Genomic DNA, 253,798 nt, shown 5'->3' with positions numbered 1-253,798 from the left:
TAAGGCTCAACCTCAGGTGGTCTGAAAAGAACCCCTATTGATCATGGGGCAGTGTCCTACAAAAGGGGGAAATGGGTCAGCAGATATGTTAATCCCAGCTTGATCCAAAGTCTTGGGGACAGGTGGCAACCTTCATTTAATGAAACAATGAGATCATTAGGAATTTGTAATGAACTGCACCGCAGCCATGTAAGTAGGTCACCCTTAGCCCAGGAACACTTCAGAATGAGTCCCTCCCCATTCGTGTGCAGCAGCAGAGATGCCCAGGGGCAGACTGACAGCTCCAGCTTGGGATTTGCTAGCCAGGCCATTTAAGGAACAAAGAAGGGCAGACGTAAAATGAGTTGCATTATCCCAAGTCATAAAATGGGCTGGTTCAGTTTTAGGTGTTGGGTCTGACTGGCCACAGGATGTAGCCCTGCTGCCCATGGATGAACTAGAGTCCAGCCCAGGAACGGGTAAACACCCAGAAGGAAAAGGGAAGAGATCCTTCCGCAGTCCCAAAGGGAAGCTTTGTCCACCCCTGGGCATCACACAGGTAACACTATTTCCGGATCCTGAAAGCCTCCCAAAAGGTCTCTCCTCCCTGCACCACTCTCTAGCTGGACATGGTACCTTCATCATTGACCTTGAGTCTTTAGGGTGCTGCTTTGCTGCCTTCAGAGCTGGCTGGTAACAGACAGTGACAGAAACTGGAGGTCTCCCATGCCCAGGACACCCAGAGCTGTCCTTGAGTCCTGCCCAAGGTCCTAAGCCTTGCAAATCAAATATGCTGCATGTCATAAATCATCTATGAGCCTCTCCCGTCTCCCACTGACCCCTGTGGGTGAAAGCCAGATGCTCATGGTAGGACTGCAAAGTGGAAAAGCTTCTTTTCTCACCTCCACCTTTTGCCCCCAAATCTTGACATTCCTACAGTCCTGTGTAACTTCAGTAACCACCAAGCAAGCAGGAGGAGAACAGGCAGGGTACAGGGAGGGGAGAGGTTTGCTCTGCTAGTGAAAGCTCCAGGGCTGAAGATAGGCAAGATTAAGATAATATTTTGCTGGAGATGCAATGAGTGGTTCTGGGCTTTGGGGTTGTTTCATTTTATTTTTTCTATGTTTATTAAAGGGGTATTTGAAGCATTTTATAATTATTTATACAGCAGAGACTGTGTTAACAGCTTAGGGCTGGCTTAAACTCCCCTGGGAAATGCAGGTGGTGCACGGTCACCATGTGGACCTCATGTGTTGCTACTGAGGATGCTGACATCGCAGTGTGTTTCCAGGTACTGGTTCAGCCATTGTCCATATTAACCACAGCGTTTGCCACTGCACCCTCATGGCTGTGTGATGCTGGGTGACAGTGGGTGCTTCAGTGGCCAGCCTCTCCTAGCCCTGCCCTGCTGGGCACTCAGGCACACAGTGCGCTGCTCACCCCAACCCAGCAGTGCTCCCGCATGGATCTTTAGGCAGGGCCCTGTACAATACGGGACGCCCATATGGGAGACTCAGCAGAACTCCCTCTTCCTGTGCACAGCAACAGCAGGCCCAAAGCAGGACAGGGAGAGGAGCTGGCAAGCACCAGCTGTTGGTAATGGAGCAGCAGCTCCCATTTCTTTCAGGGGAGTTAATGATCCTCACCCTCCCTCTCATTGCCCCTCCTAATTTTCAGATTCACCATTTCCACCCCAGCTTGTCTGCACCCAAGGTGTTAGTCCCATATATTTAGTAGAAGGCCCCATAGTCCCACAATAGTTTGTTTAAAGCCCAACCCATCCTACTGAAGACTGTCATCACTCTCCATGAACACGTAAGGGAAGCAGGGATGCCATGCCTGGCCAGCAGACTGAAAGAGTAGGTCTCCTTTTGTCCCTCTTTACTGGGAAATGCTCCCTTCCCTTCTGAAGGTGGCTGTCCATATCCTCTGTTCTGGGCACAGACATTTATAGTCTGCCAATGTGTGGAGCTTCAGCAGTCAGGAGTGGAGGGCTCCTCCCTCTCCCCTCCCATTTTTGCTGTTTTCACTTACGTTTTCTATGTCCTTTTCTGCTCACAGCTCCAGGCTTTCTCCTCCCACATGCTCCAGAGTTGTCCGAGTTGCTTCATGAGGACTTTCTGCTCTGCCTGGTGGTATCTGGAGGTAATTTGCTGGAGGAATAGGAGAGAAACCAGGAAGTGCTTCAGGTTACATCCTCCATCACCACCTCCCTGCAGAAACATGCCTCTAGAGGATGGAGCTTGGTGACAAGCAGAGAGGTTGCACCAGTCCAAAGTGGCACCCTCAGTGCAGCCAACCAGGTTCTCCCATCTCAAGCAAGCTGGCTTTGGGGGAAAAAGGGCACTGGTTGGGGAAGTGTTTTGGGAAGACATATGGGGATGAAAAGCAAAATAAGGAGGAAAATAAGAGAGAGGGATGCAGTTCTCCTCTTTAGAACAGCTGGTTTCTTTGTGTTACTCAGGAAAGGGCAGCTTGAATGGGTGCCCAGTGCAGCCTAAATGGGTACCCAGTGTAGCCATGGGTCCTGCGTGGCTGAGTTACTGAAGAAAAGCCTCTCTTTTAGGGAAGAATAGGGAAGGTCTGTGTGTGTGTAAGTCCTTGGCTGTGACCAAGGCAAGCCTGTGATAATTCCAGCCCCTTGGCCCCAGTCTTTCCTCTCCACTCTGACAGTTCTGAGGACTCCAATAACATGTAACATCCATCTTGTCGTGTAATGCAAACATTGCGCCACGCCAGGCAACTGATGAGAAATCACCTCTTACTTGTAACGAGGAGACTTGACGTGCCCTTAAAGAACATGTAGGGAAAAGGCAAACATTTCGGAGGGTGCCTGCAAGGGGATATTTCTGGTGCTTGAGAAGGCACAAAGCGAGTGTGGTTCGTGTCAGGAATCATTTCCAGCTTCCTTTTAACAAAAATGTAATAACTGTAAAATTTAAACCAAATGATTACAAAAATTGCTGTAAATGTACAATACCTCGAAGAGCAGCTTGGTCTTGAGGAAGGCTTTTACCTGCTCCACCAGCAAAGCAGCCCCACATGGGCTGCGAGAGCATGGTTTTTGGTGGGGTTATTTTTCCCCTTGTGATTTAGCTTTGAATTTCTTGATCAGAATCGGCTCTTGGATCAGAAGCAGCAAGTCCCAAGGACTGTTTCACCTGGCTCAAGGAGAGCCAGTGACATTGCAGTGGTTCTTCGAGCTCCAGCCAGAAATGCGGGTCCTGATGTTTGATGTATACTGGACACCAGCCATGCTTCAAGGCAGCCATTGTGGTGTTGGGTTCTTTTCTGCTGTTCTCAACAACCTGCGCACTCCACTGGGATGATGGCATTGATGGAGTATTTAGAGATCCTCTGTTTGAGGTTCTGATGTCTAAATGGAGATTTTTACTGAAAGGAGAGAATGAAAATGTCAGCTCGAGCACTGCAGTGCCATGGTTTCAAGCCTCTCCAAGATTTGCCTAGAGAAACAGGGTCCAGCCTTTGACTAGCTTTTGACCATGGGTCCTAACTTTTGACCATGAGGCCTGAAACCCTTGCTGGTGCCTCTTGTGCACATGAAGAGCTCATAGCTAAAGGCAGTGGGATGATGGCAGTGTGCTATCGTTAGCTTTAGAATTGTTTGTTTAAAAAGGAAAGCACACTGGATGATATTTTAACAAGGATGACAAATGCAGCATTGGCTGCTTGTGCCTTTCTGCTGGAGTCTTTGGTAGCATCTGATTTTTGTCCTGCCCTGGTAACGCAGTCTCACAGCGGTAAAGCTTACACCTTCAAGGAAACAAACAGATTACAGTGGCCTTGTGGAATGTCTGGGTTCAAATCACACCCTGCTAGAAACCTCCTATGTCAGGAGGAATCTCTTGCCTTCCTCTTGCTTTCTCCACCGGGACAGCCAAATTATTGTTGCTTTATTTTCAGTGAGGGTCCCCAAGGCACACAGAGAAGAGAAGCTGTTGCGCTGTGCGCTGTAGCTTTGCCAGTCATGGTGGTTGGGAAGATGAAGCCCCAGTTATCCAAAGCTTGAGTAGGATGGGAAGAGTTTCATAACAGGCCGTGCTGATGTATGTAGTGCTATTTCCAGAACACACATAGAGCAGGGTAACTCCAGTTATTTATCTCATGTGAAATTGGCAGGTTCTTAATATTGTAGCTGAAGCGTGTTTCCTCTTTGCCTGCACGCAGAGACTTTGAGCGATGCTATCTCACCTTCTTCTGAGTCCTGGCAGTCCTGCTGCTAACTCAGCCCCTTTATAAAGATAAAAACTGGCAGCAGGCTCCAAGAGCAAGTGTGCTGGTGTGGTAAGGATGGGGGTTCGGGGCTGTGTTTTCTCATTCCTATTTGGCTGCCCAAAACTTCCTCTAACCCCTGCAATCACTTAGACTCTCCTCTGATTGGAGAGGGTGTTGGGTTATGCCCATGCTCATTGATCTAATTGGTTTCCTATCATTCATCTTGTTAATTTATTCTAATCTTAATCATGAGTAAAACCCCCTCTTGATGGGAAAGCTGTAGGAGGTTTTGGCAGAGCTGGAGTTACCATTCACTGGGGGGATGGATGGATGCAGTGGGCTACCTGAGTTGGTGTCCAAGCCAAACTGGAAATTCCTTGGTTTCTTTGCAAGCAAAGGAGAAAGAAAAAACCCTTTTCTTTAAGCAATTCAAAACTTTATGTGCAACCTGGAATAAAGATTTTCTTTTGATGTCAGGGTCAGTCCTTGTGAAGGAGGGATCATTATTTTAATAGCACGTCAGTTGAGGAAGAAAAGGGCCTTTTGAAGAACAAACCAAACCAGAAAGCATTTCCAATTCCTCAGGAATTTCTTTCCCTCTGTAACAAACAACTGATTGACAGTTTCAGCTGAAATGCATGAATAGATTCCATGTCCAAAGCAGACTTTTCCAGCAGAGTTACCATTTTCTGAAAATAGCTTGCTTTAAGCCTTATTTTTTACATCTGCTGTACATTGCAGAGGCCAGCTTCTCCAATAGCCTCTACATCTCATCAGCTATTGATCAGTGCGCTATACATTCTGGTAGTAGAGCCTGGTTGTATTTCTGCACAGATAGCAATGAGATTTAATGTATAGGTTTGTAGTCTTTAGGACTGTCAGGACATTTTGTGGTTGTGTTCAACACTTTGGGTGTCAATGGGAATTCCTTCTCCATGGACATTCTGGCTGAACACCTTAAATGCTCACATCTGAGGATGTGTAGTCAAATCTAGCTTCGATGCAACTTTTATTAACCAGATGGTAACATCTTATTTACACTTCCCATATAAAACCATCTGTGCTTTAGCTGGAGTGATGCTGTCTCTCGCTACACTTGGGAGTTTGGCTGCAGGGGGTGTAGCGTTGCTTTTGTTAGCATCCAGTCTCCCTCTCTCATCAGAGCTGAATATGTAACACTGGTTTTATTTAACCTTGTTTTAATTAGAGGGTTACAAAGCTGCAGCTGGCTCTTTCTGCACCAGTCAGTTGGCACTCTGGATCTTGCTGCCTTTAAACAAAACTGGAATGTCTTGCCTTGTTTTCCCTTGGTATTGAAACTGCAGTTGGCCTCCTCTGTTTTCATGCGATGGCTCCTTCATCTTGCCTTCTCCACCACTAAATCCTCAACCTCCTCATCCTCCTCCTCCTCCTCGGTGTGAAATTCTAGCTCCTCTTGACATCAGCCTCAGTAAGGTCAGGCCTTGTGCCTGCGTGTTTGTTTTCTTTAAGCACTCATAGCTTGTTACTGTGCCCAACCTTTCCTTGAGCCAAGTTCAACACCTCCATCTCCACCGTCTCTGTTGCTTTTCTATGAACTCCCTTGAAATCATAGCGTTGGGTGCCCAGAAAGGGCTGTGCTATTTCAGGTGTTGTCTAACCAGTAACCTCATGGAGAAACTATTTTGCTCTCAGCTTCGCCAGTTGGTTGTGTTGTTTATTTTTCTTGTTTCACTGACAGATCGAGTTGCATTTCATGTCACTAATAAAGATGTAAAAGAATATCAAACCTAACAGTGACCTCCGAATGGAATCCACCAGCTCTGCCAGCAGTGCACTCTCTTGGTTGCCTTCTTGCTTTTCTTCCATCTAGCTCTTTGCCTTCACAGACTATTCCCATCCAAGCCAATTTGAATTAATCTTGTGTGATGGGAAGAAACACCATGCTAAAGGCTTCATCACAGTAACAATCAGATACATGTGGAAACCAGATGTTGTCTTCTATGAACATTTGCATAATTTGGAAAGGAACTGGAAAGGAAATTTTTTCTCTTCCGTGTCAAACCAGACTGAAATTTGCCACAAAGTGAGATTTTTTCAATGACAAAACCCACTCAGTAATAAAAATTGGCTGAATGATGTTTTTATGTTAATTTAAATTATTTAAGCTTATGCAAAACTGAAATGGAAAAGACAAAATACTCCAATAAAATCACAATACTCCAAAAATGCTGATAAAATCCAGCTGTGCTGACACAGTGCAAGGTACCTCCACAGAACAGCATTTCCCAGCATAAAACTTTCTGATGAGAGCAGTATTGACTTGTACCAATAGCCTCTGATATGTAACCCCCAACTCAAGGAGAACTCTCATTTCCTGGAATAGATGTCTTTGCAGAGGTGCGTGTCTTTTCTCATCTCAAGGATTTAGTTCTTTTCAAATCTGCTACAGACAATGAGATTATCTTCAGGAAGGAGGGGGTACAAACCAGCCTACAGCTGCCCTGGGCTCAGCACGAGCATCCTTGCTCGGGGCTTTCCCATCTAACAGATCTTATTTGTATTTCAGGCTAACTCAGGGTTCTCTGTGGCTTGCCTGAAGAGGGCTGTGTTGGGAGTATCAGTCAGGGTCAAAGCAGCCCATTTGCTTTGGCAAGCGTGGTGTGAGTGTAGTTAGCTGAGTGGCTGACCACTGCCTTCGCTCTGTGTATGGACAGTCCTGGCCATTTATCTTGGGTGATAGCCAGCTGTTCCTGGTAGCCTCATGTTACAGGGCTGTGTTTGAACTCATCTCCATCGTCCCAGGCATCCACATGTGTGACACACACACATGCACCGTGCCACAGATGCTGTAGATTGGCTGCAGCTGAGATAAATATTATTCCTATATCATGATGAGGATGAAAATGTCCTTTTGGAGGGTTTGGAAGAGGAGGCTCGGTTTGTTGTGGTCTGCCCTTGGGCTTCTTTTGACTTTTTCTTTCCTGAAAACAGGAGGAGAAAACGCAGCCTGCGAACGAAGGGGATTTCAGTTCTCACTCAGACCCTGGTCAGGAAAACAGAGCACATTGTTTGTGATGGCAGCCTCCACCAAAACAGCTCAGGGGCCAAGTTAAGGCTAAGGAAGAAATTCAGCCCTCCCAGCGATGAGAGATCTGCATGCTTTCTTCCTTTGCTTCCACTGGTTTCTGTGCATGCAGTGCTCTGCTTGCTGCGGCCACATCATCTGCAAGGTAAGGAGAAGCTGGTCACCATCAGTGATTCCTTTAGTGATTGTCCTTTAGTGAACATTGTACGCTACATTAAAGGACATTGTTCTCTAGTGGGCATGCAGGCTTGGGTGCGTTTTGGGTGCGGGCTCCAGAGGAGAGCACCCAGTGTAGGACATGACAAGGCTGAGCATGATGTGAGCCTGGAGAGGTGTGAGGAAGCTGGTTGGTTGTGCTGCTGAGCACAGGGCTGGTCCACAGAGGGGCTTCCTAGGGTGGAAGGCATGAAGCAAACAAATGAGGAATTAAGAGATAAATTGGAGCTACCACAGTGGACCTTGGCAGAGCTGGGCTCAGGGCTGGCATTGCAGCCCAGGCATCATGGCAGGCTTTGAGCCTTGTTTAATGCAGCAAAATGATGGCAGCACAGCCATGATGCTGAAATTCAGCCAATGTGGGGAACCCCTACTTTCACAATCAAAAAGCCGGTGATGTACATGGTGCAAACTCTTGTTCCTTCTCCTAGGAAGTGTGAGCCAGGGTGAGTGCATGACCACGTTATAGTTGCTTTTATTGGCTAAGTGGGTAGATGCACCCCTGCCTCTCTGTCTATCTCTGCTGCAGTGGTCCCTGCAGAACAGTGTGATCCCCAGACAGAGAGGGGAGAACCATCTCTCCCCATTTACTTGCCTTTGCTAACAGGACAGCTGCCTGCCCCACTCTGAAGAGGTTACAGTCATGGTTTACACAGAGCCTGACACTGGGGGTCCTCAGCCTGGAGGGGAGAGCAGGGAAGTGCAGACTAATTTAATTGATAGAAACCCTTCCATGGATTAAAAGTTCAAGCTCTCAGCTCATGTGTTTAACTCCAGGCACATCTGGTTTCTCTGCTAAAGACTCTTGCCCTTGAAGGAGATCTAAAATCATGTCAAGATCCTACTTAATAAGGGGGAAAAAAGAGAACATGTTGAACCACACCATAGGAAAGGAATGCTGCCAGGCTCCCCATCACTGCTGCGGCATTGCCCTCCACCACCCAGGCTCTGTGTGCCCCCAGCTTTTACAGGATGTGCCCATCTTGCGTCGCCTGGGGTATCCCGGCCCCATAGTGGTGGACAATGTATCATGGAACAGACAGTGAGGGATGGATCGCCACTGCAATGACAATGTGCTGGCAGGTCCCTTTCCACTCCCTTGGCGTGAACATAATGAATTGTGTGTGACATCCCACATGAGGCTTGTGAATAGGGTTTCTAGCCAGGGTGGGTGGAGGGGTGGGTGTTTTGTGGTTCCCCCAGCCAGATGCGCTCTTCTCCTCTTCCCATCGAGTCCCTGCCTGTGTTAAGTTACTTGTGGTGAGTAACACTACTCCTCAGACACATCATTCAGGAAAAAGAAAAAGACCCTTCCTAGGCTGCTCCAGACATGCCTGCCCTTGGAATAAAGCAGGAGCAAGTCAAATTACTGTGCTTTGACTCCTTGCTCCTGACATCCATACTACTAGCGTTGGGACTTCTAGTGCAAAAAGTCTTGCCCCAGTGCAGGTGGTAGCATCCTTGTTTGCGCCTTCTGCTTCCTGAACCTCGAATGTACAGGGAAGGCTTTTCAATGCCATTTCCCAGGAGTGACAGCTCTCTGCTATGGGGAGGAAGCATTTCTTTGGCGACTTTCACTCCCAGCAAGATAATGTTTTAGTGATGATCTGGCAGAGCTCATCACACTGTGTGTGCATCCCGGTGTTTGATGGCTTAAAGTGTGTTTTTAAATTAGAAAATATATTTAATAATTTATATTTTAGTATTTTTCTTCATTTTGAAAGCTTTGCACAAGCTCAAAACCAGTTCCAGAACTGAGCTGGAAGCCCCCCTTTTGGATGGGTCTGATTCCCAGCTCCGTTACTGGAGTTAATTACCTGTGCTTTGCTAGCCCTAATCTTGAAATCTCAGGCAATTTGGGATACCACATTCCAGCATGAACCTGCACTGGAAATGGAAGTAGCCAGGCACTTCCTATCAAAATGCTTCCTGCTGGGAAAAAGTCACTGTCATAATTTTCTGCCTATAAATGTGTTGTCTTGGTTTTGTCTTTTTTAGGTCCCATTCACCTTTCTATCCCAAAGGGGTTGGTGGCACAGCCTCTAATCTTCAAAGTGAACACCTTTAGGGCTGGAAGACTGAAAATCCCTTCCCTGAACTGTGAGGGAATCCTGCCTTGCTGGGGAGTTGTTCACAGGCAAAGCGGTTTTTACTGTGTCCATCAGATGACTTTGGAAATCAGATGCAGGAAACAGGTAAGAACAACAGCAGAAATCAGGGTCCCAGGATCCAGCACCCTCCAGTCTGTGTTCTGATTCTGTTACTGTGGGGCTCGTGTCCCTGGAGGTTGTGGCTTGGAGGGGCAGGGTTTTGGAGGCTGCCGTGACGTCCTGCCTGGGGGAAACCAGCAGAGCCACCCCATGAGGTCCCCTCCAGCTCTGAGATCATCTGTTTTCCTGGCGTCCAAAGCTGGCTCAGTGCTAACACGTGCTGCTGCTTGGCCTTCTTTATTACCATTACATGACATCCAAAATAAACAACGCCTGAGGTCCTTCTACCCCTTACCCTGCACGGGGCTCCAAATAGGAGCCGTGCTTGTGCTGGGGGACCTGTATTCCCTGGGCTCCACAGGCGATGATAAATCACCTGGCATGGCAGTGTCTTTCAGCCAAGCCCTAACCTGTTTAGTCTAATGGGCAAAGCGAGCTGAAACGAAAGGCTGGTTGGCAGCTCTGCTTTAAACACTGTGACCGAGGCATCCCCCATCCTCCTCCACAAATAAATCACAGTTCAAAGGAGCTGGTGTGGCAGCAGCTGGGATATTCAACTAGAGCTCAGTGTGTGCTTCCAACCTATCCCTCACCCTTTGTTAAGCACAGAAGAGGAGTAAGAACCCATCAAAAGTGGGTCTCAGCCTAGGGTGAGTGTAGGGCAGGGCTTGCTTGGCAGCTGTGTGTGCAAGGGGATGGAAGGGGTGCAGCAATAGCAAAAGGAATGGGACCATGACTCCAGTTTGCTGCTCTTTAAGTTGCAAATCTGTCCCAAAGGGCAGCTTGATAGATTGCATGTACGGCTGTTCCTGCCCTGAGAAGTCTCCTAGAAGTGCCACTTCAGTTTGTATATTTTTCACTGACATGTGTATTTAGCACTCATTAACCACTTACCTTGAGCTAATAATTCAACTTTAGTTCCGAACTCCAAATTTCCTCATTTCCATGAGTTCTTGGAGCCAAAGAGCCCATTTCTGACAGATTCATTTCTGAAGGTTCGCTGTAGCCTTTTGGTTTATTTGAACAGTATTTTCCGTGGGGTTTTTTAAAGGTTAGTCATAGTGAAACCATCTCATGGTTTTAAACCCAGTTCCTACCCATTTCATGTAAAACCAAATTCAGAACATGGGTTGCTTTTTACAAGGGAAAAACTAATTCATTATATCTAGGTGCTTTAGCCAAGCTGACCACAGTTAACGTTGCTGTTCCTGTCCATGTTCTTTCCTGCTCTAACTTCTGGGTGCTTTCATTGTTTTGTTCTAGATTCAATGGCTGATGATTTGTTTTCCATCTATTTAAGCTTTGTCAGCAGATAAGCTACCAGGAGTGACAGGACCTGGATGCAGAGTCCTTGCACACTTAAGCACATGTATAAACCTGACTTCTGTTCGATCTAAGCCTCTGTCTCACATAAATGCAGGTAGGATTAGGGGTGTTCACTGTCAAAGCACCTCAGGCAGGAGGGGTTATGAGTGCGATGCAGTCGTGGTGGGGAATACCCAGATGGCTGTGTTCAGCTCTTCTTCACTGTGGTTTCCTGCCTATGCAGAAACTGGAATCGATGCAGCGAGTCAAAGCAAACACAGACTGAACCATGGGGTTTCTTGCTGTAAATGGAAACTGACCTCAAAGAGGACTGCAACGAAACCATCCGTTTGCAGGTGAACTCAAACCAGAACAAAGCTCTGAAGCACGGTAAGTAAATAAGAGTTTAAGCTGCTTCACAGTGCCCAGATCCCCTCAGATGGGGAGCCACAGGGCTCCTGACATGCGGGGTCCCCAAGAGGGGACGTGGCACCTCCCCTTTTTGGCTGCTGGGCAGTGCTGCACTGTTGGGGTTAGTGGTTGGGAGCTTTCATTGCTGTTGTTCCCACTGCTCAGCTGTGGAACGAGGGATGTTGCCCATGCACAAGAGATCCCCACGGGCTGCAGGAAAACAATAAGCAGCCCAGGCTGAGTAGGAAGTGGATGGAAACCCAGCCCAGCAAAATGAGAAGTGAGGCATTCAGCCTTGGCTTGACCCTGCACCAGTGATGCTGATAGCTGGGCTATCGCCCGTTGCAGCAGGCTTAGGCCAGTCCTGGGAGAAACCCAGTCCTAGAGCAACGCAGGGCTTGTTCAAGCCCTTTGTCTTCACACAGCCCCTGCTGTCCCTGTAGCCTCAGTTTTTTTCCAGGCGAATTCCACCCATATGTCACATAACTCCCATTTTGAATAGCTGTGTCAGTGCCTCCAAACAGTGACTTCCTGTTCAGTCCAAGGGTTTTTTTCTCCTTTCCCTGGAGCTCAATAGCAGACAAGAACATCCCAAAGGCACCTGATGAAGATCATTTCCAAGTCCTCAGATGCAATAAAAACAAAACCAAACACAGTGCTGGAACAAATGGAGGAGGAGGGAAGGAGGGATGATTTCTCCCTCTGTTCAGATCATTGCTTTGGGCAGAACCGGCTCAGGAATAAGAAAGAACTGAATTGGATTATGAAGATTTCCATTCACTGCTATGACTGGATATCACTCAGTTTCGTGTAGCTCTGCAGGGACAGGATAGCTCCCTCCTCCTGGCTTTTTCTTCTGATCCTCAGTTATGTTTCACAGCAGTACTGGATTGTAGGATCAAAATCTGCATTGCGTTGGATACCTAAAAGCCTGAGTTTAATCAAATGAAGCCTAAAACTTAGTTCCGTATTTTGCATGTTCAGAACTAACCTCTACCTGAGGTCAGCTGCCTCCTCATAGGAGAAACCTCAGCATCTTTAAACTCACTTTACATTGACATGGGGCAGGAAAATATTATTTGGTAGTTTTGGCCCTGAGACAGATCCTATGAGGTACAACAATGTCCCTTGTAAGTTTGTCCTTGTAATTGTCCTTGTAAGTCTGGAGGTGTTTCTGAGAGCTGGGAACTTGTGCTCAACCCACCTTTTTGGGGGGCAGGGATAAAAGTTACTGGTTTTGGTTCAGAATCAGGTGCAAGGCATCCCTTGCCTGGAGTGTGGACTGCTGGATGGGTGCATCTTGGCTGCGCCATGGTGAGCAGAGGTCCATGGAGTGGTGCCCAGGAGTGCAGTGCAGGCAGCAAGGCACAAGCTCTGCATAACCACAGCAGGTGAGTGTGACGTCTTTTGGACTCGAGGTTAAGGCTGCATCTGCTCATTGGAAACAGATTTAAGGAGCAGATGAAGGATGCAGAGGGATGGCAGGAATATCAGATCCGTTTGCTCAGGGAAGGGTCATTTTCCATAACACCTCCTTCTTATTGTCCTCCCCTCAGCATGGAGTCCTTCTACAACCTTATGTTTTTGGGTTGCCAAAAAACCCCAGAGGGAATAACTTTTTTATGAGCCATCCCTTCCTCCCTTTTATGCTGTTAGGAATTTCCCTGTGTATGATTGTCTCACAAATTCCTTTTAATTATGCTGCATCCAAGCGAAAGTAATTCACCCCAGTAAGTGAAAGTAATGCATCCCAGTTAAGTGAAAGTAATCCATTCCAGTAAGTAAAAGTAATCCATCCCAGTAAGTGAAAGTAATGCATCCCAGTAAGTGAAAGTAATCCATTCCAGTAAGTGAAAGTAATCCATTCCAGTAAATGAAAGTAATCCATTCCAGTAAGTGAAAGTAATCCATCCCAGTAAGTGAAAGTAATCCATCCCAGTAAGTGAAAGTAATGCATCCCAGTAAGTGAAAGTAATCCATCCCAGTTTGGTTTCTCTAACACTAGCAGATGGAGCTCATGGTCTCCTCTTTTTTAGGGTCTCCAATATGTCAGGCCCATCACCTGCAGAAAAAGAATGATCTCTGGGGAGAACCAGTTATCACCGCAGCCCATTCTAGCTGGAAGGAAATCTTTACCTTGAATCCCACTTAGGCATGGGGTTTCAGTTAGGAAACAGCAGTTACATCTGCTGAGCACACACATGACAATGTGGGTGATGTGTTACTGCACTGTCCTCATGGCTGGAGCAGCAGAGATGCGGGACTATGGGTGAGATAAGGGGTCAGCACAGCAATGACTTGGAACTATAATCCTGGCATCTCAGCCCTGTGTTGCTGCTGCATCTGCAGTTGCAGTAAACACAGAGCTGAGGCAAACACGAAGTGGTTGAATGCTTTCCAAGGGAGTGATTTTCTTTTCTCGTGTGGTAAATTCCCCTCATTCAAAATGAAGACTTTCCAGGAGACAAAAATCAGCTGACAAAGATTTTAGTTGAGTTTTTCGTTTGTTTGTTTCCAAATGTCTTTTTAATGAAGTCAAGAGCCATGTCAGGTTGTGTAAAATTCAGAATGAAAGCAAGATGTGTCCACGTTGCCATTCGAACAGAGCTGGAAAGGAAGATTATGCAGCCTGTTCCCCTGCTCCTGCATGGGACTGAATATTCTCAGGGTGCAGATAAAATGCCAAGGAATTTGGCATTTTAAAATTTAAAAGGATGTTCCTTTTGCTTTGCTTTCATTCCTTTCCCCAGGCTGCACTCTCCCTTTCCACATCACTTAAATGCACGTTAAATGCCCTCTGCTCCCTCTGGGTTGTAGCTGGCCTGAATGAGAAGTGCTCAATTACAAACCTGGGTTAGAGTATCCCATCCCAGAGCACAGCCCCTGCATGTGATGCTGCTCGGTGGTGTCCCCCCCCAGGCCCTGTCCCAGGCTTCTGCCCTGCCCCAGACATGATCCCACACAAGATCTGCCACCTTTCACAGCCCTTTGTCACCAGGGTTTTGCCAGTCAACCTAGGAAGTCGTTTATAGCAGTCCTACAGAAACTCCTTTATATCTATTAGACATTTAAACCAAACCACACTGCTGCTACTATTGGATCTAGCCATTGAACGAAATCCAAACATTTGGGGAGAATGTATCAACTTCACCTATGGCTTCATTGTGGAATTGTGGAAACAGTCCCATCCCGAGTAGTCAAAATGTTTCCTTTTGACCACTGCGTCAGCCATTTTTCTACCACAACTCTGACATTCAGAGTAGCTGATGTTCAGATTTCTATCTGGTGGGCTTTAGTGTAAAAGTCAAACCAAACCAAACGTTTCAGCTTCATTGGTGATTTGCTTTATTTGCATTAGGAAAAAGGAAAGTCACATACTCAGATACTTGCTTCCCTCAAGACAAATGCTTTTGAGAGTTCTTTTTCCTGACTTTAACGCTCAGAAGTGTCAAGGAAATCTGAGTCTCTTGCCTGCTTTGAACTGTTAGGAACAAATGGGCTTCTCAGCCCCTTGGGCTGTTTCGAAATCTGAGCCAGAGGCTGCTATTAATAACCCGTCGAGTTTGTGTGTGACACTTTCTTATCCCCATCTTACAGATGGGAGCACAGCGTGGCAGTAGTTCTCCAAGGTCACCCAGCAGCAGAGCAGCAGCCAGAGCCCAGGCCTTCTCCTGCTGCCCATTGACCTACTTGAACCACATAAAATGCGTCATCCTCTTCCACAGCAGCTTTTCCCTTCATACACACCATCAAGCTGGGTATTTTTGCATGGAAATTTCCATGGGGAACCCTCACTTTCCTGGTCAGAAATGTTTGTCTGTGGAAATTCTGCTGCTTCTGTAGGGAAGTCTGAAAAGGCAGGGAAGTGGGAGTTACATCCCAGCTGCCCTCCCATGTTTCCCAGTTTGAGAGGAAGGCTGCACAACCATGCAGCTGCAGTGATTAGGTAATAGATGGTTTCTGCAAATACACGAGCCCAAGCTACAAGATGCATTTGCACACTGGCAGTATGGGTAATGCTAACTGTGCTAGTGACATTGTCAGTTATCATGTGCTGTTGCAAATGCCATGGCATGTTCTGCAGAGATTCATGGTTTGAGAGTTACAAAAAGCCCGAGGAAGTAATCCCTTCAAACAGCCTTGCCTGAGCGTAGCCTTCACAGACCTAGTCCCCAGAGCCTGAGGGGGATGCAGAACACAGCATCAGCATCGTGCTATTCGGGTCTATCACGAGCAGGAGATTCAGGTCTGATTTCTCTCGCTGGAAGATGCAGGTTTGCAACGTGTTGGTGATCACCCCTGAACCTTGGGAAGATGGGAGGGGACAACTCTGGAGGGTTTCTGTTGTTGCTTTGGGTGTGTGGCATTGGAACAGCAGCTGGGTGGCAAACAGGACCAGCCTGTAACTGATCCATGCCTGTTGTGCCTGTGTGTTTGAGCGCATTGTAGCTGGTTGCACCAGCTCACAGCCTTTCTGCAGAACTAAGTGTGGCCAGTGCCATAAGAGAGCTATATGGAGGGAAATGATGGAAGCTGGATAGAGAACTGTCCTGGGTTGAGCAGCAGCAGTCATTTTTCTCCTTCTTAGGAGCTAGTACAGTGCTGTGTTTTGATCTTTTGGCCTGGGAACAGTGCTGATAACGCCAATGTTTTCAGTTGCTGCTCGAATGTTTGGTCTGGCCAAGGACTTTGTGAGCCTCATGCTCTGCCAGGGAGGAGGGGAGGCCGGGAGGAAGCAGAGACAGGACACCTGACCCAAACTGACCAAAGAGGTATTCCATACCACAGCACGTCATGCCCAGGATGTAACGGGGAGTTACCCGGAAGGGCTGGGACTGCAGGGTTTGGAGGAGGTATCAGTCGGTGCTCGGCTGGGGGGAGTGGGGCAAGTTATTGGTCAACTGGTGTTGAGGTGTTGTATTCGTTCCTCTTGTTATTTCCTTTATCATTATTATCATTGGTGGTAGCAGCAGTGATTTGTGTTATATCTTAGTTACTAAACTGTTCTTATCTCAGCCCGTGGGATTTGCATTCTTTTTGATTCTCCTCTCCGTCCCTCCAGGAGCAGAGGGAGGGCAAGAAGGGGGGGAGTGAGTGGACGAGGTTTGTGGTTGGGTTTAAACCACGACAAGAGCCAAAGGGGAATTCTGTTTTTTCAGAGCACCAGGACAGCCTCATGGCTCTTGGATTGCTATTTATTAAAGGAAGAAATACTGTCCTTCCTCTGTGTGCACTTTGCAGTGACAATGGATGCAACCAGTCCAGTGGGTCAGTGACACTGGTGTGACTGTGGCCCCTGAGCTCTCTGACCCCAACCAGGGACATCATTGCTTCATCTCTCCAGCTGACCAGCGTCTTGGTGACCATGAAAGGACCTTATTTCGTGGAGCAGACACAGTGTCCGAAGCACTAAGAAGACAGTTGTGAGTGTGCTTGAGCATAAGACTGCCAACACAAACCCCTGGAGACCAGCGATACCTGCCCTGTAGAACCCTTGGCATGAGCAGGGCCCTTAGGTCTGGCTCAGCAAACCCTGTCACAGCAGCAAGAGGTGGATGAGCCTCATTCATGTGCTATGAATGAAGGCAGGGACTGGATTTTCTCCCATTTGCTTTACCAAGGTGATGCTGGGCAGGCCGCTACCCTGGGATGGTGCTGGATCAGATGAGGATGCGTGTCCACTGGCAGAGGTATTTATGGACCTTACAACATATGCTTAGGGTGGTGGGACTCCTGGGTGTGCTTTGTGGCTGTTTGGTGTATAGACTGCTTACTGCTAGTTAGTACTGCGCAGGTAACCTGTGCTGTGGGTGGTTGTTAATGAGGTTTCTTTTGACATGGGTGGAAAAAGCTGTTGTGGTCTCTGATCGCTTCTTCAGCAAACGCTGTTAATGGAGCAGCGCAGAGAGCATACAGGACTTCTGTCTCTTGGATTAGGGATGTAGAGGGATATTAGGGATATATTAGGGATATAGAATAGAAGGGAGAGCACATTTGGTGTGGTTTAGAGAATTAAACCTGATAGGTCAGGAGCTGACCTGAGCTTGGTTTCACAGACCAAGATAGGGAAATAAGCAGCAATTAGAGTAGGCATGTTGCTTTATATTAGTGCTGGGCACCCAGGGGTGCTCCCTGGGCTGTACCTCAGTGTAACATACTTTCCTCACCAAAAGCAGACCTCTCTGTTGTGCTGATAGCTAAACCAGACCAGTCACATGAGTGAAGTCCCAGAGAGCGCAATGCTCATTCCAGGACAGGAATAGAGTTTTATTTTAAACTCCTTCAAACTGAGATTATCTGTATGAAAATAGGTATTTGTATACCAGGATTAAAGTGTCCATGTGGGAAGTTACACCAGTACATCCAGATGACCTGGAGCTTCCATCCCAAGGAAACTGAGCTGAGATTCAGTATTACTTGGTTTGGGATGGGAGTGGGGGTGAGCTGGGAAGTGGATGTTGTTTGTTCCCAAGGGAGGATGGATTCTCCAATATGGTTTCCTGCAGAAAATTCCAAGTTTGCAGAAGTTGCATTTGCATTGGCCTGCCTGAAAGATCCATTGCAGTGGAGAACTCCTGGCAAACTCTGAAGCTCAGTTATTTCGGGGTGAGCCTGTGTAGAGATGTTAGCAATGCAGCCAACTATTAGCTAAGTTACTGCAGAATTTGATCTCTTACATATTTCTCTTTAATAGAAACAGAGGCATCGACAGACTCAGTGGTTATTTATGTTCCAGATAACTCCCTGCCCTTGGTTTGGAGAAACCTTCATTGTTCCCTTCTGCTCAGGGAATGATTTCCTTAATGCAACAGTCTCTCCTGGTAAGTACCATAAAATAGCATGTTGGGATGACGGAGGCCATATACATGTCTTACAAGCCCAGTGCTTGCTGTGCTGTGGGACAGAGCCCTCGGTCCTGGCTGTGTGAGCACAGTGCAGGGCAGCACACGGGAAGCATCCAAACCAACCGTGTGGTGCAGGCTGTGCTCCTGCCCCTGCACTGCCTCTCCCCCAATTCCCCAGCCATGACCTTACTGCAGCTATTTCCATGCCTGTAAATCACGCTGCCTGCGGGAGACGATGCTGTTCATTATGTCACACACAGACAGATTTACAGCGTGCAGCAACAGTCACAGCTATTCCTACTTGAAATGACGTGAGATCTGCACTCAGCGGGCTCCCTGTAAATCACAGCCAGGTCCGTGCATGGGCTGATGGGCTCTTCCCACCCACTGGCAAAGGTTGTGGTTGTTGGTGCTGACAGGCCAAAAGAAGTTTGTTTTCAAGCAAAGTTAGTTTTCAGGCTCAGCCCCCCAAAACCAGCCTACCATCACTCCAAATGGGCAAAGTGGGAACCTGTCTGTAGATGCCCATCTCCTAGGGCATCACCAGAGCTGGACTGGATTATCCCTGTGCCCAGTTGATGTCTTTTCCCTCCCTTTCCTCCCTGTTGACCTTTGCAGTTCAGCTAGAAAAAGAAGCCAGAACCAAGTTTCCAGCTGAGGGGATATCAGCTGAATGGCAGGGCATCCTGGTGGAGCATGCCCGATACCTGGGCCTAACCTTGCCCCAAGAAAGCAGTCCAGGTTCAGCTTCTTATGTCTCAGAGCGGACACTCAGAGCTAAAGGCCCTTCCTATAAGCCTCTCCTGCAATCAGTGCTCTCTGTAGGCAGGAAGTCTGGGTTGGGTGCCAGGGCAGAGCTGCAAGAGGAAAACCAACAGTTCCTGAATTATTTCAACAACAAATGAGTGAAATGCCCGCTTGGCATGCAGTCATTTTCCATTTCCCGGCTCCCCAGTGATTTCCAGTGCTGTTGCTGTGTAAACCCACAGAGCAAACATCTCATGTTACCACCCACTTGCTCACTGAGTGGCTTCCCAGAGTCTGGGCATCCATGAGACGCCTCTGTCTCGCTTTTAGGTCCAGCTCTGCTGGCTCAGCCACCTCCATGTGTTTTAGTGCAGAGTGAGCATTCCCCACAGGAATTCACCGCAGTTCATCTCTTGGCTGTGTTTAGGGTAATCCTATGTTTTTCCCATAACAGGAAGGAGCATCTGTGACACCTGTAGGCAGCACACCAGCAGGTAAAGGGTATGCGAGAAAGGGCCTCTCCTTTGTCTCTTCTCCTTTGTCTCCCTGTGCAGTGGTGGCAGTGATTCATTATATGGACATCCTTCCATCACTGTCTTGCTAAAGCTAGGATTCTAATTGACTTGATTGACTTTCAGCACAAGAATTGCCCTGATTTTCCCAGGTGACCAAGAAAAGCTGGGTCTGCCTCAGAGGGCTCTCTGCCTTACTGCTGGGTGGGCTCTTTTTGGCAAATGCTGTGGTGTTTTGGGCATGAGGCAGTGGGGACGGGTGAAGCATCATTGCTTCCAGGTTAGAGGAACCCAAAGGACTGGAACCCAAACTCCTGGGACTGCTTTGTAGGTGGAATCCTTTGGCTTTGGAGGGCTCTTGTGGTTTCCCCGAGGCAGGGCAAGTCCCGAGAGTGGTCACAGCCCTTGTCAGCACTGTAAGACTTGCCCTGACAGCCCCAGGCAGGCAGCAAATGCCTGGAGCTGTGCTTGGTGCTGCTGCTGCTCCAAACCCCTCTGAGTGCTGAGGGCATCCCTTCTTCTCTGTGGATGCAAATGATACTCCAAGTGCAGGTGGCAGGAAGACCTGGCATGTCCCAATTCCTCGTGCACATCCCATCTTAACTGCTTTGCCATCCCCAGCGTGGGAGCTGCTTGACATCAGCTCGGCCATGGTGGGCTCCTGTGACGGTCTCCCTTGTGCTCCTTCACATGCCCAATGAGACAGCCCCAGTTCATGTTACCTGGGTATAATGCCTCGGGGCTTTTCTGTTTGGACACTGCATGTGGAAGGCAGCTGACAATGAGGAGCTGGAAAACCAGCCTGGAGTGCTAATGAGAGCAAACCTAATAGAGACCTTCCCAAATTGTTTCCATCCAGTTCTCAGGGCCTTTAATTGCTGTCATATTAGCAGGATGCCAGAAGGAAAACACAGGGTAAAAAGCCCCTTTCGGAGGTGGACTGGTCTCTGCCAGGACTGACTCAGAGGCAGCTCCTTCCCTAAATTTCATTTACAGGAGTCTCTTCAGTTGGTTCCAAAGTTACATTTGGGGCTGGGCCAGCTCCTGCAATGCCTTTTTCCCCACAGTGAGGATGGGAGCAGGATGTTCTAACAGCCACCATGGCCGGATGGAAGGCTGGGAACAGATGCTGTCTCCTACACACCCCCAGTGCTTGATGTTGGCTTTTTCTTAAGGAATGTAGTGAAAAAGGGAATATGATGTACTGAAACAGCAATGGTAAAATGCTTAATATTCATGTATTCTTACCAAAGAAAAGGCCTCCTGATTGCTGTGTTGGTAAGGGCAGTGATGGAGCCCCATTGCATTAGGCACTGAAAAGAAAGTGAGAGGAAAAGGCAATGAATGAAGCATGGAGAGGACAAGAACAAGAAAACAAAGTGATTTCTGAAACTATTATATAGAGACAGAAAGACTTACCTTTAATCCCTGCATGTATTTACACGTACCCATTGTTGGCAGTGGATATATTTACCTGAGGGGCTTTTCTCAGGCTCACTCTTTGAAATGAGGGGTGAATGGCTGCTCTCTTGTGGTTATAGTGCTGTTTTCTGCAGTGGGATTGGTGTTCCTTGCATGACACAGGCCCCTAAAATACATTATGTTGCCCAGCACTCAGTTTCTTGCTCTCAAAAGCTTGTGGCTCTGTCTATATTATGTGCCTTCTTGTCTGCCTGCATCACCATCCTGGTCCAAAGGTATCCATCATCTGAGGATTTGCTCTTGCAGTGTCTGGCCTCATCCAGTTGTTTGTTTCTGGATCTGAGCTGTGGTGGATGTGCTTTGTCCAGCCCTCAGCTAGTACAAAAGCTGCAAGAGAGCACATGTACTTGAAGATACTTGAGAAATAAGGATTAAAAACATGTGCCCTATGGAGATAAAGGGTTGTACTTACTCCTGTTGTTACGCTGGGTTAGGCTGTAGGAGGTGCTTGAGCTGGGAAACAGGCTGATTAGAACATAAATAATACAGGGGTTATCAGAGGAAGCTTCCTGCTGAACTCAGGGGCTGATACCTGCTCTGTGGTTTTAATCTCTCACAGTTAATAAGGTACCCAAGTGTTTGTACAAGCATAGCTGAGAGGAGAGCCAAGAGTTGCTCTGGGTGAAGGCAGCAGCCGCCCCGTGCACAGGGTTTATGAATACATTGCACTGATAAGCTTTTGAATCAAAGCTGTAGATGTGCAATAGCTTGGGCCAGCGTGTCCCAACCCAGCACATCAAAAATGACCCAGGAGGCTTGTGACGGCAGCCGCAGGACCGTGGGTTGCGGTGGCCTCAGCGTCGGGTGCTTCCTGCTGCCTGCAGCAGATAAGGCTGAACACATGGTTCCTCTCCTTGAACCATGAACACAGGTTCCTCTCCTTGGCCGGTCCATCAGTGCAGGCAATGCCTCTGCGGGGTCCCAGCCGAGAGCCAGGGGATGCTGCAGCTGGTGAAGGGGTTTCCCAGGGTGGATCATGCTCTGCTCAGCACCGCTGTGAGTCACGCAGCGGGAGGGGATGGGAAGGGAGGGGATGCTGTTTCCCGATGGACAAATCCTGGCCGGGATTGAGTGACATCGATTAAAGCCTGATGCATGATTTGAATCCATGGACAGTGCAGGCTGGTGCCAGGCACTGAAATCCCCAGCACGGCGCTTGTGGGGCTGCCCCTTGCTGGGAACATGGGGTCAAGCCATCCCGGCAGCAGGGCATGGCCTCTGCAGTGGGCTGCTGGGGGTGCTGGGATCAATGGTGAGTCTGAGATGAAGCAGCTCTTGGGGCAATGGGGTGTCTTTTTGAGACTCACTAAGCAAAAAAGAGCATTTCTTTCTGGCTTTGCTGTGATTCTTGGCCTATCGCGTGTTTTACCAGCATGGCTTAATAGGGGCTAATGCTCCAAGTGTGTCTTTAATAACCCTGGGACAGTAGCAGCTTAGCAAAATAAACCTTTCCCAGCTGCACTGCTCTGGAAACACGCCTGCTCAGCTGCTTCCCATGCTGGCCCCTTTCTGGACCCACCTCATGAATCTGGGCCAGAGCAGGACAGACCAGGGATGACCAGGATCCAAGGAACATGCTGTTCAGGGAACACCAGGTCCTGCCTTCCGTGGCCTGGGGTACCACAGGGAATGTGAAGGGTCAGTGGGTTTGTCCCAGCACGCCTGTCAGGGAGCGCAGAGGAGAGGCAGGATGGGGAGCCTTGGGCACCTGGCCTGAGGATGGGGCTTTGCCTGGCTGCAGTCAGAGATGCTCGTGATGGGAGATGGAGCTCAACAGCAAAGGAAGAACAGGGGAGATAACCAGAGGAGGGCCTCATCCATGAGCCTGATGCTCCCCAGCACCTCTATGAGCACCTTAATTTCTGCCCTTTCTGGAGGCTCTCCCAGTGTTTGAACAATGATGTCTCTCAGTGCAGGTATGAAACATCCTGACTGCAACTCATGCCTTCACGTACAGATGCAGTGTGGTACCTGGTTGCGTCACCTCTAAGTCCTCGTGAGATTGAGCCCCTTTCACCCCTGGGGCCTATAGGGTCATGAATGCTTAGCCACCACATGTGAGGCAGGGAGGACCTGGAGTGTTGACCCCTTTCCTGGATCCATCCCTCTCTCCCTCCTTCCCTCCTGCTTCCCTGGACCATGTTTACCCAGAGCATCTGCGAGGTCGTGAACCCCCAACACTACCCCAAGGCCACGTGTGATGGGGAGGGCAGGGACGGAATGGCCCGAGCACAGAGCCAGACATCTGGTTCGTTGAATGCTACATGTGCTCCCTGGTTTGAAAAGGGAGCAAGGCAAAACAGCCACTTGTGAGATAACAGCTTGCAGAGTCCTACAGAGTCAGCTCCTTCACTGCAGCCTGTCCCATGGCTGGGGCTCTGCACAGCCAGGGAGAACCAGATAGACAATAAGGGGTTCCATTTGCCTTTCCAAGGCAGGCATAGCCCTGGGTAAGAGGGGAAACAGCAGGAGGGGGCTCCAGGCTTTCTCTATGTTCAACAAGTGCCAAGGAGAAGCAGGGAACAGAAACCCAGGGATGGGGTTGGTTCAGGTAGGCCAGTGCTTGGGGACAGACTCGGAAACTACAGGAGAATGCTGGGAGTGAAGGAAGGTTTCAGGTTTACTGATGTTTTGGGGTATTTTTGCATGTTGTTTTGCAGCTGTATTTCCAGTTTTGTGCTGTGCTCTGTAAGGCTTCACATCTACGTGTGTCAGTGTTTGTGGAGGACTCAGGTGGTACCTGGAGACAGAGGTGAAAATGTTGTCCCTTGGTGCCGGTAAGGAGCAGGACGGGTCTTGGGGGAGCGGTACTAGGGGATGCCCAGGACACCGCATCCCTAAGGGCATTCCTCACCAGCCCCTGAGCACTACACAGAGGTGCCCACATTTGCACTGAGAGCTAAGACCAGTGGAGGATGCACAGCAAATGGTTATGATCCATCCATCCGTCCATCAGCAGAAGGACCTGGTGTGTCAGCCCTGGTAAGGACTCATCATGGGACTCATTTTCTCCCTGTTCCCTACTAAAGAAGATGCTGGATTCAGGTGTGAGGTGCTGGACACAGGGACTAAATCCGTTGTGTTCTCACACTGAGATGAACAAACATTTTCCTCAGTCGAGCTCTTGGCAGCAGGTCAGGGGCATTGGCTGGTGTCAGCCCTCACTGTGCTCCTTCGCACGCAGCCCCCCCCCCCTCCGCCTGCAGAGCTGGAGGCACTGATTTCCTTCACTTGGCCACCTTGCCTTTGGTTGATGCAAGCGAGCTCAGCCCCTGCCTTCACAGCAGGGACTGGCATCAGGGGTGAAGCATCCTGTGGTCGGTGCAAGCCGAGGCATTCCTGCCACGCTTGGGGCCTGATGCAGGCTGGACGTGACTGGGGCACACAGCAAAAGGGAGAAGCAGCATCAACAACTGTTGATACCTAAACACGTACCCGTCTTCTTGCCTTCCTTTGGGGGGGTTTCTGACTCATGTCTGAATTAGCCTCAGGATTGGACTGAACCTCATCCAGTGCTCACCAGCATGCTGAGCTCCCAAGGGCTTAACAAACCCTCAATCTTGCTGGCAAACGTGAAGGAAGGGGCAACTGTGCCATCCCTATGGAGGAGTCAACTGAGGCGCTGCAGGTGCCCTGTGAAAACAAGCGCATGTGTGGGCTTGTTTGAGGCAAAAGAGGGTTTGGTGCATGGGGAGCCTGGGCTGGGTGAGCTGGCCCTCAGGTCTCTATCAGTGCTGTCCCTGGTCCCATTGGAGCAGCCCTGGGCTCCCATGAGAGCCATCTCCTGCACAACTGCAGAAGGAGGCATTTGTCCAGCCTTCATTCTTCCCTTTGGGACACGCGGGGGATGATGGTCTCTGATCTCCCATCACCTGAGGGGCCTCCCTCTGCTTTTTGAGATCAGTCCCCAAGAGGACTGCTCAGTGTCAGCCTTAGGTGGTTTCAGAGGTGATGGCGAAGATGGCAAAAAGACCTTAAACCCACCCCAAAATTATGATGTGCTGGAGATGGAGGTGCCGTGATCCCAGGCATGCTCCATCCGCCCGGGAATGGCACAAGGAGTTCTTCCCTCCAGGCTGGGGCCTCTGCAGGTGTTAAAGACATCAAGTGACCACCCTCCTGCGGGTGTTTTTCCATCTGCCCCTGCTCAGCAGCTCGTATTTTCCGAGCTGCAGGACAGGCGTGAAGTGTAATGGGGCAGTGCTGGGGTGCCTGGAGATCCCAGTGACCCGGGACTGCACAGCACTGGGATATTCCAAGGCACAGACTTGGAAGTGACAGTTCCAATGACGTTAAATGGGAAGAAGAAATGCAGTGAGCACTCCATGCTTATGTCAGTGGGGGCAGGAGAAAAAGTGATTTCTTCCAAGAAACCCCCCCTTAAACCTTCAGTCCAAACCACTTTATGTGTCTTTTTGCTCAACACAGACCAGCATTCTCCAGGGAAAATGGCTTTCTTCCCAAGAAACACAGCAATTTCACAGCCTCCTGGGCACCCTCCCCTCAATCTTACCCATGCAGCAAGTGCCTTTACATCACCTCTGAGCCCAGACCCAGGCTTGCATGAGCACACCTCTGTTCAGAAAGCACACGGGCATGCGTGTAAATCCCTGCGCTTCATTAAGGGTCAGGCATGTGCTTACAACCAGGTGATGCCGGATGCTGCCCGCCTCCTGCCGTGCCTTTTCCCTGCAGGAGAAGGCTCCTTGCATCAACGGGTCCTTGTGGAGATGTGCTGGGGTTATGTCACCTCCCTCACCCCCTCTGTGGGGGGAAACTGGCACAGCCTCATGGACTTGGAGGGAGCCCTTGGCGCTGGATGCACTTCTGTAATCAGCTCTATAAGAGAGGGGAAAATGATAAATGACACCAGCATTCCCAGCCAGCCGGGGTAGGATTACTCACAGGCACTGCGCGCAAGTGACCTTGGAAGTAAATTCCAGCTAAATTCCTTAAAAAATACTTGAAGGAGGGGCGGGAGCTGGAATGAACTGAGCTCAAGAGCCACACTTCCAGGCTTTTCACTCCTATCCAACAGAGAAAGGAGAGATTGGTCCCACCTGTCCCCTGGGACAGAGCAGGGCACATTGTCAGGAATCAGGGTCTATCACCTATGAGGGCTTCCAAAAGCAATCAGTGCTCACCAGCCCTCCAAGGGCGTTTTCCAGCCACTTGGAGAGAAGCTGGAGCCAGCGCACAGGGTTTGGAAACCCAGCTCTAGCAATGTGCCTCATCAGGACAAAGCAGAACTTAATTAGGGCCGGCTGGAAGGGTTGTTCTCTGCAAAGTTCCTCTTCTGCAAAGCAGCACTTTCATCGAACAGGCAGATTATTGGGGATGTTGGGAACAAGGTGGATGCTGCCATCTGAAATGTGCTCTTAAAGAAAGCAAGTTCCTTTGGGGGCTTTGTAAAGATTCAGTTATTTCTGCATTCGACTGTCAACGGAACATGTTTTTACAGCAAATGGAGCTTTTCCAGGAGTGGGGGGTGATGGATGGGTATCTTACATGGAAATCAGTTAACAGCCGTCAGACTCCCATTCAAACAGGAGACTTCAATTGCTGGCACAGCAGTTGATCAGTTCACCCTCACGCTTTAAACTCAACAACCTCCGGTAACCTAATATAGACATATATTAAATATATAGCACTGCTTATCTGTCATTTAAGAAATCTATTCCTCCTGCTCCTTTGCCTCCGTTTCCACAGAAGGCATTTTAACAGCTTGAGTGATGGTGCTTTTTGATGCACAAGTTGTTTTACTGAACAGCATGATAAAAGTTTGTCCAGGCAGGAATTTCATTAACTTCGGGGTCTTTGTCGCACTAAGCGGCATCAGATTTGGCATGCGGGAATAATGGGTTCCAGGGCCTGAAATTCCCATTATTTTCCATCAGTTTATTTAAAAACCATTGGCTGGATTATAAAGGGCTGCTAAACAATGAATGTACTGTTGTTTCGTATTGTTTGTTGCTGTGCCCAGATGTTTGGTGTCTCAGGGTTCCCTGAGAGCACTTCAGGGTGCCACAGAGAGAAATGCATCCTGTAAAACAACTCCTAAATCTCAAGTTTTCTCCTCATAAAGTGGAATGAAGCAGTCGCAAGTTTCTGATGGTGCTGGCGAGCATTTGCATTGCGTCTTTTTGTCTACTGGGCTCTGTGCAAAGCAGGCAGAGGGGTGAACTGAGGCACAGTGAGGAAACCTGACGTGCCAAACAAACCAACATGGGATTGACCCTTCTTTTTCATCCCCAAGCCAGTGTTTTCCATGTGCTGCATCCCTCCCGAGGGATGTGCATCCCTGAGATGTGCATGCGTCTCCTCTCCCCAGCTTTGCGCACCATGTGGGGTTAAGGTGATGGGGATGGGTGCTGTGGGGCCGATGGCTCTGTGCCCCTCACATAGCTCCCATGTGGGATGTGCATTACAAAAAGACCCACCTACATCGGATTTGCTCCCAGGGCCACTCATAGCACATGTTTACGGGGGAGGGACGTGCAGGCCCTTATAATGGCTCTGTTGTCAGAGCCCATGGACTGGCTCTGCTCCCCTCACCAGTGATTTTATGGGTCCCTGCTCTATGGTTAGTGTAAGTAAGACAAGGCTCCAAAATCAATAGCCTCCTCCTCTGCTCGCCAGCAGGTCATGCACTTGAGGAATGCTGTGTGCTGTAAATAAATGGCTGATGAAAGTGCAGTGTTCTTAAGGAATAAATGGCCCTGTGGCTTACATTAAATAGTTCAGTGGAATACGGAGGTGCTGGGTGCGTCCCAAAATGTTCCACCCTGAGAAGAACTTCCAGAGCGTCTTATCCTGAGCAGAGGTGAGGCTGGCCCATCCTGCCATGTCCAGCCCCCTGGACACGATTCAAGGCAGCTTCAGCTCACATTTAAACACCTTTTTGATGAAGAAATTGCCTGTGCAGGGCATTTAGGTGTCAATAACTGTGAAGTGAAGTGTGTGAAGAGGGAGGAGAACAGGATGGGAGGCACAGAAAGCAATCCCCGTCAGGGGAGCGTGTACATCTGTAATGGTGCCAGCTTCATTGCCATCTCCAAACAGGCTTTGTCAGAACTAAGATATGATGGGTATGACATTGCTGGGCTAAACCACATACATCAGAGTGACAAAGCGCAGACTGGCGCAAGGGGAGCCTTTCCCAGCAATGGTGGCATTCAGAGAAGCCGGGATGTGTGTGTTTAGCTGTAATTTGCTAAGCTTATACAAAGGAGGGAAACAACAACTTTCTGTTTCGTTTTAAGTGGCTGTTTTCCATTGGTGGTGCTCTCAGGAAGCCCTTTAAGCCAAAAGAGAAACCCCAAGCCCTCAGCAGAAATGCTTGCATTGAAGGTAGCTCTGCTTGCAGTGTTTGGCAGGTGAAGAAAGGATTTCAGTTCTCAGCTGTCCCTGTTCTCTGCCTGTCTTGAAAAAGAAGGGAATCTCTCTTGGATTCCCTTTCTTTTCCATGAAAACAAAAGAAAGACAATGGGTTGGGAGTTTTACTTAGGAAATGCTGGATGGAGCACACTTCAGGAGTAATGCAATTCCTAGCGCTCCACTTATTCCAGGTCTAACAGACCTGGGTGTATTGCTGGTACAGAGCAGTACTGAGGCTTTCCAGTGCATAGGGAGCGACAAGCATGCCTTCTTGGACCACCAGTGCCCCACCTCTGCTGCTAAAGACATTGAATACGACTTCCATTTCCTCTCCGCTGTCTCGCCACAGGTTTGAAAAGAGCATCTGCTTGCAGTCCTGGACAGTGAATGTGGAGATAGTATAGTTCATAGGGGAATAAGGAGTCTTTGGTGGGAATCACGGTAGTTGAGCTGCAAAGCAGGGTTTGCCTCAAGGACCCGGTGATGACAGCCTGGGATGCTGGGGGCTCTAAGAGCCCAGGGGCTGCAATATAACTATAGAACCTTGGAAAGGCTCAGAGGGAAAAGTTAGCATTGAAACTGGACAGCAAACTGCTGCGTGTGGCAAGGCATCAGCATCTCACTCTCGTTCCTTCCATATACAGAGATACCCAGGGGCTGATCTAATGATTTCTACAGCCCCTGGAAGTTATGGTACCATGCTATGGCTTTTTGAGCCTGCTCATAGGATGCAGGTTTGAGCTGATGCATAGAAATCAAAAAGCAAACAAGTGACTTATTTCCTCTTCCAGTCTCACAAAAGCATCTCCTCAGAAGGAGCCTTAATCCTCAATCTCTGGGCCAGCTCCTAAACTGACAGCATCCTTGTACGGCATGCAGATCGGATGAAGCGGGGGCTTCTCTCCCACACAGAATGGGAAGCATCCCTCCCTGTGTCCCCAGGGATGCGCACCCGATGTCCCACGTGGAGACCCCCATCCTGGCTGCCTCCGCTCTCCCTTGCCTGCATCCTGGCACAGCTGGATGGGGAATCCATCCTCCACAGCTGGATGGGGAATCCAGCTGTTGCAGCAGGGCTGGGGGAACAAAGAGCCCATTGCAGCGCGGGTTCTGGGTGATGGAGAGCAAAGCCCGGCAGCACTCAGCAAGCGTCGCGGCCATGAAATCGGATTTGCACCCCTGCACTGGGGCAGGGAGCCTGGGGGCAGCGCTCAGTGGTGGAGGGCAGGACAGGTGGCCACAGGCTGGGAGAACTGTAACAGGGCATCATGGACACAAGATCCTCTTTGTTAAGATGATACCGAAGCAGGAGGGCGGCTGCGGGAGAGGCTTCGGCACAGCTGCCTGAGCTCCTTTACCTCCCGACATCAAAGCCCGCCTCTAATTGTGTCTTTATTACTCTCACCCAAGCCCTGGCCCAGTGTCCCTGTGGCTTTGCAGTCAAACAGGTGCCTTTCTAACATGTGTGAGATTAAGGGACATTAGTGGATTTCAAAGCGTGCCTCAAGGGACATGGCAATGCGTCTGATCCTGCTAGGATGGGGGTGCAGGAGCATCTCCCTGCCTGGCATGGGAGGCACATCCCACCTCGCAGGCAGAGCTGTGCCCCCAGCCAGCCCCAGCACAAGGTGGAAGGCCAAAGGAGGCCATGGGGCCCTGAGGAAGCCCCCAGGCTCACAGCATGAGCAGCACCCCGAGGATGCCCTGTGCATTCCATCCTGCTGAGAAGGGCATCAGTTGGAGAGGGGCTGCAGCCTGCAGGGATGCTCCATCCCTCAAGTGCGCCAGCTAGAACAGGGACTCCCCACTTCATCCCCTAAATGCTCCCTACTGCATCAGGGACATCCTCCCCCCACCAACTCATAGTTCACACCAAGGACCCCCCTGATCCATCTTCCAACCCCCCTTTATTAGACCAAGGTCCCTCCACTCCATCCCCCAAACACCCTGTGTTTGACCTGGGATCATCCCACTTGATCCCCCCCAAATGTCCCATGCTGAATGCTTGATACTCGAAAACACCCCACACTGGACTGGGACCCTCTCTCATTACGCCCCTCCAGATCTGGACCATTTCAGGGATTTCCATGAGGGAGCAGCTTGGTGGGAGAACAGCAAGGGGAAGCAGCGTTGCGTTGCTCAAAGGTACCCAAGGTCTCCACCGTAGAGGATTAAACTATGCAGAGACCAAGAACTGCTGGCCCAGGAGCCAGGGAGGGGACCGAAACTTGGCTGAGGATCCTGTAGAACAAAGCGAAAACAGGAAAATGCAGAGACATGCCTCAAAAGTCATAAAAACAATGTGGTTAAACACACAGAGTCTCTTTCCCCCTTGGCAGGTTACAGGAGGGCAATCTTTGCCTCCAGACCTGTGGGCAGAAGCTATTGCTCAGGTTAACTCCTAGGGAAAGCAAGAAGAGGTGGATGGAGGTGTTCAGGGTGCAGGGAAAGGGGTTCAGCCGATCCCAAATCCAGCTCAGGGATGGATTTGATCCAGAGCAGCAGCAGAAGGACATAGAGCCCATAGGCAAGGACCGGCGGGTGAATACCTCTCAGCACCTCACACCACGGCAGTCACTTTGCCACGGCTTCTGTGGTCTCCTGCACACCCCACAAGCTCCCCAGGCTCCTTGTTTAAGGGTTTTCCCTTCAATTATAGCACCATGCTGCAGTAAAAGCCTGTATAACCGAGGCCTTGGGTTTGAGCGATGAAATAAGGATGAGGAAGGCAAAAAAAAAAAGGAGTTCCATCCCAGTGATCTCATTTATGGGAGTTGAAACCAATGCCCCTGTCAAACTGGAACAATAAAAGCTAATTGTTTGGGGGAAAGAAATGTTAATTTCCCATCAGCCGTTCCCCATTTCCTTTCTGCTGAGCGCAGCTCCCATAATCGAGGCATTCGTCCCCTTTGATGGCTGGTGTCAAATGAGCTTTGATGTCATGGAAGGAAATCATGTATTTAGATACAGCCTTTGCTCAGGTCAGGCACAGCCACTATAAATCAGGGGGCTGAGGGGATGGGGAAGGGTGTGGAGAGTTTCAACTTGACCCTTTAGCACCGTTTTCTCTACCTTTCACATTAAATTAACTCTCCTATTGTTCCATATCACCACATTACATCTTATTTTCCCCATCATGATTCTTTTGTTCCCCTGCAAAGCTTTTGAAGCAGATGAGAAAGGGAAACCTTCTTGCAATCGTCTTTCCAGACGGTACCTCCACATCAGAGCAGCACATGGAAACAAATGGGGAAATAAAGCCCTGCCACAACATCTCTGCTAATCTTTCTTGGAAATGCCTCTGGAAACAACCGAAGCTCGTCGGGACTGGCGAGGAGAGCAGAACTGGAATCCATTTCATCGCTCTATTAAAGCCTATGCAAGGAACAAATGAGTTCCTCAGATTTTCATGCCATCGTCACCAGGAGCTGAATAAAGATCACATTAAGTTTACTTTACACATCTGCAACCGCTGGCAGCCATGCCCTAAAGTGCCTTTCAAGCCTGTGAGCCGAAGGGAAATCAGGATCCTTTCAAGTCAAGGAGCTTTCCCATTAATTTAATGTGGTTGGCTTTGCCAGGGGGACAGATTTCCCAACATGCTCAGCTGTTTTCCAAGTCTGGCCTCTTCTTTTGGTGCCTGAATGGAAGAGAAGCTCCCAACTAACATAAACGGTCCCATGATTTCCCAGGGTGATAGCTCAGTGGTCTCAGTCACTGTAAAAGGCAGGTTTGGGCTGAATCCATCACTGCTTTAAAGGAACTTTTCACTTCATCAGAAGCTGTTCTCCATGGGATAAAGATGGTGCTGACAGGGCAATGGGACATCAGCCTCAGCCACGTGGCTTGATGGCTTCTGCTTGTGAAGGGCTGTACTCTTATCTGCAGATAGTGGGGGGTGTGATGGTGTTGGGGGGCAGGCACTCCTGAAGCAAGTACTTGGGCTCTTTGGGCATCCCTGGCAGACGGCATCTCCTGGCTCACTGCAGAGGCACTGGTTAAAGCCCTCTGCAACCACCCTCTGCCCCAGGGCCGAGCAAAACCATGTGGTGATGGTGTGGAAATCATTCTTGTTCAAGCCAGGAAAGCAGGAGAGGCCGAAGGGTTGAACTCCCAGCCGTGATGCTTGGTTTCCTCTGTGCTTATGGGGCAAGGAAGGGGTCTGAAGACCCTGCTGAGCCACTCTGGCAGCATCCCCAGCTCCTGCAATCACGGGGTCCGCAGCTCATGCGTAGGGAGGAGACAAAGTTGGAGAGGGACTTTACAAGGGACTGTAGGGACAGGACAAAGGGGAATGGCTTTAAAGTGAAAGAGGGGAGATTTGGATTCGATTGTTGTCCCAACAGCTTAATGAAATCCTGCAAAAGAAATATAATTATATATATATGTTATATAAAATTATGTATAACATATATTATTATAATATATATAAAATATATATCTATATAAAAACCCCACTGGCCCCAAATGGAGTTTCTCGCCTGGAAGGGACAGTGGGATGTTTGGCGGTGGCCGCGGCCCCGCTCCCGTTTGTTTCTCTTGCAGACAGTGCCCTCTTGTGGAACCCTCTCGTCTGCTCCATTTTCACTGCTCCCCAACAGAAACGGTTGCTCGCACAGAGCAAGAGCATTCAGAGGCCCAGCACAGCCCGCGGTGGCAGGGACTGGCTCGTACCTTCCCTCCTGGCACCAGGGAGAGGGATAGCAGCGGGAGAGAGGAGTGCAGCCCCATGACATCCCACCATAATATGAAGCGTTCCCAAATCAATGCACTCCGTGATGGGCATCAGGATGCTCTGACCCCAACCCCACAGTGCTAAGGAAAGGTCTCCCACTGGCACCATCACAAGCTGCCACCCACTTTGTTCTCCCTATTGCCTTCCAAAAAAGCATGAGATAATTGGAAATCAGAGCAAAAGGTGAGGACAATGCTCTCCTCTGGGAAAATCCCAAAGAGAACACAGGTCATTTTATTTTTCCATAGCCATGACCTCTCCTGGAGCACGGAGACTCCCTGGCAACAGGGTCAGGTTTTATGCCAACCTTTCTTTATGCAGCATCATTGAGAGGCTGAGCATCCCTGTGCTTTCCTGTTTCCAGCCCAAAATCATGGGCAACACCTCCAGAGCACCTTGGTGGAGCCAGGTCAGGCTAATGCAGGGCAACCCTAATTTAGCATCAAGGTCATGCAGCTGGATAGGCTGGAGAGTATGGAACTCTGTCTGGGGACAGGTGAGCAGTTTACAGAGAGTTTGTGGGTCAGGGTTAAAGGGAAAACAGCCATGGGAGACATTACTGTGGGGATCTGCTACAGGCGGCCTGATCAAGGAGAACCTGTGGATGAAGCACTCTACAGACAGATAGGAAAAGCCTCACGCTCGCAGGCCCTTGTTCTCATGGGGGATTTCAACCACCCTGACATCTGTTGGAACGATGGCACTGCACGGCACAAGCAATCCAGGAGGTTCCTCGATTGTGTGGAAGACAACTTCCTTCTGCAAGTAATAGAGGAGCCGACAAGGAGAGGTGCCATGCTTGACCTTGTGCTCACCAACAGGGAAGGGCTTGTTGAGAATGTGATGCTCCAGGGCAGCCTTGGATGCAGCGATCACGAGATGGTCAAATTTGAGATCCCCAGGACAGTGAGAAGAGCGTGCAGCAAGCTCACTGCCCTGGACTTCAAAAGAGCAGACTTTGGCCTCTTCAGGAGCCTGCTTAGTAAGGTTCCATGGGATATAGCCCTGGAGGGCAGGGGAGCCCAAGACGGTTGGTTGATATTCAAGGATCACCTGCTACAAGCTCAGGAGTGCTGCATCCCAACTAGAAGGAAGTGCGGCAGGAGGGCCAGGAGACCTCCATGGATCGATAAGGAGCTGCTGAGGAAAATTCAAAGGAAAAAAGAGGCTTATAAAAAATGGAAGCAAGGACAGGCAGCCTGGGTAGAGTACAGGGATGTTGTCCGGGAAGCTGGGGACCAGGTTAGGAAGGCTAAGGCCCAGTTAGGATTAAACTTGGCTAGGGATGTTAAAGATAACAGGAAGGGATTCTACAGGTACGTAGCAAACAAAAAACAGACTAGGGACAACATAGGCCCCCTGAGGAAGCTCTCGGGAGAACTGGCTACACAGGATTTGGAGAAGGCTGAGGTTCTGAATGACTTCTTCACCTTGGTCTTCACTGGCAAAGGCTCTGACTGCACCACTCAGGTCTTAGAAGGTAGATGCAGGGACTGTGAGAATGAAGACCTTGGGCCCACTGTAGGAGAGGATCTGGTTCGAGACCATCTTCAAAATCTGAACGCGCACAAGTCCGTGGGACCTGATGGAATCCATCCGCGGGTCCTGAAGGAGCTGGCGAGTGAAGTTGCTAAGCCACTGGCCATCATATTTGAAAAATCATGGCAGTCAGGTGAAGTTCCCGACAACTGGAAAAAGGGAAATATAACCCCCATTTTCAAGAAGGGGAAAATGGAAGACCCTGGGAATTACAGACCAGTCAGTCTCACCTCTGTGCCTGGTAAAACCTCGGAGCACATTCTCCTGGAAGGCATGCTAAGGCACATGAAAAACAACAAGGTGCTTGGTGACAGCCAGCATGGCTTCACTAAGGGGAAATCCTGCCTGACCAATTTGGTGGCCTTCTATGATGGGGCTACAGAATTGATGGATAAGGGTAAAGCAGTTCATGTCATCTACCTGGACTTGTGCAAAGCATTTGACACTGTCCCACACGACATCCTTCTCTCTAAATTGGAGGGATATCAATTTGATGGATGGACCACTCGGTGGATAAAGAACTGGCTGGACGGCCGCACACAAAGAGTTGTGGTCAATGGCTCGATGTCCGGCTGGAGACCGGTAACGAGTGGTGTCCCTCAGGGATCGGTGTTGGGACCGGTCTCATTCAACATCCTCATCAGTGACATGGACGCTGGGATTGAGTGCGCCCTCAGCAAGTTTGCCGATGACACCAAGCTGTGTGGTCCGGTTGATACACTGGAGGGAAGGGATGCCATCCAGAGGGACCTTGACACGCTTGTGAGGTGGGCTGATGCCAACCTTATGAAGTTCAACCACGACAAGTGCAAGGTCCTACACCTGGGTCGGAGCAATCCCAGGCACAGCTACAGACTGGGCAAAGAAGAGATTCAGAGCGGCCCTGCAGAGAAGGACTTGGGGGTGCTGGTCGATGAGAAAATGAACATGGGCCGGCTTCAGTGTGCGCTCGCAGCCCAGAAAGCCAACCGTATCCTGGGCTGCATCAAAAGGAGTGTGACCAGCAGGTCGAAGGAGGTGATCCTGCCCCTCTGCTCTGCTCTCATGAGACCTCACTTGGAGTATTGTGTGCAGTTCTGGTGTCCTCAACATAAAAAGGACATGGAACTGCTGGAACAAGTCCAGAGGAGGGCCACGAGGATGATCAGGGGGCTGGAGCACCTCCCGTACAAAGACAGGCTGAGGAAGTTCGGGCTGTTCAGCCTGGAGAAGAGAAGGCTGCGTGGAGACCTCATAGCAGCCTTCCAGTATCTGAAGGGGGCCTATAGGGATGCTGGGGAGGGACTCTTTGTCAGGGACTGTAGTTTCAGGACAAGGGGTAACGGGTTAAAACTTAAACAGGGGAAGTTTAGATTGGATATAAGGAGGAAATTCTTTCCTGTTAGGGTGGTGAGACACTGGAATGGGTTGCCCAGGGGGGTTGTGAGTGCTCCATCCCTGGCAGTGTTCAAGGTCAGGCTGGATGAAGCCTTTGGTGACATGGTTTAGTGTGAGGTGTCCCTGTCCATGGCAGGGGGGTTGGAACTAGATGATCTTGAGGTCCTTTCCAACCCTAACTATTCTATGATTCTATGATTCTATACCCGATGTTGGCATACTATGTACTGTTTTGGGGGGTGCATGTACTCATAGAGATGCTATGTTATATTGCACATGTAATGTGCAATAAAAGGTGCATGTCATACATCATATGTGATACATATGTATGTCATACATCACGTGATATGCGATATATACCTACAGACACCTTAACGTGATGTGTTTATCGCACACAAACATACAGGGGGGTGAACATAACGGGGGGTGAACACGGTACAACCGACCCGCTCCTTATCACACGCGTGCTGCCCACAGCGCACCCCTCCCGCCGTGCCAAAATAGTGACCACGCCCCCGACGTAAGCCACGCCCCCCCCGGCAGTCCTCCAGGGTCACGGAAGCGGGCCTAGAGTGGCTGGGGCTCGGAAGTGCGTGTTTGGTCGCGCCGGTAGTGACGGTGACGCGTGGGCTCTTGCTGAGGTGCGGAGGTGCTGGCGGGCTGGAAGATGCCGGTGGCGGTGATGGCGGAGAGCGCCGGGGGCTTCCGGCGGCTGCTGGAGCAGTGCGAGACGCAGGAGCTCGAGGTGTGAGGGGTTGCTGAGGCTATGGGAAGGCCTTGGGGCTCGGTGCCGCTCCAGAGCTGTGACGGTGGGGTCAGGGGCGGCCGTAACGGCGGCCCCCGTGAATGGGGAGTTCTGACTGGAAAACCCTATCTGTGAGAGACATTGAGGTGCTGGAGCTGGGCCAGAGAAGGGCAGCGGAGCTGGTGCAGGGCCTGGAGCACAAGTGTGATGGGGAACGGCTGAGGGACCCGGGGGTTCAGTCTGGAGAAGAGAAGGCTCAGGGGGGACCTTATCGCTCCCTACAACTGCCTGACAGGAGGATGGAGCCAGGAGGGGCTGGGCTCTGCTCCCAAGGAACAAGGGATGGGACAAGAGGAAACGGCCTCAAGCTGCACCAGGGCAGGTTTAGATGGAGCGGAAGAACAATTCCTTCCCCAGAGGGTGCTCAGGCATTGGAACAGGCTGCCCAGGGTAGGGCTGGAGTCACCGTCCCTGCAAGTGTGCACACACCGTGGAGACAAGGCCTCAGTGCCATGGGTCAGTGGTGGCCTTGGCAGGGCTGGGGAACGGTTGGACTTGGTGATCTTAAAGGGCTTTTCCAGCCTGGGTGGTTCTGTGAAAGTGCTGGTTTGGGAGCATGCCCTGGTGCAGCAAGGAGAGATCTGTGTGGTGCTGTGCCTGTGCGTGTGTTTGAGGTTGGTGTGGGTTTGGTGCAGAAGCCTGCCAAAAAGTAGTCGGGAAAATCACAAACTGTAGATAAATTAGAACATTTTTAGTATAATTACTGGGGTCTTTTTGGAGGCTTTTGTGCAAGAGAGTTCAGCTTGAGGCCGTTTCCTCTTGTCCCATCCCTTGTTCCTTGGGAGCAGAGCCCAGCCCCTCCTGGCTCCATCCTCCTGTCAGGCAGTTGTAGGGAGCGATAAGGTCCCCCCTGAGCCTTCTCCAGACTAAACCCCCCAGGTCCCTCAACCGTTCCAAGCAGCACCATGTTAATGCTGATAGTGCTTCCTGGGTGATATCCACAGACCCTTTCTTGGCCTTCAGAGCTCCCAGTGCTTTTTGAAATGTGAAAATCGCACATCCTAATGGGGAGGATTAAAATAAGGGAAAATTTGGATTCTTCCTCTTTTGTGCACTTTTTAGTGATTCTGATTTCCAGGTGTTGGTGCCCTAGCAACTGAAGGGAGACAGGGGTTCAAGTATGTGATCATTTGCAACAGCAGAACTTTGGTGCTGACAAATCAGAGCTTTGCAGTGGAAAAGGTAATCCTTAGATGGGAGGGGTCCTTACTTACCATGTGTGTGTCATCAAGCTTCAGTTGGAGTTTCAGCGCAGAGCCCAGGTGCCTCTCATGTTCTCAGCATGGTGCTGTAGCTTCTTGGTATGGTATGAGCTTTGCAGAAGAGTGCTGTGGAGCTGGAGGGAGATTGTTGTGCTGAAAATATGAGCTACCTGCTGCCTCAAGTGATGGGCACTTGGGCATAGAGAAGCAGAATAGTGCCCTTGTACCACTGGGGAGAGCTGAAAGTGGCTCCCCCTTCCTGCTGGGAGCTGTTCAGTGCTTGTTTTGAAGGTGTGTGTGTTTCCATCCTTTAGAGGAGCACACCAGTACAGCACTTGTTGCTAAGGTGTTTGTTAAGGTAGTGTGGGTAGAGGGGTACTTAGATGAGATGGTGCTACTCCTATGATCACAGCATGTGTTAACAGTTACTGAATAGCTTCTCACGAGGGAATGCTGGTTCTTATACACCGCATTTCTATAAATGGAGTTACTTTTGGAGTTACTTTTGTAATCCATTCAGATTAACAAGCTTCAAACAGTGTCTGATACTTGGGTTTGGGCAAGCTGTTTGAACCTGACTTTTAATAGCTTTGGCTGCCTTTTGGCTCTTATGAGGGGGTTGCAGGGTTCTGTCAAGCTCACTTCTGAGTGTCAGGGGTGGCTCCCAGTTGGCTTTGGGCTTTGCTTCTGCAGCCATGTTCCACGACACAGCTAATCACCCCCTTTTGGCTCAGAAGAGCCTATCTATCACACATGTAATTAAATAGCTGCATAATTGGCTTCCTATGAGTCCTTGCTGCCCTGTATTTTGATAAATTGCTAAAAAACTAGTGGAAATCTTTTCAGCTTTAAATTATTATAGACTTTCAAAATTTTGTAACTTTATTATAATTCATTTTTCTCTACTTGCTTGGTTTATGAAGTCTGGCTGGAGTGTGGCAAGTGTCAAAGCTTAGTTTAGGTTCTAAAGAAGGGCAGTTCAGGTGGGCAAAGAAGCTTTACTCTGGTGGAATGCCCTGAATTGAGCTGAAGTTCAGCTCAAGATAATGGTGAGTGCCTAAAACCGGCTGTTTGTAAGGAACTGTAAAGTGAGGTGGTTACCACTTCTGTGGTTGTAAGCTAGAACATTGGAGTAATGAAAGATATAACTTTGTTTTCATGCAGCAAACCAAAGTTTACTAAGTAAAACTTCTGGCATGTGCAAGTTATCTCTTCATTGTAAGATACAGCTGCACTGATACAACACAAAAACTCTTGACAGTTTGTCCAGACCTATTATGTGATGTGGGGAAAAGAAGATTGTCTTGGAGTATTCAGTTTCCATTAAACTTGGCTTCCTGCTGTATTTTGTAAGATACCACTCTTAAAATATATAACCAGCTTCTTTGTATGTGTTTTTTAGGCCCCAGGAGGAATTGCAACCCCCCTTGTTTATGGCCAACTGCTAGCTTTGTACCTGTTGCATAATGACATGTAAGTGTTTCATTTGATGTTTCACTTCAGATACTGAACTTGTTGCTATTAGCTTGAGCTGCAGTTGCCAGGATATTAGGAATTGGTTGTGTGACTAGCAAAATCCATGTAGGCAGATCTGTGAGGTTTTTGGTTTGTTCTTTACATTGTTCACAGAGTTAAGTCTAATTTACCATTTGTTATGTCAGGAAAATTACTCTCCTTTGCTTTTGACGACCTTTTGAGCTATAGGGAAGGAGGCTGACTTTAGGATAAAAGATCCTTAAATAGTGAAATTGGCTCCTTTGAAAAGTATTGAGCACTTCAGCATGTTGATTTGTAGCTTTCAAGGCTGCATTTGTTTGAGTAGCATTGCATGCTGCTGCTTGAGTTTAAATTACAGCAGGATAACTCTAAACTGTCCATGGTAAAAATGAGGGATACTGTTGGTGTGAATGAGCTGAATCTGCATGAAGCTGTAATCCTTTGAATTCCGTCTGGTGGTATATTACATGGCTCTGTATGAACCTGATTTACTGTGTTTAGGATTTTACAGAGAAATTGCTGAGAATTTATTCAGGCAGAATAAATGATATTACCATGTTTGGTTATCAAGCCCAAGTAAGGATTGGTCTGGGGATTTGAAGATTGGAGTGGTTTGTTTGGTTTTTTTCTGCATTATATATATATATTCTTTCAGGACAAAATCCATGAGAATGCTGAAACTGATGTAGGTAACCTTGATTCACATGGATTTGAAGTTTTAGATCTGTGTTTTTCTCTGTTTTGCATTTTGAATCTTTGTGAGCAGTTTTATTGTGCATAATTGTTGGGTTTTTTTCCTTTTCCATTTTAGTTTTATATTCTCTCCTCTTGTAACTTACTTAATCATTATTATCAGTAGTAGTAATATCGTTGCACTGTACTTTAAATTGTTCTTATCGCAACTGGTGGGCTTTACATTCTTTTGATTCTGTTCCCAGTCCTGCCTGAGGAGGGGAAGAAGGGGCTCATTTACCAGCTGGGTCTAAACCACAACACACTATGATAAGTCACTGTTTGTACGTGTCTTCATCAAAAATGCAGCTATTCTAAAAATACAACTGCAAAAGTAACCTCTGTGAAATGCTGCCCAGGGCAGGTGAATGATGAACCTTTTCTGAACTGTGCTGAATGAGGCAGTTAATGAACTACTGGTTTTATTATGGTAGTCATATCATTTGCTTGAGAGTAACGTTGTTTTACTTCACTAGATGTAGAAGAAATATTTTAAAGCACTGAGACTCTTAGTAACAGTGTCTGAACAAACCTTTTGGTGTCTCTTTGTAGCAAACATTTGCTTACTGAGAAGTATTTTTAACTTTGTTTTAGGAATAATGCACGCTATCTTTGGAAAAGAATCCCTCCTGCTATCAAATCTGTAAGTAGTTCATAAAATGCCATTTGATACTAAACCAGTTTCATATAAGTTTGCTAATAGTGACACTTTTACCTCAGTGACTGTGTTTGGGAAGTAGCCTTGGGCTTAGTTCTGTGCTATAAACTGCTTGCCCAGCAGGTGGCATATTAAGATTTCCTTGTTGCTCATCTGTTGCCTCTTTTATTTCACAAACAATCTGGTGCGATAGAATTAAGTCTGTAGAGTTTTTAGTAGAAAGCTTCATGCTGAAGTGTAGTCAGCTGGAGGAAAGCAATTGATCTGACTCTGGGAGGGGGCCATGTTCCACATCAGGGTGCAGGATACCTTGTGCTGCAAAAAGTGACCTGAGCTAAGATACATCTTCAAATGGATTAACTCCCTGAAGGCACTTGTTTTGCACTGCGTTTGGATCAAAGATGCATTTTTAGATTTAGCTAAATATAATAAAACTTAAAGCCAGTAGTGGGAGAGCAGTTGTAGTGACTGTAGTGTCACTGTGTTAAGCATGACCTGTTGTCAAGATTGCAAGACTTTGCAAGCTGAAAATTGCCTGCGCTGTGCAAACAGCCTCTGCAGCTTAGAAAGCCTCTACTGAAGAGGCAGTCATCTCTCTAAGCAGAAAATAAGCTGTGCCTATCTTTTATGCAATTCCAGTCAGGGAATCCTGAGGGCAGATTTCTCTCCATAATTGTTTTAGCTGGTCACGTTAGCCTGGATTGGTATAACTGATGTGAGCAGACTTTGCTTATGTGGGTGATAAAGTTAGAGCAGATGATGGATCAGGGAGCTTGCAGCAATGATATATGCTAGAACAAGATTTCCTTATGCTTTTCTGTTTGTCTTTGAGTTGTGATATTCTCTTGCAGTGGGGAAAGGAAGTGGAAATCTGCTTATACAGTATGGTCACTGTAGCGAATGTACTGGTCTGGGTTAACTTTTTGTTGGGTTTGGTTGTTTTTGTCACAACAGGCAAATGCTGAGCTTGGTGCAGTTTGGTCAGTGGGACAAAGAATCTGGCAGAGAGACTTCCCGGGAATCTATACAACAATCAGTGCACATCAGTGGTCTGAGACTATTCAACCAATCATGGAAGCACTTAGAGGTACAAATTGAGCTTCTGAAGGTAGCATGGAACTAATATGTTGCCTTAAATTATTTCTGTGTGCTCAAACACAGACAAGTAGATAAATGACTACTTGTTATGAAAAATAACAAAGTGGTGAGGAAGGTTGTTGCCAGGTTGTTGTAGGTTTTACTTACTAGGACTTTAGGTACCAGGTGTGAGTAAAAATTTCATTGCAATAACTTGTTTGTGCAAGTTGAATTGTTTTCATTAGGGCTGTGTATGTGATTGTTGTATTGGAATTTCATATATTATGTTCTGTAATAGCAAAACAGACCACCAGTTACCCAGTTTGATCAGACTTCTACCTAGTTATCTAGGGAACTTGGTTTGGTATCTGAGAACCTTGTGACACTTACATAAAGATTTTTCTTTTAAATGTCTGTTTAGACAAATGTTTTATGAACTGTGTAAGATGCAAAGTCCTGCTTCTAGAGGGCAGGACAGATTTCTAAGTCCTTCTAAGGTATTTTGCTGTAACATTCTCTGTAGCTTCAGAAACTGGGATTTTCTTAGACGCCTTGGTGTCAAAGCAGATGTGGCCAAAAAGGCATCCTTGTTGGCTGGGGTTTTTCTTCTTTCTCCTCTTTTTTCCTGTTTCTAACTATTTGACACACAAGCTTATTGCAAATGGAGACTGCCGTGAGAAGCAGAGTTTCCTAAATGGGTTTACATACTGGTGGTAGTACCCAAGATGCTGCAAACTGCATTTGGAAGTTGAATGGGGTCACTGAGGGCTTTTTTTCCTGGCATAGAGCAAGCTGTTATCTCTGGCTGTGGTACTTCACTGAATAGTGGGAAGGGAGGGGGGAGCTCCTCAAGTGCTGGCTTTAAGGGTGGTAGTGTTAGAAATGGAACAAAAAGTGTTACGTTTTTCTAGCTATGGAAGTCAGTCTGTCTTACAGTGTTTCTCTCTCCTTAGATGCAACTAGGAAACGAGCCTTTGGACTGGTTTCTCAGGCATATACCTCAATAGTTGCAGATGATTTTGCAGCTTTTGTCGGGCTTCCTGTAGAAGAAGCTGTGAAAGGTACTTTGCATTTGTTCACTGAATAGTTTTTCTACAGATTATTGAGATCAGAGGGCTGCAAGTGATGGGAAATAAACATTTGTACAAGTCCAGAGACTTGTGAAAAGAAGTGATGGGATGGGGCAGTGAATAGAGAAAAATGTCTTGGGTTTGGGTGTTTTGTCTGGGGGAGGGGTTTGCTACTAGTTACCACTGGTTATCTTCCGTTCTGTATATGGAAGTGTTAAAGCAATTCTTGGTGAGAGAAGAGTGAAGGTAGTGGATTAAGCTAGTTCCATGTGTTATTACTTTCCTGATGTTACTTGTTGAACTACATGTCTAAATATAAGCATTTTCATAAGTAGTATGCCTTGGAGTTACAGCATGTAGGCAGCGAACTGAGATACTTTTCTGCCAGTCTTAATGTGCATCGTTGTCTTACATTTGTAGCAATTTTACAGGACATTTGTTGTTACTAATGTAAAAATGCCTTTTCAGGTGTATTAGAACAGGGCTGGCAAGCAGACTTTTCAACTCGTATGGTAATGCCCAAAAAGCCAGGTAGGTGGAGCTCTTACTTGATTAGATATTGAGTTTAGTGTTTTCTAGTAATTAGATGTCTTTAATTAAAAATGTGCATAATATTTTCTTAGATTCTTTTATGGGGGCTTATGCTGCTTACATGGAATGCTTATAGATGTAGAAGTACAAAGTAGTGGATTTGGTTTGGGGTTATAAGTAGTTTGGATTAAACTACATCCTCAAATTAACTGTTTTAAACAAAAGCAGACAGGATAGGCTATGATTTCTCCTGCTCCTCCTCTGCTGCAGTGGAATGTAAGTTGGATGACCTCAAGGGACATGGCTTAATCTAATAAAGATGAGTAAAACATATACCAGTTTGAACCTAGAAGTTTTTCATGAGAAGCAGAACTTCTTTGGGCAGGGATCTTGTGGATCTTTGTGCTCTGAGGAGCTCCACTCCTTGGTGTAATTTGCTTTTTAAACTTTATTCTACTGGATCTTTTCCCCACTGACATTGTGGTATTGATAACAGTGTCTGTTACTGCAAAGCTCAGCCTGCAGAAATGCTTCTTTTGGTTTGGGTTGTTTTTGGTTTTTTTAATGCTAAAGCTGTCTCTATGGCTGGCTATGGCAAAAATAAAATTAAGCTATGAAAGCAGAATAAATGACTGCTCTTAAACTGCACAGCACAGCTCTGGAATAAGAAACTACATACAGCATATCCAAAAGGGCAACACCTATTAGGCTAAGAATATATATTGTTTGTATGGGCAGAGTTTTTAGGAGTTTAGAGCCCAGAAGATCACAATAAACATGTACCAGGGAAGGTGTTGAAATTTACCTTAGGGGCACATACCAACCAGAGCCCTGAGCTTTTGTATGTGATCAGGTTTTGTATGAACTGGTTGCAGCATATGTAGTGTTGGCAAGTACTGGGAACTAGTTACATGTGGTTCTTTCCCAAAAGTGAGTGCAAGAACTACTGTTGAGGCAAAAGAAAGAGGCAGGAGATTGTAATCTATTTTGAAGCTGCATGTTTAACTAGCCAAGCCTTAACTATTCTGCTTTTTAGTTGTGAAGTAAAATAGGATAAATGAATGGGCTTCATTTTAATTACCTTTTCATCCAGTTTTGGCTTGCTCTATTAGAACTGTTCAAAGTTGGTCCACTGAGCTCACTTCTGTGTGTTTTTCTTTAGGTGTGCTAGAAGCTTCCTTTAACAGATTTATTCCTTCATCGGGTATGTTCTGTTTAATAATCTATGTGCATAATATCTGAACTTGCATGATGAATATAAATATCATTTTACCAGCACCACAAAATGGGAATTGGGTCCTGGAGAAGTGAATGTTTTTATTTTTCCCTCATAAAAGCTCCACCTCAGTCAGGTGCTGCATGAACATGTTTCTCCCTCTCCTCTTTCCCTCACACCTTGAGGAGTACCTGAGATTCTCACTTCCAGTTGAAGTGAGAGCAGATTCCAAAGCAGGGGCAGACAGCCCCTATAAGACAAAACCTTTGACATAAAGGCAAATGCTTCATGAAGCTCATTGCTCTTGCATACCTCTTCTGCAGAAGGTATCTTGTGATTTTTCTTGACTGCTCAACAGTGGATTGAGGTGTGTAGTATGTTACATCATGCTGATTCTTAACACTGGTCTCTGTTGTTCACAGAGTAGTGACAGCAGATCTAAATTGATGGCTTGCTGTGTCTAATGGTGGCCAAAAGTGTTGTTAAATATATAGGCTTAATTCCAAGGCAATTTCAAGAGCTGGGTTCTTGCTTTTTAAAAGCATTCTGATTGTCGGCCTTCTCTGTCACATCCTGGCAGCCCTAGGCAATATGTCCACTTATTTACATCCTGAATCCTGGTCTGTTAGCTCTTCAGGAAGAGTAAATACAACTTCTCCTGCTGTTTTTTAGTTTCTCATTTTTAATCAACTCCCTGGATTTAGTCACTTGTCTTCCAACCTCTTGTTAAACTGTAATCTCAGGTGTGCTAGCATCTGTATGATGATCTGCATCATGTGCACTCTTTTCTCTTTCATCCCATTCAGTACTTCGCTGTGTTTTGTTAGTAAGGTACCCCAATAGATTTATTTGGTATCTTCAGTATGGCAACTTCTAAGGAAAGGAGCAACTGAAGACCTTCAGGAGCTGTTGTTGTCAAGTGGAAGGGCTGTCAGTCTTCATTATTCAGACTCCAGTATATGGAACAAACTGCTGATAGGTGGAACTTGTATTTTAGCTTCTTTGCTGTTAGTAACTCTTGCATTACTTAAGGTTGCAGATAACAGAAAAGTTACGTCAGCTAAAGCTGCATGGGCAGGAAATGCAGTTAAGCTATGTCCCCATAAGACTGTTTAACAGTCTGATGCATTTAATGTCTTCCTTGCTGTTGTAATAGCTGGTATTGCAGATGGATTTGTTTTCTTAATTTTATTAATGATGCCTTTGTTTTATCTTTGTAGAATCTGCTCCAGTTCCACCAATTCCGAACGAACAGCAGTTGGCCAGATTGACTGACTATGTGGCTTTCCTTGAAAACTGATTATCCTGCTCCTATATCCAGACCAACTTGGGAATCCTGTGTACTGACAGTTCTAGGAATCTAAGATTTATTTTGTATCTGTTAAATGTTGCAGCAGCCCCTACTCAAATGTGTGAAGTATACAGTGAGTGTTAGTACAATTAGTGTGTTGCCAAAGTCAAGCTAGCAACTGAAACAATCCTTTAACTCCTGTCATATTTATTCAGTAGGTACACAGCAGTATTACATAGGGTTTTTTGTTGACTCATAGCAGAGAGAGGCATAACTCTTTTTCAGGTATACTGGAAATGGAGAAGAGCAAGTTAGTGGTGTTGAGGAATTTATGCTAGTAGGTTATGTGCTTCTATGGTGAGGACTGCAGTGCATACACAGATCAACTGCATGTTGAACCAAACTGATGGATTGCCCTACCCCTGTCTGCAGAGAGAAAATATGCTGGTGAAACAGGAACTTGAAGAAAACAATTTATAGAAATTTCTTTGCATGTGAATTTGTGGCATCTTTCTAATTGTTCTTCTGTTGGTCTTCCTGGATTGTTAAATCTTCTTGTTTTGAGGTGTGGAATTTCACGCCGGGCATATTTTTACAGCAGAATAATTGGAGTCATTTAAGAAAGGCAAATTTTTACTTGGAGGAAGAATTTTTACTTTTGGAAGGTGTTATTAGTGATGTAAGACACCAGATAATCTGTTGAGTGATCATACACCTGCTTGAAGCCTGTCATGTCTTGGTCTGGGCCGGGATCTACAAAACCCAACAACTCTTACCCATCTTTAAGCTTTCTGGATTACCTCTGCAGTTACTGGAGAGGAATTCAAACATTAGAGTATAGGTATCCCTGAGTAGAGACCAATTGGGATGGGGGTGACATGTTATGCTGCAATGTCAGTTTGAGGAATACAGTTTCTGTATCGGAGCACTGCTGTGTTAAACTCTTGAGTTGAGAGTGAGTTTTGGAAGCAGAAAGCTGACTTGTATTCCCAGGCTTCATATTTGTATTATGCTGGTAAATAGGCTATGGGGAAAATAGTGGTGCTTTAAAGGGCAGTGCATGCCCCCCTTTGCTTCTTCCCCCTCTCCAACATCATACTCAATGGTTTTGTTGAAGATGGCAAGTGTGCTGTGCGTTGTGATTGTTCTTTCCAGTGTGCACTACCTACTGTACATTCTCTTGTCTGGGGATGTGTTAGCAGGGAGGAATTGTAACCTGTGCACTGCTGCTTTGAGAGCTCCCTTTATATGTAAACACTCAAATTGATTATTTATTTGAAACCCACCTCAGACCTGGATTTCTAAATTCAGTGATATTAAAGAAAATGGTTACAATGACCTTGTGTACTTCATTGTTCAGTTTTTCCTTAGAGAGCACTTGGTCTGGTTTGGCTCTTTTTTAAATGAACTGGTTTGGGTCTAGTCTGAATTGGGTTAGTTGAAGATTGGTGCAATACACTATGCCTTGTCATGGTTTAAGCCAAGCTGGTAATGCAGAACCACACAGCCACTCACTCACTCCCCCCCATCATTGCCCCCCTCTCCTGGAGGGATGGGGAGGAGAATGGAAAGAATGTAACTCCCCCAGGTCGAGGTAAGAACTGTCCAGTAACTAAGGCATAATGCAAAACTACTACTGCTACCACCAATAATAATGATAAGGGAAATAACAAGGGAAGAGAATACAAATGCTCATCACCTGCTGAATGATACCCAGCCTGATGCGAGCAGCAATCTGGGCCTCCTGGGTGACTCCCCCTAGTTTCTGTCCTGGGCACGATGTGCTGTGGTATGGAATACTTCTTTGGCTGGTTTGGGTCAGGTGTCCTGGCTCTGCTTCCTCCTGGCTTCCTGGTCCCCTCCTCACTGCAGAGCATGAGACTGAAAAGTCCTTGATTGTAGTAAACATTACTTAGCAACAGCTAAAACATCAGTGTTATCAGCATTATTCTCAGGCTAAGGCTGAAAGCATAGCACTGCACCAGCTACTAAGAAGGAGGGAAAATAACTGCTACAGCTGAATGCAGGACAGGTAGCCTCCTCCAGCTTGAAAACTGACTACCTGCTGCTTATTCTTAGGAAGTCCTTTCCCCTTTAGTCTACTAGTTTGTGCTGTTTTGGACAATCCTGTTGTATATGAAGTAGAACACTTAATCCACATGCTGGTTCTTTGTAGAAAAAATGAATAGATTTGAAGCTGCCTCCAAAACCAAATCATACTTCCTCAAATGATCTGTAATTCTGGTATTTCTTTTATTAACCAAAATACTGCCCAGTTCCCCTGTGTAGACACTCACCTTGGGGTTTTTAGCTTTTAAATGGGCAGGTGAGGAGTGAGCTGAGTTTAAGGTTTGGTAAAGGAGCTAGAGCTATTAAATGTTGGAGAAGTAGGGGTGTTACAGCCAAATGGAATGCTGTGCTTCGTACCAGGGAAAGGTCAATGATACAGCTAGTGCAAATGGCTTTGAGGGATGTTTTTGATAGCAGTCATGAGACATTTAATGGACTTGTTTGGCATGTATTGAGTTAATAAAGTAAAATATTTAATTTCCCAGCTTGTTCTTAGAAGTAGTGAATGATTTTATCCTGCAGCAGGCTATGAGCTGGGTCACAGTACCTGGAAACAGGAAATTTCCACCTAGTGGGAAGTTTGTTGTAGTTCTTTGTGGAGCTTGTGTGATACATTGGCATGATTGATTTGGTTCCTGAACTGCACTGTGCCATGGATTCTAAAAATGGGAATGAGGGCATCTCAAAATACCATGAAAGGATATTTAAAATACATACATATTTAGAATGCTAGTTTACTAACAGTTACAGTAGGTTGCTAACAAAATCCATGATTGGATTTAATGTCTGAAGACAAATTCAGCTTTTCCGTATCAGTAGGAGGTCACTAGTTGGAAAGATGTTATTGTATAGCAGTTTGTTTCATTAGATGAAGACTTATCAGTCTCTGAAAGGTAGAGAGAAACCTGTCCGTGGAACTGTGGTTAACCTCTCAAGCAGAGATACAAGTGTGTTAGCAAAGGTAAGAGAGTTCAGTTCCCTTGCAGGCAGTGAGCAGTCACAGCATGGTAGCTGTTTTCAGGCTGACTCTAACTCATATTATGGTCTTCAGTTGAGCATAGTTTGATACTATGGATAAGTGTAAAGGAATTTTGTGGCAGATGGATTACAAAAGTGAAGATCAGACATAGTTGTAGAGAAGTTTTTCTCTTGGCTTAGGCCTACCTTGTGCTAAAACACAGCATTCTCACAGGTCAGGAATAAATTCTGCTGGCAGGAAATACCAGTCCATTTGTTAGACATGGTCTGTGTTAAAGGATTTCAGGTTGCATTGTCCCTGCTCAGGCAAGCCCAGTATAGCTTAGTGCTTGTCCAGAATCCTATCCTGGTAAACAGGGTGTGTAAATTATTTCTTCAAGTGAGATTTTCCAACACTTGAACACATCCCTGGGCTCCTTTAACACTGTGCTTTCAACTCAATAAAGAGGAAGTATTTTTGTGTTCATATTTGCTGTCTTAATTGAAGCAACTGCTGTGGGGTTTGGAATTCTTCCAAACGCTTTTCTATCCTTGACGCTGGAGCAGGAGGATGCCTGGGTTAAGAAACCATTATGAATTCAGCTAGGAGCAGAGATTCATGAAGGATTTGGAAAAAGAACTTTCATTTCAGTGTTTTCCATTTTTGTCTGCATCCCACATGTAATTGAACGTCACTCATTGCTGCTTCGTATTTTACTAGCCTCTCCTGTATTGGTCAGCAACGCTTATTTGAAACTTCAGTTACAGTCTCTGTAGAGAAAGATGCTTCAGCTCAAAGGTGGATAGAAAGAGAGAAACTGGGTATGGAGGCAGAACAGTAGAATATGCTTCCCTGCTGAAGATCCTGATGGAAATCATCCATAGGCTTTGATAGCGTCTAGGAGATTTTCCAGGGTGTGATTAGGGCTGTCAGGAACACAGTTAAGAAAAATGAAAGCAGAACGCCCATGTAGAAAAACAAGGGGCACTGCAAGGGGAACATTACTTGTGTTGCTGTAATGCATTTTAGTAGGTCTTGCTGCAGATACCACTCTTGGATAATATTCTTCCTTGTTCTAGTCATCTGGATTCATTCTGAAAGCAGACTGAGGTTTTTCTGCATTGGTGATCTATAAAGTATGTGCAGAAAGTGGCCAGTCCAATTTGTGAGCATTTGAGAAACTTCTTTTAAGGGTGAAAAGAGCATCAGCTCAGTCTGATTCCTCTGGTGGCCTGAGTTGGTTCACCTGACTGGCACAGTGGTAGCAGGCACAACATGCAAACCACTGTGAACCTATTCAGCTTCTTTCCTCTGACCATCAGTGTCTTGCAGGGCTTCCAAAATGAATAACACAGATTGATGATTCAACTTAGACATAAGAGAGCTGATATTGCTGACATTAAGTCTGTGTTCCATCAACCTGGGATGTGTGCGATACAACCTTGTGTGAGACAGGAGAGGGGAAAGCTGTAAAGAAGATCTTGGGTGGGTGGTTTGTTCTGCCTTGTTTCCTGCCCTGCTGGAGCTGGCTGGGCCGTTGTCCAGACAGCATGTCAGTGTTTTCTTACTTCTAGGAAGAACTCTGGGTTGGCTGGCTTGGCCCTTCCACTTTCAGAGCCACAGGCAGTTCAGAGCATCTGCTGCCCAGAGCCTGGCTTTCTGCACTGAGAGAAGTAGTCTTTAAAGCATTTGTGAGGTATCAGAAAGTATTTATTAATGTGTTGGATAAAATCCAAGAGTGACTGTAAGAGTAAGAAGAAAGGGCTCACAAGATTATATAGCCTTAGCCTTGTGAATACCAGGCCATGTAAGTCACTGTGGAAGTCCCTGTGAAGCTTTCCTCTTCAGGTCATAGTTGACATAACAAGTTTGTCCCAATGCACTTAAATGTTCGCCTTCTAATAAGGAAACTGTTGGAACTTTGTAGTAATGTGGTAAATGATTGGCAAGCTTCCTGCAGTGCACTTAAGAAAACTAAAATCAAAGCCCAGGTTTATTCATTAGAATTCAGAATATTTGTCTGTCAGAAGCAATGGGAACAAAGTAAGTGGCTATTCTACCAAGATGCTTCAAAGTACCTAAGTATTGAAGTAATAGTGTACTGTACTTTGGCTGTAGCTGTCTTAAATCTGAGAAATCCTACTGAATGCCTATGACGGACCTTGTGGTTTTGTACTTTGGAGCTGGTGCACTGGGAGATGATGTGAGTTACTGCACTTTGGTTCAGTGCACTGAGGTTTTGTAGTTCCACCTGGCTGGCTGTGGACATTCAAACAGCAAAAGCCCTAAACCAACAAATCTTTGCCTCTGTCTGGTGTCAAGCACAATACAGTTTTGCAGTTGACTCTCAATGGGCTGTTACAAGTGAAAGGCAAATGAGTTGCTGGTTTGCGATGGGAAGCAAACTTACAATATTTTCCATTCTCAGATTGTACAAATTAACTTGGGAAGTTTGCAACTTCTTTAAACTGTGTTGTGTGAAATAATGTGCATTCTTGGTTTCCTGAATTCAGGATTGATTATTAAATGCTAGACTCTCGTGTGCTTTCACAGCAAAGAACTTCATATGAGATGCTAGGGCTCTGCAGCACAACTTGGTATAAATAGGTGGAGAACATGTTAAGCATTAGTAATCAGGATGCTTACAGTCAGCTCCAAAGCACTGCAGTGAATATGAGTATGTCTCTTGAATGTTCTTATGCAATAAAAGTATGGGACTGGGAAGGAATTAAGGTTTTTGGAAGTAGGAACAGTTTTTCTTCCATGTGAGCCTTCTGTTGCTCTAGGATAAGTGATAGAACAAACAGTGCTGAATCATGACTAGCATCTTACTTTGTATTGTAACAGCCCATCAAAGCTGAAATTGGTGTAAAAGCTTGTGATGAGAATCCACCTGAGGTGACATGTAAATCACTGACTGCACTGTGAGCCTGTGATTCACAAGGTACATCACACCCTGGTAGGTGCTTAAATCTGATATGTTTGAGGTATCAAATGTGTTTTATTGCTTTGTGTCTTTATGTGGACCAGAGCCTGTCTGAGGTAGAGCACACCAGCTCTGACAGCAGGCCTGAGCTTTTCAAATGCAGGATGGGAAGAGGATGCCTTGTGCTTTCCTATGCCGATTGCAACCTGCTTTTAGGCTGAGGTTAGGAATAAAAAAGTGGGACTTAATGCCATCCTCAGTGAAAGTCTCACTGCATAACTGAATCCTACAGCAAAGGGAAAGGTGTTTAGTTCAGACATTTTACTGTAGTTCCAACTCACGCATGTTGTGTTTTTAGCCTGTCAGTACAGTGCAGCTGGTGCAAGGTAAATGGTGTATTCAGCCTACTCTGCCCTGAAAAGAGCTGATATTTGGAAATAACTCATCCCTTTGGTATGTGCTTTTACAAATAGGTTACCTTCATAGATACCACCTGCTCCCAGGTATTTAATGTTTAATGCTGTTTCTCTGCTCAGTCACAATGGCAAATGGGTTCAGCCTTGATCTGATGCCTCAGAAGTGCTTGATCTTTTGGAGTTGGGCTCTTGGGACTTACCGGACTTAAATCTTTCGGAGCTGCTTATGTATTTGCTCTTCTGGGCTGGCATGTGCTAAACGTAGAGGGTGTGGCAACCACTGGAGATGAGTGTTCTCCTGTTGTGTGGAAGAGCACCTGCTTGTGACTAACAGCCCACACCAAGTAGGATGGGCAGATGGGATCAAGTATAACAGTGTAAAAATACTGAGTGTGTATTGGAGTGGAACTTGCTGTGAAATCTTTGGGTTTGGAAATCCTGTACTGCATTTTTATTACTATGACATTATAGCTGTATCCTTCTCAAGATCAGAAGGGCAAATGATTGGAACAGGCAGTAATAGTAGGAGATTTTAGGTACCTCATGTAGGTAGACCCCAAAGCTTTACTGGGGTGAGATACAGAGAGAATTTGAATGTAGTGGTAGTCATTGCCTAGAACCAGGTAGTGGGAGACAAGAGAAAACTTGATCTATTTTTCTGTGCTGCTTGGGACAATGTTAGCTGAAGCACTACGCTGGCTGTCACAGTATGATTGGGTTTCACATGTGGTTGGAGAGAAAAGGCCAAATACGTTCTCTATTTTAGGGAAGGGATCCATTAAAAACGATCAAGTAGTTAGTTTAAAAACCCCCAGAAACTGTGAAGGAACCAAAGCAATATGCTACAATGCCTCAATACAACCTGGAGGCTTTGCAGCCTGGGTGAAGCATGCCGCACTGGAAGTACAAGCGTAACACCCTGTAGTGGCTCCATGCAAGAGCTGAGAAGGTATTTTGGCATGGTTTCTTGGCACTTCAAGTAGAAAGCTTGTGCAAACAAGGAGACTGGAAAAGCCTGTAAAATATTGGAGACCCAGGTATTAAGAAGGGCAAAACTAGAATCAAGCAATACTTTCAAAGGGTGCTCAAACTGATGGGTCATAGTTACTTAAATGTATTGCAGGTGGGATGTCAGGAAGAGAATTGGGAGGAATTGTCCTTGACAATAAGGAAAATGGCAGACACACAATGATCTTTGCATCAGGCTTTGCCGCTGCAAACACTGGGCAGATTCCCACCCCAACACGTTCTTTGCAACGAGCAAACATGTCATGCTCAGTATAGAAACTGGGGGGAGTTACCTGGAGGGTCCTTCATTCACGCTGCATCTTCATTGATAGGGAAAGGCACAAAGATGGGAATAGCCATTTAGAAACTAGCCAAGGAATTCCCTGTTTATTTCCTTTGTTTTAAACTTGCAGTTAGTTTGGAAATTAGACTGTTCACTGTAGCTTTGAGATGCTAAAAGATCCGGAGACTGAAATTCTCTCTCCATGAAATGAGTGAGGTCTGCAGCAGCAGCAGGGTACCTAGGATCAATTTACAGTAAAAACATTAGACTGTTTTATGCAAGTAAGATAGCAGGAAAATGCCAAGACAACAATATACATCAGAGTCCTGAAAGAACTCTGAGATTAAACTAGAAAGCTGCAGGCAAATGGTGTTCAGCTTTCCACTGCTGATGGGGGTGCAGGAGGCCTGTGCAGTTGGCACTGTAACTCATAGAGGTCTCTAAGGAGAGCCTGGGAACAAGAAGCTGTTGGACATCTTGCTAAGATAAAACATTAGTGGTAAAGATGATGGACCCCTGCACATGGAGATACAACAGTTTGGCTGGCAAGAGCCACAGTGGCTTCTGGAAAAAGAAGAAATAATCTTGCCTTGGCTGCAACTCTACCATGTCTCTGCATGCATGTGGATAAAGGGGATGTAGTGAATATAACAGATGTTGTGGTGCCCCATACTAAACAGTGAGGAAAGAGTATTACTGCAGGAAGAGGAAAGCTGCTTTAAAGCTTGGAAGCTGGTTAATGGGCAGAAAGCAAAGGGTAGGGCTTACTGGCTACTACTGCAGTAAAGATGAACCAGCTTTGGGGGCCCCAGGAGTAAATGCATTCACTGTTCTAACTCACCAGTGCACTCAGTATTTGTATTGGTATCCTGGTGGAGGGAATGCGCAACAATCTTCCAGTGCGGTGTTGTAAGAAGCTCTTTCAGGTACTCACTGCAGAACTGATGGCAAAGCAAACTGGGCAGAATCTCCCAAAACTGACTGAGTGGACAAGGTATTAGCAGGTGAGTTTTGGGTAAAGATAGGTCAGTGCATCTGGGGGAGAAATAACCTACAGGTGTGTTTGTGATGCTGAACTTAAAATTGGCATTTACAGCTTGAAGGAGATTGGGCAGTCTTTATCAATAGCTGTCCAAAACCATTATCAATGTGTGAGTGGAAAAAGCCAACAGTGCTGTGCGTCATGGAGGAGGGTGCTGAGGCAGAGTTGTTTTCTTGTTATAGAAAACTTTGGTGCACTTACATGACAATTTGCTTGAGTATTACAGTTCTGCCTTCCATCCGTCATGAGTGAGAGTGGACTTAAAGAAGATGCAGACAAGGACCTGTAAAATGATGAAAGGGACAGAGCAGCTGCCTTTTAGGTAGAGAATGAAAATGCTGTGACTGGGACCCTGCAGTTCAGAGAAAAGGTACAGGGGCGGTATGTCTGAGGCTTATGGAACTATGAAGGCAGTGGATAGGAGAATGCAAAGCTTATGTGGTAAGTCCCAAAATTCTAGAGGCAGCTGATACATGGACGTTGGTTTGAAGCAGATCAAGGAACACACTTCTGTGTGGCTTCTGAACTTGTTACTGCAGGGGGAGGCAGTACACTTTCTGTTAGATCTGAGAATGTCTGTTGCTTTCTAATGATAGAATCATAGAATGATTCAGGTTGGAAGGGACCTTAAAAGATCATCCAGTTCCAACTAACCCTAGCTGACCTTAAAGGCCATCTGGTTCCTAAGCAGAATGCGGATGATGGTATAATTTTTAGGGAAAAAGCATCATCTTTGCTATATGTCTAACAGGGGATGAAAAGCTTAGTTTAGAATCTTGATCTGTGTTACAAGGTGCTTGTAGCAGGAGATGCATCGAGTTACCAGACTGGGGGGCTTTAGGGCTTCTCTATTTATGCTAAATGATTTCAAGTCTCAGACTGTTAAGTCACATCCTGCACTGAGGTGACTCCTAGTTACTGCTGTAGCTGAAGCACAGGCCCTCGCTGATGGCTGCAGTCGCTGTGAGTGCTGGTTTTCGTAAATACGTTTTTTTGCAGGGGATTATCTCTGCTGTGAAACGCTTGCCTGGGATTTCTATAGTTAAAAAAATACACAACTGTTCTGTTTTTTCCTTTGCTTGCCTGTGATGACCAGGAAGAAGAACGCCTGGCAGAGATGGGTAAAGAAGAGAAAGGGGAAGAAGCAAGCCCAGATGGCAGTGTGGAAGATGTCAGTGAAGAGCAGGGAGAAGAGAAGCAGCAGCCTCCAGGTCAGGCAGAAACTACCTCTCCCAGAGCAGAGTCCCAGAAGGTGAGAAGCTGGAGCCTCGGGTGAGCATCACGCTGAGGGAATGGGTCTTGGATGTAGGTGTATGTTTCTCACTGAATGGTGAGAAACAGTTGCTAGGTTCAGGCAGGCCTTGGTCAGACACAGCAGTGAAGCAGCTGTTTATTGAATGTTTGTGCAAAAACAGGCGTCCTGGCAAGTAGGCACACACAGCAAAGGCAGAACTTGGATTTATATTTCCTATCCCATCCATAAGTTCCCTCCCTTGTTTTCCTACTGGTTGGGGACTCCAAGGTTTACAGCCTATCCAGTGCTTATAATCCACATGCTAACTGTCCTGCCTCTGTTTATCCCTCCCTTTACTTGATTCCATACACCCCTTCCTCTTCTTTCTTTATTTATGTCCTCTAGGGTTTGATTTCAGAACTCTCTGGCAGACATGTGGTACCTCAACTTACTGTTTAACTACAGCAGCAGTTTGCACTGGCTTAGTTTCATAGGTTATACAAAGATAGCATTCTTTTTAACCACAGAGCGTGTCTATTGCCAGAAGATGACACTGTCTTTAACCAGCGCGTGTCTCTTTAAGTCCATGGTATTTCAAACCCTTTGTTTCTTTCCTTCAGTAATTTAGCCAGAGCCCTAATATTGCAAAGACTTAATGTTGCAGAGCCTTAACATTATAAAGCCTCTTACCAAATATGCAAAACCAAAAGTGTTTCTCTCACAGGCATCACCTACACACATAGAGCTCCTGCCCTCGCTTTGCCACCTAAATCTGTCTGCATACTACCCACCCTAACACCAATGGCTCTCAAAGTGCCACCAACAGTATCCAACCTGACCCCTATAATACCTAGTGACACTGACACTACCCCGCCTAACACCTTTGTTATACAAGCTAACACCTACACTAGCCAAATTAAAACCTATGCTACCTCAAGTGCCTCATACATGACCCAGCCTGACACCTGAGATACCTAACTCGACACCTATGCCACTTGACACCTACACTTCCCAACCTGCCACTGCCTGTGCCCCTTAACTACTGCCTGTATCCCTCCCAGTAGCACAACCTGCAAATACCCTACACTGTGTCCTCAGAGTGTGTCCTTACCTGCATGGGGCCTCTCCTTGGGCCTGCGTACCAACGATGTCCTGTCTGTCTCTTCACCATCCGCTGCTCATCCCTAAACACCCAAGGTGACTGCCACAAACCAGTGCCAAGCAGTGCCCTCCTGCATGGGCCAGTGCAGGTCTCCTCCTCATCCTCTGATGTATCCTCACCGCTCAGAGCTCGTGCCATTTGGCACCTTGCTGGGTTGGCATTGCTAACTAAAACCCACACCCTTCCATCGCTGGCCACTCATCCTCTTCCTCTTCTCCTTCTTCCTCCTCCTCACTACACCTTGCTGCAGAAAGAAACCAGGGCACCTACTGTACAGGATGATGCTGGCATTGGTGTTGCCCAGCTTGTTCATGGCCACACACAGGTGCAGCTGCCATAGTCCTTCTCTGAGACAGGCAGCCCTTGCTCTCCATCTGTGCCCCTTTCAGCCCATGGGTAATCTGCAGGGTTCAAAGACACATGATGGTGCTTAGAGTGCAACATGCTGTGCTCCCTGCCCTTCCCACCAGCCAAGTCCTACGCATTCCCACTCCCGTCTCCCCACATCCCTCCAAGACAAGCCCTGACACACTCGCCATTCCCTAACCCATCTCCCCACATGACCTACGTGGCTCACATCAACCCTGCCAGCCATCGCCATCAACTCTGAGAGAAACAAAACAGACCCAGCACAATGAGTTAGCCAACTCTTCCTCCACACAAGGCTCTCGACCACCTTGGCTCTCAGTTCGCATTCTCACTGAACCACTGAAACTCCACCACGCGAATGGGGAGGAGAATTATAGAAGTGCAGCACCCACAGGTTGAGATAAGAGCATTGTAATAACTACTGCATTATCACAGAACCATAGCACCAACCAGGTTGGAAAAGACCTTTAACACCAGCAAGTCCAACCACTCCCCAGCACTCTCTGCTGACCCGCAAAGCAGCCCCCTAAATGCAAACATCCAGACCTTGCTCCTAAGCCTAAAGTGTTAGGACAGAAACCAGGAGCTGAGCATTTCCTACACAGGGTGCCATCTAGAACAGCGCCACCAATATGGATATCCTCACTTACTTACACACCTAAAGCTCCATCTCTGTAAAGGCGCACTGGACAGCCCTCTCTGCTGACCCACAAACCAGCTCCCTAAACGTGAACATCCAAATCCTGCTCCTAAGCCTAATGTGTTAGGACATAAAGCTGGTGCTGGGCATCAGCTACACATGGTGCTCTCCGCAACAGTGCCACCAACACGGCAATCCACCCTTGCTTAGCCACCTAAAACTCCATCTGTGTGTGACCTTGCAAGCTAACACTCTCAGATGCTCCATAAACCAGAACTGTAAGTGAGAAGCTCCAGACTCTGTACTGAAGCATAATGTGTACGGACAAACACATGTAGCTGGTCAGGTTCTACACAGGGCACCCTTCAGTATGGTGCCACCGATATGGATATCATCACTTACTTAGCCACCTACAACTCCATCTGTGTAAAGCCTCACTGGATAGCAGTCTCTGGTGAAACACAAGCCAGCTCCCTAAGTGCGTATGTCCAGAAACTACTCCTAAGCCTAACGTGTTAGGCCAAAACCAAACAGCTGAGCATTTTGTACACATGGTGCCCTCCAGAACAGTGCCACCAATATGGATATCCTCACTTACTTACATACCCAAAGCTCCATCTCTGTAAAGCCTCACTGAAAAGCACACTCCAGTGAATCATAACCCAGCTCCCTACACGCAAACATCCTGAATCTCCTCTAAGAACAGAAAAAGGAGCTGTGCATTTCCTCCAAATGGTAGCCTCTGGAATACTCCCAACAATATGGATATCCTCACTTACACACCTAAAAGTCCATCTCTGTAAAGCCTCACTGGACAGCACTCTCTGCTGACCCACAAACCCGCTCCCTAAATGCAAACATCCAAACCCGAATGCTAAGCCTATGGTGTTAGGACTGGTGCTGGCCATCAGCTACACATGGTGCTCCATAACAGTCCCACCAATATGGATATCCTCAATTACTTACACACCTAAAGCTCCATCTGTGTAACGCCTCACTGGACAGCCCTCTCTGCTGACCCACAAACCAGCTCCTTAAGTGCCACTCTCCACACCCTGCTCCTAAGCCTAATATGTTAGGACAGAAAGCTGGTGCTGAGCATCAGCTACACGTGGTGCTCTCCACAACAGTGCCACCGACACGGCAATCCACCCTTGCTTAGCCACCTAAAACTCCATCTGTATATGACCTTGCAGAGCAGTGCTCTCAGACAGACACCCCACGAACCAGCTCTGTAAGCGTGAATGTCCAGACACTGTGCCTAAACCTAACCGCTGAATCACAGTCCAACTCCCTAAACTCAAATTTGGAACAAGTCCAGAGGAGGGCCACGAGAATTATCAGGGACTGGAGCACCTCCTGTATGAAGACAGGCTGAGAAACCCTCACAGCTAAGGCTAAGGAGCCAGGAGAGACAGCTGGGTCTGCCCGTCAGCTACACATGGTGTCCTCCGCAACAATGCCACCAACACTGCAATCCACCCTTGTTTACCCACCTAAAACTCCATCTCTGTATGACTTTGCAAGGTAGAGCTCTCAGACACCCCATAAACCAGCTCCCTAAGTGTGAATGTCCAAACCCTGTACCTAAACCTAATGTGTTAGGACAAAAACAAGTAACTGGGCACATTCTACACAGGGTGCCCTCTGGAACAGTGCCATTAACATGGCAATCCACCCTTGTTTGTCCACCTAAAACTCCATCTGTGTCAAGCCTCACTGGACACCACTTTACGGTAACAGAGACACCAGCTCTCCAAGTGCAAATTTCCAGACCCTCCTCCCACAACCAATGTGTTAGGTCAGAGACAACAATTTGGGGATGTCCTACATATAGTACCCTACAGAACAGTCCCACCCACATGGATGTGCTCACTTGCACACCTAAAACTCCACCTGTGTAAAGCCTCACTGGACAGCACTCTGCGGTGACCAACAAACCAGCTCCTCAAGTGCTAACTTCAAGGGAAGCACAAAGTTCAGCCATGGCATCCGCTAACAGTACTCCATGCCTAGGGCTCACTGCCGTACTAGGAGATTGCTCTAACTGGGGGTTGCTCTGTGCCCTGCCACCACCCCAACCAGAGCTGCTCCAGTTCAAGGGGACTGTGATGGGTTTGCACACGGGGTATGGCAAATGAGGAGCAATTTGGGGCTCGCTTAACGCAAAGGGGTTGATTTGGGGTTGCATAGACCTGGCACATCAGGCAGTCCCACCACTCTCTCAGGCACGCTTTTGATCACGGCGTTACTTCCACATCCAGCCTATGGTGCTGCAATTAATTCCATCTAACTGGTCCATCTTTGCCTGTCTTACTGCCATACCAGTCCAGATGCTACATTATTCCCACCCATCCCAGCTCTGACACCCACAAATGAAACCAATGCCAAGAAACCAGCTGCCAGCCAGAAAACCATTTCACTTTATTCACCTTTCTATTATTTGTCACCCCATATGCTCATATTCCATAGGTTTCCATGTTGCTGGTTAATAGTCAGAGGGAAAGGGAAGGGGGGATTCTTCTGAAGCGTTTGTTTCCATACACTTTTCCCCCTTTTCCTTAGCACTGCACAGACGGGTCACGCCTCAGGGTCTCATGACAAAAGCAGCCTTTTCCTGCTGGGGAAAGATGCTGAGAAAGAAACTTTCCTCCGAGCTCTAATCCCAGATTTCTTCAGGCTTCCCATGGCTCTTCCTATGCTAGAGCACAAAAGAGAGCGTGTCCTCCAGGCTATCCCAGCACACCAGTCTGGCTCCAGCGGTCACCCAGCCTTGCACATCTACAAAAATGGCACAGTAACGGAAATTGCCTCTAACAGGAGGAAATAACTTGCAGTGACTGCAAAAGCAAATGTCCCATGAGGTGGAAGGAGCCCACAATTAAAGCCAAAATGCGGTGTTAAAACCAGAGGAGGATGTAACCCTCCCAAAACACTATGGGGAAACCACACGTAGACTCCACTGAAGGCACAAAACCTGAACTGCCAGGGATTGCAGGCCATTAGCTCCTGGACACAGGGCAAGGAGAAGGGAGCTACCTTCAGCCATCACCTCCAAGAGGCATTCCAGTCAAAACAGCAAAAGCCCAGGACTCAGCACTGGGATATGTGGCTATTTCTTGGCTCCCTGTGCTCCTTTTCTCCCTGGGCCTCAATTGATACATGTGAGAAATGGGGATGATAATAGCCACCTAACAGCAGCAGTCTCAGAAATATTAGTTCTGCTCAAGCAGGTGAGTGTCTGGGCTTACAGAAGCGACCCTGCTGCCATTTCCTGAGCCTGAGGTCTGTTTGTCTGCCCTTAACACTGAATCACCAGCTTGTTTCTGCTCTCTAACAGGGAGTCAGGGTAGTGGTCAGCTAGCAAATGCCCCCTCGAGCATCAACTGCAGCACTGTGAGAGGAGAGGAGGTCTGGGGCTGGCTTTGCCTCAGGACAGGAAGCTGGTGCTTGGAATCACCTCCACACAGTGAGCTCCTCTACAGTGCCACCACCATCGTGGCAATCCGCCCTTGCTCTGCCACCTAAAACCCCACCTGCGTACTTCCCCTCTGCCCAGGGCACTTGGGTGTCCTGGAGCACGGCTCCAGAGTGCAAACATCAAGAACCTGCTCCCAGACCCGACATGCCAGGATAGAAAATTGGTGCTGGGCAACACCTACACATGGAGGCCTTCAGAATGGTGCCACCAACATGGCAATCCACCTTTCCTTTGCCACCTTAAACACCATCTGCCTACTTCCCCTCTGCTCAGTGTGCTCCAGTGTCCTAGAGCATGGCTACAGGATGCAAACATCCAGCCACTGTTTCCCATGCCCATAGTGCCAGGACAGAAAGCTATCACTGACCTGCCTGGACTGGTGCCACCAATGTGGCGATGCACCCTTGTTTGCCACTTAAAACACCATCTGTGAACTGCCCCTGCATTCAGCAGAGCACAAGACAAGACTGAATTTGGGGGTCCAGAGCTCCCTAAATGGTCAGTCAGTGGGAGCCTTTTAGTGCTCTTCCACACTTCCCACACTGAGAGACTATGGAGAGGAAATCAAGTGCTGTGATTTTAAACACCCCTAATAAGAGACTCTTGCCAAAACAAGGAGAATCCATATGCAAAACACCACTGTGCTGCAAATGCAAAGCCCCAGAGCAAACTGAATGAGTAAAGAACAGCTCAGATTAAAGTTAGGCAGCATCCTGGGTGCTACCTAGTGAGATGACACTTGATCATCTTTCATACCCTTCTAAACCATGCCCAGCTGAAGTCTCTGCTAACCTAAAGGGGATCATTGCCTTGCCACAAAGCAGACAGCTGGAACAGCTGCAGAATGACCCTGCTTCTCTGCTCCAGACCAGCTCCTCACCAGCCAGTCCTTCCACCCCTTTTTTTCCTTCCCATGTTAACACTTTCCACCACAAGAAGGGCTCCCACCCACTGCAAAAACTCAGCTTACACCCTTTGCTTCAATGACCTCAGTTGCCATGCGAGCACATGTATCTCCCCCCAGGACTGCAGCCCTATAGCTCTGCCAGAAAGGCTCGTTTACAGTTTGCTCCTTCATTATTACTTTTAAAGATTAAATTGCTTCCGTTTCAAGGGAAACACTCTGGGAACTCCCACAGGATACAGTCATGCATTCGACCGATGTATTTCAGGGTTACAGACACCTCAACCCCAGCTGATTCTCCCCCTCCACATCACAGCATCTACCCATTTCCATCACCCGCCACTTGGTTATTCCTTTCCATCTCTGCAAAACTGACTATGGCATTTGGATATTGCTGTAAAATTTCAAGTTCGGGGAGGAATTTTAAGGGTTTTTAAGTTCTTTTCTCTTTTCAAGGGTGGGGGAAGAACATGAAAGTGCTAATTTCCTTCCCCAGTGCATCCATTCATCTCTCTAAGCCATGCCGGTTTTCATCTCACAGCTTGACTACTGCAGAGAGGTATATTCCTCCCTATTACATTCCATTCCTCCCTCATGATGCACCTCCAATCCTGACATGCTCAGTGAAATCCAATGCTAAGTCAGTCATTTAAACGGTTTAGGAAAGAGCATAATCCTTCATGTTTTATTACACTGCGTGTTCTGTGGAAACAGCATTACACAAACTGCTAGAACTACAGCAGAGGAAGCCTCAAAAAAGTACAGCATCAAACCCAAAGCAACACAACAGTCTGCCATCAAAACCACCCCAACATTCCTCAGCTTGTTTGCAACATCTTTAACAGGAGATATTATCAGCCCTTTCCTTGCTCACAAGTAATCATCCACTTGCCTCCTCCCAACTCAACCTCCAACTGACCAGGACAAAATGCGTCTTTCCAAGGCATCCCTTAGAACCTGCAGCGGCCTCTCCTCTGCATGTCCAGTTTACAGAGAAACCATTGCAAGGCGGATCGGGCATTTCTGGACATCACTCGCAAACCCCAGTGCAAAGCTTGTCAGCAACAAACAGATTAACTGCTAGGGAGGTGAAGGTAGATATGGGCCAAGCTTCCAATCACCGTCTTGCCAGCTAATATTTAGAAATGCTTTTCCCAGGCCAGCAGAAACCTGTCTTTTAACCTAAGGGTGCAATGCCGCTTCCTTCATAACAGACTTTAAGAATTCAAAGTTACTAAGCACCTATCTCTCTTGCTTCAGCTCACACAACTACTTCTTTCTCGTTTTCCTTCCATCACAAGCATTCAAGTCCCAGTAAACATTAGCAAAGCCCTTTACACCTCCCATCAGATTTCCAACACCCTGGTGTGTTTCTTCAGAAGCCTTCCCAGCCAGTAAAAGTGGCCCAAGCTAATCATACTTGTTACTTAGAGCCATCCTTGCTTGCCATCTCTTTCAAACAGACTTCAGCAGGAGCATAAGGAACAACATCTTTCCAGATAGAGTTGAGTCTGATCTAAGCATAGGTATTTTCTACAGAAAGACAGGCTTCAGATTCCTCATCTGTATCTATATACAAAGCTAGCCCCAAATTTCTCAGTTGCTTCTGGGTAACACATAACTTGAAATAAAGCAATTTTACAGGTTGTGTATGATGTACAAAAGCATATAGATATTACTTGCCATCAGACGATGGAGTTCCTGGTATGCAGGGAGAAGATAGAAGGCCTCCCAGCAGTCTTCCCTGGATTTCCCGTACTCTTGCTCTGGATGATCACATACAGACAAGAGCAGCAACAAGGCTGAAGAAAAACAGACAGGAATTAACAACATTAGCCCAGCAAAAGCATTACTAGAGTGCTCCAAGCCTATTTGCTAGTGCAATCCAGCAGCATCACAGCTCCTTGAAACGTCAGGGAGTGCCAAAAAGATGCAACCACTTCAGAGAATGTGCTAGAACCCTGAAAAATGGCTTTAGACTTTTCTGTTTCCCCCCATTTTCCTTTGAACCCTTTGCTTACTGTCCGTGCAGGACTACTGTTGCCAGCACACTCTTTCTGCTGCAGCACAGAATGGCCGATGCCTGTGTAGCTCACTCAGACCTGAGGCTGAGAAGGACTATTTGGTGCTTACTGGTGGCAGCTGCCTTCCAGAGAAACATGGAGGGGGGCAAAATAAAAACAGCAAACTGGAAAACGCAGAGAAACAGTGGAAAATTGCTGTTCTTCCTGGTTTACAGGTAGGGAAACTGAGGCACAGACTGCTGAAATCTGTCCAGAGAAGCTCTAAGGGGAAAGGTGGAGAACTTGTAGGCTTTACAAGGACACAACCTGAATCTTCCTTCGATCTAAAGGCCTCACTTTGCCACCTAAAAGTCCATCTGTGCACTGCCTCTCTAGCACCCACTCCTGGGCTTCCCGGAACACAGCACACAGGGCGCAAGCATCCAGCCCCTGCTCCCACAGCCGAGGAGCCAGGACAGAAAGCTGCCACTGGCCATCCCCTACACGGGGTTGCTCGTCATATTGGTGACACTGTTCCAGATGCCTCCATATGTAGGTGATGCCCAACACCAGCTTTCTGTAGCGGCTCCTCAGCTGTAGGAGCAGGAGATGGATTCTTGCGCTCTATGTGCTGTGATTGAGGATACTCAAGAAAGCTCAACACAAGGGCAGTGAAAAAAACTGAGGATAAAGCATGGCTGGACTGCTAGGTTGGTGGAACTGCTCATGAGATCACCAGCTGGAGATGATGGGCAACAACCACCAGGCAACGCTGCCACCTTCACCAAGCTACTGACATTTCAAACATGACTCCTGCTTCCACCTCCTTGTCACTGCTCTACTTTGGGTCTCCTAGCAGTAAAGATTTCAGCTAATAAAACAATACAGAACAGAAGTGGCAAAAAGCAACCTCAGAACTCTGCTTCCAGTAAAAAACATTCAGAGCCCAATAACAAAAAATGAAAGATGGTCCAATAAGCAACCTTAGAAAACCTAAACCCCTCCTATAACACCTCCAAAAAGAAAACCTTACAGAGATGCTAGTTAAAACACACACTGGGAAACCTTGACACATCCTAAAGCTCTTCACTCAGCTGATCCAGTGCAGCAAACATCAAAACACAACAGCACAAAATACCACAGGACTCCAAAGCTACAAAAGACAAAATAACCCCCAGAGAACTCACCCTGCTGAGGCCCAAGAGCTGAATGAGCTCCTCTCTCCAACACTGTGCCTTTATACCCCAGGCAACACCCACAAGCCCTCCCTCAATGCCCTGGGGCAAACCACCACCTGGGATAAAAGAGGTAGGATGAGCAGTGCTTTGTTTTTGGGCTGATGTCTGTAGCCCAGAAGGGGTCCCAGAGAGAAAAGGGTTCTTCAATAGGGCAAATCCCAATGTGCTTTCTCCAGGAGTACATCCCCACTCCAGGATGCTGGAGAGCTGGCACCAGAGAGGTAGTGTGCAGATGGAGTTTTTTGTGACTAAGCAAGGGTAATTTCCCTTGTTGGTAGTTCTGTTGTAGAGGACACTGTGTAGCTGATTCTCAGCACTAGCTTTTTGTCTTAACATGTACATTTGGCTTAGGAGCTGGGTGTGGATGTTGGCTCTTGAGGAGCCGGTTTGTGGGTCAGCGCAGATTGCTGTCCAGTGAGGCTTTACATAGATAAAGCTTTAGGTGTGTAAGTAAGTAGTTGAGATTATCCATATTGGTGAGACTTTTCTCTCCTCGAAGCAAAAAGAAACAAAGAAACCCTAAAAAAACCCTCAGCAAAAACTGAGAAAAACGCCTCCAAGGAGCAGCTCGTTACTTCAGTACTGTAATAACTGCCACTTACACAGGTACACTCACCCCGAAGAAAAGAGGGGGGGCTCTGCCAGGAAGAGACGAAGGGGATAGCAACCCTAAGACTTCATCCACTGAGCATCTTGTACATGAACACACCTCTCAGCTTTTCATGCTTGGGGAGTGTGGGCCAAACAGCCCCAGCCTTGCCCCGTCGTCAGCGCAAAGGTCTGGAATGGTTTTTGGTACAGATGCGCCGGGAACAGAAAAGGGTCAGCCCTGTCCGCAGTCAGCAGCTGGTGTCCCTGGAGGACGGGGGAGGGGCCGTTTCGCAGCCCGTTGCGTCTACGGTACCAAAAAAGTGGGCGTGTGCTGCCATCATGTGTCCAAACATCGGTACTGCAGGTGGCAGTGTCCAAATCTCGATCCTGATGGGAGGGGGAGCCGTGCTGTGGCGCCGGGCACCGCTCGCTGCTCCCAGTCCCTGTCCAAAATCCGGCATTGAAGCGGGCGGTGATGGGGGTTTGGGCTGTGTGCCTCCGGGCGCCGCTCTCCGTAGGCCAGGAGACTATCGGTGCTGCCCTCCTGTGGCCGAAATTCGGTACTGCACGGGGTGTAGAGGAAGGGGGGCACGTGTGGCGCTGTACCAACCAGATTTAGGATTTACGATTACTGTTTCTGGAGAGGCATCCATGGACACTCGGAGCGCGACTGGGTCACTGAGCTCGTTCTGGCTCTCGAGCGGCGGGAAACCGTCGCGGGGGGCAGGAATCCATGGATGGTCTAGAACCCATGGGGGGGAGGTACCCATCAGTGGTCTAGAACTCGTCAGGGTGGGGGGGGGTGTCTGACTGACCTTTTGCCCTTTGACCTGTGCCCCTGATCTATGACATTGCCTTATGATCTTTGAGTTCTGACCCTTGAGCTTTAAGCCCCCAGCTCTTGTCCTTGACATTTTTCCATCAAATTCTGACCGTTACCCTTTCGCCCCTTTACCTCTGACCCCTGATTCTTCACCTTCAACCTTTCACCCGTGGCTTTCTTTTGCCTTGCACACTTTACCTCCGACCTCTGCTCCATGGACCCTGATGGTCGACCTTTGACCTCTGACTCATGGCCTTTTACCATGACCTCTGTCCTTTTTGCCTATGCCATTTGACCTGCGACCCTGTATCATTTGTCCTCTGCTCCTTTGACCACAGCCCCATTGCCTCTCTTTGTGACCTTTGACCCCTGACCCTTAACCTATGATGCTCCCTGTGGAGCCACTGCATCCACTTTAATCCACTCCAAGCCCTATGGAGCACTGCATCTTTGATGATGCTAATGATGTCATCGTGGTCCTGGTGACATCATGACACCTGGAGTCAATAAAAGCCATGGGACACGTGTTTTGGGCCTACAGGGCTGGGGGGTGGGGATGCTTATGGGTCACTGTAGGGTATCTATGGGGTGTCACTGGGTTGCCATGAGGCAGTATGGGGGCTGCTGTGGGTCTCACCTTCGCGAGGGCTCAGGTCAATCCTAGTGCGTGGGCCGTGCCTGGTGCAGTCCCTCCAGCTCGATTAAACTGGACTGCACTTAGCTAAAACAGGAATAAAGCTGAAAAGTGAATAAAGACCAATGAAAGTCAATAAACCTGAATAAAACAGAGTACAAGTGAATTAAACAAGAATGAAAAAGCATAAAAGGGAATAAATCTGAGTACATTTCCAAGAAAAGTAAATAAAAGTGAACCAAAGATCACTCAAAGTAACTAAAAAGCAAATAAATCTGAATAAAACAGCATAAAAGTGAATTAAAAGCAACCCAAAAGCAAGTACATGTGAGGTCAAAAGTGACTAAATGTGAATAAAGGTGACTAAAAAGCCAGAATAAACCTGCATGAAGCTTGTGGAGAAAAGCTGTGGCCTTGCCAAAATTACACAACCTGCTGAGAACAGTGAAAAAGCGCAGAATATACAAAAGACCTATGGTTCTATGAAAAAGAGAGCGTGTAAATAATGTGGTAACTTGTTAAACCTTCCAGAACTTACTTACCCTCGTGAAACTCTATTGCATACCCCATTATTCCCCCCTTTCTCATCATCTATCCCATTAAACCCCCATTATCGCCCCTTCCTCATCATCTCTCCCTTCTAAGGCTATTATTCCCCCCTTCCCCATCAGCCATCCCCTTTAAACCGCTTTCCTCACTTCACAGCCGCCTTCCCGCCCACCAAAGCCGGAACAAACCTTCGCCCAGCAGCTCCTGGACGTTCCTGCGCCGAGCTGAGCCCCGCGAAGCTTCATAGCCGTTCATATGTTGAAGATATAGCCGCATTTCAGCCGCCGCCGCCGCCAGCCCCTTCTTCTTCGCCGTCCGCTGCCATCGCTCCCTCACACCGAGGCGCACGCTGATTGGCCGCCGGTCGCTAGGCAGGAAGGCGTCCCCTCCACCGTGCGCTGCAGCTAAGGGAGTGGCGGCCAGGGATTGGACGACGCTGTCCCACCGCCTCCATATCCCGCCCTCGCTGTGAGGCGAGCGGCGCAGTGATTGGCTGGGAAGCGGGAGCGGTTTAGGTAGTAGAAGTGGCTATGGCGGCCGTCTGGCTCTTTCCGGCAGCCTCTAAAGGGGCGGAAGGGGCAGCGGCGAAAGGCAGGAGGCAGGGACTGTGGGGCTCACGACTCATCAGCACTAATTAGCGGTAGCATTCGCAGGGGTCGGTTTATCGATCCGGTTTGTCTAACTTATTTGAGTTTATTTAAAGTTAGGTGAGTTCATTTACATTCATTTGCGTCTATTGAAATCCATTTCAGTTTATTTAAACCCATTCCAGTCTACTAAAGTCTGTTGAAGTTGTCCATTCGGGGACACTCGGGGTGGGCTTGGAACATTCTAGCTGCTTTTAAGGCCGTTTGGGACACTTTGGGGGCAGTTTGCTTTGGTTTTTAATACTCTTGGGGTAATTCAAGCTGGTTTTGGCTGAGTTTTGTGTAATTTAGGTTGGTTTGGGGGCACTTCGGCTTTTAAGTAGCTAAGCAAGGGTGGATTGCCATGGTGGTGGCACTGTTCTGGAGGACGTGTGTAGAGCCTGGATGTTTGCACTTGGGGATCTGGTGGTTTGACTGTAATTTGGGGCATTTGAAGGTGGTTTGGGGGAACTTCTAAAGGTTTTGAGCTGATTGGGGGGCAATTTGGGCTGTTCATGCATAATATGGGGTAATTCCAGCCATTTGGGGGCATTTGGGATGAATTTTGAGCTGCTTTGGGGACTTGTGGGGCATTTGGGGGAGTTTTGGCCTATTTGGGGGCAATTAAAGCCGCTTTGGGGGGGTCATTTGAGCTGGTTTGGGACAATTTGGGTGGTTGTTTTGACAGTTCCATAGGATAGGGTTGGAAAGGACCTTAAGATCATCTAGTTCCAACTCCCATTCCGTGGGCAGGACACCACACACTATGTCAACCAAGACTTCATCCAACCTGGCCTTGATGCTGCCAGGGATGGGGCAGCCACAGCTTCTCTGGGCACCCTGTGGCAGTGCCTCAGCACCCTCACAGTAAAGAACTTTACCTCCAACCTGAACTTCCCCTGTTTCCGTTTGAACCCATCACACCTTGCCCTATCACTGCAGTCCCTCATGAAGAGTCCTTCTCAACAGCCCAGTTTGGTTAGAACCAGCTCTGGTATTAAGGCACAGCTCCCACGTCACAGTGCATCGTGGAAAGCCACAGCAGAGCTCCTGGAGAGGACGGGGGCAGCCCTCAGGAGCACCCTGGTGCCCCTGCTCACCCAGGGGGAACCTGCAGGCAGGGAACCGTGGCTCACAGCACTCATCCCAGCTCCAAAGCAAGCTGAGCACCCTTGCTGCTGCCCAAACAATGTCCCCCACAGCTGTCTCCCCTAATGCCTCCATAGCAGAGCTGAGCCACCAGTCACCTGCGCCATGCACCTCGCAATTTGGCTGCTCCACAGTGAGTGCACACTCAATGGCCATTCACCACTGCTTCCCACCTGTGCCTCCAGCCTTTAAACAGACACACGTGAAGTTCATAATAAAGTGTACAAAACATTGCTGCTCATGATCAGTTCAGGATGACATTTAATACTAAATTTGTCATGTTTTTGATAAACCAAGCTGCCTCCTACTGTGAAGGATTCTTCCAGAGAAAGTTACTATGTGGATTACCTATAGTAACCCATCGTAAAAACCCTAAGTGGAAAATGAATCCAGTCAGCAAGACCATTCAAATTTTTCCTGACGGGACATTGTCCCTGTCTTCCCCTTCATGAAGTGCACCCCACTATTAAAAGCATTGGTATTTGGAAGTATGTCTGACACCCAGTGCCCTTAGTCACACAAGCCCCTTTGCGCATTTTACAACCAGTGTTGCTCACATCTGTGTGGCTGCAGCAATGTATTAAAAATGAGAAGCAGCTGTTAAAACCAGTATCGTCCAAAAAGTCTGTATTTTCCAAGAGAACTTTTGTCAGTAACATGATCATGACAGGCCATTCTATAAAAACTAACCCAAACAAGTGACATCTTTATTGGCAAGTTCTGCTCATGAATTTCCTTTTCCATGCTCATACCTCCTAACAGTTTGATAAAAAAAAAAAACAACAAGAAAACCAAACAAAGCCATTTTGGGCAACATTCCATTTGCAAACAATAAAATTATTTAGTGTTTTAAAAATAAACCAAAGGACAACAATTTTAAATACAAATTGTAGGAAAACCCATCCTGGTTTCCCCCAGGAGCCATTCAGTGGGCTGGGTACCAAGGCCCTCTTATCTGGAGCTCAATTAAAAGGACTGGGGCATGTGCATATATTATTACGATTGAAAGCCCTGGTTTGTTGTACATTCTTCACAGGAAAACATAAACCAGTTTGCTGTAAAACAACCAGTACTTTTTCTTCCCTTATTCTAAAGCTAAGTCATACTGAAAATTGGGGGGGGGGGGGGGGGGGGGGGGAACAGAGGAGTCAGGAAATGCAGCTTCAACATTCAGCTACTTTACCACACACAATTTCTACTATAAGCATATCCAGGTTGAAATACACATCTGATTTCTGCCATGAGGTTAATGCTTATGGGGATGTGAGATGGGATCTACTTCAAAATGATAGAACACATCACTTCTTGATGAACAAAATTACTTTTAGCCTTTTGGACCAATGCTCGGTTGCTATGTTGTTTCTCCTCAACCTTGCCAGGAGAGATGGTTTTCACTGCTACCACAAATAAAAATACGAACGGTGGCAATCACACATCAGTTACTAAGATGTTACGTTTAGCACATCTGCTTGCATTCTGGAAAACCCTTAGTTCATTTTTTGTTTAGGCCCCAGAGGCTTTATACACCAGAAATTACAAGTCAACCACAGAGAATTGTTAATTGGTACCCACAGCGATTCTGAGGTATTCCACAAGAAACCGGGCTCTGCATCTGAATGTTCCTCTCGAAAACAAAGGAAAAACCCAAAGTCCTAGCTGGAGTGGAAATTTCAAACATTCCTTTCATTCCCATTTTCCACCACATTTACCAACAAGGACATACTTATTTCCCTAGGGGCACAAAAAAAGCCTTCTCCCCATGGGCAGAAAAAAAAAAGCCTTCATCCTTTTCCTGGAGTATTAATTTCAGTACTTCATTCCTAAATTTATGGGTGCACTCAGAAGAGATGAAGAGAAAGGTGTTATTTTCTAGCTGACCCAGAGAAACACATTCAGACACTGTTTTTGGTTTAATTAATTTGTGAAGGTGCTCTAAGAAGACGCCAGCAATCCCCTTACATTGAAAATAGCAGCGGTTTATACTTTAACCTCCAGTTTGTGAGGAAGAGGCTAGGGAAATATTTGGACCAGAATCTGAAGACCAGGTTAAGAAGAAATGGTCTCCCGTGTCTGGATCTGGCTTGGCAGAACCGTTATCTATTGAGGCAGTCAGCACTGACAGAAGGCTGCTCCTGTCAAACAAGAGATGCTGCTTCACTACATGAACAGAGTCCTAAGGGACTGGTTGCCTACCTTGCTTGCAAGCTTTTTTGTTCAGGTTGATGGGGGAAGGACAGCTTTATTCTTCAGGTAACTGCTGTTCTCCTTTGAGTGGTACATTCTGAAAAATTTCCAATAAACCAGAGCTGTAGTGCTAGTTGTTTATAATAAATTGACTGCAACATCTTCATTGGTTACATTATTTTCCATGAAGAGTGGAAAACCTTTATAATGATGGTAGAAGAAAATAATTTGCTACTTCCGTATTTGTAGAAAAACCATAGGCAGTAACATTTTCTAAAGTGCTTCTTTACTTATCAGTTACTTTAAAAATTAGACTCGTATTTTATAGCGGCATAGTTTCCTAGTTTCATGGACCAGTACATAGTTTCTGATGTAAAAAACCCATTACATATTTTAAGCAAATGACATTTGCTTTGAGAAATGCATCAAAGTGAATGACCTAAGTGCAAAACCCACCATTTCTTAAAACACAGCCTTATGCTGGTTTATTAATGCAACTTTACATCCTTTAAAAGTAGTTTACTTCAACTCCAAGAGCAGTGATTAAATAATACAAATAAAAGTTGAAAATTCAATGAAGCTATTGTCTATTTACCCTGAAATAAAATAGTCTTATGATTCCACTGGTGCAAAAATACCTCCAAACACCTTTGTTTTATTGGCAAAGTCATTTAAGGTCACTTTTGCTTCCAAGACCATTTTCTTCCATGGTTTCCAGTGAAGGATTTTTGCTTTGTAATGGCTTGTGGTTCCACAGTGATTTGTAAATGAAAAACCTACTATGAATAACTCTACCGTAGTCACTAAATTACAGATCCTGTCATCAGAAAGTCCAAAACTTACAGTGGTTTTGTTGCTTGGTTGGTTTTGGGTTGTTTTTTTTTTAATTTTTTTATTTTATTTTCAGCAAGACACAAAATTCCAGTCTAGTTAAAATGTCTTCTTTGAATGCCATTTTAAATGGCAATAAATGGCTGCTGTGCCTTCTAGAGCTTAATGCGATGCCTGATGTGCTTCTTATAGATGGATATTGTACTTCAAATATACCCACTGATCGATGTAGAAGGGCTCCTGCAGGCACAGCCATTTGGATCAGCTACTCCTCTGTATATAGTGCAGTAGGTTTGACTGCGTAGAAGGAACCACAGCTGGCTGGCACGTAGCAAATGTTGGGGTTGTTTGTTCTCAGAAGGCATGACACAAAGCATCCCAGACAGCAAGAGACAGAAGCATCTGCAACGTTGTTATGATTCTGTCACGTATTAGTGGTTTCCATCCAAAGGTGGTGGTTATTGCTGAGACAGTAAAGCACTCCGATTGGCCTTCATCTTCTCCAAGCGTTTTACTAGATGACCATTGCTGACTTCAAGCTCCTCAGTTTTATCCAATGCTGAACGAAGCTAAGGGAGGGAAGCAGAAAAATATGCTAACTTTCACAGTATTTTCCCTTTCCAAGGTTTCTAGTTACTTACACTAACTGATTATACTGCTGGAACTGCCTTACAAGGTAAGGCAATTGAAAATTTTTATTAGCAGTTAAAACAGAAGCCCAGAGAACCTGTGGCTGCCCCATCCCTGGCAGTGTCCAAGGCCAGGTTGGACAGGGCTTGGAGCAACCTGCTCTAGTGGAAGGTGTCCCTGCTTGTAGCAGGAGGTTGGAACTGGTTGAGCTTTAAGGTCCCTTCCAATCCAAACTATTCTGTGATTCTGAGAAAAGTGAATGCTGTGTTACTGCTTTGAAGGCCACAGAGAGAGATAGTTTCTAAGCACGGTGCCGAGAGTCAAAGTTATATACAGGATGTTGAACAAACGGCTCAGAGTTTGCCTGAACTTCACAGGCACAGAGATACCTGATGGGTGACATATACCTGTCTCACTGCCTGGTTTTCATGTTTTTGGTTCCTGTAACTACAGCCACAGCTGTGAATTGGGTGACTTAGTTCTCTAATAAAACCCACCATAGGATGGAGAAGGAGAGAGAGGTAGGCTGCACAAAGCAGTATTTATAGGGCCGCACTGCAAAAAGCCAAACCCAACAAAAAAACAAACCCCAAAAACCAAACCAAAACCTCAGGAGATGGGTGTGAAAGAAGCTGACAAACATATTTAAGCTGGTTGTAGCAGCTGCTTGGAGAGAACATGAACTTTGGTAAGACAAGTAAGGTCAAAATTACAGACAGCTTGAAGATGCAACGTTTTAAGAGGAACATGGACAGACACATGACAGCAAACAGGTGTGAATAAATTGACAGAGCAAGAAAACCAGGCTCAATGAGAATGATTCATACCCATTTAGCCCTCAAGTTTAGACTCTGAAGCTTGAAAGTTTAGACTGTCATTGTAAGGTGTGGTACTGTGCTTAAATAATGCAACACACAAATTAACTTTACAACAGCATTTCCAGCTTTCTACTGCTATAATTTCTGAATCACATGCTTTAAAAGGACCAGTAATCTAAAAGGATCTAAAAGGATCAGTATTTACAAACACAGAATTTATAACACCCAAAGTAATGAGCCTTCAGGTATCACAAAGGACAAGGACAGCGAAGTAGGAGTTCTTCAGCTTGTCAAACCACAGGAACGTTCACAGCTGCAAAGCAGCACACGAATCTGAGCATCTAAAGGCTGCTTCTAGATTCAGGTTGTACAAGAAGAACTTAAGTCTGCATTTAGAGTTACCTCTCTCTGTAGTTTGCGTTTCTCTGCTTTTAGTTCATCTTCTACTCTTTCAGCATTTTCAGCAGCAGTTTTGTATCGGGCTACCTGACCTTCCAGTCGTATTACCTAAGGTGAAGGCAGATTTCTTTAATTAAAAGCTGTACCAAGAAGTTACTGTGAAGCTTTACACTTCCACCAGTAGTTAAGCAGTAACTAGAGAGATGCTTACTTTTCTTTAATAAAATAAAGGTATATTTTGAGGGGAAAAAGGCATACCAAGGAAGCCTGGCCAGGCTAACTTACTCTAGAGCTTTTATACATATCCATATTTAATATTCTTCCAGCAATAACAACAAAATATACTTAGCAAGAGTATCACTGACATACACTGCACAAGAACAAGCAGCCCAAATTGAACAGTCTTGTGTAAGATCCATATATACTACATTATATGCTGACAGCCATTTAAAATTGTCAATAGCTAGGTATAACAAAGGATTCTGAAGAGTTCAGTAAGTGCTCTCAGCATATCTTTGTCTTTGAATGTTTTTCCTTCAGTAAAGAAGGATATATTAACTTTCCCCATGCATAAATGAAAGCAATTTAGTCTTTAATGACTGAAGTTCAGTAGCCCTGATGCTCCAATACTCCTGTGCTTCTTATTTTAAGGGAAAAATCACAGTAATCATGATTTCATTTAATACGTATGTCACATAATAAAATACACTTTCCCTTTGCACTCACCATGCCTAGACAAACAGAACAACCCAGAAACTTACATTCTGCTCCAGTGCTGTTATCTCTTGCTCAGACTTTGCTAGTTTGAATTTGAGATCACTGATCTGTCTGTTGGCATCTCCTAAAAGAATTGCAGATTTATCAGAGATGTCAGAACAAGTCTTAACAGTGTCTAACAAGTCTGTCACAAGATTTCCATGCTACAGATATCTACTTGGGGCAACAGTAAAGTAGGAAGTGCTCTGTCAAAACAAGTGCCCAGCAGCTAGGTGCTGTTCCCAGTCTTGCCTGATGCCCTTCTGACCACTCTGAAAGCAGAATTAACCAGAAACTCATCCCAGTTTTCCAGTCGCAACCTTGCTCAAACAAGGATAATCATTCCCTCACCTCTAGCAGAGAGGTGCACGGCTGGCTCCCAGTTTGAAGCTCCCTTAGAATCAAAGGCTCATTTCTTACTTAGAGGCACATGGTTATTGCACAGATACATTTTTCTTATTCACATGCAAGACACCAAAAGTTCTCTTTAAATCAAATTGCAGCTCACTTTGGAGGTCAATCATGTGCATATCTGTCCCATTTTCCAGAACTTCATCTTCTGACTGCGTATTTTCCATCCTGCCATTCTTTTGTTTTTCTTCCAGTTGTCCTTTTAATTTTTTAACCTGAAAGTCGCAAAATAATTAGTTAATAAGATCAGTAAGGGAGGTTTTTGTCTCAGTACTCAAATTCACTCAAGTACTATAAAAAAAAAAGTCTTTTTTAAAACATAAATTCCCCCAAAAATCTTTACTTACAAAATAATTTCCTAGAAATTCTGTTGGCAAATGACTCATCATATCTTAAGTATCAGTGCTTATGCATATACCAAACATAACAAGTGGAAGACAGCTGTTTTATTAGCAAAGCCATAAATGCTCTGTGGCCGGAGTCATGTAAAACATTCCTGAAAACCAGTCACCACGTTTGGGTGTGTGTGAAGTCTCAAGGGCAAGGATACAGTCCATAAATGAAAGTGTAGAGTGCCCTACAAAGAAACAGATCAGCTGAAGTTTCTTTGAGTGAGCTTTATATCCACTATGGAATATCATGGTACCAGCAATACTTACTTTAATTGCTATTTACCCATCTACTGCAATTCCTCCAGAATTTTCTTCCAAATGGCCCATTACCCACAAATGAGGAAGGATTACTCTCTGAGACAATACTTGCTTCTAAATTTTCTGGACTGTATTTGTTTTTCCCTTGAGCTTGGCCAATCTGAAGTATTATTTTTCAGATATACTCCTGGAGTAGGAGTTGTAGGTGACTAAGGACACTGAATGTGACTGGTTAGCAACACAGAACAAGCACACTGCGTCATGTTTTTCCTCCCCTGTATCCTAAGTTAATGCACAGGAGGAATGTTTCAGGGGAAGAATAAAGTGGCAAGCAGTGCAGTATGTTCTCAGCAAGAGCAACCCAGCACACCTTCTGAAAGGTAACCTCACTGCTGTTCTATGCCTTACATTTTGGTTTTCTTCGTCTATGCTATTCTTATCACAGAGTTAGTGAGCACACAGCATTTGCATTTTCCTGTGATTACCTGGTCTAGTAAGGATTCTCGTTCATCAATGAGTTTTTTCAGCCTGTCTGAAAAAGAAAACTGAGAGTTCAGTGCCGATTTGATTGCGCTGCACATTTCAGAGTGCATCGTGATATAAGACCGAACCATTAAGGTTAGTGAAACGAATGATGAATGTAATTATGCACGTACCACAGGAAACGAGGCCACAGACAGGGCTGGGAAGGGGCTGCAGCCAGGGGAGGTTATGTCATTCTCACAGAACATGCTTGTCACGGCAGTAGCAGCACCCAGCTGCATGCAAAGAGGCTAATCTTCTACGTTAGGTTAGCATGCAAGAACTCTAGGGTCAAACACAACTGCAACACAAAATATCTCAAATCTTTACAGTTTAGCATACTGAAAATACTGTAAACACCTATAATCATAGCTAAGCACATTCTCAGCACTTTACATCATCACTTCTTTCACTAAACAGCATGGCAATGGCATTTTGTGTTATGTCCAATATTATGACCAGAACAAACCTTTGCTCATTCAATTATTTTTGTTTCTAACACAGCAGTCCGGTAAAGCTTTCTTTTCTCTTTAAACATTCATAGTCAATTCTCCTCGTCAAACATCAAGTAGGCAATGGACAATCTGGACCAGCTGTTGTGCTACACTTGAACTTAGAAGTGCTACAGATCAACACATGGATGTGTGGGGCATTCATTAATAAAGTGCACACTACAGAACGAGAGAGCTGGCAAAAAGAACTAGAAAGTAACCAAATCACTTGGGTTTTCCCTTCCCTGTTAAGGGGTGCAGAATGTGAAAGCATTTTAGCAGGTACTCACAAATTTCCTTATCAATAAAGTTACTTTACCATATTAGCAACCTTAGTTTGTTCAGATACACATCAACAGAAGTACACTGGAACATAGTATTCAACTATACTTATGTGTACAATATACAGGATATATTGAGGATATATTGACCTCAGACGGGTCTTATTCCACATGTTTGACATGAATGTTTTCTGCAGGTTTATTTAGCTTGCCTCCCTTGCCAGCAAACTGTCACCTGTTCAGAACCAAGGGTGTTCAGAACTGAGCTCCACATCTAAGGTCAGGCCTGTTAATTAAATGGTCAGTCAAGAAAAATGTCTTTCTCTAAACTTAAGGAAAGCAATTTACAAATTACAGAGAAAACTCTGGTGGGCTTCTACCAGGGGAATTCTGCTGACAGACTTAAGTATTTCTGAAAAGCCTTAAAAATACCAGTTCTTGTTTGCTGACAAATCATGAATGTGCCAGAGTCTTGTGGTTCCCCTTTTTTTCTTGTTAATACATGCAGTAAAGGAAATAAAGTCTGTACTGAATCAAATCATGGGGAAACCTGGCTTTCATATGAGTCCCTCTACATGGTGGACATTAGCTAGTAGTAATGTGGTATGTCATGTCATTCCCTCCTAAGTATACAAGTCCCCATATATCAGCAGTCTTTCTAGAGAAGGGAATAAACCTTTACCTTGACTTCTGATGCAATAAACAAATATAGATCTTAAAGCAACATCCCAGTTCAGCAGTTCTATGCATTCATTTTGAACCTCCTCAAGTCCTATCCTCCCAGCCATTTGTAATACACCCACCATTGTTACACCTGAGCACTGATATGAAAAAAACAAATATGATATGAAGAAGCTAGATTTTTGTAGCCTGCCATGAGTAACAGAAATTCACAAATATAAATCCTTTCAAAATAGCTACACAATTCCACTTATCTATATGAGAAGGAAAGGAAGCTTAAGAGAAATTCTGTGAAAGATGAAATATAGGGAAGAAAAATAATGGTCAATGAAGAAAACAAGGACAGGATAAGTAAAAGAAAGGTCAGAAATACTCAGACTTGGAGATAGGGCTTGAAGTCATAGGTTGGCAGAGACTGAGAAATGAAGTTCGATGGATTGGAAAGAGAATGAGGACTGATGCAGAAGAAAACTCTAGGCCCTACAAAATTAGCCCAGATTTATTTACTACAAAGGGTCCAAATAATCCATCTTGATCCTGAAAATAACTTAGTCATGTACTTAGCTAAGTGACTTTCATTAACATAACTACTGCTGTGGGATGAAGAATGGCCGCCTGAAAAAAAGACACCTCCTCTAGTTTCCAGTAAAGAAGTGCATCAGCTTCTTCCAGCCCCTTTCCCTGTGTTTTGGGTTGGGCCTTCAAATCTGTCTCACCTTCAGTTCTCTCTTCACCCATTATGGACATCTTCCCACTGGGGCAGATAACACACTGGCATCAGGATTTACAAGACCACAGAACAAAATCAGTTTGCTAAAACTGCCATTCATGTGGAAAATTTTTCTGCATGCATGGGCAAAAGTCTCTTGGGTCTCATTCTCTTAAAACCTCACACTAACACAGAAAGCTTACTTTACCTTAATTCTGCAGTTAGGAGACATTTTTCCAACAAATCAAGGATCTGAGGACCTTGAGGACAGGTGCGCAGAAAAGAGCAATCTACTGAATTAGGACGCAAAGCAGCTAATTAACATGGTCATCTGTAACTGTCACCATCCCTATTTCACATGCAAAGATGAACAATGGCAGTGTGACACTCATCTCACTTAGATTTAACTTTGGTAACATGATTCCCTGGCTAGTCACTGCACCAGTACATGGCTTTCATACGCCAAAGAGCTTAACAGAAGGCTGATGGAAGGAGCTAGGCCCTGGGAAGGCCTGGGAGACAGCAGGACACAGGGGGGGTGGGGGGGTGGTTACCAGTGTCTTCTGCTATTGTACAGGCCTGTTTGCAAGTCAAATTACTATTCTTATTCCTTCGATACTGTAATTGACTCAAGGTATTACTAACTAGGGTGCTGTTCCAGTGGCACAGTTGACCTAACACCCCCTAACCAGCCACCGATCCCAGATGTATCTTCCTACCTGGAGAGGAGCCCAGGGTGGGAAGCAGCTGATTTTAACACAAATTACTTGCATGATGTATGGCCCAGAATGTAAGTAATCCCAATGCAATCGCAAGGGGTAAACTGCAGTTGGAGGATGGGGAAACATCTCATGAAATCATACCAGCAGCCCCAAGCAGCTGGTATTACTCATTACAGCCCCCAAGAATCAAACTAGGAGATCAATAGCAGGTTGGATAATACTCCTTTTCCAGATCTGCTGATTTATTCTGGATCACCAGGAAACAACAATAACAAACTCTGAGAAATGCTTTCTCCTTTTTCCCAAAGAGAGACACTGCTGGGGACAGGCTGTTGGGTCAGTGAAGCACAAGACTAGGAAGACACAAGCTTGCAATACTGATTTTGAGAGGGACAGGAGGTCTGTTCCTTTCTGTGATAAGAAAACACTGACCAAAGTTTTTCACTATTACTTGCCAAATAAGGCAAGCGACTTTCTTCAGCTACTGCTTTTGAAAGCATTTCAGGATAGCTCCAAATTCACAGTAATGCACAAATCAGGATTAGAGGCCACATGTGCCAATCACCAGGTTTGGAACAGAAAACACAGTGAGCATTTGGAGCTATGGAGCTACTTTGAGACAAGTCTTACACACTGCAGGTCGTGCTCATCAGACTGCCCTTGCTCAAAGCAAAATGGGTAACATAATAGAAAATATGAATCTTGGTTTTAGGTCCTCTCATGATTTCTTGGTTTCATGTTAGACTATGAAAAGAATGATTTGCTATTTCACTGTCCCTGAAAGTCAAAACCAATAAAGAAAGGGACAAACTGCATCTGTTCTTGTTTTCATTAGATATGGGAGGGAAAATGCCAAAAACTGTTCTCAGCTGTGTAGATTTACAAAATATGTATTTTCTAGGTAATTCCTCCTGAGACACCATCTCCTGTCCCTTTTTAACGGCACACGTTTCACTCAATGCTAGCTGACATATAATATTTAAATTACTCAATTTTTAATAGAACATCTAGCAGTTCCCTTTATCTTCAAGCTGATTCATCTGGGAGACCTCTGCCTCTTACTCAATGTGCGTATATACTCAAGCAAAAATGAAAGAGGTAAAAGAAAACAGTGACCTTTTCCTCCATAGTACTTGCCCAATTCCAGAAGTCAGCGACCAGCTACCAACAGAGGTACCAAGCAGTAATGTTCACGGGTGGATTTCTAGTACGTCAGCTATGCCAATGTTCTTGTTCCTACTCTAGTTTCACTGAGAGTCGGACACTTACTGTGGGATAAAAGCTTGTAAATGGACAGTTAAAACTAGAATTGTTTCTCCTTCTGTGACTCGGCTTTAAAAAGGACCTCTCTTACAGATATTCTGTTTTCTGGAGTGGAAAAACTAGTTCAAATTAGTTCACTACCTCCTCAACTATCCAGAAGAATTTCTATTAGAAACAAACTTGTATGAAAAATACAGAAAATGCTGGCATGTTCCTAATTTCACTGGGAGTTGCTTATGGATCCATCCACAAGTATAGGTGAAGCCTGGTAAGGATGTTTAATTATATATTTAACTGTATTTAGCATTTAAATACAAATGCATTTAAAATACTTTCAACATTAAACCATGCATTATTGTTTGAAGTACAGCAGAGACAAATCTTTAAATAAACACTACCACATAGTAATGAAAGATGCTTTTGAGGTCTGTGACTTTTTAGATTAGCATTTAAGGTAAACTCTTAAGAACAACTGCTAGTACTTAGGGAAACCATACTGGAACTGCTCTAAGTTGGAGAGAAGCCGTATGAAAAAAGAGTTACAGGTTAACTGTGACCTGTAAAAGAACTGTAAAGGATGCTATCATATATTAAAGGTCTTCAAACACCAAGGCTGCCCATTCCAAGTAAAATAGGTCTTCTAGCTATGTAGCATAACGCAATCAATTTAAAAAAAGCTGCAGAAAAAAAATGCTTTTTACATTATACAATTTAAATAAATATTGATGCAGGTTTATAAACAGTGCTCTAGACAGGCAATTTAGAGTATAAAATATGTTTATTTCAATTATATACAGCTCAGTACACTTTGATATACATCTTGACATTTTGCAGTCTGTTTGTACTCCATCAACTTTGCAACATCACAAATACAACCTTCCATAGCCACCCCCCCCACCCCATCCCAATTCCTCGATTTGCATTTCTTTGGGATGTTCATTGCTTAGAACAACTTTAAACGGATTTTTAAGTATGCAAAACATGCTCTTCCTCCCAAGCACTAGCAAAAATGCAAACAGAAATACACCAATGGAATCAAAGTGTTTAATTTATGCCAGCAACTTAAAGCAATCCAGCTTTTCAAAAAGGCACAGGGGCTGCTATATGGAATAACAATAGTCTTTGGTCTGATGTCCAGTGAGAATTAAGACATGCAAAGTTATCTTCTTTCCAGAAAGGAAGAGGTAAGAATTTTCCAGAGATAAAGAATTTTTCAGATTCTTTCAGAATCATAGTTTGGGGAAAAAAAAAAAAAAGTGTAAAGAAATGAAGATTTTAAACAAAAATCTTCTTGGAAAAAATAGGTGTTTTATATATTCATAACTAGACAGTACTTGACAGCAAATCTAAGGCATATGTTATGGAGTGTATTGACACTTTCTTCAGAAAAAAAAACCAGAAAAACCCCCATGTGAGCCATGGAGTAAAGGCCTATTGTGGTGCAAAGTGCCCAGATGAAGTAAACATGTAATATTTGTTCCCTTCAGTGAACTAAGACGTGTATACGTTGCGCTTTCTTCAAACTGAATATTGTCCTTCTGAAGTGTTTAGACTGAACAGACTATATTTGGGGCTATGACCATATGAGAAACACACAAAAATGGAATGAGAGGATTGTCTTTTTCCAATGGGGGAAAAAACCCCAAATCGGTTCCTAGGCTTCAATCATTCAGAAAGAAGGCTCAAAATCACATCAGTGTTGCTGATCCACTGAGTTCCTTCATGAAGTGGTAATGTACTTACTGTAGATCTCATGCATGCAAGTACACATAAGTATGCGCGTAAGTGCACAAAGGGCACATTAAGTGCATTCAAAACATTTATCATCTAGGCTAGAAAAACGAAGAATTTCCTATAGAAGTTACTCAGTAGCAGTTATCCACACTAAAAGTGTTTTAATGGCAAGACAGTGAAGATCTGTGAAGCTTGCTTTTTCAGTGATAAACTTTTAACCTGAGACACAGCAATACTGAACCCACACACAATTTCTTGTGGCCAGGTATGTCAGTGAGTAACTTAATATTTGCATCATTACCACTTACATAACATTGTATTATGATGAGAGTTACCTATAAAAAAAACCCTAGATTCAAGAGTATTCTTAAGGTCTGATGTATTGTGCAAAGTGCATGCTTCTTTACTGGGACTGATCAAATGGCATGTAGCTTTTGTAGTCTTGGGATTCTGAACTTAAGATATTGTACAGTCATCTCTGGATCTACCTTTGCCCCTTCGACCACTCTGCAAATCCTCCTTGCTTTCTTCCCTGTTATTGCCAGCACTTTCCAAATCCTGTTCCGTAACATTTTCTACTTTATTAGAATCTGATGCTTTGATTTCATCTTCCACCACATCAGTCTTCTCCTCAGTTTTCCATGCTGCTTCCCCTGTTTCTTCAGGCTCATCAGCTTTTTTTTGTTGCAAACTGTCAGCTTTAGTCAAGATGTCTTCTGTTTCTATTTTGCCTTTTCCTTCTCCAGCTTCATCTGTTTGGGCTGTTTTTCCAGCAGCACCCTTTGTTCCATCACCCTCATACTTCTGTGTATAAGCTTTCTCTTCATCACATTTTTTATCAGTTTCTAGTATCTGATTTGACTCTTCATCAAAATCAAAGACATCACCATCACCTTCCAGTCTTTCCTTGGCTTGATCCTCCAGTATAATGTGTTCACTAACATTTGCATCCGACTCAGCTTTCTGTGCCAGGGAATCATTTGCACCTTCTTCAGACGTACATCCACCACCATGGTGGTCTGCAAGCTCTAACTCTTGCTCATTTTCTTCCAGTGTTTCTTTATAAACTTTGTTTCCAGTAGCTACACTAACATCTACAGTTGACTCCTCTTTAGATTCACCTTCCTCTTGTTTAGCTGCATTCTGTGCTTCACCTTCAAAAGGAGTATTTTTTTCTCCTACTGTCTCACCTATTGCTTCTTCACTAGACTGAACAGTTTGAACTCCTACCTTCAGCTTTGTATCTTCTACCCATTCTGTCCTACTTTCCTTTTCTGTCCCAGACTCATCCCCTGTTTCCAGTTCTGACTCCTTAATCCTGTCATCTAAAAGGCTTGGGTCAAAACTGGTTTCCTGAGTCGTCACCTGCATCACAATCTCTCTGTCTGGCTCTGCCTGCTGTAGAACACTTCCTTCTACCTCAGTAATACAGTCCACAGCCCCCACAGAGATCTTATCTTGCTTGCCTGTTTCTGCAGAATCTGAACACATCTCCAGCTCCTCTGTTAATGCTTCCTTTTGTCCATCCTTCTCAGCCATAGCATTTTCAAGTTCAGATTCATACTGCATATTTTGTTTCTCTGATGATGCTGAAGGACTGTCCTCTGGAGAAACTGGCTGAATGAATGCCTGATGGCCTCTGCCTTCCTTTTCAATTTCAGCTGCTGGGACACCACTTCCACATGCCCCCATCCCCTCCAAACCCACAGGCTCTGTTTCTGTCGACTGACCCTGAACCGTGTTCCTAACCTCATTTTCTTGTTCAGCTCTATCACCTGTTTCTCCAGCTCTTCCATCGGTACTGTCTTGGCTTTCCACAAACTTTTCCTCCAAGACACTTGGAACCTGGTTTTCGGCGCTTTCTTCTGAGTGCTGGAGTGCCTTGGTGTGGTTCTCCCCTTTTTCCTCTTCACTAACTAAGCCTGATGCTGTAACCTCTGGGAGCCCTGCCTGGTTAGAAGCCAACTCACAGCTCTTGGCTGCGATGTTGGTCTCTTGATCCATTTCATTATCACTCAGGACATGGCTACTTTTAAGATCCTCTTGTTCTTGCTGTTGGGGTGCAGCTTTTTCCAGTTCATGCTCTGTACCTAAGTCACTATGCATTTCCTGAGGAGTATCAAACATCTCATGACCTTGGAGAGATCCCACCTCCAAGTTCTGATCCGACACTGCATTTAAGTCACAGTGTTCAGCCTCTGTAATGACAGGCTGCTGGACTGCTGTGCCTGCAGACTCTGCCACCTTTCTCAAATCATCTGCACCATTATCATCATCTGAAGAAGTACTCCCTGATATGTGTTCTGTGAGGCTTTGAATTTGTACTGTAAACCTGCTATCTGGTAACATCACTGTTGACAGCGCATCACGTTCTTCAACCATTTTTTGTGCGTTTGCATTTTCATCAGCATGCAATTCCTGCTCCTCAGACTCCTCTTTGTGTTCCTCATGCTCAGTATTCTGCAAGATTTCTCTTTTCCCCATATCCTCCAAAATCTCATTTTTCATGTCCACTTCACTGGCTTTGCCTAAAAGACCATTGAGAAAGTTGAAGGGACCACACCACAGCACTTACCTCCCCATTTAAACCCGAAAGAGAATGAATCAAAGAACAGGTTAATAAAGAATCAGCTTTTGCCAATTACGTGAGGCAAAGCAGTGACTGAATTAGTCAGAGTCCAGGTTTTTGATCAGTGAAATTCACCACCACCCTCTCAAAGCAAAAAGCCTTCAGTGCTAACTTGTGTGTTTGTAAAGTCAAAGATTTATGCTCTTGGCTGTGTGAATTACAGCTTTTGTAGCTGAGAACAACTGTTTCGAGCAGTGCTTTTTGAGAGGTAATACCTGCAGAGGTAACACTACAGGGAAGATTACTTTTCCTTCAGCAATAACCTTTACAGCTTTAATCCTGACATCACTTTATGCGTGCAGGATTGTGTGTCTGATGCCGTTATAATGAAGTAATAAAGGGTTATTCAGAAATATTTTGTTCATAAGCACAATGAACGGGCATCATGATCAGTGAATATGACAAACACTGAACACAAAATCTGATTGGCAAACAAACGGTTCAGCTGTTTGGCATTACCAAAGCTCAGGTATACTTAGTGACCTTTACAGCCACTTGATCCACCCAGATGGAAAGGGACTTCTGTGGGTTTGGGGAGGGGTTTTAAACAGTTTTCCTTCAACTTACAATTTAGAAGCAACAGGTATTAAAACAACAGTGTTTGTGGTTTCAGCAGTTAGCTTTTGGGTCACAAAAAACCCCAAAACCCAACCAACCCAGAATAAAGAGAGAGAGAGAGAGAGAACATATTACGCTTAAAAATATACCCTTACCTTGGTTTTCGTGTTCCGTATTGTTTGCACACAAAAACTGACTGAGGAAAAAGCAGCCAAAAGCTCAAAGCAACATTGACTGCCTGTTGCTATTTATTAGTATGTTCATTTAGAGTAACAACAAATAATTACTATTTCCTTTCCTTACACTAATATAATAGTTCTCGCAGTGGCCATTCATCACCACTGCATAAGAATGGTTTTGCCAACCAGATTTCTTCTTAATGCTATCCATCTCAGTTATACTCTTTGAATTTAACAGCATTAACATACCAAGTAAAAATGTGGAAGTGTTAATATTAACTGCTCAATAGTACAGGACACCAAGAACAAAGAATTCATACATTAGTGTTTTAATAGTGCCCAGCACGGTTGTTCAGCAGCCACAGTTCTCAGGTACATAAATGAACCAAAAAAGTTTTTTAAAGGAAACTAATAATTTTTTTGTTTTCCTGATTCTTTAACGTATGTGCTCAAAACTACTGAACAGCAGTCAGATTGCTCTGGGGCACTATTCAAATTCAGGCTTTAAATAGGAATCTGAATGATTACTATTTATCTGTAATGTAATGTTTGTATTCTCATCCTTTATCACCTTGAATGGGAAACTAAGTCTGCCTTTGCAGGAAACTGCACAAAATAGTTGGAAGCGATCATGAAAATCATGCGGAAAAATGCACAGTAAGTGATTTTAAATGTAGCATGCTGCGTGATGTGTTAATCGTCCCACTAACAAATGCCCAAACTCCAAGCAAAGATGAATGAATGGACAGACAGAAAGATATGAAAAGATACAGACTTACCTAACATCCCATCGCCTCCGGTCTTCAATGCCTGCGTTGTGCCTGGAACACTTTTGGAAGAATCCAAGTGTTCTTCATTATCAAGAATGTCTGATGTCTCCCCATTGGTGGCTATATCAGAATCTGGGATTATTCCATGTTTCTGTGGAGAAGTAAAAGCAATGCTTTAGAGTCTGCTGCTCAGAAAGGGTGGGACTGTCCTTGATATTCTGAATAAAAAATTGCTTCAATGGTTCCACCTAACATGGCTGGAAGTCAGAAAGGAGCACAGAATATTACAATTTTCAGTTTGGCCAGTATGAAAGAAGCATGTGATCCCAGCTCTTTGCCTCTTTAACCATACACTTGCTGCATAAAATGTTCCTCAAAGAAGCATCTTCTACAAAAGCAACTACTTAATACTACAGTCTATACTACGAGTTCACAGTCAATATTAGGGGGATGAACTTTATGGAGAAAATTCCTGAAATGGCAAATTATAGGCAACATGAAAGACAGAGTGCTTGCTGCAAGCTGGATTCAAATTTTCTGCATAAATGTACAGGAGGGAAAGGTCAGCTGCTGAATAGAAACCTCTTTCACTCCTCTTGCATACCTTCAGTTGCTCCTTCAGCACAAGCACTTCATCTCTAAGGTCATCCCGCTCACTCCTTATGGAATCAAAGAAATCTTTCTGCCTCTCTAACGCCTGAGTTCCCAACACAGACAGAGGGCGAGGAGATGCAAAGAAAGGAAGGGAGAGAAGTAAAGACCATGAAAAGCAAGTGTAAACAGGAATGAGCAGATTCAAGATATTTAGAGATTGATGTAAGTGGCACATACGAAAAAGGTAAAGTTTACACATTAAAGGACCAAGTTTACATACACACAGATGAGCTTCAAATCCAAGAAAGGCACAGCTTATTCAATAACCATGAATTCCTACTGAAGACATTTTGAGCCCAATCCTTCCTTAGAGATCCTTCAAATGAGGATCCACTCATATCTGCTAGACAAGTTAATTCATATCTGTATTACTTCAACATGCTCACTGAAGACACAGTGACATTCCCATGTGTTAACAGAACAGCTTGAAAGCAGGGCCAGCAGATTTTACCAGCCTTTTTATTCCATGGTGCAGTACATCTGGTGCAGTACATTTCAATTAATTTGAAAGCTGCCATTAAGTCATCATTTGACTCAGATGTACCACGTGCAAATGCATATTTTGCTACTGATCATTCCCTCCCCCTTCCCCGCCCCCCCCCCCCCCCCCCCAGTATTTCTATGGCAGTACAAGTAGAACAGCAACAAAAATTACACAACTTCGAGTTTCAAGTTGCTACAAGTTGTTGGACAGTGCAAGTATCACAACAGGCAACTTCCCAGATTTCTTTTTCCTTCTATATTCAAAAAGTCTTTTGGGGCTCATTGTTAGAAAAGAAATCCAAGCTTTTCTTTGAGAGTGGATTTTCATTTGCCTTTGACAGAGGGCTGTGGGAAGGGATGAGAAGCAAGAGAGGTTTAAAGACTTTCATCCCAATAGCCCATAAATAGCTCTATACTACTTCTGTTTCTGCTCAGTCTGCAGATTAAATCTGAATAAGGAAAAATTCAGTGCTGATGGAACTGCATTATAAATAGCAGCTCCTTTCTCAATATGGCAAATACAAATGGTGCACCACAGCAAATAAATGACCCCAGGTTTTGAAATCAGACCAGCTGCTAAATTTTTATTGGATTTCATGATACTTGCCAAAGAAAAAATTTCCTATTTGCTAGTTCATTGGTGAGACAGTAAGACAGCCACACAAAGCAAAGTCACTAAGGAGGATTCTATTCATGAGGTTTTGCAAAAGCAGGGTCAGCTGGCGGAACAACAGGACCACTCTGAACATTGCAGGAGATGACAGGCCTACCCCTATTTTTTTGTCTTTCCACTCTATTGTCTCCTGAAGATCAGAAATTTCCCTGACATAGCTCTGCTGTTTCTGTTGCAGCTGTTGGATTTCCTGAGAGACAGGAGCAAAACAAGAAGACAGAAAGCAGGTAACAGGTTAACAAAGAAGGTCAAGATCGCAGTGATGCCAAAGAATGAAACAAGTCAAGTGCTAAAGGCTATCTACATATGTACTGTTTCTGACATTTGAACTAAACCTATGCTCCTGAAGACAGTCTTACAAGTCACAAGTTCACTTGAAACAATTAAGACTGTTCCATCAGTTTCCTCTGCATCTCCACAAACAGCTGGCAAAACACAGCTTATTTCAGGACAAGGCAAGAAAAGAAGTCCGACTTCAGCAAATATTTAGGAAAGCGCTATTTCCATTAGCCAGCTCCGAACCTTTTGGACTGAAACACTAGTATTTCTTCAGGTGAGAAACTTGAGTAGGGAATAAAATTCTCTGTGCCTCACGTTCCCCACTCCTATGGCTAACTGGGAACATACCAATCAAAGGAGCCATTAAAGCAAAAAGTTTACTTACTGCAAGCATTTCTTCTCTTTGCTTCAAAGCCTCTTTTATTTCCATGAACTGAAATTGCAATATGCTATGAGCATGCTTCTCCCTCTCAAATTCCTGTAATGAAATAATAATGAGATTTTTATTGATCAAAAATAGCATCCCATGGAAAAAAAAAAAAAAATAAGCCCAAACACAAAGAATATGCTTATTGCTGTGCAATTCTTGAATATTCCTCTAATCACAATCCCCTAAGAGTACAATTTTTTGTACAGTCTTATTTGTGCTTTTTCTAAGAAACTATTATTCCAACAAATAGTGAAGCGGTAGACATCATTTAGCCAGTTTCATAAGTTGAGCAGCAGGCTGGCAATGAGTATCTCAAATCCTACAGACTTCACAGATGAATGGATGGGAATTTAACCCTTCCACATAGCCATGTAGTAAAAGTTAGCTAGACATTGTGGGCAAGAAAAAAACAACCAAACAAAAAACTCCCAATACCAAAAAAATCCCCAAAACAACTCGCATAAAAACCACCAACCCCCCCCAACCCCCCAAATGAAACAACAAAATAATGAAGAACCAAAAAAACCCAACCAACCAAACCCTTCGTACCACACTTATCTCCCAGGAACTGTGTTTTTTGAAGTGCACTACAGTTAAATGCCCCAAGCTAAAAAGCCACTTCTGAAAAGCTAACATGAGCCCCAGCTTTATTATTTAACACAACTCACTGGCTGTCAGATGCTGAATTAACATTAAACTGAACTGAACACTCAATTGCGCAGAACTCTCTCACAAGCCTTCTGAAGAGACCTTTGTATGTAAAAATGCTCCAGAAGTCACTATGAACAAACCCTCTGAATTTAAAGATACAATATAAAAGGGCATGTGATAATATCAATATAGGCTTACCATATAAAACATTTCTTAACTGCTTCAGAAATTGCTCTTTAAGACACAAACTCAGGGAAGATTTCCATTTATATGATCACAAGCACATTACAAGCTGCTATTCCACTTGCTTTAACAGTAACTAAAACAGTAACTTAGTTAAAATCTTATATAGCATTTTGGTTGCCTCCTCCCAAAGGACTCTGGCCCCCTCACAAAACCCTCCCGTTGTATAACATGCGACTGCTATTATACATACTTTACTTTTTTCTTCATATTGCCGCCTGGACTCTGCCAGCTGTTCTTCTAACTCTAAGAGCGCATCCTTCAGGGTATCTACTTGGTACATGAAATTTGTTTTTTCATTGTCTAGTTGAGCATTTGACACCATAGCCTTCTTGTATTTCTCTTCAACTTCGGCTAGAGAGTCCTGCAAAGAATAAGCAACCACAATGAGCTATAAAGGATCCTTTTCCAACCAAGACCTTCAACGAGAACATTAAAAGCTAAATCACAAGTATGCTCAGTACTCCCAGGGAAACCAGTGTAATCATGTGCTAGAGATGCTTACCAACTGTCCCACGGTGAGGATAACCTCCCCTGTTCCCACCAGGCTTCTGTTTAGAAGCAAGGAACCTTACCTCAGGACAAATAAAATGCTTCCTGTTCTCTGCTGCTTCAGCTTCTGCCTTCTCAGTTTTCTTCCTTCCCCTCCTCCCCTGCCCCTGCATGTTGGCAGCTCAAAGCAGCTGCTGAAGATGACATGCAGGACTATTGGTTGGGTTTTCTTAAAGGTAAACTGGGCTTGATTTAAGATCATTTTAAGATGACCTTAGGCCTTAAACTGAGGCAGTTTGATAGCCACTTCACACAAACTGCAGGGATCCTGGCAGTGTGGGAGCAACTGAATATACTGACTCAGAATTAGAATTCATGGTGAAAAAGCTGCAGCTTCTAAGACCTGATGTATCATTTTTCTTTAGGTTTTCTGAATCTCATCCCTTCTCTACAAATTCATTCCGCAAGAAACAATTCCCAGTATCGTGAAAACCTCTCCTACCAACATGACACGAATATAAGATACCGGGATATTTGTAACAATAAATGATGGCAAAATAAAGATCAGGATAATTCTCTGTGTGCGGTCAAACTTTGCACTATTTGATTTTAATACAGAAATGAAAGAGTTACATAAAACAGTGCAAATACACAAACAAGGAGGGCACGGATGTCAAGATTTTAGTTTACAGGTCAAGCAATTTCTCTTGCAACTTAAGTAATCCTAATAATTACATCTAAAGCACAGGTGAGTTTCATATACTTCCTATTTCATTCAATAAACAGAACTGGGAATTACAGTATTGAAATAATAGCAAAAATCACCTGAAAGTCTGAATCAGTTTAGTTTACTTTTGCTTTGAGAATTAAGATGATTTGTCTTTAAGGATGTGAATTTGTACAGTTCCAAACACAAACTGTGCTTTGGTGCACTTTCCAGACCAAGGATGAGAAATACCAAGCACAGGAAAGCCATCAGGATTTGGAAACAAGTGTTAGGATCAAACCTCAGAAAGTAACTGGAAAGGAAATATATGCAAGTAAGAAGCTGAAGTAGTTGCTGCACCACTCTTTCAGCATGCTATGGTTTTTTTTTTCTTAGCATCTTCACCTCAAACGCAGTCTAAGAGACATGAATTGAAAAAGGACATACTGAAAGTGACTCTAAAAGGGCCTACAGTAGATCTGAAGAGGGAGTTTTTACAAGGGCATGCAGTGACAGGACAAGGGGGAATGGCTTTAAGCTGATGGAGGGGAGATTTAAATTAGATGTTAGGAAGAAGTTCTTCCCTGTGAGACACTGGCACAGATTTCCAAACTTTCCAAAGTTATGCTGGACCTTATCAAAGCAAAACCATACAAGCTTTTAAACTCCAATTTTTCATAGAACTGTATGACAAGAGTTCTAGCTCATTTCCAGTGTTGGGAGGTTTCCTGGATTAGAAAACTATATATATATATTTAAAAAAACAACCTAGTAATTTTAACGATTACCTTTCCAAACAGCGAAGACAACATGCAACAGTAATCAGTGGCCTTTCAGTTAATAGATGGAAGGATTTTTCACTACAACCACTCAAGATCAGAACAGGTATTTTTCCAGTTCATGAAATGTTTTTCACACAAGATACAAGCCCTCCCAGAAGCAAGCAAAGCATGCAAGGTCAGTTCTAGGTCCCACATGGACTCTCTGCATGTTTAGCTAGTGTTAATGATCACACTCCAGGCTGCAATAAACCAGTACCTTCATTTCTTTCAGTCCCTGCATGTATTTGCCTTCTACATCCTGAATCTGGTTCTTTAACTCATAGATATCCTGAGAGAAATGGTGAGAAAGGTGAATGACGCTACAAACCAACAGGCAGAAGTGCAGCTGATAGGGAAAAGCAAGTGTTCAAAAGTCTCACTTAACTATTTCTACCACACAGGTTAAGGGTTCTGATCCTGAACCGAAGCCTCATTGGACACTGAAATTCCTTGATGACAAGTTTATGTTAAATTCTGCTTTCCTAACTGGAAAAAAATCCCCAAACAAACCCAACCCCCCTCCCCCAACCTCTCTTCTGCACATCTTCAATTTAAGGACAAGATGCAGACCAGCTTCAAAGCCTCCAGCAGTTACATACTCCAGCTACACAGCCCTTCTCTGCCCCTTCCACTGATTACCACCCTCTTGGAAGAGCTCTGATGTTAAGGGTAAGGGCTGCCAAAGCAAGCCTGAAATACAGGCTGTGCTATGAAAATCATCCGTCACACAAACTTTAATTATAAGTCCTATTTTCCAGGCTCTCTCTGCTTTTGTCCTTGATCACAAGGAAATTACTATCTTTCAGCTGCTTTACAGTGATGAAACTGGGACAGACCTGCTTCTAATCTGAGGTCCTAATACAAATCCAGATGTTTTAACTGGCTGTAATTTTAGCAGAGTTTTAAGATGCATGAAAGTTAACAGAATCCAGATTCCCCATTTTAAAACAGTCTTCAGAAGGAAACATTAAGAAAAAGCAGATTCCAAGAATGATTTAGCCATGGACTACCCAGACTAGCACTCAATGATACGGACACTGGATTGTGTTGCTATTTGCTAATGTGTCCAACCTCACGGAATCATAAATAAGATTACAAAAATACAGCCCCCTCCCCAAATTAGCATCCAGCAAGTGCAGTGCTTCTTTCCTCATTTCAATCTCCTATTATTGTGCTCTACTGAGTCCACTTCCTATTTCATTAGCTTAGGATGAGATGTGTCTATTACAATCAGTCTGTTCTGCTATCATACACCCAAATATTCCTGCAATACACACTAGCTCCCAGCGGCATGCCTCTAGCAAAGCTATTCATTTTTCATTTACAGCATACAATTCACTTCGGCAGAACTGACAGGAGGGGAGAACAAGCCAGTTTCTTTTTTGGAAGGATATTTAATAGTTTATTCTGGTTTGAAGTATTTCTCACCTTTATTTCTCTAATAGATGCCTCTGTATCGGCGGAGATGGACGTATCCCCACTGCCTCTTCGTGAAGAAGTCCCACCCAGAGAAGCTAAGGTAGCTGCTGATAAACTTGAGACAGTACGTGCTCCCTATAATCACACACAGTTTAAAATGGTTAGAACTTTTTATTTTCTAGATATATTGTGCATTTGTAGTTTGTTTGGTTGTTTGAATATACATGTTACCAACCCTTGCGATCCTAGATTGTGAAGGTTTGACCAAGATTTAACAAGGGAAACTAAGGAGAAAAGGCAGAGCAGATGTATTTAAACACTACTGTAATAGGAGTCTGCATGAATTAGCTTCCAGCTATTAATTCTTAATTCGATAAAAAGTCTTTAGGGGCTAGTATCATCTTGCCAGATACTTTCAAAACTTGTAATAATACACTTTGTAGCTCCTCTCCATTGATGGATGCTTATCTACTCTGCAGCAGTAGCCATATTAACTGCTTTACTGTACTGAGGGTTCTGCATTAAGCCACTGCAGTATTCTCCTCTTTTATTATTAATTAGTTATTGTTACACAATACTGCAATTAGAATGTAATAAACAAACACAGTATTCATGTGACTTGGCCTAAAGCAATTTCAAGCTAGCTGAAAGGGCAACTACTTAACATTTGAATGACCAGTGGTTGAAAAATTCACCTTCAAAAATGTAATAAAAGAAGGTTCCAGCAACTCCTTTCAATAGCTTAAGGGGGCCTACAAGAAATCTGAAGGGGGATGTATTATAAGGGCAGGCAATGACAGGATAAGGGGGAATGGCTTTAAACTGACAGAGGGAAGATTTAGATTAGATACTAGGAAGCAGCTCTCCGCTGTGAGGTGCTGGCACAGGGTGCCCAGAGAAGCTGTGGCTGCCCCATCCCTGGCAGTGTTCAAGGCCAGGTTGGACACAGGGGCTTGGAGCAAGCTGCTGTAGTGGAAGGTGTCCCTGCCCGTGGCAGGGATTGGAGCTGGATGAGCTTGGAGGTCCCTTCCAACCCAAATCAGGCTGGGATTCTATGAATTTAAGTTTATGCCCCACAATAGATTTTATAGAAGATTTCTGTACACTTACCGTGAGTTCTATCTACCATAAAGAATGTGAAGGAAGCACTATTGTCAGAATAATTCATAAGATCCTTCTTACCTTCTCAAAGTCTTTTTCTGGCCTTTCCTCAATCTGTAAACCAAAAATTAAGAAGGATTTATTAATGTAATCAAAAAAGGACAAGTAAAGGCAGTAAGATATCAGAAAGGGCATTCTTAAATATGTAAAGGGTAGGTGTCAGGATGATGGAGCTAGGCTTTTTTCAGTGATATCCAGTGATAGGACAAGGGGCAATGGGTGTAAACTAGAGCATAGCAAGTTCCACGTTAACATCAGGAAGAACTTCTTTACTGTAAGAGTGACAGAGCACTGGAACAGGTTGCCCAGGGGGGTTGTGGAGTCTCCTACACTGGAGATATTCAAGGCCCGCCTGGACAAGTTCCTGTGTGATGTACTGTAGGTTACCCTGCTCTTGCAGGGGGGTTGGACTAGATGATCTTTTGAGGTCCCTTCCAACCCTTGGGATTCTGTGATTCTGTGATTCTGTAAAGCAGTGAAAGACTCTTCTCTAGCAATTTCTAGGCACTTAAAAAAAACTAGCCAGCTCACTCAGAACAGCTGTGTCCTGACTGGACAATTCATCTCAAGTTTCTAAGCTCCATGTAATGAAGTGGAATATACCCATCGATAGTAACTATTTGGTCTATTTAATAACACAGAGGAATTTTTTTTTCACATATTCTACATGACAACGTTTCAAACATGAAGATGGCACACGATCTATGAGTTAACAAAGCAAGAATACAATGGGCTTGAACTCAAAGCCCCAGATGTCTTACGCTGGATATAAACCCAGCTGTATGCAACTGCTGTGCTGATGTATGCAGACACATCTTATTTACTTTGGGTCAATTTAAAAATATGCCTCAAATGAACCCCAAATAGCAATTTACTTCAGTAGAGAGGTTAAGTTTTTCAACCGAGAGATCAATACATTTCCAGACCAAGATAGCTTCTTGAAATTACATTATTTATGGACCTTAACTGAAAAAGGGCTACCTCTGAAGCCTGCCAGCACACCCTCCCTATTCCAAAAATCAAGAAACCAAGTCAGACCTGAAGGACTGTGCTGCCTGCACAGCTCCCAAAAGAAGAATGGGAATGGAAGGTGCGGGGTGGGGGTCTGGGGGAAGAAATCTAAAGCTTTAAAAACTCTGTGAGTATTCTCTGCTCAAGATGAAAGGTGACTGCAGCTTCAAGTAGAGATCTAAGAAAGGCTGAGATGACAAAACCTGATCCTCAAGCCAAATATCAGGGACCAGTTCAAAGTTGAAATAAACATCTCTTATAGGTTTGGTACTTGGCTGGAATTTACTAATTCCAAAGGGAGATCTTTACTAAAACTAGTCTAGAAGAAGTAAAACAGAGCCAAAGTAGTAGCATTTCGGAGTACAGAAAATTACCATCAATACTGACACCACAAATGCTCAAAAGAGAGTTACAGAGTAAAGCCCACATACACCCTGAAAAGATTTGGTTTATTCCTTGATGGGAACCCATCCTATCCACTTCTTCACGCTCTGAAACAAAACAAATATACAAGTTCCCAAAAGCTGGAGTGATTCACAGCAGAATCTTTCTGTATCTCCATCTAAAGTGGAACTGAGTGTAAAAGGGTCTGAGTGAAATTAAAGGCTCAGCAGAACTCATGAAGTCCAGAACATGTCAACCTCCTCTGGGAAGATTCAGCACCACAGTCAAGATGGTTTCCCAAAAGATTATGCGAAAATTCCTGGCTTCCCCAGATCAAGAGCCTGAAAGCCAAAGGGAGAAGCATTTCTGAAATGACTGCAGGAAAAAATCAGGAGAGATCCAGTTCAGTGGAAGGCAGGGGGTTGAGGTTGAGAGTTAGTGTCACTGCAAACACACTCTGAAACTACAGCTCTTTCCAATCAGTCCACGTTTGGCACAGGGTTGTTTTTTTCCTTTGAATTACACAGAATAATATGTGGATGATCCCACTCATTTTTCTTATTACCACCAGTGGTACCCCACAAAAAAAAACCCAAAACTAAGAGGTATCTATTCCAAATCAGCTTTTTACATTGACAACACATATCATAAATCCCTTATGATTAGCATTAAGGAAATTTAAGACTTAAGCTTTGAAGTAAAAGCCAGACTTTAAGCACTAGATTATAAACTTCATGAAGACCCTGAAGAGACAAAGTACTGGGGGAGAGGGAGGAATCTGAATTTGCAGTAAGAGAAGGTCACTAATGAAGGCAGTTAGTTCAGTTCAGACCCAACAAACAAGACGGACTGCCTTTTGCAAACAGCCTACTATTTTCATGCCAGACAACTCCAAGGCGTGGATTTGGCAGGCTTCTAAGCCTGGCCAAACACCATGTTGTTGTTTATCAAGACAGTGTAAATGTTGTCACCTTACCAAAGATTAGCGTATCTACACAAATCTACCCCCAGAAATACTGATATTGTTTTAATGATGCATTATCAGTCAAATAAAAGCTTCCACTTCTGAAGGGGAAAATGTTGAAGACAGTGTGGGGAGGGATAAGCATACAGTTCTACTCAGAGCATTCACAACCACACCTGTGAAGCCTGCTATGCATTCATTGCAAAACAATCTTTAAGAACTCTCTAAGGGGGTATAATAGTTAATAACTAAAGCTATCAAGCAACTTCTGAAGTTGGGGTGGCTTAAAAAAAAGGTAATAAAACGAAATCACTTTGTACAAGAGCGATGCTCTCATAACACACATCCGTTTGGTGCCATGAACGGCAAATTTTGAGGGTTTTCTCATCAAAGGCAGTAATTACCACTGCCAATTGATTGAAATATTGAAAAAAGTCAGTTCCTCATTCTAATGCACCCTCCGTTCATTACAAAGATGCCTCCTGCTACAATGCTTTCCTAAACAAAAAGTCCACCTGAAACGAGCAGCATTAAATTTTACGGTTATGTGGCAATGATACACCAAGATCTATAAGGAGTGTCTTGTAGAAAGGCAGAGGTCTATTAATCTATTTTAGATTAATATTTTATATAGTTTTCATTCTACTAGTCTTTCAGTTACTGTATTCACGGTATCCATCATTCCTTTAAAAAGATAAATGGTGCTTCCCAACAGCAGTCAGCCACCAGAGGGAACCCCAGGTTTTCAGCTTTCACCCTGTTCCCAACAAGCCCTTTGGCATTTGATCCAGCAAGAAATCAAAGAAAGAAAGGTCAGGAAAAAAGAGGCTTATTTGAAGCTACACAAAATTCTTGCCCAAAATACTTACCTGCTGTATTATCATTCAGTAAAGAATACTATAATGATTAAACAGATCGAAAACAACCTCTACCTTCACAGTATGGCACTCAGCATAGCACTTTATACAAATACCCTGGGTTTGCAAATTCTCTGCACGCAAATATAAAAGACTAACAGAATACTTGCTGCAAGAGGGCATCTAAAGAGGAATTCACCTAATGATACTAGATTCATAGAACATCACACAATTTTCATTTCCACAAAGGTATGGTCTGTCCTTAGAGACAGAATCACAGAATCCCAGACTGGTTTGTGTTAGAAGGGACATTAAAGCTCATCCAGTTCCATGGGCAGGGACACCTTCCATTAGAGCAGGTTGCGCCAAGCCTCTGTGTCCATCCTGGCCTTGAACACTGCCAGGGCAGCCACAGCTCTCTGGGCACCCTGTGCCAGCACTTCACCTCACCACCCTTTTAGTAAATAAGATACCTTCCTCTTCACCAACAACTTGTGTATTTTGTATTTTAGTGCATAAAAAAAACAGGAAAAGGAAGTGATTTTCCAGGGAACTCCAGCACGCACATCTTTGTTTTCGCAATGGGAATGGGTTGTTCTCTGCAAAGTAAGTACAACAGGATCAGAGTCCAGCCCCTTCTGACAACAATTTCAGAAGAAATCCAGAGCCACATTACAAAGAAATGTCAGCAACGTCAGAGGATTAGTGCCGCTGGAAGCCACATGACCAAACCATCCCACAAGTCTCTATCTGGATCTATTGCCTATTTTTCATAGATAAGAATGTAATGTTTGGAAAAGTGTTTCTACTTTGCAGTCAGCTCGCAGCTTAACCCTTGAAGCTCTTTGCCACCAGTGAGTACTGAGGCCAAAATCAGAGACCCGCCAGCACTAGCACAGTGCCTCCAACAAGAGTCTCAAATGCCTTCTGAAGAGACCAGAGGCCCTGGAGAGAGTTAAGCATTAAACTCCAGCTGCTAGTAAAGATTTAAGAAGAATCAGGACTGAGGCACAATTTCCAGCCTCTTCTACAAGGTTAAAGAAGGGAAATCCAAAACACTTGCAGTTTAGTAGTGCCACATACCATGCTCAGGCATAGGAACAACTTCAGGGTGTTCAGTATGTGGCTGTCACTACTCAGCTCCATCTGAGGTCTTGCACTTAGATCAACTTCCTCATAAAAGCAAGGGGATTTTGGGGGGCGAGCAATCAAATTAAGATTGTTTCCTGCTCTTACAGTAATACAACACAGTTTGAAATGGAAATAGGTCCCACATGAAGAAAAATTCTTACAGTCCATAGCACCGACACAGGATGATATCTACAAAAACTAGAATTTAAAGAAGAAGTAGAAGTACTGCAGTCAGCATAACCCCTCCTGCACTCCCCATCTTACCAGGCTGATCGGCTGGGCTGGGACAGGCAGTAACACAGAATTCCTGTGTGTTTTTCCAGTGAGAGCCACCATAACACTAGCTATTAGCAATAAGCCTTCAATATGCAGCAGGGAGAAAACCCTGCTGAAATCTGTCAGGTCTAAAGTGGATTTGTCAGCAGTATCCTTGCTCAGGAATGAGTGCTATGCCAAACGTCATTGCTCAAACAAACTTATCAGTCGTTTTGCTCCAGCAGAGCCTTACCCTGGAGGGGCTGAAGGCACATCCACACTGTCAGGGGATGGGCTAGGCTACAAGCCTACCATAAATAATGTAAGTGTGGGGGAGAGAAGGCAAAGCTTGAGCACACTGATAAATGCTTCCGTGAGAGTTCTGTTACTGTCTTCCTTTTTACTTCTCATGAGAACATGATCAACTTCTTCAAATGGAAACGCTGTTTTGTTCAGAGAGTCTTCAGATAAATACTACCACATTCTGAGTCTATTTGAAATGTATAAATAATTTTCACTAGTAGTTTATTAGAATCATAGAATAGTTAGGGTTGGAAAGGACCTCAAGATCATCTAGTTCCAACCCCCCCTGCCACAGCCAGGGACACCTCACACTAAACCATCCCACACAAGGCTTCATCCAACCTGGCCTTGAACACTGCCAGGGATGGAGCACTCACAACCCCCCTGGGCAACCCATTCCAGTGCCTCACCACCCTAACAGGAAGGATTTCCTCCTTATATCCAATCTAAACTTCCCCTGTTTAAGTTTTAACCCGTTACCCCTTGTCCTGTCACTACAGTCCCTGACGAAGAGACCCTCCCCAGCATCCCTATACAGCAATTTGTATTAAAAAGCCCATCTCAGCCTAAACATGCCAGGCCCAAGATTTACCTCCGTCTGTACAGATGGGCCTGATGTTTGTTCTGGTAAGACATAGAGTATAATGCTTTAACATTAAACCACACATTCGCATATCTGCAGTAACTGAAAGGAGGGCAGACAGTAATTACTAGGGGAGATAACTGGGAAAATGTTAAAGACAAATAATCAAACAACGAACTTCATGCAGATATAGTGAATTCCTGAAAATACAAAGACCAACAGATATTCAAATATTGTGTTCATGTATCTTCCTGGCTTTTGTTGTATTACAAGCAGAGGAACACAGCCTGACAAAGCTATGCACAGCAGGCAAACTACTGTCATTTTCTGCTCACTGTTTAAGGAACACTGGTAGAAGGGGAAAAAAAAGAGACAAAATTTAAGGGCTGCAGGGACAAGATAATGTATGCTTAAATTTAGCAAGTTACACTGAATCATTCTCTACTCTTAATATAGGATTTCTCATTATAATCAGTCTTGGCCAGAGTTCAGTTTTGATTTTCTGCCTAATACTGTCCATAATCGTAAGAAAATCCTATTTAACTTCAGTGTTAAGCACTCATGATTACAGTACATGGATTTTGTAAACTGTCACGCTCTCAGGAGGTGTAAGAATGCTGGAAACTCAGCTTTTCAACCACAAAAATATTACCCTTTCCTTTCTACTCCACCAGCAATTTAAAACGTAAACCTGCAATCAAATCTTTATGTGGGTTAATGTCAGAAGGTACATAAAGCAGAATCAAGAAAGCACATGCCTTGACACATTAAGTGTATCAAGAGTGTGAGCAGCAGGTCAAGGGAGGGGATTCTCCCCCTCTGCTGTGCTCTGGGGAGACCCCCCCTGCAGTCCTGAGCCAGCTCTGGGGCATCAGCACAAGAGGGATGTGGAGCTGTTGGAGCAAGGCCAGAGGAGGCTACAGAGATGCTGCGAGGGTTGGAGCAGCTCTGCTCTGGAGCCAGGCTGAGAGAGCTGGGCTGGGTCAGCCTGGAGAAGAGAAGGCTCCTGAAGGGGAGACCTTAGAGCAGCTCCAGTGCCTAAAGGGGATACAGGAAACCTGGAGAGGGGCTTTGGACAAGGGCCTGTAGGGACAGGACAAGGGGAATGGCTTTAACCTGCCAGAGGGGAGATTGAGATGAGCTCTTAGGCAGAAGCTCTTCCCTGTGAGGGTGCTGAGGCGCTGGCACAGGGTGCCCAGAGAAGCTGTGGCTGCCCCATCCCTGGCAGTGTTCAAGGCCAGGTTGGACACAGGGGCTTGGAGCAACCTGCTCTAGTGGAAGGTGTCCCTTTGGGGTTGGAACTGGATAAGCTTTAAGGTCCCTTCCAATGCAAGCAGTTTGATGATTCTATGATTCCATTTTGGAGGTTAGCAATATTAAAACAGTTTTAATGTAGACTACAGATATAGACAAGAACAGTCACTTTTTTTACTCTCATAAGTTATCACCATTATTCAAGAAGATGTTTATTCTTCCTCTAGGAAGTCCAAGCAGTGGACATCTCATAACTGTATGAGTGGAAGTAATACACTGCTAAGCCCACTGAGAAGACAGGGCTCTATTTCAGCATCTTTACTGCAAAGAACAAGTGCACAACTGAAAATATATCAAAACACCTTGAAACCTCTGTTAGTAAAAGGCAAGGTGACTCCTTACTGTGAGTTAAATGAAAAGGCACTCTGTTTAATACACAAAAAAAGAAAAAGGAGGGAGAGTGGGAAATCACAGGGTGCTGCTGCCTTGATCCCATATAGGATTTAAAGCTTTAAAGAGCAACGCCACACCATTAACAAGGCTTCTACTATCTTGCATTAGAAGCAAAGCTCCTGCAGTGGTGCCTTTTAGACCCACTACGGCATTAACTCTCAGCTCATCTTCAAAGCCAGGGAAATCACATCCTTCAATAAGCCACTGATTAAAAACAAATAAACAAACAAAAGTGCCTGTTGTCTCCCTGCAGAACAGCTTCCACCCAACTCCTCTCCAGCAGCAAACCATCTCAAGCCACTTGCATACAAACAGTCCCAAGTGTAAGCAGAGAGCTAAGAACCAGGAAATCCTCTCTAGCTCTCAAGGAGGGGCAAGCTGCATTTTGTAAGCAACTGGCACCAGTGACTCAGACTGCACATAAAATACAAATAATGGAAGCCAAGATCAGTGTATTGGTATCCAATACCACTGAACAAATGGAATGCTATTACTCCTATATGGTAAAAAGCAGGGGGCAAAAGTCACAAGAGGTTGGACAAGACATTGTTATTTCAGTCTTCTTTAGGTACAGCTCCATAGGAGTTCATGATGCTCGACATGCCAGGCACACGTAATCCTGCTAGCACTCCGCCATGCTAAAGGCTCTACAAGGCCTGGTAATCTACAGGCCAATAAATATGTTCAAACCCAACCTCTGGGCAGCTCTACAGCAACACATCACCAAAATACTGCTTAACACAGAGAAACTGAACTACCTGAATGCTGCAGTAAGATTTAGGGTTTCCTCATTTCAATAACCAAAGGAGATGTGGCACTAGCATCAACATCACAGACTTTTCACAATACCTTTGCTGAGGTGTTTTATGCCCAACTTAGAAAAAAAAAAAGCAGTCACATGAGTCCAAAGTGTACTTTCTGCTGTAAAAACGTGTTTATCTGCATAGAAATTACTTTGGTTTTCTAACTCTTCATCTAGTTTACCCCTTCTTTGTCTTAAGCATTGCCCAGCAGGTCCAATTAATACCATAAGTAACTATCTCACAAGAGACTGAACTTCCTGTACAAAAAAAAGACCCTGAAGAACAGAGGAATGAAACAGTTTAGTGACAAAGAAAAATAAAGGAGCTCACCACTGGACTGGCCCGAGCAGAGCTGGCTCTTGAGGATGCCCGAGATCCTGACCCGAGGTAGCAACTGTACTCAGAAGGCTGTCGCAGGAAACCAAGAACAGCAAGCAGAGAAAAAGAGAAAAGCATCAGAATTGGGAAAGGAAATGAGAGAAGACTTAGAGCTTTACATCTGAAGTTAATTACAAAACTGGTTGCATGCAGCTGGACAAAGGAATAGCAGTGAAAGTCAGAGACCAGACACCTCAACTGCTCATTTAAAAATTAAAGCAAGTAGTAATTCCAGCTGACAGACCAACAGAGCTTTGATTCAATTCTTAGAATGACAGAATACAAATGATTTATTTATGTATGTTAAAATACCAGTCACAAGTAAACAACTCTCAGTCTCTATACAAAAGGCTCCACTCCTTTTCAAGAGCTCTGAGGTTCTCTGGTTAGCCTTCTTCCCATGTTTCCAACATTATGCATGTACTAAATGAATCTGTGCTCCACAGGCCAAAGCAAGAAACATCCATCAACGTGGTGATTAAAGTAAAAACTGAGACCATCTCAGAGACTGAGTATCTCTCCTGCTTTTCCAGAACCTGCAGTCCTCATCTCCTGCCAAAGAAAGTATTTTAGTCCTTCTTAAAAACAAACATCTAAGCAGTGAAGCAAAACAGACAGGGCTGACTTATTGCTGAGAAGGAGGAAGAATGTACCTACACTGTTTTATTTCCAGAGGTTATAATGCAGTGGAAGAGAGACGTGAAATGAAAGTTTCAAGCACCAGGGAAACAGAACTAAAACTTATTCTGGAAATGCATTTTAGGATTATTCCCTCTATTTTCACAGGTTTCAGAGCAGCTTCACACTCGATCTTGTATTTAGATGTACTTTACAGAAAGATACATGAGCATATATAAAAGGGAGTAACGAAGTTCATTCAGAAGAGACAGGAATTAAAGAAACTTTTGCCGTTTAGCAGACATGGTATTTTCCTTATTGCTACTACAAGGTAATTGTGAATGCAGGCTTTGTAGGGAGGCATGTCAGTCTGCCACATTTCATGTGCAAAAGCAACACAAGGCAGAGGCAGTCCAGGGACAGGAACAAGCATGAGGAACTGTTCTCTTCAGCTGCTCAGCCTATGCTGCTAATAACCTTTATCAGTTGATTTCATAGGCACTTAAGACTGTTTATTAGGCACAAAACCACTGCAATCTAAGGAATTACCCACTTCCAAGATGCATGTACCCTGCTATTAAGGTTTCTTCTATTAAATTACCTGGCCACTACAGGAAAGGCCAGGTTTGATGAAGCCTTGGGTGGGATGGTTTAGTGTGAGGTGTCCCTGCCCATGGCAGGGGGGTTGGAACTAGATGATCTTGAAGTCCTTTCCAACCCTAACTATTCTATGATTCTATCACTTCTTGTCTGCAGAGACAGTCGGATATTCACCAAGCTATCGGAGGACTGTTTCAGCATCGTTAGTTATGCTAACAAAGTGGCACAGTATTAAATGAAAATTAAGCTCAGAGTACTAATAAGTGACAAGAGGGTAAGCTGGAAATAACCCCAGCTACAGTGCAACTATAAGCTTAGTTGCTAACCACAAAGCATTACTTTCCAAGGCATACAGCCCTTAGTAAGCCCTTCAAGCAGGGCAGAACGTGATCAAGCCATGTCCTCAGATGTCTTATATGAAGTGACACTGGCTTCATGCACCTGAGTTACTGAGCTCAGCCTCAGATGTGACAATATGCAGAATTTGGAACTATGCTGCACACAATTTACAGCTATTTTCAATCACAGCCACTTCGATTCCTAAATTAAAAGCAAAAAGCACTGAAGTAAACACTTAGATTTTAGTTTCGGAGTTGAGTACTTCTAGCACAGAAGCCTTGCACCATCACCAGTGTTTTGTGTTTAATATAACAAGGATGTAGAATAATCTATAAACACATGACAGGTAAAAAGTATTAACTGCTGATGAGCCCCACATTAATGTTTCACAGGACTGATTTATTCTGTAGTTGCTCCTAGTATATTGCAGGGCAGAACATGGAAGCAACTGTCACTTGTTCAGCTGGCTGAGACCAAGCAAGGCCAGTTTTATCGTATTCACCTGTCATCTGCTCATCCAAGATCATTCTTTGGGGACAGCTACCCAAATGGCACTCCATGTTAAAAGTGCTGTGAGGTTCAGAGACACTAAAATAACTACAAATAACCCCATAATTGTGAAAAGGCTATTCTCTTTGAGGCAAAAGCCTCGTACTTCAACTCTCAACATGCAACCATGCAAAAGAAAGTGGAAAGGCTGGATTATACCCAGACTTCCAATACCTGTAGCACAGTGTGGGATGGGGAGGGAAGAAAGGGAACCAGCATCAGTGTTTTATTCAGTGTTCCTTGCTGAAGCCATTAACAGTGGCTGAAAGACTTACAAACAGCATTTGGGTTTGGAGCCCACTGGTAATGATTCCTGCCAAGAGTAGAACTGTATCATCTGGACCTCTGAGAGACTTCTCTCAAACAGAAAGAGACATCCCATAAAACCCAAGTGCTCAGCACAGCCTTGTGGCAAATTCACTGGACTACAAGCTGCCACAACGGTCCAAGCATGTAACCAGGGATGAATGGTCCAGAGGAGCCAGATGAAAACCAGGTATAACCGCGACACAAGCCTCTGAAGCTCAACAGCCACAGCAGCAAGATGCACAGCCCAGCTACTGTGTCACTGTGACCGCAAGAGGATGGCATCGCCCTGTAAAGGCTAATAAGTGCTCAGTAAACATTCCTGAAAGTGTTTCCCTCTCCAGGCTAACAAAATTGTCACTTTTGAGGTTAAAGTGACATCAGTGCTTTGTCCTGAGGCTTTTTTCTGTTAAGGTGTCAGTGATGGCTTTTTGTTCGTTGGGGTTTTTCTGTTTGGTTGGGGCTTTTTTGCTATTCAGTGAAGGAGATCAGAGTGTAAGCAGTGTGCCCGCACTACCCAGGCAGATACAACAGCAGCAGATGTATTGCCAGGCCCGAATGACAGGGGCCCCACCTGAGAAGAGGTGATGGCATTTTCTGCCTTCTAATCCATAAACCAAATCCTGCAGCCTCTCTTTCATGAAAGGAAACAGTTCCTACTGCCATTCCTCATACTGTTGCTGTCCATAATTGACAGAGCCCTCCACTCACAGGAGCGTGCATTCTGAAGACACTGAGTTGCCCAAGACCCCACTTACAGCACATAAATCCAGAACAGCCCAACCCCCACGTCAAGCCAGCCGCGTGTTCACACGAGTCCTTCACTTCCCGGCAGCAGGAAGGGCTTGAGAGAAGGGAGTGGTTTTTAATCTGTATTTTCAGAGGAAGATTTGAGTCTCAGCGAAGGAAGGGACTCCATGTACCACCCTGTCAAAGTGTTCTATCTGCAAACCAAGCACGAAGTGGAGATGAAAACCCTTGCTGTAGTGGGGCGAGTGTGTACTGCTGGGTTCTGTCAGTGCGAGCCAGAGTATCACAACAGCAGATAAATCCCTACTTATTATTTCATGGAAGCACACGGAAACGGTGCTTGTCCTTTTGCCTGCAGCAGCAGGTTATGGATCTCACACAGTCCATCTTAAACGCTGCTCAGCCCGGAAAAGGCTGTGCTCTGGTACACACAGGTTAGTGGGGGACAGAGACAAGACAACAGGGAAATGCAGAAAACATCTTACAGCACGAGAACTAGAGGCACTATACCGACGACTCCCACTGTAAACGCGCTCGTCATACACAGACGCCTACAATTAAAAGACAGAGTCAGAATAGGACTGGCAGACCTCGTTTCTGGTTTCAGTCTGGAGAATTACATATTCACAAGGTGCAACGCAAAGGAATGAGCAGTATGTGCAAGGACGGGGACATCTCCAGTATGCAACCACAAGCAACATGCAAGTGAAGATCTAACACGACCTGAAGACGTGAGCTGGAAAATGCCACAAGGCACGTGCAAAATCTGACACACATCCCCCCGAGTCCATCACACAGTCATGCTTTTCTAACCCTTCTCCCAGCCATCAATTCAACACCTTATGGTGCCTACCAACAAAACGGCTACATCAATTCTTAAACTGTTCAAGTCTGTTTAACCTTCATTTGTGGTGCTGGCAATATGGGGGAAACACACACCTGGTGAACATCACTTACCAGCCAGTTTACTGAATTAATAAAGGGGAGGAAGATGCATGTTTTAAGACTGGCTCCAGTTTAGCGTATGAATGTATGGCTCAGGTAACACAGGGGCAGTAGGAAACTCTACCTTTAAGCTTTGAGAAAAAAAGAAATAATAATCTGAGAAGCTATTTCAAAAGTTTGAACAAGAAAAGTGAAATCCGGATATAAAATTGTTTTGAAGAGATTCTTGTTAGTTGTTACACAACAGGAAGAATTGATGTTGCCTCTCTCCCGCACGCTGTAGCTAAGACCCCCAAATAAGAATCACTGTCTCCCATCCAGAGAGAACCTCATGGCAGCATCACAACCCCATGAGCAGTAGTTATGATGGGACTTCACGTATGACCTTTTCAAAGTGTTTTATCTGTAAACCAAGCGCAAGGCCAAGATGAATACCCTTGCCTTGTTTTATTCCAAGAGGAATAAAAGGAAGGATCAGCAAATCCAGGTCTGTACAAACAGCACTGCCCACATGCATTCAGATGGATCAAACACCAAAGTGTGAAATAAATGAACCCAACAGGAACTACTGAGGTAAGAGACAACATATGCATGGCTTAAGGTGAGTGGCTTTGGTGTTTGGGTTTCGAGTATTAGTACAACAAACCCTGTAACTTCTGGCTGGGGCATCGCTGCACAGCAAGGAGGGCTGAGGAAGACAAGCACAACACTTTTTTGGCATAGAAAATGAAACAAAAAAAGGCACCTACAGCAGAATAAGGCATTTTGATGAGGTTAGGATTAGTAACCTGCAACAGAAGGAAACCGAGTATAAAGAATATTAGTAATCTGTGCCATAAAAGCATGAGGTCTCAACTCCCAAAGACTAAGAATACCAAGCAGACGTGCATTTCCTACAGGACAGGAGGACACGAGAGTATGCAAAAGCAAATCAGCATAATTTAAGTTTAGGCTGTTAAAAGTTGTAATTGTCTCACACACATTTGTGTATAGCAGCCAGAAAGGGTGTTCCTCCTCACTTCAACCAAAGCCAGGAAAAGAGCTACATGTTTTAAGATACACATTTTAAGTGCTTCACACAGCTGTAAGATCACCTCTCGCCTGTTTCATTATTAAACAACAATGCAGAGAAAACCCAAACAATTCCAAACGAAATTATGAGTACTTCAGTCAGAGCACCACCAAAGAAATTACTTCGCTGTTAGTAACCACCACACACAAGATGCAGCAAGTAAGCTCATCTGTATCTGACATAATTAGGTGCAAGAGGTACTCCAGCAGTGGTCCCCAGCCCACAGCCTGCAGGTAACATCCTGCTGCAAGTCACCCCCTCCTCCACATCTGCAGTGGCCACAATGCCCCAGGTTGTGACCATGTGGTGGTGCCCATCAGGCAGCACAGGCTGCGGACCACTGCTCGAGCGCTGCTTTGCTAGCGCCAGCCTGGCTGAGCTCTGATCCACATGCAGAGGACAATCCAACCTCCTGGGTGATTCTGAAGCTTCAGTGATTTTCTTCTAGCAGTCTCTGAATTACTCGCTTGCAATTTCATTTTATGCAGACTGGATTGTCTTAAGCTTGCTAGAGTGACAAGGTGAGCAGAGAAGTTGCCTCAACTAGAACAGAGAACTTCAGTTAATTAAGATCTCCCTTATTCTTCCAGACCAATTGAGGCCAAAAAGTAAACAAAGTAACTGGAGGAAAGGGAGGAGCAGCAAAGGAAAACTAATTGTGCTTATTTTAAAACAGCTTTCCATTACTCATTCCAATCTTTAAAAGTCTGGTTTGGTTTTGGTGTTTTGCTCCCCTTTTTTTAGTTGGTTTTGAGGATCGTAGGTTTTTTACTAAAAGACCTTCAGAGACTTTTGACAATTGGTCCAAATTCAGTCCTGACTACAAGAGGTTGTTATTCTCCAAATGAAGTCAGAACAACACGTCCAGGCCAGGTAAAGCCAGGGGGAAACAGACCCAGTTTCCATTTTGGGATGAAGGTTGAGATGTGGAAGCATAGCCGCTGTTGTGGAGCCCCAGATCAGAGTAGTACGATGCCTGCGTTAATAACAAAAACAGAGAAACCACAACCAAACCTTGAGAATTCAGCTTCATTACGTGACAAACTTTCTAAATTCCTTTAAATGAGAAGCAAAAAGTAAAGCAGGTGATTACAAATGGCAAAGATTCAAAGTGGTCACAGAGGCAAACAGAATGAGATAAATGCATTACAGATATGGGGGGTGTGTGAAACTCGTGTACCGCTTCCATTCATAAGGCAGAGATAAAAAAGGCCTTTCCCCTAGCATCCCCTGCACAAAATACCCATTTGGTTTACTTTCCACTGAAAAGGCTCCAGATCCTCATGTTCTCTCCTCCTCCCTTATTGCTATAATCCAGTGAGAGACCCATGAGGAACATGCTTTGTAAAGGACTTCAGGAGCATGTAGGTAGCTCATACACCTAACTTTCATCCTAATTCTAGTTAAGTGAAGCTGGAGAGGGACTTTTTACAAGGGCCTGTAGGGACAGGACATGGGGGAATGGCCTTAAACTGACAAGAGGGGAGATTGAGCTTAGGTATGAATTAGGAAGCTCCTCCCTGTGAGGGTGCTGAGGTGCTGGCACAGGGTGCCCAGAGAAGCTGTGGCTGCCCCATCCCTGGCAGTGTTCAAGGTCAGGCTGGACACAGGGGCTTGGAGCAACCTGCTCTAGTGGAAGGTGTCCCTGCCTCTTGAAGTGTTTGGTCAGCAGAGACTGTCACAAATAATGCATGGCAGTAGGACATTCCCCTTGTGCTGTCCCTACAGGCCCTTGTCAGAAGCCCCTCTCCAGGTTTCTTGTAGCCCCTTTAGGCACTGGAGCAGCTCTATGGTCCCCCCAGAGCCTTTTCTTCTCCAGGCTGAACAATGCCCTTATTTTTATTTTTTTAAATAACATACCTGACACATCATGCTCTCAGGGAGCCAAGAGAACCCAAACAACACAGGCACACTGGGAAGACTTTGCATCTTCCCTGTTTTCAGAAAAACTGCAGCCTAAGAGCACATCTAAAACGTGATGAAATAGTTACCTCTGCTGTGCCGGAAACAGATACAGCCCTGAGCTAAGCAGGCAGAGTATAATGCCACAGCAGGAAGGTGCGCTTAGGAGCGAGCACAAGCTGCCTCAGCCAGCGTGCAGGGCCAGGGAGGAAACACCATCTCCTTGCATGCCCACCCTCATGAAATGACCTATGTACTCGCTCAGTCTCCTCTGACGGGCCCTGCTGCAATGCACAAGCTGCAGAGGTATTTTCAAAGCTTCGCAGGCACTGTTTAAGATTCATTTTCCCATTGGCACGCTGGTGGGAATGGTTGGTTGGTCTGAAAGATCCTCCACACCTCTTTGTTCTTTGCTATGCTCCAGAGCTCTCCTTTTACAGCCATTCTCGAACACTCCCCTTCTCCAGTCGTTTCTTATGGCGGTCCTTCTTACAAGACCTTACTAATCCTTGCATCATCCCTATAAACCGTGTAAGGGTTAACTCCATTTACAAAGGAGGGAAATCTGTGGCAAGTTAAAGTACTTGTTTGTTCTTGACACTATGGACTTCCAGCACTGCAAGCAAACAGATTTGTGGATAAAACACAACAGTTACAGATATTGTGAAGTAAATAAATAATTGTCCAACCTCAAGAATAATAATAAATAAAAATCTGACTATTTTTTTCCCTGAGCATCCATAAAATAAGACTTTCACTGCAAAGAAACCAGAACACACTGAACTGAGCTTAAAGAAATTACATTTACTCCCACGTAGAGAGCTTGTAAGCAGCACATGGACTACCCTAGGCACATGGTGCTATTCTTATTCAAGGTATTGCAAGTACCATGTACGAAGGCTCTTCTCCACGTGGACAAGGCTCTATCCTGTGCCTTAAAACTGGACACCTACTTTGAAACAACTTAGCAGCAGACTCGTAGCTTCTCTGTGGACCTTCCTAACAAATTTTCATCCTCTTAGTTTTCCACTGTCACCTTGACCATCTTCAAGGTTAGGCTTGGAAGAGAGCATTCCTAAAGATGAATCCCAGCCAGACTGGTGACAACTGGTCTGGAGTTTCAGCTATTATTCTAAGTTACCCCCAAACTTCCTTCCCCCTTCTGAGTTATGATTAAGCTAAATTATGCTTAGTTACAAAAACTACAGGGAGCTAATGTCGCCGCACTGATGCTTCACATAGACTAAACCTCCATGCTGCAAACCCTAATACAGAGATGATTTTAAATTATTTAAACAGAAACCAAACAACTTCTTTTCCCTGGATGACTTTCTTACAGATACTTTGCTCTTCCTGCAGTACTCAGAGCTCTGGAGTATATCATTAAAGAATAAGAACATCATTTATCAGACATACTACATAATAAAGTTCCTTGAACTTGGCAAACAGTTCAGCAAGAGTGGAAACAACAGGACATACCATTTTCTTAACAGTTTAAGCAACTGTATTTCATTGTTCCTTACCCACAGATGCAAGCACAAAACTATATCGAAGCAACAATTTAAAATGGACATGAAATATAAGGTCCCATTTCACTATTTATACAAGCGCCTGCTTAACTTCATGCTTCTCACTGAAGTCTCTCTCATGTTTAGCAGGTATTGCTCAAATACTTAGCTAAATGGAGTCTTAAAAGTAGTTTATTTTTCCCCTAAACACAGAGCTTCAGCCTGCATACCACTACATTTCTTTAGAAGTCTTGATAGCACACAGATCAACAGGCTCTGAGCTTTTGTCTGCCTTTGCTAAAATAAAGGCAGGGAAAAAAAACCCTAACAGCTACTCTGCCTGCTTCCCAGAGGCTCTGCTTGGGGCAGTCCCATTAAATAATATGCACAAACCCCAATACATAACACAGCAGGACAATGAATTCCTATAATTGACACAAAACACTTGCTCTGGAACAGAGGAGAACATTGCGACCCACATACACACAATGGACTTAATTATTAAGCTTTCTTTGACAAGAATATTTCTAGAAACAGAAGTACATCAACCTAAGTTAGTTAAGTAGTAACACTTGAGCCGGCTGTTCACCTCTGTGGGAGTTTCCAGAAACCCTGGGATACAGTTTAGAAAGGAAAAAAAGCATTTAGTTAAGCAAACTTAACAAGCATTTGGGAAAAATTCAATATCCAAAGGCCATTTTACATATGCGAATCTCAAGAGGCTAAATTCTACATGAAGCTCTGCAGTTTTCAGTGTTAGAGCACGACATGAACATGTACAAGCTGGAGAACAGTCCTTCTGTTGTCCAGCACATGGAAGTCCTCCATGCTGGGTGCCCCCAAGCTATTCCTTGTCACAATTGAACTTGCACTCAATTTTGTTTCCAAATTAAGCAGTTCTGGCTTCCAAATCCTACTGGTACCACGCTGGGAGACTTCTCTTCCCACTCCTGGCCTAATTCATTTTTCCACCTCGGTGTCTGACAACCTGCAAGCCCCACAACGTGCAAAACAGGGAAAACCTGCTCCACCACAGAAAAGAATTTGCTAATTAGCTTTAACCCCATCAAACAGAGCAATTGAATCTTATAGAAATATAAATAACTTACTAACCCTGCTAGATTTTCTACTCTGGGATGATCCATACACATCGTCCTCATAACCATTGGTCTGTTGTTGAAAGAAAGGAAAAGTGGGAAAAGAAAGGAGAGAAGACATTTGACACAGACCCAAAAGGGCATTTTCAGCACAAGTCAGCAGTTATGAAAAGCAACAGCAGAGACAGAACATTTCAAAGATACACCAGGAACAGGAGAAGTGCAGGATTAGGTCATGATTTCAAAAACATGAGGACAGGAACATTTCTGTGCCTGTCACTACCTGTATACCAGCCAAAAATGTCCAGGATACTCCTGCTTGCTTTTTTTGACCCCTTTCCCCTGTTAAGAAACACTTTCGCCTCCCCTATTACTACTATAGCACCCTGTGTCTTCAAATGAAGGCAACACAGGATAAAAACAGGGAACACTAGGCATGAGAGACTACAACAAACAAAATTTGTCATTGCAGTTACTCCTGACAGCCAAGCAATTAAAAAGCAGCAAAATGTAGCAAAAGAATGAATTCTGAGTCTATACTTGGGAAATTCAGCTTAGTAAACGTGCAATGCTGTATGAAATATCTGCTTTTTACCTTTCCCTAATTACATCAAAATTAAACCCAGACAGTGACCATCTGCTACCTCCCACTGTGTGGCGGTCCAAAGAGTAATGAGAGATTTCAGTCAGTCCAGCTGTCCTCCCTCATGCTCAATAGCCTGCCCTCTTGTCATTAAGATGTTTTCTCTCAAAGAGCTAAAAACAAGAACAAGCCTTTCAGAAGCCAGGCAAGACACTGGCTTCTGGGTCAGGAATAAAACAAAACAAGTCCTACGATGAAGTTTTTAGTCTGCAAAATTGATGTTTAAGAAAAGAGGATAAAGCCAAAAGTCACCACAGTCAAAACCATTAGAAGCTCAGGCTTCTCAAGCAAGTCACTACTCTGGCATCACTTTCACAACAAGGTCTGGTTTAGTATCAAGAATGAGGAAGCACCTTGTGTATTTGGGGTGGGGGTTTAGTGGAAATTTAATTAGAATTTCTATTGAAATTAATTAAGTCCAAGGTTTAATGCATTCCTAAAATGAAAATCCACTAAACCCAATCTGAGTCCATTTCCAAGCAAAGTATTTATCACATACTACTCAGTGCTATTTGTTTCTTTTCCATGAAAAAATAAACAAATTACATTAGAAACCAGTTTAGACCCAAGCTGGTAAAGCAAATTCTGGGAACAGCTCAGACTCTCTACTAACTGCAATACTATCACTATAAATAGAAGGCGAGCATCCAGTTTCTTTTCTCAAGAAGAATCGATCTGAACTCCTGCTGCAGCCTCCTCACACAGTTTGGCTTCAACCCCATTTTTACTATTTTTCAGGCTTTCCAAATTCTCCTAACACTCTTCTTGCTGAAGAATGGGCAACTTCAGCAACTGAAGCTCCTTTTCATCAGCAGTATTTTCATTCCAACCTTGTATAAAATTGCCTTTGCGCCCTGTACTCGCACAGCTAGGCAATACACACATTAAAAACAGATGATGCTGACTTAATTGGGAGCAGACCACATGAGATCCTTTCCAACTGTCTTGTTTTCTACCGGAGTTATTTTTCAACTAACTGTGCGTTTCTGCTACAATAACTAGATCTTGCCCCAGGTTTCATTTGGTGTCATGTACAGACACACCAAGAGCCTTACAGTCAAGTTACAGTCACATCCAGTGCTTTCCCTTTATGCCCTTAATTAACCTGCTTAGGGAAATTAAGTTGAATTAACATGATTCATTTTCCACAAACAGTTTACCACTTTGTATATCAGGCCCTTCTAGAGTGTTTGTTTAATTTGCCCTGTATCATTCAGATTTCAAGCTGAAGCCCCATAGCTCAGGGCATTTTCCCTGTCACTATCACCCATCCTCTCCAGAAACCTCTCCAGCACATATTTTTGAAGGCCAATACTCCAGGCAACTCTTGAAGAGCAGGGTCAATTTTACCAGACCTCACTGACCTTTGACCTATGCTACACTAACATGCTAAGCACCCAACCATAACCTGAATGGAAAGTACAACAAATACAATTGTACACTAGGGAGGCTAAAATATTCAGATTTTACTCGCTCTCCCTTCACATGCAACTGACCCTATTCTTTTATGTCTTTTCCTCTTGCTGTAGTACACCACTTTGCCCTCTCTCATGTACTTCTTCCCTCCCTGGAATTACTCCCTGTGGGATTCACCTAAAACCCTGACTATGTGAAAGCATATTATGCATTATCTTCCACCCAGGTCTGGCTTTGCAGACCTCTAAGTAGTGCCCTATTTGTACATCAATACTATGCAGAATCCCAGAATGGTATCCCAGACTGGTCTGGGTTGGAAGGGAATTTACAGCTCATCCAGTTCCAACCCCATGCCACAGGCAGGGACACACTTCACTAGAGCAGGGTGCTCCAAGCCCCTGTGTCCAACCTGGCCTTGAACACTGCCAGGGATGGGGCAGCCACAGCTTCTCTGGGCACCCTGTGCCAGCGCCTCAGCACCCTCACAGGGAAGAGCTTCTGCCTAAGAGCTCATCTCAGTCTCCCCTCTGGCAGTTTAAGGCCATTCCTCCTCATCCTGTCCCCACACGCACTTGTAAAAAATGCCTTTATGAACTACCTTTATGAAAAGATTGCAGCCTTCACTACATATATTCTATCAGTATTACCTATTTCTGTGTCATGTTAAGTTAGGTTTTGAACTTTTCAAGATGTTCTTACTGTACGACACTGACATGTTTGCATTATACCACATTTTCCAGATAAGACCCAGCAAGTTCTGATAATTACACTGTATCCTTGACATTAGGCTGGTAAACTCTCACAGCCAACACACTTGCACGTATTCTCTGTCCTATCACAGTGGTTTTCTATGCAAAAACTTCTCTAAGACAATTATTTGAGATACATACTGCTTTGGAGTAGTTCTTCTTTTTGGTCCTCTCATTCTCTAATCCAGCCTGCAGTGAGATTAAGAACGCAGGATGAAAAGCATTTATGAGTTTATGTGCACCCATCCATAGCCATGCATGCACGTTACCATGCAAAAACATCAGTCCATTTTTGCTCCAGCTCTACACAACACAGGTCAGTAAGCACACATGGGGGTGGGGGGGGGGAATCAAACCTCAAAGTCAAACAACCAGTTATTAAAGAATGTTGTTAAAAGTGACGATAGCACTGTTCAAATTTAGTAACCACAGTTAAAATCATTCATGCTTGCTAGGTTAAGTCAATTAAAAGAGCTACCAGCTGTCTATACTTAACTACAGCTATACATCCATGCAAAGTCCCAATGTGTTTGAACTATTTTTGTATATAGGTCACTCACAAATGGATACATTGCATTCTGTAATTGAAATAGCACAGGGAATGGAGGAGGGTGAGAAAGCTAGAGAGTTGGTAACACTGCTGTGTGCAGTCTGCTTTCTGCAGAAGCAGAGATGCCTCTATCTCAACACAAGTGCTGGCACAAGACAGCACTGCTAACAGTACAAGGAAATGTTCTTAAACTGAGCTTAAAGTCCCAATCGTCATTCCCCCTTCCATGCCCTTTCTGTTCTTCCAAGAGTCAGCTTTATCTGAGCGTGTTCAATACAAATACCTGCTCTTGTCTTACTTATGGAGTCTGATTTTTTTGTCCTCTAAATCCAAGGTAACAGCTCAACACACAAGCTGTAGCTCTGGTAGGCAGCAATATTTGTTCTGTCACCTTTGCTAGATCAATTCAGAGCGAGCCTGTGAAAGTTTTATTCCTTTCCAGATTTATGCTGAAATAAAACCAGACAGACTATGTTCAAAGCCAGGCTGGACAGGGCTTGGAGCAACCTGATCTAGTGAAGGTTGTCCAGTGCCGAAGGGGGTGGGAACTGGATAAGCTTTACGGCCCCTTCCAACCTAAACCAGTCTGTGACTTCTAGAGCTGGCCAAGCAGTGAACAGACTGTTACAGAGAAAGTCTGCTAGGAAAATAAAAGCTATTCTGCTCTGTCCTATTGCAACTACTGAACTACTAGACCTAGCCTAGATCTCTCTAATCCTCCAGTGCTTTTCATGTGAACTGCATCAGAACAGTAAGAGAGGGAAGTAGCATCTTTACATCACCGACCACAAACTACCTCAGGATTATTTTAGATCACCCCTTATCTTAGATCAACCACTACAACTGATGTTAGTTTCTTATTCAGGATTAGTTTTTAACACACACTGCAACTTGCAGACTATTCTCACCACTGGATAGGTGTTGGCATGTTCCAAATGAGACTGTAAAGGTATGAGAGGAAAGAAAAAATTCAGAATACAAAGGAAAACACTGAACAAGTCATGGCAACCAAAAGAACCTCCCCCAGAAAACAGGCACAGAGATGTATATCCCAACTAACAACTTAGGTAATGCAGAATTTCTTGTAGAAAGCCAGAAGTCAGAAACTTTGGAGCAAACCAAACACGGAAAGGCACAAACTCCACCATGAGTGATTAATAACACACCAATATTTCATGCTGGATGGTCTCAGATTAGAGGCAGCCAGCTTGGAAGCGGGAGAACAAGGACATCTGGCATAGAAGAGAGACTAAAGAGGGGCTTGAGTGTCTCATACACACAGAGGATGGTGTTAACTGAGCTTCCCTGGGAACAACTGTGTGATAAAGCATCAAGCTAGCAGAACTTCTTGAACAAGAGGCAGGACACTCTCCATGGGTTCAGGACGAGCCATGGGAAAGCTATTACAGATTCCCTGTCGCAGAGGAATATCTGTTGGCAGGAGGCAGAGATATGCTCAGGCTAGTGCTATATGAACACACTAGGCCACTGTCTGCAGCACAGATACAGCTGTGCAACTTAAATATATTGGCTAGCCTGGTCTAATCAACATCTCGGGTGGTTTTGCAGTCCATATTGATGGTTGCTCTGCCAGAAGCATCCAGGCCAGCTTGCAAAAAGCTAGCTCAGCAGATCTGTGGTGCCTGCAGTTGAGACATCCACTTAGAAAACATTCCAGGAGAAAATACAGAGTAAAACCCACACAGATTGGTAGGTAGAAATACATCTCTGATACTGGCTCATTTCACTGAAAACTTCCTGCACAGAAAAGAAGCATAGCTGCAAAAAGCAACCTCTAGCAGCATCAGCCACTCACAGTACAACGAGCCCAAAGATGCAAGATCAGTTTTCAGGTACTGGAAGCCTTGCAGATCATTTGCAAAGGCATTCTGCAACTATGGAAGCCTTCCAATAGCCAAGAAAAAAGAAAAACATTCAGAATTCTCTAACTAGTTTTATAAATCCTTTGAGGACACAAGGCAACAGTTTCTGGTCCTCAGAAGCCAGATTGAACTCTGCTCCTCAGAGGTAATTTTTTAGATTGGTCATTTTTTTGTAACTTTTTAACTTTGTTGTTTTGCAAACACACACAGACAGCAAGAGCAGAACCTTCACAAAGAGACAGAGAGATGTGATCAAAGCATTAAAAGCATCTACTATAAACCCACACTCGGAAAAGTCACTGTACTTTCTATCAATTCAATGTGAGTAAAACAATTAAGAGATGTGTAAGGGTGTTTTTTCAGTTCAGACTAGCAAATGTTTACTTTCTACAATGCCAGTGACACTTGGATTAAGGAAGAAAGCTCTGTCAAAACTCTTTTCCTGCGCATGCCCAAGCATCAGCTTGCGTAAGAACATTCACCAAATGCTACTTTACGATGACAGGGGGGAGTCTGTGCAACATCATTACAAATACCACTGAGAGAAGTTCCAACCAGATCCTTCTGTCAGAAAAGGACATTCTTTGCAGAAGTATTAGGGATTTATGGGCCATCCCGTGAGGCAGCTGGAGCCGCTGCTCACCAGACCAGCAGTGGTATCACAGCCAGAAGGCACGAGGCAGCTCCAGGAAAAGAGCTCAGAAAAGCTTCCTGAGGGATGGCGGGGAGGCAGAATGCAAGGCTTCTGCTGTTCAAGTATGTAACAATAGAACACAGGATCATGGTACAGAAACCATCATGAGGATTTCCATGGATTTCCATGTGCTCCACAGAATCATCATCATAGAACAGTTTGTGTTGAAGGGACCTTAAAGCTCATCCAGCTCCAACCTCTGCCACGGGCAGGGACACCTTCCACTAGAGGAGGTTGCTCCAAGCCCCTGTGTCCAACCTGGCCTTGAACACTGCCAGGGATGGGGCAGCCACAGCTTCTCTGGGCACCCTGTGCCAGCGCCTCAGCACCCTCACAGGGAAGAGCTTCTGCCTAAGAGCTCATCTCAGTCTCCCCTTCTCAGATGAACTGGGCTCCCACTGTAAATATGGTGCCAGCGTGCTTGCATCTTGCTCCATCAAGGGACACACAGTTACAGCCATGGTTAAACAACCCAGCTGTATCAAAATCACCTTTTAAATAGAAAGAACTGAAATTTCAACTGATCTGGAGGTATTTTTTTCCCTCCAACAAAGACTCATGAGCATGTCCAAATTTAACTCTAAGTAAAATAAACATTGGTTTGCATGTTCAGCTGTGAGGATGAGCTTTTCTTCATCAAATCTCTGGATCTTTAAGGCATCTTCTAGCTTTGAAACAAACAAGCACACAAACAAGCTTGTGGTCTGAAAGAATAAAGATTTTTAACACCATTTCATAAACAGCAATAAGGGAAAAAGGCAACAAGGCAACACTTAAAACTTTAAAGTGCATCTTTGTGGTACCTCTCAGAGAACACAAAGGCACCCCCTGGGGTCACTGAACATGCTTTGCAGTAGTCACTTTTTGCTTTTTTTTCATCTTCCAGGCTCTTTCAAAGGCACGAGGTCTGACACCCAGTCCTGTTCTCCTGGGGATACTTGGCCAGGAATCTCCACAGAAGCCAGAAACCAAAGATTACAAATAATGACATAAGTCTTGCTTCTTCTAGAAAATTAGAACTAATCATCCAGCTTACCCCACGTAACTGGTGCTACTGATACGTGAGGAACAACGGCAGAAGGAGAAGAAATTATTCTCAAACACAACAGTTTTAGGCACAATGACTCCGAAACAAGAACTGGCCACAGCTGATTCACATTCAGGACTGCCGAGAGCTTCCTCCCTAGTGCTGTTATGGATTGTTTCAGTTCTGTGCTTAGCTGAGTGTTTCTCCACAAGTCTCCGAAGCAGCGAGCTCCAATCATCTTTGAAGACTATTGACACACACAGAGACAATAGCACTAGCAGCTCACAACCACTAAATTGCTTAAATTGTCTTCACAGTTCCAAGAGCTGATTACGTCTATGCTAGAATAGGGTTAAGATTTGTACCCATGTGTACTATATCTAAAAAAATACTGTATGGATATTTTGAGAAAAAAAACCAACAGTAAAATACTTGAATTTGTCCTACAGATAGATGAGTACCAGTGCGGTACAGCACTCTGCTCTACTAATCCCCCCATCCACAACTCATGTCTGCAGATGAATTTCAAATATCACTGAAACAGTTTTGAGGAGAGTGTTTCACCTGCAATTCCAAAGTGCTTAAGACTTATTTCCATTGATAATTTGCTTTTGGTTTCCTGAGCTCATAAACACTGATTATGGAGTAAGCTAGCACTTCCTCTTCCCAAATTCTCAGTATGGGTTATGAAACAGCGGAACTCACAAGGTGCATACATGAAATAGCTGCATATACCCAGGGTTTGGCTAAGTACTTCCTGCAACAGTAAGAGCAAACAGCAGTTACCAGATCTCCAGTCACATGCTCTGTTGGTGTTCCTGCTCTGTGCGTGCTAACCTGACCATTCCCCTGACTGAAAGAATTACTGATGTACATGTGCTCAGAAAAAACCCAACAAAGCATATGGTTTGAACATGGAACATGTCAAGACTTCGCAAAGATGGTATCAGAGTACTATAACCAGCCTGGTGGTAAGGGGGGGCAGTGACATCAGTACACACACATGCACACTTAAATTGTACAGTTTACCAACCCTCAGGCTTCCACGGCTACCCACTGACATGCGCTCATCTTCATCCGAAGCCTATCAAAAAAAAAGTATAAAGACAAGAAAACAATGAAAAAACCACAAGTAACAGGCAAGGTGGTAAATGCTGATGGCTTCAATGGGACAGAGGGAAAGAGAAGACATACAAAAGAAATGTCTTTTAAAAGAGACATTAAGCCTGTAAACAGAAAGTAAATGAAATCGTACCCTGCCCAAGGAACACAGTCAAGCATTTTACTACTGGATGAATGACAACCTTGCTGAGGTGTTCTCTGCTCGTGGTCTGAATAAATGAATATTAAACACCCCAAGCAGGTTATTTCCCCACCTTCCATCCCCTGCCCCTCTTTATTTTAGCACATTTTCAAAAGCTCCTCGGAGCGACTGGGGAGAAGGCAGAGAACTCAGGAAGTGGCTTTGGGGTTTTCCCTTGCCTGGGTGGCGGGAGCTTATTTTTGGTCCATTTTGGTTGTTTGGTTTTTCCCCTTTTAAAAAGGAACTGCCTTATCCATGTCTGTTTTCTTAGTTTGAAATGTCTAGCTAAGAAAAGGCAAAAGTAGATACTAACCGAGGCATTTCTTCTGGCTCTACGGGAATAACGCTCACTGTCTTCCTACCAAGGTGGCAGAGGAAAAAAAACAGAGTGAAGTGTTGAAAGGACAGATACACCAACAGAGAGCTTTCAGAAAGACACAGTGAACTTCAGCAATGTTTAGGAATCAGTAAGGTTACCAAATAACAGAAGGTGATAGCTTGTCAGGTCAGAAAAAACCTTTTGCCCTTCCTGTGTGATCCCAGCTTAATTCCCGTTTTATTCTGCTACACACTTCCATGAAAAACTGCACACAGTGACACCTTTATTTCTATCCCAAAAACCATCTCAAGTGCATCTCTTTACCTCTGGGAATCAGTATACTTATAGTAATTTTGTCCTTAAGCCTCTGTGACACACAGCACCACTGCCTTTGAAATAGACTCTTTCCAAGACAGCTGAAGCCAGTGTCTTCCAGCACTTTAACAACTTCTTCATCTTACATTATGGGTGTTAACACAGTCAGATGTTGCTAATGGCCAAGTCCATATCTGGTATCAACTTAAATGGCTTAGCAAATAGCAAATAGTAATATCTAGGGCATGGAAAAAGTGAGCATTGCCGTAGCAGCAGCAACAAGGCATCTGAAGAGTGCCCCAGGACCAGTAAGTACAAAGTCACTAAAGCAGCATGGATAAAAAATGCTGAAAATTTACCTGAAGGCAGACTGGATAAGACTCAAAATGTAACAAAACCCACAAGAAGTAAGAGGAGAACATACATCCCTTGTAACACAAGTGGCTTTAATGGCTCTATATGATAATCTAATCTTCAAATGAGACAGTGGGGACAGAGGTCTGTAAAAAGAGATGGCTCTAACCAAACCCTTGCCAGTTTTAAGCTGATCAAAAGCCATATTCCAGGTATTGATGCAGACAGCAGGAATGGTTGTGCTTAGAGTAGAATTCACATTTCCAATACATGAAAACACCTACTTTGCAGGATTTCAAATACTATGAACTATAGAAAACTTCAACACATTAGCTACATTAAGGCCTACCATCCATTGCTCGATGTCTCCCCATTTAGTATCCAGACCATAATATTTCTAGAGACAGAAAAGGACAAAAAAACCCCAGAATTTAGATGAGAAAGGCAAACACAGAACATTTAGACATGCATTGCCAGGTTTTGGCTTAGCCACACAGCTCCACACACGCAAACATGCCAGGGAAAAGCTGATCCAAGTGCCACAAGAGCCCTCGGAAGCACATGCCCAGGAAAAGTTGCCCAGCAAGGAGAAAAAGCCATGTTTCAGGTACAGCCAGGGTATGCAAGAGCTTCCTTCTCAGCAGTGACAAAACAGTGCTGTGGGGTCAAGAGCAAGGAGCGTAATGAGCCTTGAATTCCTGACCCATTTAAGTCAAGACTCATTACAAGGAATCCGAACACAGAACACTTTTGAGGTGAAAAATGCTGTCAAATCACGTTTCCCATACAGATTTGTCAAGGGAAGACAAGCTGAATACAACGCAACTCATTTCCGTGCATTCTTATTCGCTGCATGCCAAACTCCTGAGAGCTCCTGCTCAGAGCACAAGGCTTCTTGCCTACATTTGAACCATCTTAACAGCGGTGGTGTCACCAACAAGGATAGAAGAGGACATGCGTCACCAGTGCAGGCGAGATGGGAGAGCTCACTGTATTTCAGTAACAAACACCATGCATTTTTTAGGAGATTGTCATTAAAGCAGTGTAAGTTTCCCAGTTCATAATCTCTGCACAACACTGGGAATTTCCCAATCAACTTGAATTTCCACCAGACAGCAAATTGTTCAAAGATCTATGGGTTTAACAGGACTTCTCTTCCTCCTCAAACACAGGCTTCAAATCCAGCCACAGGAAGTTTGCATTTATAATGGTGATCATGACATTCCTGTGCGAGGAAAACTCATCAACCTTAAGCACAGTAATCTGCAAACAGAAATCCTGCTTAAGGAAGCACAATATATATTTTAAAAGAAAATCAGATTAGTGCTTTGAGGTTCATGTATGTGTGGAAAACTCGAGCCTGTACTTGCCAGCTTTCCTAGAGACTTGAGGAGGCAGGAGTATTAACAGCCAAAACCCTTGGTAATGATAAAACCCCCAGAAACCTGTTCTGTATTACACTCTGCATTTAACACTCACTCAATGGTATTAATGTAACTTTTCTTTCACCCTTAAAAACCTCAGTCACTATTTGTTAATAAACTAGACCAAACAGCTGTGTGTTCTTTGAAACTGTATCAGTTCATTCCCACTTCAGAGTTCTTCCTCATTAAACAATAAAACTATTGTCATACTAAGGTCACCTTCATTTTCATCTTGACACCTCTGCAGAGAAGAAATTCTGTTATGAAGTAGAATAGGCAGTGGGGTGCTCCATTACACACCCTGGAGAGTCCAAACTGTACAAGGACCTTTAAATGCTGCCAGTTTTGGGGTCAAACTGGGAAAAGGCAAGAGCTCACAGCAATCCCATTTATTAGGAAAAATATTAGAAAGTCAGGTTTTAGGCCCACAATTTGAAAAGAGAAAATATATTCACTGCCTTGCAGATTTACAAAGTATGCAGAAATCTCTCTGAAGCAAGGAAAAGAGACAATGGTTCAAAAAGCTCTTTAACCACATCCTCATGAGAACAGGGGCGTATTCCCTTTTGCTTTTACCTGCAAAGCATCTTGCTGTATGCCCAAATACATCTAATACCCCTATACAATGCCTAGCCAAATCACACACAAGTGAATTTTCTCCTTTAAACTACATGAAATTAAGAGGGCATGACATGAACTACTATTTCTTCCAGCATTACAAACCTCCTCACAAGCGCTTAGACAAGTTACTGCCAGGCAGAAGCACAATATGTACCACAAACAGCGTGTTGCATTAAGTTTTATGCACTTCACATAGTCAGGATTGTGTACATAATCTAAACCTACAGATTATATGCTTTGTAGTAAACCAGGTCAGATAAAGCCTGAATAGAGGTTTTTCAGCTCCCCCAAGAGATATATAATATAACACTAGAAATCAGCTTTAGAAACCACCATGGTAACAGAGAATGCACACAGGAAGGATCCATAGACATGCTAATAATATTTGTAAGGTGCTGCTTCTTTGATCTGCTCTCCTTACTTTCTCACAGAAGCTTCTGAATTCAGTTTTGCACAAGGCAGATAAGGAAATAGCCCTTAAGACTTGTTATATTACAAGTTCCACTTAAGTCTTTTCCTCTGCCATTTAAAATTACATTGCTACATGTTTACTATTCCCACATGAAAAATGTGAATGAATGTGATTACCTTGAGACCATTTATTTTAATTTATGATCTTTCAAACAGCATGTCTCACCCTGTACTGAACTGGCAGCATTTGAAGTCTCAGGTATTTTGCCCCCTCAGCCACTTCCCATTTCTTTCTCCATGTGGACTCTTCTGTCTTGCCCCAAGGGGCCTGGTCTGAATGACTGCATGGGTTAAAGGAAGAAATGGTGCTTATCCATTCATTTGCTTTTTAGAGAACTCTCCCAGACTCAAGTTCCCTTCCATCCTGAAAACTGATACTACAATTAAATAATTCATTACATTAATACCACTGAGAGAGAATTCCATATCAGATTTACCCACTATGAGACAGCAAAACTCCTGGACTTGCAAACTGACTAGGGGATAGTGTGAGGCTAACCCACTTCTCCTCCATGTCAGGACACCAACAGTAAACACCCTCCTGGGCTCCAGCGGGGCTGTGTTTGTACCAGAAGATTAAATTAGTTCCTATAAAGGAGATTGATAATGAGCCTGTTGGTCCATGGGTAGATGCTGATTTGAATTACTTAGCACGTACCAACTCCGCAAATAAAAACAACAGTAAGATGTATTTGTGGCCAAACTGATGGGGTCAGGATTAAATACCACAGCACATGATTTGAGTAGCTATCATCATATACATATGCACTTGAGAGGAGAATAGCATTTCCAAGCAGCACGTGCACTGCTCAGCCAAGCGAGGGAAACATGCAGTTAAGGCAGCAGGAGCGCCAGGACAAAAGACAAACAGGCTGTGGTTTAAAGAGACATTCGTCATTCAGCAAGCAATAAAAATGCCTCAGAAAAAACAAAACCAGAAGCAATATTCGGTAAGGCAGGAAATGGCAGGCTTGAAGAGAGATGCGCATTCTCCCTCACTGCAAAATCTCTTTTGGGCCATTTCTCTTTAAGGTACTACACAGTTCACATGCTGGAAGTATGGAACAGCCAAACATCGTAACACAAAACGTAAACTCTCTCTTGTTACATAGCAAGTGACCTCAAAGTGAGCTATTATCACCACCACCATCATCTGGAACTACTAAACTGAAACTGGGAGGAGCGAAGAGATCATGACTGAGGTGGGAGGGGATTAAACAATATAAAAGCATTTATAAGCTTGGGCCACGCTGGGTGAAAAGCCACACAGTTTATTTACCAAAAGATTATAAACTCAAACACAGCATCCCTGATTTACTTCAATGACTCGCTGCAAACAAAGTCACCTCAAAGTCATTCTTCTGGTGGCACAAGTTAAATGCTTCTCCAGCCCCAAGTGTTTCTCGGTGATATTCTTGGCCTTCAACACACAAACGTGTGTACAGTGCTTGGTGACACACGGAGCCACCGCACCCTCCTACAATGGCTGTTTGCCAAATTACCTTCCTGCTTATTGCTTATTCTTTGTCAAACAGTGTTTACAAAACATATTAAGTGCCTGACCAGACATATTTTACACGGGTCATCTTTACTGCGCACCCCACAAGACTATGGGAGGGAAGGGGAAAATGCGTGGGAATATAAAGCCTGCTATGCACCTTCCATTCCTCAGAGGCTTATTAGAAATGCTGGCAAGACTCACGACGTGGGAACACATGCAAACAAGAATGAAAGAGAGCAAGCCCTACCTTCTGAACCTGGTAGATCTAGGGGAAAAGGGGAAGAAAGAAAACAAGGAAACAAAAGCTAGTGTGAATAAATCAACAACAATGCAATGTTCTACAGCTTGTTCTAAAGGAGAGAAAAAAACCACAACATTTATACAGAATATACAGCAAAGCATGAAAACAAAAAGATGTACACGTCAAAGCCCTGCAATTGGATAGAATGAAAGCAGCATTTACCTTCTAGGCCTCCTCTGTGTGCCCAGCTAAAATAGAGCACTCCTGTTTTCATACTCGCTAGACTCTTGGAGGCACAGGCATTGATCCCTTCCAACCCAAACCATCCTATGATTCTATGAATATCTGCCCCTTAGACATGGCACCAGACCAGAGCCCAACCCAGCTGTGAGCTAGGACCTCTCTCTTCCAGCTTCCCTCCTTCAAAGTAATACTGCCCATTTATTCATGTGGGATGACAGTCATACATCTACTACCACAATAAAAGCGAACAGCATTAACTGCAGAAAAACTTCTTCTTTTAGGGACACATTTTGTCCTGACCTGATGAAGCACAGTTATAACAGTGTCAATGCTTATACATCTTTCACCTGTGTACAGCACAGTCTCAACTTGCTAAAACTCCCTGAAAGTTTATTCCACACGTTGGAGGATCTCTGCAGGTTGCTTTTTCCATTATTAATGTTTCCATGGAGCCTCACACCATTTGCAGGCCCTAATAAATGCACTGCTGACTCTATGAAGTTGTTCCATAGTCTTGAACCATTTTAATAATACACATAAGCATTACAGCCACTCTAATACATCTGAGTTTTGTTTAAGTGGAGAACTGCCCTTGACTGATAAGCTTTGGAAATTTACATGAAAACTAGGTATTTTCTCACATCTCCCTTAGCCCTTCTAAAGCCAGAAACCCTTCCTGTTTAAAAACACCTAACTGGCTACACACATCCAGAAGGAAATTGCAGCTTTTTTTTCCCCACTAGCTTTCTATCTGTAGGAAATGTATCACAGCTCTGGTCTGAAAGTCTTCAGCCACCTTACTACTTGTCTTCCTAGATAAGCACTGATGCTACCTGAATTAACACCAACGCCAGCCCTCTGCTCTCTGCACATCCCAGGGGGAAGGGTACATTGCTGACTCAAACCCTTCAGTTGGTCAGCAGGCAGCAGGGAAGTCATTCTCCCCTCTTTTGGAATATTAAGGGAATCCCTCCATCCATCTGGGCCATCTCAGGTGAACCCAGATCCCAGTGCTGGGAAGCAGAGCATACTTCTTTCAGTCCCCGCCCTCCTGATGAGGTTTCCCTCCATGATCATGAAGGACAACTGTAGAACCCAGCTTCAAACCTCAGAAGTATTAACTCCTAGACCTACAAGTGCAGGGGGGATAATTAGGATCCACACTTAAAACTAGGATTCCTACACAACCCACCACCTTGCTCACCTTTTACTAAGAAAACCCTGAAGAGGAAAATGAACTCCACCGACCCACAGCTCCCAAGACTGCATACAGACCCTGATCTTTGGTTTCTCTGTTGCACACACAGAGTGTCTCTCATTCATACACAGAAGCCAGACATCACCATTTCAGATGTGGCAATTACCTTAGGCTGTTTAACCTTTAAGCTTCAACTTCTCAATGCTGTTGTTTCACTCATGCTTTGAGGCAGCACCACGGAAGTCTTATTTTTCAAGCCCCAATGCTTCAGGATTGGCATAGCAGGTATTCCCATTGAGACACACAAGAAGTCTTGTGTCCAGCACCCTGATTGCCAATGGATAAGATAACAATGAGGCCCTTGTTCACGGCCAGACACTGTGGAGGGGGGCACAGGGATAAAGCCAAGTGCATCATCATAACTGTTCCAGTGCTTTATAAAAACTGGAATTTTAGGGTCATCTATTAGCTGACTGGATTAGAACAGCTCTGATCCAAAGTGACTGAACAAGCCAGAGGAGCAGACAGTAGAAGGAGGCAGAAATCCACAAACTACTAAAAACACCTTTGACATATTCCCTCCCCCAATGTCCCTGTGCACCCACGCTGGATGTGTAAGAAAGATACAGATTAACCATCACAAACCTCCTTAACTTGTCCCCTGCATACATATGCATCAAGTTCCATGGTCAGTCCCACCCCTCCCATTCAAACCAGGAGAATCCTGCTTTTCTCTTGTTTTTTCCTGCGGTGCCTTGGATTTTAAAATGGCTTCAAGCAATTCCAAATACCACAGGACCCACTGCCTCCCATCAGTGCGTACCTAACCCCTGCAAGGCAAGAAGGGGCCTACATCATAGTCAACAGGAGGGGTGAGCAGATCAAAACTGGCTGCAAGTCTTTTGCCCACATTAACTTGGCTTTAGTGTATTTACTGAATTTATGACATGCTCGAGGAACTGACATAGAAAAAAAGCAATGCATGACATTAAGTGCTGGTAACATTTGATTTCAAAGAAACACGAATTCAAGGAAGATAAAAATGTGCAAAGGAATGTGCTGGTAAAGAACAAATTACAAAATGGCAAAGGCAAGTTTTGTGCTGTGCCCTTAAAGTAAGAGCTAAAAATGAATCTAGGAGATAAACATACTGGACTTGCCTAGAACTAGAAGTACAGGCTCATCTACTGTGTGAACTAGCAAGGAAGAATCTTATCCTGAAGGTTAAAGAATGGGAGACCATTCTCTTTTCACTTCAGGTACTAATATCAGCTTAAATTGTGGTCTCCGAGTGTCAGTCCTCAAAAAGACATTTAAAGTCTTGCCAGCAGAAGGTACTCCTACTTAAAACATTTTCTACAATTAGCCCTAATGCTGCAGCTTTTATGTGTCTTGAAACATTACTGCTAAATATTTCTTGGGGGGAAAAAGGCTTTAATATATCATACACCAACCTTCTAAGGAAAAAAATACACAGAAAATAATTATTCCCTCTATTTTACCTGGTAGACCCGTGGGGATAAACAACTTGTTACTTGAAAAGACTGACCTCGCTTGAATTCACAGTAAGTATCTGAATGCAGGCAAGCATTTGTCTCAGCACGAAGCACAACACTTAGACTCTGCAACTGTAAACCACATGCTTAATGTACATGGCAGTGTGGATAACAGCAAGGAGCACAGAATAAGAAGTCAGAAACATTCAAGCAGTTATGTTTATTAGGTCTGTGCCTTTTTTACAGTCTCATGACCAGGAACTCACTCCCCACTAAATATATACAAGCATGCTCACCATCATCTAAACCCAAGCTGTTTGCCACGAGCTTCTCATCCTGCCTTTTGAAAAGAAAGGAGCTTATCCATAGCATGGCTGATGACGACTATAATTTTAGATTTCCAAAAGAACAGACTACACAGCAATTTCTGCTCTCAGTTATGTGCTTCCCATGAAATAATTTCTGCCAAATGAAGAGCTTGGTATGATATTGTGTAATCTTTACCATTTACCTATAAGCTTTACTACACAGTTGTGACTAATCTGTGGTGTACTCTTCACATATGGTGAGCCAATAGAACCAGCACTGCGCATTTTAATAGCTTTCCAATAAAGGTGCTGCTCATTCCACCAACATATAACAGAACAAAAATCTCAGATACCTGGTGCTTCTACACTGGTATTTCATCTATTATCAGACTGGTTTGGGTTGAAAGGGGCCTTAAAGCTCACCCAGTTCCAACCCCCTGCCATGGGCAGGGACACCTTCCACTATAGCAGCTTGCTCCAAGCCCCTGTGTCCAACCTGGCCTTGAACACTGCCAGGGATGGGGCAGCCATAGCTTCTCTGGGCACCCTGTGCCAGTGCCTCAGCACCCTCATAGCGGTTAGACCCTCAAAGTCCTATTTTTCTGTAATGGCAAGCAGAACATTAGCTAAATCACAGACGTAGATTCCCGATACAAAAATCACTCAATTATTTTAAAATGAGGAACCTGCAGCAGAAGATTAAGAAATGCCATTAACACCAGACAGTGAGCAGGTAGAGGAGCCAATTTCCAGTCCAAATCCAAATTATTAGAACACCCTACTTCACTGCCAGCAGAAGCTAAATTGCCATGGTTATAGCTTGTAATGGTAGCATCTGGAAACTTTTAACCCAGATCAGCAACATAAATATATTCTGAAGTAATCCATGTTCCACAAGAAGCTTGTCTGGGCATGTACATTGCTTTAAGCTTGAGCAAGTACACGCACATGCAATAGATGTATTTATTGCTTTTTAACTTCCATAACTGCCGCCCCTAAAAAGCCTTCTGAAGCAGTAAAACAAGTGCTTTAAGTTCTGGTTATACGACACAGCAGTAGTGGGAATGTGCTACTCATTCCTCTGAAAATTTTGAGAAGGAAAATGAAGATGGCAGAAAAGAAGCTGTACAGACACCAGTACCCCAGTACATTCCCCTCCAAGGCAGGGGGAGGTGCCAGCTCCCTTGTGTTGATCCCTGCTTGGAATTTTCTGTATTTATGTTTTCTTTTATTATATCTGCAAGACATCCGTGGCTGTGGAAAACTTTCTGCATGCACTCTTACAGGCTCCCCCTCGCATCTGGGGCTGACATTTCAAAGAGCATTTTATGCTCTTTGAAAAAGCTACAGAATAGCCGAACTTGCAAAATATTAAACAAATGTGTAATCACATTACGCCAGTGAATTACAAACCAAATTGTAGTGGAGAGCTGGCTTCACTTTCACTAAATCTGGTATTTCAGAGCAACACCCTGTAGGATTCAGGTTTTATCTACCCAAATTTTCAGTTTCAGATCACCACTCTTCAGTTAGTAACTGCAGGACCATTCAGACAAGTGCTAGTTTTCAACTTACTATGACACCCTTTGCAGCAGCAGCTTTTAATCTTCAAAGGGGTCATCAGTTCCATTAAAGTTATCTGCAAATTAGATGGTAAAACCACTGTCAGCTGCCATGACACCCGTATTTACTTTGCTGCCCAAACACAGCATCTATTGGTTGTTTACCACAGCTCTGCCAAAGGCTGCTCGGCAAGTCCCATCACTCAGGCCACAGGCACAGCAGGCAGCTTGACAGTATCAACATCTGTTTGCAGTCCAGGCCTTCCGACTGTGGTCCGGGTTGCAAGAAAACATACTTCAAAAAAGCAGAAGCCATAGCAGGAAAAGGCTCCTCTCCTCCACAAGCACTGTGCTTGCAGCAATGCTCCCCTGCAGCTCTTACTCCTGGTGTACTTGCACCTACATCTAACCTATAACACTGCTGTGGTTACAGGCTGCTAAGATACATTGAGACGTGCCTCAACTAGACGAGACACTCCAGCACAAAGCTGAGCATAGGCAAACTGCCCAAGTGCTTCCTTTGCAGGCATTGCTGCAGCCTCCACCAACACTAGTCTGCTATCACATCTCCATTCACTGTTTAAAAGCTAAACTAAATCCTTCTCTGCACTCTAAAGCATGGATGTATATTTATTCTTACTACTTATTCCAACACCCTGCTCCCAAACTCCTTACTTCTTCCCTTTCCTTCAAAATTAATTTGAAAACAAATAAGGTATTATTACTATTGACTCTGATCAGCCTACTCTGCTGTCTTCATTAAAGACACATCAACAAATACCAGTTTTAAGTCCTCCTGGTTCAGCCCACCTGCGCCAACCCATGCTTAGACCCCCCAGTCTAATAGCACTAGTTTAGCTTCTAGAGGTTCAAACCAAATGCTGTTCTCAGTTTCTTGTAGTGAAAGAACATTTAGCACAGCTCCTAACCTGTCAAATGCAGCAGGAGCAGAATAAGCCTTTTTGGTCTTTAAAATCATTCCGACAAGGGAAGCCCATGATATCCCACACACTGACATGCAGAGGCACAGTAACTTTGCCGCTGGTATAAAATAACCAGCTCTTACAGAATTTTGGAAAGACTACACCAGGCATTTAATCCAAATGTTTTGCCAAGTTCAGTTTCTACCATTATTTCTGCCAATAGGAGACCACCATTTTCACAAAACAAGGGAGACCACAATGCCAAATTCACAACAATAAAGCAAAACAGGTTACAAGGAGAATTACACAAGGCCAAGTCTACAACACGAATTAGACCAACTGAACTGATAAGAACCTACCCCCCCAATGCACACAGACAAGCTGTGTACTTTGAGATTTAATATTAGACTTTGATTACTAACTAACCACCAGTGAATAATTATACTGGCTTCACCATGACAAAATTCTTGCCACAATCCATATTTTTTTCCAAGCTTGTTTATTTGTTCTTCTATGATGATCAACATTAGCAGACTATGACTGTTTCAACGAAAGACAGATCAACTCTTTGTTCCATGATCTCGGATTATATTCCAGAAAGAAGATGACCAAAACACCTCCCCAAAAGCCTTCACCATACCTCTTTCTGCTGCCTCTCCAATTCCTTCATCCGGATCTCCCGTGCCTCTGCCCGTGCCGCTCGCTTTGCTGCGAGTCTTGCTTCAGCCTGCAAAGGGGAACACAGCAGTGAAATAAAAGCTGCACAATTCCACATGAAACACACTTGTTAAGCAGGGCATGAAATATGGAGACTTGACTCGGCAAGACTGTAAACACATCTGTAGGAGTTAATTCCCTGTTGCAAGTAATGGCCCTGCCTTCCATAATTTGTTATGCTTCACAGCCAGGTAATACACCCTCGTGTGGGCACTACCCTCAGCCAGGAGTTGTGTTTCACAGCACTGCGTTTCTTTAATTACTATTTGTGTGGATAGAGAGGAAACAGCAAGATTTGTTTATGAAAGGCAGGGTTTGCTCTTCCTCCTCCCCCCCTCCTCCCCCCCTTTGCGGTGCAGCTTATTTTTATTGATGAATTAATCTGACCAACAGCAAACACATTATGTGCCATCTTTCTTAACCACTGACGCTGCGCACACATACATGGGCACGGCACTCAGGTAAACGCTGCTGTTGAGCATGACTATGCACAGCTAAGGCTGAAATGCTGGATGCTGGGGTGGGAGCAGGGAACCTGAGAAAATGTGCTAACTCGAAGTCTCCAGGCATCTGCATTCAAGTCCAAACCTCTCTGGAGTGGAAACCTGCCAAGAACCGGCCTCCCGGGAGATCTACAGTGCTTCCTCATTTCAGCCCAGCTGGAAACACTACAACAGCCTATACAGTGATATTTCTAAATATTCTGTGTTTCATCCCAGGCAAAGCTGTTCAGTCTTACAGAGAAACATGTAAAATGAGCTCAGGCTCTGTACCCCACAGCCGGCAGCAGTCTGCCCGGTGAAATCCAAGATAGCTCAGCAGCGAGCAAAAGGCATTGCTCAGCCAGTCGCCCCGGTGTTACGCCCAACCCCTCTGCTTCTGAAACCTCTTAACCGTAAGTACAGCATCCAATTTAACAGGAACACTTGCAGTAATACAAGGGTCAAGCATACAAAAAACCAAAATGCCAGAGCTTCCACCAGCACTTCTAACCAGGAGGAAAACCAGAAAGAAGACAGGTGCCATTTCTTTTCCCTTCTGTATGTAGTCACCACCTGAACCTATGGGCAAAGGCCACAACCTTCAAAACCACAACACAAAACATGGGAAGAGTTTAAACAAACGAGTAGGCTGGTTGAAACTTTCAGCTAACAGAAAAGGGCCAATGAAAACCAAGCACAAGATGGTGTATGGGAGGACCAGGAGCCTTCCCATCACCCACATTCTACTAAACCCTACCATAAACAGCCCCAATCCCTAAATACCTCCACATCTCAACTATCAACATTCTCCCTCCTTTTACTGCATTGCCCCTAGACTCAAAACTGGTACGCAGGCAGATTCCTCTTGATGACCATAGCAGCTCCCCATTGTGCAAATATGATCTATTTACATGAACAGTTTTTAATCACTGCAACACAGTGAATTTCGGTCTGAAACATTACTTACAAGAACAGAAAAACCTTCTCTGAGGGTAAAAAAAGCCCATGGCAGAACGAGAAAAGGGATTGTTTTGCACAAAGTGCTGTTCTCTTTTCAGTTCATTGCTTGAATTTCAGGGTAACCAGCTCTGCCACGGACAGAAACTGCAAAATCCACCCAAGGTCTTGTACCTAGAACAGACCTCTATGCCTGTCCCCAAAACATGCCCCCTCTCATCATCGCAGCGTGTTGTTACTTACAGAGACAAATGAAGGCAGATTCCAGCGTACAGGCATGTAGGGGACTTGGATTAGATCTTAGGCAGAAGCTTTTCCCTGTGAGGGTGCTGAGGCGCTGGCACAGGGTGCCCAGAGAAGCTGTGGCTGCCCCATCCCTGGCAGTGTTCAAGGCTAGGTTGGACACAGGGGCTTGGAGCACCCTGATCTAGTGGAAGGTGTCCGTGCCCCTGGCAGGGGTTGGAGCTGGATGAGCTTTAAGGTCCCTTTAACCCAAACCATTCCATGATGATTTCATGATTACCACAAGTGTTTTCAAGGGACAGTGTCTTCAAAAGCACTTGCTAACCTGAAGCAATTTGTCCAAAAAACAAACCAACAGCCCTGCTGCTGGGCAGATATTAGGTGGAATCCCTGCCAGGCAGTCCTGATTTACCTGCAATGTTTGCAATCGCTTATGACACCCACTATATAAACATAATCTAGAAATGTATGCTAAAGGTGAGAAATCACAGGACTGACCAAGTATGATACGGACTTTACGTGATCCACTTCTGTTGATTCGAAAATAAGCTGCAGTACCTCAAGAAGCCCTACTCTGAGTCTACCCCACATCAGTACTACTGTAAATAAAGGACACTGTCAGAGACAAGGATTGCTCCAAGCTGTTTATCACAGAAGGCTGCCAAGCAATTCACATGACACTGGGTAACAACCACCGTCTTCTGCCAGTAGCTGCGCAAACACAACAGGATCATGTCCCAAGGAAGGAGAATCTTGCTCCAGTGACACCAGGTCATTCTTCATTTTTTGGGGACAGAGGGAATAGGAGATATACCTTTCATTCCTTACAGTTTAGAGAAATGCTCCCTCATCCCTGCAAACTGTAAGTAGTCTTAAGAAACAGCACAAAAATTAAAGTTAACCACTTTACTGTACACACATTTGCAAATCACACCTGATTCAAGTAAATCAAAGAGTAACAGAACTGTTTGTGCTGTAAGGGACCTTAAAGCTCATCCAGCTCCAACCCCCTGCCACGGGCAGGGACACCTTCCGCTAGAGCAGGTTGCTCCAAGCCCCTGTGTCCAACCTGGCCTTGAACACTGCCAGGGATGGGGCAGCCACAGCTTCTCTGGGCACCCTGTGCCAGCGCCTCAGCACCCTCACAGGGAAGAGCTTCTGCCTAAGAGCTCATCTCAATCTCCCCTCTGGCAGGTTAAAGCCATTCCCCTTGTCTTGCTCCTACAGGCCCTTGTCCAAACCCCTCTCCAGGCTTCCTGTGGTCCCTCATATATGTAACCTGTCATTTATTAGTACAAATTTCAGTGCCAATCCATAGAGTGCCTCTAATTTATTCTATTTCAGCTTTGCAGCCCTCCACCTGCAAAGTCAATCTGCAGACCTGTCAGACATGCAAGAGGAAAAGCACATATTCACTTAGTATCTTTGACTAACAATGCCTTACATTTTGGAACGAACATATTTTGTATTTATGAGCTTTTTCTTTCCCTGACTGCACAGCTCTTCAACATACAAACAGGAGATACAATATGTTCTGATCCTTTTAAACAGCTTCTGAAATTCAAAATCTGCCATTGGCACATACTGGTATGCTTGTAGGAAGTCAACAAATTGTTATTCCACCCAGAATACTACTGTATTAAAGCAAGTAATTTTTATCATATCAAAACAAGGAATTTGGGATCATTTAATCTGGAAGGGACCTCGGGAAGTCTCCAATCCACCCTCCTGCTCAAAGCACAGTCAGGATCAAATTTGGATCATGCTGCCCAGTTGGCTTTCGAAAACCTCGAAGGCTGGCAGCTCTACAGCCTTTCCAGGCTTCTGCTTCACTGACTGACCATCCTCACATGGAATTGACCCCACATCACGTCAGAACCCACTCTCGGTTTAAAACCACTGTTTCATTCTCCTGCTATGCATCCCATAAGACAGCCTGGCTCTTATACTGCTCTCTACAGTAACCTCAGACTGTATGTCAGAAAGGTGCTGTTCATTCCTACCTTATGGTCTGGTGCTGTGCATTAAATACTGTATGTAAACTGGTAGTTATGTTTTTCTAAACATGCTCTCAGTGGTGTCCGGGTGCTATTTAGATGATTACACAGTTATTTTCATTGTGGTTCCTGATGAAATCACCACCTCTTCTGCACTGGACAAAGGCAGTTTGTAAGGGACAAGCCATCCTTCCCTGAAGGGTTTTTGAAGCCACAGCAAAATGAGACTACAGGTGACAAGAAATATGCAAAGAGAAGAAATTCTCAGTACAATGATGTGATCAATACAATAAGCAATGGTCTCTGATGGTATCAGTGATACGAAGAGCACTGATAAAATGGTTAAGCATGAACCGAACACTTCCAAATGAAATCTACTTTGCTTCCTCAGGTTAGGTTGGTTAAGCAAGAGTGAACGTGCTCTCACTCATCATCCATCTTCCCTTGGCACTTTAACAAAACAGGACCACTAGAGTCTGCACTACTCATAGTTCCCCAGGAAAGTCCTCATCTGACAAAGAACAAAACTAGTCCCCAGCTGCAGAAGTCAAGCATCCCACCTCAGTGCTCCCAAACCCTTCTCTGAAGCTATGCATGAGCCTCTGGAGAGCGCTCTCCAACTTGGTTTGCAGCAAGCTATAATCAGGCTGGCCATTCAGTGATCAGCGTGTGCCCTTCCTGATACCCTTTCTACCATGCTTTAGTTGACAGAATTACTTCTTCAGAATGGGATTTTTTTATATCCTGTAGGTAACACAGGTAACAAACCTGGCATCACTTGTGAGCTCAGAGGAAGTAAATCAATCAGGGCACGGTTGAGACCACACCTAACACTTACTGTGTATGATTTTATCAAAGATAACCAAAGTCTCGTAGCAACCCAAACACCCAGCAAATTCTGCAGCAAGTGTGGAAGACAAACAGGAACCATTACTTATGAATTTCCCTGTGCATAACTGTAGCTCAGCTACTGACAGGAGCAGCTACCCCATCAGCAACCCACATGGCACGGATGCTCCCAACACAAGCTCCACTGTTACCTACAGACTTTTAGACTAATGCATAAGAGTGTCAGATTTATTATGGACCTTTTCTTCAAAAGCAGGGGGATGACTAAACTTGCCCAAGGTTGTCAAACCACACTCTTTGAAAGTCTTGGACTTTGCTTTCACATTAATAGTTCTGTGCTATAAATACCTTTATTTCTTGCATACCCTGCAAACAGCAGCTTTAATTTCACATTTCTCTCTCTGTGCTGACTAAACCAAAACAGGCTTTGCCTGGATGACTTTGGCCTTCATCCAGCCCAAGCATTTGTCAGGACCCAGAATCAAGGGCAGTCAGTAGAAGAGACTGACACCACAGCGTGCAAGAAGCCGACATCAGGCCAGCAGGTCAAGGGAGGGGATTCTCCCCCTCTGCTGTGCTCTGGGGAGACCTCCCCTGCAGTCCTGAGCCAGCTCTGGGGCATCAGCACAAGAGGGACATGGAGCTGTTGGAGCAAGGCCAGAGGAGGCCACGGAGATGCTGCGATGCTTCCCTGTGAGGGTGCTTAGGTGCTGGCAGAGGGTGGCCCAGAGAAGCTGTGGCTGCCCCATCCCTGGCAGTGTTCAAGGCCAGGTTGGACACAGGGGCTTGGAGCACCCTGCTCTAGTGGAAGGTGGCCCTGCCTGTGGCAGGGGTTGGAGCTGGATGAGCTTTAAGGTTCTTTTCAACCCAAACTACTCTGGGAGATTCTATGATCATGAAAACAGTAATAAATTCATATAAACTTCTGAAGTTCAGACTACAGAGGCTAAGATGAAAGGCCCCAGTTTGCCAGCAGAAATAACAATTCAACGGATTCAAAATGAAGAGAAAAATCACCAAGCTCAAAGGAAGTAATCTTAATCTAAAATTCGCTAGTGACTCAGTGAGCAAGCAAAGCAGGCCTCAACCAAAAGTGACAGATCACTGGCAAAAACAGAGGACTAAAAATATGAAGCCTAATTGCTCTCATTACAAAGCTTTTGTAATTTCCCTTTTATCAAGTACTGCTCATCTGACAAGGAGGACTGGCATCTTCAGCCAATCTGTGCACCTCAAAAAACCCCATCAAGCCTAATAAGGGGCCTCTGTAAATCCCTGTGGGCATACAAGGAGATGGCAACCATGCTGCTGAGGTGAAGCTGAAATGCACACAGCTGAAAAACAATCGCCTTAATTTATGCAACTCACTCGAATACTACAACTGCATCTCCTGCACTTTTGTCTTCTGATTGCAGCTGCATAGAGTGATTGGTAGCCACTAAGGCCTGAAACAAGTATGCTGCTGCACTGAAAATTGTCACTGCTTTTGTAAGTCCCTTGCTCAGCACTTGACACCCCTGCTTAAAGGGTCACTAGTTTTAAAACTGTTGAGTTCTCTACAGATCTTTATTCTGCCTCAAAGAGTTCAGCACATTCAGCTCTGAACAGGGAAAAACTAAGTAGGCTGTAACCTGGTTCATTACTGAAGTGCAACTGCATCTGAAAAAAAGCCAAACCAGATCATAGCACCACAGAGCGGTTTGTGCTGGAAGGGACCTTAAAGCTCATTCAGTCCCAACCCCTGCCACGGGCAGGGACACCTTCCACTAGAGCAGGGTGCTCCAAGCCCCTGTGTCCAACCTGGCCTTGAGCGCTGCCAGGGATGGGGCAGCCACAGCTTCTCTGGGCACCCTGTGCCAGCACCTCAGCACCCTCACAGGGAAGAGCTTCTGCCTAAGAGCTCATCTCAGTCTCCCCTCTTCCATGTCCCTCTTGTGCTGCTGCCCCAGAGCTGGGTCAGGACTGCAGGGGTGGGGGTCTCCTCAGAGCACAGCAGAGGCGCAGGATCCCCTCCCTGAGCTGCTGCTCCCGCTCTGGGGGTGCAGCCCAGCACACGGCGGGGTTCTGCACTCAAGTGCACACTGGAACAGGGCCATGGGGTGCTTCTTGACCAAGTCCTTCTCCTCAAGGCTGCTCCAGCCCGTCTCCCCCAGCCTGCAGTTGTGTGGTTATTTGGTATCCGCAGGAAAGGGTGAGAGGAGTCTGCTGCTGTCTGCAGCACGAGGAAGTGGGGAGAAGTAGGGGTGCGAGATCTGCATCTGCTGAGGAGTTACCCTCTCGTGGCTTTACACCCCACGCATCAAGACGAGCAGAGGTCTGGTTGCACCCGCAGCCGGTGCTGCTGGGCCTGGTGTATAGTGCACAACGGTTACGGAAGCGAGAGCTTCCTGGCTGCGAGCACAGTGACAGAGAAGCTGCACATTCATTATCATTTTGATGACAGAATTATTTAGGTGACTTTGTTAGGTAGAGGCTAATGACACACATCCTGAAGGTGTGCATTCCCTGTGCAATGCCTAAGAGCTCATTGTTCAACTGGGAGCCCCAAGAAACAGCCAACAAAGACAGGAAATTATGCGCTTTTTTGAGCAGTGAAAAATGACTGTTGACTTGCCACAAAGCTACGCATATAAGAGGTTTCGATCTATACAAAGCACCCCTTAATTCCAACGTGCACAAAATTATCTGCTTTTAAGACTAGTAATCAAAGTTAGTAGCATGGTTTTTTGTGGACAGAGTGTTAGTTTGCCAGCACCAAACCATAGACAGAGTTCTCTGATCCCACTGTCAGAGCAGCTTTAAAACACAAGACTGCCTGATTAAATTACACCTGCTTACTGTATGCAACTACTATTATGTATTTCTGCAGTAACTATTCTCAGGCTGATTCAAACTGCTTGCCAACACACTTAGGACGAAGCCAGCAAGTCACTTTTGGGGCAAGCATTCCATTACTGTGCATGTAAAGGCTCTTCCTCAAATGATAAACAACTATTCACTCTATTTACACAAGTTATACGCCATCAGACAAAAGAAATCTGGTAAGGTTTGCTATACTTTGACTGAGTTTAAAGTCTATTTAGAGAAGCAGCACTTGATTTATAATACTTTTGTGACACAGCTGTCAGGTAAACTAGTTCTACCCCACAGCAACGACTTCCCACCTTCACTTCAGTTACAGGTGACATAAAACAGTGAGTTCCAGGGGCTCACCATGAGTTTTCATGCCCTCCTCAGCACCCAAGCAAGAGTCTATAAATAACTTGTATGCTTAGAGGTCATACGAGCATATTCACCTGGCATTTTTTGCATCTGAGTTATAAATGCAAACATACTTTGCACCACTTGACGAGGAGCCTATGAATCATGTAGGGCTCGGTCAGTCCGCATCGTGCTTAACTCCCCACGTTTCTCTTAAATGCGAGTTAGTATTAAAAGCCAACACGTTCACGAGCCTTAACCTACTCAAAGATTCCCTTCCAATACCCACGTCCCAGCACTGCTGGTGAGACAGACAGGCCCATGACAGGCTTGTCAAACGGCTCCTATCCCTTCGTACAGCCACGGCGGTGAACCCAGGGTGACGGTTTATGTCAGCAGATGACTAATCCACCCATTAACAGCTTACAGTCACACGGGGCTGCTCTGAAAGTTTGCTCAGAAAACACCTAAGAGGCTCAGCTGTCCTATCTGCTCCCGTACCGCAGCAAGCAGCCAGCACCACGTGTTTTACCTCCGATTTTCAAAAGCAAGCCCTTAAAGCACTGGCTCCCTCCTGCAGCTGCCAGCAGCGGCAGGAGGTGCCCACCAGCCCCACCGCAGAGCTGCTGCCGGTTACACGCTGCCCCCAGAACGCGACCGAGCCACAGCGCGCACGGGAGCGCGGAGACCCCCTGCACGCTCCCCAGCACCTCGGTCACTGCCTTCGGGCTGAACCAGCGCCGGCACTCGCGGAGGGGACGCCCGCGGGCTCTCCCGGGGGCTGCCCCGCCCGGGGCACGCCCGCGCTGCTGCCCCCGCGGCCCCGCTTACCTGCTCCCGGGCGGCCGGGCTCAGGCACTCGGACACCGCTTCCATGGCCGCGGCTGCCGCTCGCTCCCGCTCCGCTCGCAGGAAGCCGGCAGCCCGGGCCGGGCCGGGCCGGCCCTCGGGGCGGGGCGCTGCCGGGGAGGCCCTGGGGAGGCCGCAGGCGGGTGCGGGCGGGTGTGCGCGGCTGGCGGGGGGAGCTGGTCCTTGCTCCGGAGGGCGCGCTTAGAGCCGCGGAGCGGTTGGGGCTGGAGGGACCGCAAAGCACATCTAGTTCCAACCCCCTGCCACGGGCAGGGACACCTTCCACTAGAGCAGGGTGCTCCAAGCCCCTGTGTCCAGCCTGGCCTTGGACACTGCCAGGGATGGGGCAGCCACAGCTTCTCTGGGTACCCTGTGCCAGCGCCTCAGCACCCTCACAGGGAAGAGCTTCTGCCTAAGAGCTCATCTCAGTCTACCCTGTTCTGGCAGGTTAAAGCCATTCCCCTTGGCCTTTAGGCCCTAGGCCCTTGCCCAAAGCCCCTCTCCAGGTTTCCTGCAGCCCCTTTAGGCACTGGAGCTGCTCTAAGGTCTCCCCTTAAGGAGCCTTCTCTTCTCCAGGCTGAACCAGCCCAGCTCTCTCAGCCTGTCTTCATATTAAGCAAAGCTTCAGCTCCTCTGACCATCTTTCTGAGATAGGTATGACTAGACAGACACTAGCTTTTTAAGGGGGTAAAAAAAAAGAAGAGACAGATTAATACCCACTTTCAGACTATGCTCTTTAGGTTCTGTGAGTACTGCCCTGCTCCCCCAAGTGACAGTGATATAGCAGGCAAGGACGGAGAGAGAGCTAACTGCTCTCACCTGAATGATGCTAAATGGCTTTGGCAAGCAATCAAGTAAAATGCACCCCTGGCTTCCCAGATTATGGCTCAGCTCCTGTAGTTACAGAATTGTATGCACTTGGTTTTTATTTAGCACTGTCTGAAGGATCCAGCGGAGTGTCAAGTGCCAGGAGGAGCAGCGAGTGTGTATGTAGGAATACAGAGAATTTTGTTCTAGCAAAATTTGCCAGGACCTGCTTGGAAATCCCAGCTGAATGGGCCTCACTTCATGTCAAATCAATTCAGACATGCTGAAGTGCATTTTGAATGCTGTGAGCTCTGTGTTACTGAAAAATGGAAGTTTGCTGGTATTAAAAAGACCTCCCGCTTCTTCAGTTCCTTACCCACCAGGTCAGTGGGACACTAACATGTTTGAATTTACCCTGAGGTATGCAGAATACCTTACTTATAGTTCATCAAGTAAGCCAAATAAAACCAAGTATTTTTGCTGCTGTATGGACTTAGAAAGTAATTAGAAAAAGGTGTATGTGGGGGTCCTCAGTAATTTATGCCTTGTATAGGAAGTACTTGCATCTCTTGCATATTTTCTAAGTGACAGATAGTACAGTACTGGTACAGATTTACCAGTGAATGTAAGGAGGAGGAATAATTCTCATTAACCAAGAAAACCAGAACAAATTGTCTACTTTAAGATAAGATGAAAATATGCATAATTTGTCCTTAATAGTGGTTTAAACCATGACACTGAGTTACGATGCTTCAGATTTACATGGTTAACGTCACTCCCCTTCTCTATTAAAACTTCTACATATAAGCAAGGCACATTGGAAGAATTAACCCCAGAGCCTGACCCTGGCTACCTTGGGGTGAGTTGCCGTAGTCCAGAAGTGCCTTCTTCACAGCTGACAACAGGGCTTTTTGCAATGCTTGACAGTGTTTACTGCACCAAAATTAAATGCTGAGCAGTGTCTGGGAATTAGGCCTCAACTTCTGTGGGATTCAGGGCCAGCCACAGAGGATGGACCTGCTGGGCATTGCAGGAGCAGTAGCAATCCCCAGGGGCATCTCCAGGCAGGTCACTCAGCTGGGGCAGGACATGCCAGCATCTTCCCGCAGTTATTGTACACTTGTGGTGTTCTTTGCTCTTGATGACAAAGGGTAAGAGAAATGCAGCAGAGCAGGAACCTTTTCAGCCTTAAGAGGCTTAGGGTTGTAGGTACGGTACCTGAACAGGAAAGTGTTTCCTGATCACGTTATGTTGGCCTGGTGCCTGCTCCAGTATCAACCTTCCTGGGGATGAAATGGGCGTCAGTGAAACACAGATTTAATTTACAGACGCTGTCTCTGTTGACTGCCTATGAAGTGTGCTGGGCAGATTATACTGCCTAGCTTCCCTTTCCCCTTTCATCTTGGCTATTCTGCTATGCAGGCATACCCATCATACCCTCCAGCTAGCAGGTTCACCAAGAAGAAACTTCACACAAGGGTACAGTGTACCACTGAATCTCCAGTTACAGCTTTCAGAGTAGCTTAAGACTGACTTTGTCCAATTAAAAAAAACAGTACTTTTGAGCCATGTGATCATGTTCCTGCTTCACAGGATCATCTATTATGTCTGTAGCTATCAGTTTATTTTCATACTCATATTGAAGTGGACTTAAGACAGTTCAGATTTACTTTTTTTAAGCAAAGTTGTGTCCTTTACCCTGTATTGAAGGAAAAAATAACAGGTAGGCTCAAGGGTTTGGAGACCTTATTACAGTTTTTCAGTACTTAAAGGGGGTTTAAAGGAATGATAAACTGTTTACCAGGGCCTGTAGGAATAAAACAATGGGTAATGATTTTAAACTGGAAGCCAGAGATTAAACATAAGGAAGAGGGGTGATGATGGGGACAATGAGGGTGCTGAGGCGCTGGCACAGGGTGCCCAGAGAAGCTGTGGCTGCCCCATCCCTGTCAGTGTTCAAGGCCAGGTTGGACACCGGGCTTGGAGCACCCTGCTCTAGTGGAAGGTGTCCCTGCCCATGGCAGGGGGTTGGAGCTGGATAAGTTTTAAGGTCCCTTCCAACACAAACCAGTCTCGGATTCTATGACTTCAGTAAAACCACAGTCCGTTTTACAAATGCAATACTTTCCCTGCCTTAAGCAGGGTTTCTCCCTGTGCCAGGGTGCAAGTTAGACATCCGTAATGTCCTTTATTTAAAGGAAGAGTGTGTGGCCTTTTCAGGGACAGTGGGACACGGCTGGGGTCCAGGGACTGTAAATGAATCCAGCTGAACTATTGCCCCCACATGTAAAATAGTGCCAGCCCATCCAAATTAGCTAAAACACTGTCAGCTGCGTGGCAGCGCTGGGAAAAGAGATTCTCCACACTGGGCTGCCAGCTCACATGGGAAACTGAGCTCCGTTGCTGGGTGGAGGCTTTGCTAGGCTCCGGGACCCACACCCTCTGCCTGGGAAGGAGAGCACAGGGTTCAGTTGCTAAAGGGCAATGTGTTGTGCTTGTCTCTGCAACCGGAGAAAATCTGGTGCCAGGAAGAGATGACTCTTCTTGAGTTCTATTGTTGCTGCTGCAAAATGGCAATGGATAAAATGAGCTGCTTAAACTTCGGTAATTCTCCCTGAGGTGGGAGATTCCTCCTCCCCGAGCTCTGGTCCCTGCAACAAGTGAAACCAGGGGGAACTCAAATCAGGTGAACTCAAGCATGGCACTGATTTCTGTGGAGCCAAGATTTCTGCTCAGACTATGCCTTGCATTGTTCTTGGGGTATTGTCCCATTTAGTGCCATTTACAAACACCTGTGTCCTCTAATCCCTCTTGTCTCTCCCTTGGGTGTGTTTTAGGCTCACCCAGCTCATCACAAGAGCCTTTTTGAAGCTGCTACTCCTGGCTCCTCTACCGCAGCATTCCCACACCCCAGCTCCATTCCCTGATGGGTTTCCCAGCCTTTTCTTTTGCTCCTTTTCCTTTTTTAAATTTAACTAACTGCTTACAGTGTGATGCTGTTGCTTAAAGACTAAAATCAACACCAGCCTCTCCAGTGGTCAGCACCTGGGTTAAGCTCAGCTCTGGCACAACCCGAGGCACCTCAGGGATACAACTGCAGCAAATTAACAACAGTTTCATGGTTTATTTCTGCATTGCAACTGCTACTCAGTGTGGATATGGATTTATAAGCATCTGTTCAAGTGTCTGATTGTTACATGCCAGTATGCTGGGATGTGCAACCTGGAGAGTGAGTATATATATGCTTAAAGGGGAAGTGTTGTGTTGGTACTGGGGGTTATCTTCCTCTAGCTTAAAAAGGAGTTTGGGAGCTTTGAAATCATTCTCGGAATTGCCTTCTCAGGTACAAAAGTTCATTGCAGTGGGACAGTGGGGACTGTAGGATAATCGGTGCAGTGGCTGGAGAAGAAGCACAAAAGAGCATCCAAAGGAGTGTGAGCAGCAGCTCAGGGAAGGGATTCTCTCCCTCTGCTGCATTCTGGGGAGACACCCCCCCTGCAGTCCTGATCCAGCTCTGGGGCAACAGCACAAAAGGGATGTGGAGCTGCTGGAGCAAGGCCAGAGGAGGCCATGGAGATGCTGCGAGGGCTGGAGCAGCTCTGCTCTGGAGCCAGGCTGAGAGAGCTGGGCTGGGTCAGCCTGGAGAAGGCTCCTTAAGGGGAGACCTTAGAGCAGCTCCAGTGCCTAAAGGGGATACAGGAAACCTGGAGAGGGGCTTTGGACAAGGGCCTGTAGGGACAGGACAAGAGGAATGGCTTTAACCTGCCAGAGGGGAGACTGAGATGAGCTCTTAGGCAGAAGCTCTTCCCTGTGAGGGTGCTGAGGCGCTGGCACAGGGTGCCCAGAGAAGCTGTGGCTGCCCCATCCCTGGCAGTGTTCACGGCCAGGCTGGACACAGGGGCTTGGAGCAACCTGCTCTAGTGCAAGGTGTCCCTGCCCATGGCAAGGATTGGAACTAGGTGAGCTCTGAGGTCCCTTCCAACCCAAACCAGGCTGTGACTCTATGAAATACCATTAACTCAGTGCACAGCTCTCATAACTGTGCATTTCCCATTTGAAGTAGGACTTTGTAAGAATGACATTAATTCAGGGAGATATCTAAGCAGGAACAATGTTCATGGTGGAAATACACATTACGTGGAATACAATGCTAAACTGAGCATGAGAAAAGCAGGTAAACAGGAGATGTAGAAGTAGGGGGGAAGCCAGTGATTTTCAGTTTGAGGAAGCTGGGAGGGTTCACTGTGAGCTCATTGTGGGTATGCCTGAGCAGGGAAAAAAGGCAGCAAACGTTACACAAACCAACCCCACAAACCTCCCCCCCAGAATGACTGTGCTTAGGACAGCAGCTCCGGTTGTGATGACACAGACTTGCGCTTACCTCTCCATGTGGAACACACTTCCCTTTTGCAAACATGCAGATGCAAACCCCACCGTGCTTGCACACAACACCACACATTCCTCCACAAACACAGGTCTTAATCCTAAAAACCACTTTCGCAGAACTGCGTCCCTTTACCTCTAACTCAAAGAAAGGGAGCAGTGTCAAAAGGAAGGTCTTCAAAGTGTTTTCCAGCCTGAGTCTGTGATTCTCAGAATTCTGGCAGTATCCCTCCATATCACATTTACTACTGTCCCTCCAACCGCTGGTAACAGACAAAGCAAGTTTCATTTTGTGGAGAAAAAGGATGGCAAGAACTTCATACTGGCAGGAAAGTTCGGTTTCTCTGCCTCTTTTGAGGGTTCAGAATCTTGTTCTTCTCATGTTCCAGAAGCCTATAAAATAAGAATTCCATGGAATAACACCCATATGAAGTCATGAAGACAGAAAAAGCCCTACGCATGCATCTCACTTCATCATCCCTGTCTGCTGTGGGCATCCTGGCACCCTTGCAGCTCAGCTGGCAGAGTTAACAAAACCTCCTTGTAAACCGTAACCAAGGCAATGAACTCGAGTATACACAACTAAGTGCTGCTTAGGAAAACAATGTCCGGTTTTCATAACCAAAGTGCACTGCCAGTATCAACAGAGGTTTTTCTGTTGAGGCTTGAACATGACACAGCGAGGAGGAGGAAGGAAACTGCTGAACCAGACATAAGTGCTTCTTGCTACACTCAAGTCAGACAGACTGAATCATGCTAGTTGGGAAGCTTGAAGACTCCTGGGTAGCCTAATGCATGCCATGCTTATCATTCAGCCCAGGAAATCCAGCTTCCAAACTCAAAGGCAACACTGTCATGAACATTCAGATAGCATTAATGCCTCACTGCCATCAGAAAGCTTCAGAAATCTGAGATACTGATATATGAAAAGACAGATGATCTTTTGGTTTTAGAAAGACCAGACTTAAGAGTAGTTCTCATAAGCTAATAAATTCCATACCAAGGCTTAAAACTTTCCTGTGCCTTTGCTCAATCATGGGGAAAATACAAAAAACAACCCCACAGAATTGTAAAAGATGAGACCAAAATCCCGCACTTTGGTTCAGAGCATTTCACACAACCTGAGTACACAGAGACTTGTGTAACACACAAACAGAAACCCACCAAACAAACAACAAAACCCCATATGCAAAAGTAATCCAGTGAGGGACTTACTTGTAGGAAAGTGCTTTGCCACCTCCAAACCTCACCAGTTCTAAAGAGCTGGAAGCTGCATTAACAACCACTGCCACCATGACTGCAGACAGCAACATGAGGTGGGGAAAGAGGAGCATTTTAAAACTCTGGGAGTGCCACAGTTCCCTCCTCAAGCTCTCCAACTCAACACACACAAAAGGCAACCAACATCCAATTCACAGGAAAAGCCAAGTCCAAAAATTTAGACTGAGAACTAAACAGAATTATGTTTTCAACTCAAAATATTTGACTATGTTCATGACAGAGAACAGACCAGTCTGGCATCGGAAATCATGGGAAATCATCTGAAATCAGAGCTTTAAGATACTTCGAAAACACAGAAGAATCTCATTATCAAATAGCTTCACAACAAATTGACAGTTCCCTCTGAGAAAGGTCCTACTTTCTGATACAAAGGGGCCAGTTAGGACACCCACAGAGGAAACCTGAGAGAAAGAACTGTTACACTGTTTCCCAAGACAACCCTAACTGCAACCTAAACCTATTTTCCTGAATCATACTCATTCACACAATGCAGTCCAACAAGCCTGAAGTTTGGTGGCTTATCTGAAGGTTTTCTATGGAAAGTTTTCCTGCAAGGACATTCTGCGACCCATTCCTTATTTTGTTTTAAAGTTTCTCAGAATGCCAGAGCTTTGTTTTTCTTCTTTCTCATTAATTCCCAAGCACTGGGAGCAGGGAGTACTAACAGGCAGATGTTCCCCTCTGACATGCCAATGGTGCTGTTGTGTGTCCTCTGTGTTTGAGGGGTCAGCATTCTTGGTCTTCTTGCTTAGGATTTTGAGCCAAAGTCTAGGAAGAGGCAGAGGGGAAGAGACCCGCAACTAATGGGGAATTTGCCCAAGACCATTGTCCACTTTGGAGAAACATTTGCTTATGTGTTTGCCAAAAAACAAATTATATCTCAGAGATACAATTTAAGCATGTGATCAGTCTTGTTGACGTGGACCTTCCCCCCCCCGCCATAAAGAGGAAGAATGTTTATTCTGCAGAACACTGCAGTGAACAGTGTGTACAAATTTACAATGTAAAATACAATTAGGGAGTTGTGTCCTACTTCATAAATTATACTGCCATGCAGTCACACGGGGCCACTGCTAAAAATACAGTCTAGAAAATAACTGAAATCCATCATGAGCTTGCATGGATTACCCAAGTAAATCCTGCCACAAGGAATTGATCTTCTTCACTATGAGGATGCTGAGGCAGTGGCAGGGGTTGCCCAGAGAAGCTGTGGCTCCCCTATCCTTGGCAGTGTTCAAGGCCAGGTTGGACACAGGGGCTTGGAGCAACCTGCTCTAGTGGAAGGTGCCTGTGGCAGAGGGGTTGGAACTGGATGAGCTTTAAGGTGCCTTCAAACACAAACCAGTCTGTGATTCTGTGATTTTAAAACACCTCTTAAAAATGAGGTATTCTGTAAAAATTTCCGTAGATCCTTGCTGTGTTTTAGAGACATTCATTACATTTATTAGCTTAGGAAACATTTGGGGCTTTTTTATTTTCTTTTTGGTTTGTTTTTTGGTCTCCCTTCCCTTGTCTTCGAGTTTAAAAATTACGTTGTTGTAAAATACACTGGTTACTCAGGAAGGTGATATGGTCTCTTTCCCTCTGCTCCTTTTTCCCGTACCTTCACATGTACACTAATACTAAGGAACTTGTCAGCAACTTCCCCAGCAGCTAACGCCTGGTGTGGTCCCTGTTGCATTGTTGGGTTCCCCTTGCATACTGAGCCACCAGCTCAGTTGGAGATGGGTTAGCTGCAAATTAAATCACACTTTGATATGCACTGTACTTGCAGTAGGAGGGAGAAGTGCTTGAATCACATCCTTCAATTCAAACAAACCTTCTTCATGAGAAAATGCTGGAGAGTTCAAAGTGACTTCAGAGGCAAAATTCAGCAGAAAGTTACATAATGCTGTAGAAAAACTATAGAATCCTGTAAAAATAAGATTTCCATAAGCACTGTAGCTCCAGAGCCTGGAGAATGGGGAGATAACTGTATATAGGGCATACTACTTTAACTGCTATTTAGAAATAACTAAATTGTCCTGTTTCCATACTCAGAGAAAGCAGAACAGGGATGAAAGGACAATTCCAGCACAGGATGTTAGCAGGCAGCTCTGCAGAAGCATGCTAGAGCTATAAACCCCTAACAGTTTCCTATACATAGTGTATTCAGCAGAGAATCAATGCAGTTATCATAGAACGGCTTGGAAAGGACCTCAAAGCTCACCAGTTCCAACCCCTGCCCCAGGCAGGGACACCTTCCACTAGAGCAGGTTACTCCAAGCTCCGTCCAGCCCGGCCTTGAACACTGCCAGGGATGGGGCATTCGCAACATTACTTCTTCACAATGTGTGTTTTCTCTCCAAATAGCTCTGGTCAGCAAGTGGTTGTTCCCACCAGAGAGGAATCTGGACACTCCTTGACAGCAAGTTACCTTTAACAAAACCACACGTTCTGTATGCCCTGTATAATACTGCACCCATTTGGATCAAGACTATTACTCATGAGAAAGAAGTTTTGCAGGAGCCGACATTCACCTTAGAAACACCTGGATCACTCATTCAAGTACATGAATCAGAGTTGTTGAAGCTACAATGATACCTAGAAAGGAAAATAAATAAATCAAGCCCACTAGCTGACAGGATTTCACCAGAGAAGCACACAAAGTTTCCCAGTGTTGCCTCTTGCAATACTTATTTGTGTGAAGCTGCGTTCAGTGGTTTCTTCCATTTGCTTTACTCAACTCTGTATAAAAAGGAAGAATATTCTCTTCTGGAGTGTATTCTCCCTGTATTAGATCAGCAGTATTTAGCAGCAACTGTTTTCCCTGTATAAAACTTAAATAAGGCTGAACCTCAAAACACAATTAGAACAGCTGTATTGCAGAGTACTTTTTGCATGCTGTGCTTCTGTTTGATTGTAGAACCTTTAACTACAAGCTTTTGTAATTAAAATCACACAAGAGTTCACTGCAGATTTTAGAGGGCATAAAGCCATCTGTCTGAAAGAGGGCCAGGATGCAAACAGGGCTACCTAAGGGAGATAGGAGCTAGTAAAACCCCTCCACAGTGAGACTGTAGCAGTACACCTCAAAAGGCTTTAAATCTTTCTTCATAACAAAGTGTGTGTGTTTGGCATTCTGTTTTTCTTTCTTTAAAGAGAAAAAACAGTATGCTTGTTGTAAGACAAGCACTAGGGTTAATCAGGTAGTGCAAATGAATTGGTAACATACAGAAATGGACAACTGTTGCTTAACCCCAATATAAATATACAGTGAAATTTAAGTGAAAAAAACACAAAATAGACAGTGAAAGATGCAAGGGTAAGTTACCACCTTAATGACCCTGCCCTTTGGCATCTTTGTGTGATACCACAATTAAAAAGTTGAATTATGGTTTTGGTGCTCGTCTGCCATTTCTTTACAGTGAGGGAGCAAAGCTACAACCAGCGCTTCCCTCCCAGGAGCAGCCCGCAGGCACCCAGCACATGGGGAGGTCAGCAGGAAGGCTCTCAGTGAGGAAGTACACATGTGAAATCAACTGATCCATTAGCAAAGATTGCTGAAGAGCAGACACATTTGTCTTGACCGAGCTGAAAGGGAAAGTAAGCACAATAATCTGGAGCCTGCAATAAGCAGCAATATTTCATCTGGCTTCCTTACAGCATAAACACAGGTTGGGGAGGGCGCCGGGGCTGGGCAACTGCCAACATCTTTTTGAACATGGACATAAACGAGAAGTTCTGTTCCTGACTAGTACAGGTATTAGAAGTGTAACTAAGAACTGACATTCAGTGTGGGCTGTTTGACAGCTCTGTACTCTTTGCTGGACTGCAAATCTCATCTGAATAAAAGCTGGCAAATCTTGAACATACAGCACATTAAATCTCTGCACTTACAGTACATTAAAATGTAGATACAAACCTCAGCAGCTGTTTAAAACAATGCTCAAACTACCAGTCAGGATAAAGAAACCATAAATACTGAAGTAAAGGTTACAAGTTTCAGACTGATTTATTCTTTTAAAGCCAAGTAAAATGAAGATCAGAAATTCCACATAATCCACTGAAAAATCCCCTATATATATGCTCTTGAAGAGATACAGAGGCAGTAATAGATTTCAGATGTTACTGGATAGCCAATAGCTGGAGCTGCTTGGCCAGACACTAATGAAAAGTCTGCTTCTTGGCCATGCAAGTTATATGGTATTGAGAAAGTATGCCAACAGGCAGTGTGAAGTAAAGAAGATAGGAAATATAGAAGGTGCTGAAAATACTGCAAACCAAGCAGAACACACAGTGGGATATGCAGAAAACATTACATAGATTAAATAGATGAGAAGACTATAGAGCAAGAGAGCATGAGGGAAGTAAGATACCAGAGAAAATTAAAAATCAGGAAGGGCAGAGCCAGGGGAAAGGCACAAAAGACAAGCACCAAAGTCCAGAGGACCCAAGATTTAACAGCCATATCCCAGTTCCTGTACACAAGCAGTTCAACATCACTTAAGTGATTGGTACTGAACAGCTTCCAATGCTAAGACAAACTGCTTCATTATTTGGAAATGGTGTAAGATTGCCATTAGATCATGTGAACTGCTGTTATTTCAGTATCACACTAATGGGGGACCTTCCTATTTTGCAATAGGTCAGAACAATTTGTTTCTTCAGCTTCAGTGGGAAAGGTTGGAAGAGCATCATGCCAAGAACTAGTCAGTGAAGTTGCACAGGTCTTTGCCATCCATTAGGAGCAATTCAGAATCCCACTGTGCTTCTTCTCCAAAGAACAGAGATTATATGTCCCTCTGGAGAAGAACAAATACCAGCACTATTTTGATATCTTTAGACACAATAAATTTAGACATAGAGATTTAATGCCAGCAGAGCAAATGAGAAGCTAAAAGAAAGGAATTATCTTTCCTGCAGGTGTGGCATTTCTCTTTGTTGGGAGGGCTCACAGGAAGCTGTTTTTGGGAATTTAGTTTTCAGGAACAACTTGCATCACACAGCAGCTCTCTTCAGTGAAGAGTGGTAGCCCATGAAGTGCAACTCAGAAGCACTGACTAGGGAAGAGAAAATACAAGAAAGATCTTAAAACTGCCAGTATAGCACTCGCAAAGTCTGGTACAGTTATGATACAGGCTTCTCTTTGCTTTACAAAAAAGTAAATCAGACTATATACTAATAGCAACAGCAGGGTAAGTTCTTGGAAAGAGTAAATTACATTTAAAGAGCAAATTAGATGTTTTTCAAATTTAATACTCTTGATATAAAAGAACATTCTAGTTTGTAGACATATGCAGCAAAGCAAGTCTTAAGGCCAGTATATCAGAGGAGTACTTCTGATTAATTATTCCATCTAAAAACACTGAGAAGTAGCTTCAGGCCTGCTTACACTGGCCTGAAACCCACAAGAGGGAGCAGCAATCAAGCAAAGCAAACACTGTGTTTCTAAAGAGACAATACTTGCACCACACAGAGCCCATTCCTGCCTTTTCAGTGGAAGCATTTAATTCCTTGACTATTCAGTCGTTGAGGATGCAGTTGAAAGTCATTAGCACTATTTAATCTGACCTTGGGATAACAAAGGGAATAGGACACCGCAGTAGAAGGCAATACTGCTCTCTATGACTACTGAGATTGTGGTAATTTCACCTTAAATTATTAGCCTTACCAAATGCATTCCAACCACCTATGCAAAGAAGCTAACCAAAGGTGGCAGGGGGGTGTGGGACTTCTCATCCCTCCTGTATGTTTTGGTACTGCCTTCTCTTCCCGGGTTTCTCCCTCTGGGATTATCCACAGTGACCCTCAGGAAATATTTCACTATATGCACCTCCCTACCCCCCTGAAAAAGAGAGAAAAACAGGAATCTGAATTTAACTGAAACTATATCAGGGATCATAAAAGAATGAGGATTTTAAATTCATCTCCAATGCAGCACAGTGGCTTGCAAGCCACTATCACAGACAAAAATACCCAAACCCAGTGCACCACGTTCTCTGTTCCTTTGGGAGCAGACCCTGCACACATCAGTTGCTCAAACACACTCTTAAAGCTCTGACTGCCTCTCATGCTTCCCTGGCTTTTTAAAGGCAGACATCTGTTGCAGATACAGAATTACTCCAAGCCACAGACATACAAAACATGACTGGTTTTAGAAGCATGTCTGCCAGAGAATACAAGATTTGCTGGTCATCGTTCAAGAATGTTAATGCCAAATGTTATTAATAATCACAATACAGGTCACTAAAGTTAAAATAGGCTTTCAGGTTATATGAAGAAAAGCAATGCATAAGGAAGTTATACACCAGAATAACTTCAATTTCTTCTCTTAGCTCTGACAACAGCTCATGCTTCATGGAGAATAACATTCAGGGAAGATTCACAGCAACCTCTCCAAAGCTTGAATGATGCTCACAGACATGACACCTCGCACACTTGGACAGGAAAAGAGTTTAAACCAACTACAAGTTGGAAAGCAGACCTCAAGGCCTTCCATGTCACCAGAAGCAATCATGCTTTAATAAGCAGCAAATCTCCAGGGCTCAACATCACCAATTAAGCAAGGAAGTCACACAGCTCCTTGAAACCTGAGGTGCTGCCCTGTCTCCTCCAGGTCACTGCGAATTCCTTCTGACCTTTTGCACACGCACATAAATCTATTACTTTGTCCCTGCTGATCTCCCAGTGTCCACCTGCTCTTCCCTGGCAGTTACATGAAGATATTGCACCAGTGTACCTCATACAGTGTAAATCACTCTGGTCTACTGCATTACAAATAGCATGCTGATAAAAATGTACATTTGTCAAGCCAATTATAGAAAGAACACAACCCAAAACCTACCCCCCTCAAAAAACAAGCAACTAAAAATCCACCATCAGTTGAGACTCGAGGGCATGAATGGCAAATGTATGCAGCTACTCACAGCAAACAGTGAAGCAAGCAGCACTGCCTGACCATTTCAAATGGCTCTTCCAAAGATCCAGGGATTGCTGCTGATCAAAACATCAGCTAAACAACTGTATGAATAAAATTGAGAGCTGCTGCCAGTAGCTAGAGACAAAATTATTGTGGGCAGACTGATCTGTCTTCTTAAGTCTTTGACAGGCGTGCATTTTAAATCTGCAAATTCTGCATGTGCCTGATGGAGTACAACTTGTTAGAGAATGCAAGCGTGTAAATATAGAGCACAGCTTGGATACGCTCCATCTGCAAGTAACTGAGAAAGCCTACTTGCTCCTCACAGAAGCATTTAACGCTACTTTAGGTCTAGCCAGTGCTGAGGAACAGACGTGTGAGCTATTTATATGCAGATAGAGGTGCCAAAAAAGGTTTTAAAAAAAACCTTGAGGTCATCAAGCCTCAGTCTGTGCGGGAGATGTAGGATTCCTGCTCTACCAACAGGCCTTCATACAGCTGCCAGCAGAGAACAAGCAGCATAAAGTAAAATGGGAGCGATGCGCTACTTCTCTGAAAAACACATTTAAGTCCGTGAAGACAGAAGCTGGGAGTGCCGAGTGTCTGACCAGAACATGAACACGTTCAGCTTTGTACAACTGGGTTTCCTTAGGGCCTGTTTTGTTGGGTTTTTTTTAATTCATAAAAACATGTAGGGACAGGACAAGGGGAATGGCTTTAACCTGCCAGAGGTGAGACTGAGATGAGCTCTTAGGCAGAAGCTCTTCCCTGTTGAGGGTCTTCCCTGAGGCGCTGGCACAGGGTGCCCAGAGAAGCTGTGGCTGCCCCATCCCTGGCAGTGTTCAAGGCCAGGTTGGACACCGGGGCTTGAAGCAACCTGCTCTAGTGGAAGGTGTCCCTGCCCGTGGCAGGGGTTGGAGCTGGATGAGCTTGGAGGTCCCTTCCAACACAAACCACTCTATGATCTTCTAAATAAAACATGTGCAATGGTGTAAAAACCTCCAGCTCCACAACTCATGAAATGGTCACATCACAGCAAGTAAGTAACATCACAAAATCATGTTACTGTTTCCATTCATACAGGGGGGGAAAGGCTGTACATAGTTGTTAACTTGACAGGGCTTTTGAAGGTCTGGCAATGTCAAAGTCATCTGGAAACAACCCAGAATGTTCACAGGACACCCTCCAGTTACCTTACTTACTACATTCATATGAGACCTTTCCATTTTGCAGCAAAGTCCACATCACTGAAACCCTATAGTACTGAGACTAGAAAAGCCACTGGAGTATGTAATTCTACTTTATGCAGATGCAGTACAGCATTCATAGCAGGCCTGGGAAAAGCAAGGCTAAATCTCTTCAAAGGGAAGAAGCTCTGTCATAAATCCAGCTATATATTCCACTAGGGATAAGCTTGATAAACTGTCAAGGTTTTGACAAAAATGCCATTACAACCGTTCTGCTGCAACAAATTGCTCACATGCTAAGAGTTATTTATCAGACCACCATAAACGTGACATGCTACACCTGCAAAGACCCTACAGTTAATATCCTGGCAACTACCTAAACATAGGAAAACATACACAAGAACACATCACAAAGGAATCCATATCAAAGGCACACTTAGTAGTTAGAAATTAGGATGTCTGATAATATTTCAGGTGTATCAAATACCCCATGTTATTTTTTATCTGACTAGCAGGCTACATATTCATTCATGGATTACTTAAGAGACAAATAAATGCACAGTAGCATCCTAAGGAAACTACATACAAAGATACGTCCATGGAAGCAGCTCTTCAGCTTTGCAAGGAACAGCTAATGGCCTGTTTTTTGGAGAACTTAGATAATGTCTAATTCAGAAGGAGGTCACTCCATATTAAGCACATACCAGAATTTGCTTTACAGCAGGCTAAATACTGAACACAGATATTGGGCACTGGGCAAGCAGTGGCTGAGATAGCCAGAGGCCACAGAGCTCCTTAGCCCAACCTCTATTCCTCACCGGCCACTTCTTCCACTCCAGCCTAGGAATAAAGCTCCACTACACCAAATAGTGCTTTGAGGGGTGGGAGTAAAGGGTGTCCCAGTTTTCTGGCATTTCCAAACAGCAGCAGAGATGCACAGTGGTTTCAGTGGGGAACATCCACAAAACATCAATCTTGAAGCCTCGGGGCTGGATGCCTTCGTGTTGAGGACACTGCAGCTTCTCTCCAGGGCCCTGGCAGCCAGCCCAGCAGCACGCTCCGCCTGCAGAGCCTGCTTCCCTGCAGCCACCGAAGCTGGAGTCAAGCATGGAACATCAGGCAGGAACTACCCTTGGACACAAGTACCAGATTCAACAAGCACTGCATCTCCCCATAGGCACCGATGGCATTTTACTTTCCGTATCAGACACAAGATTCTGCTTAGCCTACTGCACGCAGCAAAAGACACACGTGCTTTGGGGAATCATTTCCAAGTTTGACTTGGGAGGTGCTACTTTTATATATAAGAAGAAAGCACAGCCACCCAAATGGCCACTGTGAAGGATGCCATACACACACTACAAGCATAGATGTTTACACACACTACAAGATGGTATTTACAGGTCCACCTCTCCAGTGGCTGTTTCTGAACCAGAAGATCTTTGCCATGATCTGCCCCCCGCCCCGACAGAAGATTTTCCCACTAAAACACGAGCAGGTTCACTAACTTTAAAAGAATGATGCAAAATTGCACTTGGTTTATTCACCAGGCTCAGGTTTAACAGCTCTGGAGTTTAAACCAACGGATGACATGTAACAGAGCATCCCTACAGCTCTGCTGCAGTATTTACTCTTCACAAATAATTACCTATTCCTGCCACCTTATTTATAAAATATCCTTTCAACTGCGTGTACTAATGGCATCCAGGGACCAACTGAGATCACAACTCACCTGTCTAAATATTTACACTATGTAACAGTGTCGTGATGGGCAATGCAGACCAACTATAACCCTGACACCACCACTGGGTCAATAGTACCCAAGTTATCTGGCCTATACCATCATCCACCTAAAATAAACTAGCTGATAAAGATTAAACATGATGTATGCTCTGTATTAGATGTTTCATGATGTTTAGCTTTTGTTCTCAAAATGGCACGTAGGTAGCAAAGTAGGGAACAGCTTTAGTTTGCTACTACTAAAACCCATTCCTCACCTTCATGCAGCCTCATGTGCCCCAAATCAAAGCAAGCTTTCTGGGAGTCACTGGAAAATCCTATACTCCAACCTCTTTACAGAAGAACACCATACAGCTTTCATTCTAGCTATCTCTGCTACGAAGAAATTAAAGCGTATACAAACTATTTACCAGCTTTCCCTCTTTGCGTAGTTTTTGTTAGTCCTGCATATTTGTGTACTGCTGCGAGTATTGAGCACTCTTCCCATATAACAAACCATCTCTATTCGACCTTTAACTTTTTGGTATGATACTGCATCAGTTAAAAGAACAGCCATTCCACACCTCCACCAAAGCAGATGAAGGGTATACTTTTCCTTTTATGATGTTCAGGATTGAGCTTCTGCCATGTTCTTGCATCAATTTCACTGCAGCAGAAAGAACTCTAAATAGGCCAATTATCATCAATCCCATAAAGACCCCTATCCAGAGGATCAATGAGGAACTCACAGACCAGCCCACAGAGGCAGCTGCAGAACCTGAATATTAACGTGGTGAACAGCTTTGGCATTTACAAGAGGAATTCACACATTTCTCCTGCGCTGAATCCGTACCTCCTGCACTATTCCTCTTTTGTAGCTTGTGGGCAGGCACCACTTGATCCAATCTCCTTAGGGCATTAACACACACTGCTATAGCAGGGCAGCTGCCACCCGTCCTGCTTCGTCCTCCAGAGCAACAACAGCTCCAGTCTTAACTAGATGGATACGAGTGACAAGAGACAGATGGCAAAAGTGTTCTCACCATGTGCTTCTTCCTGTGGGAGATACACTGCTGCACAAGTCTGCTGCACTAAGAAAAGAGCCTGACTTAGACTGCTGGTGGAAGCCAAGGGATACTTCTATATCTCAACAGATTATAGTTCCCTTGTCTTTTGTTCAGCTTTCAAATGCAGCAGCAGTGGCACAGCTGAACCAAGACTGCCCATCACTCCTTGTCCATCCACAGACTGCACTGTAGGGTGGTAAGGAAATGACTTCTCTGCTCATCCCCCTTTGGTATCTCTGTAAGGATGATGAAAAAATGTAATTGGCCATTTTTCGTCACAGCCATGCTGTGACGCTTCCCCCTGACAACAGAGCTGATCTGTGCCACAGGTATTTCTGTCATTAACTAAAGAAACAGAAGATGAGGAACAACAGGAAAATTGAGTAATAATAGGCAAATAAACCCTAGTGATGGAAATGATTCAAGTGTTAAAAAATGGAGTCTGACTCACAAAGAGCACAGGCTGCACAACAAGTAACAACCATGTTTGCTCACTTGTGTGATGGTATCTGGCAGAGAAGGAAGAAATGAGGCTTCAAAGACCTGTTTATTCTAAATCCTAAAACCTGATCTAGTTGTAAGACCAGCAAGGAGAAAGCAATTTAAAGTGCTGACCTATAGTTCCAAAATTAGTTTCGTTAAATTAATTTACCACTCGTGAATGCCATTCTGGTGACACGAAAGCCAAAACAAGACTCTAGAAAAGCTGTGTGTTCCTCACAGTACCCATCACCCTCCATAACTAGATTTCTTCATGTCTGGTAGGTATTGATGCCCTTCATAATTACCAGGGACCTTCTTATGGACTCTTCTATGTTGCTACAGCAGTAACAGTACTTAAGTCCCCAGCTTCATAGTCCCTCAGTGAAACAAAGCACTAGCACTGTTCGAATCCAACAGAATTCCCCATAGCCTTGACAATAACAGCTAATGTTTAAGTGTCCATACAGAGTCAGAGTTCTGCTAAATCTAAGTAGAACATTACATTCCTTATTTTAAAGAAGCACCAGAATAGATAGTATGCACAAGTACGTATTTTCTAATGCACAAGCTATGTACAAAAATAGTATTTTCTCCTTAAATCAGCCTTTCATTCTTCACAGCCAGTTAAGCCCTTTCTGCTATGGGGGTGTTTCTTCCTGAATACAGCACAGTTCTTGTGCTTTTTATCTGTCAGATGTGTTCACTGAAACACTCAAAGCTAAGGAGCAGCAAGGGGAATACAAAGAGCAAAAACGATAAAGTTACCTAATTTGGCATACACATTTGGTTCAAAACCATCAGCTGTTGGAAGCTGTTGCAAGCCGTCAAACACTTCCTCTGACATACAGCATCGTAACGGTCATCTCAGTGCGTGTGCCAGCCCTGCCCTGTTCATTTACAGCAATCTGCCTAAAACCTGGGATGGTTGGGTTCACATAATTGTTACTAATTTAAGAGGTCCCCACTGAGTGCCTAAAATTGAGTAATTCTTTTAATTTCTAATGTGGTAGTAAGAGGAGAGTTATTTTTCCATGTGCTCAGATATTTATACAGCCTTATTTTTGGTGTGGTATGCTGGTGGAGGACTGATATTCAACCTATGGCAGAGGAAAAGGAAAATATGCTACATCATACATTCTCAGTAAGCCAACTATGGCTCTGGGTGCCATGCTGCATATATTTAGACTCAGGCAGAAGCAACTTTACCTGAATAAGCTGCAGCTAAAAAAAAAAAAAAAAAATCATTTAAGTCATTTAAGTCTTATTAACAAAGCCTTATCTTCAGAAAAAGAACTTTTTCTGTTTTCTGTTTTAAGGAAAGTGCTTTGATTTTGGCTGGAATTTGCCTTAAAATGAACCCATTCTATGTTTCCCTTGTCACATTTATCTTAGCAAGACTTATAGAACAGGACAGTGAGCATCTACACCAATATGCTATTATCTGAATAAAACCAGAGAATCTAGAAAAAAAAAAAAAAAAAAATCACTTTCAATAGCAGGGCAATCCTGAATAGTAAGCCATTGTCATCAGGACTTTCGGAGGGGTGAAGGAACAAACAAAAATACCCAGGGATTTAACTACAAAACACATTTCAGAGATTATGAGCTGCCTCTTTCAGGAAAATACCAGCTCCTTCCTAAGCAATTGCTGCCTCACCCTTCCCTCCCCTGCAATCTCCTTCCTTTTCAGGCAAAATTCCAACAGTTTGGGAATTGCTTCTGTACTAAACAATCCACCTCACTTTCATATTTAACCTTCATCTGCAACCCAGCAGACTGGACATTTCACAGCATCTATATGGCACTGCAGACACACACCACCATCTCAGCAATATGCTTTCTATTATGGACTAAACTATGTACAGATGGAGTTCATTAAAATAAGCAGTGTGGCAAAAAGCAAACCATTCACATGATAGCAGAGGGCTGCAGCTGTTGACCAACTTGGCCACCTCCAAATAACTCACAACTACAGCATGTAACACAACCCTTCATCAGTTGTCAACCTCCCTGCAAGGGAATGACTGCAGGAAACACTCTCACCTTCCCATCCAACAAGGGAAAGGGTAAGGAGAGGAGATCAGGTTTAAGATGACGCAAGTGACTTATCCTTCAAGACTTCAAAAATCCAAGCAGAGACTGCAGATATTAGCATTGACCAGTCCTGGTATGAAAATTCTTTCCTGTGGGACTCCTTGCTTGTCCCTCTCTACAGATGACTACGTAACACATCCACACTGCAGGAAAGGGGAAAAAAGGTATGAGAAAGTTTGATTTAATATTAGAAACTGACTCCCACTCCCCACCCCATGGACAATGAGAAGCCTTGCCAAAGATGTGGGATCTTCAAGCTCCCTCTTTTTGTCAAGCACACAGTCTTCACGTTCATGACAGGTAAAGCCGCTCTCAACTCACTGCCATTAGAAGTTCATTGGTGAGAAGCCAGACACCATCACAAAAAGCAGCTTTAAGGACTCGGATACACCAGGACACTATAAAGCTACAGCTTTACAGAGATGAGGAGAGTTTATGTGACATTGTGGTTTACTCTCAAAAATCCAACACTATTTACATGAGTACACACACATAGCGCATCTGCCATAATGAAATTGACACAATGACCAGTTTTGATGCACAAGGTATGCAAACACTATTATTTCTTCTAACTAGAAGTACCAATAAAACCTTTGCCAGAAAGCTGCCTCTTTCTCTATGAGGTCTTGTTTTTAACTCAGTTCTGCTAGGGCCAATTAGTCCTCACCAACACAGCAGCTTCAGCTTTACTTTCCCAACACGTAATTTCCTTTAATTGTATTTGGAGGATATTTATAAGGCTAATTAACATTCATCAGCAGAGTCAGATCTTTAGCAGAAATTACCAGTACAAATCAAAGCTCTGAGTCACATTTTTGAGGTTTTTTTGTGGTTTGTTGGTTGGGTTTGGGTTGGTTTGGTTGGGGTTTGTTGTTTGTTTGGTTTTTAAAGAATCAATTTGACAATCTAATCACACTGAGTTGCTCAGGGCGATGGAACTACCTCACTCAATGCACTGAAACAAGCTATAGCATCCACATCCAAGTCTGTATCTCCTCTCCTTTCCAGCAAATCCCAAAATTCACTTGGAGATAGGATATGGACTTTCTCAAAAGTGTCAGAAAGAACTGACACTACTCTGACGCTTTTATATAAAATCATCTTACTTCCACATATATTTGGACCTCAAATGACATTGTCAACCAACTAGAAAATCCAGGTTTTAGCTGTGTTCAAGTGAATTTTAACCAAATTCAAGTGGAATGTGAAACTGAACCCCTGAAAGCATCAAGGATCTACAGGACACCCTGAAAGCATCAGGGACTTACAGGGAGACTGTTGCAATGGGATGCTCCCACCTTTGAGGAAGAGGAGAAATAGGAGGACTTGTAGCTGCAAAGGAGGGAGGCCACAGGGAGATACCCAACTGGTAGTACAGAGGCTGGTTCAGTTGCAGTTATGCACAGATTTACTGTCCTGCAGGCTTCACTCTCACAAACCAAATCTGCAAAAGTACTATCAGGTGTCACCATATGGTATTAGTATTGCACCTGCAAAATGGGGAGGCATCTTCAGAGAATCCTGCATTAACCCTTAAAAGCATCCCAACAGCAACAAATGTGACAAGTCCCTCCTCTTTTAGGTGTGTGTGGTTTTTTAGCTCTCAGCAGTCATTTTCAATGTCTTTTTTGACAAAGGTCTAGCTTCGGATGGCAAGCGGATGCAACAGGATCTTATAAAAGAAATCAGCTACGCTGTCTGCTTTTCTAGATGGGGAAATGAAAAACCTCACTGCAATCACAGTTCAAAGCTCTAATTAAGTTTTTCACTGTTATTCAGTCTTTTGACCATAAGTGGATGCATATGCAGAGATGTATGCCATTTGTGGCCAGGATCTGAGCTATGCTTGCCCCTCTTTGCTTGCACACACTTCACACAGAGCTTTGCTGCTCTGAGAGCAGGAGGAACAGATAAAGCTGATAGTTCTGCTCCTGAACTTCAACCAGGATGCTTTTCTAGAAGTATCATAAATACAACATCCACTGCACTAGGCAGCTTATACTCACAATGAGTAGGTCCAGTGCAATTTTTGCTGAACTCAGGCTGTGGATTATGAAGTGCAATTCCATCTAATGTAATCACTTTGTAATTGATTTCAAATGCTAAAGGCCAACACTATATTGAAACCATCAAGGCAAGAAAATAGGTGAAGGACTGGCTGCATCAGGGTTAGCCTTCCAGTCAATTAATCTCATTAACAGTCCTTCAATTGTGGCTTTCTATCTTGTCAAATCCAAGCAGGAAGAGACAGGTCTCCTACAAAGAAAAAGGCCTTTCTCATAATGCTTTCACTAACGCCCAAGATGCCCAACCCCAAAGAGCTGGTGCGGATCTCTAATCTGCTTCAGAATGGAATTGCAGATGACCTCTGCCCCCGGCCTGTGACCTGAACCGAAGAGACTGGGCCAGTTCATGTTTTGGCCTTCTTCATCCTGAATAACTAGTCAGTACGTTTCCTGCACCGAGGCAAAATACAGACTCCAAAGGAAAAAACAAGCCACAACCAAAACCAACAAACCCACCACAAACGAAACCACTTCCCTGCATTCATAAATTCACAGAAATGTTTGGGGGGTTTTTTCTCCTCTTTTAAGGGGTTAACTTTTTTATTTGATTCCAAGCATGAGTCAGTAGCAGGGAAGGGAAAAACACAGAACATTAGGGCAGGAAGCTCATTCCTATGACACCCTACTTAGCTAAACCACAGGCACAGCCCAAAGCCCTGCCAGAGCTGGCATTGCTTCACTCTTCAAACAGGAAACAGGCCAAGGTGAGGAAAGTGACTGCTTGGGGAGTTAAGAAACGGGACAAAGAGGTATCATGCTGGGTTTTGCTCTCACATACCTATGCTTGTCAGGCAAGACTTAAGCACCATTTCCCCCCCTATCTTTCACAGCAGGGTAACAGCTTTACTGGGACACTGGACAGGTCTACAGTATCATGCTCCCTTCCTTAATGATGGCACAGCTTCCAAGGAAGTATTAAAATCAATACCAGCACTTTGCTTTCAAAGGTATTTTAAGATCTAAGACACCTCCTTCCTTTTCTCTCTTCTACTTTTTGCACAACCAACTTTTCCTTTCACCCCCCTCAGAGTAGAGTGTTGCAGGTGTAAAACATGGCATTTGACATTACCAGAAGCATAGATTTTCCCATGGTACTACACCAGGATCACTTCGGTTTTGGTTTGAGTCAATGTCCATGTGAGGAATGTTCACTCCCCATTTTCATTTCAGCCATAACTCTTTCCCTAGAACTTTCAACAATGTTATGGCAGAAAAAGCCACCAGACGACAGAATAAAATAGGCTCTTGTTTTCTGCACTTCATTTAAATGTAGCCAAAAATAAGACTAAAACTTTTTGATTTGATGAGCTTAGAATATTCCATAATGAAGACACAGCTGATGAGATCATAAACCACATGAAAATGAGAAAGAAGTTGCCCAAAACATTATCTTCTAAAAGCAGTAACATTAAAAACCATTCAAGCCAAACAAACCCAGAGAACTTTGACATCTGACTACTGGAACATTTGATGGTGTTACCGTGATTTTCAGTTCTGCCCTTGAACTAGCACATTTCTAAAACAAGCACTGCCTGACAAGCTGCTTCTAGGAAGCTGTAAGTCTGTTGGCGTTTTTTGTCTTGGGTTTCATTGTTACATAGCATAATCTCACAGGATAAGCAACCAACCAGGACAAGGAGATAAATCAATACAGTGAAGCTTCATTGCTGTGTTCAGACTCAGCTCTCAGTTTGAAGTGCTCTTCAGAGACATTTATGGTGAAAATGTGGTAATTATTTTTAACAGGAAGAAATGTGTTGCAGTGAGCATTGCACTGAGCTTGCACTGAGCACTGCCAGCCTTACAATGTGCCACAAGGCTCTGGCTCCAATAAAACCTGATATAGAAATAAGGAGACTTTGAAGCCAGCATCTATATTGACTGGATTGCAGTGTGTCACATAGGGACTGGCACATCCGGGATCCTGAATGAACTGCCTGCAAGAACCAAGGAACCTCAGTGTCTCATTAATGAAGGGACATTTGGGAGTATGAATCATGCATAAATAATTATTCCTGCTCTTCAGAGATAAAAAAAACCTTTGAATTCAGCAGAATTAAGAGCAGCAGTTGATGAGCAAGAACACAGAAGTTGGCCAAGAGCCACTGCTTTAGGGAATAAAACTATTTATTGCTGACTCCCCCCAGGCTAAGTGTTCTCATGCACTATAGAACCAGGTCTGCTTTAAAAATATAGTGCAAGAAAAGTTATTTCAAATTAATAATGTGAAACATTCAGATGGAAAATTCTAGCAGAAGACTGTCCACAAGACCCATTACATTATATAAAAGCAAATCTCACCTTTGTACAGGAAACACCTTGGGAAGTACAATGAGGTCACACTTGCAACGCTACGGAACTGGAAATTAAATCCATTTATACAATTTTCCATTATACAAATGGAAACAAATACAAATGTGTGTTTATACAAGTACACAATTTTGGCAGTATTAGGACGAACATTATATCCCATTACACCAGCCTGCCTGCAGTCCTGTTGCAGAACTGAAGCAAAAGCAAACTGAAGACAGTCTTGAAAATAAACAAATCACATAACTACTGTATTAGCCATTTTTGTTTGGAAGGAAATAATTCAACATATGATGTTAAATACCTGGATTTGCCACATCATACCTTCCCTCTTTTCCCCAGTTTACGGCAAGTAGCAAACCCAGCCAGTATAACAACTTACTGTGTCTTAGATGGAATTCTGTAAAGCTTAGCATGTTAAAGAGAGTACTAGAAATGTGTTGTTTCTGTGTATAAAATGGCTGAATGTCCAAATAATATGGCCTGCCTGACACTGAATACAAGTTCTCCTGGGTGAGGAAAAATGAAGTCTCCTTTTGAAGTTACTTTCAAATGACCAAAGCACCCCACAGTGTTCTCAAGGAACAAGAATGCATCTAGAACAGAAATCAAAGGGTTTTCCAGTCTTTGGAAAGACTAGTCACACCTACCACTTAGACCTGATTACTTAATTCCTTTAAGTTAGTAAAAGCCTTTCTTAAAGCATGGCAATCGAAGAGCTAGAAATAAAGATCTGAGTGCAGAAGTACACAAGATACTTCTGGAGTTACGAGTTAACACTACACAGAGGGTTACCTGCCCATTAGCTCAGGCTGCACCATCAGACCTTGTCACAGAATCATGCCATGTTTGGGATGGAAAGGACGTTAAAGCTCATCCAGCTCCAATCTCTGCCATGGACAGGGACACCTTCCACTAGAGCAGCTTACTCCAAGTCCCTGTGTCCAACCTGGCCTTGAACACTGCCAGGGATGGGGCAGCCACAGCTTCTCTGGGCACCCTGTGCCAGCACCTCAGCACTGTCAGATACTGCTTTGCTCTGCACCAGCATCAGATCTGTCCCTTGAGTGGCCCTTGCTTCCTCTCCTCCCATGCACTTGTCCACACACTTTCATTTTTAATTTTTTTTAAACACTGAAAATGCTGCATGCTGGAGAGGGGCTCTTCATCAGGGGTTGTGCAATAGGACAAGGGGTGATGGGTTTACACTAAAACAGGAGAAGTTCAGGTTAGATCTAAGGCAGAAGCTCTTCCCTGTGAGGGTGCTGAGGCGCTGGCACAGGGTGCCCAGAGAAGCGGCGAATGCTCCATCCCTGGCAGTGTTCGAGGCCAGGCTGTGCAGAGCCTTGAGTGACATGGTTTAGTGTGAGGTGTCCCTGCCCACGGCAGGGGGTTGGAACTGGATGATCCTGAGGTCCTTTTCAACCCAAACCAGTCTAGGATTCTATGAAAGACAGAACAGATTTTTACATGTAATCCTAAATTCAAAGCTGGAGATGACCTTTAGTGCACCTTTCCATGGCTGGAATGGTCTCATCCACAGGCAATTTAATTAAATCTAGCTCTTCAGACTGATTAGAGATAATAAAGCAATCTGGTAATAAACAGTTTTATTACATTTACAATATGATCTTTAGTTGAATGCAGTGTAATTGTTATAACTTGTAAGGCAATGGTTTTCATTACCTCAACTACACTGACTTCATGAGAAGTTTAAAAGAAGGACCTAGAGTCATTGTAAGTACTGGAGAAGATCAGAAGTCTAGTATATAAACTGTATGAAGGACTCTGCAAGAGGCATCACCAGAGAAGCACCTTTATTTTAGATATAAACCGTACACACATGCTTACTATGTCTATGTCCACAGAAACAACCTCACAAACGCCTGATGAAATTGCCATTCTTGTTAGTACAGCTGGACACCGCAGAGTATGGATAAACAGCTTCTACTACATCGTGCTTTAGTGGATTTTTCTGTCCTTTAAGCACAGATATCAAACTTCAAACATTCAGGAGCAGCACCGGACCCATGTCTCTTGAGGGGAGCCAAATTCTACATTCAGTTAGCAGAAAAAGTACACGCAGGAAATTACACAGAGAGAACATTCTACGCACTCATACCTGTCAAGCCATTGTAAGAGACCTATGAAATATATACATATATATCTATATCTATCTATCCATCCATCTACATATATATATATATATATACATATATACACACACACCTTTCACTCTCCTCCATATCTCATAATTACAACCAGTTCAAAAAATTGTATCCACAAGACACCCTCACCTGGCCGGCAGACAGGAATTATCCTCTTGTGTCTGCTATCATTCCACAACCCATAGGAAGAGGAATTCCTGGAGAGCACCAGGACATGTCAAGACAACTTGCGCCGAGGGAGATGGCGCTGAACAACCCAAGAGCTTGGATTAAAGCTAAAAACCCAGCATTGTTTAAGAAACGACTGGACAGCTTTTGTGCGGGGGTGGGACAGGATTAATGTATCCAAACTGGGTCTGAGCTATAATGGATTACCTGGAGAATCTGTGTCCTAACCCTTACTAACAGGAGAATTCAGTTTGAAAGATGCTACCAGGCTACACACACCTTATGCAGTTGTACGACAAAAGGGACCTTCACAGCCATATGACTCTTGAAATCAAAGAATACCACTCTGGCATAAGATAGAGACAGCCCTCCCCCAGTCAGGTCCTTTCTTTGCTTGTTCCTTTTTTTTCCCCTAACAGCAATTCCCACCCAGCAGATCTAACAACTTCATCTTTACTCTCACAGTCTATTTAACACTGAAAAATGTGTCAATCAATAAGTTTAGTGTCAGGAACAGCTGTATTCAAAAAATGGCAAGTGACAAGAAGTGGTGAGAGAATGGGATAAACCAGCTGCAAAAGATCAGCCCATTAAGAATCACATTCTATTAGAGGAAATTACAATAAAAAGCCAACTCCCTTATGGTTTGTTACCAGCTCCCGAGGTGCATCAAGCAATCTTAGAAGTGTTACACATAAGGCATATATCCCTAATCACTATATGCAGAGGTCATATGCAAGATATTAAGACTACTTTTTTGCATACTGTATTGATTTTATAGCAGGAAGACAGAAGGAGCAGACCTGTTATCCCAGCAGCACAGGCAACAGACCTCAGAGCAGAAACTCCAGATAATGCAGCTCTCTATAAAAGGTTTGCTTCTGTATTAACAGGTTGAGCCCCCCTGTAAGAGTACAGCTCACTACAAACCCATTGGTCTTTATTTTCTAATGCTAAATTGGCACATTGCTTAGACTGGTGGATTGGTTACACAAGTTCTGGGTTACCAGATGCCTTTATGCTAGACTGAGAACTGTGAAGTCTGACAGTATGTATTTATTCCATCAGTAATACAAAAGCATTTCACCAGCACATGGAGGAACTTTCTTAACTTGCTCTAGTTCACTAAATGATATTTTTTTTCCCCTGGGTAATTAGACAAGAATGTATAAATATTACAAAGAACACTGTGTAACCCTCTATAAATACAACCCTGACATTCTCTAGATAGACCAACATTATCCCTCGTATCCACACACAAGCATACTATTTCCCAGAGCCCCTAGATTCCTGCAGAGTTCATGTAAAGGTTAGGTCGCATTACTGTTTCAATGTACTCATTTCACATGGAGGCAGATTTACATTTCATATTTAACAGACAATGAAATAGCTCAAAACGGTGCCCTTTGGGTGTCACCAAAAAAACATCCCAAAAGCCCACTTCAATTCTCAACAGATGTTAATGCATCATATTTGTCATCGCAAATCCTCTTAGAGTTCAGCAACACATTCAGCAGAGGAAGAAAATCAAGACCAGCACACACACACTTCACGTGGGAGAAGGGGCATCTTAAAGAAAACAGCTCCTGGGAAATGCTTTGTTGCACAGCAAAGCAACAGGGGTGCAGATCATTAGAGTTTAAATTTCTTGTCCAAAACCATGCCAGTGTAAGACAGAACACAAAGTTATGTCATCTGCTCTCCTGGCAACTCAACTGAGTCAACTTCCAGTTGGCAATCAGGGAGAAACAAGAAGCAATTACAAAGACTAAAAAACAAAACCAAACCCAGTAGGCTGCTACCTTCAATAATCAGCAAAAGCAGACAGGTTTTATCGTTTCCAGGTGAAGGCTGTAGTACACTGGCACCAGTATAAACAGCCACATCCAAAATACCTGAACCTAAGGCGATATGTTTCATGAAGCTACAAGAGCCCAATAGGAGCCTAGAGCCCAAGGATTTTTCTGCATGTGAAGCACATCAAGAGCCTTTCCTTGCTCTCATGTCATCCTAGTATGTTAGCTGATAAACACTCCATAATTAGAAGACCCAAGTGGGGATGTCTGAAATCCATCTGCCATGAGGGAACAAGTTTAAAAACCTGACCCAGCTTTTAGCATGCCAGATTCTCCTATATTTAGTTTCTGTCTACTGGAAGAGGCTAGTAAAAGGAAACAAGAGAGACAGACTCAACTAACTGTGGTTTTCAAACATGGGATTAGAGAAAGAATATATTGGGATGCAGGAAGTACTCAGAAGAGAAAGGCAAAGGGAGAACAATACTCAGTTTAAACCAGCTACTGATGAAAGGAAAGGTCACAAGATATGCAAGAGCAGAGACCAAGAGGAAAGAAACATTATTCCTTTACATTCTCTGCCTGTGAAGAGATCTGCATTCAAGGGACCTGCGGGATTTCAATAATGGTCTGCAAAGAGTCACCAGTGGGTCCACTCAGGACAGAGAAACCATCATTTCATTTGCAGGCAATATGAAAACACAAGGCACTGACTAACCAGCTGAACCAGTAAACACACAAACAAACTGCTTTGTGTAACATGCTTCCAGTAAGGTTGTCCATTCCAGGAAAGATTAAATCAGTGTGACATTAATTACACTTAAAAACTCCAAGGCAGGAAAAACCCAACTCCGAGAGCCTATTTTTGAGGAAGCCAGAAGCAGTTCAATTGTTTCTTCAACAGAAGTTTGAATACAAATTGAATAACCCACTCTCATTCACATAAACCTCCTAACAACTCAAAGGAAAGAAAACTTGCTCTGAAACTTAAGTAGGATTTTTGTATTTCTTCACATGCCAATGATAACAAGCAGTGTCCTACCTAATTATGAGGTATTAAAACCAGGAACCCAGCAGTGGTGATGCACCTGGCAATTCTGGTTTACCAAAGGCTTTGATTACTTGTACGACAACATACAACACAAAACTAAAATCTCAGTGTTTTCTCAAAGAGCAAAGGGGCCCACAAAGCATTGAGAAACTAGAAGGCACTCCATGATTTTCCAAGTATAGCATCAGGATTAAGTTGCATCACACAAGAAACTCTCATCCTGCACACAAAAGCAACATGCAGGAAGAGGAGAGCTGTGAAGAAGAGCGGTGATGAACTAGAGGCTTCCCCAGAACATCCGAGACTGGAACACAGCTTGGATTTGGCACTGTAAGATCACTTTCCCTGTTTGCTGTCTCCAGCTCAACTCATAGATGCTGCAGTAGTATTTAGGTGGATAAAACCACAGCCCATGCCAAGTTGCCGGCTCACAGGCTGCAGGAACAGAGAAAGGCAAAGCAGATGCGACTGAACAAATCCACCTCTTTCCAGATCCTACCCAGTATATTTTACTGCAAGTATACTCACAAAGCAATCAACTTTCCAGTTCCAGGTCAGAAACTTTTAATGAGCAATTAGCTCAGACACTCATTTTTGTTGGCACTGAACAGTACTGAAAGTCCCTAAATTAACAAAAATTATTTCAATCTATTCAACAGAGCTTCCAAATCAGAACTAGTCACTCAAATTTTTAGACCAGAGTTGTGCCCTTTAGAACTAATTACAGTCAATACCCAGAACACCCATCGTTTCTTAACCCAGAAATCACTGGGTTTGTTAAAATCTGCAAACTTTAATGTCTGAGAATAAAACCAAACATTTTTCAAAGGATTTGAAGACAACCTCAACCCCACACTCCATTTCAGAATTCCATGCCCTCAAGTAGCACACACTGCACCAGAAATCCACTTCCAGGAAAACACAAAACATCGTGGGGATGAAGGACAGGATCACAGGCTAGATGCTGAAGCACGAGTCACGCCTATCTTGGGGAGATGCTGCTTCTTTTAACCAAGATACATGCCTTTCTGCCTGGTTTTTGTTTAGGCATACATCCATGTCCCAAAACAAGTAACCCTCAGTTTTGCAAACTGTGTTAGTCAGAGTTAGCTTGCATCTTCCCCTCTGTCAACACCCAAAGCTCTTTGCTGGTTAGGCCATAAAACTGCTCCTAGCTCTGCTCATCAGGAAATACCTCCCAAGCCTTGCCCTTCACACTGCCCTCCGCACTTCATGTTGCTTAGTTAATTTTGTTTGAAGGCAGAATTAGAAACCCATCCAAATACACACAGGAAGTGTCTTTGAAACTGAGGTCTAACCACCAACTTTTCTAGATAAGGACAGTTGTCAAACTAGTACAGGGGTCAAAGTTATGGCACATTCCCACCAATGTGAAAGTATTATTTGCATGCTTTTCCCCAGCCTCTGAATACACGACTTCTATATCCTCTGTCGCCTCCAAACAGCAGTAGTTTTTAAACAGCCTGACCAGAAGATCTACATTTTCATAACAGAAAATTCTGTCATACGGTCATTCACCTCCCTGAAGTCATTTACACACTGCAAGCACTGCACAGCAACTAGATCAGCTCCCCCTAGATAATTAAAACCCTCAAATTCCTACCAGCAAAGTATGACCTTATTTAGTATTTATTATGCTACATCAAGCCTTAATTTCAACAGTTAAACCATCTACAACCAGGTCTTTGAGTGCTGCCTTGTATTTCTTGGTACCTACCAGCAACACTGGTGGCTCTCCATCCTTACCATATCTAAGTACCTGCAAATAAACTTCAGAGCACCAGATTACTCAATTTAAGAGATTACTCTCTGCAGTTGCTAGTTGCACAGAGCAGCTCTCCACCAGCAGTGATTTACCTTACAGCAGCTTACTTTTAAGAGTTTAAAATTAAAAACGAAAACCAAGGTTACAGGAAAGATGCCAAGCTGGAATCCAGCAATCACATTAAAATGAGTTGTGTTCTGCTCAGCTACTCATGGTATGAAAAACACATTCACCAGGAACTGGCCAGCTCCGACTTGCAAGACTGAAGACGAAGCCTACTCATGTCAATGCCTTTTAAATATAGTTTTGACCCCTCCCTGTCTGCCTGGCCTGCTTTCCTAAAGAGCCTGCAACCTTCCATTCCAACACTCCAGTCAAAGGAGCCATCCCACCATGTTTCTGTGATGCCAATGATATCATATCCCTGCAGCCACACACACATCTCTGATGCCTCTTGTTTATTCCCCATCTGAGCCGAGCTCCAAATGAAGCTGACTCATTGGCTCGAGCAGCTGAAATAGCTCTGCATCGCTCCGAGCATTTATTATAGGTGCTGGTATCCGACTGGGAGCGTTGGGATGGATCGGTGCCCCCTTTCTCCAACACATCTACTTTAAAGCTGCCTTGACCAGCCTGGCAAGTCTCCTACCAAAGCAGACATCTGCTCATAAGAAGCCCTTAAGCACTTTCCTCATCTTTACTGTGTGATGGAAGTCCAAAATCAGGTATTTTTCTACTACATGCAAGGCGACCTTCTCTAGTAAATCCAGGCTGATGAGCAAGAGCACCAGACAACACCAGAAGCGCAGAAAGCTCTGTGATGGAATGACTATGCACCTTCCCTTCTCAGAAGCATCTCTAATATTTAAAAACAAACAAAACAAGCAAACCACTACCAAAGCCACCTTAAAACTATCTGAAGGACAATATGGTTTAGTGCAGCTCCCCTTCTCTGGTCACCACCACCCTCCCTCCCCGCCATTCCAATAGGCAACTTCTCCCCAAAAAGTATCTCGATGCAAACGAGACAACAGCTGATATTTCAGAGCTGCTATTTTAAGGTTTGCCTTCAAGTGCTTAGGTCTAGCTTGTCAGATTTGCTGCTCCTGGCAACCTGCTGACTTGACAAGAGGGACAAATACCTTGTTTCATAAGCCTGAAGTGCTGGGTGGATTATGCTCCTTACAACCAAGGATGAAAAAAACAAACCCAAACAGTGTTGAAAGCCTTGCAAGTATACTGGAGCTCCAACTTTATTCAGCGACAGGCCTGGAAAAGCATCCTTCTAGATGAGGTAATGATTAGTATCACATCCTGCAGGCAAGCTCAGCATTTGGGCTTGCGGAGAGGCCGGGCTTCCCATGCTGTTAATCCTAACAGTAGTCTCTTGCTTGACTGAAATAGGAATCACAGCTCCTTAAACAGCTGCTTCCTCAGACAACCAGAGAACAGCTGAAGAGGACTCGGGCCAGGACACAAAACCAGGCAAGTAATTATGTGAAGTTGCAATAGGCATATTGTGAGGCGGAGTGTGCATTGGGGATGGGCTACAATCACCAGTCAAATACAACAATCTTAAGACCCACCTCAGTGTCTCACTTCTTAAACCATCCAAAGCTGCTCCTTCACACATTCCCTTTGAGAAGGATCATAAGTGATGCCAATGCCATTTGTTGAATACACAGATGTAAAACATCAAGGAAAAGGAATGTTCAGTGAAGAAGAGCACATCTGCTGCATCATCTCAATTTTGGAACAATTCACCATGCCCTGCTGGCAAGCATTGCCTACGAAGTCCTCCTTCCTTCCTATATTTAGGTCAACCAGGCTGAGTCAAGCCCTCCGTGAGCATCCCTTGCTTTCATAGTGTTCTATTTCGAGAATTACAGCCAGGCATCCTTCTTCAGATAATTTGTTCTCTTGGGCTGACACATTTATAACACTCAAAGATAGGAAGTAACAAAATGGAAAGAAAAAAAAAAAAAGTCAAATGCAAGAGATTGGTGCTACATAAACAAAACTTGTTTCTAAGGGCTTCTCTTGGAACACTTACAAAAGGCGTCATGCATCTCTAATGCCAAATGCTGCTCAAAAACGTTTTCCCACTATACTAACAAGGCACAGAGATCTTCACACAGACATTGCCTATTACATCCTTAGGGAACACACTGCTGTAACCACTCTGGTTTGCATAACAGTTCAATGAAAGTTTGCATGGCCTCCATTCCCACATATAAATATCTATTCTGCTTGATTTAGCTTTGACTTTTAGCAAACTGTTTCCAGCTTGGTTTACACAAGTCACCCAAATTGTACAAACCAGAGAATTCTCCCTCAAACTATCCACTTAATTCAAAAGCCACGCCTTTAGATTCCACATATGAAGATCATAGCATCTCTTCACCAGTTCTGAAAGTCCATTTTAGACGTCTGAAGATACTTCGTGCCTCCTTACCATACCCAGTAAAGCTGGCTGGCTGGTTTCACCTACATTTTGAGCTATTTCACATCACCTACACTTTCTGCTCCTTCACAGTAGTGTAACATCCCAAGTTTTTGATCCTTAAGAATGCAAGTCAATGCACAAACTGAAAGCTTCAGTGAAACAATCAGTCCATAAACTGATCCTGCCAGCTATTTAAGAAGATAGTAATTATGTAAGTATGTAGAGGACAGTTCTTGAAACTTTGATATACAGCATACGAAGAGTGAAGAAGCAACCTTCATAACTTTATTTTACTGTCACAGAAAGTAACGGTATGTTGCTGGAGTTACTAACTTCAAATTACTTACTAGCTAAAAAGAGCTCTGGATGAAAAAGATTTCTAGCACAGACATGGCACAAAGCAGGAATTTTTTTTCTGAGCTGTGTGACAGGTCTGTTTGCAAAACTTGACCAAAACAAGGTATAAATGATCTAAAGCTCATCCAGTTCCAACCCCCTGCCACAGGCAGGGACACCTTCCACTAGAGCAGGGTGCTCTAAGCCCCTGTGTCCAACCTGGCCTTGAACACTGCCAGGGATGGGGCAGCCACAGCTTCTCTGGGCACCCTGTGCCAGCGCCTCAGCACCCTCACAGGGAAGAATTTCTCCAGCCCTCACAGCATCTCCATGGCCTCCTCTGGACTCACTTGAGCAGTAACACTTAACTATTACTGTAGGGAACAAAGAGCATAGTGGAATCTGGGGGAGAGGGGGAGAAACATTCCGTTTTAAGCAACATCTCAAGGTACCATAACAAAACCATCTAACCCAAGCAGGAAGCCAGTCCCTGTAAGGTTCAGCAGCCCAGGACTCTGCCTTCCTGAACCACACATACACCAGCCTAAGAGGACAAGATGACTGTACACGTATGCAATTACTGCAGGCTGTGCTGGCACAGACCTCTAGAAGTATCAAACTACTAGATTTTGCTAACACTTCTGGCATGTATTCACAGACAGAATAAAATAGCCCAAAAGTTCCCATTGACCTAAACATAGAATAACCTACTGACGTCAACACGAGTCTGAAAGCAGGGAAGCCAAATATTGATCAGTGTCACTCTGGTCTGCAAGAGCTGACACCCAAAAAAATAAACCTCGCCAATGTACATACATTGCAAATTAGGTGTGCACACAGCAAATCCTGAGAGGGATCATCTGTGCCCACTACAAACATGACATTCCGAGTCTGTATGTTAACTACATTGACTTATTTGTCATCTATTTAATTACCATGCGAGTCAGAAACTCCCCAGCCATATTTAGTGGTCTGGTACTGACCTGATGGGCAAGGTGATTTACAGTAACTATACTTTCTGCTCTGAACATGTCTGGAGAAGATGATAAACTACTTGCAGCTGATCTAGGTCAGAAATTGCCTCAAACATTAAAACTACTACTGATCAACACCACTAACACTGCTACTAAACCCCAACACTAGAATAAGCTTCACTTTCACAATTTCCTTCTGCTTGCCTAGTTACTTCCTCTCAAGACTGTTCTTGCATCCCGTGGGAGTAAGGACTGCCTTCTTCACTGTGTAAGGTCTATGCAAGACTGCACATACAGAGCCAGACATCCTGGTTACAGAACCACGCAGTACAGCAAGAACTGCTGATTTTGAGGGCTATTCTGAAAGCTACAAAATAACACTCTAAGTGTCAAAGCAGCACAATCCCTTCGGAGGAAAAACAAATGGACAGAAGATGCACTCATTTCAGCTTCCTCCCAGTGATCCCAAGGTAAAAGTACTTCTCTGAATAAAGGCTCAGATGTTCTTTTAGGTTCCCATCTGAACACAGCAAAATGAGATTCTGGAATCTGCTAATAACTTGCAAGCATCTACGGCTTTGGATAACAAAGGAAGACCAAAGGAAAGAGTGAAAACCTACACACAAACACAACATGTCTTTGGCTCAGCTTTGCCTAAACACCTGCAAGAGACAAAATGTCAATAATCACTATACCCTTCTTGCCATGAGGACTCCCAGCACCCTTGCTAGGAGGAGACGAAAGGCTTGCTTTACTTTTTTAAGAGTCCTAAAGATCATGGGGAAGGATTCATCTTGAACCCTTTGTGTGGAGAACAGACGGTTAACCAACAAAACTATTATGAGTGCTTAAAACCCAAGACAGAGTAATGCAGAGAGTTAAAACAATATGGGAAAATGCTGAACCTTGAACTTAGCAGTTCAGAGTTTTAGCACTGGAGGGAAAAGATAAAAGACATGATTGTGTTGGGATTTTGACCAAATGGAGTTGTTCTTTAAACAGTCCCCAGAAGAAAAAAAATCACACCCACCCACAAAAGAAAACAAAAAAAAACCCCACAAACCAAATCAACACAATATTTGGAGCCTGGAACCAATGCTCAATACAGTGAAAAGCAGTATAACAGCTAAAGAAAGGTGAAAGTGGGACACAGAGAAGGATAATTTAGGCCTCATTACAGATTGATGCTGTCTTTGATCAAATGGCAACACAGCCAGGACACAGGTGTGGAACTTAAACCCTCATCTCAAAGCAGTTCCTAGGGTGTTATCATGACTCAAACTCCAACAGACAGCACAATCACTTTATACTTGCTATCTTATGTCCAGGACACAAGACATTCTTGCCCTCCTACCTCAACCTCCATCCCTGCCACAGCAGTTTGACTTGTGGAAACACTATCCAAATCACTCACATTAGCCTAGTGCGTGTACTGCAAAGAAGCTACAAACCACTTCAAAATGGTACACAAGAATAGTAAAGGCTTCCCACCTCAGGGCTGCCACTGCTGATGCATATGAGGTGCATGGTGTTACAGCTAACTCAATCTAACAGCCAGTTGACAACAAAAATAAGCTGCACATTCACATCATTTGATCCTGCTGCAAACGTGATTCAGGAAAGGAAGCCAAGACTCAAATCTCTTCTAGAAGAGCAATTAATCTTGTAACCCATCTGGGGGTCAGACCAACGCAAGGCAGGGATGAGACACACATAACCCATGCTAGGGGAAGACGACGGCTACCTCCAGCAGCAGCCAACACCAGCTGCTCATCCTGATCTAAGGTTGGGATTGCCCACCTGCCCCATTGGAAGACTGGGAACAAGGATGCAGAACGACCTGTGTCACATTCAGTAAACATAAAAACCAAATTCATGCCACCCTGTTTGCCACTGAACCGGTGCAATGGTACCCAAGAGTAAGGAAGTATACGGGAAACAGGTATCAGCTGGTTTTAAGTGTTTAAAGTCAAATCAAGCACAAGGCAGTGCCCACTGAGCAGCAAGTCAAAGTCATTAAATACAGACATAATCCAGTTTCCAAGTTCGATTGTACACTTGCACATGCACCTAGCATTATCTCGCAACCTCCTGCTTTCCGCTTTCTCGCGTATCCGCATCCATAGAAACCGGCGTGGCCTATTTCCCGGTTCCCAGTCACTAACACGCACCCCGGCGGCAGCACACAATTCATTTCCCCGCACAGAGGGGCTGGAGCAGGGGTTCCTGCCCGGGCGGCCGCGGTACCCTCCCGGATGAACACTTCAAGCACCTCAGACTGGAGCAGCGCCCGGGGATGACAGAAGGGGCCGGCACCCCCGAGGCGAACGCGAGTTCCACACTGCGGTTCACCGAGCTGCCCTTGAACCGCCGGGGGCGCGTGCGCGGCGGCCGGGGGACCCCACGCGAGGGAGGAAGAGGGAGGAAGGAGAACGGGGGGCGGCCGCGTCCCGCTCCTCACCTCGCGGGCGATCTGGTTGAGCGCATCGTCCTCCGCCGTCAGACGCTCCCGGTTCGGCAGCCGCTTCCGCCCGGCTCCCTGCGTCCCCATGGCCGCTCCACTCCCGGCCACTGTCCCCGCCGCTTCAGCCGCCCGCCGGCGCCGCGAACACACCGACCGCCACCGCCCCCCGGTCGGCGCATGCGCCGCGGCCCCCCGCCCTGAGGGGCCGGGCCCGGAGCCGCCGCACGCCCCTCGCCCGCCTCCCCGGCAGAGGGGCTGCCCGCGCCCCTCGCATGGCGGCTTCCGCAGCGGCTGCGTCGGCCGTGGGCAGCGCCGCTGGACCCCGCTCCCCTGGCCCGGCCCGTCCCATCCCGTCCCAGTGACTGCCCTCCGGGGCTGCTTGTCCGCCTGCTCCTGTTAAGTGAACGTGATTCGTTCCGGTGTCAAACAAACCGGTGCTTAACGAAATCGCATGGGCAAGGAGCATGTATGCGCTGCAATCCCTGTCACAGCCCTCGTACCTCAATGTTCACAGTAATTCCTTACGTACGAACTGTAAGTCTCTCAAGCGTAGGGCATTAATCACGTTACACAGATGTGTGGCAGAAAAAAGGCCTGCCAAACCCACCCAGCCCTCACTGACAAGGACCCACGTGCTGCATTTAGTCCTTGTGCCTCACTTTTAGACTTCAAACTTGATGAAGGCAAAAGGCAGCACTTGCCTGCTCTGGCCAGCCCGATCGATGTTTATCTGGTGGTTTTCACAAACAACAACTGAGATTCGGGTCGTCGTCAAGTTCAAAAGTGTGTGAAGCAGTTTAATATATCATCCTTTCCCACGAGCACACATATCGGAGCATAAAACAAGCGGTGGCTGTACAAGGAGAAGAAAAGCCCTAGTTTTTATCACGCGTGGGAATGCTGTGGACCGAACTTTGCAAGAGGTCGTGCAGACCTTTGAGGTGCAGCCATTGACTTCAGAGCAGATGAGTGATTGGGAGCTCCTAACAAAGCCCTCCCGATCAGCCACCCCGCGAAGCACATCCCCTCCTCAGCCTTGGGTCCTGCAGACTGAACAGTAATCCCTGAACTTTCAGTCGTTTTCTCCTGTTTAACATCTCTTGAAGGGGAGAACCCAAAGCCCACGTTCTCCCCCAGCCTGCCATCACTCCAGCTCTAGTTCAGTATCTGCCACCTTCTCAGAGCAGCCAAACACTATCTCTTTTTTTCATCACATAGCGTTCGGGCTGTGTGCACTCACCACTCGTGTTACACTTGTTTGGGGAACCACGGTTCTTCTGGTATTGCATTGACATTGCTTCTCATGCCTGGGACTATTCATCTGTACAAGAAACAAATGATTATTTCGTAAGCAGAAGCACATAGAGGAGTTCTCCGCCTGAACTGGGCATCAAAAACATGGTGTCATAGCCTGAGATTTGGCAGCAAACTTACTCTGACCCCACACAAGTGAAAAAAAAAAGCAGCACCTGCTCTGCAAGGCAGTGCAGGGGCCCTAAAAGTGAGCCTTGCTGTGCCTGGCTTTCCTAGATATCCCGCAGGCTTCCCTTCATCAGCCACTCCAGCCAACCTCACCTCCTCAAGACCTGGCTTAGCGCTGGCTCCCTTGCAGGCTCTACATGTACCCTGAGCCCTTATCCTTGCATTGGCCCCCGCCCTCTGAGGAATTCTGGCTGAAGAGGTGGTGCAGTGCCTTATTTTTAGGTCCATGTTACCCAAGGGTTTAAGCCACCTGTGCAGCTGCATCACTGCATACATGCAAGGGATTTCCAGTTCAGTGGTGCAGTAGACGTGCATCAGTGCTGCCTGCCCTGCTGAAAGCCTTGCAGAGGATTGGCCTTAGAGCACAACTCAGGCTTGGATTAGACAGGTTTGTGTCTGAAAAACATAGGAAGGGGGAAGGAAAAAAGAGGGGAAGGGAGAGGGGAGGGAAGAGGAAGGAGGGAAGGAGGCAGGCAGGAGGGAAATAAAAATAAAGCCAAGAGATTGGAAGAGAAGAAACTATCAGGGGAGTGCAGGCATATTTCAAATCACACATTGAACGTGAGCTGCAGTCTAAGAAACCCTTCTTTATTCTTGCATTCCAGACACATATAGGTGTTTTTTCTTCATTTTAGTCATCTCATTATAAAAATACTATACATACAGAATTTGTCCAAATAAGTGTGAAATAATGTTTCAAACACATTCATTTTGACTGCACTATGAAGTGGACTGAGCGCAGCTGAAAATAAAATACTTGAAATGTACATTTCTCGTGTTAAGAAACAACACGAAGTCAAGGCTCATTTTGTCTGAGACTTATAACTGTGATTAATGATACTTGGACAAGACTGAGTATCCCATGCCAGTTTTAAAGGGCTTTAAGTGCGTAACATGCACCTCATTCTCCAGTATCCGGTGTGCACGAAGGCTGTTTCACGCCCTGAAGATGCAGTTTTCCCCTCTGTGCTGCTTTTAAACCAACCTGTCTTTAAAACCTCACCCTTGAGAATCAGAACAAGCAATCAGCTGTTAGCACTGCTGCTGCTGCACTCAACAGGCCAATTCTACATAATAAAATGGATGGGTTTATATGCTGTGGAGCAAAATATAATTACATCTCTATTAGCAGCAAGCCCTGTGATAGGGGAGTCCAGTAGCTAGCTGACTGTGTCAAAAGAAAACACAAGGGCACCTCTCTGCTCTGCCACAAGATCACAGCCCCAGCTAAACCATAAATGAAGTTTGACAGCTTTAACAAGATGTCCATTAGTCCAAGGTGAATGGATCATTTAAATACCTTGGAAAACCTACACTTAGGAGGCCAGTGTTTCATATTGCCAAGGTAGGTGAAACAAGCAGGGCTCCATTAGCACTGTAACAATTTGCAAACATAACAGTAGTGATATCCAGCAGGGTCTGTGGATTTATTAAGGGAAGAAAATTACACCACAGACAAGTATGTGCTGGCACTGAAATACTGCCTAAAAAATCCACTAGTGCAACTAAAGGGCTTCCCCTTTATTAGACCTCCTAAAGAGCCCAAGATGATCCTCTTCAGGTAATCAGACCTCTCAGGAAAAGCACTCAGATGTTGTTGCTGCATCTAACTGGTGTCAAGACAGGGCTCAGGGGACTGGTAGTGTCCATGCAGACTTTGTCCAGATGAGAGTCTTTACTGTTGCTTCATCTCTTCAAACCAGTAGAGTCTCTATTTGCATTCGTGGAGCGCTGGGATGCTGGGAACCTTGCTTAGCTTTGTGGTGTCTAGCCTGGGGCTTCCAGTCACATAGCAACTCATTACAGCAAAGCTGTGACTGGTAGCTCTCTTCCAGAAAGCTCAGAAAACAGATTCCCGAGCTTGGGTTGACCAAGGAGAATGCAGTCCATAAAGAAGTGGGCTTCCAAGCCCAGCTTTAGGAGGACTGGGGGGGGGAAAAATACCTCACAACAGCAGCAGATTGTTCACTGTTTACCAACAATGACTTACTTGCTATACGAAAGTAAGCGTGGTGGGGTTTTTTTTCCTGAAGAGCGCTTATTTGTTGTCTTCATCCTGTGAAAATCCCTCAGTGACTTGTTGGCCTCTTCCAGTCACCTTGGCATATCCTGAGGGATAGTTTTTCATCTGTAAATTTCTTACAGGTCACTGAAGATGCCATTTTGGGGATCTTGAGGTCTCAGAATTGGATCCCTTTCAAGGCTGAAGAAGGTTCTTCCTTTGGAGGCAGTTTTTTGAAGGTTAACTTTGGGGTTGATTTCATTTAGTATTTTCTTTAGCACTCTAATGAAACATGCTGATGAAACAGCATCACGAGTAAAAGATAATAAAGTTACACAAGAATGCAAAGAGTTTAAGGACATGAGAAACAAGTGGAGTGAAACCAAGCAGACAACGAGTACCATGCCAAGGGCTAAATTCATGATCTCATCAGCTGTAAATAGGGGAAGAGGAGGAAGTTCTGGGGTCATAAACTGCTCACAGGTTAGTTGTATGCCACCATCACAACACAAACACCAAAGAATACATTTAATGTTAGAGCAGCTCAGGTAAGGGTCTACCAGTGCAAATATTTATACCATTGCACAACCGTCCACAAGACTTTACCCAAAATGATGCCTGCAAATCTGCTTTTCCATGTTAAGAACCCAAACTTGCATAGCTGTAATGAGAAAAACTCCTAGGATAATCAGCAGGAGGGCCTTTCCTGAGATGAGAAGGGGTCGCCTTGCCTAACCAAAGGCAGAGCAACTGCATCTCTTTTCTATAAACTGCTTTGGAGTAAAGGGGTGGGGATGATGCTATGTAAAGCTTAGAGTCGAGTTAGAGCAAAAGCATACAGCTAAATAGGTCGTATATAATTGTAGTCTGGAAATCAGAGGTTTCTTGCCAAAGTTCTGGACATGCATCCAAAAGCAATTTTTGGGTAGCTAGGGTCAAGTACATTAAGTCTGTGGTAAGCACTATATTGAGAGTCTGTCTGCCTTAAAGAGCACTAGCCCAAATACCGCAGGCTGTCAGCCCTGCCATTAAATCTGGGACATGAATATCCACCACGGCTGACACTGCAACAGCCCCAGGGAGATTGTTCTGGTCCCATCGGTGCTCCTGTTTCGAGGACATAAGGCTTCACCCAGACCAAGACACGCAAACTCTCTGTTCCTGTGCCAGGCAGGGAACTTACCTGCAGTTTGCAAACTGTCACTGAGCTCACTGAAAACTTCCCATGTCAGGCTACAGATGGGAACTCACTCAAGGTAACCTCTGTGGAGCTAATCTAATTAGCAGCAGGCATGCCACAGCTCAGAGTGTTTCAGCACAAAGCAAAGCCAAGCCAGCTCCACAGCAGCTGTGGTTGCAGGGAGCCAAACCTACCCTAGGCTGTGAAGAACACAGCCTGTTATGGTTTGCTGTTTGCTATCTGCACTCCTATCTGCTGTTCCCAGCCTGCCACAGCAAGCTGCAAAATCTGGTTGGTTTTCCTCCTTCGGCCTCCCCTCTTACCATGTAAAAAAGCTAAGTTTTAAGAGAGCCCCAGGTTATTTTTGGAAGAAAATACATCATATGTTTCTTCCACCTAGCATAAAACCACTCCTCGTTTCCTACCTCAAGTTCTATGGTGATAAAACCCATTCCAGACTGTGGGACACTTGGGCATTGTGATGACAAGACCTGCACGCCCCCTGCCTTTTCTTCCCAGAGCTTGGGTGGAATGCAGGCAAGACATCAATATACATATTTAATTTGGAAATACAGCCTCTACATCTGTCCAAACCCATAGTCTGAACTACCCAGTCCTTCAGCCAGATGAAATCAGAATGGCTTCAGCAAAAACAATGCATTGCATCAGCTAGAGCAGCTGAGGAACTGGCTGTACATCACTTTGGGATTAATGTATCAAAGCATTCCTCCTGCCATTGTGCTGGTGACAGCGTGGAGACACGAGAATGAGGAATCACGTGGCCTTGCTACAAGGGCTCGATGCTGCTCATTTTCCCTGTGGTTTTTCTGCTTCATGCTGTGTGGCCTCTTCCACTCCCATTCCAAGTGTTGCAGAGTTAAACTGAGCCACATTTTCCAGTCAGGCCCTCCAGGTTTTCTTAAACTCCAGTTGTTTTGGACTGCAGTAAAACATAGACACAACACATGGTCTAAACCCAACCAATTGTTTGTAGCAGACCAAGTGCTTGTCCTAATTAGTCATACTTTTCCATAAAATGGCATATGAACATCATTTTGGAAAAGCTTATGTGAAACCACATCACAGTTTAACTCCCTCAGCTGGAGTGGAAGAGGGGAAAGGAGGTGTTGTTTGTTGTCCCTGTGGAAATCCATCCAGATTCATCCAAAGTGCAAATCAGAGGCAAAACATTCCTTTTCTCAAGCACAGCAGAACTTAGCTATGCTCTCCTTCCAGCCATCTTTCATGCTTGTCAGGGGAGAGGTATTTTGCACTCGCCTATTTTATAGCAAAATGAAAAATTGACACATCTATCTTCAGGGAAGAGTTCCAACCACTTCACATCAGAAGGAAGAGCACCTGTGTCTGATGTCTCGTGGTTCTGCATTATGAGCTGAAGCTGTTCATTGCTACCCCATCCCCTTGCACCTCTCTGATCACCCGCCTACACAGGACAGCAGCAAACCAGGGGTGTCAGCTAATACTTCCTGGCTCACCTAAAACAAGCTGTGCTGGTGCTAAAGGATTTCAAATTCCAGCTGTGATAATCACTTACAGGGCAGGAAGGGAGGTCATTATTGTTTCCTAAAACAAAGAAGTTTGCCTAAACCGGGAAGTGAAAGAAGATAACGATAACAAAACTTCAGACGAAATGAGGCAAAACACTTCAGATGTTACAGTGTGTTAGCATTGGTACATCTGATTTTAAGTCATAACACATTTTGGCATCCCCAGCATTCCTGTTTTTCCATGACAGTGACTGATGGATGGCATGTGGGACTGAGTCATCTGCTTAGCACGCTGTCCCTGCCTTCTGCCTGGCTGTGCACCCTCAAGCCAAGTCATCCCTTAGTTACTTCACCCCATCCCAGCCCTGAAGCAGTTGCCATGCTCTGTGGTTTCCCTGTAGGCTTTTCCGCAGCATTGATTATTACAGCACTAAAACCCTCTATGTCCTTCCCTGTAAGAATGTGAAGGAATTAGCTCCTCTGTTCTCCACCAACAAAGAGCCAAAACAGCCAGGCAAATGCTGTCAAATTCTCCAGTGTTTCGTTTTCCTCCAACTGTAGAAACAAAAGAGATAATTCCCACACACATACACAGTGAGTTGCTACAGAACTCTTCAGTTTCAGCTGCATGTAGAAATAAGTAGATAAATAAGTACAGCATGGAGTACCCAAAACTGGACGGAGAGAAAAACGTGTGCTTGCATCTAGAACCACCAACTCCCATAGCCACTGAATGACTTGTCAAGGACTAGGCTGGAAACCAATGCCAGAGGCAGAAACAGAGTGGTCTCAACCACAAACCTCTTCCCTACTTTTGCCTTCCACCTTTCCTAACTGTGCACTTCCCTAAGGATAGCTACTCAGTATATCATTGCTCCTTTCAGGGGTTCCAGCCTTAAGCCATGTAGGGCCAGGCAGTGGCATCTCCCCAAGGATTGTCAGGCTCTGCCTTTATTGCCCAACCTAATTTCTGCAGAAGTTTTCATCCTCCCTGACCTTGTAGCTGTGGTGGCAGAGAGGAAAGGCAGGAATGACGCTCCTTGGCGGTGGCCTCTTTTGGGCAGTTACTAGTTTAGGTTTCTGAAACATCCTGAGCACAAGTGGCTCCATTCAACTAATTAGAAATTCCCAAAATAATCTTTAATACAATTTTCAATTATACAGGGTGTTGCTCCAGGTAACAGCAGATAACGGTTCCCCCCTCGAGGCATCTTTGTTCTTCCCTAGTTGATTGGCAACAGATGACTTATTTCTACCTCTCTTCCCTAGTTGATTTGCAACAGATGACTTATTTCTACCTCTGCATAACGCTGACTGCTTTGCTACTCTTCAGGCAGTGGCTCATGTTAAACAAGGTTGCTCAGGCTCATACCGATGGAATAATTTCTGTTCTTGTGCCTTTACAGACCATGTCTGTAACGCCCAGGGCACAAGACCAAAAACCAGCTGAAAACCAGCCAAACAGTTGGATGTGACCTCAAAATAGCAAGACTACAATGTGGCCACCAGCCTGCTACAAAGCACGGAGAGGTAAAAACCATCATCAAATGCGTTCTGAACATGGCTGTACTGTGCATCCAAAAGCTGGGTGGGGACTTCAGGGAAAATAACGTTATATTCACACCCACAGGCACTTTCCAAGTCATTGCTAGGCAGTGTTGCTTAAATAGTTCTCTTTCCAAGCACTGGTAAACCACTTTCAGTTGCATTCATTACAGCTGTCTCACAGACACAGACAGATGAAACACTTCTGGGGGCATTACTGAGCTGAGAGCAACTTTTGGCTGCCAGTGAGCTCCTCTGTAGCTCTTGCATAGGAAGGTACCGCCTAGAGCCATTTTTAGCCTAGTTCGTAAGGGAACATGTGTGATCGCTCTGTAAGCATGTGCTGGTCCCTGCCTAATAGTTTAAGCCAGCTGGCCAGTTACCACCAGGTTTACCAGTGAGGTCAAGGTCCATCCCAAACGTATATCCCCACCAGCAAAAAAGCAGCACAAGGAGCTTATGGCAGGCAGCAGAGCAGGCATGTGGAAGAGCTGCTTAAGTGCTTTAGCAATGTAAAATGCTGCACAACCTGCCCCTCATTAGACAAAGGTAGCTCTTACTTCACAGAACTGTTTCTTTTGTTTCCAGGCTTTTCAGGAAGCAAAGGTCTTTGCATCACAGCTCTTTTGGTAAGGTAGGCTGGACTCACAGGGGGTGTCCTGGCCAAGGTCTGCTGAGTAAAAGAGAACATAAAGTTTGAGATAAGCAAAATGTTTGATACAGGCATTTTTACTACAAGAAGCCACAAAAGCTGCAATTTACTTATTAGACACACAGCAAGAACCAACCCATGCACAAATAGGGAGCATTGACTAAATCGCTTTGCACCCCACCTCCAGCTGGGTCAGTGGAGGCTGTTCGTAGCATCTCTTAAGTCCTGAACTAGCAGGTAAATCAGTGCAGGTTTACCCACTGACTGCAGCAGTCTCTAGCCAAAGCACAGCAGCAAGGAGGTGTGTGGCAGACGTTTCTCACCTCAGCACATCCCTGTCCTTCAAGGCTGTTTGTTGTCAAAGTGTAATTTGAAAGGTGTAAACAGTATTACCTGTCTCTTTAAATGCCTTGCTACCTTGGGCAGTGCTATTGGAAAGCCTTTCTTGTGGTTCACACTTGTATTCTTCTTGTAATTTAACGCCACTATACTTAATATGTTTATTGTAGTCAGTAGTTATTTTCCCTCACTGGTCTTTAACACATGCTTCATCATCACTTATCATCTGGGAGTCATTAATATGAAGCTTGTTTAATGTTTCCATGCTAATCTCTGGGGTGTTTTAGTGATGTTAATAATTAATACAGGAAGACTAGTGTTTTAGAAGCCCAAAGTGGCTCACAGCACGCTCAGTTTCGAGCCTCTGTGTAAATGATCTGTTCATCATTACAACTCCACTAATGCTCAAAATATTTCTTAACTCTCTATCAGTGGAACAGGGAAGAGCCCAATCTTTATTCATTAACAAAGACACAACCCTTCCTCCTCTCAAAACTGACAAAATGATCTTCCAATGCTCCATTGCAGCAGTGACAAACCTTGCCTGTAACATCAATATTGGACTGCTCTGAGTCTTCAGGTCTCAGGAGCTGAACTCTAGTTGATCTTACTGCATGCACAGAAAAGGAGAAACAGCAAAGAAAAGGATGCTTAGAAAAAGCACTTCCATTCAAAGCATGGCTGAGGGCTCCCCAGACCAGCTTTCAGCATTGTGGAGCCTTGCTCCAAGGAGCACAGTGAGGAGAGCTCCTCTGCAAGAGCAGGATCGGGACCATGGGTGGACTCATTTATAGCAGTACCTGCTAGACCAAACTAGTTACATCTCAAAAGCAGGGCATGCTATATATACTGACACACAAGCTGCTTTGAAGCTGGCAATGCAGAGACAAGTTGTCCTACAGCTGGCCTAGGAGCCAAAATCACATAGCCAAGGTCATAATAAAAGCCACATTCCTATGACCATCAATTCTGGGATCTGCATGCCCAAAGCCAGCTGCCTAAATCTGACCATACCCTCATTTCTGTCCAGTCAGAGCTCACAATAGCAAATGCTGCTTTTGCACCTGCATCAAGATGACAGGCAATGCTCTCAGGAAGCCTGTTAATACAGAGGCAGCCCATAAGAGCCTACCGAGAAAGCAGTTTGCAGCAGCAGATGCTTGTATCAGGTTGGCAGTGACCTGTGGCCACTGTGGGTGTTTCAGTGCAGCCCAGAGCCCTAAAGCCACTGGAGTAGGGCACAAGACAATAGCAGGATTCAGCCACTATCACATATGCAGCCCATACTTTCTAAAATGCCTGCATACATATGCACACACATTATAGATACGTGGCTTTCTGAAAAAGCAAACAAGGATTTTCAGGCCACCATGTCTACTGAGCTCACACGGCTCTACCCTTGCTGCTGCAGCTTCAGTCAGTGCAAGTATAACATTAGAGCAGATCTAGCAAACCCCAGCTCTGTGGTTTAGGCCAGAACAGTGTCACAAAGCACTTTCAATAGAAATAACACTGTTGTTCTTTTCTTATTGCTCCTCTACACCCCTCAGCAGGGGAAAAAAACCGAAACAACACAAAAAAAACCAACAAACCAAACCAAAACCACCACCACCAACAAACCCACCAGAAAAGCCTCTTGTGTTTTCAGACCTTTACTGCAGAGCAAGAGGCAAGGGCAAGGCAGGCAGCAGCACTATGGGATGATCCATGCAGCTCAGACACTCGGGTATCTGTGGCTCAGACCAACCGTACTCAGGAATGAAGTCTCAGCCGCCTGTCCCCATGCAAGACAGTGCAGCCGCACTGTGCTGCAAGCAGAAAACAGGAGCCTTGAGGTACCCAAGCAAGGGGCACAGTGCTCTGCTGAGCAGCAGTGCCAAGACCACAGCCATGCTCTTGAAACACTCTTAAAACCGAATTAGAAAAAAATGGGTGTGTTTTGGATGAAAACTGACCTTTCAGGAGCAGCTTCATGGTACTGAGGGATCTCAGGGGTCCAAAACCGCTTAAGCTGAGGCTGAGCAGTTAGCCTTACTGTTGGTTCAGCAGCGCAGGAGCCTCGATGGAGATCAGACCTCGTGCGCTGGGCTGCCTGCACAGAGCACACTGGGGAACACACATAAACCCAGATGGTGAGCCGAGGGGAGCAGGAGAAACAAGGCAGAGGAGACAAAATAACCCTTCCCACGGGCAGACAGCAGACAAGTGGCAATGCTGAGGTTTTAGGCTTTGTTTTCTGCTCAGGGTACTGCCTTATTACTGGACCCTGGTGCCCTTTCCACCCAACCTCTCTTCCTTAAGCAAGGGATGATTTATTACAGTGCTCACATCCATGAGCTAATGCTTCCTCACGCCAGCCAGAGTCAGGAGGAACCAAGTGCTACCCAGCCACTGAAAAAGAGCCTTGCAGGAAGACCCAGGCTGTCCCTGGAAGATCTGTGTCCTTGTACCTCCTTTTACTCAGAGAAGGGGGAAGGAAAAGCAGCCTGCCTGAAACTACACAACAGGCAGAGGCTATTCGAATTATTCTTGCATACTTAATCTAGGGATCTTATTTTCACTTGTTCTGGTGTTCCTGTGCCCAGCTGAAATGTCACCATTTCCTTCACAGCTAAAAATCAATAAATCAAAGAGGTGAAGCAATGGGAAGGTCTGCAATGGGGTTTCAGGTGCTCAGATTGCTGGGCCGGAGTGTTTGACCCATACCATCCCTGTGGCCAGACCCATCCGTCAGGGTCCAACTGGATAAAACCCAGTGTTGGAAATACTCTGTTTGTGATCCCAGAGTGAAATTAAGACACCAATGAGGCCAAGTACTGCAATTGGGCACTTGATTATAGAAAGATAATTATATAAAAAAAGAATAGCAATAGGACAGATCAGGAAAAAGCATAGAAATTAAGCAAACTTTTGGAGTGCAGAGAGGGATAGTCACCACCATGGATCCAGTGGCATCCTGAGGGCTCATGGTTGTCTTCCATGGTGGGTGGCCCCACAGCAAGTACCTTTTTCCCCTTTTATAATATGTTAGGGGTAAGCGCCTCTGTTCTTAATGTCATGTACTGCACATTCCTGGTGGAACACATGCATTCCAGGTCCTGCAGCCAGCTCTTCAACTGCACACATATGTCAACAATCCTTGAGATAATGGACAGCAATTCCTCACACCATTCCTTGAGACAATGGAGCCCCATTTCAGCTCCTCACACCCATCTCTCAGACAATGGACAGTGTGGCTTCCCAAGTCCCCGTTGCTCGGGGAACAGAGCCCACCCAAATCAAAGCTGGCTGTCCAGATCCAGTTCGTGCAGGAGACCTCCGTCTGTCCCTCCCACCACCCTCGCTGACTGCTCTCTGTCCCGTCGCCCGGTCAAGGAATGAGACCGGCCTGCATCCCTGCTGTCTTAAACCCCACTGCCATCTAGTGGGGTCTGGCTCCACGGGAGCCGGAGTAGGTCCCGCCCAGGAGATCCCAGCCCAGAACTGGAACTGGAAACGCTCCCGTGGCTCCAGGCTACTTGCACCAGCCAGGCCATAGCGCTTTGTGCGGGGATCTCATTTAAACCATCTCCTTTATAAAGGCCCTTAAACAAAGACACCTGAGACATCTGCTTGGGTAGATGAGATTGCTAAGAAAATAATAGAGCATGAGATGGATGCTTATTGCAGCAGTGAAAATTGGAAATGAAGTTTCTTTTAGAAGCTGCAAAGCAATTCTTTCATAAGGCTTCAAAGCCTCCCAGCCAAGACTGAGAGCCTCATTTTCTAAGAATTCAGTGCCTAGTTCAGGTGCATGATGTTACCACAGCTTGTAAATGGGAGCAAGCTGCCTTTCACAATCCCTCATTGCTTTGGGCAAGGATTCTTGCTGCAGCAATTGCAGACAAGTGTATCCACGTGCCCAACCCTTTCCAGGCCCTGAAACACCTTTCTACCTCTCTGCTGTGCCATTGTGACTGCTCACAGGGTCACACAAACTCACACTGAGGAACTCTCCAAAGCCCTCAAAAAAAAAAAAAAAATAAGGCTTTAAGTCAGCTTATTTCACAGCACAGCCTTGTGAAACAAGTTAAAGGGACCTGGAAAGGAAAACACTTTCCTTCCCTCTGGCAAAAAGGCTGCAAGCAGGGTAAGACTGGCTCTTAGGCTGGAGGCATTTGTGGGTGTACTCAAGCCAGTTTTGTTGTGATGGTGCAAACCCATGCATAGACACATTCCCAAAGAAAGGGAAACAGAAAACACTCTGATGTGGCTCACAGACCATAACCTCTCATAGTGATTCCACTTGGAAGGGCACAGGTACCATATGAAATCTGTGCAGCTATCTGGCATCTCTACAAGGCATTTCAGCATAGAAATGGGAAGTAATCGAGCAGCAGCAGCAGCCAGGCCTTGCAGTCACAGGACACAGACTGGTTTGGGTTGGAAAGGACCTTAAAATTCACCCAATTCCAACCCCCTGCCATGGGCAGGGACACCTCACACCAGACCATGTCGCCCAAGGCTCTGTCCAGTCTGGCCTCGAATGCTGCCAGGGGTGGAGCATTCATCACTTCTCTGGGCACCCTGTGCCAGCGCCTCAGCACCCTCACCGGGAAGAGCTTCTGCCTTAGATCTAACCTGAACTTCCCCTGTTTAAATTTCACCAACCAGCTTGTTTTTCTCTGTGTGCCTTAGCATGCTTTCCAGGAGAACCTGCTCCATGATCCTGCCAGGCTCTTCATTTCTAACCCGGGAAGACATGATTTCAAGCTTGCTTGTAGGACTCCTGTTTTTCACTCTGCTCCCTGTAACTGAGGATTAGATGTTGTAAAGTCTGTTTCACTTCCAGAAAGCTACAGGAGCTGTTACTTGAAGGAAACACATTGACCGTGATGAGTGGCAGACACACAAAAGCTATCTTCATTTAGCTTTTTAATTATCCAGTTCTCACTCCAGACCTGTTACCCTGATGCATTAACACGCTGTGATTTCTCTCTCAAGATACTTGAGCTTTAACAGGAGCAGCCTTCTCCAAAGCACCAGGCCCCAGCTGCCTGTGGCAACCAGCTATTACCTTAATTAAAAGGCAGTAAAACCCAGGCACTCAGTTTTTGCTCCCTTTGCACCTCCCCAGCTCATCTGCTGAAGTGCTTTGCAAGAGAAGCGGGCACGCTGTCTCCCACCAGCTGGTAAAGCAGCCACGCTCCTGCAAGCAAATCACTGCATCAATACCCAAGTTATCCGAGCCCGTACCCCGGCACAAGACCAAAGCCAGGGCTAGTGTGCGTCAGCGGACATTGCTGTGTTACAGGAACGGTCCCCGACCTCAAGCTCCAGTGCTGAGGTGCGGCTGCTGCTACTGCCCATGCGCTGGGAAGCTGGGCTGGCTCCAACTCTGAGACTCCGGGAAACCCCACCCTCCCATCCATGCACCCCCCATCCACCCCATGGCCAAACCCCAGCGTGGGGAGCAGGAAGGGCAGAGGCAGGGATCGGGTGCAGGTGAATGGCCGCCCGCTGCTCTCACCGTGGCGGCAGCCCTGCGGACCCGGCTCACCCATCTCGGCAGCGGGTCTAAGGTTCACTGAGCTCTCACCTTTGGCACCGCTCCCTGGGAGCTGCTGCCTGGCTTCACTCTTACCTGCCCGGGCGCAGAAGGGCTCGGGCAGCCGGACACCAGCCGACGGCACGGACTGGAGAGCCGGGAGCGCAGCAAGGCTTCTTCAGGAAGGTAACGGTGCCCCTGTGGAAGACTCCACGCAGGGCAGGGCAGGGCAGGACCCCAGCCGCAGCCACGACCCCCAGGGTGCACTTCCCAGACAGGCCCAGGACTCCCAACGTCCCATCAGGAAGAAGCCCTGCATCCCAGCCACAGAGAGGCATCAGAAGGGAGGGTGGCACCGTCCTCGGTGGCTCCCTGTCCAAGAGAAGAGGGCTTTAGGGAGACTCAGGAAGCTCTCTGCCCTACCCCATCCTCTCTGGCAGCTGAGGAGCTGAAGCTAAGGTCTTAGCCGAACACTTGGTCTCATCCATAGCCCAGGGCAGCCTCTGTTTATCGCTTATTTCCCCAACCCACTCTGCTAAAGCTCTCTCCTTGCTGGTTAAGGGTCACTAACTGGCTGCACAGGTAATGGCCTTTATTCTCTTCCCCTTAGCTTCGAGGAGAGCTGATTGTGTTGAGAAATAAGTGCTGTGTAAATCTAACAGTGTTTATGTACAAGCCTTTGCAGTTGGGATTTTCATACCCCCGTGTAGCCTTGGCTTAAATGAACTTTCCAAGCAGCTGCGCACCTACACCAGCACCATGAGAGCTTTAAGAAGGTAGGAGGAGGCTCCCAAAACCAGAGAAGGGCTTTGAGCTGAATACTTGAAGTTAACTGGGGAGGTAGGTGCATGGCCACTATCCGGGGGGGGGGGGGGGAGGAACAAAACTAAATCTGAAAGAACCTAAAGCATCATGTCCAAAACTTGCAGAGCTGGATACCTGTGAAAATCTACTTTGGAGTCCTATTAACTGTGGTCCCTGTTCACTGCTGTACCCCTGCAGAAAATCAGCAAGTGTCTTTAATGGCTTTAGGATCTTCTTAGAGCTTGTGTAGAAAAGCTTAGACATCAATTTGACATCATTAGACTTAAACATCATTAATTTCCCAGGAAGTTAAACAGAGTCTTAAATACCACTTCTGAGCAGCTCCATCCCCAAAGGTGGGCATTTCTTTTCTTTCTTCACTGTTTTCCTTTGGGAATAAAAGTCTTATCGCCCAACAGTGAATATACCAGAATACCCCTCCCCAGGTTAAATATACTTCAGAGATACTGATTTATTGAGTGGCAAAAGCCAAGCCCTTGTGGTTGCATTCCAGAGCAAATACCTGCTCTGCTGCCCCACTCTTCTGGGTTTTATTACTAATTTCTATGCCCATGAGAGTTTGAGAGGCTGCTCCTTAGGTAAAGTTCACTTTCCTGCTAATTATAAACAACTGAGTCACCCTCATGACCAGATTTGTCAGGTTCCTTCTTAGAAACAGCAAGAGCAGGTGGTTCAAAGGTAGCATCACTGATCCAGCGCTGCTGCTGTACCCAGCAAACAGATTGCCCTTAAGTTGATTTGCACTAAAACAGTGGGCTCCATAGGGAAAAGTGGTTAACGCTGATCAGAGCTGTGTCCTCATGCCCACCCATTGCCCACGGGAAGGAGGTAGGAGACATTGTGACAGAGGAACAGGGCTGGCTGCGAGCACAATTTCCTGGGCACAATGACGCTTCATCCTGCTTTAGGAAGTGAGAAATGATCTGTCATGGCCATTTCAGTGTCACCTCCTAGGTGAGTATAAGATGAGTCAAGTCTGTCCTGAATATCTGCTGCAAGACACAGTGGTCACAAATATTAAGCTGTATTTGGAGATTAAATCCACAAACAGGGTATTTTACAGTTGACTGATATTAGTCTAATCTCAGTCTCTTTATACTGAATCTGAGCAGGTTCAGCTTTCCCTGCCGCTCAGCATGGCCTCTAGGCAGGAGGACAGGACTGGTAACACCTCAGCTGTTCCCCAGCTGTTCTCCCGAAATTGACAAGTTATTCTTTGCCAGGGCCAAGCTAAAGCCCCAAAATCCAGCATCCAGCAGTCCCAGTTAAAGTTACCCCTCAGCATTTCCTGCATGGGAAAATGTGCTAAAGCCATTCTGCACAGAAGCATCGGTGACTTCTTTAAAGTCTGTAGCGAGTCGAATCAGACGTGGTAGTTCCCCTGACAGGAGCTGTCTGCCATGCAGATGTGTTCTGCTGGGGCTGAACTCACACGAATCAGCAGGGAAGTGCTTTAAATACTTCTCCTGGATGTACTCAGTTAGCCCAGGCAAGTCAGGGGGGTTTCCAGGTGAAGAATGAGCTTCTGCTTTGTTGGCAGCACAGGCTCCAGCTGAAAGAGCAGGGGTGCTGTTCGCTGTGAGGCCCCAGCACCATTATCTGCTCCTGGAGCAGGGATCAGTGACCCGGCCGGAGCAGCATCCTGCATTTGCAGAGCCAGTTGTAACCCTAACCCTGGTCTCACTGACAAGCTCTTCCCCAGGGCAGCCACAGAAGGGTGACTGCCAGCCATGTGAGGCGTCTGGAGCACTTCCCCATCATCCATTAGCCAGTGAGCACAAGGTTTTACTCTGTGAACTCCTTCAACAAACAAACAAAAAAAGGCAAAGGAAACAGTTTTCCCTAAATCCTATTTTCATTGAGTTGGAGTAAAGCCACTTGTCTTTATTCCTTGCTGTTCTCCGCAGGTTGAAAGGGAGACTCACCTTCTGCTTCTTAACATGGGAAAGACGCTGTTTCAAGTGAGATTTGGCAAAACTCTCCATCTCCAATAGGTGCTCACTAGTAAGAAAAGCTTCCAAGGAAGTTTCTGTCGTTGGATTAGTTCTCTGGGGACTGATTCGGGACCTGTGTTCAAGCATCAATGCAGCCTTTAGTGCTATACAGAGAGCAGCAGAGGGAAATCATGAGAAATTGAATTTGGACAATGTTTTCATGCAGTTTCTTGCTTCCCTAGAGAGGTTTATGGCTTATTAGCAGCAGTAACCAATGTAAGTGCCCAGAAAGGACCTCTAGGCCTACAGGGAGGCAAACATATGTAATTAAATACCATAAGGAGCACCCTATGCTGTACCTAAAATATAACCTAGCCCTAACAGGCTGTGCTGTACAAAGTGTGTCCCTGCTCTTCATCACTGGGCTGTATGAACTGCAGGAGAGGGTTTTACCCCTGGTCTTTAGGGGGATGAAAGCGCATCTCACTGAGCAGAAAAACCACCTCTGTCTAAAGATACAGACCTGGATTCCCCCAGCACTGAGGAATGATCTTAATGACAGCCTACTCTGGTAACAACTCAGGGAAGGGAGAGTGATTAAAGGCCTGGAGCCTGCCAGATTGCAGGGGAAGATGGGCAAAGTAAGAGATGTGTGGGATGAGCAGTGTGCAGGAACAAGAGGCTTTTGTCAGACAAGTGAGCTCCAGAGACTGCCCTGGGCAGGGCCACTCTCAGGTGTCTTTATAGAGATATGCCTTGCTCATTTGCAGGTTCTGCACACCACATCCTGCAAGCCCCAGGCAGAAGCTGGAGTAATGGCACTGACTCTTTCCTGCACGTCCTGCAGACCTGCGCTGTCTGGCTGACCAGGGAGTTATTCAAAAGCACACAGAGGGCAGCACCCCATGCCAACAGTGTTCACCCAGGCATGGGAGACTCTACATCTGGCATGGGGTAGCAGCAAGGGCATCAGGGCACACAGGTGGAGAACAACAGTAGGGCACAAACATTTCAGCATCCTTCACAAAGCTCCATTGCTGCCTCTGGGTGTTAGATCAGATCTATATAAAGGCACATCCCATCTCTGCACACAGTCACATGCTTGCTGGTGGCGTATTTCCCCTTTGCTGCTGTATGTGATATGGGATAAGTGCTTGCAAGGTCCTCTCACACCCTTCTGCTCAACCCAACCCCCTGTGACCCTTCCTTTGCAAGCTCTGCATGAACCTTCTTTTCCTACAGCTCCCCATGTGAGCAGAGATTGGAGGAGGAGCCCTGTAAGGAAAAGCCAGGGCAAAGCTTTGGCTATCTGCAGGACAGCAGGGTAGTGTCTGTTCCTTAAGCTCAAGGCTGGGAGTGGGGCACATGTGCCACCCAGGAGGGCTCCCACCCACCATCCCTTCCGAGGGTACAGCCAGCACTCTACAGCCGCTCTTTTCAGATCAGGTTTGAGGCAACCACTGTATCTGGGGCAGTGCTCTCCTGCCGTTCCCTGGTCACCGCCATGTGCTCCGTGTGCTGCTTGAGCCAGGTCCTCTCAGTCCTGGCTTTTTCACCCTGGCGAGCAGCATGCTGACTTGAAGCAGAGCTGACACAAAACTCATCAGCTGTGGAGGTGCACAGCCATTCCCTGGGCAGTGTCCTTAGCAAACTGGCAGCAGCATCACCTCTGTACCCAAGATCACCTGCAGCCTGAGTTAGGCTCTCCTGGTGTAACTTCTGACCAGCACCCACAGTAACTGTGGGACATAAGCCTAAGCTCTTCACAGCACTTTGGGGAAGGAGCAAGGCACACCCATAAGTGATGTCCATCTGCAATCAACTTTTCCAGTATGCAGGAGATGCACCCAGTCCAAGAAGAAGGCTTCTCACTTGCATAGTTTCTTTCTAAAGATCTCCCCCCTCTGGTCGTTACTGGCAGTGGCAGGTATTTTAACTTAATAAATTCAATTCAGAAGATTAATGATTTTATTCTAGCCTATTTTGAGGTTAGAATAGGCTCGAATGCCCCACCTGCCCCAGTACCACCAGTCAGGAGTTGATGCAGGAGGCTCAGCTGACAGGCTGATCACTGCAGATGCGCATTGAATGGTTTCCTTACAGGGCATGGCACAGGAAGAATCGCTGGGCACCTCCCCGGGGGGGATTCATCCAACTTACCCCTACAAGGTGGTTCTGCTGGGGAGCACATCAGTGGGAAAGTCAAGCCTGGCCTACCGATATGTGAAAAATGACTTCAAGGAGTCACTGCCAACCGTGGGATGTGAGTGGCTTCAATAGCTTGATGGCTCCAGACACAAGACCAGGCCTGATGCCCTTCCTTATAGCAGGGTGGGATGCAGCAGAACTGGTTGGTACATCTTGCAGTAGCACAAACCCACTTTTAAACATAAAGCACCAGAAATACAGATTCAGAATTGCCACTGATAAATTCACTTACTGCAGTAGCACTAAAACCCAAAGCCAGACAGTGAGTAATTGAGCTCATATTGGAAAAACAAACCCAACAAACAAACCAATTGGTAATTCAGTAAATTCAGTTTCACCCAGGTGTTGTGCCACAGTCAGAAGTGCAAATCTTACCAAAGAGGCACCTCTGCTTTAGAGAGAAAAGCAAGCCCACCATCTACACAACAGGATCACATCCTCACTCCCTACCATAGCAAGCTTCAACTGCCCAATTTATACTCTTGAGAGAAGGGGAGGTGAGACTGCAGCCAAATTACCTGGTGCAGCCACCATACATGGGGTGGGGGCAGCCCTATTCTTATTTGGTGTATTTATTACATGCAATTACCTTCAGATGTGCTGCTCCAAGGACTGTGGCTCTTGTGCAAGGGCAGAACGGAACCTTAGCATCATTCCTTCTTCCACCCACTGAGGCAACATGCCTCCCCTTGATTGCCTAATCACCCCCATCAGCAGCCCATCCATCACCCCTATCAGGGTGTTGCCTTAATTCCCTTCACCACATATCTCACACCCAGAGACAGACCTCCCCCTTTGCTGTCACCTCCAGCTCTCTGCAGCCCCTATTCCTCAGCACCAGGCTATGAGCAAAGCCATGTCCAGACGTGGTTTGGAGGCACCAAACACCACTTTCTGCAGCAGCAAAGAGTGAAACTGGGGTCCAGCTGCACAGCTCATCTGCCCCTTGCACGCTTGGTCCTGTGCTGCCCTCGCAGCTTTCAGACACCCAAGGACAGCCTCTGCCAAGGAGAGCTGCCGCAGCCCCAGTGTCCCACTGGCGCAGGGAGGTTGGGTGCAGGCAGGGCAGCTGCAGCAGGGTCCCTCAGCACTGCCTGATGGAAGGCTACCAGCATTGCCTCCTTCCTCCAGACCTCCCCACACCATGGCCAGGCTGCAAGTGCCACGCTGTGCCCCACAGCCAAAGAGCAGAGTATCTGCTCCTGTGCACGCTGACCTGACAGGCCATGCTGAGCAGCCTGTGTCTGAAGGCAGGCTACGTGCATGCTCATGCTGCATCTCCCGATGGTCTCCATCATCAAGGTGAGAGCTCTGCTCCCTCTAAAACCTCCCTTGAGCCAACATGTCTGCTGACATGAAGCTGCCTGCCCTGTATGTTCACATCAGCACAGCTTCCTGCAGCACCTAGACATTATAGATGTTAATTTTACATGATACACCTGGATTTTGCCCTAAGAAGGGCACAGCAGACACAAAGGTTGAGGTCCCACCTGCAGTCGGAAGAGCTAACTGGTGAAGGAGAGCAAGGCACTGTGGAGCTGCTCCCCTTGTTCTTCTGCTTTGGCTCTGGCTGGTCCACAAGTGGCCATCTGCTCCCTGAGAGCAGGGACGGAGGCTTCCCTGTAGTGTGACCCTTTTCAGTGGATATTTCTACTCACAGCTCCCACAGGTCTGACGCACCAGCAAGGTGGAAGTGGCTCTGTATCTGAGGGCTATTCTGCAGGGCTCAGAGCTATCTGACACCAGAACTGGTGTGCATCCACCCAAAGCTGCTGCCAGGAAGGACTCCCAGCCTGCCACAGGCTGCCCCGCCATCCCATCAACAGTGCCAGTACTGATGAGCAACCCACCGCAGTTTTGTGCATTAGAGCACCTTTACTGGCCCTCAGGAGGGATTTGACTTCACAGCAGCAAATCTGAGCATTCTGCTCTGCCTGCAAGTGAACGTGCACCTTCCCTGCAGGCTCCTTCCTCACACAGATGCTCAACATGGAGGTGGCCACGGTCAAGTTGGAGATCTGGGACACAGCAGGCCAGGAGAAGTACCACAGTGTGTGCCACCTCTATTACCGGGGCGCCCATGCTGCTCTCCTTGTTTACGACATCACCAACAAGGTAAGGCAGGGGATGCTGCTCTAAGCCCTGCTGCAGCAGCACTGCCAGGGCAGGTGTCCAGATACAGGAGTACCACTTGAGAAGGTGAACATCCCACCTGGGATGCGCCGGGGGCTGTCCCTGCCCATGTAGGCCCATGCCACCACCCTGGGGTGATTTTTGATGCTGTGCAGAATGAGTGCATCCTATCCAAGGCTGATTTAGCCTTAAAAGTGTTTGAGGGCTTGTGACTTGTTTCCCTGAGAGATGGCAATCAAAGTCATAGAATCATAGCGTCACAGACCAATTCGTGTCTGAAGGGACCTTTAGTTCATCCAGCTCCAACCCCTGCCACGGGCAGGGACACCTCACACTAGAGCAGGGTGCTCCAAGCTCCTGTGTCCAACCTGGCCTTGAACACTGCCAGGGATGGGGCAGCCACAGCTTCTCTGGGCACCCTGTGCCAGCACCTCAGCACCCTCACAGGGAAGAACTTCTGCCTCATTCAGTTCAGTCTCCTCACCACATCTCTCTCACCCGCTTTGGTTTGGTGCTACCCATAGGTACATATGCCTGAGAGAATAGGATTAAATTAAAACCAGATCCCTGAGTGGTTTTGTCTTCATCTCTCCAGGAAACACTCAACAGAGCAAAGCTGTGGCTGAAGGACCTGGAGAAGGAATTCCTTCCTGATGAAATTGTCATTGCTTTGGTAGGCAACAAGGTGGATCTTGCTGCTGAGCGAGAAGTCGCTACCGAGGTGAGTGCTTGGGGTGAGCTCCCACACCTGCTCTTCACCCCTCACCAGCAAGCACTGGGATATGTCCTAGCAAAACTAAGAATCTACGAGGCTTTCAGACACCTCCAAAGTCCCTGTGCAATTCCTGACCTTCCATGAACTGCCACTGTAACTGAACAAGCGGCTGAGGGAATAACTGCTTGTCTCCACCTAGGAGGGGGAAGAGTTTGCAAGGACCAGAGGCCTCCTGTTCATGGAGACATCTGCAAAATCCAACTACCAAGTAAATGATATCTTTATGGCCATAGGTGAGTAGTGTCGTGGCTTCAGATGAGAGCAGAGCTGTGTGCACGGGTCCCAAACTTCTGCTTCAACGCTGCAAATATCCTCCCCCCTGCAAAGCTGACCCATTTCATTGCCTGTGTTTGGCACCAAGATCTTCTTCCTGGCTGGTCCAGCTTGTGCCACATCCAGCAACTGCAATGGTCACAGCCACAGCAGCCCATGGTTTCAGTGAAAAGTGTCACACCTCTGGACAGAAGGATGAACAGATCCATCCCAGGATGCTCCAACATCTGAGATGGATTTCATGTCATTTCCCAAAACCACAATTCTCTTTTGCTTTAGTATCCACTCTGTGTGTAATGGTGTCCCCAGCATAGCTGTTCAGGAGAGAGCTAACGTAGTTACCATGGGACAACAGTGGCGGTCACCAGTGGCTCCCCTGGGGTGGGACAGGACAGCCACTGCATCCCAGCCCCTGGCACGAGAAATGAGCCCTTTCCAACCTTGTGTTTCTTCCTAGCCCGAGAGCTCCTGCAGCGGGAACAAGAGAAGGCACGAGCCCCATCCCCGCATGGGAGGTCAACAGTCACCCTGGGGGAGAGCAGGGCGCGGACAGGGTGCTGCCGGCGCTGAGGACCAGCAGCTCTGGACCTGGGTGAGGCCTCCAAGAAGAGCAGTGACAAGGCAAGCGGGACGCAGCAGGGCAGGGGCAGCTCAGCCTCGCCATCCTCCCGCTCTGAGCGAGGTCAGAGCCTACCTGACCCCAGCATGGGGGTTCCTCAACTCCGGCACTGCCTTCGAGCAAGAGTTGACGCACATGGGTTTCTTCCACCACCGTTCTGCTTCCAGAGAGGAGTGGGACCTCCCGGCACTGCTGCCGCCAGCCCTGACTGGTGCCTTCCCACCCCAGCTGCAGTTCACGCCTCCGTCTGCCTTCCCATCTGAAGAGGGAGAGTTTAACTTCCCAGAGTGGAGCCAGTGCCTGCCAGCAGCTTTGCACCAGGCTGCAAATAAACAGAACTTTGCCCTAAAGGGGTGGGTTTGTGGGTTTGCCCTAACCTGGATGTCAGCTCACAGGTGGGGAGGTGGCAGCGACTGGAGCTGGTGCTCCCCTCACCCTGCCAGCCCCAGCCCTGCCATCCTGAAGTGGGACAGGGGCTCCTTCCCAGCCAGAAGGCACATTTGCTGCCTAAAAGCACCTACATCAGGGCAACTGGGAAACAAGATTAACCCTTCCCTCCCCAAACAACCCTAGACCCTCGATGTTGGGCCAGGAGATCCTGGAAACAGATCCGCAAACAGGGATCCTGAGGGTCACCTTTCTCTGTGGCTCTTCTTGTCCCCAGAGCAGAGAGGAGGTCTGGCTTGGGGACACCGCTCATGCAGGAACATCTGGGGACATGCAGCACATCGGACATGGCCCAATGTGCTCCCAGGGAGTATCTGACCCAGGTCATGGAAATGGAGTGACTGTTTCTGACCCCAGCACCATGGAAATGAAGGTGTAGGGGGCATCCATGGGTGCTGGTGTGCTGCGGAGACCTCAGGGGATGCACTTAGGAAAGGAAGCCCTCTGGGGATTATATTTAGGGTGGCTTTTGGGGATATGCCATGTAATACAGAGAGCAGCTCTGCTGCACTGCACCCGCTGCCAGGGCAGGCTGCAAAGCCATGGCAAGATCAGCAGTTCTGGGGGTCACTGCCCTGGGCTGCATTTCAGACAGAGAGGAAGGGACATGGGCTTGAGAGGAAAAGGGCTTTTATTGCGGGCTGCAGCTCAGGGGCTCCGCTCCCCCCGGGGGGGGTGGAGGTGCAGGTGCGGGGGCGCACGAGCTTGCTGCTGGCCAGCCCCCCCCGGATGGATGCCCTCGTCCAGCGCCTGCCGCCGCCCGAACCGCCCCACGGGCCTGATCCCGCGCCCTGTGTACCAGGAGGGGTCGATGTCCGGGTCTGCAAGGCAAAAGCCAAGGAGCCATCAGAGGGGGATGACAGAGGACATGGAGGGAGGACAGGGCATTGCACCCATGGGGGAAGGGGCGACAAATGCCAGGGGAGAGGGAAAGGGGTTGAGGGGGATAAAAAAACCCCACTGCTTCTGCACAGGGACACCCGCTCCCCCCAGGGCAGGGGAGGCTGGGGGTGCAGAGGGTTCTGGGGGCAGGGGCGGGGGGGGGTCCCTTACTCCTGTTTTCGCTGCGGATTTCCATGGAGCGCTCGTGGCGGCGGCTGCAGGCGCCGGGCAGGGTCAGGCAGGCGAGCAGCAGGCACAGCAGGCAGGCGGCCCCCAGCTTCATCCCCAGCACTCTCCGGCCGGCTGTGGCTTGGCCCCGCAGCCTCCCAGTGCCTGGCGCTTCCCGATGGTGCCACAAAGATAATGGCCTCCGTCACGGCTGCGGGAGCGAAGAGGTTTGGCTTGGTCAGGGCAGCTTGGTCAAAAGCAGGGGGTTTCGGTGGGCTGGCAGCTCTGGGGATAACTGCTCCCCGCAAACGTGGGTTGTACAAACCCCCAGGGTCGTTAAACAGGGTTTTGTCCTAGCTGAGCACCTTGTGCCAGGCCTGGCATTGCTCCTTCCCTCTGGGGCTTCTGGGGCCCCTGTGGGATCCTGTGGCCCAGGAGATAGGGATGGGGCCACCATGAAAATGCAGGGCTGGCAGCACCAAGCAAAGGCTGCGCACATGGGTTTTGCTGCTGGATGAACCATGGCCACCCCTGCATCCTTGGTATGCACCCCCGGACCCGGCTGCTGGACTGCTAACCTGGGAGCACCCTGTAACATGCTTTATGGCACCAAGGCCATGAGTGCAGAGCAGGCTGAGTGATGGGCTTGAGTTCTGCAACCACCCATGGCAAGGGAGCAGGGCAAGCGGCAGAAGCAGGAGAGCTGTGTTAAGCAGGACAGGACGGGGACATGCAGCAGCTTTATTTTCAGGGACCCTGTGGCAGGCGGATGGAACTGGATGATCTTTAGGTCCTTTCCAAGCCAAGCCATTCTGTGAGTCTATGACCTGCAAAGGAGGAGTTTGCAGCATGCCGGGCAGGAGCCCTTCTGGGCTCCAGAGAGCTCAGGTTTGCTGCAGCCACCAACTTTTTACAGCCCCCTTTTGGGAGCCGGTAAGCCAGTCGGACGGACACAGGGACACACACACGCTCAGAGGCAAAGCAGCGCTCGGGAAGGCAGTCAGCAACAAAAGCATCACGAGAGGGAGAGGAAAGCACCGCTCCGCACGCTGGGGCTGCACTTACCTCGGCGAGGCGCTGGCTGCCGTCCCGCTGAGCCCCACGGCCGCTGTCTGAGCCGGAGTCCTCGCCGCCCGCCGTTTTTATGGCCAGTTTTGTGCTGATGTCAGAGGCGAGCCCCGGCGGGACCGAGCAGGGGCATCTCCCCTCCCCGCCGCCCCTCTCATCGAATCAGCACCCGGAGCTTCGTGACTCAGAAGGGACCAGCATCTCACCTTCCGCCGCCCGAGCCGGAGCGCTGGGGACGCGGTCATCCCTGTCCTTGACCCGCTCCTACTCCAGACAAGGGGGACGTTTCTGCTCCTCACTCGGTGCCTGCTGCGGGGCGTCGGTGAGTGATGCTGCCCTGAACTCACTCCACCACACGAGTCACGCTGGGTGCCACCCCCCTTTCTCCTTCAGACCACCACCCCCCCCCCCCCCCCCCAGAAGGCTGCTTTAGGGAAACTAGAAAATTAAATACAGAGAAGAAGGGAAGGCAACTTGTTGGGGCACACAGGCTGGCAGGAGGGGGCTCGTCTCCACAGCATGGGGACTTCAGACCTCCTCTATTAAATGGGTTAAACCACCCCCAGGAAGGAGGTTCTGATGGTGTTTATTCTTCTGGATACGATGCTGGAGAAGCCAGCTTGGGTCCCCAGCACAGGGGGCTGCTCAGTGTCCAAACACAGGTCCACCCTCAGGCAAAACTGGAATAACTGAGACTACAAATACTCTGAGATAGGGATGTGTCTGGGTTGGCAGGATGGTGAAGACACCGTCACTGGCGAGGTGTGAGCAGGGGGAAGGTCTCAGCTGCCGTCTACCCTGCAGGGTAGACATTGCCCTAAGATAGATCTCCATTTCGTGCCGCGATCAGCTCCGAGCACAGCCAGTGCTGGGACAGTCACAGGAGCAAAGCTGGACACAGGGCAACCGCTGCAGAGGGACATTAAAGGCAGGGAAAGGGATGAAGAGGACCCATGCCCATCACATCTGCAGCTCTGTGACCAGCATCTGTCAAGTCATATTGCCATCCTGTTCACCACCCTCTCCCTCTGTTCTGCTTCACTTCCACCAATTCAGCTTCTTTCTACTTTCACCTTCATAGTTTAAAGAGAGGAGTGCACCAGCTGGTTACAGGAGAGGATGGGAAGAGAAAGGAGCATTTGCTTGAGTGAGCTGAAAGAACAGACTGAAAAATGGGTTCCAGGTTCTGGGCACAAAACTGGCTTTATTGCATGATTTTGCATACATATATATAATCTACACAGGCAGATGGGGCAGAAAACCAGCAAATAACAACATGGGTGACTAAAGCCTGAAAGACGCCTTAGCTTGCCCTGCTGATGCTCACTGCAAGGACTTCTCAGGGTTAAGCATCCAAGCAGTTGTGTGGAAAGACTAAAGTTATGGGTGAAAACAGATACACCAAGAGATGCGGATGAGGCAAAGGCTGAACCCTGACAGCAGAAGGGTGGGTGCAAACCCATAGCATTGCAGAGGTCTTCATGGAGCTCTCTTCTAGGATGCTAGCCATGAAGCTGCATCCTGGCACTGAGGCTGGCTGGGCAGCAAGAGGTGCACCCAGTAATGCCACGGCGCCTGGGAGAGTTTCTACAATGGCAGCGGTTTGCACTGACCCTTTTGAATGATTTGACTTCAAAATAAGCAACCGGTTTTGTTTCCAGCTGGGAATCTCAGCCTATGGACTAACAAGACTGCTCTCAGATGACCACAGGACTATTTCCAGGCAGTTAGGAGTCTCTGCTACTGTGAAAGCTAAACAGAAGTGTTATTTGCATGAAAATTCACACTAGTGCTCATAATTCAAGTGGGTTTAGTTCATATGCACAGGAACAGCCTAAAACAGTCCAGCCTGCTTAGCCATTGATGGGGAACTGCCAGCACTGCTCTGACATACCTGCTCTGGCTGTGAGTGATCCTTCCAGCATCACCCACTGCAGAGGGGAGGGAGGGAGGTGGGGGCTATAAACAGGGACCAGCAGGTACTGAGCAAAGCCTTTTAAGAAGAACCTCCTCCCTCCAAGTGACCTGCGAAAGAAAGCAGCCCCCTCCCCATCCCGCTGGCACAGGTATGGAGCCAGGCACTGATCCACTGGGATGTGCAGAATTAAATGCTGAGGAGAACAAGCAATTGTGGTATCTAAGGGAGGTGCTACCAAACCCACTGTCACCTGCTAGGAGCCCAAGGCCACTGCAGCACGCAATGGCCATCAGAGCCCCTCCAAAGGATTGGATGGTCCTATCAGGTTCTAACAATTCCATCATCAGGACAGGGGACATCCAAAGTGCCTCTTGGTACGGGCCAGTCCCTCTGCAGGGTGGGGAAAGCCTGCAGGGGAGCACCTACACAATCCTTCTGGAGTCCTTCTAAACCTGCCAATACAGCCTTACCCGGAGAGGGGATATCTTTGAGCACTGTAAAAACAACTGAACCCCAACCAGGGGAAGGCCTCCAGCCTCTCTTCCACCTTTCTTGCCACCACTTGTCACAAGCCTTGCCCCACTCACATCCTCACATGGTCATGGCTGCTTCAAGCATGGTGGTGAGAAGCCTCAGTGGGTGTTTGCATGGCTTTGTGCAAAGATCTGTTGGCCAAGGGCTCACTGGGAGAGAGCCAGCATTGCTCCCACCCTGCTTTCCTGCTCAGGGAAGGGAGGAGATGCTCCAAGGGACATCGCAGGGAGCTGGGACCAGCACTGGGATGCGAATTCCAGCCCAGGATGCCTTGGTTCCTGCTCTACCTGAGGTACCCAAGAACATCCTGCACCATCAGCTCCTGTCCCCAGTCAGCACCAGGAGCTGAAGAGCAGGGAGAGGCACTGACAGCTTTTGACAAGGTGTCACTGCCCCTTGTGCCCGTGCTGGGAAGCCACACTGGCCTCCAGCTCCCTCTGAGGAGCTCACTCCTCTGCACCTCTCTGGTCCCCTTGATTAATCTGATACCAAAAAGCAGCCTTAAGCAAAGGTCTCATGCCTGCATCCTCCCATGAGAGCCCCTAGCCATGGGTCTGCACCCCAGTGCCTTGCTCCTCTCCCTGGCAGCTACCAGCACTTCCTGCCCACAACCTCTGGCTCCCTTCCTGTCCAGGGCTTCAGGGAGAGATGAAGATGGGAGAAGGAAGAACAAGTGCTGTGGGGAAGGAGGTTAGGCTTTGCGCTGAGGTCTTGCATCAGTGAAATGCAGTGGCAGGAGGGTCCCCCTCTCCTCAGGACAGGTGGGTCATCACAGGCTTCTGCAAGGCACCAGAGGGAGAAACCTCAGCTCACCACTGTGCACACACACACACCAGGCAACATTTCTTGCTGCCCCTGTGTGGAGCGAGGACCTGCCCCATCCCATGGAGCCACCCAGGCAGTGGGAACCCAAAGGTCTTGTTTGGTCCCTCCACCCTGGGGCTTACGACACACCAGACCTCATGGGGTGATACCCAGGCATGCCTGCCACCACTGGCCAACACCCAGAGCTGAGGGCTCCACAGGCTCAAGGACAGCAAGGGAGGGACAGATTGCTCTAAGTCCCATGTGGGGCCCAGCCAGCAGCCCTCCTGGGTGGCTTGGTTCATACCGCAAAGAGCCTCTCCACTCTCCTGTTCTTCCCATTGGGGTTTCTCTGCGTCAGGGAGCCACGGTAAACAGAGTTGCGGTCAAAGGAGTCGTCAAGACCTGTAGTGAGAGGAGAGAGGGGCAGCAGGTCCTCACCCACCTCAGAGATGTTTTTGTCACTCACCAAGTCACTGGGGTTTTACTATCCCCTGCTGGCTGGGGCTTTGTGTGTTCCGTTGCACTTCCCTTTCCAAGAGGGTGGTGGGAAGCACTTTCACAATAAGGAAAGAGAAGCTACTGCTACAGAGGTTCCCAGAGCACCGTGAGCTGGGCCAGCCTGCCAGTGCTCAGCTGTGACAACCTCTGCTCTGGAATCCGCCATGGACTGGCCAAAGCCCAGCACACGTGGAGCTCTCACCACTCAGGCCTCTCTTGACCTACACCAAGTCATTTCTCTGACACCACCTTGCTCCAGCTGCACTTTTGCAAACCCAACTTTGCAAAGAGAGGGTGCTCAGGAGACAGAATCTGCCCATTGCCCAGCCCAGGCAGAGGGGATTAGGTTTGCCTGGTGACATCCATCCTAATTGCACATCTCTCTATCTCCGTGTGGGGCTGACATGTCACCCAGGCTGCCTTTATCTGCCTGTCCTTTGCAGGAAGGAGAGCGGATGACTCCTCTTCAGCGTGAGAAGAATGGACCTTTCCACCTACCATCCTCAGCCTGGGAAATGGCACTGTTAATTGTCTGCATGCATGGGGAAAACAGGATTCATCCTCTGCATTAAAGGATCTTTCCTCCTTTCATCTTCCATTACCTGGAAAGAGACCCACTCTTCCTGTCTTTACACTTACAAGGTGAGATAAGAGAGAAAAAGAAAAGTCATTTCCTCGTGGGTCTCACTGATATGGGTCAGGATGAAACACCCCCAGTGGCTGCCCCTCACTACACAAGCTGTTGCGCCAAGTTTCAGGTCACTGACTGCTCTGTGGCATTCCCAAGCTGCTGTTTGTCATAGGTGGGATGTGGAGGGTCTCTTGCCCTCACCAGACACCAATGGATGAGCCAGCTGGATAACAGGGTCAAGGATACCTTCTCCGAGATGACCAAGCAAGGAAGAAATCGTTGTCAGAAGAGGTGATGGGCTTAGGTGAGGCTTCAAGGTCTTACAGCCAACAGGATGCCACAGGTGAAATCCCCCTGGACTCTGGGGTGGCAGAGGCCAGGCTGTATAGAAAGTCCTGGCTCCTGGAGACTGAGCCAACTCAGCCTGGCCTCCGCTCTCCTATCACCATCCCCATCCCCGTCCTGACAGTTCCTGCCTCCTTTCTAAATGGTCCACCACAGGTTCCCTCTCTCCTCGCAGGAGGCCATGAACACAGGGAAGAGGATCCTCCAGTGCAGGGGGACGCAGAGAGAGAGGACAGAGCATCTCCCCAAACCCAGCCCCATCCACCCACAGCTCCCCAACTCCCATGGCAGAGCCTCGGTCCTTACCAGGGATGTCGAGGGGACTGTTGAACTTACTCCTGAACCTCTGCAGTCCAGGCATCGTCTGAAAGAGATGGGGAGCAGCCTGCTGTGGGCAATGGGATGGGAGGACAGAGGTCCCCACCGCTTTGAAAGCAGCTCCCTGGACACCCCAGGTGTCTCCAGGCTGGATGATGAGCTGCACACACCACTAAACATGTACTCACTTTAACATCATCGGAAGACTCGCCGGGACTGCTGCTGGTGGCACCAGAAGAGTGGAGGCAGGCAGCCTGTGGACAGAGGAAGGCAGGGGTTTCTCTCTGGGTGGAGGGAGCAGACAACTTTGTCTGCTTTCCTTTGCATTTTCACCTCTTTCAGTTAGACTGGGCTGATCCTAAGGTAAGCAAAGGAGGCAGTGCACTGCTGTGGCCCTGTGCCCGCCCTCCAGCAACCCCAGGAAGAACACCAGTCCCAGATACAAAATCCTCCCTTGATGCATACAGGGAATCAGTGTTGTCTCCCATCCTTAGTGAGACATCTGCTCCCGGAGCCTTGGGGCAGAGAACCACACAGCAGGGAGGGAGCTGAGCACAGCAAGCCCTCACAGTGCCCAGTGGCAGCAGCAGCAACCTGTGCATCGCAGGGCTGGGATCTCTCACGTGCACCCTCCATGCTCACCTGCCCATTTGACTTCTTCCTTGCCTTCTCCACCGACTTCACTGTCAGCCCCGCAGCTGACAGAGCCGCGATCCGAGATTCGATGTCCGAAACCTTTAGAATGAAAAAGACCATAACAGAGGCTGATTCCACCCCCGGCTTCAATGTGCTGTCACTGGCTGGGCAAAGCAGCTCTCAGCCATGTCCTCACCTCATTCTCTGCCTGTTGCACCTGAGCAGCTGCTGAGGCCACTTTATCCTCCAGCTCTGACAGCTCCGAGTCAGTTGTGCCGCTGTGCTGAGCCCCTTCTTCGAGCTCTTTCAGGGTGCTCTCAAGCTGGAAGGTCTTCCCAGCAGTCAGATACACCTGAAAGGGAAAAAAACCAACCAAACCCACACACATTGCAGCATTAGCCTCCCTGGAGCTCTCAGTGCCTCTGCAGCCCCCGACACAACAGCTCCTGCCGCTATTTTATGGCTGCTTTCTTGCCTTGCAGCACAGGCCATACCAGCCAGCTCTGGCGGGGTTTTCATCTCATTTCCTCCCTTCCCCAGGCTTTTTGAGAGCAATTACTAACCCAGCAAAGTGGTGAAATGCTCAATGAGAACACAGGAAGGACCAAAACTCGGTGACCTACTCGAGAAGCATCACCATCTTTATGTCATCTGCTCAGAGGGGAGGCAGGCACCTGCAAACCAGTGCAGGCTGCTACGTCCCGGGGTGTCAGTGAGCTGGGAAGTTGATACACTGACTTTCCACATCCACTCAGTCTGTGCTGCTGGGTTGCCTGGGAGGGGGGTCAGGGGGTGGGAGCTTGGCCCTGGGCCGTTAACCAACCTGCAAAGGACAGTTTGGCTCAGGAACTGCTCTAAATACACAGGAATGGTCCCAGCCAAAGCACCAGCAAACACGCATGCAAACGGAGCCCAGCAGCCGTGGGGCGAACATGGGGCTGCTGACGGGGGGTGCATGGTGCATGGGAAGCAATGGGCTACCTTTGCTGCATAGGTAAAAAGGGAAAAATGACCTATCCCAATAAAACCACGGGCTTTGCCATCACTTGCCTCCTCCTGGCCTACACTACAAGGACGCAAGTCCAAGAGACGTTTGTATGCAATCGCATAAGATTATCAGATGGGTTGTGGCCACTGTTTTGCTGACTGAATCCCAAATCTTGGTATTGCCAGTCCAAGTCCTGCTCCTCCAACCCTCACTGCTTTTCCTGGGCCAGGAATTGCTCAAGACTGCCTGGCAAGAGCCCCTGGTATACCCTGCAGTACCGAGCATCCAACCCAACTCACACCACTATGTCCCATAGGTCTCTCCCATGCCAGTGCAAGCCCTGAGGCCATAACAGACTGGAGACATTTATGGGTGCTGTCTGTGAAGCAGCTCAACCTGTGAGTCACAGGGACACAATTTGTTGTTGAGCCATCAAACTCTTCCAGTGTCCTCTGAGGTGGCACAGTCCAGGAGGAGAGCATCAAGCTGTGACTCAGCCAGGGCCAGGAGGGAATGGCAGGCTGAGCATGCACCTCCCAGGGCCATCTCTACCCATCTCCTTGTCCCAGACCTGCCACTGACAGCACTAAGCCCATAGTTCACATCCTTCCCAGCCCTATTCCCTCTTCTGGGAGAGGGGGAACCTCAAACCCTTCATGCAGACACCCCTCTTTCCCTGGGATGCTGCATTTGGCCAGAAACCACTTTCTGAGCACACTCTTCTGCCAGCAGCTCACTGCTTTTATGTATAAGCTTTCCCCAATAAGAGATAAGCCACAGTATGTCATAAAACCTGGCTCCCCAGGATGTTTCTGACAGCGAAACCTGACCACCCAGATGGAGATGCAACTCTTTGCCCCATCCTTGAAGTATTTCTTTGCATCTTGGCAAATGGCACTGTAGATGCAATCCATTTCCACAGGGGACCAATTCATATGGGTTTACTATATCTAATTGTTGGCGCTTCAGTGCCACACAAACCCAGCAGGAGGTTGTGCTCTGGATGTGAACTTACCACCTGCATGAGCCCATCAGCTCCAGGCATAAGTCAGCATTAGCAAACAGGTAGGACATGCTATCCTTGTTCATGAAAGCTTTGATGAAATGCAGTGCTGGGCAGGAGCCAAAGTGAAGCAGGACAAAAGATTCTGCTGCAGCTGGAGCACAGGGCTGCAGAATCCAGCAAAGCAGCACTACAGCAAACTGAGGACTGCACTCATCCTCCTTCCCTGGCACTCAGCTGGGGAAACCAGGAACCGAGGCACAAGGAAAGCAGCAAGACAGAGCATCTGCACTTGCTATTGTGCCACCCCCCTTGTAAGAGAGCCCTGGCCACCATCAGGTGAGAGTGGACTCAAACCCCTGTGCCGTGCCCATCCTTTTAGTGCTGGCCTACCCACTAGTAGGCAGCTTTGGGGGGTTTCCTCCGTATTCCCCCCTCCCTCCTTGCTGACGCCCTCCCTGCTTGCAGAAACCTCTCATGAACCCTAGAACCTTACATTTTCTTCAAGCTCACGGTATGCTTCGGCCACCTCCTTCCCATCTCCCAGGCTGGGAGGATGCCCTGCGGGGAGGACACAGCCACCGTTGCACTGGCTCTCTCCATGCAACAACTCACACACCGCTTGCTCCGTGGCATTTATGGTTCTCAGCACTTTGATCGTGATTTCACTCAAAGCCTGAGCTGATGACCTCTGTGAACGCCAGGTACAGCCAGAGCGGAGCGGGGAGCAGGGAGAGAAATAAGGACATTATTTTAACGTGGTGTGTAAAACCGAGCAAGTCGGGTATCAGACCTTCAGGAGCTGTAGAAAGATGGAGAAGTGGTAATTAAAGGGCTTACGCTGCTCCTGAAGGGCTTCTCACTGGAGATGGATGCCTGGCTAAAGCAGAGGTTTGATCTCAGCCCGTGCTTGCTGGAGGATGGCTGTGACAAAAGAAGTAATCTCAAAAGTCTTGGAAAAGAGGTTATCAGGGGATGTGTCACTCACCAGTGCTGTCTGACAGCAGCAGCACTTGGCCACCTGAAGGCCACTCAGTTACTCAGCAGATAAGATCTAATTGCAGCATATTGCTTTCCACTTCAGCACAGGTGCAAATAACTCCAATAACTCCTGGAGTTTATGGCAAAGGAAAAAAAGAACAACTATATTGTATTGCCACAGTGCCAGAACTTGGGACTAACGCCCCCTCTGCCCACCCCAAGGAGCACTGATGACAGTAATGCTCCTAAGTGCTGCCTTTTGCTTGCTAAGGCATTAAGCAAATGTAAAAACAGACTGAAGAAACTCACGATCTCTCTCTCAACTGATAATTCCCTAGAAACCAAGGAGATGGGGTGATACATGCCCTGGCAATGAACACTGGTGTTTACAACCTCATGTATTTCCAGGCAGGCTGTCCTGCAGAGAACCAGCTCGCTCAGCACAGCTGGCATCTTTATCACTTTATGGTCCTTCACGGCACAGCTGAGTTTTTCACATTTTCCATTAGGACCACGTGCTTTCATTGTGGTGTTCCCCACTTTGATGACTTCCTCCTGACTGGAGAGGAGACTCCCATAAACCCAGACTCAGAATCATGCAAAATCCAAGCCTGGATCTATTATAAGGAAAGTTGCTATTAAAATCACATCCATGCTGACACAGCCTTTAAGCAAAGCTGGTTCATCTACGTCACTGCTGGCATTTCTAAAGTATTTTCAGCGTTACAATGCAGCAAAAACCTGAATTTTATTTAATTTCTCAGATTCGGTTCTGCTTGAGCTGTTGCAACCCAGCTGGGGTCCTCTTTGCTTAGGAGCTGCCATATACAGCTCCTGTGTTACCTACCTGCCTAGAGTCCATAACCATGCCTGTATCTTCCATGTCTCATAGATGGGCTTTGGTTAAAGCAAGCAGCATATCTGGAGAATCCAGGCTTCATTTTACAAGAATCAAGAAGCTTACATGGATACCCCACTAACATCTCCCTATTCCTCATTGCAGATCAGGGTGAGACCCCATCTGCTGCAGATCAGCAGCTCCCTCAAGAATTACGTTATCTTGGCTTACCGCTTAAGAATTAAGTTATCTTGGTTGCCACTTATCTCCTGTGCTGCAGCTAATTGGAAATGGCTACTAAGAAGATGCACATTGTTCAACACACGAGGGGTAGCTAAATCTGGCTGCAGCAATCACCTAAAAGCAGCTGTCTGGAAAAAGGGGGCATTCAAGGAGGTTTTTCAGTAATGATGCAGTGCACTGGTGATCCAGTGGCAGAAAGAAAACAGCAAATGGTACCCAAACCAGGAGGTAAGTCATCCTGGGAACAGCTGCTTGCTCTGATCCTGAGATTTTACAGAGAGCTGTGCAAAGACTCATAGAATGGTTTGGGTTGGAAAGGACCATTAGATCATGCAGTTTCAATCCCCTGCCATGGAAGGGATATCTTTCACTGGGCCAGGCTGCTCCAAGCCCCATCCAACCTGGCCTTGAACACTGCCAGAGATGGGGCAGCCACAGCTTCTCTGGGCACCCTGTGCCAGTGCCTCAGCACCCTCACGGGGAAGAACTTCTGCCTCATCTCCAGTCTGAACTTCCCCTGTTTCAGTTTTAACCCATCACCCCCTTGTCCTATCAGTAGAGTCCCTGATGAAGAGTCCCTCTCCAGCATCCTTGTAGCACTGGAAGCTGCTCTGAGGTCTCCTGCACACCTGACACAGACTCGCTAAATGCACAAGGTGTGTACAAGCAGCCGCACATCCAAGCAGCCAGGTTTTACCAAGCGATGCTGAGGAACAAAAGCCCATTAAAGAGAGACCTTGTGGCACCATGGAAGTCTCTGCAACCTCAGATGAAAGGAGCTTTGCAGGAGAGGAGCGGGATAGAGCTCCGGTGACGGATGTGGCAGAGCAAACACACAAATCCTCCACCCACAGCCAAGGCAGAAGGGAGGGATGAACAAATAAGCCATTAGAGACCTAACAAGGAACACTGACCTCTCCTTTTTGTGTTAATGGACCATATCAGGAGGCTCTACACAGCTGGAGAGACGCAAATCTCTCTTTCTGAGTCACCTGGGCTGGATGGGTTGCTCATCCCCTGGGCTGTCACCCATCCGCACCACACACTGGGTGAGGTGAGGGCGAAGCTGACCACCTCCTCTGTCTGCTCATGCTCTCAGGCCATGGAAGCAATTCGCCATGCAAGGCTACACACAAACGAATGCCTGTCCAGCCATGCTGCGGAGATATGCAGGGGAAAGCAGACCTCCAAAACGCAGACAGCAAGCAGGGGGATAAATCAGAGCTGCGCTGGGCCATGGGGGTGATGGATCCTCTGGTGTAATGTGAATGGGACTGGGTGAAAGCAGTGATCCCTCCTCCTCTCTCTGGCCATGTCCCCAAAGATCACCCACTGAATAGGGGACAGGAGCCAGCACACTGCTGAAGTACAGGAGACGCTGATCTAGCAGGGAGGAAGCAGGACCAGGGATATGGGGCCTCAGGAGCACTGAGAGGCCTGGAAGAGACATTTCAGGCTGTAGCAGGCACCTGACAAAGGCAGCCAGTACTAAATGACCAAGCTCTTCTCCCACCTCAGGACTCTCTTCTCCACAATGATATCCAGATCCTGAGACAGCTCTTCTAAACAGATGTGGAGATTGTGTACCTCTCCAAGGTAGGGAGCAGCCTGCAAGACCTCTAAGAGACTTCACCTTTGACTCTTGGATGAGACTGGGAGAGCCTAGAGAGCAGTGAAAGGTCCAGATCCAACACCCTAGCACTGCTCTAACCCTTGACACTTTGTTAAAGCAGACAGCTAAGCCAGACACATCACCGCCCTGGGAGGCAATTGAGGTGGAGGTGTGGGACAGAAGAGTTGCATTATCACAGTGTAGACCATAAACCACTAAAAGCGGAAGGAACCAGAGATGAAGCCTAGAATGGTGTGGGCGGGAGGACACAGATTACCTTTCGAGCATCTCTGGCCATGTCATCACAGGAGGGACTCATCTCTGGTTTCTTTGATCTCTTCTTTTCTTCACAATCCTCTTCTTCAGAAGAGACTTCCTTGTCACTGATATTACTGGCTAACTCCTCCAGCTTCCTCTTCAACTCCTCCTCCTCTGCATCAGGATCAAGCTGGGAATCTGGGGCTGGAGACTGAGGGCACAGAAGAAGGGAGGTGGATAAGGGTCTCCTGTGTTGGACAGCGGGGCATGCCCAGGTCCGGATGCACTCCCCATGGCTGGGCAGGAGAGGAACGTGAGGAGTGTAGTCATTGATGGACTTTACAAAAGGAGTTGTGTCCCAGCTCCATGATAAGGAGCGCAACCTTGATCTGAAGGACTTTCCCCCCACCTCCCCAGCTTACTTGTTTTTCCCTGTGTAAAATTGCATTTGCTGGCTCCCCCTACTCCCTCAAAAAACAAGATGCACGCAGGGGATCTGGGGCCCAAAATCTCCAGGTTTTCATTAGGAATCATGGTGTGGCTGGTGGTTGCAAGGGCAGAAGGTCACAGCAACCCAAAGACATGGTCCACCAGGGTGAGGGAGGAAGCCATGTGAACTGCTGCTCCCCAGTGTAGCTTTGAGAGCCTTTAAGTAATCTTATTTGTCATGAGAACACATGCAGCAAACTTTCCTATAGGACAGATGGCACAGTTCCACCCAGCCCTGTTATTAGGTGCAATTCCTGGTACCAGGAGAAGAATCCTATTAAACCTCCAGATGCTGTAAGGGATCTCCAGAAGTTACTGAACTTGCTGTCCCTTGCATTAAGGCAGGAATACAATTACCCATGTCATCCTGATGGGTTTTTGTCTAAGCTGCTCTTACCCATCTTGAACAATGGCATCTGCAGCAGGCAATCTTTCTCGCAGGCAACCTACTCTCAGGTTCTGCTATCCTTTCTGCTAGAAAGCTTTGCTTTAGTTAACCTCAACCTCTTCTGCAGCAGTTTAGACCCATTGCCTCTACTCTGATATGCCCTAGACATGGCAATAAAGCACAGGAACATGCAAATGTGCACATCTCCTACTCCTTCAGTCAGATTTACTGACAGAAACACTGAATGACTGCAAACATGGCCATCCCCATCACAGACAGTATAAAGAAGAAATTGACCTGTTTCGTCTGTCTCTAGGGGACTTCTCTGTAATCATCATTGTCTATTCTATTGAGCCATCACCTGCCAGAGCAGCTCATGGTAATGGCTTCACACAAGAGAAGAGTACATAGTTTAAAATTAGAAACCCCAAATCAATGTTAAATGACCTAAGGATTCACAGATTCTACACTGCTGCCCAGCTGTAACTTAATTTAGCTGTTTTCTTCCAAACTTGATGGCATGGTAAGACAAGGGCAACTCAGAAGAGATTCAGAAATCCTTCTTGACTCAGATCTCATTGACAGTTACCAGGTGACTTCCTCATATGTCCTAATTGAGTTTCCCATGATTTCAAATTAGCTGTCACAGCTCTGCGGGTGTACCAACACCCACTTGACAATACTCCTGCAATCAGCATTACATAGAGTATCAACCTGAAACCCAATCTTCCTTGTGCAGAAGAGTCAAGGAAGGCACTAGCTTGCAGGGGGGCCTAAAGGTTAAGCTTGCTTCTGATTCTGTCCTGCCATGCAATGTTTTCTAAGGCACTCCCATCACCTAGAAATATAGAAGAGCCTCCAAAGTCAATACAGGATTAAACTCAACCAGCCTGGGTCATTTTGTCTACCTGCTTTCTCCCTGCAATGCTGGCTGTTTCAGAGAAGCCCCTCCAATGACAAGGGGAAGGGCCCAGCACAGCCCATGCTCTCTCCCTGCAGAGTGTCCTGGCTTTGCCCGGTTACCTCCTCAGAGCTCACCAGGATCTTTTCCTCCAAGCGGTTCAGCACACGTTCGATTGCGGACATGCGTTTGTTGAGCTCATGGATCTAGAGGAAAGGAGAGATAGAGCAGAGGAGTAGAGAACAGCCCAGCCACCACTGCAGCAGTGAGGAAACAGTGCGACCAGCAGAAGCAAGCAAGCAGCAAGACACCGCCACTGTGGGCTGAGCTAAAAGACATTAACAGTTACTGTCTTTAAAACCAGCCCCGGCCACACTGATGAGCCCCAGGAGGTGCACAGCCTACCCTCACATCTGGAAAGCTCAAAGTGATGCTAAGTACCCAGCACATCTCAATCCCACCAAAGCATTGGTAGCTTTGATTCAGTGTACATAAAAGCACATCACTGGCCCACTGTGTCCCTTGTCCAGGCAAAAGCATCAGGCTGTAACAAAGCCATCTATCCTGCTATCATTCACACGCTGCCCCAAATTCAAGTCAACACAATTTTCACTCCCTACTAACACTTTTTTCAGGCAGCTACTACCTCATCACCCCCCAGCCAATACAGCACTGGGAAGGAAGAGGGAATAGGTAAAAAATTCCCATAGAAATTCCAGATAGAAATAATAACCCTGAAAGCTTTCCCAGCACACTGCAATTTTCTGACTTTTACATGCATGGATTTACTGAGACGCTTGCCTCTCTCTCCTCCTTAGCTCTTCCCATCAAAAAAGGGGCATGGAGAGAAAAGCAGGGAAAAGAACAGACAAAACCCTGAAAACCAAAAAGCACCGTCTGTGCACAAGAGCCAAGACAAACTGTCGTGGTTAAACCACTGAAAACATCAAAGGAAGCTTTTTCCTCCCTCTTAGAATTGGAAGTTTTGATTTCTTTGGGGGAAAAGACAGTAAATGTCTTTCTTCTTTGATCCAAGCAAATAAATTACAAATGATGAGGAATATTGCCCATCTTTTAGCATGAACTCCCACATCACTGCTGTCCTGAGTGCCTGCCTCCCACTGAAGCAAATGCAGTAAGTAAATGCAGTAACAAAGAGATGCGAGGGCTTGGCTTTGTTTTTGTAACATTTCCATCCTCTCACCCAGTTTTTGTGCTTGTGTTTGATTAATTAGATCCCCACAACAGCTTGGAGAGATCGCATCTGCTTTAGGGAAGACGAACATAAACCCCTGACACTCTGGAGAGCAGAACGCTGTAATTACCATCTCTTACTGAATGCATCTTTAAGCAGCATTAAACCCACAGGCAGGAAGCAACCCAATCTGTCTCTAAGTGGTTTCTCAGTACTGTTCAAGGCCTGACTCTTGCTTTGCTCCCAGTGACAATGAGTGATGAGCTGAACACAGGCACTATGCTGTCTCCATAACGCAGAGGCTGGGAGAGGTCAGAGCATAATGCATGCTCTGCTGTTGAAGGGTAGGAGCTGAAGAGCTTGCTTTTGTTCTCCCTCCTAAGTAAGGCTAGTTTTAATGCATGGTGGTCATCCTGTTAGTGTGCATCCCCACTGGGCTGGGCTGCCCTGCACTGCTCTCTGTATGACAAAGGCTTGCAAATGCTGCTCTGTAGTCAAACACTTGAAGTGAAGAAACTTAAACCAGGGCCCACAAGGAAGCCATCAGGGCAAACCATCACTTGCTGCTGAGGAGGGAAGACAGGCTACTCCAGCAGAGGTGCTACCTTCAGTCTCTCAAATACCCAAGACCTCAAACAGAAGCTTAGTGTAAAGAAAAGGAGCCAGACAGCACCAAAGCTTTGGGAATCCACAACCACTGAGCTCCCTTGAGGTACAGCAGATGGGTTTTCAGGGAGAAACTTGGTAAATTTGCTCTATTCCTTGTGGCTTGACCCTGTTCTTACCTGGCTGCTAAAGACCTAAAGCAGAGACCTACCTATACACTTGCTAATTCAGGGCTTCTCTTCATGTCCTGTCAGATTTAAGAGCTTTCTTAAATAGTGGTGGGGTTTTTTTCAACGTTGTTCTGGCACCTTGAGCTCTTGGACTCACAGGGCCAGTGAGCAGCCTCTGCCTTTGTTACTGGAGAAGCTGTGCTCCTTGTTTGGGACTGGACAATGTATCTGCTCCAGGATGAAAGCAAAAGCAATTTTCAGACCAAACAGATTTTGACAAACTTGCCCCTAATGCAGTTTTAAGAGAGGGTTTTCATCTGTAGAGTCAAAATGATGCAGGACAAAGAGCTGAGCTCTCTAACTCTTGGAACCTTCAGATGCCAATAAAGTGTCTACCAGGAAAACATCTCTATTGAAGTGCAGCTATGGGATTCAATAGAGGGTTAACAGGAGTTAACAAACACGCTTCTGGACCCTACACCCCACAAGCCAACATCTTGAATTGCCACAGGGCACAGCCTCTGAGGAGTGCAGCACTAGGGTGACGAGTCGTACTCAGCCACCCTTGCTGTCCCGTCAGGGGCTGGCATAACCCAGGAGCTATGTGACACATCCAGGAAGTGCCTGTAAGCAATTCAAAAGGCATCACTTCATTGCTCAGGAGAATGCAGCTGCTCCTTGCTGCCCCCAAACCCTCCTGGTCTGCCTCTGCCTTCCTGCCAGCCTCAGCCCCTCCACCTCCTCCAGTGTCAGCACCAGGGGATGGACCCCAGCCTCTTTCGAGCCTCTTCCAGCTCTGCCGATACCACAGAGCTGTCCAGCACTGAAACCTGGATGTTCTTGCCTTCTTGCTTCTTAGGGCTTGTACCTGGCCTCTCCTTGGCCAACAAGTGACAGCAACGCATGTACGCATCGTGCCGAAGTTAATGGCCCAGCACAGAGGCAGGTCTCTTCCTGCTGGGCAAGGAGAAAGCTCAGAGGATGGTTGCTAGCTGTAAACACATCAGCAGCCCAAAGGGCAGGAAGGATGAAAAGCTGTTTGAGCTAATGAACGATGTTGGCATATGAGAAAATGGCCTTAAATTGGGAGTGAGAATATGTCTTGTAACCATTAGAGTGATGAGGCTCCACAGCAGCCTTCGTGCTGGTGTGATGGAGCAAACCGCCGGATCACACCGGACCACCCTGAGGAGGAGTTTGCCCAGCTGACAGAGGAAGTTAACCTGAAGCATTGGCAGGAATTTGACCCCATTTCCCCACTGCAAATCATGGTATGAATTTCATGCCTAATGTACCGTGGTGTCATTAAGGATACCCAGTCCAGGGCTCTCCCATTTACTGCTGACTAAAAAAGGAACGACACTGATTAAAACATGTGCTGAGAGAAGTAAAAGGCAAAGGAAAGGTTTCCCTCCACAGGCAGATGAAGCGTTGCCGAGTGATGGTTGTGATTACAGATCTCCCCGCTCAATACACAAAGCGGGGTCCAGGATGTGCAAAATCACTCCTGTGAGCAGAGACTGGTGCTGGCTCTCTGTGTGTATCTGCATTCAAACACCACCCTGCATTTTGCTGCTCAAGGTCTGAGGAATGCTTTATCATCTCTCACCACCCACCACCATTCACAAAGGTGGCATCAGGAACTGCAAGCCCTTGTCTGACAACTAAAACACAAGCTTACACAGCCTTTTTGACATCCATCTCTAGACTGTTCCCCCTATTATCATCATTCAGAAGACTAATGTGGCAGGTTGTCCTGACCCAGTCCTATCAGGGCAGGAACACTGAACCTTGCAAAGGAAGAACAGGATCTTGATGCTTATCAAATATCCTTCTCCAAATCTCTGTCTGATCATAAAGCACCAGTCATTCAATTAAAGAAAGCCTTTTGGGGAACACAGGAAACTAAAAGGTAACTTGCAGAGTAATAAGGACAAGCTGAAAAATTAACAAGAATGAAGGAAGGCTCCAGGCATCATGGGCAGAATGAAGCACAAACCAGTGCCTGAGTTTCTTTTTGCTGTGACTGCCAAAGTGAAAGGGCTGGAAGGAGAACATGGGAGGGGAAGCACAGAGCTCCAGGGTACTTCTGAAGAGGAGGAAAGATCTTGAGTCTACAGAGATCTGGGACCCACTCTGCTCCCTCTTGGACCTGCACATGTGATGCTCGGGTACCAAGCCACTCCTGCGCAGAAGTGGCAGGGGCTGTGTGGATACTGAGGGCACTCCAGCTTTTCTGCTCATGCTGCACATCCATGCTGGATGGGAGCTTACCATGGGTGCACCCCAGTTTGCCATCACTGCTTCTTTTCTCCTCTGAACCATCCTGCGCCTTGCAGATAACAAGCACTGCTCATGGCAAGAGAAGCTTGGCCACAGGCTGGTTCAATGGGTGTTTGGTACCTGGCTCCCAGAGTGGCTGGCATTCTCCTGCGAGGAGGCTCTGTTACGTCGCTTCATGTGATGGGCAGGGTAGGCTGGGAACTGGGCTTCCTTCATGTCCTCATCAGAGGTGTCCATATCTGCAGAGTACCGCGATCGGGGCTGCTCATTCCAGGGGCTGCCTTTGGGGAGAGAAGAGGAGGCTTCAGCACAAAGTTACAACAAAGTCGTACCCCTGAGTTCCTTCCTGGAGATTGGCCCCAGCTGTAAACAAGCAAATAACAAGGCCCTTCTCCAGACCACACCTTCTATGCTTCGGCAGGAGATGCTTCTGTGGGAGACACCAAGGTCAAGGATGGCTATGCTAGACCAGGCTGTAGCTCCACTCGCTGCAGCCACACAGCACTGCTGAGTTAGCAGGAGGCACAAGGAGGATCATCCTTGCTCTCTCATGCCCCAGACAATCATGTCCATCAGTAAAAACTGCTATTGCCCTCCCAGTTTTGTTGGAGCCCAGGTTTGGACACTGCTCTTCATACACTGAGTAGTGGAAGATGTTTAGCTCAGGCTAGAGGTACCAGTCTAGGACAGAGCATTTAAAAAGGAGTAGAAAGTCTTATTCTTTAAGGAAAATTTCAAATGAGACAAAGCCAATGACATAAAATGGAATGAACAAGCCAATAGGCCCTGCTGCTGCTGTGTCGCTCCAGTGGGGCTTGGAGAGGACACTTACAAAGCACACAGAAGGGTTTACCCAGCATTTCCTATTCCCTTGAGAATAAAACAGAGGCACTGGAGACCCAGAGGGATATATCCTAAAGCTGGCACAAGCCAGTATCCAGCCTTCCTGGGTCTGCTGCCACAGCAGGGAAAGGCAAATTCTGCCCTGTTATTTGCTAGGGTATTTCATTCAGACTGACAGTGCACCCTGCCCAGCTACATGGATGTTACTTAGCAATTCCCAGTGCTTGCCATCAGTTGCTTGCCAGTCTTACTACAGCTCAAGTCCCCTTAAGACTACATTTTCTGCACCTACACCATCCTTTGGCAAGAAGCTGAACTCATCAGCTGTTGCCTGCAGGAGGAAACATATCCCATTATTTCTAGTAGTGTCCATTTGATTATATCTAGTTTCTACCCCGGACAAGAGCAGTGGCTGTGAGAAGGATAGAAACCTTACGCAAGGCCCTTCTGACTTGGTGAAATGAGTTTGTTGGGAACAAGACGTGTTCCCATTACAACCAAATTGCTTCAGCCACAACATATTTGGTCACAAGGTTTTTCGTGGCTTGGAGGTTTTGGGAATTTTTTAACAACATCAAGGACGTTTTCATTTTGTTCCACCTCTCGCAGCCACTTGTCCTCAAAGGACCTAGGAGAAGCCTGTCCAGGGACACCTACCAGGTCTGGCATTTCTTTCCAGGCTTCTTCTCCGGGAGTTGACAGTGAGCCGAACCTCTGTGCTGAAGTGCTGCTCTGGAGGGATCCTGCCTGGTCCCTGCTCCTGCAAGATGTGGTGGAAGACCAGATCCGCATCTGTGATCCTGGACTCCTGGGAGGCATCTTCAGCTGGGGTGGGGAAATCTGGGAAAGACTGAGATGAGGATTGCTGATGAGCAGCTGCCTGGGAGGACTGCTTCTCTCTCCTGACCTTCGGTAACCGCTCCTCCCTTTGTCCTCCAACACCTGCATGGATTGAGTTTTTATAATGGCCTTCCCTAATAATCCGGTTTAAATACTGCTTCCCTTTGGTGATGAGCCCTGAGCAATGCTCCTCATCACTGCCAGGGGGCACTGTGAAGTTTTACAAGCGCCAGATACATCTGGGCTGCAAAAACTGGTCTTCTGAAACTCAATGTCCGTATTCAATTACCCCCTGCCCCTCAAATACTCTGCAACTCATAAATGTGATCCAGATGATCTTGGCAGAGCTCAGCCCTCCTTAGACTCACATTGATTTTGCTACATGAAGACAGGATTACATAAAGAGAGAGAGAATCTAATTGTCTGCCCCAAATTCTTATCAAACTGTGTGGAACTGTGAGGATTGCTTTTTTTAAGCCCGTGTTATGCATCTCAGCACATCCCAGTAGAGTGTAAAGCATCACAGCATCATGAGAAGGAAGAAGGAGCTCTATAATATTTTAAAAGTGAAATTTCAACAGGAAAGGGAAACAGGAGCAACCCAAAAAGCTTGATCTGAAGCACCTCAGGCTGGAAGACTTTTTGCCACATGCAGGGCAGCCCTGTCTGTGTTCCTCCCAGAGCTGGAGGGTGAGGATGCTGACCCGCGGCCCTTGGTGGAATCCTGAGGTGCAGCTTACTGCTGTTGCTCATACTGGAGCTGTCTGTGTATCCTGCTCCTGGTGAGGAGCTCCTGACACACACATGAAGTCTCCTACAGAGAAATAATCAGTATTCACAAAGCTTTTGTTCTCCCCTCCGACTGAGTCCCCCACCCTGCAGGTGCCAACACTGCAGTCATGCTGGCTCTGTGGGATTTATCTCTTCAGTCTCACTAAGGTTGTGTGCCCCAGGAAACTGCTGGCCGAATACATCCCCAGTGCCACCGCATGGCAAAACCAGCCCCAAACTGGATAGGATGATGGCAGAAGAGTCTGGTTTCATTTTATCCCTTGAGTGAAATCATGGAACGGTTTGGCCTGGAATGGATCTTAAAGATCGTGCGGTTCCAACCCCCCTGCCATGGGCAGGGAGACTGTTTAGTAGACCAGGTTGCTCCAAGCTGGCCAAACTTCCTCACCTTTAATGCAAGCATGAAACAAACTCCCCAACATCTCTACAAGGCAGAATACTGAACCTCCAAAAGCTCACCAGAAACCAGGGTGTCACAGCCTTGGGGTAACACAAGGAAGAGCATTGTCTGCAGAGAGCAAAGAAATCTGCAGGGAAAAGGCCAGAAAACCTCTTCTATCTCATCTTACCCTCATCCTTGGCTCAGTCAGATGTTCTACTCCTGACTCAGCCTGAGGCAAATGACTTCAAATGGACAAAGAGAGAGCTATGGGGAGCAAGGACTGGCACCACTGCCTCTCAACACCAGCTGGAGAAGGGGGTAGCAGGGGTAGCAAGGAGAAGAAAGAAGAAATGAAAGGAAACCCCCAGCACTCTCCTAGTACCTGGAAAGCATCCGGGCTGCTGGCTGCTGGAGAGAGCTGTGCAGACTGGCGACGAGACTGAGCAGAATACTCCGAGTCCAGTTCAAAATCAAAGGGATGCACAGACAGCAGGCGCTTTGTCTTGCACATCTTAGTGTGGGAAGTGCAAGAAAGGAGAATTCAGCATAAACCACAGTTGACCTCAAAAGGAAGTGGGAGGGAGGGCCCTTGTCCCCCCAGTGTGCCCCAGTCTGCAGAGCATCAAGCAAGGCTCCTGCTTCCTGCAGAGGCACTTTGGGTCTGACACTGTCCTGCTTGCAGGGAGGCAGGCTTATAGGGCAGCCTGTGCTTATGCTGGAGTCAAGGAAAATTGGGTTCCTGACTTCTCGCCTCTGGCTCAGGACTGCTGCCATGAGCAGACAGTAAGAAGCTCGCTCCTGGTTTATAAAGGTACTGAGGAAAAGCAGAGTGAGGAACTCAGGGAGAAATCTGGGAGATGCTTCTGATACTTGAAGCATCTCCCCATCTTCAGAGAAAGGATGCTGCTGGCAGATCTTCCCAGATATCTGGGAGGTCATCAGCTGCCTTGGGGCAGGAGCAGCTTGGACAAGCTTCTAAGTCTTCAGAAGCAGATCAGAATGAAGCATCATAGAATCACAGAATGGTTTGGGTTTGAAGGGACCCTAAAGCTCATCCAGTTCCAAATCCCTGCTGTGGGCAAGGATACCTTCCACTAGAGGAGCTTGCTCCAAGCCCTGTTCAACCTGGCCTTGAACACTAGTATGTGAAATGCAGCACATACCTATATCCATGGACTTAGATGACATGTATGTAACTGCACGTTTGTAGCCATAACCAGCAACTCAAACATACCGACAGATTTCACACATGCTACAGGGACACATACTCTTCCTATCAGGCTCCTTAATCTGTGCACATAGTCCCAGAAAAACCCAGGAGATAATTCAGTATACTCATGGACCTAGCTGTGCTTTGCTACTCTACCACATACCTCTTCTTCTAGTAAAAACCACCCCAGATGGGTTCTCATTATATGGGTAGGGGCCAGGCCTGTGATATTCATTAGGGACATTCTTCATGCCAGGAGTGGATCTCTTTTACAGAGCACAAGTGTTTGTGGTTTTACTGACTTGGTTGTTTCTACACAAACTGGGAGAGGGGCTTATCTCGGAGAAGGAAAACAGAAAGGCCCAGATCTGAATGTGGCATAGAAACCCACCATCACCACCACCACCATGACCCAAGGCAGGCTAGCAGCAGCTGAGGGTACAGGGTGAGGAGGAAGGAGCCACAGAATGAAACACTTACTCTGCTGTAGCACTCTGCTTCAGCTCCACAAAGGACGTTGTCTTCATCATTACTGCCATCCCCAACATCACCACTGGTGAGGAGCTGGCACTCACCTGAAGGGGAGACAATGGCACGCTGTGTAAGGGCATCTCCTGCACCCCATTCCTGGGGAGGTAAGTGCCTTCTGTGGTGATCACACCATGCTGCTTATATGGAATGAAAAAGTCCAGATTAGAATCCCAGCCTGGTTTGGGTTGAAGGGACCTTAAAGCTCATCCAGCTCCAACCCCTGCCACAGGCAGGGACACCTCACACTAGAGCAGGTTGCTCCAAGCCCCTGTGTCCAACCTGGCCTTGAACATTGCCAGCGATGGGGCAGCCACAGTTTCTCTGGGCACTCATTGCTTTCCTTTCCAGATGTGTGCTCTCAAAGGTGTGGAAGTGACCACTGCAGGAAGAATAAGGGCACCTGCATCACAGAGAGCACACCAAGGTCCACCTGAGTGACTCTGGTGTTTGAACGCAGCACAGCTCAGCCTAACACAGCTCTGCTGCTAGTCCTGATCAGCCAGCTCTGCTGTCAGTGACTCATTCCTTTCTGGTCCCCATCTCTGTACCCGGATCACTGCGAAGCCCAGCAGTACATTGGGAACAACACAGATGCCAGACCAAGTCCAAAGTCAAGGTAGGCAAAATGTTTTTTTCTTTTATCAAATGGCAAGGTGCAGTGAATTTCTCCTGCAAGGGCTCCTAAGGAATGCAACCTGAGGTCTTGAGTTCTGTGGGTCCCTTAAGAATATGGCCAGCTTTAAGTGTACGACATGAATGCATTGAGATGGTGAGTACTTGCAAGCTTTAAGTTTGGCATGTAGCTAAAAGCCCTGTTGCATCCAAGCCTACACTTTGACACCCCAGGTGTACATCAGTGCAAGAGACAGATATTACAATCCACCTCCACTGCAGTGGAGAGATGTCTTCCCTGGTCCAGCCACACCAAACCACACTGGAGAGCCCATAGCCAGAGGGTGTGAAGAGGAAAAGACATTGGAAACCTCTCTTGAACTGCGAGTCACATGCTGCAGTTCTCTTTTGTACTTACTGTTAATGTCTGGGAGGCTGTAAACTCTGTCCTGACGACCTAAATGGAAGAAAAATTGTGGGAAAAATAAATAAGCACATTTTCTCCAGGTACCTCTGAGAGAACAAGCCTCAGAGCTATGGTTAACTGCAGTTCTCATTCTTCAGCCATCACAAGGCACAGTCATCAGAAAGTTATCAAAAAGAGGATAAAAGCAGCACTCTGAGACAAGACTTGACTCAAAGGCCTTATTTCCATCACTTCCATGGACCTGATGCAGCATGTCTGGCAGTGCAGCAGCAGATAGCCATGTAAAATGCAGTGGTTTTGCATCATACTGCTCCATCTCCTGCAGTCAGAGATAGGCCCCAAGAGGAGGCTCTTGCTTGCTTAAGGGTAAAGTCAGTTCACTGGTGCTAATGAAGTAGTAACAATAAAGTAATTAATCTTTAAAAAGACATCAGACTCTCAACATAAAGAAGCCTAAAGCACTGTCATCCTCAGAATTGGCTTGGCTTTCTTTCAGATTGTCCTTTCTCTGTGGTCTGATGTGTTTTCAGACTGAATGTTGCATGATTTGTCTCTCAGGGCATTAATTGTGTATTTAATGTCACTGCCCTTCATGCTGTAGTTATTTCTGCTGTGAGCGGTCTGGATAAGTTCTGGGTTGGACCAGCTGAAGCAGCTCATGTCTATGGCATTTGTGCAAACTTCTCTGTGGCTCCACAGAAAAGGGGTAAAATCCACATTGGTTTTCGAAAGCAATATGCAAAGTACATGCGAATGGCAGCCAGCAGCTACCCAGTGAATAGCACTGTATTAACAACAGCTTTCAGCATATGTTCATGCACTACTGGACCAGTATCAGGAACACTGAAGTTCCTTAGAGCTCTGAAGGAAATAATTATGGTGAGAGGAAACTCAATAATGTAGATACTGTTTGTTCAGTGCCGGACCATCACCAGATAGGCTGTAAAAGTCATTAGATCAAGGGAAACAATAAGTGCTGCCTTATCCAGCCAGCTAGATGTACTGGCCCTGCAGGTTAAACTTGAGTTAATCTCACAAGCTCTCCCCTGTGACAAAAAGAGCTAAAAGAAAGAAAAACGAGCTGCAACTCTTACATACTTACAAACTGCAGGACAGGAGACTTGTTAAAACAAAGCACCAGATATTCTGAAATCTGTAGTGAAAATGCAAATCTTAACAGAGTTAAAAATCATAGAATCATAGAAACAAGGAATGGTTTGGGTTGGAAGGAAGCTTAAAGCCCATCCAGTTCCAACTCCCTGCCACGGGCAGGGACACCTTCCACTAGAGCAGGGTGCTCCAAGCCCCTGTGTCCAACCTTGAACACTGCCAGGGATGGGGCAGCCACAGCTTCTCTGGGCACCCTGTGCCAGCGCCTCCGCACCCTCACAGGGAAGAGCTTCTGCCTAAGAGCTCATCTCAGTCTCCCCTGTTCTGGCAGGTTAAAGCCATTCTCCTTGTCCTGTCCCTGCAGTCCCTTGTCCAAAGCCCCTCTCCACATTTCCTGGAGCCCCTTTAGGCACTGGAGCTGCTCTAAGGTCTCCCCTTCAGGAGCCTTCTCTTCTCCAGGCTGACCCAGCCCAGCTCTCTCAGCCTGGCTCCAGAGCAGAGCTGCTCCAGCCCTCGAAGCATCCTCCAATAACATGTGCTGTGCTGCTCACAGTATGAGCAAACAGCTCGGAACCTCTGCTTCCTCCCCAGGATGTTTTGAATGGTCTGGAAGCCACAAGGCACTCAGAGCAGCATCAGTGCTCGTTTTCCTCCCTTGGTGCATCCCAACACGGTGCTGCACAGACTCTCCCTGTGCAGCAGGACAGGAGGAACCCCGGTGCCCTCCTCACCTAGAAACACAGAGTTTTTGCCATGCCCCGGCTGCAGCCTGCCGTAGAGGGACTGCAGCACTTTGGCACTTCCGAACCTCTTGAAACGGGATCTCACGTGTTCATAGTACCACTCCAGGGAGCCGATCTTCACGATCCTGCCCAAAGAGACAATGCACGTACAAGGTGAGCAAGTCTGGCCACACTCGTGGTGACCAGACCCTCACCCAGAAACCATCTCCTAACAAAACCAGTTTGTTTTCTAGTCAGCAGAATTGGTTTCTAAGCAGCATAAAGGGATGCTGAGTTTGTGTGACTCATCTTCAGCCCCAGCCCCAAGGCTTGCCTTGCCCTTCGCCCTCTGTTGCAGGTACCTGGAGAGGCGGCAGGGATCACAGACCCAGCCTTGCTCCTTCTTGTTGTAGCGGCTGCAGTTCTTGCAGGTGTAGAAGTGGCAGTCCTGGCACTGCCGCTTGCTGTTGAGCAGGAACTTGAAGGGCTGGAGGCAGTGGACGCAGTGGGTTTCGTTGAGGTGGGACTGATTTGTCAGGAACTCCCTCTTGCTGCTCTCCTGGTTGATCTTGCATTTTAGCTCCCTGCAAAAACACATCCCAAAACACAGGAACTTGGTTTTGTGACCATTTCACTTTGAGCTCCCACATGGCAAACCCCATCACACCCCTATCATTGCAGCAATGATTTTCCAGAGAACATCCTGAGTCCCACAGCTTGTGGAAACCACTGCAGGGCAAATCCAATAACTGACATATCACCAATTACATAAGCTGAACAAAGGAAGTGCGCTCTAGAGTCCAGGCAGGCCAGTATACATTAGGATCTGCTGCTGCTGTTGAGGTTGAATTTGGTTGAGCCAAAACCTGTCCAATTTGCTTCACAGGTTATTGGTCAATTGATCGATCCCAGAAATCTCAGGAGAGTGGCTCCTCTCAAAGTGTCTGGCTTATACCAACCCAGCACAACCTTTCAGCCTGAAGTTCAGCTGGGAATGAAAAGCTTTCTGGAATTCTGGGAGGAGGGAGGAAAAGCAGTCTGAGATTTAAAAGGACTAAAAGGAGTTCTAATCTAGTATTTCGGTGCTAGATTCAGCCAAGGCTTTTAATAAAGGCAGAAGTGATGTGCAACAAGGTTCTGGCTGCTCAGAGAACAGCAGCAGGAGGAGATGTTCATGACAGTCCTGTGAAAGCCTGGCCTACACAAGTGCTTACCAAAAGCACCTTCTCCTGGCAGTCCATCACTGCAGGCTTCCTTTGCTGTTCAGACCTGGCTGCTGTTCAGAATGCTGAACAGCATTCCTTTGCTGTTCAGAATGGGGGCTGCAGGCCCCCATTCAAGAAGCTGCCTGTGTGAGGCTGACCCCCTGTGACAGCCAGGGCCAGCTAAAATGCCTGCCAAGCTGGTGAGAGCCCATTGCACTTCCCAAAGGCTTTCTGTTTGTTCCCTGCCCCACGCACTGCTTCAGGTATGTTTGCTTTTGGGGCTATGGCAGAGAAGCAATGTTTGAGTTGTAGGGAAGGTCCCTAGAAGGCTGTTTTCTGCTTAGGCAGGGTTTGGAAGCTGCATTTTCCAAGGTAGAAGTCAGCCTAGGCCAAACCCCTCAATTGGTCATGACCAGAGGCTGCTTCAGGAGCACAGTCTGGACCAAAGGCTTCTGGTGGTGCTGTCAGTGCCCCCCAGGCAGCAGGGGCTGATGCCAGGCTGACCACAGCAGGAGCTGCGTGGTGTGGCAGCATGGTGCAGGGGCATCCACGGGAGCAGTGATGTGACTGCTGGTAAGATTGATATGAAAGCAAATCAAGCTAATCTCTGTTTAACCAAATCAGTTTGCACATGAGGGATCTGCTCTCGGGGTTTGTTCTGGGGGTGGGGGGAAGACACAACACAGGACTTTTCTCATCAGCTCCCTGCCAGCACCTTGGGCTGCGTTCACTGTTACACAGGAGTAACACCAACTTGCATTAACTGAGGATGTGGAATGTGTAAAAATCAGTATAAAGGCTGAACTGCACACCTAGTGTTGCATTTAAATATTCAGTGTTCTGAACGGCATAGTGCAAACGCTCAGCAGTAATTTGCCTGTGGGTACTAAAAACAATCCCCCACATAGAAAACCCTTGGGTTGGGCTCGGAGCTCCTTTTCCACTCCCATGCTAAGGCTGTTTCCAGCAGAATCTGATCTTTCACAGGACTGCTTTTTCTGGTTCCCAGAGACCGGTCGGATCCCTTCGCCTCCCCTCCCTCACCCACAAGACCTGCCAAAGGAAGGACAAGTCTCAACCAAACCAGTTTAAAACCCACAGGGACTGCACACCTCTTGTCTCCTCTTGCTGGCAGGAACACAGGCCAGCCCTTTCCCTGCTCTGCTCATGGCAGAATGAACAGGCTGCTGTGAGATGCCAGACTGCAGTGGGGTCCATCCAGCTGAGCTCTGGAAAAATGCAGAGAGCTGTCCCCCAGAAATGGGGCTGCTGGCAGGGATGTGTATGGAAGGAACCAGGGAGAGCCCCCACAAAGTGGCCATTATTTAATTTCTTGGGCAAAGCATTCCTCTTGCATGGCCATGGGGTTTCTGGCCAGCTGAAACCTTTGTCCATTGTTGGGGAGTATCTTTAGCCAAAAAGAAAACACAGAAAAGGGAAGAAAAAGATCAAGCTGGGGGAAGGGGGGGGAACAGGGGAAAGGGAAGAAATCTTTAAGGTTTGCATGTTGAGACAAGCCCAGTGAATAGAAAAGCCAACGAATAGAAAAGTCCATGGGGGTGGTCAGAGCACAGGGAACAGGGTGAATGGCTGCAGGGTCTCCCACAATATCACATCATGTCCCAGCTTGTTACAGGTAGAAAATGCTCTCATAGCTTCATGTCCAGCCTGTAGGAGTGTGGCAGTTCCCCAGACTGGTGGTCTACTCTATGCCAGGGCATCATAGAAACATCTGATGTCTGGCTTTAGCTTGCACAGAGGCAACCAAGCTTGGGACCGGGTAGCGTGCTCTACCCCGGAGACTTAGGCAGTGCCAGGCACTGCTGGGTTAACGCCAGCCCTCTGTGAGACACCGCCATTGAAATGTAAAAGCTGTGACTGCTGGGACAGAGGGAACATTGCTCAGAAGCTGGGTACATGTGCCCCCTGCCTCACAGCTCCCGTTCCACGGCACTCCATCTGGGAGCCGCAAGGCATCAGAGGGGACCCAGAGAAGCCAGTCTGGCGCCAAGGTCAGCTAAGTACTGAATTCACCTCCCCACTCCTTTGCTGCAAGGCATGGCAATGTCTGTCCCCACCTCCTTCCTCCAGGCACAGCTCAGATCCATCACAAGGGAGTCATTCACCCTTCCCAGGGTGATGATGTGTTTCAACAGTCATGTCTGATCTGCCGTCCTGCTACCAGCAAAGGAAGGCAGCAGATGACGATACGGAGTTATCGCTGCCTCCTACACAGGGTGCGTTTTCTTAGGCAAGAAAAAAATGTAATCAGGAGGTTCAAAAACATAAGAGCGAGAGCTTCCTGTGGCTACTGGTGTAAATGGAGCGGCTCACACACAGCATACTGTGAACACACACCAGCGGGCTCTGGGGGGAGAATTCAACAGTACAGGTGTAGATATCCAAATGCAGACTAACTGTCACCCCTCACCTCTCCTTTTGGCTCTGACAGAGCAAGCAATGAGCCATCCGGCCATCAGCACCAGCCGTGGCTCACAAAATCCAGAGCTAGGAGGGTAGGAGAGCCCAGTGGGAGTGCAGCACTGCCCAAACCTGGCCTGCGAGCACAGGTCATAAATACCCCTTGGGATAATAATGAGAACTTGGCCAGACCCTGAACGAGGACACTGCAGCTTCCTGAAATACAGTTAAGAAATTACTAAGGCCAATGCCTGATGTAATTAATGAACAAGATCTAAACCCCATGATTTCATGCTAAAAAATTAATCCAATATGACTGAACATTTTTTAGACAGCACTTCTGTCAAATGACCGGTTTATAAGAGTTTAGGCAATACATCCATTTGCTGCCCCAGGGACTTTTCAGTCCTTTCCCAATGTGCGCCCCCCTAAAACTTCCCAAGTATGGCACACCGCCCGTGGAGCCTATTAAGGCAATTACGGTTTACTTCTCCTCTCAGTTATTTTTCCAGAATCCTTCAGGAGTCTTTAGACTCCCAGGACCCACTGAATCACCAAACAACTCTTGTGTCCTAAACACACAGGTATCATCACATGAAACAAAAGCAAGGTTGCCAAATCCCATCCTTTGCTCCAACGTAAGGTCTTCCCGTGAGAGCCATGCCAGCATCAAGCCCCACAGAGGCATTTCCTGAGTGAGGCCCGCATATGTGCCCCGATAAGCCACCGTAATGACATTGATCCGCATCGCTGCTGATGGCACAGCGCCAGGTTGCACCTTTGCAGCTTGAACTCGTCACCTTGACGCTGACAACGTCATCTATTCACTACTATGTTTGATTTTCACAGCTTGGTCCTGGCTGTTCCTCCTCGCACACAGCCTCGATGCATCACCTGATTCCTACAGCCTACCCTCAGGAGTGCGTACAGGCACCCACAGCTCCAGCTTGCTCGCCCCCAACCTCGCGGACCAGAGAGCAGATACTCACTCCAGCCGTTCCTCCTCTTTTTTCCGCAGATCAAAGTCTCGTTGAACGACTTCCCAAACGTGCTTGGCTTCTTCATCCGTTAGCTTGGAGAGGTCCAGCTTCCTCCCCATCGTCCCGGCGACGGTTGAAGCCGGTCCCGTTACTCCCTACCCCGAGTGCTCACTCTTCCGCACCGTCGGATGATGTGGAGAGAGAAAAACAGCTCTGCCCCACCTCTGTGGCTGCCCATGCAAATGGGCAGAGATGCAGGCAGGCCACCCAGTCCCTGACAGCACCGCAGCCGGTCTGCTGGGTGAGCCAGGCTTGGAGCAGGGCTGGCACGGTGCCTATCGCTGCGGGTGACTCCCGGACCCGGGCGGGCAGCCCTGCCTGTCCCCGCGGTCCTGCCCACTGCTGCAGGCAGCTCCAGACCTGGTCCGCCTCGCTCGGCTGGGGTGGAAGGAGATGTTTGCTCTCAGCGAAGCCGCCTGCTTTTATGCAGGGTGTGCGAATCAAGTGAAACTTCAAACGCCTCCGGGGAAGGCAGGCCACGGGGTTTGGGAGGGGGGTGAGCATCCCTGGGAGGAGCTGTGCCTCCACCAACAGGGGCACCGAGCGGTTCCATCAACCGGCTCCGTAACTGGGGTCCTGGACCACCGCGACCCTCTGCTCCCCTGCTGCTTACTCCCCAGCTCTTTCTTCTGTGTCTGATCTCATTAAACCAAGTTCTGCCCCCATCAGCAAAAGCCTCCGGCTCCCCCCCTCCCCACACCCGTACAGCCACAACAGAGACTGGCCTCCAGCATTTGCTTTTACAGCAATTTGGGAAACTGAGTTTTGCTTGTGTCCGCTTAATTAGGACACAGTGCTTCCCTCATTTACAGTGAGCAAGAAAAGAGGGTTTGTCAGGATTTTAAGAAAAATACTGAAGTACATCACACACCTAAAGCACATACATTGCAATAATCCAACTACCAAAGCTGCTTTCTTGCTCAGTAAAACACTCCCTCTGTGTCTAAGCAGGAACTTCCCAGACCTTGGATATTGAAGGAAACCTGTATCTTATCTTCATCAGAGCAAATATTAACATCAACCACACTTTCTTCCCCCTAAAAGGTATGTAAACAGGCAGCAAGACAGCAGGACCAAAGAGGAATAGTTGGTGGGAATAGCCTCACTGCTACTCAGACACTGCGCTTGCCCATGGGTGTAGGGAATTATCCACCCCGGTAACTCACTTAAAACAAAGATTAAACTCTACGGACAGAGCCAGGAAAGGATTTTGAACCCACACTTCGATTAATTTTGTGCAGAAAAGGTGATGATCACAGATGCAATGGTGAGTTTAAATATCAGGAATGCATGACCTTTGCTGGAAGCCAGAAATTGATTTCTAGTTCCTTTTCCAGCAGAGATGCTGTCCCAGCAAAAACAATTAGTTTATTGGCAAGAGCCAGGCATTCGTTGTGCTGCCCCTTATGTAAGCGTATCTGAGAGCCCGTGTTTGCCCCACTGCATCTGAACAGCGTCAATAAATACTAATTAACATCACAACAAGACCTTGTTCCAAGACCTGTTGGGCCAAACAGGCCAGAAACTGCAGTGCTGGGGTTTGCACCCAGATCTGAATACTTCCATCTCCCAGAGGTTAAGGAGGCTACATAAAATGGGGACGATGTGGCCTCCTATGCAATAAAAATGTGAAAAATGCAAGTGCTCAGCAGTGCCAATACTCCCCAAAAGGGCTGTTTTAGCTGGAAAACCACCAAGTGGGATACATCTTAGGTGCAGCTCTGTCGAGTACTAGGTTGTCCTGGGAACTGCATCTCTCCAGGGAACAATCCTCCCCCAGGCCAGTGGTGTATGTACCAGAAAGTTTTGTAGTGGTTCAGAGCCGTTAAGTACCAGATTCCAGCAATCCTTTGCTTTGAGAAAGACAATTAAACCTGCCTGCCCACAGCTCCTTCCATGTCATTCAGCCATGAATAAAGGCTCCCAAACCTCATGAACTCATGCAAAAGAGAAATAACAAAGCCAACAAACAAACCCAGAGCCACTCATACAAACACTGTCACATGTCATAGGGCCAGATGATCTTATATTACATTCACCAGCGCCTGCAGTGACCATGTGTATTTGGGGTGGAAGTTAGGAGCAGGGATGCAAAGGACAATGTGAGTTATATTTCCTATTAGCTGTAGGTTGAACTGGACCTCACGTCCAGTTGAGTTGGGGGTCCATGGTGTGGCAAAATGGGAGAGAAGAGTGTTACAAGCTAAGCCTGTCCCAAGAAACTAGGCATGGATAGAGCTCAGATAGAGCTTGATTTCTGATTTTCAGTCTTGCCAGATGATAATCCCTGGGGGGATTTCTGGGGTATCTTCTTTAAGAGAAACATGCCCTTCTAGACACAGGACTGCTCTTTAAACCTAATACTCACATGAGCTGTTATCTTTGCAGCTCTTGGTAATCTTCTCTACATCAACTGTGAACTGATCTTTTGTAAGACAGCTATGAACTGACACTGGAAGGTTTCCCTGCCCATGGCAGGGGGGTTGGAAATGGATGATTTTTAAGGTCCCTTCCAACCCAAACCATTCTATGATTCTATGCTATATAGATAAGTGGCCTGGACCTTCTCCAGCCACCAATTTTTAGTGTCTGGGTTTTTTTTCCTGATAACTGGAAGCAAACCCATAAACAGAGTTCAACAGAGCTGATGGATGAAAATACTATTTTGGTTGTTTTTAAAGACCACAAATGCCACCCCAGTGAAATCAGCCAATTCTCACTCCCCCATTCTCGTTTTCAGCCTGGTATCTCCACATGCAGAGGGCCCTGCTTGGCCACACCAAGGGGAGAACCTACAACAACTTCTGTAAGTATAATGATACCCAATTTGCCAAACATCTGTCCCAAGTGCTGCACCACCCCACATGCCAACCCTGTGCTGGCACACACAGCCAGCCTCAATCAAACCAGAAACTCCAATGGTACCCGGGGATGCAGGAGGACATTCTACACTGCTCTGTGGTGGATCACCATAGCGGAGTGACTGCAGCACAGCAAGGTGAATCCGCAGCCTCAGAGGTGGGTAAAGAGGGTCTTACAGGGAACAGCCAGCAGGCTGATTGGGAAAAGCTGCTGAAATGATGCTTAGGGGCAGGACGATTTACAGTGTGCCAACCCCAGCTTCGCTCCTCACTCCCTAGATGACTCCAGTGTGTGTTCTGGCTCCCATATATACAGAGTCATTCCAAGACCTCGGCCAAGCTGCAGGAATTTTCAAAAGCCATGGGGAATCAGACCAGCAGCATCCACCAGATAATCTCCAAGCCACAGTGAGAGAGGACACAAGACCCTTATTCACAGTAGCATAGCAAAAACAGGGTAGCTCCAACAAACAAGGCAGCAGCAGCAATTTCACGGGTGCCTCTGCCTTTCTCAACATCCCCCTAAAAACATCTCCCAGGTCATGAGATCTTGTAAGGCTGGGATGGCATTCCTTCTCCCTTCAGCTCTTTGGCAGTTCTATAAAGACCTTTTATCATCCCCATCGTGCTGGAACGGAGCAAGCAGGACAGGGAAGGGGTGTACAATGCTGCTGCTATTTTTGTACATGACCTGCAAAGGATCATTACAGGTTTTATCTATTAATACGACTCTTAATTATGTTATGGCATGACCATACCTCAACTGGAATGACCCCAACAGCCTGACTTAAAGAAAATGGGCACTCAACATCGATGCTCTGACATCTGAGGCAATTAGAGAACTGCCATCTCAGAGGACTTGAAAACAAAGCTTGCGGACTATCATTCCTAGCGCAGAAGCAGTAAGGGCATTTTTCCTAACCATGTGAATGCTATGGAGCATTGGCTGGATGATACCTTATCTCTGCCTTCTCTTATCTACCCCAATTCTTCTAACATGCATCTAATAATATTTTTGATGGATTATGCCACAAGGTTACTGTCAATCTGATGTGAGAAGCCCTGCATCTTCACATTACCTACAGAGGACTACACACCAAACCCTGATCCAAGCTCACCATCCTGCTCTCATGTCACTCACAGCTCTGGATTCCTGTGGATCAGGAACTATTTCCACTTTCCTCACCTGTTTAACCAACACAAGTGAGACTGCACCATCCCTATTCTATTCCCAGCTTGCCTTTGGAAAGCAGCAAATGTTCTCCTATTAACCAATATGAAGAGAAATCCAGACAATTGCTGGGAGAGTTCCCACCAGAAATGCAGGTTTTTCACAGGAACATGCTTTCTCTAGCATCTGAGGTGAGCTGGATCCTGTAGGAATGCATCATTTGCAGTGATAAAAAGCACAATTCAAGCATCTGCTTTGGGCAGTAAAACACTTGACAAAGGGCATTGTCCTCTACAGCCTGTAGTAATTACCAAGGTAAACAGTCACTGAGCAAACACAAGTAAATCCCTACAAAATCAACAGGAGTTCAAAGTCACTTCCGACACGTGCCTTAATGGATTGTGTCCTACTGCAGCCCAACAACAGCAGATGGAAACAAAGACTGGTTTGGGCTCTGTGGAGACCACACAAATCTTGTCCAGACCCTGGGAGATGTGATCTGAGAAACACCTTCAGGGTGTTCACCCAGCACCTGGGGCCCATTGAAGTTCATCAGCAACTTTAACACAGATGTAGGAGTTACACTAGAGACAGATGGTTCAGTACATCTTAAATGCAAAACACTAATTGGGCAAACAGCACTTGAGTACTTCAGAGATCCTGAGATCCAGGACAGAGAAGACTACTCATTTGACAGGCCAGTCCATTCCCTCTCCTCTATAGATGGTAACAAGAGCACTGATTCCCTCCCCTCCCCTGTGCTCCACAATGAGAGGAGAGCAGAGCAGATCACAATGGTCAGGTTTCTATCCCTTCCCTCTGGGGACTATGTCCTACCCTGTCCCAGAGTGTTCAAATATCCTCCATTGCAATAGCCCAGAGTAGCCCGAGAACTCAGGACAGAGGTGGAGATGTTTGCAAAGAGCTTAAACGCAACACAGGCCAAAGTAATCTTGTCTTCGGTCAGAGCAGGGGCCAGCTATGCTGTTCTAGGAGAGTCCCATCTAGTTTGCAGTCAAACCTGGACTTTTTCACACCATTTTGACAACAATGAAGTGGGAGTTTTGCTGCAGAAATCCAAACCCAGGAGATCCCAGCAAATGCCCAAGAGGGTCATCCTGAAAAAATTGTTTGCCTCCCTAACTTTAAATCTTGAATGTAATTATGCTGTGACTGGGATTTCGGCCTGCAGCAAGGACCTGGATTCACATCATCCATATGGAAAGCAATGCTCTGAAAGGGGCCGGAGGCTTCACCAGTTACACTGGAAACAGCCCGAGCATCTATGAAGCCATGAAGAAGATCAGAGTTATCAGGTAGTGGCACTAACTGGATATTCCTGTTCAGCCAAATAGCAGGGTCAAAACTGAGACAAGCACTGAGAGCTAACTGCCTGAGGAACTGAGCAGCTTGTGCATGTTTAGGGTGCTTGCTTCAGGCTGTCTGAAGGCACGGGCTGTCATCACTGAACTCATTCCTACTTTGCCAAAGCCCAGAGAGGTCTCTGCCATGGTAAGAGGCTGATAAACTGCACAGGAGAAACAGACCCCAAATGTTTGTCCTTTGCTACTGCCTGTCTGCTTTCTGCTGGGGAGCCAGTGTAATGGAACTGATAGTAAAGAAGGACTCAACTTGCCTAAAAGACACCAGAGAAAAGTTCCTGGAGATCAGCAGAAATTCACAGATGTCAAAAAGAGGAAAACCAAGCCTAAAAGCAGCTTGGAAAAGGCTACATAGACTAGAACAGGAAAAGCAGCCTATTCCCACCAGAGGGAAACCCTAAATCAGAAACCCTCCTGGAGGTCTTGCTGACTGCCCATGCAAGCAACTGGCAGCTGGCTTTTTCAAGTCACCCAAGAGGGCAATCAGGACAAAGGGCCAGGAAGGGGCTCAACATTTTCTGCAATGAAAGCCCTGAGGCCCCAGAAAGGCAGAGGACCCCAGTGCAGACCCCATGGCCTAAACCACAGCTTCTGGCAGCCATCCCCCCACCACTCTTCTGCACCAGTGCCTTCTTTGTTCTCAAGCTGGGTGGCCAGGGCACCAGCCATGGGATGTGTTTTGAGCTGCAGCTTCTTTCCAGCCTGCCGACTTGCCCTAGGCTCTGTTTTGAAGCTCCATCTTCTAGAAGGTTCCCTGGTTCCTCCTGAAGCTGCCTCAGTGCTTTATTGCTCTCCCTGCTCAAGCTGAGATGCCTCGCAGATAGCAAAGATGGAGCATATTGGTTTTCTCCCCACCAGATGCAGCCCTGTAGGGGTGGGAAGGACTGGTTGGATGCAGCCAGCAGCAGCAGTGCTGTGCAAGTGCTTCCAGCAAGGTCGCCTAAGGAGAGCCTCACCAGTCGATCCGCTCTCTAATGAGTTTCCATATGCCCATCTCTGCCCTGTGCTGCCAGTGAGCACCATTATTCCTGTCCTCTTTTGAACATGCTGATGGCTCCCATTGCCTCACTGCGATGAGGTGGCCACTCGCCAGGGCTCAGAGAAGGCAGAGGGAGGGAAGGCAGAACTGCTCTTCCAAACACGGATAGGCAGCAGAGTGGGAACGTCGAGGAAAGGATCTTTCTTGCAATTATCTGCTCCCTGAATCCAGAAAGCTCCTTGCATTAACTTGGCTCCGCATCACTCCCTGGGGCAATGAGGGGAGGGCAGGGTGCACCCCAGAGCCCAGCACCCGCCATCCCTGGGGATGTGAGAGCCTGGGGGGCTGCTCTACTGATCTAACAAGTGTCTGATGAGCAGGTTCAAGCTCAATCTGGCTCCCGTGATTCTCATCCCCTCTCCTGCTTGTCTGCTGCTCCAGGCAGCAGAGCTAACTGCAGCCCTTAGCCTTTTTCCATTGCTCACAGCCTACCCCCCTGGAGGCAACCATGCTGGGGTGCTGCTTGCCCAGGTGGAGCCAGAGCCACTTGCCATGTGCCTTTCACATGTTATATTGCATGTATATTATATATATGATGCAGTCCTAGCGCAACCTAGCATCCTCAGAGACTTACCTGGCCCTTAAGTTCTGTGCTATGGAGCAAAACTTTAAGGTTGGGTCAGGAATGGCTATGCCAAAGCAGACCTGGCTGGGGCAAAGTGGGGCTGCAGGAGGTGTCAGGGGGCACCTCTGGTTTCTGCAAGCTCACACTTGTAATCACCAGGCTGCTGGCAGCGGGAATGTTGAGGGCTGGGGTGCTTCATCTCAGCCATCTTTGGCTCTGCAGAGGTGAGCACGGACCTGGTGTCTTGCATAGCACCAAGCAGTGATGGAGCTGAGCTGGCATGAAAGCCCTCCCCATCAAAGCTCTCTAAACCACACGCACTACCCATGACATGCAGGCTCTGCAGGACATAGCTCGTCTCTCTCTGATGCTGGAGATGCTCAGATAAGCCATCTGCTTATCAACATCCTCTTTTTACACCCAGTAACAAATGAACATAAGCTGCTGTGCCTTTCCTCCAGCTGCTGGGGCAGGCTGAGTGAGCAGGCTGGGGGGAAACCAGAATCCTGGCTGTGTTTGTGTGATTTTAGCTGGGTCACAAGAGTCCTGTCCCCCACCATCCAAGCCCACTTCACCCTGGAATAACAGTGACAGTAAGAGAGGGCTGGCACAAGAAAGGCATTTGCAGCATGGACTGAAATGGCAGCCTGGGGGTTTTCATTCAAAGGGACGTGCGGAACTAACATATTTGACTTCTGGTGGCTTGAAGCTGTCATGTCTCGCTTGGTCGGGACAGGGGAGATGCCACCCAGAAGTACTCAGGCTGGAGGGATTAAGGGCTATCTGTGGGGCACAACGGAGATGCCAGGCCACAACATAAAGAACTCCAGAGTTGAGAAGAAGCAGGGGGAGAGGCAGAGTTTGTCGAGGTCCTTGGATTGGTAGGAAAAGGGTAACTTTTAGCCCATCCCAGCCAGAAAGCATGTTCCAGTTCATAACAGAAAACCAACCTCCCATGTGTCTGTGCCTGTGTCTGTCATTCCCTCCTTTGCTGGATTGCTGACAAAGCCCCAGCCAGAGCCACTTCCTTGCAGCTTTTCCTGGTGTAGCTCAGATTTCATCCTGAGGTGCACCCAGGAGCAGGGGCATCGCAGGTACCCCATGGCAGAAAGGCCTTTCTGACCATCTACGGGGAAGGGGAGGTATCCCCACATCAGTTAAGGTACAACCACCTCCCTGTCCTTGCCTGTTAAGCGAGCTCCTCTAACAAGAGCATCATGCTACACACTCAGCACGTCCTTTCTGGGAATTCGGCAAAACACCGCTTGAGCTAAGAGGGAACAATCCCCATGGACGAGTTCTCCAGCTCTCCTGAAGCCCCCGGCCGGTTGCTGCTGCAGATCCGGTACGGAGAGGCGCACTTTGGGGAGCCTGAGCAGCCCAGGGATGCTCTTTGGAGAGAGCAGTTTCCTTGTGCCACCTTGTGGAGCCCAGTAAAACACACAGGCAGCAACGCACAGCACATGGGGAGCCAGCACGTGAAAAAGGCCCGTTAATATTCCTGATCTCTTTATTAATCCCAAGAAAAATCTCCATTCCAACACGCATCATGATGCCTTCCCATTCACTCGTCCTGGCTGCCAGCCCAGCAGCGGCAATAGCCGTCTGCCGAGTATATTAACCCCACCACCACCTCAAACGACACCCCAAGGCTGGAAGTGCTTGGTTGCTGAAGCCACCCTCCTTACTCTGTTCAAAGAAAGCAAATCTGGGTCATGACCTGGACGTGGAAGCATCCAAAGCATCACTCGAGCTGTGGAGCAGGAGCACAGCGTTCGTACCCCAAATGGGACACCAAGCAGCTCTGCCCACCTTATTCCTACCGGCCAGAGCCAGGACCTTCTCTCTAGAGGACCCCCTCATGGAAAACCTGCTTAGCAACCTCAGGCACCTGCGATGTCCACTGACATCATGCCTGGGAGCAGCTTACCCAGCCTCCTGAGCCCAGGCACACTCTGCAGGCTCCAGTGCCCTGGCTTGGGGTCAGGCATGCAGACAAAACACTGGCTTTTTGTCTGGAACTGGAGACACCACTCATGGCTCTTTCATAAACAAGTTTCTCACAGGTCTCTGGCCAGGTGTCTTCCCACCCTCCCAAAAGCTTCAACCATGGAAAAGAAACAAACACGATCTCCTAAGCTCTGAGGAGGGCTCACAATTGCCTTTTTCTCCTCCCTGTTCCTTCTCTTGGTGGAGAGGGAAAATCCCAACTGCTGTCCCATGACCAGTGAAGTCTGGCCAGGGCTGGCCTCTTGCAGGGGAAAAAATATCCCAGCCTCCTCCCCTCTCTTTGGTGCTCCTCCTCCTGGTTGAGCAGAAGCCAAAAGGGCATTGCAGAGAGGAGTTTCAGGCCATTTGTGTAAAAAAAAAAAAAAAAAAAAAAAAAAAAAGAAGAAAAAAGATCTCCTGCTGTTAAATAAAGATTTTAGCCTTGTTTGCTGTACATTGAGATTTCCCCCCACCCCGCCCCAGTCCTCCTCCTCCAAACACCCCATGCCTCAACCGAGTGAAAGTCTTATGGCCAAATACATTGTGATGCCTGTGGGCCACCAGTTTGTGATATGGAAGTACCTGGTCTGGGGAGTGAGGGGGTAAGGGGTGAGACTGGGGATGTTTTCCTCTTCTATGTGCAATTGGGCTTTTTGTTCTTCTCACTTGGACAAGGAGTCCCTGGGGACCAAGGTCATTTCCCACCCTGTGTGTACAGCACCTTGCACAGCCTTGACCCAGAGCATTGCACAGCCAGAGGAAACCACTGCCTCTAAGGTACTTGTTGATACAGGACGTCATATCTTTATAGCCATATAGGTCAGCTTCAAGCCACATAACGAATCCCAAGCTCCCTTGCGCTATTTTTATTGCAAGAGCCAGGAACCCCTGGGAGCTGTTCTGCACAGAGATGGTCCATGGACACCTGCTGAGCTTGTTCGCTTGCATTGGTGGTTTATCCAGGTGCCAGAATAACGGCATAGGGAGAGCACACCCCTGCCACATATCCAGTTACTGCATCATCTCACCTAGAATGGTCCTCCCACTGTTAAAAGCATCGGGTAGACCAATGCTTCCAGGGAGAGGAAGCATCAGCTCCCTGCAGACATCCCAGCTGCCTGCTCCAAGACTCAAGTCTCAATGGGGGATTAGTTCACATACAGCAGCTTTTCATTCAGCCCACAAGCATCTAATTTGATCCAGGGGCTTGCAGAGCAGAGAGCTGGGAAGCTAGCTGACCAGATGTTTTGTTGCGGAGGCCTGTGCTCCTCTGTGGCACAGCAAGGAGGATGTCAGTGGCAGCCCTGCTCAAGGATGTAGATCAACGGAGGAATCAGTGAGAACATGCTGCTGTCAGCACAAGCCATGTACATGCTGTACTCTATACATCACTGCACGTTCCTACTCCACCAAAGCCTCCCTGCTGCAGAGCAGAGGAGGAGGTCAAGTTACTGAATCCATGCTTCAAATCCACAGAAATCCGTCAGTGTTGCCTCCAAAGCAGATTGCTCTGCCCCAGCACCCTCCCCTGAACCAGGGGCACCAGCTGCTATCTTTATGCCCATTAGGTGCCAGGTTTAGAAGGTAAAGAGTGAGTGGAATGCCCTGCAAGACTGCTGTAGCACCCTGGTTCACCACGGCCCAAAGATGGGAACATGAGCTGCCAGAAAACAGGGTCCCCTCCTTGGTGTGGGCATCATGTAAATACCCTGCAAGAGCTCTCCTGCTGCTGTGTGCACCCAGCTGGTATTGATGGGGAGGAAATGGCAGCTTGGAAGAGCTGATGGGTGGTCTCAGACCCCAGCACTGCAGCTTGGGCTGTGCCTCTGCAGGACACAGCCTTTTCCATCACACTTCAGCCACCAAGGTGTGTGCCCTGCACTGGACAGTCCTCTAGCAGGAGACAGGGTTCCAGGCTGGAGTCTGATACACTCACTCCAGCAGGGTGCTGGCATGGCCAGGCATCACTGGGTCACACTGTTAGCACCCGAAATAGCTGGGCACCAGAGCAGGTGCCCTCACTGAGGCAGAGGCTTACGAGCAACCTGTAGGGTTCATGCTGAGACCAGCATGAGGAGCTGGAGCAGCTGGGGTGCACAGGGGTATGTAGGCCCCTGCTTTGGTAGCCTGTCAGCAGGGTGTCTGCCTCACCTCCTCCCAGAGATAGCAGAAAGTTGCTTCATCTCCCCCATGTGTGTGCTCAATGTAATTTTCAGTTAGGAAGGGGCTTTAAGACCCAGCCTGACAGCAGTATTTTTCTCAGAGTGGATAATTTTCCCTTATGAAAAAGTGCCACAATCACTCAATATACAGAATCACTCAGTGTGTAAGAGACCTTAAAGCTCATCCAGTTTCAACCCCCTGCCATGGGCAGGGACACCTTTCCACTAGAACAGGTTGCTCCAAGCCCCATCCAACCTGGCCTTGAATATTTCAGATCTACGCTTAAACATTTCTACCCTCACCTTGAACAATTCCATTCAGAACTACATCAAACACATGACAAGCCTCATTCTAGTCAGTCTGGTTTACTAACCTTACATAAGCATGCCATCCATAAACTGATTTGTGAGAGATGTATTTTCTAGTGGGACATTCACATAGGGACATGTAACCCACTCCTCCTGAACCCTAGATAAAGCAGGGAAAACCACACACAGTGTAAACCAAGAAGTTCCAGCCTTTGGCATCTCTCGGCAAAGAGTAACAGCCATCCAGCAGTGAAGGGGACAGTGTTCCTGGCCCTATTCTTGGTGGATCCTGGGGAGCCAGAAGAACTCCAGTGACGAGACTGACCTTATTGCTCCCTGCAACTGCCTGACAGGAGGATGGAGCCAGGAGGGGCCGTGTCTCTGCTCCCGAAGAACAAAGGGATGAGACAAGAGGAGCTGGCCTCAAGCTGCACCAGGGCAGGTTTGGATGGAGCTGAGGAACAATTCCTTCCCCAGAGGGTGCTCAGGCATTGGAACAGGCTGCCCAGGGCAGGGCTGGAGTCACCGTCCCTGCAAGTGTTCACATGCCGTGGAGACAAGGCCTCAGTGCCATGGGTCAGTGGTGGCCTTGGCAGTGCTGGGGAGTGGCTGGACTGGATGAGCTTAAAGCTCTTTTCCAGCCTGGGTGATTCTCCATCACACTTTGCTGGCACTCAGGCTTGCTCCTCCTGAGCTTTACTTGCATAGATACTTGGTCTTATAAAGATCAGCCCTGTCCCATCCTGCCTGCAGCCAACAGGTGACTGGTTGCTGGGCGGTGTGGGGATTTTTTAGGGACAAGTGTGGTATTGTTCTGCCTTGGGGAAATGATGTGATTTTCACGCGTCCCCACAGCAGAATGAATGAATGAGGCGTTTAACAGAGGACAGTTTGTGAGGCTGGCAAGCTTGCTGGCTCCTGGGTTTATAGGAGCTCTGAAGGCTTTTTTCCACTAGTTCCTGCCACTAGCCATTGGAAAGGGTGATAAACAGCAACAGTAACCATGCAAAGCTGTCCCCACCTCTTCCTGCCCCAGCATGGGTTCATCTTTCACATCCAGGGACATCCCAAATCCCAGGGCTGCAGCAGGAACTGTGGGTGCTGGCAGGAGGAGGCAGTTGCCCAAAGGGATGCCTAAACCCCTTTATACACAAACCTCAGCACTGTCTTCCTCAGGCAAATAACTGGATAATGTCTTTGATTTACCCCTTGTGCCCACATTTTCAGTAGAAACTTAAATCTGGTCATTTTGCAGCTTTATCAGATTGGTTTTTCCATACCCGTGAGACCTTAATTTGACACTGAAGTTAATTTCCCTTTCTTCCCAGTTTGCATCTGGCTGTGTGTAAATAACCTGGCAGTGCTGAAGAACTGGTACTGGCTTAAAGAAAAACTCTCCAATTAAAGACTGAGGTTGCATCTGCATCTGTGATGGAGCTCCCACACAGAGAAATACGTTGTTCTGAAAATTGCCTAGACCAGCCAGAAATACACCCATACTTGAGTGTCGAGGTCGGTTTGGGCAAAAAAACCTTGGCTTTTTAGCTTCCAAAGGAGCTCCAACCAGTTACAGGGGAAAATTCAGGGAAAATCTCCCAAAAGATACCTCATCAGTTCTATCCAAAGCACTGAATGACACAGTTTTAACTCGTCATTAGAAAGTCAGCATCTCCAGATGCCTCAGACTCAAACATCTCAAGTACAAGTTGTTCCAGATGCTCAGTGCAAGCCACAGGCAAACCCCTGGGGAATAAATACAGACCATCCCCATAGGTACTATTTCCTGTGGGGCTTTTTAAATGCTAACTCCAAACAAAGCAGCTGTGATGGGGAGGTACTGCTTGTGTCAACTCCCCATAAAGAGATGGGATGTTTGTAAGAGAGAGGAAGATTACACAGCCTGGACTCCTGTGCCACCCAACTGGGGACAGCAGGGACCCTCCCATGGAGGAGAACCAAGTGCATCCCACCCTGGGCTGCCTTTATCACCATCAATGCCAGGATGCAATGCAACACAAGGATGCTCAGTAACTAATGCTACTTTCTGTTGTCCCCGGGAAACAGGGTGTCACCTTCTGTGCTGCAGCAGATCCTTAAAGCCTTAGGGAGCAGCAGCTACCTCTGCCCACCACCACCCTCCCTAGGCTTTGCTGCCAGCATCCTGCCATCTCCTGCAGCCTTTCCTCAAGACAGAAAAGACATGTCCTGTATTAAGGCCCAAGAGATCAGAGAGGGACTATCACGTGTGCAATGAAGCCAAAGGAATTAAGCCCAGAGAGGAAACCAACAAGTTGCATGAGGTGAAAGATGGAGAGGTGAGCAGGGATTCAACTCTGCTCAAATACAGGTGATCACTTTGTGCAAAATGTGGTGTTTTGGTTTTTTTTCTCCCCTTAATTCACAGCTTTTTTCATTTCTGGGGAGGAGCCCAATTTTCACACCTGAATTAAGCCTGTTCAACTTAGCATTGGCTCAAAAAGAGTGAAAAGAAGCAGTATTTCAGGCACATCACCTGGCAGGAAAGCATGGCAAGGGCTGATTGAGGACCTGGTGTCACAGTGGAGAAGCAGCAGCCCTGGTGAGGTTGGGGTGTGGGTCACAATCCCCACGGGGTGTTTAAGACTCCAGCATTGCTGCTGTCCTGGCTTTGTCTCGCTCTCCCCGCAAGCAAGAAATGATAGCAGGAAACTCCATTTATCATTGAAAAACCCACTTAGGCAAGATAAAACCATATATTCTTAATAGGGAACCCTAACAAGAAATACCCCCTGGGGCCGGAGATGTGCATCAACACAGAGCTTTTGTATTTCCAGTGCTGTCCTCTCCCTCTTACCATAGCACATGAGTTTTTCTCTTTACCACTGGTGCACAGCGACCACAGGTTTCCAATGACTTGACTAGAGCAAACCCTTAGGTCTTTTCTCCCCTGTATCTTCCCAACTAACATAACACTCATTCATGGGTATGAATAATTCCTTCTAATCCCTCTTTGACTCGTCTGCCATTACATCATCCCATCCGTGTGGGCAGTGTATTTCTGGCTTCTCCCTGACTGCAGCTCTTTCCAAGACACCTCACCTCTCCCCAGTAATTAGTCCTTTCCATCACAGAATGGGAAGTGTCATTGAACCATTGAAGTTCAGTCCACTTCAGATGGCTTTGGGTGCAGCATGAGACCCTGAAGTTGCCACAGGACAGGGAAGCCATGACTGAGATTTGGTTTTGTTCCCCTTGTGCAAGGAATCACATGGAAGGATCTAACACAAGAGACCAGAAGCAACCCAAAATAACAGCTGGCAAGGTCTGTGTTGGCCAAACCATCTCCCACACATGCTCCCCAAGCCATCTTCCATTCTGAAACAGCTCAGCAAGCATTTTTCCTAAAAGCCAGGCCTCACAGCTCACATCACAGTTCACTGACCCACAAACTGTGCATTGTGCTAGAGGGGAAAAACATTCACATTATTTACATATTTGAGAGTAGTTTCTTCCTTGTCATTGCAGAAGCAATTCCAGCAGAAGGGCTTTCTGCAGGATGCCATTGGTCAGGGCCCCAAGTTTCTTCTTTTGAATTATGATCTTCTTTATAAGCCATGGACTAAGAGCATATATAGGCTCAGACAATACACACAGAACTGCTGTACGCTTGCTTTTATTGCTGCTTCTGGGGTTAACCTGTTGCTGTGATCTATTGCCTGTATCAGCCTCAGAAATGTTCCAACAAAACAGGCGCCCTTTTGAGAAATCATGGATTGAGGCTGGAACTGGATGAGCTGTAAGGCCCTTCCAACCCAAACCACTCTGCGATTCTATGATTTATCAAAGGGAAAATGTCTTCTAGCAGAAGCAGGTATTTTTAAGAGCTTTGATTTTGGGGAAATAGAAACAAGTAGAAGCTGAGATCAAAAGGCTCCAGCCTGTGCTCGGCTTTTTGAGAGCCCTTCTACCTGCAGCAGTCACACTGATTCCCAGTTTTTTACCCTTCACATAAGCTAGGGGGGCAAACACCCATCTTACAGATAAGGAGGGGAGACAAGAGCAAGTTACCTGTGATCATTCAGCTGAGGATCAGCTTGGGATCAAAAAGGTCCCAAGACTACATTTTCCTTGGCACTACTCCAAGAAGCCCTGGGAACCCACCCCACTGAGCTGTGCTGGGGCACAAACCTCCCTTCCCTGATGCCAAGTAAGGGATAGGTCCTTGACTGAAATTAAGCCTGGCTTGCACCCAGGTTGTTGGATGGCATCCTCAAGGCTTTCACAAGCCCATCCTAGTGCCTTGAACCCACTACCACAGCTTCATTCTTTAGGATGGGAAGAAGATTTTGCAGCAGTGTTTTAATGTCTTTGCCAGGGCTGTGAGATGGAAAGGGCAGAGCAGTGTCACTTTTCTCTGGCCTAACTTCCCATCCTGACCTGCCCAGCTCACTTTATCCCAACCCTTTCCACATGCTCTAGACATACCCCTGCATTTTCCCCCTCCCTAGTTCAAACTTAAGGGTGATATCAATGTACAAATGCATCAAGAGAGATTTGCACAGAGGCAGACAGACAAAGCGTAGGAGGACAGCAGAATCCAGAAAATCAGAACATATTTCCCTGCACCACTTCCTCACCAGGGCTCTGGTGGGGAGGGAAGTATTTGGACAAAAGCAATGGCAAATCCTTTGGAACTAATGAAAACCATCTATTGAGAGCAAAATGAAAATGCAATCTGCAACCCTGCGCTTGTTGTAGCAGGAATGGTCTCTGCGCTGCTTTGCAAGCAGGAGAGAGAACCTGTGCTTTTTAACAGGGGTGTGAGGGCCACAGCCAGACCCCACACCTCCAGTCCACTGTGCTGGGATCAGTGATGGAAAGATAATAGAGCAATACTTGGTTTTGGTGGTACTGATTGCAGTTAAGAAGTGGCTCTGCCTTTGGGAACAGGTTTTATGGGACGGGAAGAAGGTGACCTTGGGCTTGGTGGAAGCTCGAGGAGTCCCTGGAGGAAAAGCCAGCAGATGGTGCTCCAGGACGGGGCCAAGGCAGGATGCTCCTGGGTGCCCCCACACATTCATGACCCAGGGCCAGCCACCCTCTGTGAGTCACATGGGGTAAAACTGCTGGGTATTTCTTAAACCGGGAGTGGGAATGGCCCAGCTGAAGCACACAGAAAAGAACTGCAGGATTTCACCAGATAGTTTTTGTGAAGGTCCCAAGATGAGAGCCTTATTCTATGGATGGGAGGATGATGTCAAGGTCCATTTTGCATTCAGGCAAAGGCTTTTTGGTAGTGGGTGGAAAGAAGATTCCTCAAAACCCTCTTCCTGACTCATAGCATTAATCACATCTAGTTATTAATACACCAGGGAGGAAATCTTGCTAAACTTAGTGCCGGCTGTCTCTAGAAACTACCAATGTGATGTGATTCACCCTTTTACTGATCATCAGAGAGGGTTTGTCTGGTGTCCGAGGATGGAAAGTTGGTCCCTGCGGATGTCACCCCTTCCCCAGGGGTTCCGCTCACCCTCAGGATGTCGCAGCAGCCACAGTGGGGACCTGCCTGGATCTCCCCTGGATTCCGTGCTGCTGCTGCAGTGAGTGAGAACCCACTGCAGGGGGTCACCCACACACACACAGAGGGAACAGCTAAAGGAAGGATTGGAAAGGATCATGAGTGGAAGGGGAAGAAACTAAACCCCACCCTGGGACACCCTTAGCAGCATCCTGGCTGGCTGCTCCCCCCTGCACACCAGCTACAGAACTCAGTTTTGGAAAGGAAAACCTTTCAGCTTGGTTACTGCAGTCATAAAGGCATTCAGATGGGAAATTTAAGACCTCTTGTAGTCTCATGTAATTACTGGAGCACTCAGTAAAAGTCACTTCAATATTAAAACCATATTAAGAAAGAATAAATTCTAACACTGCTAAAAGGATAAATTCTAGCTTTCAAGTTAAACATGTTCTCATCTGAGCTGCGATAGGCACACAATGCAGGTTATACGTGCTTTGCCAGTACTGTTACCTTATTTATCTGTGATATTGTTTCCCGGCTATTCTTGTTACTGTTTGAGAGGTGCCCATCTTTTGTTCTTCTGGTTTTGCTAGTCAATTAAAAACATTTTTGTGTGTTCCTTCACTGCTGTGGAGAAAACTCCGGTTTTCAAAGGTGTATCTGAAGTAAAGGCAATACAGACCCTGGCTGCTATTGATCTACTATAACCAGACCATACTGGTTTCCACTGGTGGCAGCAAACTGGAACCACTGGACCCCACATGGTGGATGTAATTCTTGTTGGATGCATTGTACAGGTAACAGCAGGCCTGGGAAGTACAAAGGAGGCAATAGCTTGAAATCCTAAGGGCAGGGGAAGATGCAGGGCAGGGCAGGGCAGCACATCACCTGGTCCTGCCTGTTCAGTATGAGGCTAGCAATGGGGTGAGAACACCCACAACCATGAGCTGCTGCTTTAGTGGGGTGCTGGTGCCATCGCAGCATCCTGGTTGGGCTCTCCCCTGAAAACTGGATTCAGAAGGAAAAGCCTTTGGTTTGGATGCTCCTGCCAACCTAGTGCACCTTCATCAGGTGTATTTTATCTTTTAGCAGCTATCCCTCACCTGCCTTGGCTGCTGTTCCATGTGTGTCATTGCTCTCCAGCAGACCTGCTTTCTCTACTCCCTGTTCAGCTGACACCTAGCAAGGAGCTGCAGTTCCCTTTTGCCAGGCATATTTATTATTTGGGAACATCCTGCCTTCCAGCTTGCCAGATTTGGGGGGAAATGACACCCTGTTTGCTTTCAAGCGCACGACTCAGCATGTTTGTGCTGGATCCATCTGCAAGGTCGACGTTCAGTCTCCACAAGCACTAAGCCAAGCACCATTGCTAAAATGAGCTATTGCATCAGTTCAAGGGCTCAGCACTTTCCTGAAGCATTCCAGCTATTTCTTTATGTGGCTAGGCTTTCAAACAGCACAAACCCCAGAGCAAACATAATAAATCCCCATTTGAAATGAAGAGAATTTGACTGTTTGATTCCAGAGAATGCCATCTCAGCTCCAGCCTTCTATGGAACCAAACAAAGGAAGAGATAAAAATTAACGCTTCCATATCACCATTTCTTGCAGAATACAACCCAGTCCAGACTGAAAAGTTTAGCTCCAACTGGGAACATGCTGTTGCTTGAGGCAGAGGAATAAAACCAGTCCCAAGACCTGCCTGAGAGGCCCTGCCCAATGTGAGTTTAAAAGTTTGGGTTTTTGGTTTTCCCACTACACACAGGTTTAGAAAAACAATAATAATAATAATAAAAAAAAATCACTGCTCAGGAACTTGAGTTTTTGCCTTTCAAACTTTTACCGTAAACCTCTCAGCAGGCTACATGCACTTTAAAAACCCATCCTTCTGCTAAGGGGCTAACTTTTATTTGAGAGTTATAACACACACAGACACCCCCC

The 253,798-nt window shown here is 46.3% G+C and overlaps 6 protein-coding genes and 1 long non-coding RNA gene across 26 annotated transcripts; 3 read left to right on the top strand and 4 right to left on the bottom strand.

The window, feature by feature from the left end:
- The first annotated feature begins 2,040 nt into the window (after positions 1–2,040).
- COPS8 (COP9 signalosome subunit 8) lies at positions 2,041–47,455 on the top strand. 6 transcript variants are annotated; one of them, XM_065669632.1, is made up of 16 exons: positions 2,041–2,124; positions 7,189–7,427; positions 9,497–9,693; positions 11,009–11,128; positions 11,258–11,403; positions 12,671–12,815; positions 16,666–17,114; positions 17,931–18,030; positions 18,161–18,245; positions 39,448–39,518; positions 40,869–40,917; positions 41,887–42,019; positions 42,963–43,070; positions 43,548–43,610; positions 44,773–44,814; positions 46,047–47,455. In XM_065669632.1, exons 9-16 carry the CDS (start codon positions 18,216–18,218, stop codon positions 46,124–46,126), a joined length of 576 nt encoding a protein of 191 aa, XP_065525704.1. In that variant the 5' UTR covers positions 2,041–2,124; positions 7,189–7,427; positions 9,497–9,693; positions 11,009–11,128; positions 11,258–11,403; positions 12,671–12,815; positions 16,666–17,114; positions 17,931–18,030; positions 18,161–18,215; the 3' UTR covers positions 46,127–47,455. The 6 variants fall into 6 exon arrangements, with proteins under 6 accessions (XP_065525704.1, XP_065525703.1, XP_065525705.1 ...); XM_065669631.1 differs by having other exon boundaries at positions 18,119–18,245; XM_065669633.1 differs by lacking the exon at positions 17,931–18,030.
- A 3,378-nt stretch (positions 47,456–50,833) lies between these two features.
- Positions 50,834–68,840, bottom strand: LOC136009629 (uncharacterized). 4 transcript variants are annotated; one of them, XR_010610607.1, is made up of 7 exons: positions 68,637–68,840; positions 67,903–68,003; positions 64,294–64,412; positions 55,022–57,617; positions 54,620–54,759; positions 53,789–54,016; positions 50,834–53,502 (listed from the first exon to the last, which is right to left on the bottom strand). It is a non-coding gene; the product is annotated as an uncharacterized LOC136009629 (long non-coding RNA). The 4 variants fall into 4 exon arrangements; XR_010610606.1 differs by having other exon boundaries at positions 54,620–55,103; positions 57,166–57,617; positions 68,637–68,837; XR_010610605.1 differs by having other exon boundaries at positions 54,620–57,617; positions 64,290–64,412.
- LOC136009628 (hypoxia up-regulated protein 1-like) lies at positions 52,922–68,725 on the top strand. 2 transcript variants are annotated; one of them, XM_065669637.1, is made up of 3 exons: positions 52,922–55,783; positions 55,917–56,072; positions 68,605–68,725. In XM_065669637.1, exons 1-3 carry the CDS (start codon positions 55,769–55,771, stop codon positions 68,674–68,676), a joined length of 243 nt encoding a protein of 80 aa, XP_065525709.1. In that variant the 5' UTR covers positions 52,922–55,768; the 3' UTR covers positions 68,677–68,725. The 2 variants fall into 2 exon arrangements, with proteins under 2 accessions (XP_065525709.1, XP_065525708.1); XM_065669636.1 differs by having other exon boundaries at positions 55,917–56,092.
- A 1,993-nt stretch (positions 68,841–70,833) lies between the features above and the next one.
- On the bottom strand, positions 70,834–179,702 carry LRRFIP1 (LRR binding FLII interacting protein 1). 5 transcript variants are annotated; one of them, XM_065669629.1, is made up of 25 exons: positions 179,536–179,702; positions 133,397–133,483; positions 127,033–127,050; positions 123,118–123,165; positions 122,094–122,138; positions 121,511–121,561; positions 117,782–117,814; positions 116,465–116,512; positions 113,532–113,588; positions 108,583–108,624; positions 107,477–107,542; positions 103,782–103,859; positions 95,475–95,507; positions 94,302–94,427; positions 93,091–93,162; positions 91,048–91,218; positions 89,916–90,008; positions 89,349–89,441; positions 88,046–88,138; positions 87,451–87,592; positions 77,388–77,434; positions 76,350–76,467; positions 75,847–75,926; positions 75,089–75,193; positions 70,834–73,807 (listed from the first exon to the last, which is right to left on the bottom strand). In XM_065669629.1, exons 1-25 carry the CDS (start codon positions 179,623–179,625, stop codon positions 73,697–73,699), a joined length of 1,947 nt encoding a protein of 648 aa, XP_065525701.1. In that variant the 5' UTR covers positions 179,626–179,702; the 3' UTR covers positions 70,834–73,696. The 5 variants fall into 5 exon arrangements, with proteins under 5 accessions (XP_065525701.1, XP_065525700.1, XP_065525697.1 ...); XM_065669628.1 differs by lacking the exons at positions 88,046–88,138; positions 89,349–89,441; positions 93,091–93,162; ... (9 more) ...; positions 127,033–127,050; positions 179,536–179,702 and adding an exon at positions 142,034–142,138; XM_065669625.1 differs by lacking the exons at positions 70,834–73,807; positions 75,089–75,193; positions 75,847–75,926; ... (10 more) ...; positions 123,118–123,165; positions 127,033–127,050 and adding an exon at positions 82,331–85,833.
- Positions 179,703–193,466: 13,764 nt separating this feature from the next.
- RAB17 (RAB17, member RAS oncogene family) lies at positions 193,467–202,890 on the top strand. 2 transcript variants are annotated; one of them, XM_065669623.1, is made up of 7 exons: positions 193,467–193,959; positions 196,506–196,559; positions 198,636–198,795; positions 200,704–200,855; positions 201,469–201,594; positions 201,788–201,881; positions 202,379–202,890. In XM_065669623.1, the coding sequence occupies exons 2-7, from the start codon at positions 196,539–196,541 to the stop codon at positions 202,489–202,491; spliced, it is 666 nt and encodes a 221-aa protein (XP_065525695.1). In that variant the 5' UTR covers positions 193,467–193,959; positions 196,506–196,538; the 3' UTR covers positions 202,492–202,890. The 2 variants fall into 2 exon arrangements, with proteins under 2 accessions (XP_065525695.1, XP_065525696.1); XM_065669624.1 differs by lacking the exon at positions 196,506–196,559 and having other exon boundaries at positions 193,473–193,959.
- A 710-nt stretch (positions 202,891–203,600) lies between these two features.
- PRLH (prolactin releasing hormone) lies at positions 203,601–205,182 on the bottom strand. Its single transcript, XM_065672715.1, has 3 exons — positions 205,103–205,182; positions 204,041–204,248; positions 203,601–203,808 (listed from the first exon to the last, which is right to left on the bottom strand). Exons 2-3 carry the CDS (start codon positions 204,150–204,152, stop codon positions 203,636–203,638), a joined length of 285 nt encoding a protein of 94 aa, XP_065528787.1. The 5' UTR covers positions 204,153–204,248; positions 205,103–205,182; the 3' UTR covers positions 203,601–203,635.
- A 1,115-nt stretch (positions 205,183–206,297) lies between these two features.
- On the bottom strand, positions 206,298–235,110 carry MLPH (melanophilin). 6 transcript variants are annotated; one of them, XM_065669617.1, is made up of 17 exons: positions 234,832–235,110; positions 230,579–230,800; positions 230,226–230,362; positions 228,376–228,414; positions 227,295–227,389; positions 225,987–226,115; positions 224,248–224,440; positions 222,868–223,028; positions 218,616–218,699; positions 216,735–216,926; positions 213,280–213,474; positions 210,989–211,144; positions 210,799–210,891; positions 210,345–210,410; positions 210,145–210,202; positions 208,669–208,766; positions 206,298–208,336 (listed from the first exon to the last, which is right to left on the bottom strand). In XM_065669617.1, exons 1-17 carry the CDS (start codon positions 234,939–234,941, stop codon positions 208,310–208,312), a joined length of 2,055 nt encoding a protein of 684 aa, XP_065525689.1. In that variant the 5' UTR covers positions 234,942–235,110; the 3' UTR covers positions 206,298–208,309. The 6 variants fall into 6 exon arrangements, with proteins under 6 accessions (XP_065525689.1, XP_065525691.1, XP_065525690.1 ...); XM_065669619.1 differs by lacking the exon at positions 213,280–213,474; XM_065669618.1 differs by lacking the exon at positions 225,987–226,115.
- Positions 235,111–253,798: the final 18,688 nt, after the last annotated feature.

Source organism: Lathamus discolor, chromosome 3, assembly GCF_037157495.1.
Source record: "Lathamus discolor isolate bLatDis1 chromosome 3, bLatDis1.hap1, whole genome shotgun sequence".
Lineage (NCBI taxonomy): Eukaryota > Metazoa > Chordata > Aves > Psittaciformes > Psittacidae > Lathamus > Lathamus discolor.
This window is presented reverse-complemented; position numbering and strand designations above follow the sequence as displayed.

Excerpts from the sequence above, each read along its gene's own strand:
- COPS8 (XM_065669630.1), top strand. The coding sequence starts at position 36,706 with ATGCCGGTGGCGGTGATGGCGGAGAGCGCCGGGGGCTTCCGGCGGCTG. Across the intron at positions 43,611-44,772 it reads GGTAATGCCCAAAAAGCCAG|GTGTGCTAGAAGCTTCCTTT; the intron begins GTAGGTGGAGCT and ends GTTTTTCTTTAG. Across the intron at positions 44,815-46,046 it reads CAGATTTATTCCTTCATCGG|AATCTGCTCCAGTTCCACCA; the intron begins GTATGTTCTGTT and ends TTATCTTTGTAG.
- LOC136009628 (XM_065669636.1), top strand. Across the intron at positions 56,093-68,604 it reads GTGAGAAGCTGGAGCCTCGG|CCGCCTTCCCGCCCACCAAA; the intron begins GTGAGCATCACG and ends CTCACTTCACAG.
- LRRFIP1 (XM_065669625.1), bottom strand. The coding sequence starts at position 179,625 with ATGGGGACGCAGGGAGCCGGGCGGAAGCGGCTGCCGAACCGGGAGCGT. Across the intron at positions 133,484-179,535 it reads TCAACCAGATCGCCCGCGAG|GCTGAAGCAAGACTCGCAGC; the intron begins GTGAGGAGCGGG and ends TCCCCTTTGCAG. Across the intron at positions 88,139-89,348 it reads GGAAAGACAAAAAAATAGGG|GCGTTAGAGAGGCAGAAAGA; the intron begins GTAGGCCTGTCA and ends TTGGGAACTCAG.
- RAB17 (XM_065669623.1), top strand. The coding sequence starts at position 196,539 with ATGGGAAAGACGCTGTTTCAA. Across the intron at positions 200,856-201,468 it reads TTTACGACATCACCAACAAG|GAAACACTCAACAGAGCAAA; the intron begins GTAAGGCAGGGG and ends TCATCTCTCCAG. Across the intron at positions 201,595-201,787 it reads AGCGAGAAGTCGCTACCGAG|GAGGGGGAAGAGTTTGCAAG; the intron begins GTGAGTGCTTGG and ends GTCTCCACCTAG.
- PRLH (XM_065672715.1), bottom strand. The coding sequence starts at position 204,152 with ATGAAGCTGGGGGCCGCCTGCCTGCTGTGCCTGCTGCTCGCCTGCCTG. Across the intron at positions 203,809-204,040 it reads AATCCGCAGCGAAAACAGGA|ACCCGGACATCGACCCCTCC; the intron begins GTAAGGGACCCC and ends TTTGCCTTGCAG.
- MLPH (XM_065669617.1), bottom strand. The coding sequence starts at position 234,941 with ATGGGGAGGAAGCTGGACCTCTCCAAGCTAACGGATGAAGAAGCCAAG. Across the intron at positions 227,390-228,375 it reads CAGCCTCCCAGACATTAACA|GTGAGTGCCAGCTCCTCACC; the intron begins GTAAGTACAAAA and ends TCTCCCCTTCAG. Across the intron at positions 218,700-222,867 it reads CCAGCCACTCTGGGAGCCAG|ATCCATGAGCTCAACAAACG; the intron begins GTACCAAACACC and ends CCTTTCCTCTAG.